General features: G+C 57.5%; 16 protein-coding genes and 1 long non-coding RNA gene across 30 annotated transcripts; 10 read left to right on the forward strand and 7 right to left on the reverse strand.

The window, feature by feature from the left end:
* The first annotated feature begins 1,049 nt into the window (after window positions 1-1,049).
* Window positions 1,050-3,811, forward strand: PSME3 (proteasome activator subunit 3). 3 transcript variants are annotated; one of them, XM_029074716.2, is made up of 12 exons: window positions 1,050-1,159; window positions 1,443-1,475; window positions 1,585-1,647; window positions 1,791-1,895; window positions 2,233-2,281; window positions 2,501-2,616; window positions 2,708-2,776; window positions 3,059-3,126; window positions 3,218-3,272; window positions 3,375-3,461; window positions 3,545-3,641; window positions 3,682-3,811. In XM_029074716.2, the coding sequence occupies exons 1-11, from the start codon at window positions 1,118-1,120 to the stop codon at window positions 3,623-3,625; spliced, it is 768 nt and encodes a 255-aa protein (XP_028930549.1). In that variant the 5' UTR covers window positions 1,050-1,117; the 3' UTR covers window positions 3,626-3,641; window positions 3,682-3,811. The 3 variants fall into 3 exon arrangements, with proteins under 3 accessions (XP_028930549.1, XP_028930548.1, XP_028930550.1); XM_029074715.2 differs by having other exon boundaries at window positions 3,545-3,811; XM_029074717.2 differs by having other exon boundaries at window positions 1,051-1,159; window positions 2,504-2,616; window positions 3,545-3,811.
* Window positions 3,812-5,514: 1,703 nt separating this feature from the next.
* LOC103168747 (retina-specific copper amine oxidase-like) lies at window positions 5,515-12,100 on the forward strand. 2 transcript variants are annotated; one of them, XM_029074699.2, is made up of 4 exons: window positions 5,515-7,118; window positions 10,488-10,773; window positions 10,880-11,009; window positions 11,405-12,100. In XM_029074699.2, exons 1-4 carry the CDS (start codon window positions 5,534-5,536, stop codon window positions 11,678-11,680), a joined length of 2,277 nt encoding a protein of 758 aa, XP_028930532.1. In that variant the 5' UTR covers window positions 5,515-5,533; the 3' UTR covers window positions 11,681-12,100. The 2 variants fall into 2 exon arrangements, with proteins under 2 accessions (XP_028930532.1, XP_028930533.1); XM_029074700.2 differs by having other exon boundaries at window positions 10,488-10,716.
* Window positions 12,101-19,670: 7,570 nt separating this feature from the next.
* On the forward strand, window positions 19,671-29,461 carry G6PC1 (glucose-6-phosphatase catalytic subunit 1). The gene is made up of 5 exons (XM_029074710.2): window positions 19,671-19,934; window positions 21,695-21,804; window positions 21,960-22,065; window positions 22,152-22,267; window positions 28,356-29,461. Exons 1-5 carry the CDS (start codon window positions 19,717-19,719, stop codon window positions 28,850-28,852), a joined length of 1,047 nt encoding a protein of 348 aa, XP_028930543.1. The 5' UTR covers window positions 19,671-19,716; the 3' UTR covers window positions 28,853-29,461.
* A 1,156-nt stretch (window positions 29,462-30,617) lies between these two features.
* LOC100075053 (putative protein PTGES3L) lies at window positions 30,618-40,189 on the reverse strand. Of its 3 annotated transcripts, XM_039913651.1 has the most exons (17): window positions 39,919-40,182; window positions 39,315-39,428; window positions 38,924-38,990; window positions 38,713-38,811; window positions 38,391-38,480; window positions 37,755-37,808; window positions 36,086-36,214; window positions 35,224-35,383; window positions 34,815-34,872; window positions 32,814-32,970; window positions 32,488-32,604; window positions 32,263-32,393; window positions 32,059-32,125; window positions 31,814-31,905; window positions 31,583-31,637; window positions 31,192-31,286; window positions 30,618-30,918 (listed from the first exon to the last, which is right to left on the reverse strand). In XM_039913651.1, exons 1-17 carry the CDS (start codon window positions 40,092-40,094, stop codon window positions 30,783-30,785), a joined length of 1,797 nt encoding a protein of 598 aa, XP_039769585.1. In that variant the 5' UTR covers window positions 40,095-40,182; the 3' UTR covers window positions 30,618-30,782. The 3 variants fall into 3 exon arrangements, with proteins under 3 accessions (XP_039769585.1, XP_028930539.1, XP_028930551.1); XM_029074706.2 differs by lacking the exons at window positions 37,755-37,808; window positions 38,391-38,480; window positions 38,713-38,811; ... (1 more) ...; window positions 39,315-39,428; window positions 39,919-40,182 and adding an exon at window positions 36,349-36,447; XM_029074718.2 differs by lacking the exons at window positions 30,618-30,918; window positions 31,192-31,286; window positions 31,583-31,637; ... (6 more) ...; window positions 35,224-35,383; window positions 36,086-36,214 and adding an exon at window positions 36,850-37,136 and having other exon boundaries at window positions 39,919-40,189.
* Window positions 40,190-40,619: 430 nt separating this feature from the next.
* Window positions 40,620-48,290, forward strand: RUNDC1 (RUN domain containing 1). The gene is made up of 5 exons (XM_029074701.2): window positions 40,620-41,121; window positions 45,315-45,473; window positions 45,695-45,893; window positions 46,234-46,350; window positions 46,519-48,290. The coding sequence occupies exons 1-5, from the start codon at window positions 40,648-40,650 to the stop codon at window positions 47,394-47,396; spliced, it is 1,827 nt and encodes a 608-aa protein (XP_028930534.1). The 5' UTR covers window positions 40,620-40,647; the 3' UTR covers window positions 47,397-48,290.
* A 4,608-nt stretch (window positions 48,291-52,898) lies between these two features.
* On the forward strand, window positions 52,899-56,592 carry RPL27 (ribosomal protein L27). The gene is made up of 5 exons (XM_029074726.2): window positions 52,899-53,001; window positions 53,199-53,281; window positions 54,673-54,842; window positions 55,016-55,126; window positions 56,509-56,592. The coding sequence occupies exons 2-5, from the start codon at window positions 53,201-53,203 to the stop codon at window positions 56,555-56,557; spliced, it is 411 nt and encodes a 136-aa protein (XP_028930559.1). The 5' UTR covers window positions 52,899-53,001; window positions 53,199-53,200; the 3' UTR covers window positions 56,558-56,592.
* An 8,192-nt stretch (window positions 56,593-64,784) lies between these two features.
* IFI35 (interferon induced protein 35) lies at window positions 64,785-66,462 on the forward strand. 2 transcript variants are annotated; one of them, XM_039913652.1, is made up of 7 exons: window positions 64,785-64,856; window positions 64,940-65,020; window positions 65,096-65,342; window positions 65,437-65,544; window positions 65,656-65,848; window positions 65,923-66,029; window positions 66,170-66,462. In XM_039913652.1, the coding sequence occupies exons 1-7, from the start codon at window positions 64,794-64,796 to the stop codon at window positions 66,349-66,351; spliced, it is 981 nt and encodes a 326-aa protein (XP_039769586.1). In that variant the 5' UTR covers window positions 64,785-64,793; the 3' UTR covers window positions 66,352-66,462. The 2 variants fall into 2 exon arrangements, with proteins under 2 accessions (XP_039769586.1, XP_028930552.1); XM_029074719.2 differs by lacking the exon at window positions 65,096-65,342.
* A 72-nt stretch (window positions 66,463-66,534) lies between these two features.
* VAT1 (vesicle amine transport 1) lies at window positions 66,535-69,918 on the reverse strand. Its single transcript, XM_029074709.2, is given in 9 exon segments — window positions 66,535-67,137; window positions 67,339-67,580; window positions 67,739-67,828; window positions 67,930-67,983; window positions 67,986-68,099; window positions 68,389-68,596; window positions 69,481-69,518; window positions 69,521-69,649; window positions 69,652-69,918. Coding segments are annotated over 9 exon segments (1,143 nt in total). The 5' UTR covers window positions 69,827-69,918; the 3' UTR covers window positions 66,535-67,044.
* Window positions 69,919-70,858: 940 nt separating this feature from the next.
* Window positions 70,859-76,738, forward strand: RND2 (Rho family GTPase 2). The gene is made up of 5 exons (XM_029074720.2): window positions 70,859-71,133; window positions 71,293-71,380; window positions 71,837-71,946; window positions 72,858-72,992; window positions 75,822-76,738. Exons 1-5 carry the CDS (start codon window positions 71,032-71,034, stop codon window positions 76,074-76,076), a joined length of 690 nt encoding a protein of 229 aa, XP_028930553.1. The 5' UTR covers window positions 70,859-71,031; the 3' UTR covers window positions 76,077-76,738.
* Window positions 76,739-88,568: 11,830 nt separating this feature from the next.
* BRCA1 (BRCA1 DNA repair associated) lies at window positions 88,569-126,014 on the reverse strand. 2 transcript variants are annotated; one of them, XM_029074682.1, is made up of 19 exons: window positions 125,868-126,014; window positions 121,922-122,073; window positions 119,555-119,608; window positions 119,125-119,202; window positions 118,337-118,425; window positions 117,737-117,870; window positions 115,351-115,438; window positions 109,594-112,008; window positions 108,840-108,925; window positions 107,490-107,640; window positions 105,217-105,473; window positions 101,586-101,673; window positions 92,561-92,638; window positions 92,214-92,254; window positions 91,368-91,451; window positions 90,741-90,795; window positions 90,126-90,199; window positions 89,944-90,004; window positions 88,569-89,283 (listed from the first exon to the last, which is right to left on the reverse strand). In XM_029074682.1, exons 2-19 carry the CDS (start codon window positions 121,999-122,001, stop codon window positions 89,156-89,158), a joined length of 4,041 nt encoding a protein of 1,346 aa, XP_028930515.1. In that variant the 5' UTR covers window positions 122,002-122,073; window positions 125,868-126,014; the 3' UTR covers window positions 88,569-89,155. The 2 variants fall into 2 exon arrangements, with proteins under 2 accessions (XP_028930515.1, XP_028930516.1); XM_029074683.1 differs by having other exon boundaries at window positions 125,848-126,014.
* Window positions 126,015-126,150: 136 nt separating this feature from the next.
* NBR1 (NBR1 autophagy cargo receptor) lies at window positions 126,151-145,717 on the forward strand. 4 transcript variants are annotated; one of them, XM_029074686.1, is made up of 23 exons: window positions 126,151-126,259; window positions 130,596-130,706; window positions 131,600-131,662; window positions 134,568-134,586; window positions 134,923-134,945; window positions 136,261-136,512; window positions 137,857-137,931; window positions 138,115-138,338; window positions 138,566-138,727; window positions 138,951-139,160; window positions 139,368-139,527; window positions 139,678-139,896; window positions 140,282-140,410; window positions 140,637-140,712; window positions 141,072-141,182; window positions 141,365-141,526; window positions 141,819-141,884; window positions 142,525-142,614; window positions 142,952-143,402; window positions 143,826-143,935; window positions 144,185-144,248; window positions 144,774-144,879; window positions 145,440-145,717. In XM_029074686.1, exons 2-23 carry the CDS (start codon window positions 130,605-130,607, stop codon window positions 145,611-145,613), a joined length of 3,048 nt encoding a protein of 1,015 aa, XP_028930519.1. In that variant the 5' UTR covers window positions 126,151-126,259; window positions 130,596-130,604; the 3' UTR covers window positions 145,614-145,717. The 4 variants fall into 4 exon arrangements, with proteins under 4 accessions (XP_028930519.1, XP_028930521.1, XP_039769583.1 ...); XM_029074687.1 differs by lacking the exon at window positions 126,151-126,259 and adding an exon at window positions 127,938-128,081; XM_029074688.1 differs by lacking the exon at window positions 141,819-141,884.
* A 1,851-nt stretch (window positions 145,718-147,568) lies between these two features.
* On the forward strand, window positions 147,569-149,762 carry TMEM106A (transmembrane protein 106A). 2 transcript variants are annotated; one of them, XM_029074724.1, is made up of 7 exons: window positions 147,569-147,834; window positions 148,103-148,166; window positions 148,245-148,395; window positions 148,492-148,632; window positions 148,751-148,794; window positions 149,030-149,157; window positions 149,298-149,391. In XM_029074724.1, exons 1-7 carry the CDS (start codon window positions 147,735-147,737, stop codon window positions 149,306-149,308), a joined length of 639 nt encoding a protein of 212 aa, XP_028930557.1. In that variant the 5' UTR covers window positions 147,569-147,734; the 3' UTR covers window positions 149,309-149,391. The 2 variants fall into 2 exon arrangements, with proteins under 2 accessions (XP_028930557.1, XP_028930556.1); XM_029074723.1 differs by having other exon boundaries at window positions 147,572-147,834; window positions 149,104-149,157; window positions 149,298-149,762.
* A 301-nt stretch (window positions 149,763-150,063) lies between these two features.
* CCDC200 (coiled-coil domain containing 200) lies at window positions 150,064-150,957 on the reverse strand. Of its 3 annotated transcripts, none has more exons than XM_029074730.2 (4): window positions 150,764-150,957; window positions 150,508-150,670; window positions 150,259-150,335; window positions 150,064-150,154 (listed from the first exon to the last, which is right to left on the reverse strand). In XM_029074730.2, the coding sequence occupies exons 1-4, from the start codon at window positions 150,839-150,841 to the stop codon at window positions 150,128-150,130; spliced, it is 345 nt and encodes a 114-aa protein (XP_028930563.1). In that variant the 5' UTR covers window positions 150,842-150,957; the 3' UTR covers window positions 150,064-150,127. The 3 variants fall into 3 exon arrangements, with proteins under 3 accessions (XP_028930563.1, XP_028930564.1, XP_028930565.1); XM_029074731.2 differs by having other exon boundaries at window positions 150,259-150,323; window positions 150,764-150,956; XM_029074732.2 differs by having other exon boundaries at window positions 150,259-150,323; window positions 150,610-150,670; window positions 150,764-150,955.
* Window positions 150,958-155,947: 4,990 nt separating this feature from the next.
* Window positions 155,948-168,434, forward strand: DHX8 (DEAH-box helicase 8). The gene is given in 28 exon segments (XM_029074734.2): window positions 155,948-156,118; window positions 156,233-156,318; window positions 159,671-159,743; window positions 159,961-160,046; window positions 160,647-160,756; window positions 160,919-161,189; window positions 161,191-161,267; window positions 161,480-161,624; window positions 161,932-162,135; window positions 162,394-162,481; window positions 162,667-162,764; window positions 162,938-163,085; window positions 163,250-163,431; window positions 163,547-163,741; window positions 163,882-164,067; window positions 164,729-164,773; window positions 164,776-164,840; window positions 164,842-164,939; window positions 165,059-165,243; window positions 165,442-165,580; window positions 165,762-165,853; window positions 165,855-165,908; window positions 165,910-165,921; window positions 166,429-166,566; window positions 166,712-166,840; window positions 166,976-167,172; window positions 167,449-167,628; window positions 167,930-168,434. Coding segments are annotated over 28 exon segments (3,615 nt in total). The 5' UTR covers window positions 155,948-156,006; the 3' UTR covers window positions 168,150-168,434.
* Window positions 168,435-170,418: 1,984 nt separating this feature from the next.
* On the reverse strand, window positions 170,419-181,322 carry ETV4 (ETS variant transcription factor 4). The gene is made up of 10 exons (XM_029074735.2): window positions 181,286-181,322; window positions 180,805-180,852; window positions 176,781-176,834; window positions 175,625-175,751; window positions 175,060-175,200; window positions 174,699-174,961; window positions 173,548-173,613; window positions 172,827-172,996; window positions 171,049-171,150; window positions 170,419-170,778 (listed from the first exon to the last, which is right to left on the reverse strand). Exons 1-10 carry the CDS (start codon window positions 181,320-181,322, stop codon window positions 170,572-170,574), a joined length of 1,215 nt encoding a protein of 404 aa, XP_028930568.1. The 3' UTR covers window positions 170,419-170,571.
* Window positions 181,323-233,432: 52,110 nt separating this feature from the next.
* On the reverse strand, window positions 233,433-236,236 carry SOST (sclerostin). Its single transcript, XM_029074722.2, has 2 exons — window positions 235,903-236,236; window positions 233,433-233,866 (listed from the first exon to the last, which is right to left on the reverse strand). The coding sequence occupies exons 1-2, from the start codon at window positions 236,147-236,149 to the stop codon at window positions 233,448-233,450; spliced, it is 666 nt and encodes a 221-aa protein (XP_028930555.1). The 5' UTR covers window positions 236,150-236,236; the 3' UTR covers window positions 233,433-233,447.
* A 1,076-nt stretch (window positions 236,237-237,312) lies between these two features.
* Window positions 237,313-241,460, reverse strand: LOC120638708. The gene is made up of 2 exons (XR_005660593.1): window positions 241,377-241,460; window positions 237,313-237,363 (listed from the first exon to the last, which is right to left on the reverse strand). It is a non-coding gene; the product is annotated as an uncharacterized LOC120638708 (long non-coding RNA).
* Window positions 241,461-243,917: the final 2,457 nt, after the last annotated feature.

The raw sequence follows: 243,917 nt of genomic DNA on the forward strand, positions 1-243,917 counted from the left end.
GGGGATGAAGACTGTGAGCCCCACGGGGGACGACCTTGTCACCCTGTATCTACCCTAGCACTTAGAACAGCGGTCGGCACCTAAGAAGCGCTTAACAAATATCAAAATTATTATTCTTTCATTTGTCCAATCGTATTTCTTGGGCGCTTACTAGGTGCCGAGCACTGTACTAAGCGCTTGGAATGGACGATTGAGGAACAGAGAGGGGCGATCCCTGCCCAGTGACGGGCTCCCACTCTAAACGGGGGAGCCAGACAAGCAACTGTTGTTATTAAGAAGAGTCTTCATTATTATTATTATTATTAGCCCAGGGAGGGACGGAGGGATGTAGGGGCGGGGAGGGGTCAATGACAAATCATTTAAGCTCTCTGGGCCTCGGTGCCCTCATCTGTAAAATGGGGATGAAGAGTGGGAGCCTCAGGGGGGACCGCCTGATGACCTGGTATCCACCGCAGCGCTTAGAAGAGCGCTCTGCACATGGTAAGCGCTTAACCGATACCAACATTGTCATTATTTTTGGCCTCGGGGCCCGGGGCGGGGGGGGGAGGGGTCTTCCGGCCGTTGCCGTCCAGAACCCACTTCCGGTTCTTCCCACGCGACCGTCCAAGGGGGGGGGGCGGGGGCGCGAGGACGGCGGCCGGGGCCGGGGGAGGGGGGAGCAGCGGGGGGCGCCGGCGGGAGGGGGGGGCGCGGCGCATGCGCCGGGCACGTGCCCCCGCGCGCAGCCGGCCATTGGCTGTGACGGCACTTCCGGTGTGCGCGCGGAGCCGGGAGGGCGAGAGCGGCCGGGAGGGCGGCCAGGCGGGCGCTAGGGCGGGCGGCCGGGCGGGCGCTAAGGCGGCCGAGGGAGCCGAGCGAGGGAGCGGCGGGCGGGCGGCTCGGCCAGCGGACGGACGGACGGACGGGCGGGCGGGCGCCAGGGCCCAGCGACCCAGCCACCCGGCCGGGGCGGCGCCGCCCCGCAGCCCGACCCGCAGCCCGAGCCGCAGCCGCAGCCGGCCGAGCCCCCCGAGCCCCCCCGAGCCCCCCGAGCCGCCCTCAGCCCTCAGCCCCGGCCCGCTCCGGACCCGGGCGGCGGACGCGGCGGAGGCGGAGGCGGAGGCGACGTGGCCCGGCCATGGCCTCGCTCCTCAAGGTGGATCAGGAAGTGAAGCTGAAGGTAGCGCCGCCGGACCCGAACCCCGCACCCCCGGCGCCTTTGTGTCCCCCGGGCCCCCGCCCGCCGAGGCTTCTCCCCGGGGCTCCGGGCCGCCCCCCACCCCCCGGACCGGCCTTTGTCCGCCCCCGCCCCGCCCCCCGCCCCGCCCCGCCCCGGCTCCTCCGGGGTCCCCGGGGGGCTCTCCCCGCTTTCCCCGGCCTCCTTTCCTCTCTTCCTCCCTCCCTCGCTCCTTTCCTCCTTTCCTCTCTTCCTCCCTCCCTCCTGTCCGTTTTGTGTCTTGCAGGTGGATTCCTTCCGCGAGCGGATCACCAGCGAGGTGAGGGCGGGGCGGACCACGGGGATGGGGCTGGGGCTGGGGCTGGGGCCGCCGCGGGCCGGAGCGGAGGCCTTCACCCCGCCGGCTGGGCCGGGCCGCTTCCTTGCAGGCTGAGGACCTGGTGGCCAACTTCTTCCCCAAGAAGCTGCTAGAGCTCGACAGTTTCCTCAAGGTGAGAGGCCGCGCCGCGCCGCGCCGGGCCCCCGCCCCCACCCCCGCCCCTTAAAGCCTTCGCACCCTCCTCCTCCTCCTCCTCCTCCTCCACCTCCTCGTCCTCCTCCTCACCGCCCCCGCCGGGGCCCCGCTCTGTTCCAGGAACCTATTCTGAACATTCATGACCTAACGCAAATCCACTCGGACATGAACCTTCCCGTCCCCGACCCCATCCTCCTCACCAACAGCCACGACGGCCTGGACGGTGTAAGTGTCCGGCCCCGCCCGCCCCTCCCTCGGGATGGGGGTGGGGGGACCCGGGTGGGGAAGGGGCGGGGTGGGCCGCGTGCCCCTCCGGTCGTCACGGGGGGATCGGCCCCGGTGGGGGGACCCAGGTGGGGAAGGGGCGGGGTGGGCCGCGTGCCCCTCCGGCCGTCACGGGGGGGATCGGCCCCGGTGGGGGAGGGGGGGGGGGTCCCGTCCGGCTCCACGCTTCCGAAGCCTGGCGGAGGGCGTCGGGTCCCGCCGGGGGCCCCGGCCGAGAGGGGGGCCGACCGGTTACGGGGAAAGGGAGCGACCCCCCCGGACTGGTGTGTGTCCCCAGCCCAACTTGAAGAAGAGGAAGCTGGAGGAGTGTGAGGAGGCCTTCCAGGGTAAGGCGTCTCTTCCCTCGCTCCTCCGGTCCCCCTCCCTGAGCCCGCGGCCGTGGCCGCCCCAGCCGGGTGGGACCCGCCGTCCTCCCTCGCGGGGGGCGGTCTCCGTCCGGGGTGGGTCCTACGGCCCCGGGGAGCGGCGGGGAAAGGAGGGAGGGGGCGGGCGCCAGGGGGATCCGCTCGCCTCCCCGCCTGCCCGAGCCTCCCCCGCCTGCCCAGCAGGGACCAAGGTATTCGTGATGCCCAACGGGATGCTGAAAAGCAACCAGCAGTTGGTGGACATCATCGAGAAAGTGAAGCCGGAGATCCGGCTTCTCATCGAGAAATGCAACACGGTGAGGAGGGGGAGGGGGAGGAGCCCAGACTCCCCCCGCTCCGCCGCCGGGTCTCCTCACGCCTTTGGGGCGGGGGCTCTTCTGTCCTCAGGTCAAAATGTGGGTGCAGCTTCTGATCCCCAGGATAGAGGACGGAAACAACTTCGGGGTGTCGATTCAGGTAACCCGGGCTCCGGAGGGGAGCCCCAGAGCGCTTCCGTGCCCATCTGTAATTTACTTAGATTGAGATCTGTGTCGGGTCTTCACCCCCGGCCCTGAGACCGTAAACTGGTTGCGGGCGGGGAAGGGAGTCTGTTTGCTGTTGTGTTGTACTCTCCCGAGCGCTTACTTTTAGTGCTCAGCACGCAGTATGCTCTCTCAGTAAATATGATTGAATGAATGAATGAATAGCGGGGGTAGGGAGGCCAGGGGTCAGCGCTAACCTTCGGCCTTCTCCTTCCAGGAGGAGACCGTGGCTGAGCTGCGGACTGTGGAGAGCGAGGCGGCTTCCTACCTGGACCAGATTTCTAGGTGGGGGAGGGAGGGGGGCCGAGCTGTGGGGGTGGGGCCGGACAAGCCTGGGGGACTTCCCAGCCACACACCCTCTTGTCCCTCCTTTCAGATACTACATTACAAGAGCAAAGTTGGTTTCTAAAATCGCCAAGTACCCCCACGTGGTGAGTGATGGGTCTCAGGGCCGGGTGGGGAAGAGGAAACCCCGTGGTCCGGAGGAGGGCCCTGACCCTGCCCCGCCGGCTCCCCTCCCCTCCCCTCTCCAGGAAGATTATCGCCGCACGGTGACCGAGATCGACGAGAAGGAATATATCAGTCTGCGGCTCATCATCTCCGAGCTGCGGAACCAATACGTGAGTCGGGGGAGCGGGCCGAGCCCGGGCGGGTGGAGGGTCGCGGGGGAGGCCCGGGCTGACCCTTGCTCTCTGACCCCCAGGTCACGTTACACGACATGATCCTTAAAAATATCGAGAAGATCAAGAGGCCGCGGAGCAGCAACGCGGAGACGCTGTACTGAGCCTGGGGCCGGTCCTCGGTGGGCGGGAGGGGCCCCCCTCACTCCCTCCCCACCCCCGGCCCGGTCTGTTACGAGACTATCGACGGGACGCTGGTTGCAGCCCTCCCTCCCTTCCCCCCACCCCAACCCCTTCCCTCAGACCCGGTTTTAGTTCCTTTGAGTCTAATGAAGATCTCGCCTACTTCGGTGCTGTGTCCCTTCTCATTTCCCCACAGACCCGGGGCTCGTAACCAGGGTCGGGTGGGGGTTTCGGCTCTGGGCGTGAGGTGGGGAGATAGGGCCTTGGCTAGGGTTCGGTTGGGGGTGCCTCCCCCGCACCCCCAGTCTCCTTTCCTCTGGGGGAAGTCGAAGCAGGAGGCTTAGTGGCCGGGAGGGGGGCGGGGTGTATCAAATAGGTCCCTCCCACCGCCGCCCCCGCCCCTTCCAGGCTGCCAGCTCCCAAATCAGCAAAGAGCTGGGGTGGGGGGGAGTTTATCATCCCGTCCCTCCCTGCCCCCGTCCCTCCCGGCCCCTCATCTATATTTATAGCGTTTCCCTGGAGCGGGGGCTGCCAGGAGTCCCCATCCCATCGCCCCCTCCCCGACCCCGGCCCGCTGGTGTCCTCCTCTCCACATCCAGCCCGTCTGGGTTGCCCTGCCACAAGACGGGAGGGAGGGAAGGGCTGGGCATTCTCGCGCACGCACACACGTACACACACGCCAGGGATCAGTGTGTCCTCCCTCCCCTCTCATCCCCCCCCCAACCCCCCGCCACGCCGTGAGGTCGTGGCCCCTTCCCCCTTGCTTTGAGGGAGGGTCTCTGCCCCCTCCCCCCCAAGCAGTAATGTAACTTTCTTTTACTGTGTCATGAAATTATTAAAATACAGGAACTTTGACTCCTCTGACTCGCAGCGTGCGTCCCCCGCCCAGCAGAGGGCGCACCTGCCCCAGGTGCCTGGCCGGCGGCGGAGGGCAGTTCCCAAGGAGTCCCGTTGGCGGGAGGTGGCCGGGCCCGGCCCGTCCCCCCACCCCCGCGACCCCGGCCAAGGTCCAGGGCGGCCTACCTCCCGTCCCTCGACCCCTCCCTGAGCAGAGGACCCCGACGGGAGCCGGGGTTAGGACCTGGGCGGGCGAGACGGCAGAGCGGGGAGCAGGCTGGGCCGGGCGCTGGCGGAGGCCCACCTGCTATCCCCGAGGCCCCCGGGGGGGGGGGGGCAGCCTGGACGGGGGCCGACGGGCGGGGGGGGGTGAGTTGGCAGGGGCCCGGGCCTGGGCAGGGGCCCTGGCCGGAACCAACAGGAGGAGAGGCCGAGCTCCGTGCGGTCGGAGCTGCCGGGAGGGCCCCCCTGGCGTCTTCCCCGCCGACCCGGCGGCTGTCGAGGGGAGGGTTCATCCCTGGGAAGAGAGGCCAGGGGCGTCTCCCTGACCGTCCGGTGCCCCGAGACGGGTCAGATCTTGTCCGCTCTGGGAGGGAAAAGAGTTAACCCTCCTGTGGTAGTGAGTCACCCGCTCCAGCCTGGAGGGGAGGGAAACTGGGGGAAGGCCCACGACCCCTGTCCATCCCTCCCACCCCTCTTCCTTCCCCGTGCTGGATCCGCCCCGCCGCCCATGGAAAAGATCAGCCAGTCGGTAGCATAGCTACCCAGGTTTGGGAGGGAGGGGGGGCAGCGGTGTGTGGTTTGGGTGTGGGTGTGAGGGGACTCCAGGCCAGCAGCCAGGAGCCACGTCTGGCAGACACCGGTCCGCCTCTCAGGGGGGCGGAGGGAGCCTGAGCAACGGAAAGTTTTCGGTAGAGCCGCGGAGCAGCAGCGGCAGAACGAGGAGCCCGGGCACCTTCTGCGGGCCGGTCAGCCCGGCCGGTGTCTGGCGGAGGGGAGGCATCGGGGGCCGGGCCGCACCCCGTCCCTCAGCGATCACCGGCTCCACGGCCATGAACTCCAAGGTGGTCCTGGCGCTGCTGGCCCTGGCCCTGGTCACCGTCTTCGCCCTGGTCTGTGTCCTGCTGAGCGGCCGGGGCGGGGCGGCCGCCCCGAAGCGCTGCCCCGCGGCCCCGGCCCCGCACTGGCCCCTCCCGGCGGGCGGCTCCCTGTTCGCCGACCTGAGCCCCGAGGAGTTGGACCAGGTGCTGGCCTTCCTGGACCGGCGGCTGGGGCCGGGGCTGGTGGACGCGTCGGAGGCCGGTCCGGCGGACACCTGCGTGTACTCGGTGGAGCTGCAGCTGCCGGCCAAGGCCGCGGCCCTGCGCCACCTGGACGGCGGGGGGCCGCCGCCCCCCCGCGAGGCCCGGGCCGTGGTCTTCTTCGGCCGCCGGCCCGGGCCCAACGTGAGTGAGTTCTTGGTGGGGCCCCTGCCCGGGCCCTCCTACCTACGGGACGTGACCGCCGCCCGCTACGGGGGGCCCCTTCCGTACCACCGGCGGCCCGTGCTGGGAGCCGAGTTCTCCCGGATGTGGCGCCACCTGCGGGAGGTCGAGCTGCCCGAGGCCCCCACCCTGCTGGCGGCCATCTTCGGCTCGAGCGACCCCTCCTTCTCCACCATGGGCTCGGCCCCCCGGGGGCTCCGCTCGGGTGACCGGGCCACCTGGTTCGGCCTCTTCCACAACGTGTCGGGCTCCGGCTTCTTCCTGCACCCCGTGGGGCTGGAGCTGCTGCTGGACCACGCCAGTCCGGACCCCGCCCTCTGGGCCGTGCGCCGGGTCTACTTCGGCGGCCGCTACTACCCGGACCTGGGGCAGCTGGAGCGGGCCTTCGCCGCCGGGCGGGTGGAGGCCGGGCGGGTGGCGGCTCCGCCCCCGGGCGGCGGGGCCGCCTCCCTCAGGCCCCGGGGCCCACCCGGCCCCGCGCCCCCCTTGCAGGGTCCTCCCGGCGGACCCCGCTACCACATCCGGGGGAGCCAGGTGGCCACCCGGTCCTGGACCTTCTCCTACGGGCTGGGCGTGAATACGGGCCTGCGGCTGCTGGACGTCCGGTTCCGCGGGGAGCGGGTGGCCTACGAGCTGAGCGTCCAGGAGGCCCTGTCGGTCTACGGGGCCGGCTCGCCGCGGGCCATGATCACCCGCTACCTGGATGGCAGCTACGGGTTGGGGCGCTTGAGCGAGGGGCTGGTGCGGGGGGTGGATTGCCCCTACGCGGCCACGTTCCTGGACGTCCACGTGCTGCTGGGCGAAGGCCGGGCGCGCCGCCTGCCGGGGGCCCTCTGCGTGTTCGAGGAGGCCCCCGGCCGGCCCTTGCGACGCCACCTGTCGCGGCTGCAGAGTGACTACTACGGGGGCCTGGGGGCCACGGCGCTGGTGGTCCGGGCCGTCTCGGCCGTGGGCAACTATGACTACGTGTGGGACTGGGTGCTGCACCCGCACGGAGTGGTGGAGGGCCGTGTCCACGCCACGGGTTACATCAGCACGGTCTTCCTGGGGGAGCCGAACGGGGGCCTGCGCTTCGGGAACCGCGTCGGGGAGAACGTCCTGGGCCCTGCCCACACCCACAGCTTCCACTTCAAGCTGGACCTGGACGTAGCTGGTCAGGGGGTCCTGCCGTCTCTTCCCCATTGGGCGTCCCCTTCTGTACTTATTAGGGGTCACCGTTGGGCCGGGTCGGGAGCCGGGGCATCTGTGTCTGAGACACAGAGAGAGAGAGAGTGGAAACACGTGTCTACTCTCCGCGGGACTCACTCTGTGTCTGCGGATGTCCATGTTTTTGTCTGTGTGTAACTGTGTGTCCCTTTTTTGTGTGTGTGGCGAGGTGGCTACTCTCCCAGGGAGAGTGTGTTTATGCGTGTGTATAAATATGGTCGTGGATCTGTGGCTACTCTCCTAGGGAATCACTGTGCGCAAGATGCACGTTGGTGGGTTAGTGAGTGTGTGGGCTACTCGCTGTCAGTCGGTAACATTTATTGAGAACTTACTGCGTGCAGAGTACTGTACTAAATGCTTAGGAGAGTACAGTACAACAATAAACACATTCCCTGCCCACAACGAGCTTACAGTATAAAGGGGGAGAGAGGAATAAACGAATTACAAATATGTACATGAGTGGGGCTGGGAGGGGGAATGAATAAAGGGAGCAAGTCAGAGCCAAGTAGAACGGTGTGGGAAAAGAGGAAAGGAGGGTTTAATCAGGGAAGGCCTCTTGGAGAAGATGTGCCTTCAAATAAGACTTTGAAGTGGGGGTAGAGTCATTGTTGGATATGAGGGAGGGCTGTCCAGGCTAGAGGCAGAGTGTGGGCAAGAGGTCGGCAGCAAAAGACGAGAGAGAGGTATAGTGAGAAGGTTAGCATTGGAAGTGTCAAGTGTGTGGACTGGGTTATAATGAGGAAAGGTAGGAGGGGGCAAGGTGATTAAATGCTTTAAAGCCAATGGTGAGGAATTTCTGTTTGATGCAGAGGTGGATGGGCCACCGCTGGAGTTTTCTGAGGAGTGAGGAAACAAGTCCTGCATGTTTTTGTAGAAAAATGATCGGGGCAGCAGAGTTAGGAAGGACTGGAGTAGGGAGAGACAGGAGGCGGGGAGATCAGCAAGGAGGCTGATAGAGTAATCGAGGAGGGATAGGATGAGTGATCGTATTAATGTGAAAGCCGCTTGGATGGAGAGGAAAGGGTGGATTGTAGTGATGTTGTGAAGGTCGAACTGACAGGACTTAGTGATGGATTGAGTCTGTGAGTTGAATGAGAGAGAGGAGTGAAGGATAACACCAAGGTTTCAGGCTTGTGAGACAGGAAGGATGGTGGGCAGGGCTTGGGTGGGAAGATAAGCAAAAGCAGCATTGGGGTGCAAGAAGGAAGCCAACCCTTCTTCCTTTCCCAGTGAGTCTGGGGGGGAGGGGGTGAAGTTGAGGCCCCCTCTGGAGAGAGCAATAGGGGAGACTGTCGTCTGGGGAGCGCCAGGATTCAGTGACTGTAGACTGTAAGTTTGTGGGCAGGGAAGTACATCGTTCTGCACGCAGTAAGGACTCAATAAATATGAATGAATGATGGCGAGGAGGAGGGAGTGACTGGGTTAGGAACAGGTCGAGAATGAAGGGAAGCTTCCCCATGATGAAGCGGGGGCTCCACCGGTCGCACGTGGTTGAGGTAGTAGGGGGTGGTCCTGAGGGAAGGGATGGCTCCCCATGATGGAGTTGGGGGGGTTCCACAGGCTGCCCTGGGCTGAGGCGATTGCGGGGGACTCTAGGGGAAGGGACGGCTCCCCATAATGGAGTGGGGGTTCCATTCATTCAGTCATATTTATTGAGCACTTACTGTGTGCAGGGCACTGTACTAAAAGCTTGGGAGAGTATAACAATAAAAAAACAGTGCCAGTCCATGCCCACAACGAGTTAACAGTCTAGATCAGGGGAGACAGACATCAATACACGTAAATAAAATTACAGATATTAGTATGGTGCTAAGCACTTTGTACAGTGCTCTGCACACAGTAAGCACTCAATAAGTATGATTGAATGAATATGTACATAAGTGCTATGGGACTGGGAGTGGGGAAGAGCAAAGGGAGCAAATCAGGGCAACAGAAGGGAGTGGGAGATGAGGAAAAGTGGGGTTTAGTCTGGGAAGGCCTCTTGGAGTTTTGATTTCAATAAGGCTTTGAAGTGGGGGAGACTCATTGTCTCTCAGATTTGAAGAGGAGGGTATTCCAGGCCGAAGGTAGGACATGGGCCAGGGGTCGGCAAGGCGGTAGGTGAGATCGAGGCACACTGAGAAGGTTAGCACTAGAGAAGCAAAGTGTGCGGGCTGCGTTGTAGAAGGAGAGAAGCAAGGTGAAATAGGAAGGCACAAGGTGATGGACTGCTTTAAAGCCAATGGTGAGGAGTTATTGTTTGACATGGAGGTGGATGGGTAACCACTGAAGTTCTTTGAGGAGGGGGGTGGACGTGTCCTGAACATTTCTGTAGAAAAATGATCCGGGCAACAGTGAAGTATGGACTGGAGCGGGGAGAGACAGGAGGCTGGAAAGTCAGCAAAGAGGCTGATTCAGGAATCTAGCTGGGGTTGGATTAGCATGGCAACAGTTTGCATGGAGAGGAAAGGGGGGATTTTTAGCCATGTTGTGAAGGTAGGACCGACATGATTCGGTGACAGATTGAATATGTTGAAAGAGAGGAGTCAAGGACAATGCCACGGTTATAGGCTCGTGAGACAGGAAGGAGGTGGTGCTGTCTACAGTCATGAGAATGTCAGGGTTTGGGTGGGAAGATAAAAGAGCTCTGTTTTGGACATGTTAAGTTTGAGGTGATGGGAGGACATCCAAGTAGAGGTGTCTTGAAGGCAGGAGGAGATGCGAGCTTGGGGCCAGGAAGAGAGATCAGGGCTGCAGATAGAGATTTGGGGATCATCTGCATAGAGGAGGTAGTTGAAGCCATGGGAGCGAATGAGTTCTCCAAGGGAGTGGGTGTAGATGGAGACTAGAAGGAGACCTAGAAATGAATCATGAGGGACTCCCACAGTTAGCGGGTTGGAGGTAGAAGAGGAGCCCGTGAAGGAGACTGAGAATAAAGGTCCAGAGAGAGAAGAGGAGAACCAGGAGAGGACAGTCAGTAAAGCCTGGTTGAGGCGGTTCTGGGGGAAGGGACAGGTCCCCATGATGGACGGGAGTTTCACAGGTCACACTAGGTTGAGGCTGTGGGGGTGGTTCTGGTGTAAGGGGCGGCTCTCCGTGGTGGAGCGGGGGTTCCACAGGCTGCGCTTGGCTGAAGTGTAGTGGGGGTCGGGGGAAGGGATGGCACAGGGGTGGGAGGGGTTGGATAGGTGTGAGTTGATGGGAAATCACAGATGCGAAGTTGCTTTGGGCGGGGCGGGGAGGGTGCTAAACCCTGAACCACTGGAGGGAAGCTAGGAAATCCAGGGGTTCAAGGTGCCCTGAACCCCCCCTGACTCCTCCCCCCTGGCTCCGGCAGGGACAGAGAACTGGGTGGTGGCGGAAGACATGGCGTTCGAGCAGATCGTCGTGCCCTGGAGCCCCGAGTACCAGCTGCACCGTCCGTGGCTGACGAGGGAGACCCTGGAGACCGAGGACCAGGCTTCCTTCCTGCTGGGGACCCGGCCCCCCCACTACCTGTACCTGGCCAGTAACCACACCAACGCCTGGGGCCACCGCCGTGGCTACCGCATCCAGACCCTCTCCCCGTCCTGGGACCACCTGCCCCAGGCCAGCTCCATGGAGCGGGCGGTCAGCTGGGCCAGGTGAGAGGGGCCGTGGCGGCTCGGGCGGGTCAGGGCCCTCCGGGGCCCAGACTGGACCAGGTGGTGTCCGGGTCCGGCCCCACCCCCAACTGCTCCCTCCCCGCAGGTACCAGCTGGCCGTGACCAGGAGGAAGGAGGAGGAACCGGCCAGCAGCAGCATCTACAACCAGAACGATCCCTGGATGCCGTCTGTGGCTTTTGCCGACTTCATCGACAACGAGACCATCACGGGGGAGGTCAGTGCCCCCGGGCTGGGGCTGGGGTTTGGGCTCCCCAGTTGCCACCTCTGAGGGGGTGAGAGAGGAAGCGGGGATGGGATGGGGGGAGAGAATCCTCCGATGCTTCGATTCAGACTCTCCATTGGAGAAGAGGATGAAATTCTCCCGGGGAACCAGGTGGCCGAGAGGCAAGGAGAACAGCGGGTCGGAGTGTGGGGATGTGTGCTGATAAGGGGATGTCTGGACGGAGCTAAGTGGGCTAACGAAGGCCTGACAGAGCCGGGCGGGCCCCGATAGAGCGAGGCAGGCTGGACTGGGCCGGATGGGGCCCTGTGGGGTGAAGGAGGGAAGACTTGTGAGCAAGGGTGCTGTGGGGGTGTGGCGAGCTCACCCCCTCCACCTTCCTCCCCCAGGACCTGGTCGCCTGGGTCACCGCCGGCTTTCTCCACATCCCTCACGCGGAGGACGTGCCCAACACCGTCACCGTGGGAAACGGCGTGAGCTTCTTTCTCCGCCCTTACAACTACTTCGACGAAGACCCCTCCGCTTCCTCCCCTGATGCCGTCTACTTCCGAGGGGACCAGGATGCCGGCTCTTGCAGCGTCAACCCGGTGGCCTGCTTGGTGGAGACGGCCGCCTGTGTGCCGGACCTGCCTCCGTTCTCCTACCATGGCTTCCGGGACCCTTGAGGGGCTGGGGCCTGCGTCGGGGGAGGGGCCCGGCAGCTTTTTAATGCTCCCCCCCACGGTGGACCCCCACCTCCTCCTTTCCCCTGCCCTCCCAGAAAGCTCCCAGCCCAGCCCCAATACTGACCCCGACTCTTTCACCTGGCTTTGCCTAGGACAGAGCTGACCCCACCTTGGACTGAGGGGACCGAGGTTGGGGAAAGTGAAAGACGTGGAAACAGAGACCCAGGAAATGATTTGCTGCCCTTCCACTGGGGGGCTAACTGTAAGACCCCTGTCTCCCCCGTTGTACCTATCCCCCTCCATCCCAACACCTTGCCTCCTGTGCTCCTACCCTTCTGCCCCCATTCCAGACCCCTCTACCTCCTGACCCCATGCATTCCTATCAGCCATAAGGTGCATGGTTGATGGACAGCTGCGAAGCCAAGGGCGGGGGGAGGGGGGAGGGCTGAACATTGTGCACGCACTGGTAGAACATCCAACCCCCCCGCCCCTCTGACACACTCACACAGTATGGCTTAGTGGCTAGAGCATGGGCCCGGGAGTCAAAAGAACCTGGGCTCTAGTCCTGGCTCTGCCACGTGTCTGCTGTGTGACCTTGGACAAGTCACTTAACTTCTCTGGGTCTCAGTTACCTCATCTGTAAAATGAGGATTAAGAGTGTGAGCCCTATGTGGATAGGGACTGTGCCCAATCTCATGAACTATCCCGGTGCTTAAAGATTGGCACATAGTAAGTGCTCAACAAGTACTATTATTATTATTATTACCTGGCTTGATTCTTCATTGTACTGTCCCAAGCACTCAGTTTAGTGCTCTGCATACAGTAGGCATTCAATAAATGTGATTGATTGATTGATTGATTGATTAAGGAAACTGGGTCGGGGGGCTGGAGAGTGACCAAGGGAGTGAGGGTCCATCCGGGCCAGAGCCAGAAGCTTGTAAGATCTTTGAAGAGAGGGATCGTGTCTGCTCATTGTATTCTCCTGAGTGCAAAGTAGATCCTCAGTGGATTTAATTGATAGGAACTCCCTCCTCGTAACCAGCAGATCTGGTCTCCCCATCTTCAAAGCCTTCCTGACATCACGTCGCTGGGAGACCATCTTCCCTGATCGATTTCTTCTCTTCCCAGGTTAAAATGCCCCTTTCTGTGCCAGCTATGCACTTGTGGACTCACATCTTTCTGCAGCATTTTCTTACACATCGATTCCCATACCTTATTACTTTAGCACTCATTCTTCTACACATCCTCTTCTCCTCCTTCCTCCCTGTCACTGATTTTAGTATCTGTCTCCTCCGCTAGACTCTGAGCTCCTTGAGGGCAGAGACCATGGCAAAGCAGTGTGACAAAGAGGATAGGGCACGGGCCTGGGAGTCAGAAAGACCTGGCTTCTAATTCCAGCTCTGCCAAGTAACTGCTGGGTGACCTTGGGCAAGTCGCTTTAACTTCCCCGGGCCTCAGTTACCTCATCTGTAAAATGGAGATTAAGTCCATGAGCCCCATGTCGGAGAGGGACCGGGTCCAATGTAATTAACTTGTAATTCACTTCACTTCTCTGTGCCTCAGTTACCTCATCTGTAAAATGGGGTTTAAGACTGTGACCCTAATGTGGGGCAGGGACTTTGCCCAACCCAATTTACTTGTATTCACCCCAGTGTTTAGTACAGTGCCTGGCACATAGCACTTAAATACCACAAATATTATTATTATTATCATCTCCCCCCAGGCTTAGATCAGAGGTTGGCACATAGTAAGTCCGGTCTCCCCATCAAGTACCATAGTTATTATAACTGTGGAGTATAGCACACTCTCCCAAGTGCTTAGCACAGTTCTCCGCACCCATTTTGGGCTGAATAAATCCCACTAATTGATTGATCGAGACCCAGAGGATGGCAAGCAGAAACACCTAGAGGAACCGATGAGGAGGGCCAGGGGTGAGCAAGACTGGGATGAGGAAAGGGCCCTCACAGGGCTCTGATTTCCCGGAAGACTGCAGAAAGTGGCCCGGGTGCAGATATCCAGCCCGCCTCCGTAGAGGGACTTTTGCTCCCATTCTCTCCTCTCCCCCCATGACGACGAGACCAGGGGCTGGCCCGGGGGCACGCAGAGCGACTACGGGGTCAGATGGAGCCTGGTAAGGCCCGGCTGAGCCCCCTGCCTCGCCCCCGGCCGGAGCGACCCAGCCCCCGGAGCGCCAGAGCCTGCCGCTGGGAGGATGGTGGTCACCCAGGCCAACCTCTCTCCAGTCCCTGGTCTTCCCTGCCGTGCGGGCCAAGAAGCAGAGCAGAGGCCATGCAAAGACCTGCTTCTGCTCCCTCACCCTGCAGCCATTCCACCCTCCGACCCCCGTACCTGTGCCTCCTCTCTGCCCCCATCTAGCCGAGCGAGACCTCTATCTCGTCTCCCTCTCGGTCAGTTAAGAACTCTGGTTTGATGTCTGTTTCCACGCTTCTAGACCATGAGCTCATTGTTGGGCAGGAACTGTCTCTAGTTGTACTTTCCAAGTGCTTAGTACGGTGCTCTGCAAACAGTAAGCGCTCAATAAATGTGCAGAGCACCGTATTAAGCGCTTGGAATGCACAATTCGGCAACGTATAGAGACAATCCCTGCCCAATGACGGGCTTACAGTCTAATCGGGGGAGACAGACAGCAGAGCAAAATGGAACGAAACAAAAACAAGACAACATTATCACGATAGAGTCAAGGGGACGTACACCTCATTAACAAAATAAATAGCGTAATAAATAATACATACATATGAGCCTAGTGCTGAGGGGAGAGGAAGGGGGGGGGAGAAAATGAGGGAAAAGGGGGGAGCTCAGTCTGGGAAGGCCTCTTGGAGGAGGTGTTATTATCCGATGCATTGTTCTTTCCCCAGAACTTAGTACAGTTATCTGTACACAGTAAGTACTCAATAAATCCCATTGATTGATTGATAGAATGATTAAGTGAAAGCTGTTAGTGTCTAGAACTGTTCAAGGAGTTTGGTCTGGAATGGGAGCAGGGCGATTTGGGAAATCCAGAGCAAGCTGGTTTACAATAGTGGGAGGCTTGAGTAGGTTTGGAGTGACAGAAGGAGCTCACAAGGTGGGGTTGTTGGGGGAGAGAAAGAAAGCAAGAAATAATAATAATAGTAATTGTTAAGCACTTACTATGTGCCAAGCACTGTTCTAAGCATGGGGGTAGATACAAGTTAATCAGGTTGGGCAGGGTCCCTGTGTCGCAGAGGGCTCACACTCTGAATGACCATTTTACAGATGAGGTAACTGAAATCCAGAAAAGTCAACTAACTTGCCCAAAGTTATTCAGCACACATGTGGCAGAGCCAGGATTAGAACCCAGGTCCTTCTGACTCTTAAGCCCATGTTCTATCGACTAAGCCATGCTGCTTCTCAAGAGAGAGACAGAGAGACAGAGAGAAACCGAGAGAAGTTGAAAACAGTCATTAGAAAGGGGAAGGAGGTGGGAGAAAGTATTTTTAAGAGGTGAGAGGGAATGGGGTTAGAGGCACAGAGAGAGGAAGTGGGTTTAAAGAGCAAGTGAGGGAAAGTGGGAAGCGGGTACGGCACAGTGGTAAAGTGATAGACGTTGGAAGGAGCATGGCCTAGGGGGTAGAGTACAGGCTTGGGAGTCGGAGAAGTGTGGTGTAGTTGATAGAGCATGAGCCTGGGAGTCAGAAGGTCATGGGTTCTAATCCTGCCTCTGCCACTTGTCTGCTGTGTGACCTTGGGCAAGTCACCTAACTTCTCTGTGACTCATTTACTTCATCTGTAAAAGGGGATTGAGAATGTGAGCTCCACGTGGGACAGGGACTGTGTCTAACCCAATTTGCTTGAATCCACCCCAGCACTCAGTATAATGCTTGGCACATAGTAAGTGTTTAACTAATACCTCTATTATTATTATTAATTCCAGCTCTGCCACTTGTCTGCTGTGTGACCTTGGGCAAGTCACTTAAATTCTCTGTGACTCAGTTACCTCATCTGTAAAATGGGGATAGAGACTGTAATCCCTATGTGGGACAGGGACTGCGTCCAACCCAATTAGCTTGTATCTACCCCAGCGCTTAGTACAGAGCTTGGCATAGAGTAAGCACTTAACAAATACAGTTATTAGTAAGTTCATGACCGCTGCTTTCAGTTTTTCCGATCATGTAGTCAGAGAGATCAAGAGGGATAAGGGAATGGGGGAGTCTCAGCCTACATCTCTGCTTCTGCCTCATGCCATGTCTCTTGTGGCTCAGTGGAGAGAGCCCTGGCTTGGGAGGCAGAGGTCATGGGTTCAAATCCCGGCTCTGCCACTTGTTGGCTGTGTGACTGTGGGCAAGTGCCTCAGTTATCTCATCTGTAAAATGGGGATGAAGACTGCGAGCCCCACGTGAGACAACCTGATTACCCTGTATCTACCCCAGCACTTAGAACAGTGCTCTACACATAGTAAGTGCTTAACAAATACCAACAGTAGAGAAGCAGCGTGGCTCAGTGGAAAGAGCATGGGCTTTGGAGTCAGGGCTCATGAGTTTGAATCCCAGCTCTGCCACTTGTCGGCTGTGTGACTGTGGGCAAGTCACTTAACTTCTCTGTGCCTCAGTTCCCTCATCTGTAAAATGGGGATTAAGTCTGTGAGCCCCACGTGGGACAACCTGATTCCCCTATGTCTACCCCAGCGCTTAGAACAGTGCTCGGCACATAGTAAGCGCTTAACAAATACCAACATTATTATTAGTATTATTATTATTATTCCCCCTCCCAGTCCCGCTCCCCGACCCCCAACTCTGGGGTTCCCCTCCTCTCAGGTCCCCCTGACCCTCGGATCATCTTCCGTCCTTCTGAAGGTGCCAATTCACTGAACCCCTGGCCCTCAGCCCCAGGCTGCTAGGTCCTCCCATCCCCTGCTCCTCACTCCCCACCCCCAGGCTCCCAGCCCCAGGTGGGCCAGGGCACTGGCTCAGGGCATTGGGATTAGCACTCTGCGGAGGGCTCAGGGGCAGCAGTCAGCAGGGTTTGAAGACACTCCCAGCCTGGCATTATGCTGGCGCAGTGGAAATCAAGAGGTCAGCCGAGGCCCTGCTCAACCTCTCCCCGGAGATCGGCGGGATGGATCAGAAGGTCATGGGTTCTAATCCCGGCTCCGCTACTTGTCTGCTGTGTGACCTTGGGCAAGTCACGTCACTTCTTTGGGCCTCAGTTACCTCATCTGTAAAATGGGGATTGACTGTGAGCCCTCTGTGGGACAGGGAGTGTGTCCAACTCGATTTGCTTGCAGCCATCCCAGTGCTTAATACAGTGCTGGGCTCATAGTAAGTGCTTAACAAATACCATTATTATTATTATATTATTATTATTATCTGACGAGGCCCTAAAGGTCGAAGATCCACAGTTTCCTTAAGGATGTTGTTGTGGCAGAGATCGAGTTCTGCCCACCCCCAGTGCTTGACCAACTCCCAGCTCAGCCCCCAGTGCTGCCCCAAGCCGAGACCCCAGGGTCCTTCTCTCCCCGGCGCGGCCTGCAGGCAGGGAGATCCCACTCTTGCCCTGGAAACCGAGCGACCGGTCAAGGTGCTCCAGGGTCACAATGTGGCGTGACCCCACCCGGCTTCCTTAGAGGGCAGTGACTCCTGCCAGGTCGAGCCAGGAGTGGCCAGGAGCGAGCTGGTCTCTGCCTGGAGCCACGCTGGCCCCAAACCTTGCACTGGAACGAGAAGTTGAGGATGGAGAGAGGCGGAGTCGACCCTGCCCCGTGGACGAAGGCGAGATAATAATAATAATAATCATCATAATGACAGTATTTGTTAGGCGCTTTCTATGTGCCGGGCACTATACTAAGCGCTAGGGTGGAACCAAGCAAATCGAGTTGGACCCAGTCCCTGCCCCACGTGGGGCCCACAGTCTCAATCCCCAATTTCCAGATGAGGGAACTGAGGCTCGGAGAGGTGAAGTGATTTGCCAAGGTCACACAACAGACATGTGGTGGAGTGGCATTAGAACCCATGACCTTCTGACTCCCAGGTCCGGGCTCCATCCCCTTCACCCTGCGGCTTCTCTAATCTGCACTTCCCATCTGTGGATTCTCTCTTGGGCGGGGAAGGGGTTTCCTCCCCCCCACCACGAGCAAGCCCCCACCCAAGCCCTCCGAGAGTCCCCGTGCCCCCTGAAGGCCGCCCTGCCCTCGGACCCCCTCTGAGATTCCGGCAACGCCAACTGGGGGTCCCTTCCTCTGCCCTTCCCCCCGCTGCTCCACCCCCTCCGACACCCCAATGCCCCCTCCCCTGCCCTCTTCGGCCCCCCCCTCCACCAGACACCCCACAGGCACAGCGCAGAGCTGAGGGAGACCCCTTCCCCTCCACCAGTTCCGTTGCGTTTTATTCTCCCAAGCGCTTAGGAGCTTCTGTGCTCTGCACATAGCAAGCGCTCAATAAATACGATTAATTGATTGATTGCCTGCTGAAAAATCCGAGGTGGGGGTCTCTCTCCACCCTGCCTTTCCTGCTCGCCCCGGGTCGGCCCGGAGAGGTCCGGAGGGCGGAGAGACATTTCATGATAGGGGGGAGACCCGGCCGCCCCAGATAGCCGTCCCTCGCGGGGCAGCGGGGCGTGGGGCCGAGGGTGGGAGCCGGGGGCAGAGCGCAGACCAATCCCCCTCCCCTCCCGCCCCCTCGCGATCTCCCTAATCGGGTCGAGTCTGCCGGGCGCCGCTGCTCGGGAAAACGTGGTGGGGAAAGCGGGGGGTGGGGGGGGCAGGGGGGCGGCACGAGGGCAGGGGGGCGGCACGAGCCACCTTGGGCGGGAGTCAAACTTCCCTGCGGGCGCCACCCATCACAACCTCCAGGACTTTTTAATCTTCAACTAGCCCTATCCTTAACTGGGATCCTAAGGTTAAGCCTAGCCCTAACCCTATCTAGAACCCTTAAAGTCAACCTTAGCTCTAACCTTAAAGCTAACCCTGTCCCCAACCCTATCTCGGACCCTAAGGCCAATCCTAGCCCTGACCCTAACTGGGACCCTAAGGCTAACCCTAGCCTTAACTCTAACTGGGACTCTAAGGCCAACCCTAGCCCTGATCCTAATTGGGACCCTACGTCCAAACCTAGCCCTAACCCTAAGTGGGATCCTAAGGTTAACCCTAGTCCTAACCCTAACTGGGACCCTAAGGTTAACCCTAGCCCTAACCCTAACTGGGACCCTAAGGCTAACCCTAGCCCTGACCCTAACTTGTACCCTAAGGCCAATCCTAGCCCTAACCCTAACTGGGACTCTAAGGCCAACCCTAGCCCTGACGCCCTGACCCTAACTGGGACCCTAAGGTTAACCCTAATCCTAACCCTAACTGGGACCCTAAGGTTAACCCTAATCTTAACCTTAACTGAGACCCTAAGGTTAACCCTAGCCCTAACCCTAACTGGGACCCTAAGGTTAACCCTAGCCCTAGCCCTAACTGGGACCCTAAGGTTAACCCTAGCCCTAACCCTAACTGGGACCCTAAGGTTAACCCTAACCCTAACTGGGTCCCTAAGGCTAACCCCAGCCCTGACCCTAACTGGGACCCTAAGGCTAAATCCGGCCTTGACCCTAACGGGGATCCTAAGGCTAAACCTAGCCCCGGGCCTGTAACCTCAACCCTAACTCTAAACCTTAAAGGGAACCCTTAACCTTACTCCCCCGTCACCTTTAACCTAAGGGTAACCCCAGCACTTAGGCTAAGCCCAAGGAGGGTGAGGGTGCCCCTTCCTTCTCCCCAGATCCCCTTTCTCCCCTGGCCCCCCGCCCCGCGGGGCCGGTTAATCATTGTTCCGGAGGGGAGGGGAGGGGAAGGGAGGGGAGGGCCGGGGGCCGGGCCGATCAGCCGTTCGGCGTGTGGCCCCGGCCCCCGGCCCCCCGGACCGACGCACCTTTGACCGGGGCCTGCAAGCTCTCGGCCGCCGCGGGTCCAAAGCTCAGGGCGGCGGTGGCCGCGGCCGGCCGGACTCGGGCCGTATAAAGGGGGCTCGGGGCTCGGGGGCTCGGGGGCTCGGGGGCTGGCGAGCGGCGGGGCGGGGGCCATGGACTGGCTGCACGACCTGGGCGTCCGCGCCGCCCGCTACCTGCAGGAGACCTTCCCGGGGGCCGAGGGCTGGTTCCTGCTGGTGTCCGCCCTGGCCGATCTGCGCAACGTCTTCTTCGTGCTCTTCCCCGCCTGGTTCTACCTGCGCCGGCCCGTGGCCGTGCGCCTCGTCTGGGTGGCCGTCGTCGGGGACTGGCTTAACTTGGTCTTCAAGTGGTGAGCGGGCCGGGGGTCATGGGCACCGGGGGGTCATAGGGGCCTCGGTCGATGGGGGCCGGGAGGGTCATGGGGCCCTGGGTCGATGGGGGCCGGGGGTCATGGGGTCAGGTGGTGATGGGGATCGGGGGGTCAAGGGGGACGGGGTCCACGGGGGTCGGAGGGCTATGGGGCCGGGTGGCCGGGGGCCCATAGGGCCAGGGGTCATGAGGGTCAGGGGGTCATGGGGGCCGGGGGCCATGGGGCCGGGAGGTCATGGGGCTGGAGAACCATGGAGCCGGGGACAAGTTGGAGGTGAGCAGGCCAGGGGTAGGGGGCGGGGGCAAAATGGGAGTGAGCAGACGGGAGCAAGGGTGGAGAGCGAGTGGGAGGCGAGGGGCCAGGGAACAAAAAGGCTCGGGGCGAGGGCAGAGGCAGGGGTAAGGGCAGGGGTAGGGGCAGGGGAGAAAGAGGGCAAGAGGGCCGGGAGTGGTGAGGGGGTCAGGGGGAGCTGTGTTGGGGAACGGTGGGGCTGGGGGGCAGGGGCTGGGAGGCGAGGAGCGCGGGGGTCGAGGGGGCGGTCGTTGTGGGCAGGGACGGCCACTGTTTATTGTTGTCTTGTACTTTCCCAAGCGCTGAGTACAGTACTCTGCACACAGTAAGCGCTCAACAAATACGACTGAATAAAATATGGGGATGAAGCTGGCCTGGAGCAGAGGTCAAGCGTGATGAGCCGGCCAGGGACAGGGAAGAGCGGGAGAGAGCCCCGGGATAGCCAGGGGTTCGGGGGCAAGCGGGTCGTGGACAGGGGCTGGAGGGTGAGGGAACCAGTGGCGAGGAGGCTGGGTTCAGGGGGAAGGGAGAGGGGGATGAACTGGCCAGGAGCAGGAGTCAGGGGAGGATGGGACGGGAAGGGGGAGAGGGCTGGAAACAGGGGTCCCTGGAAGCAGGGGGTGGGGGCCGGGGGCTGGGGACCGGGATGAGCCAGGCTGGGGTGAGACCCGGACCAGGGATTGGGAAGGGGAGCCGGCAGCAGGGGCTGGAAGCAGATGGGCAGTGCCAGCTGAAGAGATGAGAGGAGGGGTGGGCAGGAGAGGACAGTAGGTGGGGGCAGAGGGACGGGCGTCGGGGGAGGGGCGAGGGCGAGGGGTAGGAGACAGAAGAGTGGGGGTCAAGGGGGCAGGGGGCGTGGTGCCGGGGGCCAGAGTCCAGGGGCAGAGGTGGGAGGGGGGAGATAAGGGGTAGAGGATAGAGTCAGGGCCAGGGATACAGGAATGAGGACGTGCGGAGGCTTGGGGAGACCAGGGAGTTAAAGACCTTGATTTTGGGACTTAGGGGACGAGGAGGTTTGGGGGTTGGGGGACATTCTGGGAAGCAGCATGACGTAGTGGATAGAGCCCGGGACTGGGAGCCAGAAGGTCATGGGATTTAATCCCGGCTCCGCTACTTGTCTGCTGTGTGACCTTGGGTGAGTCACTTCACTTCCTCTGTGCCTCATTTACCTCATCTGTCAAATGGGGATTAAGACTGTGGGACAGGGACTGTGTCCAGCCCGATTTGTTGTATCCACCCCAGCGCTCAGTTCAGTGCCTGGCATATCGTAAACGCTAAAAAAACCCATCATTATATAATTATTATTATGGCAAAAGTACTGGGACCCGGGCCAAGAAAGGGTGGGTCTTTGCAGGGTCCCGGCCTCCATGGAGCTGGCATCCTTGCCAACGAGCTGTTTCCCCCACTCCGTGTCCGTTCCACCCCCCCACCCCCCCCCAACCTCGCAGGATTCTCTTTGGGCAACGGCCCTATTGGTGGGTGCAAGACAGCGGTTACTACAACAACGCGACCATCCCGCAAATCCGCCAGTTCCCAGTCACCTGCGAGACTGGCCCAGGTGAGTCCCAAACCCTCAGAGGCCAGGGATGGTGGGGATGATGGACCCCCGTTAGGGGGGCCGGGGAGTGTGGGGGGCAGGGTTGGGGCCTGGGAACAGCCTCTGCCAGGAGGAGGGGGCCTGGGCCCAAAGCCACTTGCTGTGTCCACTCCCAGGTAGCCCCTCGGGCCACGCCATGGGCGCAGCCGGTGTGTACTACGTGATGGTGACGGCGCTGCTGACCATCGCCCGGGGCAAAAAGAAGCCAAAGTTAGGCTACCGGTGAGCAGCTCCTCCCCTCCCCACCCCCCCATTCCCCGCCGCCCCCTCAGTCTGGAGCACACCCTGAGGATGCGGGGGCTGTCCAGCTGCCTACAGGTGCTGCTCTGGTCCGCCTTCTGGGGTCTTCAGGTGAACGTCTGCCTGTCCCGCATCTATCTGGCTGCACACTTCCCACACCAGGTCGTGGCCGGCGTCTTCGCAGGTCAGTCCGACGGGTGGGCTCTGCTCGAGATGGGGAAAGAGGGGGTTCTCGGGGTCGGGAGGAGGGGGAGAGCAGGTCGGGGATGGGACATATGGTCCGTCAGAGGGTCAGACCTGCCACCTGTGCAGCGCCCGACTCCACCTCCAAAAACTATCCTTAGCTGCCCTCCTGTGGACAGTCAACCCTCCTCCTGGTGAGGGTCGGACCCTTCAACATCCTCATATTTCTTCTCTCCATTCCTGACTCCCTCCTCAGTAACAAGCATGAGTCCCCCAACAACCCTTTGCTCTCCCCCTGTGAACAACATGCCCCCCCAATATCCCTAACTCTCCCCTAGTGACCCACCACAGATCCTCCAACATCCTTGACTCTTCCCCAGTGACCCAGGACAGACCATCCAACACCCCTAACTCTCCTCTCACCATCTCTGACTCTGCCCCAGGGACCCATCACCGACCATCCAAAATCCCTAACTCTCTCCTCACCATCCTTGATTCTTCCTCTGGTGATACAGCACGGCCCCTCCATCCCCTCTAATTCTCCCCTTACTTGTCCCTGACTCTCCCTCCAGTGACACAGCAGAACCCTCCAACATTCCTGATTCTTCCCCAGTGACATAGGATGTGATAATAATGATAATTATTATTATTATTATTATTATGGTACTTACTGTGTGCCAAGCAGTGTTCTAAGTGCTGGGGTAGATAGACATTATTCAGGATGGACAGTCCCTATCGCACATGGGGCTCCCACTCTTATTCCCGTTTTACTGATGAGGTAACTGAGTCACAGGGAAGTTAAGTGATTTGCCCAAGGTCACACAGAAGACATGTCATGGAGCTGGCATTAGAACCCAGGTCCTCTGACTCCCAGGCCCGCACTCTATCCACTAAGCCAAGCTGCTTCCCGCTCCCAAACCCCTGATTCCCCTAGTGACACAGCACAGACCAACCAACGCTTCTAACTCTCCCCTCCCCATCTCTGACTAGTAATATTAATAATGATTATGACATTTGTTAAGAGCTTACTACATGCTAAGCACTGTGTTAATGCCGGTTTAGGTATAGTACAATTAGTACAATAATAACATTAATAATATTAATTATTAATAATTAATAATTATTAAGTTAAGTACTTACTGTTTGCCAAGCAATGTTCTAAGAACTGGGGTACATACAAATGAATCAGGTCAGACACAGACTTTGTGTCTGATGGAAAACAGCTATTTAAGCCCCATTTTACATACGAGGAAACTGAGGCACAGAGAAGTCAACTGACTGGCCCAAGGTCACAAAGCAGGCAAGTGGCAGAACCAGGTCTTCTGACTTCCAATCCTATGCTCTTTCCACTATACCACACTCCCCAGTGACCCAGCATGGACCACCCAATACCCCTAAGTCTCCCTTCTTCATCCCTGACTCTCCCCCGTGACCCAGCGTGGACCATCTAACACATCTAACTCTCCCCTCTCCATCCCTGACTCTTCCTAGTAACGCAGCATGGACCATCCAACACATCTAACTCTGTCCTCTCAGTTGCTGATTCTTCCTCCAGTGACCCGGCACAAATTGCTCATCCATGACAAATCTCATTCACAGACAGGCACAATGATGTAGCCTCACTTTTGGCCTCTGAGCCCTAGTGACATATGCTGCCGATGCACGAAGAGACTCATGTCGAAGCCAAGGGCAGGAGGCCCCATGCTGATCAAAGACCATGCGCTGGTCAGCACCTGTTAATGTGGGTGGTTCAAAGCTGACATTTCCCCCGTATGCTTTTTCTTCACTGCACAGAGTTTGGTCAATATCCATCCGAAATTCAGTCAGTCAGTCAATATCATTTACTCAGTGCCTACTCTGGGCAGCGCACTGTATGAAGTGCTTAGGAGAATACGGCCCAAACATAAGAAATCATCTTTATAACATTTGGAAAGGCAGAGTAGCCCAGAGACAAGGGAATGGAGCTGGGAATCGGGGTGAATGAATGAATCAATCAATCTGAGCGTTTACTGTGTGCAGAGCACTGTACTAAGCATATGGGAAAGTACGATGCCACAGAGTTGGTATACGTGTTCCCTGCCCACAAAGGAACTTACAAACTACAGGGGAGGCAGATCATCAAAATAAATTAGGGAAAGAGGAAATAATAATAATAATAATAACTGTGGTATTTAAGAGCTTACTGTGTGCTAGGCACTGTACTAAACACGGGTGTGGACACAGCAAATCGGGTTGGACACAGTCCCTGTCTCGTGAGGGACTCACATTCTCAATCCCCATTTTACAGTTGAGGGAACTGAGGCACGGAGAGGTGAAGTGACCTGTCCAAGGTCACACAGCAGACAAGTGGCAGATCTGGGATTAGAACGCATGACCTCCTGACTTCCAGGCCCTTTCTCTATCCATTATGCCATGCTGCTTTTCAATAACAGAGTATAGACATATTTACATAAGTAATGTGGGGCTGGGGTGAGCATTCATTAATTCATTCACTCAGTCATATTTATTGAGTGCTTACTGTGTGCAGAACACTATACTAAGCACTTGGGAGAGTACAGTATAGCAACAAACAGACCCATTCCTGCCCACAGTGAGCTCACAGTCTAGAGGGAGAGAAGGACATTAATATAAATGAATAGATAAATAAATAAATAAATTACAGATATGTACGTATGTGCGGTGGGGATGGGAGGGAGGATGAAGGAAGGAGCAAGTAAGAGAGGTGCAGAAGGGAGTGGGAGAAGAGGAGGGCTTAGTCAAGGAAGGCTTCTTGGAGGTGATGTCCCTTCAATAAGGCTTTCAAGTGAGGCAGAACAATTCTCTTTCTGATAGGAGGAGGGAGAGCATTCCAGGCCAGAGGTAGGATGTGGGCGAGGACAAGGTAGACGAGAGAGTATCAAAGTGCTTAAAGGGTACACAGCCAGCCCAGATGGAAGGACTGATAGGAGAAATAAGGGCTTAATCAGGGAAGGCCTCTTACAGCAGATATGATTCTAGGAGGATTTGAAAGGTGGGAGAGTGATAGACTGGGTTATAGTAGGAGATCCGCGAGGCGATCTGTCTCCCTCTCTGCAGTCTCGCATTTCCTCCTGCCTTCAAGACATCTCTACTTGAATGTCCTGCTGTGACCTGAAATTTAACATGTCAGAAAGAGAACTCCTTATCTTTCCACCCAAACCCTGTCCCCCCCGCCACAATTTTCCCATCACTAGACAGCACCACCATCCTTCCTGTCTCACATGCCCCTAACCTTAGCGTTATCCTTGACTCACCTCTCTCATTCAACCCACATATTCAGTCCATCACTAAATCCTGTCGGTTCAACCTCTGCAACACTGCTCATATCCATCCTTTCCTCTCCAACCAAACTGCTACCACGTTATTCCAAGCTCTTATCCTATCCCACCCTGATTAGTGTCAGTCACCTTGCTGACCTCCCAGCCTCCTATTTCTCCTCACTCCAGTCCATACTTCACTCGGCTGCTCGGATAATTTTTTCTACCGAAACATTCAGGGCATGTTTCCCCACCCCTCAAGAACCTCGGGTGGTTATCCACCCACCTCCTCATCGAACAGAAACTCCTTACCACCTGCTTTAAAGCACTTGTCTCTCCTATCTCATCTTGCTGCTCTTCTACTAAAACCCAGCCTGCATGCTTCACTCCTCTATGGCCTAATCTACTTATTGTACCCCCATCTTGTCTATCTCGCTACCTACCTCTCATCCAGGTCCTGCCTCTGGCCTGGAAAGCCCTCCTTCTTCATATCAGACAGACGATTACTCTCCCCACCTTCAAAGGCTTATTGAAGGCACAACAACTCCAAGAAGCCTTCCCTAACTAAGCCCTCATTTCATCTTTTCCCACTCCCTTCTGCATCACTCTCATTTGCTGCCTTTATTTACCGCCCCCCTTCAGTTCCACACACTAATGTGCATATCCATAATTTGTTTATATTAATATCTGTTTCCCCTTCTAGACTGTAAGCTCGTTGTAGACAGGGAAGGGGTCTGCCAACTCTGTTATGTTGTTATATTGTATTCTCCTAAGTGCTTAGTACAGTGCAAGGTAAGTGCTCAGTAAATATGTTTGACTGGGGGAGAGCTGATTGAGTGCCTTAAAGCCAATGGAGAGGAGATTCTGTTCGATGTGGAAGTGGATGGATGGAAAATACCGGAGGTTTCTGAGGAGAGGGCAGAAAAGGACTGAATAGTTTTTCAGAAAAATGATGTGGGCAGCAGAAGGAAGTAGGGACTGGAAAGGAGAAAGATGGGAAGTAGGGAGGTCAGCAAGGAGACAGACGCTGCTGTCATGGAGTATTAGGGTAAGTGCTTGGATCAGCGTGGTAGCGGCTTGAATGGAAAGGGTGGATTCTAGAGATGTTGGGATGGTAGACTTTGCCACAGGATTTTGTGGCAAATTGAATGAGAGTTGAATGAGAGAGGTGAGTTGAAGGTAATGCCAAGGTTAGAGCCTTGTGAGACAGAAAGGATGGTGGTGCTATCTACAGTGATAGGAAAGTCGGGGGGAGGATAGGGTTTTAATGGGAAGGTGGAGTTCTGCTTCAGACATGTTAAGTTTGAGATGTCCTGAAGGTGGGATGAAATTCCAGACTGCAGAGAAAGAGAGAGGTCATGGTTGGAAATGTAGATTTAGGAATCATCTGCCTTGAGATGGGTGGGTTCCCCAAGGGAGTGGGTGTAGATGGAGACTAGTAGGGGACCCAGATCTGAGCCCTGAGGGACTCCCACAGTAAGAGGGTGGGAGATAGAGGAGGAGCCTGTGAAAGAGACAGAAGGAACAGCCAGAGAGCTAGGAGGGAGCCCTGGCTTCAAGTCCCGGTCCTGCCGCTAGCCTGTTGTGCCACCCCAGGCAAGCCATTGAACCTCTCTGGGTCTTGGTCTCCTCATCTTTAAAAAAGGAAGAATGATCCCTGCCTCGCCCTGTCATACGGAATTGAATTACATGGGACCACTGATGGGAAAGTGATTTGGGAGACTGAAGGCACTGGGCATAGAAGCAGTGTGGCTCAGTGGAAAGAGCACGGGCTTTGGAGTCAGAGGTCATGGGTTCGAATCCCGGCTCGGTCACTTGTCAGCTGTGTGACTTTGGGCAAGCCACTTAACTTCTCGGTGCCTCAGTTACCTCATCTGTAAAATGGGGATGCAGACTGTGAGCCCCACGTGGGACAACCTGATTCCCCTGTATCTACCCCAGCGCTTAGAACAGTGCTCGGCACATAGTAAGCGCTTAACAAATACCAACATTATTATTATTATTATTATTACCCCAGCGCTTAGAACAGTGCTCGGCACATAGTAAGCGCTTAACAAATACCAACATTATTATTATTATTATTCCAGGGGCTAACTGGGCTTCCAGGGTCTCTTCCTCCTAGAAGGTCTCCAGCCTGGACAGGCACCTCCACCCCTATTTCTTCCTTCCCTCTCCACCTCCCCTCCCAAACTCCTGGACTGACTTCCTTCTGTTGTTCTTTCCCAAACTCTTAGTACAGTACATTCGACCCAATGGGTTCTCAATCAATCAATCATATTTATTAAGCCGTTACTATGTGCAGAGCACTGTACTAAGTGCTTGAGTGAGTACAATATAACTGAGTTGGTAGGCAAATTCCCTGCCTACAAGGTAAGAAGCAGTGTGGACTAGTGGTGAGCGTACAGGCCTCCCAATCAGAAGGACCTGGGTTCTAATCCTGTCTCTGCCTCATGTCTACTGTGTGACCTTGAGCAAGTCAGTTAACTTCTCTGGGCCTCAGTTCCCTCATCTGTAAAATGGGGCTCAAGAGGGTGAGCCCCACGTTGGACAGGGACTGTATCCAATCTGATTAGCTTGTATCTACCCCAGTGCTCAGAACAGTGCTTGGCACGTGATAAGTCCTCCTATCTGACTCTGGTGGTTGGGTCCCCCATTTCTAACCCGGGTGTGTAGGATCTCCCATTACTGATGGGGGGGGTGTGTGTGTCAGATTTCTCCTTTTCTAACCCTGAGGACAGGGGTCAGATCCTCTGTTCTTGACCTTCAGGAGGGGGTGAGGCCTCCTGTTCCTCACCATGGGGGTGGTGTCCCTAGGCATTGCCGTGGCCGAGGCTTCCCGCCACACCCCGGGCATCTTCACGGCCAGCCTGCAGCGCTACCTGGCAGTGACCCTGCTGCTGTTCAGCGTGGCCATTGGCCTCTACCTGGCACTGCGGGTCCTGGGGGTGGACCTGCTCTGGACCCTGGAGAAGGCCCAGCGCTGGTGCCAGCGGCCCGAGTGGGTGCACATCGACACGACGCCTTTCGCCAGCCTCCTCAAGAACTTGGGCTCCCTGCTGGGGCTGGGGCTGGCCCTGCACTGGCCCCTGCCCCGCATGCCCGTCTGGCCCCTGCCCATCCGCCTGGCCTGTGTGGCCATCTCGCTGGCCCTCTTGCACCTCTTCGACCTCTTGCGACCCCCGAGCAAGCCTGAACTGCTCTTCTACGCGCTGTCCTTCTGTAAGAGCGCGGCCGTGCTGCTGACCACCGCCGTCTGGGTCCCCTACGGGGTCCACCGCCTCCTGGACTGGCACAAGAGGAAGGCGCCGTAGGGGCCCGGATGGGCTGAGGGGGCCCTAGCCCGCACAGGCTGCTGGGTTTGGGGGGGTCGTTGGAGGGTAGTTGAGCCCTCAGCCCAGCCAGGCCAGGGTGTGCAGCAGTTTGGCCCAGTGCACCGGGGATGTCCCGAGTTGGTCAGGGAGGCGGACCGGTCCCTGTCCATCTGCCCACCCCACTGCCCTCCCACCCCATCACAGCCCAGCCTGGCCAGGCCTCTTTCCCTCTGTTGTCTGCCCTTATTTCTGGGGTTATGCCCCGCTGACCTTTGATTTGTGGCTAGGAGGACCTAAGACCCAACCCCGCTCCCCCTCCCTCCAGTTCTCTTCAGAAGCAGCTGGACAATTGAGCCAGGGTGACCAGGAATGTCTTGCTTTGGCCCCCAGGCTCTGCCAGACACTTTGTAGGCTGGGGCCGCGTTAGGGCTGGACCAGGCTGCTCTAAATAAGGCAAATGTGTTTGTGCATGTGTGCGTGTGTGCTTATGTATATGTGCCTGTGTCTGTATACGTGTATCCCTGGGGATGGGGGTATTATCTGTAGGTATGACCTCTGTGTGTATCCTGTGTACTTTGTTAAAATGTTAAATTCTTTTCTGTACAATCAGTTCCTCTGAGAATTTCATTCCCAGGCAAAAGGCCGATTTGGCTTTCTCCGCCCCTAGAGACTGGTGGGTGGGGAATGCTCCCCGGGGAGATTCGTAGTGATCACACTCAGATCATCACCCCCATAGCCAGTATGGCCCGGGACTCCGTCCGACCGCAGTATCGGGATGTGGGCTGGAGGTGGTCGGTGGAGGAAGAGTAGGGGTGGTGGATGGTCCGTGCTGGGCCATCGAGGAGAGTCAAGGATGGAAAGGGGAGAAACGGGTGTGGGATGGTCCGTGCTAGGTCCCCGGGGGAGAGTTAGGAATGGAGTGGGAAGAGTTAAGAGTGTGTGGTTGTCTCCTATAATGAAAAGGGAGGTGTCCAGCACATGATTCCTCCAAGCGTCATGGTGCTGCCGCGGAAGGGTCCTGGACTAGGTGGGCTTCAGCTGAGGGTTGGGGGTGTTTGGGAAGCTCCTGGACCCGGGACTGATGGTTGAGACAGACTGCTGCAGCTAAAGCTTCCACTTGGGTAGTGTGTTCCTGCTGCTGTGGTGGCTGCAGGTTCCCGGCCCTTCCCGCCCCTCCCCCTGCCCCACCACCCCTCCTTCAAGTACGTGCACCCTTCAAATGGCCCCACCCTTGCACCCCACAAGTTCTCCACCCATCCCGATCGATTCCCCGAAGGCCTCGGCCTTTCTGCTTTCTGGCCCAGCGCCATCTTCCTCCACCCCCACCGGCTTCCCGCTCCTCTCTCCCTCCCTGGCCACCGGCCCTCCCTAGCTGAAGGTCTGGCTGAATCCCCTGGTGATCACTGCCGCCTCCCTCCTGGACTTTACCCTCCGGGGACCCTGGAACGTATCCATCGGGGCACCACAATGCAGCAGTTTGTCCGTGCCAGACCACTCCACCGGGTGCAATCGATGCGCAGCAGAGCATTGGACAGTCGTTCTGGGAAATGCCAGCTGTCCACGCACACAACCACACTACCTGCTACAGACTCCTGCCTCCTTGCACATAATGGTCTCACCTACACACACACACCCCCTCACTCCTGTGCCCGCCCTGTCTGTGGCCTATGGGCGGCCCATTGGAGCAGGACCAGCCCGCCCTCGGGCACGGCTGTCCACGCAAGTTCTCCCTACAGGTTCACCAACACAGGCTCGCTCGGGATCCCCAGCTCTGCGGTAAAGACTTTATTGTTCAGGAAAACGGGGACTGCTCCCCACTTCCCTCGGCCCCCACCCCCGGACCATCACCTGGTTCAGCACCAGGCCCCAGGTAGCGGAGCTGCAGGGGTGGGGCGTGGCTGGGGGCTGCAGGGGCGCCGGGAGAGCCCAGTTAGTCCTCGGCCCCCTGGCCGTGCACGAAGTCCCGCAGCAGCGTCAGCACCTCTGCCCGTTGGCTCAGCTTCGTGGCTTTGCCCTGGAACCGGCCTGGCTTCCCGGCCCCTCGGCCCTGCAGCAGCTCGGCCGCCCTGCGGAGCGAGAACAGGCCGGTGGCGTCTGGGCGCGGGGAGGGGCCCAACCCTCGCATCTAGAGGATCCATCCAGAGAGAAAGTGCAACAGTTCCATGCCGCTGCCAGGTGAGGGGACGGTCCCCAGGGGGGAGTTGAGGGAGACTCTGCCTTGGAAAGGGCAGGAGGGCAGACCTCCCCCGGTCCAAGTCTGGGGGTAGGACCTGATGATTTCCTGGGGACCCGGGCACGGGGCAGTGTGGTAAGTCGTGAGGGGAGCCCATATCACTCACCGAGGGCCTAGCGTGTTCACAGCCTCAGGGGGCCCAGCCAGGAGGAACAGGCCGGCTCCTTTCTCATCGCCCACCGTCAGGAACAGCAGCGTCTTCTGTGAGACAAGCCGGCACCATGACCCGCCCCTCCTCACCCCACTCCCACGCCCACGCTGAGGGGAAGGTCACAGCTGGAGCACAAGGGGTTTGGGTTTGACAGAAGGAGACTTGAGGGAGCCTAGCGGGAGGGGCTGCCTGCCCGAGAGGCAGAGGCGGGGAATGGAGCGACCTCCAGTAGCCTGAAGGTTTGTTCCGGGTGGCGGTTCGGGTGGCGGGAGGGGGAGGTGGTGCGGGGACGAGGGGGACGACTACGTTCGCAGCCGGGCTGGTAACCGTCCCCACACCCACTCACCTCAGTCCCAATCTCGTTGGCAACAATGTTCATAAACTCGGAGTCTCCATCCTTTCTGCGAGAGCAACCCACGACACGGAGGTGGGAGAGGTGGAGGAGGTTGTGGGTAGTGTGAGCCGGGCTCCCAGAGTTCAGCCCCTTAAACCTTGGGGCTGCCCAGTGCCCGGTGTCGGCCCGGTGTCGGAGTTGCGGTCATCGGCTCCCTCTCCCCGGGCCCCTCCTGGTGCTCACCTGTGCAGGACGAAGAGGCAGGCGGGATTCGGGGAGTTCTTGAAGTTCTGGGCGGTGAGGACGGCTAAATCCCTTAGCAGAGACAGGTTGTTCTGAAGGGGAGACAAGTCTGGCTATGGGTGGGGCACCCCCCACCTCCCGGCTCCCACCTGACCTTTGCTCAGCCCCCAGAGGGGCCTGAGGGCCCCACAGGCTGTATTCCAAGGGAGGGGGTGGACGGATGCCGTATGCACGGTCCTGCTCACCTTCTGCAGCAGCTTGGTTGAAGCCTGCAGCTTCTCCACAGCCTCCACATGCTCTTCAGGGCCACATCTAGGGGAGACCAGCCCATGTGCAGCCCCGGGGACTCCTGGCCCCCCAACCGGGCTGGCCACCTAGAGTCGGGGCTCCCGGAGGAGCAGATGACAGGGCTGGGGTCAGAACATGCCGGGGTGGGGTCCAGTCCATACTTGAGCCGCCCGGTGAGGGCTCGCTCTCGGCCGTAGCTCCGCTCCACGGCCTGCAGTACACGGCCCCCGGCCAGGAACACCAGGTTGGTGCGGTTCTTCTTCCCCTTCTCCACGCCCAGGAGCTTGATGACCTGGGGCGGGGACAAGATGGTGAGCCACTCGGGCAAGGCCCCCACCCCTCTTCATCCTGGCCGTGCCACCCCGCCCTCCCCTGCCGCATCCCACCTGCAGTTCGGCCAGGTTGCAGACGTGGGTGCCACAGCACAGGTTGGAGTCCAGCCCCTCAATGTTGACGACCCGGATCGGCCCCGCGTGGTCGTCTGGCAAACCCCGGCTCCGCACCTGGACAGCAAAGAGCCTGCAGGTGAGGTGGGACCATCGGCCGATCACCCGACGGCCATCGTGCTCCAGGGCAGAGCTACGGTCCCGGTCCAACCTGGCCCGTGGACATGGGGCTGCCTCAGGGGGAGGCGGGCGGCCACGGGGCGCAGGGCGGGGAGATGTTCTAATGCAGGGACCACCTGCGCCCCAAGACCGCGCCCTCTGCACACCTTCTCCACCTCGGGGTCGGTGGCCTCCAGCTCCTTCACGGACACTGGCACCCGTGCCCGGATCTTCTCGTTCACCTCCTGCTCGATAGCTACCACCTGCGCTGGAGTCAGCTCGGGAGCATCTAGCTCGATCACGCTCCGCTGCTTTCCCAGCTCCCTGCGGTGGGGGAGGGTGGCACGGGTTGAGCCGGGGGCATCGCAGCTCTACACCCACCTTCCCTCAACGGAGGAGACCTAAGCCTGTTCTAGGCCATGCCCAGATAGAGGGGGCCACCTGGAGCTGTCCCCCGTCCCATCTTTTCAGCTCCGCCAACCCCTCAGAGTCTTTCCTTGGGGTGATGTGTGTGTGTGTGGGGGTCCTCAGGGAAGAAGAATCTGAGACCCCCCCCTCCCCAGGGAACAGCACACAGGGAGCCCAGCCAAGGTCCCAGAATCAATCAATCAGTTGACCAATCAAGAATATTTACTCAGAGCCTTCTGGGCGCAGAGAACAGTGCTAAGCAAGCCCCGCCACCCGAGACACCACCCCCCAGCAGATGCCAAAACTCTCGACGTCGGGTCCCGTCCCCTTCTCTCCACCGCGGCAGCAAGTCTCGTCAACTTTCAGAACCCTTTCAGTGGAATGGGTGTGGCTAAGGCTGGAGGGCTCTGGACATTAATGCAGGCAACTGCTCCTTTAGCCACAAGGTTGGGTTGTTCCTACGCTACTCATTCGTTCTGGTCCTTGGTTTTTAATGCTCTTTCAACTGTCCTTGTTCTCTAGATTGTGCATCTCCCGCGGGCCATGGACCCTTGGCTAATCATTCATTCATTCAATCAATCTTATTTATTGAACGCTTACTGTGTACAGGGCACTAATCCTCATTTGGGTAGTTTTTGTGGCTGGCTTTTTTTTTTTTTTTCATAGTACTTATTAGGTGGTCAGGCACAGTACTAAGTGCTGGGCAGGACGGAATGGCAAGAGCATGGGCTTGGGATTCAGAGGTCATGGGTTCTAATCCTGGCTCCGCCACTTGTCTGCTGTGTGATCCTGGGCAAGTCATTTAAGTTCCCTGTGCCTCAGTTACCTCATCTGTAAAATGGGGATTGAGACTGTGAGCCCCACGTGGGACAACCTGATTACCCTGTAACCACCCCAGTGTTTAGAACAGTGCTTGGCACATAGTAAGTGTTTCATAAATAGCATAATTACTATACAAGGTAGGTTTGACACGGTCCATGTCTCACTGACTTAATCCCCAACTTCAGATTACGGAACTGAGGCACAAAGAAGTGAAATGACTTGCCCAAGTCCAAACAGCAGACAAGTGGCGGAGCCGGGATTAGAATCCAGGTCCTCTGGCTCCCTGGTCCATGCTCTTGCCACTAAGCCATGCTACTTCCCTGTTGGTACAGTGTTCTGCACACAGTGAGAGTTTAATAACTACTACATAGAAACAGCATGGCTTAGTGGAAAGAGCACACAGTTGGGAGTCAGAGGATGTGGGTTCTAATCCCCGCTCTGCCACTTGTCTGCTGTGTGACCTTGGGCAGGCCACTGAACTTCTCTGTGCCTCAGTTACCTCATCTGTAAAATGAAGGCTGGGAGCTCCACGTGGGCCAACCTGGTTACCCTGTATCTACCCCAACCCTCAGTACGATGCTTGTCACTAAGTGCTTGATAAAAACCATAACTATCATTATTACTATTACTACTACTGTGACTAAGTAGCAGAGAGGATCCACTGTAAGTAGGGACACAGGACCTGCCCTTGAGACAATCTTATAATCTAAGAGGAAGGACAGATGCCGAGGAGACAAAATGCTTAAACAGTAGCAGGCAGTGTAAATGACTGCGTACAAAAGTGCTGTGGGTGGTTTAGAGTGCAAAAGCACCGAGGGGACCGTGGGGGGGTCGTGACCTCGGGGGAGAGATTAACCGAGGAGGTGAGCTTTCGGGAGGGTGGGCAGGTGAGGCCCGGGGCTCGGCGGCGGGCGTCTCCACCCCGACCCCCGGCTCACCAGGAGGTGGTCTTCAGCCCGAAGAGAAGATCGGCCACTGCGGTGATGAGGTGCTGCCCTGTGGGGGAGGAGAGGGGAGGGGGCAGGGGGTGGCCCTGAGCAGGGGGCTGGGGCAGGGCCTAGTCGTGGTCGCCATTCAACCTAGGTCCCTGCCCTTCTCCGTCGGGCTGGCCGGGGTGGATCCCTGGGCTGGAGGCAGGTGCACCACCCCCCACCCCCCACCCCCAAGGCCTCCTGACCTCTGTGGCCTGTGGTCAGAGTCCTGCCAGCTCGGCATCGGAGGGAATGAGATTGGACCCCGGGGTTCCGCCCCCCCAGCCGGGCCGGGGGCCCCAGGGTGAGGGCCCGGGCGCACTGACGGACTGACGGACGGCAGGTGGGATCCCTCTATCCGGAGGAGGGGGCTGACCGGAGTGCTGCTGCATGTGGTCGAACCTCCTTGGCCAGTCCAGCCGCAGGTGCACGGGGCGGCCGGGCTCCAGCGCCGTCCGGACGAAGTGGCAGGCGTCCGGGCCCCGCCGGATCACCCTCAGCACCGGGACCTCATCGATGAATCCTCGGTCGTCCGGCTGCGGGGAAGTGGGGGGGGGGGGGGAACGGGGCTCGGCCGGCAATCACCGCCATCGTCCCCACGACGAGGCCCGAGGCCCGAGGCCCGGCCTTCCCTGCCCGCCTCGGAGCCTCCCTCCCGGAGGTCCCCCCGGGCCCGTGGGGTCGGGATGCGTGGCCGGGATGCGCGGCCGTCCACTCATTCATTCGATGGCACTTACTGAGCGCTTACTGTGTGCAGAGCACTGTACTGAGCGCTTAGAACGGACAATTTGGCCACAGAGATGCTCCCCGCCCAACGACGGGCTCACAGTTGGCTGCGTCCCCTTCCCCCGCGTCTCCCGACCGGCCCTTAATGTTGGTTCGTGTTAAGCGCTTACTATGTGCCCAGCACTGCTCTAAGCGCTGGGGGAGCTTCATTCACTTATTGAGCGCTTACTAGGTGCAGAGCCCTGTACTGAGCGCTTGGAACGGACAAATCACCGTACACGATTTGCACAAAGGGCATCAGGCTGTCCCACCACGGGGCTCCCGGTCTTCATCCCCATTTTCCAGATGAGGTCCAGTGAAGTGACTTGCCCCAGGCCGCAGGGTAGACAAGCGCTAGAGGCGGGATTAGAACCCACGACCTCTGACCCCCCCCCAAGCCCGGGTTCTTTCCCGGGACGGGGGTCAGCGCCTAGCGCGGTGCTCTGAGCCCGGGTGAAGGGCGTGGCCCCTACCTGTCCGCCGCCCTCGGGGAAGAGCACCGTATCGGCCAGCAGCACGTGGAAGCCGGTGAGCGACTCGGGGCGGCCGCCCCGCTCCAGCTGCTGCTCGGCGGGCAGGCAGGACAGCACGGTGGTGGCCAGCTGCCCACAAGAAGGGGAGGAGGAGGAGGAGAAAGGGGAGCTGGAGCCGGGGGGGCGGAAGACAGCCTCCCGCCGCCCTCGGCCCCTCGGCCCCCCGACCCCCCGACCCCCCGACCCCCCGGCCCCGGCCGCACCTCCCGCGCGTAACTGTCCCGCTGACACCGGAACGCCATGGTCCCGGCCGCCGCTCCCGACGGGAAGCGACGAGGGACACAAAACGCGGACGCTTCCCGACGACGGCGGCCCGCGGGGGCCAAACCGCCGCCAAACGCCTTCTCAGCCGCCGCCGCCGCCGCCGCCGCCGGGGGGCGCTGCAGCCCCAGCCCAACACGGCCCCGGCGGGAAGGGGCCGAGCGGGGGAGAAAGGAAATGCGGGACCCCCGACTCCCCCTTCCTGCCCTTCCAGGTGGACGAAAAATAATAATAATGTTGGTATTTGTTAAGCGCTTACTATGTGCAGAGCACTGCTCTAAGCGCTGGGGTAAACACAGGGGAATCAGGTTGTCCCACGTGGGGCTCACAGTCTTCATCCCCATTTTACAGATGAGGGAACTGAGACCCAGAGAAGTGACTTGCCCACAGTCACACAGCTGACAAGTGGCAGCGCTGGGATTCGAAAAATAAAATTCCAACAGCGTCGCGGATGCGGACTCATTTATTGTCGTCCCCCCGCCCCTTCCTCCTCCTCCCTCCCCATTTGCGGCAGGCCTGAGGAGGGTCCCGGGGAGCTGGGCGGCCGCTCATCGTAGCCCCTCCGCCCGCCCACCCCGCTGCCAGCTGCCGCTGCTCTTCCCCGAGGCTGGTCCGGGCCGCCCGGCCCTGTGAGTGCCTTGGAGTTGGAACTGAACAGGTACCCCGGCCCCTTCCCCTTTTCGTCTCCCCTTCAGGGAGAAGCGGCAGCATCCGCCCCGTCGGAGTCATCCTGGAAAGGAGAAGAGCGGCTGTTGGAGTGAGGAGGTGGAAGGTGGGGGGAGGAGATTATGCGGCAGGATGGAAAACCCCAACCCCGACTGAGGAACCGGAGGGGGGACGGAAGAAAAACTCCCTACTTCCCTAGCAATCAACGATATTTCAGCGCTTGGAACAGTGAGTGCTCTGCACATAGTTAGCGCTTAACAAATACCAACATTATTATTCTGCAGAGCACCACGCTAAAAGCTCGGGAGAGTACACTAATACTTGTGGTATTGTGGTTAAACACTATGTGTCAAGCGCTGTACTAAACGCTGGAGTAGATACAAGATCGTCAGGTCCCATTTGGGGCTCACAGTGAGAGAGGGGGAACGGGTATTGAATCCCCTTTTGCAGAGGAGGTAACTGAGGAAAAGAGAAACTGAGTGACTCGCCCGAGGTCACACGGCAGGTAAGAGGTGGAGTGGAGATTAGAACACAAGTCCTCTGGCTTCCGGGCTTGTGTTCTTTCCACTAGACCACGCTGCTTCACCCATACAATTGGTTGACTCTGGAGAACTAGCAGAAAATGAACTAGAGGCATAGGGCAGGGGGCAGAGCAGTCCGGCGGGGCACCACTTCAACTTACGTCCAAGTCGTCCATGGCAGGGGCTGGGCCTTTGGCACTGACCTTCTTCAGGAGCTGCATGGGGGCCGGGGGGACAGAGAGAAGGAGTCTGAGTGGCTTCCCTCCCGGGGCGACCCATAATGCCCCCACCGGGGCCAGGACCGAGCCACTTTGCCCCCTGCCAGGTTATGGGGACCCCTAGGAGGGGTGTTTGCCGGGGGTGGGGGTAGGGCTTAGCTCAGAACCAGGGTTGGATAGAGAACGCAAGAGGCGGCCATGCTCCTCCCCCTCTCCCTTCCCCTCCCCTCAGCACTGTGCTCGTCCGCTCATTTGTATATATTTTTATTACCCTATTTTGTTAATGAGATGTACATCCCCTCGATTCTATTTATTGCTAATGTTTGTGTCTGACTCCCCCGATTAGACTGTAAGCCTATCAATGAGCAGGGATTGTCTCTATCTGTTGCCGAATTGTACATTCCAAGCGCTTAGTACAGTGCTCTGCACATAGTAAGCGCCCAATAAATACTAATGAATGAATGAATGAATGTCTGATGAGAAACAGGTGGCTCAGTCCGTCGGCAGGTCAGCTGGCTGGGACATCCCCCCACCCCACAGAGCCCCAAACGCCCACCCCACCCACCGCCCCCCTCTCACCTCGGCATAGTGTTCCACTTGGGCCAGCTCCCCTTCCTCCTCCCCTTCCCAGTCTCTCCAGTTGTCGAAGTCCACAGCCAGCCACACAGGCTGGGCGGGGGCAAGGGGAACGACACGGGTTACGCACACACCCAGCCACCCCGGGTGTGATTCCTCCCTTCCCCGGCTTTCGGGGTCCCCAGTCATACAGTGGCACAGGCACAGCCCCTGAGGTCTCGGTGAAGCTTGGGAGAGGGGATTTGGGAGACCCTCCCCCTACCCGCCGTGTGGCCGCCCCAGGGGTCAGAGGAAGGAAACCCCGGTCCTCCTCCCCCCTCCTCACCTTGCTGTCTTCCTTGGTGAGCCGTGGCCAGGCAACTTTCTCCTTCCACTTCCGCACGAAGCAGGTCACGGAGCGGCCTGAGCGCTTGTCCTGGGAGTCCTGCGGGGGGAAGAGGTCCAGGGGGGCAGGTTAGAGCGGGATGGCTGACCGCATGTCCTCGGCTTGCGGGACCGGCACCCCCGGCACCCCCGACCCCTCCCCTCCCGCTCACCTTGGAGTTTACCCTGGCAAACAGGGGAATTTCGTTGTAAAGTTCCACACCGTCTGGGGTCTTGCAGCTGGAGGCACAGTAAGAGAGTGTGGAGTTGGGGTTGGGGCAAAGGTTTGGAGCTGAACCCACCTGGCTTCCATCATGGGCACGGGCTAAACCCACAACAAGGACCCCCAGGCAGCGGGTCCTCGGAGACACCAGGCCGCCAGGGAGTGGGCGGAGGGACGGCCGTGGAAATGCCCAGCCTCCACCCTCACCTATCTCCGGAGCCCTGCGGCAGGGCGACTCGCAGGGGATGGGGCCGAATCTCACCTGGGGTTGGGATGGGGCCGGGGTGCGGACGAGTGGCGGGGCAAAGCGGAGGTGAAATCAGGGACCCCGCCCCCATTACCTGAATACCACTCGGTAGTCTTCGATGAGAACTCGGGCGTCCACGCTGTCCTCCACGCAGAACTCCATGAACACGTATCTGGGCCGGTCGTACCACAGGGTCTTGGCGTGCTGTCTGAGGGGACACAGGGGAATGAATGGTGGGGGGGGGTGAGTAATAGGGAGAGAGGAGGGAGATTCATTCATTCGATAGTATTTGAGCGCTTACTATGTGCAGAGCACTGCACTAAGCGCTTGCAACGTACAATTCGGCAACAGATAGAGACAATCCCTGCCCAGTGACGGGCTTACAGTCTCATCGGGGGAGACAGACGGACAAAAACAATAGCAACAAATAGAATCAAGATGATAGGGCAGAGGGGAAGACTTTGGGTGGGCGCCAGAGGGCTAAGCGGGGCGCCGGGCTAAGCGGGAGGGGGCCGGGGCCTGCCCGGGGTGGCCCACCACCATCAAAAGCCAGGCCGGGCCCCGGCCCCTTCATCATTCGTTCACTCGATCGTATTTCTTGGGCGCTTAGTAGGTGCAGAGCACTGCACTGAGCGCTTGGAGCGAGCAATGCGGCAACAGAGAGAGACCGTCCCCGCCCAATAACGGGTTGCCCTCACCGCGCCATGGCCGCTGCCCGGGCTCCGCGGTGTCCAGTGTCAGCCCGCCCCCCGCAGTCGTCGCTCCTTATTAGGCGGCGGTGGGGAGGGACTGCGGCCGGGCGACGGACCCCCACCCACTGAGGACTGGCCCACGGTCGGGAGCAAAAGCGGGCATCTCCCCCGCTGGAGCACATTCCCCAGACACAAGAGGCTCTGCGGGAGCAGCTGCGATGGCCGGGGCTGTCGAGGAGGTGGGGGCGAGGGCAGCCCCTTATTGGGCAGGAGGGATGGTCTCTCTCCATCGCCCAATTGTACACTCCTCGCTGAGAAGCGGCGTGGCTCGGTGCAAAGTGCACGGGCTTGGGAGTCAGAGGACGTGGGTTCTAATCCCGGCTCCGCCGCTTGCCAGCTGTGTGACTTTGGGCAGGTCCCTTCACTTCTCTGGGCCTCGGTTCCCTCATCTGTAAAACGGGGATTAAAACCGTGAGCCCCACGTGGGACAACCTGATCACCTTGGGTCCCCCAGCGCTTAGAACAGCGCCTCGCACACAGTAAGCGCTTAACAAATGTCACCATGATTACTCCGAGCGCTCAGTACAGCTTGAATGACGGAGGGGGGGGCTCGTGACGTCACGGCGGCCCAACGTCCAATCGCCTTCGGCGACGTCAGGGGCCCCGGAGCGCGCGCGCCGCCGCCGTTGCCATGGCAGCGGCGGGGCGCGGTCGACGTGCGGCGCTTCCGGAAAGATGGCGGCGGCTGAGGCGACGGCGGAGCCGGCCGCGGCGGGCGAGGAGGAGGAGGAGGAGGACGACGACGACGAGGACGACGACGACGACGACGACGACGAGGAGGACTCGTCGTCGTGGCCGCCGTGCGCGGCGGTGTCCGAGGCCGGGGCGGAGGCGGGCGCGGGCCCGGGCCGGTCCCCGCCGTCGTGGTCCCCGCCGCCGTCGTCGCCGGAGCGGGCGGTGCGGCGGCTGCGCGCGGAGCGGCGGCGTCTGGACTCGGCGCTGCTGGCCCTCGCCTCGCACTTCGCGCAGGTGCAGTTCCGCCTGCGCCAGGTGGTGCGCGGGGCCCCGGACGACCAGCAGCGCCTCCTCCGAGAGCTCGAGGACTTCGCCTTCCGCGGCTGCCCGCACGTCCTCGGCCCCCCCGGGACCCCCGGGACCCCCGGGACCCCCGGCCTCGGGGCCCGGCGCCGCCTGCCCGCCCGGGACGCGGTGAGTGGCGGGGGCCCGGCCCCCTGGGCCTCCCAACCCCTCCGGTCGTGGTCACCGAGCGCTGACGCTGTGCAGAGCGCTGCGCCGAGCGCTGGGGAGGTGCGCTTGGGCAACGACCGGCCCGCCCGCTCACGTCGGACTTAGGCTCGGCACGGCGCCCCGCGCACAGTCAGCGTGCCATAACTACGGCCGTGGGTTCGAATCCCGGCTCCGCCGCTCGTCAGCCGGGTGACTGTGGGGCAGGCACTTCACTTCTCTGGGCCTCAGTTCCCTCCTCTCTAAAATGGGATTCAAACCGTGAGCCCCACGAGGGACAACCCGATGACCCTGTATCTCCCCCAGCGCTTAGAACAGTGCTCTGCACATAGTAAGCGCTTAACAAATGCCAACATTATTATTATCTACCCCAGCGCTTAGAACAGTGCTCCGCACAAAGTAAGCGCTTAACAAATACCAACATTATTATTACTATTATTATGAATGACACTCCAGGGGGAGTCCAGGTGCTTCCCGGGCCCTCCGCCTTTATCCTCCACCTGCCCCCAGCTCATTCCTTCATTCCGTCCTATTGTTGGAGTGCTTACTGCCTGCAGAGCACCGTATTAAGCACCTAGGTGGGCACAACATAACAATAGACGCATTCCCTGCCCACAACGAGCTTACAGCCTAATGTAGCATATCTCGCCCCACGGCAGCCTTGGGTACCCACAACCCCCACGATCATCACCCCGTCCAGACATCGTAGTTTACACGTCCCAGATTAATTGAGCATCGACTCGGAGACATAGCCACTTGACCTTCTTCAATTATACCAGTAAGCTCTGGGGAAATACCACTGATTGATTCTGCACCCTATCCTTGTGTTGTGTCCATCTCCCTCTCTCAAGCATTTCCAGGGCAGGGATCCTGCCAAACAATGCTGGCATCCCCTGTCAAACACTTAGCACGGCGCTCTGCGCACTAGCGTTCAATAAGGGAAGCCGCGTGACCCTGTGGAGAGCAAATAGGCACGGGAGTCAGAGGACCTGAGTTCTAATTCCAGCTCTACCCCTTGCCCGCTGTGAGACTGTGGGCAGGCCCCTTAACTTTTCTGTGCTTCAGCTTCCTCACCTGGAAAATGGGGATTCAAAACCTGTTCTCCGACCCCCTTAGTCTGTGAGCCCCATGTGGGACAGGAACTGTCCGATTTGATGGTCTTGTATCTACCCCCGTGCTTGGCATATGAGAAGTCCATAGAAATAATAATAATTGTGATATTAGTTAAGCGCTTACCACGTGTCAAGCGTTGGGGTAGATAGAAGCTCCCCCATGGGCCTCACAGTTCTAAATGGGAGAGAGAACAGGTATCGAATCCCCATTCTGTAGATGAGGGAATGGAAAAGTTAAGTGAACTTACTCAAGGTCACACAGCAAAGAAGGGGTGGAGCCACGATCAGAACCCAGGCTTATGCTCTTTCCGCTAGGCCACGATACTTATAATAATACTAATAATAGTTGGGGTATGAATTAAGCACTTACTATATGCCAAACATTGTACTAAGTGCTGAGGTAGATACAAGATTAGGCACAGTTCCTGTCCCATATGGAGTTCCCAGCCTAAGTCATCGTGCTTGAGTGTAACAGCTTGGAGTTCACGGGACCAGATAGATTTGGCATTGTCTGCCCTGCCAGTTTCCTGTCCCAAAGCCTTGTTTTACTTTGGCCCAACCCCTTCAACCTTCAGCCAGGGCGAACTGGCCGCATTCCCTCCCCAGAGCTGACAGTTCTCCCACCGGTGGGGGAGGGGCCGATTCCGCCTCCAGGTCTGGCCGTAACTTTGTCCGCTAGAAGAAAACATCAGCCAGTCAATTGAAGGGAGTCACTGAGCACCAACTACTTTAGGCGGAATAGAATTCGTAGAACTGATCCCTCCCCTTCAGGGCTTTTACAGTCTAGTGGGGGAAGTCCATCCACTAACAAAAAGTTCAGATCGGAGGAGCTAATGGACAGGGACAGAAAGTGCTCCTGGGGTTTGTGGGGGGTAGGGGGCGGGTGAGCGCCCAAGTGCTTATGCGGCACAGAAGTGGCGAAGTGGAAGTAACGGCCATAAGGTGGGGAGATGAGAAATGAATCAGGGAAGGAGCCCTAGAGGAGTTGAAATTTTGAAGAAGGGGAGAGCGGCGGTCAACTGGGTGTGAAGGGGAAGGGAGTTTGTGGCAGGAACGTGGGCGTGAAAAAAAGGTGGGCAGCAGGAGAGATGAAAATGAGAAGGTTAAACGCTCAAAGGCTCAGTTCTGCATCCCCTTTTGTTCTCCATCTGCACCCGCTCCCTTAGAGAACTCATTCGCTCCCAAGCCTTCAAGTTCCATCTCTCTGCTGATGATTCCCGAATCTACCTCTTCATCCCCGATCCCTCTCCTCTACAGTATCATATTTCCTCCTACCTTCGGGACATTGCTACTTGGATGTCCCACCGACACCTCAAACTTAACATGTCCAAAAACAGAATTCCTCAATCAGTCGATCTTACCGTAGTAAGTAATTGGGAGAGTACATCACAGCTAAATTACAGACACATTCCCTGCCCACCGTGAGCTTACAGTCTAGAAGGAGAGACAGACATCAATTTAAATAAATAAATTACAGATATGTACCTAAGTGCAATGGGACTGGGGCGGGTGCTGTGACAGAACAGAGTGGGAAAAGAGGAAAGGAGGGCTTAATCAAGGAAGTCCTCTTGGTAGAGATGTGCCTTCAATAAGACTTTGAATGTGGGGAGAGTGATTGTCTGTTGGCTATGAAGAGGGAGGGTATTCCAGGCCAGAGGCAGGACGCGGGTGAGTGGTGGACAGCAAAATGGGTGAGTGAGTGAGTAGTTGACATGAGAGGAGCAAAGTGTTCAGGCTGAGTTGTAGTAGAAGAGTAGCGAGGTGAGGTAGGAGGGGGCAAGGTGACTGCTTTAAAGCCGACGGTGAAGAGTTTCTGTTTGACGCGGAGGTGGATGGGTAACCTCCAGAGGTTCTTGAGGAGAGGGGAAACATGGACGGAACGTTTTGTAGGAAAACGATCTGGGCAGTGGAGTGAAGTAGGGACCGAAATGGGGAGAGACAGCAGACAGGGAGGTCAGCAAGGAGGCTGATAGAGTAATACTTCTCAGGTAGAGTAATACTTCTCATTCCCACCCAAACCCTGTCCTCCTCCTGACTTTCCCATCACTGTAGATGGCACCACCATCCTCCCTGTCACACAATCCCGTATTCATCTTCGACTCGTCTCTCCCATTCAACCCACGTAGTCAAACTGTCACCAAATTCTGTCGGTTCAACCTTCGCAACATTGTTAAAATCCACCCTTTCCTCTCCGTCCATAATGCCACCGTGTTAATCCAAGCACTTATCTCATCCCACTTCGACTGCTGCGGCAGCCTCCTTGCCGACCTCTGTAACCCCCCCCCCCCCCCCCCGCCCCATCGCTCCCCACTTCTGTCCGTATTTCGTTCTGCTGTCCGGTTTAGTTTTCTCTAAAAACATTTGGTCCCTGTTTCTCCACTCCCCAAGAACCTCCAGTGGTTGCCCAGCCACCTCCGCATCACCTCACCATCGCCTTTAAAGTACTCAATCCTCTTGCCCCCTCCTACCGTGCCTCCCTGATGTCCTACTACAACCCAGCCCACACATTACACTCCTTTAACGCTAACTTTCTCACAGTACCTCATTCTCATCTGACACGCCACAACCTTTTGTCCACATCCCGCTTCTGCCCTAGAACGCCCTGCTGGTTCGTAGCGAACAGATGATCCCTCTTATCTATCTTAAAAATCTTCTTAAAAGCACATCTCCTCCAACAGGCCTTCACTGACTAAGCCCTCATTTCCTCTTCTCCCACTCCTTTCTGTGTTACTTCCACTGGATGTGTGCCCTTTATTCACCCCTCCCTCAGCCCCACAGCCCTTAGGCACGTAGCCTTAATTTCTTTATGTCTGTCTCCTCCTCTAGACTGCCAGCCCGTTATGGGTTACTGTACCTTCCCAACCACTTAGTATAGTGCTCGGCACACGGTTAGTGCTGCTCAATAAATACAATTGATTGATGATTGTGCGGGGAGTAGGTCGTCGGGCCGGGGCTCTGACAAAGGTGCCTCTGTGGGCTTTGGCGGGCCCAGCCCTCTTCCTTGTAAACACCTTGCGGGTGTTCCTCCTCCCCGGCCTGTTCCAGAGTGAGCGGGAGAAACAGCAGCACTTGGAAGTCCAGAGGGAGAGGCAGCGGGAGCTCATCGTGCAGCTCAAGACCCAGCTGGATGACCTGGAGACCTTTGCCTACCAGGAGGGCAGCTACGACTCACTCCCCCAGTCCGTGGTGCTGGAGAGGCAGCGGGTAAGCATCCCCGGCCTCCCCCGCGTCCCGATCCTCTGGGGCCGCTTGGTTTGGGAGCAAGGGTCCGAGTCTTCCCGGACCCTCGGGGGGCCACTTGGTTTGGAAGCGAGCTCCCGAGTCTTCCCAGATTCCTCAGGGACGAGGACCCATGACCTCCACTCCTTGGACCCAGATTTTGTCCGGGATGGGGGATGGCAGCTCCCTCATTGCCGCCCATGCAGGTGATCATCGATGAGCTGGCCAAGAAGTTGGGGGTGAACCTGAGTGAGGACGTGGGCGTGTTCTCTCCGGAGGAGCTGCGGCAGCGCGTGGACGCCGCCGTGGCCCAGATGGTCAATCCCGCTCGTGTGAAGGAGCAGCTGCTGGGGCAGCTGAAGACCCAGATCCGAGACCTCGAGATGTTCATCGCTTTCATCCAAGGTAAGAGGGTTTGGCAGCCGTCCAGAGCCAGGGGCCACCCGAACCTCGCCCCGGGCCAGAGGGGACCGCTCGCCTCTGGGGACCGGGGACGAGGGACCGGGCGGGCAGACCAGGGGGACCAAGGCAGGCGGACCCGACGTCAGGTGGGAGAGGGGCGGGGGCGGGGGCCGTGCTTGCCTGGCTCACGGTGATCGCGCGGTCGACTGGTCTGCGATGAGCAGCGCCGCCCTCCAGCCGGAGGGGAAGGAGCTGCAGTCCGGGCTGCGGCTGGGGCCTGGGGGTCCGGGGCCCTGAGGAGAAACGGCCCCTCCACCCCCCTCCCGGGGGCCTGTCACCGTAGACGCAGTTGGGAGTCCCTCGCAGACGGAGGATGGGCGCTGTGAGTGCGGGACCGGCCCCGTGCCCGCCGGGGCCTCTTCCCGAACGGGGACCCGGCCGCGCCCGGGCAACGCCAAGGGTGAGTGCGGCCGCCCCCTGCACCGCTCAGCAGCCCGCTGGCTCGACGGGAGCCCCGCCCTTCTTGGGTGCCACCGTTCCCTCACCTGGCGCGTTGCCCCTCTGCCCCCCACGCGTCCCCCCTCCCCCAGCCCCCCGTGACAGGGAGCCCCTCTGTCTCGGCTCGCAGTGACCCCCGAAGAAGCCCGGAAGATGCGAGCGACGGGGTTGCAGCTGCTGCGCCGGGCGCTGGCCGTGCTCCAGATGTTCGCCGTCACTCAGCTGGGCTGCGCCACGGGCCACGTCCCCCACCCGCTCTGGCGACCCGGCCACGGGGACGGGGACTACGGGCCGCTGCTGCGCAGGCTGGAGGCCTCCGTGGACAGGGTACGGCAGCTAGCCCTGAGGCCCCCGCCGCCCCCGGGCCAAGCCCCCGGCGGCCTGCCGGACCTCTCCCCCGCCAGCAAGGACGAGCTGACCGTGGCCGTGCGCAGGGAGCTGACGGCGGCCGTGCGGGACCTGCTGGCCCACGGGCTGGGGGCCGCCACGGCCTCCCCCGGCATGAGCCTGGTGCTGGCTCCCATCGCCTGCCTGCTGCCCGTGCTCTCCTCGGCGGCCACCTCCCCACGTGCCATGCACCCCTGGGAGCTCTTCGTCAAGTACTACGAGGCCAAGGACGGGCGGGCCTTCGCCGAGTCCCCGGCCCGCAAGCTCTCCCAGGCCTTCGCCCTGCCGGTGGGCGGGGGCGGCTCAGGGACCCCCGAGCAGGGCCTGTTGGCGGCCGTCCACCTGGTGCTGACGGAGCACGGCCCCTTCAAGCGCGGGGCCGACTCGGAGCTCAAGGCCCTGGTGTGCCTGGCCCTGAACGAGCAGCGCCTGGTCTCCTGGCTCAACCTGGTCTGCAAGTCGGGGGCCCTCGTCGAGCGCCACTACCAGCCCTGGAGCTACGTGGCCCACACGGGCTTCGAGGGCGCCCTCGCCCTGCTCAGCCGCCTCAGCGGCCTCCGCTTCAGCCTCCCCGTGGACCTGGCCGTCCGCCAGCTGAAGAACATCAAGGACGCCTTCTGAGGGTGCCGTCCGGCCAGGCCCCGCACCCCCCTACCCCCCAGTGCCCTTCCCCTCTCCCCTCCCACCCCCTTCCCCGCCCTTCTCCTCCTCCGCCCCCGGCCCCCCGAGCCTGGGATGGGTGGCGGGGACTGGGTGGCGGGACTGGGGCGTCCCCCGACCCCAGGCCTGCAGGGTCAGGAGTCTACCCTTAGCCTGCTCCTTGCTACACGGGACCGGCCACCTGGGCCCACCCGGGCCCTGCACTTGTTTGGAAGGCCCACGGGCTCCCCGTGGTGGGCCCCCAGGGGTGGACCGTGAGGCGGCGGGGGCCCGCCTGTGGGGACCCCGTGGCTGCATGGGCGGAGCTGGAGCCGGAGACGTCCCCCGTCCCTTGCCTCACTGCCCCCAGAGTGCTTTGGGGCGGGGGGTTGGGCGGGCTGCTGTCGCCGCCTCACATCTCCTCCCTGCCCTGACCCACGTCCACCGGTCCCCACTGGCCACCTAGCGCGGCCCCTTCCGGTCTCGGGATGGGGCTGCCGAGCAAGGAGCCAGGCGGGTGCTCTCATCCTGGCCGGCGCCACCATCCGCCCCTTCCTTGGTCCCCGGCACCCAGTCCCCGCGCCCCTGCTGGCCATGCTGCTGGTCTGGGTGGCCACCCCCGCCGGCCGCAACAGAGGAGTTTCTCCCGCACCCTCCACCGGGGGAAACCAGCGGCCCCCCACGGGGGAGCCCAGAGCCGAGGGGACTCCAGCTTCGGGGGCCCGTGAAGCGACACGGCGGTAGCCGGGGGGGCCCGAGCGCGGCCGGCCAAGGTGGAGTCTGCTTTCAGCTGCCCTTTCCGGATCTCGGTCGGGGTCGGCTCCGGTTCCGAACCCGCCTCGCTCCGGTTCCCAATAAAGCCAGCATTTACGGGAAGCCGCATCTGCCCTTTCATCCCTCTGTGGGCCGAGGGCTGAGCTGGGGCATTTCCAGCAGCCCACCCCATCCCCGGCTCCGCCCCATCTCTGGGTTGGTTGCTCTGCCCTTGGAGGTTGGAAAGGCTGACGTGAGCCACAGCCCCTTTCCGCTGCAGAAGAGAACAGCTGCCCAGGCCCGGGGATAGCCGGGGGGTGGGGTGTGTGTATGTGTGCGCGTGTGTTTGCATGCGTATGTGCCTACCTGCTCTTTACAGCCTCCAGGGCCCTGCTGGATTGACTCTGGCTCTTGGTGTCCCACTCCTCTGTGACCCTCTGCTCTGACAGAACCTCAACCCGGCCTGGCCCAGCTCCTCCCTCAGAGGCAGTGCTTAGCTCTGCCCTCAGCCTGCCACTCTCAGCCCCTGGGCATGGGGGTTGAGGGAGGTGGGCAGCAGTATCCCGTGGTTCCCAGAGGCCTCCCAATGGCTGGAGGTCAGAGCAGCCCCGGGGAGTGTGGTGGGATCGAAGTCAAGTCAAGGGGGTGGACGGATGCCCCGTAGGAGGACCCTCCAGCAACCCCTTTCCCTTATGGAAACAGAGTCCTTCCCATCATATCCCCGCTACTCCGACCTTTCCGGGATAGGTGGGGCAGGCGAGAATAATAATAATTTGGTATTTGTTAAACACTTACTATGTGCCAGACACTGTACTAAGCTCTGGGGGGTGGATACAAGCGTATCGGGTTGGACACAGCCCCTGTCCTACATGGGGCTCATAGACTTAATCTCCATTTTACAGATGAGGTAACCGAGGCCCAGAGAAGTTGTGACTTGCCCAAAGTCACACAGTGGAATTAGAACCCGTGACCTCTGCCTCCCAAGCCCATGCTCTTTCCACTGAGCCATGCTGCTTCTCTACCCCAGGAGAGGGAAAGAGCTGATTGCCCTAAAAAAGAGAAGCAGCGTGGCTTAGTGGAAAGAGCATGGGCTTGGGAGTCAGAGAACATGGATTCTAATAATAATAATGGTATTTGTTAAGCGCTTACTATGTGCAGAGCACTGTTCTAAGCACTGGGGTAGATACAGGGTAATCAGGTTGTCCCATATGAGTCTCACAGTTTTAATCCCCATTTTACAGATGAGGTAACTGAGGCACAGAGAAGTTGAGTGACTTGCCCACAGTCAGCTGACAAGTGGCAGAGCCGGGATTTGAACTCCAACTCCCAAACCCGTGCTCTTTCCACTGAGCCACACTGCTTCTCTAATCCCGGCTCCAGCTCTTATCTGCTGTGTGACCTTGGGCAAGCCACTTAACGTCTCTGTGCCTCAGTTATCTGTAAAATGGGGATTAAGACTGTGAGCCCCACGTGGGACAACCTGATTACCTTGCATCTACCCCAGTGCTTGGCATATAGTGCTCAACAAATACTATTAATAATAATAAAAAACTAATAATAAAATCGACTCTCCGGAGCTTCTGCTTGATGAGGAGATGAATGGGCAACCATCGGAGGTTCTTAAGGAGTGAGGAGACTTGCACAAAATGTTTTAGAAAAGTGATCCAGGCAGTAGAGTTTAGTATAGACTGGAGAGGGGAAAGGCTGGAGACAAGGAGGTGAGTGAGGAGGTTGATCCAGCAGTCAAGTAGACAAGTGCCTGGATCAACGTTGGCAATTCGTATGGAGAGGAAGGGGTGGAGTTTGAGAATAATAATAATGTTGGTATTTGTTAAGCGCTTACTATGTGCAGAGCACTGTTCTAAGCGCTGGGGTAGATAGAGGGTAATCAGATTGTCCAACGTGAGGCTCACAGTTAATCCCCATTTTACAGATGAGGTAACTGAGGCACAAAGAAGTTAAGTGACTTGCCCACAGTCACACAGCTGACAAGTGGCAGAGCTGGGAGTCAAACCCATGACCTCTGACTCCGAAGCCCAGGCTCTTTCCACTGAGCCACGCTGCTTCCCCGTATGAATAATAGTAGTAGTAGAATAATAGTAGTAACAATAGTAGTAGTAGAATAATAGTATGAATAATACTATTCATTAAGTGCTTATTATGTGTCAAGCACTGCTCTAGGCTCTGGGGTAGATGTGAGCAAATCTGGTTGGACCCGGTCTCCATCAGTCAATCGTATTTAATGACCACTTACAGTGTGCAGACCACTGTACTGAGCACTTGGGAGTGTACAATGTAACAGACACATTTCCTGCCCACAGTGAGCCTTCAGTCTAGAGGCAGAGACAGACATTACTATAAGTAAATAAATTACAGATACATACAGAAGTACTTTGGGGCTGGGATGGGGCAATGAATAAAGAGTGCAACTTAGGGTAACACGGAAGGGAGTTGAAGAAAAGGGAAGAGAGCTTAGGGGAGGCCTCTTGGAAGCCTCTTCTTGGGAGAAGCAGTATGGCTTGGGAATCAGAGGACGTGGGTTCCAATCCCAGCTCCACCACTTGTCTGCTGTGTGACCTAGGACAAGCCACTAATTTCTCTGTGCCCCAGTTACCTCATCTGTAAAATGGGGATTAAGACTGTGAGCCCGAGGGACAACCTGATTTCCTTGTATCTACCCCAGCGCTTAGCACAGCGCTGGGCACATAGTAAGCACTTAAACAACATCCTATTATTATTTTGTGCCTTAACTAGGGCTTTGAAGGAGGGGAGTGGAGGGGCTCCCAGTCTTAATCCCTATTTTGCAGACGAGGGAGCTGAGGCACAGAACAGTGAAGTGATCTGCCCAAGGTCACACCGCAGACAAGTGGCTGAGTTAGGATTAGAACCCAGATCCTTCTGAGTTGGCCTAGCAGATAGAGCACGGGCCTGGGAGTCAGAAGGTCTGCCCACAGTAGGTGCTTAATAAAAATGACTGAAGGTCATGGGTTCTAATCCCCCCCTGCCACTTTGCTGTGTTTTCTTGGACAAGTCACTTAACTTCTCTGTGTCTCAGTCCCCTCAGCTGTAAAATGGGGATTAAGATGGTGAGCTCCAAGTGGGACAGGGACCGTGTCCGGCCTAATTATCTTGTATCTTACCCCAGAGCTTAGAATGGTGTCCAGCACATAGTAAGGGGCTTAAGAAATTCCCCAAGTATTATTATTACTCCCGGGCCTGGGCTCGCAGGATGTGGTGACCGAGCCTGGGGATTCATTCACTAGCATTTAGTGAGCGCTTACAATGTGCCTTTCCCTCTGCTCTTCCCCCTTCCCTCAGCACTACTCATTTGTATATATTATTTATTACCCTATTTACTTTGCTAATGAGGTGTATATCTCCTTGATTCGATTTATCTTGATGATGTCTTGTTTTTGTTTTGTTCCGTTTCTCTCTGCTGTGTGTCTCCCCCGATTAGATTGTGAGCCGTCACTGGGCAGGGATTGTCGCTATCTGTTGCCAAATTGTCCATCTCAAGCGCTTAGTACAGTGCTCTGCACATAGTAAGCGCTCAATAAATACAAAGGAATGCATAAATGAATTCACTAGTATTTATTGAGCGCTTACTAGGGGCCGAGCCCTGTAGTGAGCACTTGGGATGGACAAAACGTCCACAGAGAGGGACAATCCCTGCCCAATGACGGGCTCGCAGTGGGGTGTCCTCTCCCAAGAGCGGAGGGATCGTCTTCTCCGTAAGTCGGCACTCAATAGATCCTATCGATTGAGTGATTGATGGATGAGCTGCGGGGGGAGGGGGGGAGGCCTCAGGGGGCCCTGGCACGGCCGCGGGCTGCTCATAGAGCTCATAGAGTTAGAGAAGCAGCATGGCTCAGTGGAAAGAGCACGGGCTTTGGAGTCAGGGCTCATGAGTTTGAATCCCAGCTCTGCCACTTGTCGGCTGTGTGACTGTGGGCAAGTCACTTAACTTCTCTGTGCCTCCGTTCCCTCATCTGTAAAATGGGGATTAAGACTGTGAGCCCCACGTGGGACAACCTGATTCCCTTATGTCTACCCCAGCGCTTAGAACAGTGCTCGGCACATAGTAAGCGCTTAACAAATACCAACATTATTATTATTATTATTATTAGTAAGCGCTCAATAAATACAAAGGAATGCATAAATGAATTCACTAGTATTTATTGAGCGCTTACTAGGGGCCGAGCCCTGTAGTGAGCACTTGGGATGGACAAAACGTCCACAGAGAGGGACAATCCCTGCCCAATGACGGGCTCGCAGTGGGGTGTCCTCTCCCAAGAGCGGAGGGATCGTCTTCTCCGTAAGTCGGCACTCAATAGATCCTATCGATTGAGTGATTAATTGATGGATGAGCTGCGGGGGGAGGGGGGAGGCCTCAGGGGGCCCTGGCACGGCCGCGGGCTGCTCATAGAGCTCATAGAGTTAGAGAAGCAGCATGGCTCAGTGGAAAGAACCCGGGCTTGGGAGTCAGAGGTCATGGGTTCGAATCCCAGCCCTGCCACTTGTCAGTTGTGTGGCTGTGGGCAAGTCACTTCTCTGTGCCCCAGTTCCCTCATCTGTCAAATGGGGATGAAGGCTGTGAGCCTCACGGGGGACAACCTGATGAGCCTGTACCTACTCCAGCGCTTAGAACAGTGCTCTGCACAGAGTAAGCGCTTAACAAATCCCAACGTGATGATTATTATAGAGTTGGACGGCGGGGGCGCTGTTCCCGGCGGCCGCGCGCGTGCGCGCGGGGCCGGTAGTGACGTCATCGCGGGCGGGGCTTCCCCTCTCTCCTTCCTTTCGGCCGCCGGAGGAGGCTCCGCCGTCGCGTCAGGTGAGTGCGGGTTCCCGGCCGCCATTTCATCCGCCGCCATCGGCCTCCCCGGGCCGCCGGGGGCGGGAGGGCCCGGCGCCTCCGAGTCCCCCGAGCCCTCCGGGGTCGGCTGCGGGCCGAGGGCCGGGCGGGGCCGTGGGATGGGGCCTCCCGCCGCCTCCCCCCGCAGCCCCGTCACCCCCCTCTCTCCCCCGCAGACATGGGCAAGTTCATGAAACCCGGGAAAGTGGTGCTGGTCCTGGCCGGGCGCTACTCGGGAAGGAAGGCCGTCATCGTGAAGGTAGGAGCGGGGGGGCCGGGCCCGGAGCGGGGGGCCCGTGCCGCTCACTCTGGGCGGAGCGATAACCCGAAAAACGGGGGAGGATCGCGCCCGTGGAAGTCGGGCCCAGGCCCTTGAAGCCAACAGCATGAAAGATGACTCTTGAATCCACCCGCATTTCCCCCACAAAGTCACTAGGACGCTGTGGCTGGAGGAGCAGAATTCCAGGCTCCTCGTGATTGGGACTCCACAGCTTCTCAGGGGCAGCGTGGCTCAGTGGAAAGAGGTCATGGGTTCGAATCCCGGCCCTGTGACCGGGGGCAAGTCACTTCACTTCTCTGGGCCTCAGTGACCTCATCTAGAAAATGGGGATTAACTGTGAGCTTCATGTGGGACAACCTGATGACCCTGTATCTACCCCAGCGCTCAGAACAGTGCTCTGCACATAGGAAGCGCTTAACAAATGCCAGTATCATTATTATCATTCCCCGTTGTCACAGTGAGGGCAACTGCAGGCTGGTAGCCTTAAGGAGGTTTTGTGGAGGCCTCATACCGTCGGTGGGTTTCCCTTTCCTCTTGGGGTGGGGGGAAGCAGTACGGGATGGGGAGTCTTCCCGGGGGTACGGAAGCTTGGTTGGCACACAGAGCGTGCTAGGGGTCATGGGGGAAGGAAGGCAATTCACTCGATTGCAGTGGAGAGTGACCAGGAACGTGCAGAGCTGACCCATTCATTTATCGGGCACTTGATGTGTGCAGAGCACTGTACCGAGCACTTGGGAGAGTACAGTATAACGGTAAACACACATTCCCTGGCCATCACGAGCTTACAATCTAAAGGGGGAGACAGATGTCAACATGAATTGCTAACTAAAACAGCAATATGGTAGGCCCTTTCACGGTAAAGTCTCATAGCAAGGCAGGGAGTGAGACAAGTCATTCGATTGTATTTATTGAGCGCTTACTGTGTGCAGAGCACTATAGTAAGCGCTTGGGGGAGTACAGTACAACAATAAACATTCGCTGCCCACAAGGAGCTTACAGTCGGGGTGGGACAGGGACAGGTGGTAATATTAAAAAGTAAATTACAGGTGTGGACATAAGTGCTGAGGGGCTGCAAGGGGGCGAAGAACAGAGGGAGCAAGTCAGGGCGACTCGGAAGGGAGCGAGAGAAGAGGAAGGCTTGGGGGGTAGTCAGGGAAGACCTCCTGGAAGAGGTGTGCCACCAATAAGGCTTTGAAAGGGGGAGGGACCGGGGCGAGAGCTCCCAAGAATTGTCTCCTGGCCGTGAGCTTGTCATGGGCGGCCCTGAGCTGGAAACAGCTCGGGGCCCTCTGTCGCCCCGAGGTGATGCCAGGGATGAAGGGGGAGCAGCTGTGGGGACCACTCCCTTACCTGCCCGGCTCCACTTGCAGAATATCGACGATGGCACCTCGGACCGGCCCTACAGCCACGCTCTCGTGGCCGGCATTGACCGCTACCCCCGCAAGGTGACGGCCACCATGGGCAAGAAGAAGGTTGCAAAGCGTTCGAAGATGAAGTCTTTCGTCAAGGTGTACAACTACAACCACCTCATGCCCACCAGGTGCGTTGTGGCTGCCGGTCCAACATAGAGAGAGAGGGAGGTGACGTGGGCTGGGGGGTATTGCCTGGGACCCTCTGGCAAGCCCCAGTCTTCTCCATCTACAACACATTTGTGAGCGTGCCCCCCCCCATCCACCTCCTTCTCCTGGTGAGCTTCCCCTCTCCCGCCAACAGATACTCCGTGGACATTCCCCTGGACAAGACCGTGGTCAACAAGGATGTCTTCCGGGATCCCGCACTGAAGCGCAAGGCACGCAGGGAGGCCAAAGTCAAATTTGAGGAGAGGTGAGGCGGATGCCTTCCTGTGTTCTCGGGGTGGGATTGGAATCCATCTCTGGAATGTAACTCGTCATGGATAGAGAACGTGTCTGCACACTGCACTCAATAAATGGATTGATCGCCTCTTCCCCTGTGGGACCGTGAGGGGAGTTGCTGCCATCTTGGGAAGGCAGAACACACCTATGGCCCTAACTCTGCTTTCTCTTAGCCTCCTCTTGTAAATTACTACTATTATGGCATCTCTTTGCTTACTGTATGTCAAGGACTGTTCTGAGCACGGGGGTAAATACGGGAGAGAAGCAGTGTGGCCGAATGGAAAGAGCATGGGCCTGGGATAGAGGATCTGGGTTCCAGTCCCAGGTCTGCTGTGTGACCTTGGGCATGTCACTTAATTTCAGTGTGCCTGCTACCTCATCTGTAAAATGGGCTTGAGACTGAACTAAATGTTGGACAGGGACTTATTATAGTATTTGGTACATAGTAAGTGCTTAACTTTCAAAGTACAGTGGAGCAATAAGGAATGACAGTCCCTGCCTACAATGAGTTCACAGTCTGAGGGGGAGTGACAAACATCCAATAGAGATAAATAGACATCATTATAAATAAAATTGCATATATGCATAAGTCCTGTGGGGCAGGGAGAGGGAAGAGCAAAGGGAGGAAGTCAGGGTGACGTAGAACGGAATGGAAGATGAGAAAAAGTGGGGCTTAGCTTGGAAAGACCTCTTGGAGATGTGCTTTCAGTAAGACTTTGAAGTGGGAGGAGTTAATTGTCTGGCAGATGTGAGGAGGGAGGGCAATCCAGGCTAGAGGTAGGACTTTGGCCAGGGGTCAGCGGCAAGACAGGCGAGATTGAGGCACAGTGAGAAGGTAACAGATATAATTAGGGAAAAAAAAAGGAATCAGTTTGGACCCAGTCCCTGTCTCCCCTGCTAGATGGTAAATTTCTTGACAGCAGGGATTGTCTACTTACTTGCTGGTGCTTTCCAGCAAAGAAGCTCTGCTTGCACAGAGGTGCTCAGATGCCATTCATTAACCACCCCAACCCCAAGCACTTGTGTACATATCTAATTTTTCTATATTAATGCCTGTCTCCTCTGCTAGACCGTAAGCTCATTGTGGGCAGGAAATGTGTCTATTGTTATATTGTACTCTCCCAAACGCTTGGTGCAGTGTTCTGCATGCAGCTCTCGAAAATGAATAGCACCCTCCCTGGGCTCCAGGAGAGGAAGGGGCTGGGCCTCGAGGCTGCCAGTTTGATGGGAGAGCCCGATAAGCCCTGTGCAGGGCACACAAGGGCTGGACTCAGGCGTCAGATTGGGTATGAGGTGACTGCTTGGATGCTCAGGTTCCTGTTTCTCTCTTTATCTCCCCTCTCCCCAACACAGGTACAAGACCGGCAAGAACAAGTGGTTTTTCCAGAAGCTGCGATTCTAGGCCCTCCATGTCCACAATAAACTCGTTACACCCCACGGCCCGCGTCTCTGTCTCCGTGGGAGGGGCGTGTTGGTGACGGCCTGCTGCAGGGGGTGGGGATCGTCAGCATTTACGCAAGGCAGTATAGTGTTTGGGAGATGCAGCTGAAGCATGAGCCTCCCTCTCTGCCCACGGGGACTAACTCTTGACAATATAACATACAGAAGGTAAAAAGAGCATGCCGAGGTGGTGGTTTGGTTTGTTTCAGGCCAGTTGAGCGCTCAGCAGAGTGCTCTGCCCCCCCCCCCCCGTTATTAGCTCTCTTTTACTCCTCTCATGTTCACCACCTGATTGGGGTGCCCCCTCTATGTACTTTTCAACATCCTGAGTCATATCCACCTCGGAGCCACTCACAGCGCTTTATGTATTTCTCCCTTGCCTCAGTATGTGTGTATATGAATTTTCAAAAATGATCTTCCCACTGTTAATTATTTCATGCATTTCCCCCACATTTAGGCTCGTGGACAGGAAACAGCCTGTGATTCTACGGTGCAGCAGCCAGTGGGCATTAAGTAAATAGCACCACAACTCTTACTGACCTGGAAAAATGGCTCCCAGTGGCTGTGAGCGCATTTTGTGCCTTGGTGGGTGTTGGGAAAAGTGTCCGTGGAGAAGGACGCTGGGGAGAGGCTCCCACTGTTGGGGTGGAATTTCATGGGTGTGTTTTGAAAGATGGGGAGAGCTGTAGTCTGGTGAATTTGAGGGAGTTCCAGGCAGGAGGAAGGGAAAGTCAGTGGGTGGTATGAACTGCTTACCGAGTGTTTAGTCGATAAGAAACAAAGTAACTGGGAGAATGAACAGTGTTAGTTGGAGACTGGGGGGAGAAGAGAACTGATGATCCCAGGCCTTAGGACTCAAATCAGCAGGAACAAGGCAGGGAGCTTCCTGCCACAATAAATGGGGGAACAGACGGTGATTCCTACCCTATCCCCTGACCTAGACGTAAACAATAGTAAAAGTAAAGGTCTGTATTAGGCACTGTGTGCAGAGCACTGCTAAAGTGCTGGAGGGAAAGGACAGGTGAAATCGTGTTTGAGTGCTTACTGTGTGCAGAGCACTGTACTAAGTGCTTGGGAGTGTACAAGACGAAAGAGTTCCTTGTCAGCGAGTTTACAGGTGGGCAGTGAGGTAGATGAGATAGAGGTGAGTAGATTTTGCATTAGAGGAGTGAAATTTGTTGGCCGGACAGGGTTGTAGGAGACATGGCAGGAGAGAGCTAGCTAATGAAGGCATTTCTGTTGGATGCGGAGGTGAATGGGCAATCACTAGAGATTCTTGAGGAATGGGCAAACGTGGACTGAAAGTTTTTGGTAGTGGGGAGACAGAAGGTGGGGGGCGGTCAGCAAGAAGGCTGATGCACTAAGCAAGGATAAGTGCTTGGATTAATGTGGTAGTTTGGAGACGAAAGGCTGGATTTCAGTGATGTGAAGGTAGAACTGACAGAATTTAGGAGGTTAAATATTAGGGTTGAAAGATGAATTCATAACACCATGGTTATGGGTTTGTGAGACTGTCTATGGCGATGGGAAAATCGGAGTGGACGGTTTGGGTGGGATGATAAGGAGTTCTGATTTGAACATTAAATTTGAGGTGTTGGCAGGACACCCAAGTAGAGCTGTCCTGCAGGCAGAAGGAAATGCAAGACTGCCGAGGAGAAGTGGCGTGGCTCAGTGGAAAGAGCACGGGCTTAGGAGTCAGAGGTGGTGGGTTCTAATCCCGGATCTGCCACTTATCAGCTGTGTGGCTTTGGAAAGTCACTTCTTCTCTGTGCCTCAGTTACCTCATCTGTAAAAATGGGGATTAAGACTGTGAGCCCCACGTGGGACAACCTTTCATTCATTCAATAGTATTTATTGAGCACTTACTATGTGCAGAGCACTGTACTAAGCGCTTGGAATGAACAAGTCGGCAACAGATAGTCCCTGCCGTTTGACGGGCTTAGAGTCTAATCGGGGGAGACGGACAGACAAGAACAATGGCAATAGAGTCAAGGGGAAGAACATCTCGTAAAAACAATGGCAACTAAATAGAATCGAGGCGATGTACATTTTATTAACAAAATAAATAGGGTAATGAAAATATATACAGTTGAGCGGACAAGTACAGTGCTGAGGGGATGGCAAGGGAGAGGGGGAGGAGCAGAGGGAAATGGGAAAAGAGGGTTAAGCTGCGGAGAGGTGAAGGGGTGGTAGAGGGAGTAGAGGGAGAAGGGGAGCTCAGTCTGGGAAGGCCTCTTGGAGGAGGTGAGTTTTAAGTAGGTTTTGAAGAGGGGAAGAGAATCAGTTTGGTGGAGGTGAGGAGGGAGGGCGTTCCAGGACCGCGGGAGGACGTGACCCAGGGGTCGACGGCGGGATAGGCGAGACCGAGGGACGGCGAGGAGGTGGGCGGCAGAGGAGCGGAGCGTGCGGGGTGGGCGGTAGAAAGAGAGAAGGGAGGAGTGGTAGGAAGGGGCAAGGTGATGTAGAGCCTTGAAGCCTAGAGTGAGGAGTTTTTGTTTGGAGCGGAGGTCGATAGGCAACCACTGGAGGTGTTTAAGAAGGGGAGTGACATGCCCAGATCGTTTCTGCAGGAAGATGAGCCGGGCAGCAGAGTGAAGAATAGACTGGAGCGGGGCGAGAGAGGAGGAAGGGAGATCAGAGAGAAGGCTGACACAGTAGTCTAGCCGGGATATAACGAGAGCCCGTAGCAGTAAGGTAGCCGTTTGGGTGGAGAGGAAAGGGCGGATCTTGGTGATATTGTAAAGGTGAAACCGGCAGGTCTTGGTAACGGATAGGATGTGTGGGGTGAACAAGAGACGCGTCAAGGATGACACCGAGATTGCGGGCCCGAGAGACAGGAAGGATGGTCGTGCCATCCACGGTGATATCCCAGCTCTGCCACTTGTCAGCTGTGTGACTGTGGGCAAGTCACTTAACTTCTCTGTGCCTCAGTTCCCTCATCTGTAAAATGGGGATTAAGACTGTGAGCCTCACGTGGGACAACCTGATTACCCTGTATCTACCCCAGCGCTTAGAACAGTGCTCTGTACATAGTAAGCGCTTAACAAATACCAACATTATTATTAGGGAAGTCTGGGAGAGGACCGGGCTTGGGAGGGAAGATGAGGAGCTCAGTCTTGATCATGTTGAGTTTTAGGTGGCAGGCCGACATCCAGGTGGAGATGTCCTGGAGGCAGGAGGAGATGCGAGCCTGAAGGGAGGGGGAGAGGATGGGGCGGAGATGTAGATCTGCGTGTCATCTGCGTAGAGATGGTAGTCAAAGCCGTGAGAGCGAATGAGTTCACCGAGGGAGTGAGTGTAAAAGGAGAACAGAAGAGGGCCAAGAACTGACCCTTGAGGAACTCCAACGGTTAAAGGATGGGAGGGGGAGGAGGTGCCAGCAAAGGAGACCGAGAATGACCACCGGCCAGAGAGATGAGAACCAGGAGAGGATGGAGTCAGTGAAGCCAAGGTGAGATAAGGTGTGGAGGAGGAGGGGATGGTCGACAGTGTCAAAAGGCAGCAGAGAGGTCAAGGAGGATCAGAATGGAGTAGGAGCCATTGGATTTGGCAAGAAGGAGGTCACGGGTGACCTTAGAGACAGCAGTCTCGGTAGAGTGGAGGGGACGGAAGCCAGATTGGAGGGGGTCCAGGAGAGAATGGGAGATAAGGAATTCTAAGCAGCGATTGTAGATGACTCGTTCTAGGATTTTGGAAAGGAAGGGTAGTAGGGAGATAGGGCGATAACTGGAGGGGGAAGTGGGGTCAAGAGCGGGTTTTTTTAGGATGGGGGACACGTGGGCATGTTTGAAGGCAGCGGGGAAGGAGCCATTGGAGATTGAGTGGTTAAAAATAGAAGTTAAGGAAGGGAGGAGGGCAGGGGCGATGGTTTTAATAAGGTGAGAGGGAATGGGGTCTGAGGCGCAGGTGGTGGGGGTGGCACTTGCGAGGAGGGAGGAGATCTCTGAGGATACTGCAGGGAAGGATGGGAAAGTAGGGGAGAGGGTTGGTGGGGGGGAGGGGAGAGGCGGAGGGGTGACTTTGGGGAGCTCAGACCTGATAGTGTTGATTTTTGTGATGAAATAGGTGGCCAGATCACTGGGGGTGAGAGATGGGGGAGGGGGAGGAACAGGGGGCCTAAGGAGAGAGTTAAAGGTCCGGAACAATTGGCGGGGGTGACGGGCATGGGTGTTGATGAGGCAGGAGAAGAAGTTTTGCCTGGCGGAGGAGAGGGCAGAGTTAAGGCAGGAAAGGATAAATTTGAAGTGTGTGAGGTCGGCTTGGTGCTTGGACGTTGGCCAGCAGCGCTCAGCAGCTCGAGCATAGGAGCGTAGGAGGCGGAAAGAGGAGGTGATCCGGGGCTGTGGGTTAGTGGAGTGAGAGCGGCGGAGGGAAAGGGGGGCGAGAGAGTTGAGATGAGTAGAGAGGGTGGAATTGAGAGCGGAAACCTGATCATCGAGAGTGGGAAGTGAGGACAGGGTGGCAAGGTGAGGAGAGATGCTTTTGGAAAGATGGATGGGATCAAGAGAGCGGAGGTCTCTGTGGGGCAGTAGTGAAGGTTTGCAGGGGGAGGGAGTGAGAGATGAGGCAGGTGAGAAGGTTATGGTCAGAGGGATTTCCTTGTATCTACCCCAGCACTTAGAACAGTGCTTGGCATATAGTAAGTGCTTAACAAAAAACATTTTATTATCAGGGCTGGAGATGTAGAGTTGGATATCATCTGCATAGAGATGGTAGTGGAAGCCATGGGGGCAAATAAGTTCTCTAGGGGAGTGGGTGTAGATGGGAGAGAAGAAGGGGACCCAGAACTGAACCTTGAGGGACGCCTACAGTTAAGGGGTGGGAGGCAGAGGAGAAGCCTGTGAAAGAGACTGAGAATGAGCAGTCAGGGAGAGGAGAAGAACCAGGAGACAAGAGTGTCAGTGAAGTGAAAAGTCAATGAAAATGACCAGGTTCCTTCACCCTCAGCTTAGAAGCCCGTCAAGTGGGGGGAGCCTCTTGGGGGGAGGAAAAGGGCTAATCTGAAAGGGTTAAGGGTCACAGGGAAGACAAACCTCGGTCCCTGGAGGCAGCAACAAGCTGCCCTGGAGTGAGTGGGAGGGATGTACTGGGTGATAGTGGCCTGAGGCAGAGGACGGCTCAGTGATTCAGGAATCCGGTGGGGCCTCCCAGCCCAAGTGTGGGGGCTGAGCTGGGTGGAACAGGAGGATAAACTGGCTTGTAAAATGTGTGGGGATCTAGCTCCCAATTCAGGTTGTGTGGTGGCCCCCAAATAATCACTGCTGTATTTAAAAGTGTTTAGTATGCATCAAGCACTATATTAAGTGCTGGTAGATTTTTTTTTAGCAAACTATTGTATCGTGCTTTCCTAAGCACTTAGAATAACGCTGAGTACAGTCAACGCATGTTAAATATCAATTGGTTGATCCATAAATACGATTGAATGGATGACCTGTGGGTGCCCCTCTAGTCTCTATCTACCCCCACTCCCTTAGAGGACTCATTGGCTCCTAAGGCCTCAACTACCACCTCTAGCCAGGTGATTATCTCCAACTCCAGCCCCGATCTCTCTCCTTCTCTGCCGTCTCGTGTTTGCTCCTGCCTTTTTAGGCCATCTCTACTTGAGCTGACACCTCAAACTTAACATGTCCAAAATAGAACTCCTACCTTCCCACCCAGACCTTGTCCTCCCCTTGACCTTCTCATCAGTGAAGACAGCACCACCATCCTCCCTGTCTCACTAAAACCCACCCTTTCCTCTCCATCCAAACTGCTAACACAATCCAAGCACTGACACTAAACCTCCTTGATTATCAGCATCTTTGCTGACCTTGCTGCCTCCCTTCTTTGCCCACTCCAGTCCATACTTCACCCTGCTGCCTGGATCATTTTTCTACAGAAACGCTCAGCCCACGTTTCCCCATTCCAGTGGTTGCCCATCCACTTCTGCACCAAACATAAACTCCTTTCCACCTGCTTTTAAAGCACTCAATCACCTTGCCCCCTCCTTATCTCACCTCGCAGCTCTCCTACAACTGTGCCCACACATTTCTCTCCTTTAATGCCAACCTACTCACTATACCTCGATCTCATCTATCTCGCTGCCGGCCTCTCGCCCACGTCCTGCCTCTGGCCTGGAACGCCCTTCCTCTTCATATCCAATAGACAATTATTCTTCCCCTTTTCAAAGCCTTATTGAAGGCACATTTTCTCCAGGAGGCCTTCCCTGACTAAGTCTTTTCTTCCACTTCCTTCTGAATCACTCTGACTTGCTCCCTTGTATTCACTCCCCACCTCCCATCCCCGCAGAACTTACGTAGATAGCTGTCATTTGATTTATATTAATGCCTGTACATAAGTGCTCCAAAGCTGCCCCGGGACAGGGTGTGGGCAGGGATCTTGAAGGGGCAGCTGTCTCTCACCACCCGGGAGGGTCGATGCGCAGTGGGTGGTGGGCCTTGGGTCGCTGAAGTCGGGGTGTCATGGGGAAGATGGACCAGTGTAGCTTTCCCTTTGCAATCCACCATCACCCACCCACCCCACCCTTGCCTCGGCCCGAATGCCACAATCTTGGCGTCCCCGTCAACGCCTCCCGGTCACTCAGCTCTCACACTCCACCTCCACCGGCACCTCAACCTCAACAGCACCGGAACTGAACCCCTCACCTCCCTCCCCAAATTCCGTGTGTCAGTGATATCACCCTCCTTGATCCAGGTCTCCCGACCCTTGACGTCATCCTCGACGCCTTACTATCTTCCAGCTCTCACCTTCCCCCATGGATAATTTATTTTAATGAGTGTCTCCACTGGCAGACTGTAAGTTCCTTGGGTAGGGAGCGTGCCCGGCTACTCTTTCGTACTCCCCAAGTGCTCAATACAGTGTTCTTCACACTGTAAACTGCTCAAAAAATATAACGGGCTGATTCTAAATCCCTCCGGATTTACCGCCCCCCCACTCCCAATCTGGAACACAACTTTCACGGCAGAAACAGCCTGGCTTAGTGGAAAGAGCACAGGCTTGGGAGTCAGAGGTTGTGGGTTCTAAGCCCGGCTCTGCTGTTTGCCTGCTGCGTGACCTTGGGCAAGTCACTTGGCTTCTCTGGGCCTCAAGTCACCTCATCTGTACAATGGGGATTAAGACTGAGCCCCACGTGGGACAACCTGATCACCCTGTATCTACCCCAGCGCTTAGAACAGTGCGTGGCACCTAGTAAGCGTTTATCAAATACCTTCAATCAACATCATCAACGTCCCTGCCCCAAGCTCTGGTCATTTCAGAGGTTGACCATCGAATCGACCTTCTTCAACTGGTCTCCCTGCCTGAAACCTGTCCCCTCTCCAGGCTATACTTGAGGCCGCTGCCCAGATGGGACGTCATTCTGCCCAGGTCTCCCACTCCTCCCCAACCTCCGGTGGTTGCCCATCGCCCTCTAAATCAAGCAGAAACTCCTGACTTGGTTTTCGGCCACACACCCGGCTCTCTCCAACCCATTTCTCCCCCTGTGTTCTTATGCAATCTTCATCCCTCTCAAGTTCACTTAGCATGCCTCCCTCTCATCTCTCCCACCTCCAACCCCTTACTCGTGCCCTTCCTCCTGCTTGGAGTTCCCCCTTCCCAGTCGCCAGACCGCACCTCTCCCCACCTACGAAGTCTCCGGTGATCCTGCCTCTCACAGAACGCTTTCCCCGATTAATCGATATTTAACAAGCACTCGCTGTGGGTGCCCAGCACGGCGCTAAGCGCTCGGGAGAAGTCCAATTCAAAAAAGTTGGGGGATGCGATCCCGGCCCACAAGGAATTTGCAATTCATAGGGGTGGGCAGACATCAGAAGAGATTAGGGAGAGGGGAAATAATAATTACCTCGGCCCATCTTTCCAACTACCCTCAGCCTCACAGGCTCCTGGAGTGCTCCACCCGCCGTTCGAGCACTTCCTGACTCACCCATCCGCTTTTCTATTATCTTTTTTCTCCTGTCGGTGATTTTGTTCCCCCAACGGTACCCTGTTTTGTTTCCAGCGCTCGGTCCAGCGGTCCGCGCAGAGTGAGCGCTCAGTAAATACCGCCGAGTGACCGCCCGAGTGGGTCCGTCCGTCTCCCCTGTCGTCCTCGGGGCCGTGCGGGGTCTCCCAGCGGTCCGCACAGTGCCGCCGTCTTCCTCCGGACGCCGCGGTCACCGGGGGGCGGAGCCGGGGGCGGAACGGGCGGGCGGGAAACGAAAATGGAAGCGGCGGGGAGCGAGGGACCCTCGGGGGGCGGCGCGGCCGACCCCGAGCACCGGGAGGTGAGAGGGGCCGGGGGCCGGCGGGGATGGAGCCGCCCGTCCCCCCGCTCCTCTTCCACCTCCGTCCTTTCCCTCTCGCCCAGGCTTCGATGCCGCTGAGCCTCGCCCGGGCCGCGGAGGCCCGGGCGGCCTCCCGCCTCCGCCGGGACATCCGCAAATGCCAGGTGCGGGCCGCCCCCTCCCCACACCTCCGCCGCCCCCCGCCCCCCGAGCCCTGACCCCCGCCCCCTCTCCCGCAGGAGGCCTGCCGGGTCCTGGAGGCGGCCAGCGCGGCCACGCGGAGGGCGAAGGCGGCGGCGGAGGAGCGGGTCGCCGGGCTGCGGGCGGCCCTCCGGAGCGGGACCGGCCCCCGGGGCCCCGGGCCCCTGCCGCGGCTGGCGCTGGTGCTGCCGGCCCGACCGGCCCCCGGGCCCGGCCCGCCCCACCTGCGCCTCCGGCTGCCCCTGCGCGGGGGCTCGGCCCTCGTCACCTTCGAGGACGCGGAGGGTGAGGGGGGCCGGGGTCGGGACCGGGGCGGGGCCCGGGGGGCGGCGGGGGCCGAGCTGACGCCCCCCGGGCCGTGCCCCCTCGGCCCCCGCAGTGGCGCGGGCAGCTGGTGCGGCAGCCCCAACACGAGGTCCAGGTGGAGGACTGTCGTCTGCGTCTCGGAGCTCGGGCCCTGCACCTGCCCGCCCCGCTCGCCTTCCAGGTTTGGAGGGGGGGGAGGGGGGCGGCGGGTGACGGCCGGGGGGTGGGCCGGGGGCGGCGGCGGCGGCGGTGACCCTTCCCCGCATCCCCCCCCCCCCCCCGGCCCCTCCAGCTGTCCGGACGGCCGTGCGGCCGCAGGGCGCTGGTCAGCGGAATGCCCCCGGGGCTGGGACTGAGCGCGGACCAGTTGCTGGACAAGCTGGAACTTTTCTTCTGCAAAGCGTCACGCGGCGGCGGGGAAGTGACGGCCCGGGAGCTGCTGCTCGGGGGCCGGGCCGCCGTGCTGGACTTCGCGGAGGACGGAGGTGACGGGCGGGACGGGGCGGCACGGGACGGAGGGCCCCGCCCGGCCTCCCCCTAACCCCTCGCCCCCCCGCAGTGGTGGACCGTCTGTATCGCGTGGGCTGGTTCCAAGTGCCCCTGGGCAAGAGGACGGTGACCCTGGCGGTGACCCCGCACGTGAGCGGGGAGGTCAGCAACCTGGAGGTGAGGGTCGGAGTCGGAGGCCCGGGTGGCGGCGGTCCAGCCGCGCGGGGCCCGGCCCCCTGACTCTCCCTCTCTCTCTCCGTGTGTCTCTGGCCCTGCCTGCGTCCCCCTCCCTTCCCCTCACCCCTCGGGCCCGGCAGCTGGGCCATCTGCAGGCGCCTCGGACGGTCCTGCTGAGCGGCGTGGCCGACGTGATGGAAGAGTCCACCCTACGCGATGTCCTGGAGCTCCATTTCCAGAGACCCTCGTGCGGAGGCGGCGAGGTGGAGGCCCTGGTGTACGTGGCCCCGGGCCGCCAGGGCTACGCCCTCTTCACCCCTGAAATCCACTAGGCGGCTGGTGGGGGGTGGTAGGGTCCCACCTCCCCCGGCCTCGTTTCTGTCTCTGGTATTTGCCTATCGCGTCGTCTCTTCCGATAAACCTGAAGCCAAAACGCACGGGGGTGGTTTTTGGGGGGCAAGTGGGGCGGGGGCCCCCGGCGAGCGGCTGGACAGACCCACAGAGGTGAGGACGGGCAGTCGGATGCTTTATTGACACGGACGCAAGGCAGCACGGTGCGGGGGCTGGGGAGGACCAGTGTGGAGGTGAGGCTAGCGTGGGTGCCCAGAGAGGGCCTGGAGCGTTCGTTCCCGCCATGGTAGCCTCCCCCCTCCGGACCTCTGTAAACAAGGACTCGGGTGGGGCTGGCAAAGAGGGAGGGCGATGGGGGGAGGATAAGCCGACCTGCAGTCAGGGCCCCCAGGGGGACCCAGCTTCACCCCCCTCTTCCGCCCCCCTCCAGAAGGTCAGTCCTCGGGGGGAGTGGGGCAAGGAAATGGCACTCCGGCCACACGGCGCTCCCCACATGGCCCTGGCACGAGCGAAGCGAAAAACCTCAGAGCTGGACTTCCCTATCGGTCACTGCCGGGTGCCGACCGGGAAGCGGGGCGGGCGGGGGAAGCCCCGGTAGCCAGATTGAGCGGGGCCCTGGCTCTCTGCTCCGGCCACACGGCTCACCCCCGCCCACCGCCGGCCTCTAACTCTCGGCCGCCTCAGGGGCCGGGCCGGGCACCAACACGACTTTGCCCACGTTCTTCTTCTCCTGCATCTGCCGCATGGCATCGGTCACCTGGGGGGGAGAGGAGGGCATGGTTGGGGGCGGGGTGGGCAGCTGCATGTGTCTCCCGAGTCCTCAAAACACTTCTGAGGCCAACAGAGCTGCTTGGGTGGAAATGAGCACTGGCCCGGGCCCAACGGGCAGAAGGGGGAGGGGGTGGAGGGGCGGTGTGCGGAGCGGGTGGGCAGCCCCAGCGCGGCAGCTCTCTCTCACCTTCTCGAAGGGCCAGATGGAGTCGATGAGAGGCTTGATGCTGCCCTGCCGGTAGAGGTCCAGCAGGCGGGCCACCACGCCACTGACCAGCTCCACCTCCCCGTCCAGGTAGCCCAGGTGGAAGCCGCACACGGCGCGGTTACTCTGCAGCAGCTGCAGCGCAGAGACGCTGAACTGGCCCCACCACACCCGCGCCAGGGTCAGCAGGTTCCGCCGAGGGCCGGACAGCGCGTTGGCCGCTCCTGGGGGCGGAGGGGGAGGGGAGTGAAGGAGAAGAGCGGGGGAGAGAAGGCGGACCCCCCCCCACGCCAGCCCCCTTTCTCGGCTCCACCCCCACTTCCAGACCCACCCAACCCCCTCCCCGGCTCCGCCGCGGTCCCGCCACCCCCGCCCAGCCCACCGTAGGTGATGATTTTGCCCATTGGCTTCAGGAGGTGGAATCCTTTGCCGGTGTCAGCTCCGCCCAGGGGGTCCAGCACAATGTCCACTCCTGGGGAGAACAGGGGACAGAGCCAAATTGGAGGAGGAGAGAACCTAGGCCCAGCTCCCAGCCCCATCCTCCTCCTCCAGCAGCCGGCGCCCCCGGGAGACCTTGCGGGGAGACCTTCCGGATGGCCTCCACGTAATCGACCGTGTGGTAGTCGATGGATGGGTCACCCCGTGGTCCCGCAGCGCTGCGTGTTTGCTGGCCGACGCCGTCCCAAAAACCGTCACTCTCTCCACCGTCTTGCACAGCTGGATGGCCGCGGTGCCCACCCCGCCTGCAGGCACCAGATGTGGGATCAGCGTGGGGGGTGGGGGCCGTCTCAGCTCCTCTCCTACACCCCCACCCCCACCCCGGGGAAGATCCAAACCAGAGCCCCACAACCCCCGACAACCGGCAGCGGCCCAGGTCCAAGGGAGGCCGGGGGAAGGGCTGCAGGCCGGGGAATCCCCTGGATGGTCGGGTGGCCCTTAACTCCATCCAAATCGGGAGGGAAAACGATGGCAGGTCTCTATGGAATCCCCACGGGAGAAGCCGGCGGCGGACATGGGGACGGGGGGCAGTACCTGCGGCCATGTGCACCAGGACGCTGTGGCCCGGGCGCAGGTGACCGAAGTCAAACAGCACCATGTAGGCCGTGATGTAGTTGACCAGCAGGGCCGCCGCCTCCTCAAAAGTCATGTTCTCGGGCATCAGGAAGGTCTGGTTGGCCGGGACGGTCACCTCCTCCTGCCACAGGCCGGAGCGGGCCAGGACCAGGACGCGGTCACCTTCCTGGGGCGGGAGGGGGCCGGTTAGGAAGATGAGGGGAAGGGAGGAGGCCGTTACATACAGCCTCCACTCGGAGAGCAGCTCAGTGGAAAGAGCCCGGGCTCGGGAGTCAGAGGTCTGTGGGTTCTAATCCCGGCTCCGCCACCTGTCAGTCGTGTGACTTTGGGCAGATCACTTCACTCCTCTGAGCCTCAGTTCCCTCATCTGTCAAATGGGGATCAAGACCGTGAGTCCCTCGTGGGACCTCGTCTGTACCCCGGCGCTCAGAACAGCGCACAGCCCATAGTAAGCTCTTAACAAATATCATTATTAGGATTATTACAGTTCCTCGAGGCCTAACGCGCGGTAGGTCTGGCCTGACTCGCTGTCCTCTCCGTGCCCAGACGTCGGGCCCGCCCCAGGGGGCTTTTGCCCTCGCCGGCGGGGCGGCAGGGCATCGAGGCAGCCGGGCCCGGGCGCCCCTGGCCGACGAGCCGAGCCGGGCCGGGCGGGCCGGGCCGGGCGGGGGGGGCCGCGCAGTCCCGCTCGCCGGGGACGAGGCCGGCGGGGGCGGCACCAGATGTTTCCCCTTTTTCCTCCGGCATCTCCCTGGGCGGAATCCGGGGGCGCGGGATGGGCGGGGGGGAGCGGAGCTGGACCCGGAGCCGAATCCGAACCCAGACCCCAACCCGACGGGCGGAGGCGCAAGACCCCGCGGCGCGCATGCGCACGGACGCTCCATTGTGTTTTTCTGCAGCGGGATGGGGCGGCGGGGGCGGGGAGGGTCACTCCCCGGGCCGCCCCCCCGCCCCCGCCCCCTGCCGCGGGATCAGGGGGTCAGTCCGATCGCGGCCCCGGGGGCTGCGAGACCCCCTCCGCCCCTCCGCCCCTCCGCCCCGGGCGCTCACCTTGCGGTCGCTGACCCCGTCGCCCACCGCCCTTACGCGCCGGCCGCCTCCATGCCCGGGGTCAGCGGCAGCGGAGGCAGCCGGTCGTAGAGGCCCTGGCGGGCCAGGAGATCGGCGAAGTTGAGTCCGCAGGCCCGGACGCGGACGGTCAGCTGGCCGGGCCGGGGGCGGGCAGGGCCGCCCGACTCTGCAGCTTCACTTTGTCGTAGCCGCCGAAGCCCGACAGCACGAGGCAGCGCAGGGTCGGGCCGGGGGCCGCCTCGGCCGCGGGGGGCGGCTCGGGGGCCTCGGGGGCCTCGGGGGCCTCGGGCCGGGGCGGGGGTCCCGCCTCCCCCGCCGCAGACATGGTCGGGGGGCGCGCGGCTGGCACCGACCCACCGACCCACCGACCGACGGAGGACCGGCGCGGCGCGGGGTGAAAAAAGCTCGGAGTCCGGGAGTCCGAAAGGGGCGGCGGCACAGGGAAGGGAAAGGCGGAGGGCGGGCGTCTCCGGCGCGGTACGATTTAAAGGGGCCACGGCGCCCCCCCCCGCCCCGCCCCGCCCGTCCCCGACCAACCCACCCGGGGGAGCGGGGGGCCCGAGGACACCGCGCCCCCACCCCGACGGTCGGCAAGGTCGGTGTTTCAACCGTCAGCCCGAAGATGCCCGGCCCCCGGAACCTAGTCGGGGGTCTGGGGGGGCCCGGCCGGCCGCGGCGATCCGGCAGACGAAGCCGGTGCGGCGCGGTGCCGGTGGGGTGCTGTGCGGTGCGATGAGGTGGGGCCCTGCGGGGCCGGAGCGGGTTGGGACCCCCGCGCTCCCTTCTCACGCCTTCCCGCCAGGGGCCGCCAGAGGGCGCCGCCGCCCGAGCCGAGCCGAGCCGAGCCGATCCGAGCCGAGGCCAAAGTTTTCCCGGACAAGGGGGACGGGAAAGGGGGCCGGGAGGGAGGCCGGCGGAGCGGCCCCCGCGCGCTCCCCCGCCCCGCATCATTTCCCGCCGCGCGTGGCCGAGGGGAAGGCGGGCCCCGCCGCCGGCCCGCCCCGCCCCCGCCCCGCCCGCCGCCGCCGCCACCTCCTCCTCCAAGAATTCCCCAGGAAGGCCGCTAGGGGGCGGGGCCCGCTGCCTGCCTGTGGCCTGTGCCTGCGCCTGCCTGTGCCTGCATCCCGAGGCTCCATCCCTCCCCGCTCCCTCTTCCCCTGGCCGGGGCGGGCGGGGATGGGGATGGGGATGGGGATGGGGATGGGGGGCGGGCGGGCGGGGCCCGGGGCCCCGGGGGCCGGCGGAGGGGCGGGGACTGGGGAGGGGGAGGGGCTTGAGGGCGGTGGGGGGGGGCGGGGCCGGGCGGCGAAGGGGCGGGCGGGCGGGCGGTCGGTGTGTCTGTCCGTGTGTCGGTGGGTCGGGCGGGGGCGGAGGAGGGGCGGAGGGGGGCCGGGAGATGCCGGTGTCGGTGTCGGCGTCCCAGCCGTCGTTGGCAGCGATTGCGGCAGCGGCTGCGGGAGCGGCGGAGGAGGCGGGCCGGGCGGCGGGCTCGGGGGCCGGGGGCTCGGGGGCCGGCGCCTAGCCGGAGCCATGGAAGGGCAGAGCGGCCGCTGCAAGATCGTGGTGGTCGGGGACGCCGAGTGCGGCAAGACGGCGCTGCTGCAGGTCTTCGCCAAGGACGCCTTCCCGGGGGTGAGCGCGCACACCAAACCCCCCGGACCGGACCGCACCGCACCGGACCGGACCGCACCGCGCGGGACCGCGCCGGGGGCCGGGGGCCGGGGGCCGGGGGCGGGGGGCTGGCCCGGGGGGGCCGGCCGGGCCCGGGCTGACCGCTGACCGCGTCCGCAGAACTACGTCCCCACAGTCTTCGAGAACTACACCGCCAGCTTCGAGATCGACAAGCGGCGCATCGAGCTCAACATGTGGGACACCTCGGGTACCGCCCCCCGAACCCCCGACCCCTCCCCAGCGCCTGGACCCGGCCGCCCGGAGGGGGCCGAGTCCCCCGCCCCGGGGGTCGAACCCTACGGCCGACGACGGGGGTCAGAAGGATGAAGGGTCGGACCGGAGACAGCCGGGGTCCCCCCCTTCCTCCTCCTAGACCCCGGGAGAGGGGGCCCCGATTTACCCCTCGGCTCTGCCTCGGACCCCCGTTGGGCCTCCCCGCGGCCGGGTGGACCCGTCGACCGACCCCTGATGACCCTCGACTTCTCAGGAAGGTGGCGGCGGGGGTCAGGTGGAGGTGGGGGGGGTGAAGCGAGAGAGGCGGTCCGGAACTTCCACCGTCACCATTCACTGTCGCGACATCACCGTGGACTGGCTCCCGGGGGTCGGGTCGGGTCGGTCTCGCCCTCCTCGACTCCCCCGGTGACTCAGGTCCCCGCTCCCCCAGGCTCGTCCTACTACGATAACGTCCGGCCGCTGGCCTACCCCGACTCGGACGCCGTTCTCATCTGCTTTGACATCAGCCGCCCGGAGACGCTGGACAGTGTCCTCAAAAAGGTGGGTGTGCGGCCGGGAGCTGGATGAGAAGCAGCGGGGCTCAGTGGAAAGAGCTCGGGCTTCGGAGTCGGAGGTCATGGGTTCCAATCCCGGCTCTGCCACTTGTCAGCTGTGTGACGGTGGGCAGGTCACTTAACTTCTCTGTGCCTCGGTCACCTCATCGGTAAAATGGGGATTAACCGTGAGCCTCACGAGGGACGAGCTGATGACCCTGGATCCACCCCAGCGCTTAGAACAGTGCTCCGCACATAGTAAGCGCTTAACAGATACCAACGTTATCACGACGGGGTCGTCCCCCCACCGCCCACCCTCCCCGAACGCGGCCGCCGGCAGAGAAGTCGGGAGTGGTCTGAGACAGCGGGGACCGGACCGGAGGAAGGACCCGAAGGCCGCTCTGTCCCGGGGGGCCTGGGAGAGACGGACCAGCTGGAGGGGAGAGGGGGAGAGACGCAGGGTTCCAGGGCTGGAGCTGGGAAGCGGAGCACAAGTTGGGGGAGCGGCCTGGCTCTCTTTAGGGTCACGAGTGCCACGCCACACTTTCCATCCCCTTCTCATCCACTCTCCCTGCTGTCCCATGTCCCCTTTTGGCCCCCACCAACTCTCTCTCGGGACCCACGGTCTCTCTCTCGGGCCCCAACGTCTCTCTCTCGGGCCCCATCGCCTCTCTCCTGGCCCCCTCCGTCTCTCTCGACCCCTGTCGTCTCTCTCCTGGTCCCCTCCTTCCCTCTCCTGGTCCTCACCCTCTCTCTCCTGGTCCCCACCGTCTCTCTCCTGGCCACCACTGTCTCTTTCCTGATCCCTGTCGTCTCCCTTTTGGCCCCAGCGGGTCACCGACCTACCGCTCGAGAGCCAAGGGCCCCTGCCCCCGTAGGCTTACTCATAGGCCCCTCATAGGTCCCTTTCTCTCCTAGTGGCAGGGAGAAACCCAGGAGTTTTGTCCCAGTGCCAAGGTGGTCCTGGTCGGCTGCAAGCTGGACATGAGGACAGACCTGGCCACCCTGCGGGAGCTGTCCAAACACCGGCTCATCCCCGTCACACACGAGCAGGTGAGTCCTGCCCCCCGTTGGACCCAAAGCCCTTGCAGGGTAGCCACGGGTCACGTGTCTGGTTTCCACCTTGTCTGTCCCCATCCAGTCCCGTGCGCGCATCGTCTGTGGGTGTGTCCGGGGGCATGTCCGTCTGGGCATTGGGGCCAGGGGTCTGGTGGGCTTGAGTGCCACCGCTGGGGCTCCTTCCTGGTTTGGGCCTCCCCCGCAGCCTGATCCTCCCTCACCCCCACCCCCAGCCTGCCCTGTATTCTGCAACCCCCAGCCTGCCCCATGTCCGGCCCTCCCCTGTCTGTCCCATGCCCAGCACCCCACCCTGGACCTGGTTCCAGCCCTCCCCTTTAAGTTCTGTGTCCAGCTCCACTGGCCTACTTCATGTCCAGCTTACCCCGTGTCCAGCCCCCCCATCCTGCCCGTACCCAGCTCCATGTCCAGCTTACGCCATACCCAGCTCCCCCAGCCTGCCCCACATCCAGTACCCCCAGCCTGCCCCATATCCAGCCATCTCCTTTCTGTTCTGGGTCCAGCACCCCCAGCTTGCCCCATGTACAGCCCTCCTCTTTCTGTTCTGTCTATCCCCCTGGCCTGCCCATGTCCAGCTCCCCTGGCCTGCCCCATATCCAGCCCGTTCCATATCCAGCCCCCCTGACCTGTCCTGTGTCCAACCCCCCGGCCTGCCCCCTATCCAGCCCCCTGGCCTGGCCTCATGTCCAGATTCCCTGGCCCGCCCCGAGGCCGAGCCACCCCATGTCCAACCCCTCCGGCCTGCCCCCCCTCCAGCTTCCCCAGCCTTCCCCATGTCCAGCCCTCCCTGGCCTGCCTCATGTCCGGTCCCCCAACTTGCCCCATATCCAGCTCTCCCGGCCTGCCCTGTGTTCATCCCCCCTGGTTGCCCCCTGACCTGCCTTCTGTCCAGTCCCCCCCCAACCTATCTTGTGTCCAGCCCCTGGCCTGCGTCAGGTTCAGCCCCCCATCCTGCCTTGTGTTCAGCCCCCAAGCCTGCCTTGTGAAGTTGCCCCATTTCCAGCATCCCCAACCTGTCCCGTGTCCAGCCCCTAGACCTGCCTAATCAGTCAGTCAATTGTATTTATTGAGTGCTTCTTGTGTGCAGAGCACTGTTCGAACCACTTGGGTGAGTACAATGTAAGAGACACATTCCATGCCCAAAACGAGCTGACAGTCTAGAGGGGTAGACAGACATTAATATAGATTAATAAATTACAGATTTGCACATAATATGGGGCTGGGACGGGGGATGAATAAAGGGAGCAAGGCCAAACGGAGTTGAAGGAAAAGAAAAGAAGGCTTAGTCCGGGGACACCTCTTGGAGGAGATGTAAGCGCTGAGCACAGTTCTTTGCACACAGTAAGCGTTCAATAAATACAATTGAATGAATTGCATGAATGAGCCTTCAATCAGGCTGTGAACGGGAGGAGAGTAATTGTCTGTCAGATACGAGGAGGGAGGGTGTTCCAGACCAGAGGCAGGGTGTGGGCAAGAGGTCCGCGGCGAGATAGACGTGATAAAGGTACAGTGAGAAGGTTAGCATTAAAGGAGTGAAGTGTGTGGGCTCGGTTGTAGTCGGAGAGTAGCAAAGTGAGGTAGGAAAGGGGAAAGGTGATTGAGGGCTTTAAAGCCATTGATAAGGAATTTTTGTTTGACGCAGAGGTGGTTGGGCAACCAGTGGAGGTTCTTGAGGAGTGGGGAAACATGGAGTGAAGGTTTTTGTAGGAAAATGATCCAGGCAGTAGAGGGAAGTACGGCCAGAGGAAAGTACGGCCTGGAGCGGGAGAGACAGAAGGCCGGGAAGTCAGCAAGAAGGCTGGTACAGTCATCAAGGCAGGATAGGATAAGTGCTTGGATTAAAGCGGTAGCCCTCTGGTTGGAGAGAAAAGGGTGGATTTTAGTGATGTTGTGACCGCTGAACCGACAGGATTTAGTGATGGACTGAATACGTGGGTTGAATGAGAGACAGGAGTCAAGGATAACGCCAAGGTTACGGGCTCGTGAGTCGGGAAGGTTGGTGGCGCTGTCTACAGTGATGAGAATGTCAGGGTTTGGCTAGGAAGATAAAGAGCTCTGTTCTGGAGATCTAAAGTTTGAAGTGACGGGAGAACATCCGAGTAGAGGTGTCTTGAAGGCAGGAGGAGGTGAGAGACTGGAGAGAGGGAGAGAGATCAGAGCTGGAGATGGAGATTTGGGGATCATCTGCATAGAGGTGGTAGTTGAAGCCATGGGAGAGAATGAGTTCTCTAAGGGAGGTGTTGTAGATGGAGAATAGAAGGGGAATCAGAACTGAACTCCCACAGTTGCCCCGTGTCCAGCCCCCGTGGGCCTTCCCTGTGTCCAGCCTCCTGGCCTGCCTCATATCCAGACCCCCTAGTTGTTCCATGCCTGTCCCCCCAACCCCACCTGCCCTGTGTCCATCCCCCCGGTTGCCCCATCTCCTTCCCCCTGGCCTGCCCCGTGTTCAGCCCCCTCCCCCGGACTGCCCAGGTCCAGTCCCCCAACCTCGACTTGCCCCATGTCCAGCCCCCGCTCCTGGCCTGCCTGTGGCTAGCTCCCTCCCGTTGCCCCATGCCTGTCTCCGCTCTGGCCTGCGCTGTATCCAGCCCCCTGGCATGCCTCCTGTCCTGCTCCCCCGGTTGCCCTGTGCCCATTCCCCCTGCTCTGCCCCGTGTCCAGTCCCCCCCGGTTGCCCCATCCATCTCCCTTCCACCCCCAGCCTACCTATATCCATCCCCCCAGCTTGCCCCAAGTCCAGTCCCCCACCGGGCTGCCCCCACGCCCAGCCTCCGCCAGCCTGCGGCCTGCCCCGTGTCTCCGCAGGGCAGCGCTCTGGCGCGGGAGGCGGGGGCGGTGGCCTACGTGGAGTGCTCGTCGAAGGCGTCGGAGCGCAGCGTGCGGGACGTGTTCCACGTGGCCACCCTGGCCTCGCTCGGCCGCACGCACAAGCAGCTGAAGCGCAGTGATTCGCGCCGGGGACTGAAGCGGACGTCCCAGCTGCCCTTGGCCGTCCGGACGGACTTAGACGGGGAGGCCGAGGGGCGCAAGGACCGAGCCAAGAGCTGCTCTGTCATGTGAGAGGATTCCCGCCCTCCTCCTCCTCCTCCTCCTCCTTCTCCTCCTTCTCCTCTTCCTCCTCCTTCGCTCCTCAGCCTCCCCGCAGTGACTCTCCACCCCGGGCTGGGGCCCATCCACCTTAGTCCATCCGGCCTGCGATCCCCAAGCTTCCACCACTCCCACTGAAGCTCCAGACCCTCCCTGCCGACCGTCCCCGGCCCGGCAGCCCCTGCCCGGCACCCCCCGCCCGACCCGGCCCCGCAATTTGGGATGGGGCCCGGTCGGGATGGCGTGGAGAGCAGAGAAAGCCCAGGACACAGGAGTCTCTGGGGGCACACCCGCACAGATGCGCACACAGACATACGCACCCTCTCCCCCCTGGTCCCCGTCCCACACCCATCTCCCTCTTCTCAGGGGGCCCCTGCCCTTGAGTAAAGGTCAGGGATCAGCCACTTCCCACCCAGCTGCATGTCCCGACGGCAAAGCACCCAGGCGCCCCCCCAGTTCCCGCTGCCCCCCGACCCCGCCCTCTCCACCTCCGCCCCCTCTTCCCCAATCCTTGCCGGCGTGTCGCTCTCGCCGTCAGTGTGCTGGCCCCCTCCCTGCACCCGTGGCCCTACTGGTGGTGGGGGTGGTGGCGGCGGGGTGGCCGGTGACCCAATAAACCTGTGGACTAAGTTGCCGCTCTGGCTTTTGGTCTTCGGCGCCTGCGCCCGCCCCACCAGCTGTAACAGGAGGGAGCGGGGTTAGAGCTGGTGCGCGCCGCCGCCGAGCCAGGAAGCTGCAGCTGCGAAAGGGGCCCAGCCCCACTGTGCAGGCAGAGAGAAAGCGGGCTGCGGATGGCCAAGGAGGGAGGCCAAATAATCGTCACTGTAGTATTTTTGAAATAAAGGAGGAAAGCTGGCCCAGTTTAGGTTCTAGCCCCCTCGCATCCTCGGGGCAGCGTGAGGAGAGCGGGGAAGACTGAGGAAGGAAGGCTGGGGAAGAAGGCCGCCCTGGGCTGCCGGAAAAGGGAGTGGTTGGAGGTTGGGAGCCTCCTTCTCCAATCAGTGGCCCTGTGGCTGGGGGAGTCCTGGGGGCTCCTTCTAGGCTGAGTCCGGACCGCTCTTGCTCCCTCAGGCAGGGATGCGAGGACTGTCGGGAGCCCCGATGGCCCTGACGTGAGTGGAGGAGGGGGAGACGGTCAGAGGGAGAAGATAGAGCCACGAGCACGGGGGCGGGGGGGAGGAGGGCAGGCAGGGGCAGGGAGCTCCGTGCCAGGCTCCTGAGGCCTGTGGGGAACTGGCGCTGGCAGCGGGGGGAGGGCAGGACACTGGGTTCATTGTCCGAGTGCCCGAGAGGAGAGGGATGTGTGGAGGCGAGGGGCGGGGGCAAGGGCGGGGCGGAGGGCTTCCCTCCGGGGTGACAAATGAGGCCTGCGTGGGGCCCGACTGTGTGCCCGAGGCCCGGTCTGGTCAGCTCTGTGGGGTCGGGGGGAGAGCAGAGGACAGCCGGCTTTGCTCCCTCTCCCCACCGTAGAAGAAAAAGACAGTGGACGTTTTCCCTCAACGGTTCAGTACGACTGGCCCCGTTATTATTATTATAGTATTTGTTAAGCGCTTACTGTGTGCTAAGCGCTGGAGTAGATACAGGGTAATCAGATTGTCCCACGTGGGGCTCACAGTCTTCATCCCCATTTTACAGCTAAGGTATCTGAGGCCCAGAGAAGTGAAGTGACTTGCCCAAAGTCACACAGCTGATAAGTGGCGGAGCCGGGATTCGAACCCCGACCTCTGACTCCCAAGCCCTTGGTCTTTCCACTAAGCCACGCTGCTTCTCTGCTTCAGAGGCGAAAGGAACACGGACCCCGGCGGCTGTCCCTACAGCCGTTCTGCCCCACAGCCGCCCGGCCCCACAGCCATCCTGCCCCACAACCGTCCTGCTCCATAGCTGTCCTGCCCCATAACCGTCCTGCTTCACACCCGTCCTGCCCCACAACCATCCTACCCCACAACCATTCTGCCCCACAGCCGCCATCCCCGCAGCCATCCAGCCCCACACTCATCTACCCCCACAGCCTCCGGGCTCCAAAGTTGCTCGGCCCCACGGCCGCCGGCCCCGCAAATGTCCAGTCCCGCAGCTATCCGGGACCACAGCCGTCCTGCACCACAGCTGCCGGTCCCACAGAAGTCTGATCCCACGGCCGTCTCGCCCCACAGCCACCGGTCCCACAGCCCTCCGGCCCCACGGCCGCCCAGCCCTACAGCTGCCCACCCCAACGGGCATCGGGCCGACTTCTTCGAAAGGGGTGATCCTGTGTGTGACTGTCGGTAGCGGACCCATTTCCAGAGATCTGGAGGGGATGGATTGTAAACCAGTTTTTCAATCCATCGGCGAAATTTATTGGACACTCAACTGGGTGCCTAGGATTGCGCTAACTGCTTGGGAAAGGCCAATAGGGTGTGTAAACTTATCCCTGCTGGAATCCTTTAAGAGAATCCACAGTGAAAAGCCCCAAGCCACCATGTACTTGTCTAAACTTGCCAACTTGGGGCAAACCTCTCCTCGACTCCCCAGTCCACCCATCCCCATTCTTCCCCACCCAGCTCCCTCCCGAAGCCTCAGGCTCAACCCATCAGTGGCTCGGTGGCCGTCTTTCCCTGGGGTCATCCGGGCCATCCTCCAGCCTGGGGTCAGGCAGAGGGGAGGCCGCCCCCTCGGCCCAGGCCCGAGAGGAAGCCGTCAGCCGGTTTTCCGAGGGGTTGATTTGGCGCGGCGCCTCTGGGGTCCAGCAGGCTCCCCGCACCCCACAAGAAATCGATCAACCACAAAATCGTCTGCTTCACCCGTTACCTCGGATCGCTTTCTCTTGGAGCTCCATTTGCGTAACTCCAAGCAGGAGACTGCCCGGCGGAGCGGCTGGCGGTTCTGGGGTTTTGTGACCGTTTAAAGGGCGAGACGAGCTGCCTCCTGCCGGCTCCAAGCCCTCCGATTCCCAAGCGCTTGGCTACTTCCACCTCCGGCCCTCACTTGCTCGCGGGAGTTGGGAGGCTTTACTTTGTTTTTACCTGCTGCGGCCTGGCAGGGGGGTAGTACGGCGGAGCGGTCTGCTCCACCCCGACCCCGAGCCAAACGGATACGTGACCGTCTACGGTCTTTCTTCCCGGTCTGGCAAAGCTTCACCGGGAAGGGGCCCCGGGGACATCAGCGAGGGGAAGCCTGACCCAATATTTCCCCAAGTCTTGGGCCTGGGCCAGGTTCCAAGGTTCCCTTCCGTGGGGTGGGGAGGAAGAGAAGAGGACACCTGAAAGCCCCTATTTCCCTGCCTGTAACAGATTCCCCCTGACATAGTCTGCTAACCGTGGAAAAAAAGGAATTTTTCCTTTTCTACCTTAAGATGAACCGATCATCCTCGTCTCTATTTAACTCTTCTTAAGCCTTCTAAAAATCCCTCACCTCCTCCCGGTGAGCTGACGTTGGCTCAGCCAGAGGCGAAAGGAAGTGGGAAGGAGCTGGAACCAGCTGCACCCACATACAACAATAAGCACAGGACGGCTGTTTTGGTACCAATCAATCAGTGGCGTTATTGAGCGCTGACTGTGCAGAGCCCTGTGTTAAGTCCTCAGGAGAGTGCAGTTCAATAGTCGGTAGACACGATCCCTGTGCACAAGGAGTTCACAGTCTAAAGGAGAGGGACAGAAAGGGCAGATTTTATTTCTCTCCTTGTGGAGTGGGGCCAGGGCTATAGCGTTCCAAACGTCAGGGTGCCCCAGCTCCTAAAGTGAGACTGGCGTGACTCTGGACAGAGCATGGGTTGGTTACTCTGGGGGTGTATGGTGGGGGAGCTGGTCCGGACCCCAGCACTTCCAGCTGGCAGAATTCCCCCCCGGATTCCCACCGTGGTCCCCAGAAAAACTCTGGCCCCTTGGCCGGGTGTGACTGGGGAGGGGGCCGTGCCTGTTAAAAAAAGGGGCCAGTGCAATTTTAAATGCCCGGTCATTCTATAAGAGCCCTTTCTCAATTTCACCCCTGTCCTCCCTTCTCCATCGCTGCTAAGCCCGTGCCCCAGTCTGGACACCTTCCAACTTTTCATCTCCCCACTCTATTCCTGACTTTCTCACCAGGGTGCTGGGCCAAAGATCTGTCCACACCCCTCCGGGGCCTGCTGGCATTTATCACAACACAGCTAACTTCCCGTGGAAACGGATTCCCTGTGCTCGCTTCCCCCTCAAACTCTGTTGAGGGAAGAAGTGTTTCCTGCCGTCTGGCTGGGACCTGGCTTCTTCCCGCTCCAATGGGGGTCCCTTGCCCTGGTGGGGCAGGATGGGGTGGGGAGAGTCTGTCGCCTCGGGCGGCTCCCTCTCCGGCTGGTCGCAACCTGCTACGTGGGCGCCCTTCTGGTCTGCCCACACCCTGAAGCTGCCCTAGCCCTCTGGGAGTCTTGCAGGAAGGAACGAGGTCCCCAGTCACCCTCCTTGACAGAGAGACGGAATTGAGGCGCGACCGGCGAGCTGGCACCATCAACTTCCAGCCCTGGGTCACGGCCACAGCGCGCTTCCTCCACTCAGACTGCCAAGGGTGGAGGGCTCGCAAAGGCAAGTGCCGGCCCGACTTGGGCCGCTTCACAGTCATGCTTGTTTGCTTTGACTCTGCCTCCTCAGACTCGGCGACACTTCTAGTTTCCTCCTCATCGAATCCCACATTCATTCTTCCCCCCTTCCCTCTGACCCCTTGCCCACGTCCTCCCTCTGTCCCGTAACTCCCTCCCGCTTCTTATTGGACAGACCATCTCTCTCTCTCCACCTTAAAGCCTTACTAAAATCACATCTCCTCCAGGAGGCCCTCCCTGACTGAGGCCCACCTTCCCTACTCCCTCTCCCTTCCGTATTGCCTATGCGCTCGGATCTGTACCTTTTTGTATGGTATTTCATTCGGTCGTATTTATTGAGCGCTTACTGTGGGCAGAGCACTGCACTAAGCGCTTGGGAGAGTACGATACAGCAATAAAGAGAGACAATGTTAAGCACTTACTATGGGCTAGCCACTCTGTTAAGCACTAGGAGAGATACGAGACAGTCAGGCTGGACACGGTCGCTATCCCATGCAAGCTTCCAGGCTTATGAGACAAGTGCCTGTTTACTTGTTTCTATGTGCATCTTATCTGTAATTCTATTTATTTATATTGACGCCACTGATGCCCATTTACTTGTTTTGAAGTCTGTCTTGCCCCTTCTAGACAGCGAGCCCTATGTGGGCAGATATTGCCTCTCTTTGCTGCTGAACTGTATTTTCCAAGCGCTCTGTACAGCGCTCTGTACACAGTAAGCGCTCAATAAATGGGATCGAATGAATGAATGAAAGTGGCAGAGCCAGGATCAGAACCCACATCCTCTGATTCCCAGTGGATAGAGCATGGGCCGGGGAGTCAGAAGGACCTGGGTTCTAATTCTGACTCCACCACGAGTTTGCTGTGTCACCTTGGGTAAGTCACTTGACTTTTCTGTGCCTCAGTTACCTCACCTGTAAAATGGGGATTAAGACTGAGCACCCCATGTCCAATCTGATCAGCTTGTATCTACCCTAGCTCTTAGAGCAGTCCTTGGCACATAATAAACACTTAAAAAATGCCGCTGTTATTATTATTATTATTATTATTTCCAGTAGGCTGCACTGCTTTCCTTGTGAGCAGGGGACATGCTTACTAATTCTATTGTATTATGCTCTCCCAATCAATCCGTAGTATTTATTGAGCACTTACTGTGTGCAGAAAACCATACAAAGTGCTTGGAAGAGTATAGTATAAAGAGTTGGTAGGCAGAGAATAGGAAGGGTAGGGTGAATATCAAGTGTTTAAGAGGTATAAATAAAAGTGTGCTGATGACCCAGAAGGGAGATAGAGTAGGAGAAACGAGGCCTTAGTTGGGGAAGGCCTCTTGGAGGAGATGTGATTTTAACAAGGCTTTGAAGATGGAGAGAGTGGTGGTATATGAAGGGGAAAGGAGTTTACAGGTCAGAGGGAGGATGTGGGCAAGGGGTCAGAGGTGAGATAGACGAGGTCAAGCACGGTGAGTCGGTTGGCTTGGGAGGAACGGAGCATGCGGGTTGGGTTGTAGTAGGAAATCCACTAAGGTAAGATAGGAGGGGCCACGCTGTTCGCTTTAAAGCCTCTGGAAGGAGTTTCTGTTGGATGTAGAGGTGGCTGGAAAACCAGTGGAGGTTGTGAGGAGGCTTGGACTGGATGCTTTCTTAGGACGATGATCTGGGAAGGAGAGTCAAGTATGGGACAGGACGGGGGGAGAGACAAGAGGAGGGGACGTCAGCGAGGAGGCTGATGCAGCAGTCAAGGTAGGATAATGCTTGGATCAGTGAGGTAGCACCGGATCAAGAGGAAAGGGCAGGTTGTAGCGATGGGAAGGTTGGGCTGACAGGATCTGGTGCCAAATTGAACACATGGAATGAATGAGAAGGATGAGCTGAAGACAACAGTAACGATAATAATAATAATCATGGTATTTGTTAAGCGCTTACTACACGCCAAGCACTGTTCTAAGCGCTGGGGTAGGTGCAAGCTAGTCAGATTGTTCCACATGGGGCTCACAGTTTTAATCCCCATTTTACAGATGAGGTAACGGAGGCACAGAGAAGTGAAGTGACTCACCCAAGGTCCCACAGCAGACAAGTGGTGGAGCCAGAATTAGAACCCACGTCTCTGACTCCCAAGCCCAGGCTCCTGCCACTAGGCCATGCCGCTTCTCGACAATGCCAAGGTTACGGGCTTGTGAGACAACGAGGTTGGTGGTGCTGTCTACAGTGATGGGAAAGACACGGGGAGGACAGGGTTTGGGGCTGGGGGGGAAGATGAGTTCTATTTTGGATATGTCAAACTGGAGGTGTCGGTGGGACATCCAAGTAGAGATATCCTGAAGGCAAATGCTTAGAACAGTGTTCTGCACACAGTAAGTGCTCAATAAATACCACCGAATGATGGACCAATTTATTCCGGCCCTTTAACTCCCTCCCGCGACCCTCCCAGTGACCCCCACCTCCCCCTGCCTGGCACCGAACGACTTAACGAACCATTTTGTTGACAAGATCGATAGCATCAGGCTCCCCCAAGCCTTCCCGACCCCTCCCACCCCCATCCTTCTTAGCGGTCTCTCTCGAGCCTATCTCCTGCTCCCATTCAAATCCTACTTTTTCCACCGGTGCCTCGCCTCCTCTGTTCGGTCTCGAAACCCCTGCGCCCACTCTTATTCCCTCACTGACCTCCATCTTCAACCCATTGCTCTGATGGCTCTGACCCCTCCACCTTCAGACATAATCCTGCCTTCCCAATCCCAAATAAAACTTTGGTCATTCCATCTCCCTCCTTCCATTCCTGTCCAAATGCCTCAAATGGGCCATAATGCCTGCTGCCTCCATTTCCTCCTCACCGAGTCCCTTTTTCGTCTGTCCGCCTCCTTCGCTAGAATATAAGATCCTTGAGGGCAGGGGAGGGACCTAGGTTCTAATCCCGGCTCTGCCACTCGTCTGCTGCGTGACCTTGAGCAAATCACCTCAGTTCTCTCCTCTGTTACTTCATCTGTCAAAGGAGATTAAGACTGTGAGCCCCACGTGGGACAGGGACTGTGTCCAACCCCATTAGCTTGTATCTACCCCAGCGCTTAGAACAGCCCCGGTTACATAGTAAGTGCTTAACAATACCATTATCATTATTATGATGATATAGTTGTCCTTGGTATTGGAAGAAAAACCCACCACTGGTAAAGTTCACCTATGAATGCGTATGGCTGAGAAGGCCAAATGTGGAATCCAGTTTGGCTGCATTGTGCCCACAAAAAAGTTGTCCCTTGTTGAGTCTGTGGCCCCTGGCATGGTTTTCATTTTTTAAAATGGTATTTTAGCATTTACTATGTGCCAGACAACCTTTCGTTGGTATTTACTGAGCTCTTACTGTGTGCAGACCGCTTTAGTAAGCGCACGAGAAAGTACAATATAACAGAGTTAGGAGACACATTCCCTGCCCTCAGTGAGCTCTCAGTCTAGAAGGGGAGACAGACAGTAATAAAATGGAGAAGGAGCGTGGCTCAGTGGAAAGAGCATGGGCTTTGGAGTCAGAGGTCATGGGTTCGAATCCCAGCTCTGCCACTTGTCAGCTGTGTGACTGTGGGCGAGTCACTTCACTTCTCCGTGCCTCAGTTACCTCATCTGTAAAATGGGGATTAAGACTGTGAGCCCCACGTGGGACAACTTGATTCCCTTGTGTCAACCCCAGCGCTTAGAACAGTGCTCTGCACATAGTAAGCGTTTAACAAATACCAACATTATTAAATAAAATTAATTATGGCTATGTATGTAACTACTATAAGGCTGAGGAAGGGGTGAATAAAGGGTGTAAATTCAAGTCCAAGGGGCACCCAGAAGAGGGCCTAGTCAGGGAAGGCATCTTGGAGATGTGCCCCTTCCCTCCTCCCCTCCTTAACGTCTATCTTTAACCACTCACTCTCCAATGGCTTCTTCCCCTCTGCCTTCAAACATGCCCATGTCTCCCCCATCCTAAAAAAACCCCTCTCTCGACGCCACTTCCCCTTCCAGTTATCGTCCTATCTCCCTCCTACCCTTTCTTTCCAAACTCCTAGAATGAGTCGTCTACACTCGCTGCCTTGAATTCTTCAACTCCAGCTCTCTCCGGCACCCCCTCCGATCTGGCTTCCGTCCCCTCCACTCCACTGAAACTGCCCTCTCAAAGGTCACCCGTGACCTCCTTCTTGCCAAATCCAACGGCTCCTACTCTATCCTAATCCTCCTCGACCTCTCAGCTGCCTTTGACACTGTCGACCGTCCCCTCCTCCTGCACACCTTCTCACCTTGGCTTCACGGACTCCGTCCTCTCCCCGTTCTCCTCTTATCTCTCTGGCCGTTCATTCTCGGTCTCCTTCGCGGGCTCCTCCTCCCCCTCCCATCCTCTAACTGTAGGGGCTCCTCAAGGGACAGTTCTTGGTCCTATTCTGTTCTCCATGTACACTCACTCCCTTGGTGAACTCATTTGCTCCCACAGCTTCAACTATCATCTCTATACAGATGACACCCAGATCTACATCTCCTCTCCTGTTCTCTCCCCCTCCATTCAGGCTCGTGTGTCCTCCTGCCTCCAGGATGTCTCCACCTGGATGTCTGCCCGCCATGTAAAACTCAACGTGTCCAAAACTAAGCTCCTTATCTTCCCTCCCAGACCCTGTACTCTCCCTGACTTCCCTGTCACTGTGGATGGTACGACCATCCTTCCCGTCTCACAGGCCCGCCACCTTGGTGTCATCCTTGACTCAGCTCTCTCATTCACCCCACACATCCAATCCGTCACCAACGCCTGCCCATCTCACCTTTACAATATCACCAAGATCCACCCTTTCCTCTCCATCCAATCGGCTATCGTGCTGGTACAAGCTCTCATAATATCCCAGGGGGATTACTGTGTCAGCCTTCTCTCTGACCTCCCTTCCTCCTGTCTCTCCCCGCTCCAGTCTATTCTTCATTCCGCTGCCCGGCTCATCTTCCTGCAGAAACCCTCTAGGCATGTCACTCCCCTTCTTAAAATCCTCCAGTGGTTGCCTATCAACCTCTGCACAAAACAAAAACTTCTCACTTTAGGCTTCAAGGCTCTCCATCACCTTACCCCCTCCTACCTCTCCTCCCTTCTCTCTTTCTACTGCCCACCCCGTAGGCTCCGCTCTTCTGCCGCTCACCTCCTCACCGTCCCCCGTTCACGCCTATCCCACTGTCGACCCCTGGCCCACGTCCTCCCGCTGTCCCGGAATGCCCTCCCTCCTCACCTCTGCCAAACTAACTCTCTTCCCCTCTTCAAAGACCTACTGAGAGCTCACCTCCTCCAAGAGGCCTTCCCAGACTGTGCTGATTTGTATATATTTTTTATTACCCTATTAATTTTGTCAATGGGGCATACATCTCCTTGATTCTACTTATCATGATAATGTTGTCTTGTTTTTGTTTCATTCTGTTTTGCTCTGCCGTTTGTCTCCCCCGATTAGACTGTGAGCCTACCATTGGGCAGGGATTGTCTCTAACTGTTGCTGAATTGTACATCCCAAGCGCTTAGTACAGTGCTCTGCACATAGTAAGCGCTCAATAAATACTACTGAATGAATGAATGAATAAGGCTTTGAAGGTGGGGAGAATAATTGTCTGTTCAGTATGAAGAGGGAGGGCATTCCAGGTCAGAAGCAGGACATGGGTAAGAGCTTGGCGGCGAGATAGACAAAACCGGGTACAGTAAGTAGGTGGTCATTAAAGGAGCAGTGTTCGGGCTGGGTTGTAATATGTGAGCACCAAGGTGAGGTAGGAGGGGGCAAGGTGATTGAGTGCTTTAAAACCCATTTAAAGGAGTTTCCGTTTGAGGCAGAGGTCGCTGGAGGTTCTTGAAGAGGGGGGAACCGGACCGAATGGTTTTGTAGAAAAATGATCCAGGGAGCGGAATGAAGTAAGGACTGGAGTGGGGAGGCAGGAAAGCCAAGCAAGGAAGCTGATGTAGTAGTCAAGGCGGGATGGGATAAATGCTTGAATTAACATAGGAGCAGTTAGGATGGAGAGGATGGGGCGGATTTTAGCGATGTTGCGAAGGTTGAGCCGACAGGATTTGGTGGCAGATTGATAAGCACTGTATTAAGCACTGGGGTAGATACAGACTAATGGGGTTGGACACAGTCCATGTCCCACAGGGACTCACAGTCTTAATCCCCATTTTCCAGATGAAGTAACTGAGGCACAGAGAAGTTAAGTGACTTGCCCGAGATCACACAGTAACAAGTGGGAGGGCCAGGATTGGAACACAGGTCCTTCTGACTCCTAAGCCCCATTCTAGAAAAGCGGCGTGGCTTAGTGGAAAGAACACGGGCTTGGGAGTCAGAAGTCGTGGGTTCTAATTCCGGCTCCGCCACTTGTCTGCTGTGGGACCTTGGGCATGTCACTTCACTTCTCTGTGCCTGTTACCTCATCTGGAAAATGGGGATAAGGATTGTGAACCCCACGTGGGCCAACTTGTTTACCTTGTATCTACCCCAGTACTTAGAACAGTGCTTGGCACATAGTAAGCACTTAAGTACCATTATCATTATTATTACTCTTTCCGCTAGGTCACGTGGCTTCTCTTCTGCTTCTTCATCCCGCTTCCCACTTGAAGATTTTGTTCAAAGCGAGCTTGCTCCTTTGAAGGGAGCATGCTAGGCGGGTGCTCTCTCACGTACAATGTTCTGCACAAAGTGCTCAATACTGTAGTTTGATGCCTTTATTTTCTATTCTCCCCATCTTAGAGCCAACTGTCATTTTGGTATTTCTGTGCCATCTAAGCACTTAAGTACTCACAACCACCAGCAGCACTTACGGAGATAGCTTTATACTTTTTTCACTTCCTAGCTGTAATTTATTTTGGTGCCTGCCTCTCCCTCGTTTATATCCTCTCAGAGCAGTGTTTGGCACACAGTAAGCGCCTAATAAATATTGCTGATTGAGTCGGGGGCGCCCCGGCCAGTCCACCGGGTCTGGGCCGGTGCTGCAGGGGTGAAGTGGATTTCTCTCGGCCACAGAGGAAAAGTGCAAAGATAAATCCGGCCGGAATGAGTGGGGATTAGTATGGGATTAGCACTTATACAGTGTTCTGCCCCTGGGAAGTGTTCAATAAATAATAATGTTGGCATCTGTTAAGCGCTTAGAACAGTGCTCTGCACATAGTGCAACCTGATTACCCATATGAGGCTCACAGTCTTCATCCCCATTTTACAGATGAGGTAACTGAGGCACAGAGAAGTTAAGTGACTTGAATGTCGTTCACAGCAAGCAGGGGGACTGGAAGGGAAAGTCTTAGAGAAGTTACCCCCACCATTAATTAGTACAATTCCCTTGACCCCCTCACCCCCGTTTGGCCTGACCTGCTTAAGTCTGATCCTGCTTTCTGGGGGACAATGGGGTGTGTGTGTGTGTGTAAGTGTCAGGGGGCAGGATGGAAGACCCTGAGCCTCATAGTGAGGCCTGGGCAGGTGGGGGTCCAGTGGACTGTCAGGATTAATCTGACTGTGCCCCCTGAGAAAAACGCAGCCCCTCCTTGCCTACCTCAACCCATTGGTCCCTCTGAGGGGGAAGGCAGAGAACAGGTGAGGCCGATATCACGGCTTCGACACCTCTCCGGCAACCACGCTGCCAGGTTTCTCCCAGCTCGGGGGCTGGGGAAGGGGTGCTGCAGTCCCTGTGCTGCAAAGGCAGTTATGTCAATAGCATTTGAGTGCTTACTATGTACTAAGCACTTGATAAGTTCACCACGCCTCTCTGAGCCCTGCTTTCCACCTGCTACCGAGGGGCACTGTGGGGGCGAGCCATGGCGGACAGAGGGAAGAGGCACAGAGCAGATGGGAAAGGGTAGATGAAGCGGGAAGAAAGGTCTGTCGTGAGGAGAGGGGAGACCAAACGGGTCCTGACAGTGCCCCCCTTCCATCCCGCGCACCCCTCCCCACAGAGGTGGAGCCCACAGCAGCTGAGAGGATTTATTTATGAATCGCAAAACACTCGTGAAGTCGACGGGCACAACAGGGTGAGTGCCCCAACCCTCATCCCCACCAGTGCGGAGCCTCCTCCCCCCAGGGCCTGCAGGTGTCCAGCTGCAGCTGTCCCAGCTGAGATGTCAAGAGCAGGAAAAGCTGGAGCAGGAGCAGGGGGAAGAGGGGCGAGGGGCAGGGGCTCCTGTTTCCCCTCCTTCAGGGCAGGTCCCCGCTCCCTCCACTCCAACCCCCTATGGCGCTGAAGGAACTGCGCCCAATACACCGAGTGTCAGCCCAACCAGAATGCGGCCTTCAGTGTTGCATCTCGTCCCCCAGGAGGGAGTCGGTTCCGCCTCTCCCCACCCCGCCCCAGCTGCCCCTCGGAGCCCCCGAACGCGCCCTCGCCCTTTCCCATCCGTGGTTTGGGGTAGGAGCCCTGCATCCTGCTCTCTGGCATCAGTGGGAAGATCTCACCTGGCTCCCTTTGGGGAGCAGGGCTGGGGCTGGGGCTGAGGGGAGGAGAGAGTGAGGGATCCCACTTCTTGAATCCGCCCCCCTCTACAGCCCAGGGCACATGGATCACGGTGGGGATGGGGTCAAGAGGTGGGACACAAGGTAGGGACCAAAATCCTGGCGCTCATAGCGGGCCACGCTGTCCAGCACCCACTCCCGGGTCACCACCGTCGCCAGGCACGCCCGCTGGATCCCTACAGACAAAACACAAGAGCCGGGGTCGACAGTGCTAGGAAGGGGTCGGGCCTGTGACCTTTGCCCTCTGCACCTCCTTCGGCCCCCAGCCAGCTCCCACATAGCAGTCCCTCGTCTCTGGACGCCGAGGGGTGGGGAGGTTGCCCGGCCCAGGAGTCCCCATTCTGCACAGTGACTGGGCTCCTGGAACCCGTCTCGTGGCACTGTGGCAGGAGACACCACCACCTCTCACCGCAGTCAAGCACAGGGTGGAAGAAATTCTCAGGGGGCCACAACCATAGATGCCATTTCAGTAAATGTTATAAGTGTCCTCTTCCACCCGGGCACACAGACTCTATCTACCACCCACTTCCCTCTCCCTCCACTCCACCTCCCACTGTATGTGTGTATGTCACCCCCTCCCACACACACCTTTGGCTAGGGGCAGGTTTCTCACTCTTACGACACCCACATGCACGCAAGGCCCCCACACAGACTCAGTACTTGGCTCAGGCCTAAGTGTGTCACACTCTAAATGTATAGGGATTGAGCACACAAGTATTCTCTCTCTGTTCACACTCTAAATGTATAGGGATCGAGCACACAAGTATTCTCTCTCTCTCTGTCTCCCCCCCCCCCCGCCCTCTCTCCCTCCCTCTGGCTTAGGCACAGGGTCTCACCTTGGAAACTGCCGTCCTCGGCCCAGGCTTCAGGCTCCACAACCAGAACGGGGGCGACCCGCTGTAGGGGCCGAGAGAGAGTCCGGTTGCAGGCTCAGGGAAACCTGTGCTCTCCCGAAATGTTCCCCCATCCCGCTCCCCTCCCTCCGTCGCCCCAACCCGCCAGCCCCAGGGGTGCATACTGCTCCGGCTGGGAACAAAGACGGCTTCTTCACCAGCAACGCTCCTCCCAGCTCCACCATCCACTCCAGGTGATCTGAACGGACACAGCAAGCAGGGCCCCAGCTCAGGGGCTCAGCCTCCCCTCCCCTGCCCCGTCAATTCTCCCTGTGCTCCGCCAACCTTCCCTTAGCCCGCTGTGGGGCAGGAGGACTCTGTCCAAGCGGCAGCAGGATTCCCGGGGCCCCAGGAGACGCCCCCCCCGGCTCGAGGCGGGGGCTGGGTCCTCTCCTCCCGCCCTGGGGTTCCAAGGAGAAGACAGGCACCACAGCCCCACCTGCCCTCAAACTCGGGACCCCCACGGCCCTCCTAGGTGGGTCTCGGGAGCTCCCCGCGGCAACCAGTCCCTCCCCATCCCGGTCAGGGCTGTCTGGCCCAGAGGCGCCCGCTTCTTCGGCATGGCCCCAAATGGCTCCCCGCGCAGCCAGGAGACCCCTCTTTGAGGAAGCCCTCCCAGCTTGGCAGGGGACCCTCTCCCTCCCAAAGGGGTTCCAGGGGCTCATGGAGGGCAGGGTGACCTCTGGAGGTCCGGCTAGGGGCCCGAACGTGCATAGCTGCATGGGGCAGGGGGGTCTCACCCGAACGCATGTCGGTGAAGGGCCCGAGGCAGCAGATGGCCAGGCCTGCGAAGAGCTGGGGAGAGAAGGAGCGGCCGTCGGCTCCCCCGGACCGGGAACCGGGAACGCCCGGGCTCGAGGGCCACAATTCCCGGCTGGATCGGAGCTTCTGCGCCGCAGCGGCCTGGGGAAATGCCAGGCTTCCCTCCCGCCCCCCACACCTGTGGCAACCAGACCCTTGAGCCCGTCAGAGTGGCCACGGGACCCAGGGACCCAGCGGCTCCCCGGGGGCAGGGGCGGGGATGCCAAGGCTGGCGTTGTCTGGGCTGATGCCCCTCCTCCCACCGGACAGAGATAAAGGCAGAAAAGCACATCCTGGCGCTGGGGGCTAGCTGCGTCTCAGCCTCGCTCCCCACCTGACCTTTCGCTCCCTTCATCCACCCCGGGAAAGATCAGGACCCCAAATCCACGAGGCTGTAAGCTCCTGGAGGCCAGGAATCCCGACTCCTTAACTCTGTTGCTGCACTGTACTCTCCCAAGTGTGTGGATCAGTGCTCTGCACACAATAGGCATATAATAAAAGCCACTGACTGACTGACAGATGAATAGATTGTCAGACCTGCACGCGACCAATTTCCTCAGTCCTACCTCTCGGTCCTGTGCCACCCTCGCCCGCCGCGGGCCGCCGTGGCTCCTCCCGTTCACGACGTCCCCTCTCACCTCAAAGTCCCGCTATGAGAAACGGGGTCCAGGGAGTCAGAGGGGGCAGGGCCACTTCTTTCCCCCAGGCCCCTCCGCCCCACCCAGATGTCCAACTTGGGGTACGGCTGGACAGCCGCTGTGACATCTGCCCTTGACCGCGAGGACGGGAGGTCATTCGGGCCCAACCGGAGCCCCCTCCCTGCCCATGGGACTTTCACTGCTGGAACCGAGTGTGGCACAAGAGGCTTTATGACTCCTGTCCCCGGGGGTCCCTTCTGTCCCTGGGGGGAAGAGGGGCTCTCCGCTGCTCCGCTTTGCTTGGGGTGGGGAGGGGTGGTCTTTAACCCTTCTTGCTGGCCTGAGGAGTCTGGGGTCCACTCCTCTGTGGGGTGGAGATGGCGGGGTGGGTGAGGGGTCAAACGTCTACCAGGGGGCTGGAGAAGAGGGTCTTCAATGGCTTCCACAACCAAGTCCTAGGGCCAGGGCCCTGCTTCTAGACTGCCAGGAGACCCTGGTAGTGTCATTTCTCCCACAGTGACTCTCTGGCTCCTGCCACGCAGCTGGGGTGCAAGGCCCAAGCAGCCGGTGCCCTCCCCGGGTGGGACGGATGGACTTAGGGACAGTCATCTCCCCATGCCCCCACCAGCGGCCTCTGAAGTGGAGGGAGCTTCGGCCCCCACCCGGGCCCGGCCCCCGCCCCCGCCCAATCCCCCGGTCCCCAGCCCCCGCCCTCGGGTCCCTGCCGGGTCCCCGTCCTCTGGCTCTGTGCAGCAGCACCAGGCCTCAGCCTACCTCAGCCAGCACCCTGCCTTCTTGAAAAGACTGGGTGACCCCTGGGGAAGAAAGCAGAGGAACAGGTCAGAGTCAGGATACTCCTGAGCCCACTGAAATCCCAGAGTCACGTCCTCCTCACGCACACCCCCACCCAAATACCCCAGGATGCAGCTTGGCCCCCTCCAACCCGGGAGACTGATTCGGTGTCGGCGCCCGGGGGTTTTGGCTTCCACCCAACAGCCCTCTCCGCTCCAACCTCAGGTGCCCACTTGAGTGTGGCGAGGGAGGACCTGGCTGCTTCCCCAAGCGGGCACGGGCGAGAGCGACTGGGGTCCCCGGCAGCCCCCACCGTGTTCGAAACTTACACAGGTGGCTGACCACCCAGCGTCCTCCGGCCACGCCCAGAAAGTACTTCAGTGTCCGCTCGCACACAAACTCAGCATCTGGGGAGTAAAAGCACCCAGTGGTGGGGGCCGGGTCTTGGGAGCCCAGCCAGGGGTGAGCAGGGCCGGAGCCCGCAGGGACAGCCCACAGTCTGGCCTCTGGCCACCACAGCCCATGATCCAGCCCCGGGACCAGGGTTACCTATTGTACGATAAATGGTCAGGTCTGTCTTTCTCTATGGGACGGGGCCCTCGGGCCTGGCTTTCCCAACCCTCCCAGGCAGACAGAAGGACAGGAGGGTTCTCTTCACTGAACTCAACCCCCTCGTTCCCCTACCCCTCTGCTGATCTCATATCACCAACCACCAGCCCTGGATCACCTCCCCATGACGTTTCCTCCGCTCTTATGCATGAGCTGTTGGGTGATACTGTTTTGGACTTTTAACTCCCTTCTCAAATTTCCTGTCCCTTCGCCCCCAATCTCTTGCCCCTAATAATCTGGCCACATACCTAAATGGATAAAAGTGATACCATTAGGCATGATCTTCCCAAACTCTTCCTCGCTCCTCCAAGTCCCTCCCTCCTCCCGCCCTCTCTTCGATCCTCCCATCCTTCCCAGCGGTATCTCAAGAGATCACCCATCTCCTCTCAAAATCTCCCCCCCACCTATGCCTCTGACCCCAACCCTCTGCACTTTATTAAAACATTTCCCTGCTCCCTTCTTCCCTCCTTGACCGCCATCTTCAATTGTTCACATTTCAAAAGTCTCCTTCCCCACTGCTTTCAAACATGCACGTCTTCTCTATCCTCAAAAAACCCTCCCTTGATCCCATGGCTCTCTCCTGTTCTCACCCCATTTCCCTCCTACTATTCCTCTCCAAACTCCTTGAGTGAGTTGTCTACACCCACTGCCTCCACGTCCTCTCCTCCAATTCTCTCCTCAATGTCCTGTAATCTGGTTTTCACTCCCTCCACTCCACGATAACAGCCCTCTTTAAGGTCACCAACTGATCTTCTTGACGAATCCAGTGGCCTCTACTCCAACCCAATGCTCCTTGACCTCTCAGCTGCCTTCGACATGGTGGATCCCCAATCCCCGCCACCATTTCCTGGAGATTTTATCTAACCTTGGCTTCACTGACACCATCCTCTCCTGGTTCTCCTCCTATTTCTCTGGCCGCTCCTTACCAGCCTCTTCCATGGGCTCCTTCTTTGCCTTCCATCATCTAACTGTGCGGGGGGGGGGGCCTTAGGGTTCAGTTCTGGGAGCCCTTCAATTCTCCATCTACACCCTCTCCCTTGGAGAGCTCATTTGAACCCACAGCTTCAACTACCATTTCTATGTGAATGATTCCCCAGATCTCTCTCTCAGCCCTTGACTTCTCCACAGTTTCGCATTTCCTCTCGTCCCCAGTAAATCTCTACTTGGATGTCCCACCGACATCTCAAATTTGACATGCCCAAAACAGAACTCTTCATCGTCCCACTCAAACGCCGTCCTCTTTCTGTCTTCCCCATCACTGTAGACAATACCAACGTCCTCCTTGTCTTAGAAGTCTATAACTAACCATGCATTTTCCACAACTCATCTTTCTCATTCTGTCTTCACCAAATCCTGTTTGTTCTACCCTCACATCACTAAAATCCATGCACTTACCCTATCCCAGTTAGACTACTGCGGTCTCCTTGCTGACTTCCCTGATTCCTGTCTCTCCCCACTCCAGTCCATACTACACTCTGCTGCCAATCATTTTCCTAGAAACAAGTCAGCCCATGTCTCTTCACTCCTCGAAAACCTCCAATGGTTGTCCATCCACCTCCGCATCAAACAGAAACTCCTTACTATCGGCTTTAAGGCGCTCAACTCCCTGGCTCCTACTCACCTCTCTCATCTCCTACTTCAATCCAGCCCACACACTTCGCTTCTCTGATGCCAACCTATTCACTGTACCTCCATCTTGTCTATCTTGCAACCAACTCCTTGCCCATGTCCTCTCTCTGGCCTGGACTCCCTTCCCCTTCATGTATGACAAACCATCACACTCCCCCACCTTCAAAGACTTATTAAAATCACGTCTTCCTCCACTAAGCACTCATTTCCCCTTCTCACCTCCCCTTCTGCATCTTTTATGCACTTGGATCTGGACCATTTAAGCACTTGATATTCACCCTACTCTCAGCCCCATAGCACTCATATCCTTGCATCTTGGCATTTCCCCTATCTGTAATCTATTTCCAGGTCTGTCTTGATCAATCAGTGGCATTTATTGAGCACTTACTGTGTGCAGAGCACTGTACTAAGCACTTGGGTGAGAATATGATAACAGAGTTGGTACACCGTACCCTCCCGAATGTTTAGTACGACTCTCAACACACGGTAAACACTCAATACGACTGACACATTTCCTGCCCGTAACGAACTTACAGTCTAGAGGGGGAGACAGATGTTAATATAAATAAATTACAGATAGGTAAATAAATGTTTATGGGGCTGAGGCGGGCTGGTGAATAAAGGGAACAAATCAGGGTGACGCAGAAGGGAGTGGGAGAAGAGGACACGAAGGCCTCTTGGAAGAGATGTGCCTTCGAAAAGGCTCTGAAGGTGGGGAGAGTAATTGTCTGTTAGATATGAAGAGGAAGGATATTCCAGGCCAGAGGCAGGAGGTGGGTGAGTGCTTGGCAGAGACATAGATGAGATCGAGGTACTGTGAGTAGGCTGGTAGAGAGAAGTGTGTGGGCTGGGTTGTAGTAGGAGAGCAGCAAGGTGAGGTAAGAGGGGGCAAGGTGATTGAGTGTTTTAAAGCCAATGATAAGAAGTTTCTCTCTGAGGAAGAAGTGGCTGGGCAACCACCAGAGGCTCTTGAGGAATGGGGGAAACGTGGACTGAACGTTTTTGTAGAAAAATGATCTGGGCTGCAGAGTAAAGTATGGACTGGAGTGGGGAAAGACAAGAAGCAGGGAAGTCAGCAAGGAGGTTGATATAGTAATGGAGGCGGGATAGGATATGTCGTTAGATTTAGGATTTAAACAGGATTTAATACTACATTAATTATGTGGATTGACTGAGAGAGATGAGTCGAGGATAATGCCCAGGTTGTGGGCTTGTGAGATAGGAAGAATGGTGGTGCTGCTTATAGTGATGGTAAAATCATGGGGTTTGGGGAAGATAAGGAGTTCTGTTTTGGACAAGTTACCTTTATGGTGACAGTAGGACATCCACGTAGAGATACTTTGAAGGCGGAAGGAAATGCAAGACTTCAGAGAGGGGGAGAGAGCAGGACTGTAGATGTAGAATTGGGAATCATCGGCACAGAGGTGGTATTTGAAGCTATGGGAGCGAATGAGTCCTCCAAGGGAGCGGGCGTAGATGGAGAATAGAATGAGAACCAGAACCGAACCCCGAGGGACTCCCACAGTCAGGGGATGGGAGGCAGAGGAGGAGTCCATGAAAGATACTGAGAACGAGCGGCCAGACAGACAGGAGGAGAACCAGGAGAAGACAGTGTCAGTGAAGCCGAGTTTGGATAACGTTTCCAAGAGAAGAGGGTGGTGCACAATACCGAAGGCAGCTGAGAGGTCAAGGAAGATTAGGATGGAATAGAGGCTGTTGGATTTGGCAAGGAGATCATTTATGACCTTTCAGAGGGCAATTTCTGTGGAGTGAATGGCATGGAAGCCAGATTGGAGGTCGAGGAGAGAATAGGAGGAGCGCAACTTGAGGCAGCAGGGGTAGACGACTCACTCAGGGAGTTTGGAGAGAAATGGTAGGAGGGAGATGGGGCGATAAATGGAGGGAGCCATGGAAGGTTGTTTTTTTAGGATTTAGGCTTTTTTAGTCTCCCCTTCTAGACTATAAAGGCACGGATCGAATCTGCCAATTCTACAGTACTCTCCCAAATGCTTAGTAAACTGCTATTACCGCAGTCCACGCTCAATCATTGAACTCTTTCTGTGTGCAGAGCACTGTACTTGCTTGGCCGAGTACAACAGAGTAATTAGGCACGATCCCTTATCGGCAAGGAGTGTACAGACTACGGGGAAAACAGACACGAAAAGAAGTTACAGGAGGGGGAAATGAGTATGAAGATATGTGCTGAAGTACATTTAGCATATCGATTGCAACCAAGGGACACTCAGGATATAACCTTCCTACGCTACAGCTGCTAGGCCTTGGTCCCACCCCTAGCGGATGAAGTAAAATGAGACCAGCATCACTGTTCCTCCCACCGCCACCATGGACCCACCAGCTGTGGAGTCTGGGCGGGGGAGGAAGGAACCCTGCGGCCAGAGGCCGAGCAAAAGCATCCATTGATTATTTCCCCGCATTTCAAAGGGCCTTTTGAAGAAGGGAGCAAATCGTGGAAAGAGCAGTTGCTTTCCGGGAGAGGAGAGCCCGACTGAACTAAGTCCTGTCTCATTAGGGGATGTTTTCGTTTCTTCCCTTTCTAGAGATGTGTCGGACGGACTTCGGCTCATGGATAATTCTCTCCCAAGCGCTCAGTGCAGGGCTCTGCACACCTTAAGTGCTGAATAAATACCGCTGATTTACCGATTGATTGAGAGAAGGGGTTTAGGGGTGAGCTGGGGTCTCCATGACTCCTTTCCCCACTCCTCTTGGGGCCCAGAGCCCCGAACTGGAGCCGACCGTTCCCCGAATGGGCCCCACCTTGCCCCCAAGGGAGACCCTCCCCTGCCCCGAACCGACCACCAGCTTCAGACAGTCACCGGCTCCCCGCCATCTTATATTTCGGCTCTCTTCGTTCCTCCCAAGCCCACCCACCACCTGCACCTCACTTTCGACTTTCCTGCCATCCCTTCCCTCACGCTGTCCCGAGCCTGGAACCTCATCCCTCACACAAAAATCCAAACCTCGTCACACTCCCACGTTGACAAAGCCTTCCAAAAAGCCCACCTCCTCCAGCCTGTCTTCCCTAATTCATTCCCAACATCCCGTGTCGCTGGGCACAGAGACGCCTTGGCACCTGTGGATGTTTGCGCCTCTGCTCAGCCCTTTTGCCGACGCTGACCCGAGGGAGCCTCCGGCCTAGAATCGAGAGTGACGGATTGGCCTCGGCTTTAGGGCCCAGAATCCACGCGGGAGAATTATTTCCAGGGCTAGCGGTTTGGCCGGAGCCGCTCTCAATCTCCTGGCCCTGCCAGTCGTGTTCCTGCTGGGGCTGAGGGAAGAACTGAGCGAGGAGGTGGGAAGTGGCGCAGCACACTGCAAAGGGCTCGCCCAGATTTCTTTCACGTAGGACCCAGCTATGGCAGAAGCCAACTCGGCGCCATGACCGTCAGGCCGAAGCCTTGGTAACCGCGGGGATCTCTGCCGCAGAGGTCAGATGGCTATTTTTCAGGATTCCTGCTGGGCCTGCCCACTTCCCCAAATACCACAGATGGGTCTTCAGTCAGAAGCCTTTGCCGGCAATGTTCCGACCCCAGCCCGCGCTCCCCGGGAATACAACCCAGGTCACCTCAGCGAGAGATCGGAGGCATGAATCCATGGAGGTTACTGATTTAGCCTTTCACCCTTCCTTATCAGTTTTCATTTCCTTCTTCTCTCCCTTCTTCCACTATCTGTGAATTATTTACGGCTTCCCGTCTCTCCCCTTAGACGTTAAGCTCCTCGAGGGCAGGGACTGCATTTTTTAATGCTAAATAATAATCATGGTATCTGTTAAGCGCTCACTGTGGGCCACACACTGTGCTAAGCACTGGCGTAGATAAGAGATCATGAGGTCAGACACAATCCCTGGCCAAAGTGACGCCTATCTACTAGTTTTGTTGTCCTTCTCCCCCTTCTAGACTGTGAGCCCGTTGTTGGGTAGGGATTGTCTCTATCTGTTGCCGAATTGGGCTTTCCAAGCGCTTAGTACAGTGCTCTGCACACAGTAAGCGCTCAATAAACGCAACTGAATGAATGAATGAGGCTCACAGTCTAAGGGAGAGGGAGAACAGAATCCCCATTTTAAAGATGAGGAAATGGAGGCACGGAGAAGGTAAGTGATCTACCTAAGGTCACACAGGAGGTTCAGGCAGTTAGAACAGTGCTCTTTATCCAGTACAGGCTCAGTAATCATAGTAGTAGAAGCAGAGGAAATATGAAACTGCACTTTACTAAACACTTGGGAAAGTACACTAGAAGCAAGACACACTTTCCCTACCCTCAACTAACACTTTGAGAGTGTGGCAAGAAAATCCTCCCCACAAATCTCTTCTGCTCCTCCAATCTTTTGACCCCATCCAATCTTCTCGAGTCATCGTGCCCCGTTTAGTCCCCACACCCAAACTACCACCCCTCGATGACCAAATTGACGCCCTCAACACTCCCCTCTCTACTGAATTCAACTCACTGGCTCCCCTATCCCTTTCTCGATCCTGTACCATTAACCCACAGCCCTGGATCGTCTCCACAGACCACTTGCTTTGCTCCTGTGCGCGAGCCATCGAGTGCTGCTGGAGGAAACCCAGATAGCAGGCCGACCTCACCCTCCTCAAGTTCATCTTAGCCTGCTGTAACTCTGCCCTATCCTCTGCCCGACAACATTATTTTTCCATCCTTACTGACTCGCAGGCCCACTGCCCTTGGCATTTGTTTCAGTTGCTTAATTCCCTCCTCAACTCCCGTTCCGCTGCCTTCTCTATCTCTTGCCCTTCATTCATTCAGTCATATTGATTGAGCTCTTACTGTGTGCCGAGCACTGGACTGAGCACTTGGGAGAGTACAATACAATAATAAGCAACGACATTCCCCACCCACAACAAGCTCACAGTTTAGAGTCGGGGAGACAGACATCGATGCAAATAAATAAAATCACAGATAGGTACATAAGTGCTTTGGGGCTGGGAGGGATGGAAGAGCAAAGGGAGCAAGTCAGGGCGAGGCAAAAGGGAGTGGGAGATGAGGAAAAGTGAGGCTTAGTCTGGGAAGGCCTCTTGGAGGAGATGTGCCTTCAATAAGGCGTTGAGGCAGGGGAGAGCGTTTGTCCGTCAGATTGGAGGAAGGAGGGTGTTCCAGGCCAGAGGCAGGACGTGGGCTACGGGTCGCCGGCAAAACAGGCAACATCGAGGCACAGTGGGACGGTTAGTACTAGAGGAGTGAAGTGTGCAGCCTGGGTTGTAGGAAAAGAGTAGCGAGGTGAGGTAGGAGGGGGCAAGATGATTGAGTGCTTTAAAGCCAATGGTGAAGAGTTTTTGTTTGATGTGGCGGTGGATGGGCAACCACTGGGTTTTTTTGAGGAGCGGGGAAACGTGTCCTGAACTTTTCTGAAGAAAAATGATCCGGGCAGCAGAGTGACGTATGGACTGGAGTGGGGAGAGACAGAGGCTGGTAGCTCAGCAAGGAGACTAACGCAGTAATCCAGGAGGGATCGGATGAGTGAACGTATTAACGTGGCAGCACTTTGGATGGAGAGGAAAGGATGGATTTTCGCGACGCTGTGAAGGAGGGGACAGGATTTAGTGATGGATTGAAATATGCGGGTTGAATGAGAGAGAGGAGTCAAGGATAACACCAAGGTAACGGGCTTGGGAGACAGGAAGGATGGTGGTGCCGTCTCCAGTGATGGGAAAGTCGGGGGAGGACGGGGTTCGGGAGGGAAGATAAGGAGTTCTGACATGTTAAGCTTGAGGCGTCAGCGGGACGTCCAAGTAGAGATGCCCTGAAGGCAGGAAGAAATGTGAGACTGCAGAGAGGGAGAGAGATCAGGCCTGGAGATGGAGATCTGAGTATCATCCGCATAGAGGTGGTAGTTGAAGCCACAGGAGCGAATGAGTTCTCCAATTGAGTGGGTGTAGATGGAGAATAGAAGGGGACCCGGAAATGAACCTTTAGGGGCTCCCACAGTTAGGGGGTGGGAGGCAGAGGAACCCGCGAAGGAGACTGAGAATGAACGGCCTGAGAGATAAGAAGAGGCCCGGGAGAGGACAGAGTCAGCGAAGCCAAGGTTGGATAACGTTTTCAGGAGAAGGGGGTGATCCACAGTAAAGGCAGCTGACAGGTCGAGGAGATTAGGATGGAGTAGAGGCCACTGGATTTGGCAAGAAGGAAATCATCTGTGACCTTTGAGAGGGCGGTTTCTGTGGAGTGAATTGGAGGGAGGACTGGAGGAGCTCTCCAGCCCGGTGGGCTCCTCTCTGGTCCTCACCTGGCCTTGGGGGCAGTGGTGGGGGAGGATGGGGAAGTGAGCAGCTCCCTCGCCTCCACCCCAGAGGGATCTGCCCGTTCGCCTCACTCCTAGTGGATGGCGGTCACACCAGCCGGGCGGCCCAGCAGCCACGATGTTCCTGCCACTCCGTCCCCTATTCAAGTCTAGCCCGCATCCAGAGTTCCTGATGGAGAGCCCAGCCTCAGCACAGCCCTCATTTGCACTCGGCATCCCCAAGGACCCCAACCAGGACCCTAGCCAGGACCCCCAGGACCCCAGCCGGCGAGGGCAGGACGTGGAACCGCCATCTTTTCCAAATCTAACCATACTACCCTTCCTGCCTAAAGAATTCCGGGGGCAAAGCTAGTGATATTGCCCCCATGCCACGATGCCGATCCCAGAGGGGCTATGGCCTCTATGAAGTGGGCACTCATGACACTTGAAAATACACACACACGCACGCCGAGGTTGGATACAAACAAACATGCAGGGCTAGAGGTGACTATTCGGGTGTCGGGAGTTAATCAGGAAAGGATCGTTGGAGGAGGTGAGATTTAAAGGAGTTTGTACGAGGGGCTCTGTCCCTGGCTGATTCACCTGGGCAGGAAAGCCTGGGTCTGGCTTTCGCAGTCTTTCCAGCAAGACAGCCCCAAATTGCAACCGCAGAGTCCCCGGGTGAGCTCGACAAGATGGAGGGAGACACTGGGGAACATCCGATCAGTAGCAGGAAGAATGGAAGGCCTCATCCCGGCTGGAGCCCTGGGGGATCCCCCCTCCCACGGAGGGTGTGCCCCTCGGCCGAGCGGAGACTTTCAGGTCCCCAGCCGTGCTTGACCGGGCCAGCAGCAGCACCGCCATACCTGTTTTCATGACAACGTGCGTTGTCCCTGCAGTGAACTGACTGGACAGAATACTCTGGGTTTTTCTGGCAAACTTCTGCACCAGCACCTGAAAGTGAGTGAGACACCAGGTTATATTGAGTGAGCTCCAAAGGGAACGGGACGGGAGTTCTGGCCGGCGCCCCCCCACACCATTCACACCACGACTTGCCTGTGGGACACCCTCTGGCTCAGTTTCGGCCCAGCCCGGCCTGTCCGTCGAGGACTCTGTTTAAGGATGGACTAGTCGACTTCCCCTATTCTCACTAATCCTATCCTATCCCGCCTGGATTACCGCATCAGCCTCCTTGCTGACCTCCCAGCGTCCTGTCTCTCCTGACTCCAGTCCATATTTCCCTCTGCTGCCCGGATTATTTTCCTTCAGAAGTCTTCAGGCCACCCCTCATCAACTCCAGTGGTTCCCCATCCACTTCTGCGTCAAACGAAAACTCCTCACCATTGGTTTTAAAGCACTGACTCATCTTGCCCCCTACCTCACCTCGCTACTCTCCTACTATAACCCAATCTGCACACTTTTTAGTTGCTTTAACGCTGCTTTAACGCTAACCTTCTCACTCTGCCTGGATCTCGTCTTGCCACCGACCCCTTTGGCCTGGATCACCCTCCCTCTTCAAATCTGACAAAGACGATTACTCTCCCCACTTTCAGAGCCTTATTTGAGGCACAGCTCCTCCAAGAGGCCTTCCCTGACTAAGCCCTCCTTTCCTCTTCTCTCACTCCCTTCTGCTTCACCCTGACTTGGTCCCTTCGTTCTTCCTCCCTCCCAGTGCCACAGCACTCATGTACACATTTGTGATTCAGTCAGTCATTTATATTAATGTCTGTCTCGCCCCCAGACTGTAAACCCACTGTGGGCAGAAATGTGTATATATATATATATTTATAATAAATGTTATTATTGAACTGTACTCTCCAAAGTGCTTAGTACAGTGCTCTGCACATAGTAAATACAATTGAATGAATATTCTCCCCTCGCCATCCCTTACTTTTCCCTCGGTGACCCAGCACCATCCAACATCCCTGTGTCTTCCCAGTAATCCAGCATGGCCCATGCAATACCCCTGATTGTCCCCGGTGATCCAGCATGGACGACCTAACACCACAAACTTTCCCCTCTCCATCCCTGACTCTCCCCAGTGACCCGGCATGGACCTCCCACCACCTTTAACTCAGCCTTCTCTGCCCCACCTGTGCGGCCACTTTAGCCGTTGGACAAGACTTGGCATGGGAAGACAGCTCCGGCCAGTGGCTCCGATATTGCTTCTCTAGCGATTTGTCTCCCACAAGTATCAACCTTGCTCAGTACGCAGTCCTCACCTCTCTCTCCCTCCCTCCCACCTTTCAGAAAATGTTTCCCCAAACGCTTTCATTCTGATTTTTAGCAGGGACCCTACCAGGGGCCTCGGCAGAGAGGACTCAATCGTGCATTTATGTGCAGAGCACTGTACTAAGCATTTAGGATACTACAATAACAACAGTTGGTAGACACTTTCCCTGACCACAACCACCTTGCAGTCTGGAAGGGGAGATGCACATTAATATAAATATATAACCTATTTGTACGTAATTGTGGTGGGACTGAGGGAGGAGGGAATAAATCCCTTGCACAGCCAACAGAGAAGGGAGTTGGAGAAGAGGAAATAAGGGCTGAGTCAGGGAAGGCCTCCTGGAGGAGGTGTGCCTTCAATAAGGCTTTGAAGGTGGGGAGAGTGATAGTTTGTCAGATATGAAGAGGGAGGGCGTTCCAGGCCACAGTCAGGACGTAGGTGCGAGGTCAGAGAAAGACAGACATGATGGAGGTGCAGCGATCAGGTCGGAATTAGAAGAGCTAAGTGTGTGGGCTGGATTGTAGTAGGAAAGCAGTGAGTTAAGGTAGGAGGGGCCAAAGTGATTGGTGATAAAGAGTTTCTGTCTGATGCGACAACTAATGGAGGTTCTTGAGGAGTGGGGAAACGTGGACTGAACATTGCTGTAGAAACTAATCCAGGCAGCAGAGTGAAGTATGGACTGGAGAGAGCTAGGAGGCTGGGAGGTCAGCATGGAAGCTGATGCAGTAATCCAGGCGGGATATGATAAGTGCTTGGATTAACGTGTAGCAGGTTGGACGGAGAGGAAAAGGTGGATTTTAGCGATATTGTGAACATTGAACAGATGGGACTCGGCGATCTACTGAATACGCGGGTTGAACGCGAGAGATGAGTCGAAGGTAACGGCCCAGGTCACGGGCTCGTCACTCAGGTCGGTGCCGTCTACAGTCCCGAGAAAGGCAGGGGGAGGACAGGGAAGATAAAGAGTTCCCTTTGGGACATGTTAAGTTCGAGGTGTCGTCGAGACATCCAAATAGAGATCCCCGAAGGCAGGAGGAAGCAAGAGACTGCAGAGAAGGCGAGAGATCAGGACGAGAGATACGCAGGCTTGGAAATCATCTGGATGGAGACGGTAGTTGAAGCCACGGGAGCGAATGAGTTCTCCAAGGGAGTGGGTGTAGATGGAGAGTAGAAGAGGACCCAGAAATAAGCCTTGAGGGACTCCCACAGTTAGGGGGTGGGAGGCAGAGGAAGAGCCCACGAATGAGACTGGGAGTGAGCGGCTAGAGAGATATGGGAAGGACAGTGTCTGTGAAGCCAAGGTTGGATATGGAGAAGCAGCATGAAGTAGTGGAAGGACCATGAGCCTGGGAGTCAGGGAACCTGGCTTCTAATCCCAGCTCTACCACTTGTCTGCTGTGTGACCTTGGGCCAGTCACTTCACTTCTCTGTGCCTCAGTTTCCTTATCTTTAAAGTGGGGATCCAATACCTGTTTCCTCTCCCTAATAATAACAACAGCGAGCGCTTAACAAGTACCATTATGTGCCGAGCTCCGTACTAAGCACCTGGGTAGATACAAGTTAATCTGGTTGGTCCCACATGGGGCTCACCTTCTTATCCCCATTTTGTAGATGACATAACTGAGGCACAGAGAAGTGAAGTGACTTGCCGAGGTCACACAACAGACACGAGGCAGAGCTGGGATTAGAACCCAGGTCCTTCTGCCTCCCGGGCTCTATCCACTAAGCCGGCTGCTTCTGGGACTGTATCCGATCTGATTACTTTGTAGCTATCCCAGCACCTGGAGTAGTGTTAAGCCACAGAGCTCTTAACGATTATTATTATTATTATTATTATTAACCCCATTCCACCCTCAGAGACCAGTCCCGCGGCTGCTCGCAAGTAGAGACCGGGCTCCGGCACAAAGGATGCCAGGGTTCTGCTGGGCACGCTTGGGGGTAGGGAGGGGTTTGAGGAGACCCGTTCGGCCTGGCACGGCTCTTGCCGGGGTCGGGCAATCCCGCTGCCCCGGACTTCAGGTGGAGGAAAGGAGGATGATGCCACGTGGCCGGGGTGGGCGGAGGGGGGGAAGCCCCCCACTCCCGACTGCTTATTTCCTCCTCCCACAGGAAAAGCGCCTCATCGGCACCAGTCCTGAACTGTGCTCTCCTGCTCTCCCGTGGTGAGAAACCATAAGGGATCGCTTCAGGAATTCCCTGTTTGCGGATTCCCTCGGGTAAAGCGGGGGGAGCCTCTCCTCCCTCCCAGCTCCAAGCTCACTCACCAGCTCTGGCTGTGTCAGCCCTGATGCCACAAGGGCCATTCTCCCGCCACTGGGTCTCGGCGCTTCCTGGCTCCTCTCCGAAACTCCGGGTCGCTCTTGGGTCGAGCAGCCCGCGGCAGGCCGGCTCCCGGGGACCCCCCGTGGGCTGCGGCGGGACGAAGCCGAGGCCGGAGGGTCCGGATCCCCGTTTCCCCTGGGGCCGGGGTCTGTGTCGGTGGAGGGCTGTGTCGGGTTCCGTCTGGGTTCGAGGGTCCTTTCTGGAGGAGGGAAGGACAGGGCAGGCCTGCGGGAACCACGCAAGCTGCCTGGGGTGCCTGCCCCCTTGCCCCCCCCCGCCCCCCTCCTGGTCCTCAGTTTCCTGCACCCCCCCAACACTTTAAAATGGGGATTTCTGCTCTCATTGAAGGGGAGACCCATGAGGGACATGGATTATGTCTCCAGCCCAGCAACCGGCATAGAGACAGGACTTAATAAACCCCCAAACTAATTAATCCTTGGGAAGAACACAGCAGACGCAGCAGAGAGAGGAGGAGAAGGGAAAGGGTGAGTCGCCCCACTGTGGGCTCAAAACGGCCCCAACAGCCGGGAAGATCTTCTCCCTCCCGGGCGCCTACGCAGCTGGGGATCTGATCGATGAAAGAATCGGAGAGGCCCGCTCCGGCCCACCGGCGCAACTTCCACCCTCTGGAAATCGGCGGGGATCGGAGCTCTAGCCTCCGTGCGCCGGCCGGGCCGTGGCTGGAACCGAGGAGGGGTCCGCCAGTCCGGGCAGGAGGTAGGGTATTCACTGACTGATTGCCGGGCAGACCCTCGTGCTGCCCAGAGCCTCCTGGCTCCGTTTTGGGAACGAAGCAGGCTCCGCCGACGCCGAGAACAGGCTTTCCCTGCAGCTGGGGGCTTCTGAAACTAATTTATTCTCCCCCATTGTGGGGCGGCACATTTATCTGGGACTAGGAAACGTCCCCCAGAGCCCACACAAAGCAGAATTATCCAGCAGGGCCGGAAGAGCCCAGAGCATCCCGGGCACATTTAGCATACGAATACCCCAACCGGTCACCAAGGGCCTCGGCCAGAGCGGGCTGTGCCCGCGCGTGCAGGAGAAATCCGGGTGAGGGGAGTCAGGTGGAGGGGAGCCAGGGGCGAAACTATCTCCCGGGGCTGCTGAGCGGGACAGAGGAAAAAGGCAGAGTCCGCTCTCCGGCGGTGCCCGAGTCCCGTGGCGGTCCGCTCTCTAATCCAAGCTGGCTACCAGAGAAGGGGGAGAGTTTGGAGGACAGAGTCCGCCCACCCGCGGGGAAGGGCTGCTCTGCAGAGCTCCAGCGTCTCAGAGCCCGGAGGGGTGAGCCAGAGGGAGGCAGACTCTGGTGCCCTCCCTCTCTCTCTCCCTGGTACAGCACAATCTCCCCCTAGGTCCCTGGGGAAGCTCTGCGTCGCGGGCGGGAGGATGGCCGTTCTGGCTACCGCCGGAGCTCCCAGCGGAAGGAGATGCGCGAACCGCTGCTCGAAAACTCACCCGGGGAGCCGGCTGGGTGCCATGGCAACCCGGCACCCAGGGCCACGGATGGCCCGTCCCGGCAGAGCCCTCGGAGGGCGCGATGGGGGAGGGAGCCGGAAATGAAATTATTACACAACTAGCCGACCTGGTTCTGGAAAGACCCGGTGGAGGCCCGGCTCCCGTACGGCTGCAACAGGGCCTGAGGGGCTCAAACTGGGGCGGGGGCAAGAAAAGTGTGATGCGAGGCTGACTGGGCCCTCTCCTGCTTTCTGGGGGGGGTCGACGGCTGGTGGGGGTCCAGAGGGGAACTGGCACTCCCCTCCTCCACCCGGGTCCCTCTGTGCTCCTCCCACTGATCCCCCGCCCTGCCCCAGTCTATCCATCCCCAAATCATTGCCATACCAGCTCGAGGTTCGCCATCTTACTGCTGAGGAGACTGGGCCAGACAGGACAGTCACTTGCCTGCGATCACACACAGGCCCAGGGCAGGGCCAGGACTCCCACATCCCAACCCTGTGCTCCTCCCCCGGGCTCCTCTGACCCCCAGGCCACAAACCCTTGGAGCTCCAATCCCACCCACCGTTCACAGGCCGTGGGCAACTTCCTTTCTGGGACTCAGGTTCGAGCAGGAGCCGTCCCGGGGCCCAGAAAGCAGGAGCGTACTTTGTCTCCCCCTCCCACTATCGGTCGCTCCAAAGAGCGGACGAGCGGGTAGGGCAAAACGACTCCCAGCGGCCAGCGGCCTCTGGGCGGGGACCAAGCTGGGAAACACGCTCACCTTCTCCGGGTCGGTGCTGCTGCGGACCGGACTCTGGCCAGGAGAAGGCAGGGGCGGAGGCGGCTGGGCTCTCGTGCCCCTCCAGCACGGCCTCCAGAGCGGCCATTTCCTGCTGCAGCTTCTTCAGGTTGTCTTGCATAGCGTCTCTCTGCTGCAATGACAGGGAGGGCGCGGGGTGGGCGCCGGTCGGGGGATGGCACTCGGCGACGAGGACACCGAGCCAAAAAGCATCACAGAGGTACGACGTGTTCCGGCCCCAGGCCGCAGGGCCCGAACCCAATCCCCGCAGTTCAACCTCCTGGCACAGCCTGCACCAGCAGGCGGCCCCGGCCATTTTGCCACGGTGGTAAGTGCCGAGCTCAGTCGCCTGGACGCCCTCCCCATCCCCGGCAGCCCCAGAGGCCCCTAAGAGTGGGGAGGAAGGTGTGGGGGGTGTCGTCAAACGTCTCTGCACAGCTGAGTCCTGTCCCGGGGAGGACCAAGCCGGCAGAAGCCTGGCGAAAGCCAGAATCCCAGGCAAGCCCACCGCTCAGCCCCTCTACCTTCTGCCCTGCGTCATGGGACTCCGGCTCCCTACCAGGCAGAGCTGGAGATAAGGGAAGGGCTGTTGGGCGGGATGGCCGGAGCTAAAGGCGGGTCCCGCAGGCGGGACACCAGGCGCGCTCACTCACTCGATCCCACGATCCGCTCCTGAACCCTCAGCTGGGGACCCATCAGAGGCAGGCTAGACCAACTGCCATGGCCCTGGGCCTTTCCCCAACTCAGACCTGGGCTCTACACCACCCCTCGGCTCCAGGCCCGGCCTGCCCCACTGGCCGGTGAAAAAGAGACAGACACGCTCTTGCTCGGTGTTCCCGGCCGCCTCAGGAGGGCACGGGGGCAGAGTGGGTCTGGGCCGGCACCAAGTAGCCATACCCCCAGCGTCTCCCCCCGCCAACACAGGTGGCTGGACGGATGGGGCTCTGGCTCGGACGTGCCGTGCTGGGGATCTCAGTGGCCATGGTGGTAATATGAGGCCAGCTGTCACCTCACGACCGGAATCCCTCCCTCCCCTTCCCCAATTTGTCTCAGAGGCTGCAGCCATCTTCCAACTGGAAATCCCTTAAATAGTGGAGTATCGAGGGGAAAGGAGAGAGGAGAGAGGACAGGGAGGGGAGAGGAGATATAAAAGCTATGTCTCAACAATCACTCAGTATATCTAGAGCACCTCGTTATGAGGGCAGAGCATTATATGAAGCTCTGGCAAGAATCCATTGACAGAGTTCGTGCCCCCGGGGAGCTTACAGTCGGAGCTTTGGGCAGAGGGAGGCCGAAACCCCGGGCCCACAGTGAGGTCTTCTCTGCCCCCACCTGAGTGGTCAGGATGTCGCACTGTGTGGACAGCGCCGAGGAGTCTTCAGGCTGGCTGGCCTCGCTTGCCGACTCGGAAGCTTCACCTGGGACAACACAGGAGCAAGTTTTGTGGGAGCCGCGGCCGGGGCCCCGGGGTCGGAGCGCTGGCCCTGCAGCTCTGGGCCTCTAATGGCTGGAGCCCCCCAAGGGGGCCCAGCTCTTCCAGAACAGGGGCACCACACCCAGCAACGGGGGCAGGGATTTCCCGGGACAGGCTGAATGGCACCGGAGGCGGGTGCGCTCCCCAACCTGGGAAGCTCCCTCGCCCCCTCCACAGCTTGCTAAAATGCCACCTCTTCCAGGGGACCTTCCCTGATCCATCCTGATCCTGATCCTTTCCAGTCACGCCACTCCCTCGGCTCCTCCCGGATCTCATCTAACTACTTGATTGCTCTTCGGCTTGCGTCTAGTCACCCTAGGAACTGGCTCTGATCTCTCGTCTGTTCCCCAAACACCTATTTGGACGCTCTGACCCCACTTGGTGACTGGTACGGTGCCCCGCTCAAGACCAGTCCCGCAGATCCGGATTCACTCTCTTCGGAGAGGATGGAAGGACGCACTGGGGCCCCAGATGACCAGCCCTCCAACCGCAATCCATCAGTTTCCCAGATCCTCCCCAACACCCCTGCCCTCCCAAGAGGTGCGTACACATATACGCACAAACACACACGCCTGCAGCGGGGTGGGGTGGCACAAACCCAGTTCCTTTTACCTGAGTTTGGGTCTGCCTCCCGATCGCCACGGCTTCGTCCCCCGGGGCCGGCGTCCGCTTCCCCCTCGGTCCGGTCAGCCCAGGGGCTCCGCTGGCTACCCGGGCCCCCGGCTCTGGGTGCTGAACCCTCACAGTTCAACGAGCCAGAGGAAAACAGGCTCTCCGAGCCCTCCGACTCCTGGCTGAGCTCCGGCTCCAGGGAGGTCCGGCTGGGCGGCGTGGCCGGGCGGACGGCCCTGTGGCTGCTGCCGTCCCTCGGGGCCGCGGTCCCCGCGGGCCGGGCCGGAGTGCTGACCGCCCGCCCGAGGAGCAGATCCTGGAAGCAGGGCAGCTCGTCATCCTCGCTGGACGAGTCCTCTTCCGAAGACGCAAGCTTCAGGGCTTGTCTCCGCGGGCCCCGCCCAGGACCCGAGGTCCCGTTGGAGCGCCCGAAGACCGCTGATATCTCTTTGGCGTCATTTTCCGGAAAGCCGGCCCGTTCCCTCGTCTCCACGTCCCCTCCCAACCAGTCGTTGGGGGTCTCCGACCCAGCCGGAGAGGCCCGGGCCCCTTGGGCCGGCCGGGGGCTGGACAGGGGGCTGACCAAGGGCGATCCCCTGCTCGGGGTGGACATCCCGGGGATGCCCTGGCTCTCCGCAGAGAGGGCCGGCTCCTGGGGTGGGGGCGTGGACTCCCCGGGGACCCGGTCCCCATCTATCCCGGGAGGGCCGCCTACCCCTCGAGGACTCGGTCCGGTGGGCCCGGGCCTGGTGTTCCAGCCTCCGGCCGTCTCTCCTTCACCCTCCGACTTCTCGGTGGCCCTCGCGGGAGACTGGAGGCTCCCGGGAGCTCCGGCAGCCGGTGAGGCCGTGGCCCGCCCCTTCCCTGGGCTGGAATGCAGAGCGAAAGAGCGGCGGGTGGCGGGCCGGAGTAGACTCCTCAGGTACTGAGAATCCAGTTCGCTGTCCTCCATGCTGGCTCTGGCCCCCAAGGTTCTGCCGGCCGTGAGCGGACTGGCCGGGCCGGGTCTGGAGTCTCCGGCGGTAGGACCGGTCAAGAGGCTGGATGTGGCTGAGGCCCAGGTACTCCCGAGTGGATGCGGGCCTATCCCAGAGCCGGGCCGCAGCGTGCCGCTCTCCGGTGTCTCGTGGTCTGTGTCGGGGACCGCTGAGTCGCTGGGGGTCTCTCCCGACGGCACCCCACCCTGGGAGTTCTCTTTACCTCTAGGGGTGGCGGCCAACCCCTCCTCCGGGGCTGGGTTGTGGAGGCCGGGGCCAGCAAACCCCTTGGGCGGGGCGAGGTCCACGTCGGGAGCAGCCCCAGCTGAACCGTCTCCACCCGGGGAGGCCGGGTGGGCTCGCCCTAGGGTCCCCCGCGGCCGAGTGCCGCCGGTCACTTCCTCGCTCGGGAGCCGCTCCCGGCCCCTCCGGGCTCCCAGTCGCTCCTCGCTGCTGGGGTAACTATCGATCCGGAGCTCGGGCCATTCGGGGGCGCCGGCCACACCCAGCTCCAGGGCCCGGGCGGCCTCGGCGGGGGCCCCACGTCTCGGCTTGCCCCCGCGGGACTGCCGGGCCTCGCTCTTCTTCCCTGGGGTTGTCCCTCGGCCCGGGGGGCCGGTCTCAAGCTCAGCTTCGGCCCCGCGGCCTCTGGCTTCCGCCTCCTCCCGGGAGTCTGCCGTGCCCCCGCTGCCGGGCTGGTCCCGGGCCCTCCCGGAAACGGGGCCTCCGCCCTGCCGGCAGCTGGCAGAGGCAGCTCTCGTCTTCATAAAATCCCTGGGTCGCAGGCCCAAGAATGCGGCTCTCCGGCGGGGCCGGGCCCGGGCGGAGGCGGCGCCCTCTCTCGGGGGTGCCCTTCTCCGATAGGTTTTTCCAAACACCCGGTCCTCGATGCTGCTCTCCGGGGGTCTGGAACCCAGGGCTACCGCCTCCACGTCCGGTTCCTCGGAAGCGTCGGACTCTTTATCGCTCAGGCGCGGGGACCCGGCGTCCGGCTCCGCTGGCTCCACGGCTCCGCAGAGCCACTCGCTCACCTTGTGGACGCTCTGCTTCAGCCTCTTCCCAGAGGCAGGGCCGTCGGTCTGATGGCCGGAACTCCCCGGGAGGCCGGCCTCCTCCTCCGCCTCCTCCGCCGGGTCCGGGCCACCTCTCTGCTTCCTCCTGCCTCTCTCCTCTCTGCTCCGGCGGCTCTGCCCGCGCCCAGCATCTGGGCCCACCTTGGCCCCGGTCCGGCAGACGGCGCCGGGGAGAGGGCTGAGGCCCCCGGGCAGGACGGAGCTGGAGCGAGTGGCCCGGCGTCCGGGCCTATCTGGAACGGGACTCTCCGGGATCTCAGCCGGGCGCCCCTCGGCCCCTTGTTCTCCTGCGGAGTTCGAACCCTCGTGGCCAGACGGCTGGGCTTCGATCCCCGCCACTTGCCCCTCGGGCTGCTCCGCGCCGGCTGCAAAGAGCGAAAGCCAGAAAGCGAGTGGGTCAGGGGGTGTTTCCACAAAAAGCCTTTTGCGCTGGATGCTACGCGGTCAGGGCCGGGGCGGTGCCCGGACACGAGGCCTAGAGAAGCAGCGTGGCTCAGTGGAAAGAGCACGGGCTTGGGAGTCAGAGGTCATGGGTTCGAATCCCAGCTCTGCCACTTGTCAGCTGTGTGACTGTGGGCGAGTCACTTAACTTCTGTGCCTCAGTTACCTCATCTGTAAAATGGGGATTAACCGTGAGCCTCACGTGGGACAACCTGATTACCCTGTATCTACCCCAGCGCTTAGAACACTGCTCTGCACATAGTAAGCGCTTAACAAATACCAACATTATTATTATTATTACCTTGGCAGCTGGGGGAGGGGAAGGCAGCATCTGAGGGCGCTACCAGAACCCGCTCAACACGCTCATCGCGTTTGGACGCCCGGCCTCCGGCCTCCTCCCTCCCTCGGAGCCAGAGGCTCCGGGCTGCAGTCCCTGCTCTTCTCCTGACTCTCGGGGCGGGCTGGGGAGAGTCGCTGAGCCTCCCCGGGCCTCAGTAGGACGGATGAGTCCCCGCCTCGCCGGGGCTACCCGGGCCGTGCCGAGGGCCAGGGCAAACGCCGTCGACTGGCACGTTAGGCGTTCGGTTTTCAAGTTTTCACTCCCAACGGGTCAAGCTCTCTTCTGCCCCGACCCCGTGGCACCGGGGGCGACACGCAGATGCCGGGATGCCACCGACCCCCGCTCCACGGGCTTGGAATGACGGCGGCCCCAGGCCCCGGGATCCCGCCTCCACCCCGAGGCGTTCCCCGAGGCACCTCTCATCACTCCGCCGACCCTATATCGGCCCTTCGGAGCTTCCTGAGAACTTGAGAAGTGGCAGAGCTTAGCGGGAAGAGCGCGGTCCGGGGAGTTAATAGACCTGGGCTTTAAATCCAGCTCTGTCACTTGCCTGCTGTGGACAAGTAAGTTGATTTCTCGGGCCCTCGGATTCCTCATCTGTAAAATGGGGATTAAACACTCGTTTCCCACCCAACCCTTAGACCGTGAGGGTCGTGAGGGACGGGCCCTGCGTCCAACCCAATTATCTCGTAACTTACCCTAGCCCTTTGGGTGTATTAAGACCTTAACAAGTATCACTTTATTATTACAGCTCTGCCTCTTACACTCCTTCTCCTCCTCTCCCCCACCACTCCCTTCCCTTTCCTCCGTCTCCTCACTCTCCCATCCCCTACCAGCCCCCTCTTCCTCTCTCAAATCCCACCTCCTCCGAGAGGCCTTCCTTGACTAAGCCCCCGTTTCCCCGATTGACCATCCCTTCTGCCTAGCCTGTACGTGTGGAATCACACCCACGGCACTTATGCACGTATCCTTATACCTAGAAGAAATGGGAGAGTCTAATGTCCATCTCCCTATTTAGTCTGCAAGCTCTCTGTGGGCAGGGACCACATCTACCAACTCAATACAATAGAGTACGGTGCAGCGGACAGAGCACGGGCCTGGGGGGTCAGAGGGTCGTGGGTTCTAATCCCGGCTCCGCCACTCATCGGCTGCGGGACCTCGGGCACATCACTTAACTTCTCTGGGCCTCAGTGACCTCATCTGTAAAATGGGGATTAAGACCGGGAACCCTCTGTGGGACAGGGATCGTGTCCAACCTGATTTACTTGTAGCCACCCCAGTGCCTGGCACAGAGTAAGCACTTAAATACCACAATTATTATTATTCTCTCAGGCGCTTCGTACAGTGCTCTGCACACAGTCATTGTTCAATAAATACTACTGATTGCTTCCACAATCCCCGGAGCCCTTACGTTCTACACTCTAATACTCCCCCAATCTGGAATTTAACTGTCTTTCACGCTTCGTTCCCTGAGGACGAAGATCCTGTCTTCTAGTCATTGTACTTTTCCAAGCAACTTGTCCAGGGCCCCTAACTGGCGACCGTCCCCAGCCCCTCCCACTCTGTGGACTGGCAGTTCTGGGGCAGGCCCGAGCCACATTTGGCCTGCCCTGACGAAGCCAGGAGAGCCACCGGCCCGGGCAGGCCCCCCGGGTCAGACAGGCAGGTGGAGCCGAGAGGAACTGACCCCCTGCCACACTCTCCCGGATCATCTGCCCCAACCCCGCCCTCTCCCTTGGACCTCTTGGCTCCGACCCCTTCGTCCACCCGAGGGGGCAGCTGAAATGGCCCTCACAAAAGGCCTCCAAGAGGCCTTCTCAGACTAAGCCCCCGCCTTTCCTCTTCTCCCACTCCCTTCCGTGTCGCTCTGACTGGCTCCCTTTGCTCTTCCCCCGATCCCGGCCCCACAGCGCTTACGTACATATCTGTGATTTATTTATATTGATGTCTGTCTCCCCGCCTATAGACTGCACGCTCGCTGTGGGCAGGGAACGTGTCTGTTTAGGGTTGTATTGTACTCTTCCAAGCACTTAGTACAGTGTTCTGCACATAGTAAGCGCTCAATAAATACAACTGAATAAATGAAAATGCCTACGATGGGGAAAGAACAAGGCTCCCATTTGCACGGTCTTATTCTTTTCCCTCCAGTACCTAGAACAGTGCTCTGCACAGAGTAGGCACTCAGTCAGCCAATCAATCACACCTACTGGTTTGTCGTTTCCCCCCACCCACCATCTCCTCTGGGGATCTGGGCCTCAGAGCAGTTTCTGGAGAAGAAACAGACCCTCCAGCTTCTTCCATTTCCCACTGGAACCCGTAAAGGCAGGGAAGAAGACTCCTTGGGCAGGCCAAGAGGCTAGCGGAGCTCTGTAAGCTTCAGTTTCCCTCTCGGACGCCCTCTCCCAGCCCCGCCTCCTGCAGATCGGTGGGGTGTTTCTTTATATTTATATTAATTTATATTTAAATGTGGCTAATAACTCTGTTGTATTGAGTTTTCCCAAGCCCTCAGTACAATGCTCTGCACATAGTAAGGGCTCAATAAATCTAGTCAGTCAGTTGTATTTATTGAGTGCTGTGTGCACAGCACTGGGCTAAACGCTTGGGAGAGTACAGTTTAACAATAAACAGACACATTCCCCGCCCACCGTGAGCTTACAGTGGGGTGGGGGGGGGGGGCGACAGTCAGTATAAATAAATAAATGACAAATATGTAAATAAGTACTTTGGGGCTGGGAGGGGAGAGGCATAAAGGGAGCAAGTCAGGGTGACGCAACAGGAGGTGGAAGAAGGTGAAAGGAAGGTGAACTCAGGGAAGGCCTCTTGGAGGAGATGGGCCTTCAATAAGTCGGGGGAGAGTCAGGTCTGTCAGAGGTCTCCCCCCACATCAGGACTCCAACCCAGCAGAGCGGGGCGGGGAGGGTCTCACCGTGCTCGATGCAGACAACGTTCTGGTCCCGGGCAGGCCGAGGTTGCTTCCTCCTCTCTGAACTTCGGGGGGCCCCTACGCTGGCTTCCTGTCAACGAGCAGAGGCAACGCGTCATCTACAGAGAACAGGAGGCCCCAACTCTTTACTCCGTCCCGCGCTGGCCCGGCAGAGAGAAGCACGGACCCCGGAACCCAACAGACATCTCGGCGCAAAAGGTGTCCGGGGAAATACATTTGACACTGAGGGACTGAGGAAGGCCAGTAGAGTAACTGAAACTTTGCTCCTGCCCCTGCCCCTCACGGGTGGGGAATACTCCAGGAAAGACCAGGAGGAAGGGGCAGAGACACGGCAGGGGCAGAGGCTTGTTAGGGACCCGGTGCTCCTGGGGGCAGGGTGGAGGGAGAGGAGAGCTCATTAATGAGGAAACAGGTGGGAAGAATTAGGACTGCCTCCCACTCTTCCCAGCGCTGCCTGCCCCGTCTCCTCTTTGTGCACATTCCGATCCCCACCTGGGCACATGCTCAGTCCGAGCTCCCCACTGGCCACTGAGAGCAGAAGGAAAAGGAAAGCAAGGGGGAGTGATTGTGTCAATAACAAATCTTCCTGTCCCGCCTCTTCTCAAATCCCAACGCTTCTCCCGGTGCCTCAACCCTACCCCTTCTCACCTGCTAAAATCCCAAGCGCCCACTCTACTTCTTTCCCTGACCCCCAGAGTCAATTCCTCCTTCTCTGATGGCTCTTCAAACATGCTCATCTCCCCTGTATTAGAAAAACCCTTCTCTGCACCCCACTGCCCCCATTCACCTATCACCCCATCTCCCTCTGCCCATTCCTGGCCAAACTCCTCCACGCGGGGTAAACGCTCACTGCCTCCCCTTTTCCTCCTGTGTCGACTTCCTTGACCCTTTACGATCCCTCCAAGGTCACCGGTGATCTCCCTTGTGCCGAAGCTAACGGACGCTACTCCATCCTAATCCTCCTCGATCCTTCTGCCGCCTCAGACGCTGTGGACCGCCCCTCATTCCCGGAAAACCAACCTGGGTTCCATTAGCCCAGTTTCTCTTTCACCAGCTTTTGCTGTCTCCCCATCCTCAAACTTCGGGGGACACTCAAGGTCCTGCCTGGATTCCCTTCCTTTATCAATCTGCACCCTCCCCTGGGGAGTTTTTTCCAGCTGCAGCTGCCTTCTCACTACCCCTGATGCCTCTCCCGTTCTGCCAGCTTGCATCTCCTCTGGCCTCTGGGGCACTCAGCTCCCTCTAGACTGTAAGCTAGTTGTGCGTAGGGAACCTATCTGCCAACTCGGTCGTAACGTTCTCCCCCGAGCGCTTAATACAGGGCTCAGCACATAGCAAGCGCTCGGTAAGTACCGCTGATGATGCACCTCAGCACCTCAAGCTCAGTATGTCCTAAACTGAACTTCTCACCTTCCCTCCAGGATACTCCACAAATACCACGGAGAGACCCATCTCGGCGCTTCAGTTACGGTCGTGGAGAGTTCTCCACCTGGAGCTGTGGGTGCCCCTCTCTGCCAAGGCAGGGAAGTCAAGCTCTGGGGGCTTTCCTGACCCAGTGGGCAGGGCGTTCCGGCAACGCAGTCCAGGGCCCAGCGTGCCGATACCGAGCCCCTGTGAACGGATAACGGGGCGCTGCGGGGAGGCCGGGACGGGCCGCTCATGGTGAGCGCGGGGCAGCTTTAAGGTGAGCCGGTGTCTGCCCGGTCCAGCTTCAGTGGAGGTCAGTGAAACTGGAAAACAAGCCCAAGGGACTGGCGAAGTGTTCCCAGAGGCTGGGAGTGCCGAGGGCCACCCAGATACTGATCCGACTGGTGGCCCGTGGCCTACCTAGACGAGTGAGACCGGCTCTTGCCCGCTTCTCTGTACATGGCTGCTCAGAGTCCACCCCCCAAAACGGCCTTAGCATAGGAGACGTGGGCTGGGCATAGCCTGGCGGTCCTCCCCAAAGACCAGCCTGGGTTGGCATCCCTGGCGGTGACCCCAGAAGCAGCCTCGGGCTGGGGGTGGTGGGGCCCCGTAAGGCCCTTCGAGGCTGGCACCCTCGGGTTTGACCCTGGGGCCGGGGAGACGAACCAGGATGCTCCACTTCTGCAAACATTTTCAATTCACACTGAAATATCTGCCAACGTTTTCCTTTGAAACTTCAGAAAAATCAAGCCTTGATGCAGGCAGGCCCTCAACTCCCTCTGACCCCCCAACTCACGCTGCACAGGATTGGCTCAGACCCGCCTTGTCCGGGCACCTAAAGGCCCAGCCCTGCAGGGCCTCGTAGGGCAAGGACCCGGTGCCCAGGAGGAAGACGACTTTGCTCGGAAGCCCCTGAGGCCAGCCGGGGAGGGCACCAGGAAGGGAGGGGAAGGAGTCTCACCGTAGCTGGACCTCCTTGGCCGTTGGCTTGGTCCCTCTGGGCTCTGTTCCCGTAACCCGAAGTCTGAACGGTGGCCAGGTCTTCCTTTGCGTGCTTAGAAGGGGGACTGCCGCTCGACTCCTGGCTGCTAGAAACTGCAGGGTAACAAAGTCAGGAAAAGCCCATTGGTGCTGCCTGGGTGGGCCAATTTGTTGGCTAGCATTGCTGGGGCAGTGCGATCTGCCAGGGTAGGGGCCACCTGCACCCAAGCCCTAGAAGCTAGATATCCCTCTGGTGGACCCCCATTGACCGCTTCTTGCATCCCCCGTGACTCCTGCCATCTCCCTGCCTTTTCTGCCGGGTCAATTGGAGGCGGGACCCAGGAAGGGGGAGCAGGGCAGGGGCTTAGAGCCTCCCTCCTGCCGCAGCCAGTCGACTGCTCCCCCGGTCCTCAGCGAGCCCAGTATTGCAGATGCAGTCCTCTACTGGGAAGGCAACGGGGGAGAAGCTGACGAAGCCAGCAGCCTGGCTGCAAAGGCCTGGGAGGGAACCATCAGTCCTGGAGTGGTGGTGCCCACGGGCACGGCGTCTCCCCCAGCAGCCCCCCCCGGGAGCACTCACACCGGATGCCCGTGTCGCGTTCGAAGGCACGGATGGTGTGCCGCAGGCCTTCCACCAGTTGTTGGAACCTGGGGCTCTCCTGGAGACTCCTGCAAAGAGACCGTTGGCCGGGGCGGGGGACGGGGAAGAAGCTTGGGAGTCTTCTCCGGGGGTGGGCGGTGAAACGAAACCTCTGAAGGGACGATGTGTTTGTGGTGAAAGGAGGGGATGGGAGGCGGGAGTGACAGAGGGCGCCCGTTCAATCCCACAGCTGGTTCGACGGCGGACCCAACAGATGGAGCACTTCACGGAGGACTTCCGCTCGAAAGGAATCATCCCCCACTGTTGCCCGGCGGAGGCGGGGAAGGGTGGGGAGGCCCTCTGCTTTGAGCGCCGGGGTGGGGACTCTCTCGGCCGCCCCTGCCGCTCTCCCTGCCCCGGCCTCGGGGGCCACTGGGCCCTCTCAGAGCGGGACCCCTACCACAGGCCGTGGGCAGGCGGTCAGGCCGGGATGGAGGTGGAGTGGCCTGTCCCAGCCCAACCCAACCGCCATCAGAGCGGCTTCCCTTTCCAAGGAGCAGCTGGGCTGCGAGTCATTCCGGCCGCCTCCGGACAATCCCTCCGGAGGTCCTCCCCTCCCGCTGCCCATCTCCCCGGAAACGCCAGAAAGTAATTCCCAGCTGCAGTGAGATGAGCAAGTCTGCACTGCCTGTTGCGAAGCCAGGCAGGCTGACCGCGCCATCGCCGAGGAACTTGCAGTTCCTCCAGCGGCTCCTTCCCGCAACCCCCTCCTCCCAGAACCCGCGTACCTCCTGGTTACGTCATGTTTGCATAAAGGGCACTGGGAAGGGCCCTTCTTCTTGCGGAGAAGCTTCAAGATGCAAAACCTGCAAGAAGAGGAGAAGAAAACTCTGCAGTTTTCTTCCCTTGGGGAAGGGAAGAGACCTAACCCTCGCCCGGTGGCCCCAGGGGGACAGTCTCCTGCTTGTTCCCTGGGCCAAGCAATGGCTAGTACGTACTGAGCACCCAAGAGAGTGGTGTCTCTGTGCGGTGGGGCGGGCGGGCGGGCGGCCGGGGAGGGGGCAGTCCTCGTAACAGCAGCTTTGTTAGCAGCTCTGGGAGCACTGCCATTTTTTTCCCCCTCTGAACACAGCAGAGGTGTGAACAAAGGCGCCAGCACTCCGGGGGGGAGGGGCGAGGAGGAGGGGGGTGGGCAGGGCGAAATGGGGACACGCTTACTTGCAGAAGATGTGGTCGCACTTGGTGGACACCGGCTCTCTGATCAGTTCCAGGCTGGATCGGGCCGGGAGAGAAGAAAACCAAAGTTAGGGACGTCTTCCCGGTGGGCGCCCGCCTGTGGGGTCCCTGTGAGGAGACTGCGGGCGCTAGGCCAACTCCTGCACCGCTGTCAGCGGGCACAGTCGCCAGCGTGGCACCCCTGGCCCAGAGCTCCTAGGGGTCGGCCCGCCCTGGCGGGATGGGCCTCGAGGGCGTGGAGGACAGCGGCCTTTGGCGAGGACGGGGAGAGCCGATCCTCAGGACGAGGGGGTCTCTTACCACTGAGCTAAGGGCTCCCCGCTCCCGCCACTCCCTTCCTGCCCCCACTTGGAAATCCTGCGGTTGAGGGTGACCCGCGGCACCCACCCACGCCCGCGGCAGACCTCAGGCAGAGTGGGACCGCGCCGACGTGTGCCAGGGGCAGAAGGCGCAACGCGCAGGGGCAACTTTCTCCGGATTCTGGTCAGGACACTCTGGGAGACGAGAGACCTGGGTTCTAGTCCCAGCTCCGCCCGCAGGCCTTGGATAAGTCCCTGAACCTCCCTGCACAGGCCCGGGAGGCAGGGGAACTGGGTTCTAATCCCGCCTCTGCGACCGCTTTGTGACCTTGGGCAAGTCACTTCTCTGGGCCTCAGTGATCCAGAATAGAGATTCAATCCCTGTTCTCCCTCTCCTTTAGACTGTGAGCCCCATGTGGGACAGGGACTTTGTCTAAAGAAGCAGCGTGGCCTAGTGGAAGGAGCACGGGAGTCAGGGGACATGACTTCTAATTCTGGCTCCGCCACTTGTCTGCTGCGTGACTTTGGGCAAGTCACTTCACTTCTCTGGGCCTCAGTTCCCTCATCGGTAAAATGGGGATGAAGGCTGTGAGCCCTACGTGGGACACCCTGATAACCTTGCATGATAATAATAATGTTGGTATCTGTTAAGCGCTGACTATATGCCAAGCGCTGTTCTAAGCGCTGGGGTAGATACAAGGTAATCAGAAAAACCTCTGGTTCTTTCCACACTGAGCCACGCTGCTTCTCGCATCTACCCCCAGCGCTTAGAACAGTGCTCCGTTCTGGCTGCCTGGGAGCGGCCAGGCCCGCGGGCAACCCCTGGCCAGAAATGAGACTGCCAAGGCCTTTTCCCCTCCCTCCCCTGGGTGAGATGGTGAGAACGCACTTCTTTCAATAGTATTGATAATTACGATACTTGTTAAGCACTTACTTGGGGCCCAGCACTGTTCTAAGCGCTGGGCTAGATACAAGTTAACCAGGTTGAAACCCAGTTCATGTCCCACTTGGGGCTCAGAGTCTTAATCCCCATTTCCAGATGAGGTAACGAGGCCCAGGGAAGTGAAGCGACTTGCTCAAGTTCACACAGGAGACATGCGGGGGAGGTGGGATTAGAACCCAGGCCCCGGTCTATTCACAAAACCACGCTGCCCATTGGGTTGGAGGGAAAGTGAGGAGGCCTGGAGGCTACCGTGTGGGGTTCTGCCTGCTCCCAGAACCTCTTTTTTAAAAAAAGGTACCCGTTAAGTGCTTACTATGTGCCAGACACGTATATAGCACTGGGATAGATACAAGATAATAGGGTTGGACACAATCCATGTCCCACTTGGGGCTCACAATATTAATCCCAATTGTACAGATGGGTTAACTGAGGCCCAGAGAAGTTAAATGACTCACCCAAGGTCATAGAGCAGACAGGTAGTGGAGTCGGGATTAGAACCCAAGGTCCTTCTGACTCCTGGGCCTGTGGCTCTATCCAGGAGGCCACACTGCTTCTCCGCACAGTCTCCTCCTCTCCCCAGGCCAGGAGTCCCCGCGGCCTAGCTCGGGTGAATTCCTAATCGGGAGGTGGGGGGCCTGCCCCTTTTCGGGGCTGTTGTTGGGGGGTGTCCCTAGAAACAGTGGGTTTGGGGCTAATAGTCTGGGCTCCATCGGACTTGGAGGCCACTTGCTCCCTCTCCTCCTTCACAGTGTTTGCCACCCTGGGGCCCAAAGCCTTTCTGGGGCACAGGAAGGGGCAGTGCCCAAGGCCTGGGCTCTGACGCAGCCCGGAGAGCAACCGACAGCCGTCGTCCAGACATTGTCGTCCACGCCTCCGCTCACCCGGCTCCGTCACCCCAGACGCCGGCCAGGCCCCGTGTCTGTTCCCTTCACAGCCTCGCGGTCTGCTCCTGCAGTGAGGACTGGGCTGGGCTCCCACAGACGCGGTTCCAGCACCCCCGGTTTGCTGGGTGGAGGGAGGGAGGGAAGGACGGAGAGAGAAAAAGGGAGGGAGAAGGGGGGAGGCTGACAACAGCCTCAGTGGACCCCAAGAGTTCCGTTAACTCACCAGATAGGACACTCCAAATTCTTCTGCATGTCGGCCAACACGCCTTGAACCTCCTGGACTTCACCTGCAGGCAAGTCCATCTCTTCTCTCTTCAACTAGGCCTCCAACATTCACAGAGACACACGATCCCAAGGACGGACGCGCACACACACCTGAAAAAAGAAGTCAGAATCAGTTACTAAGCACCACAAAATGCTTCTGCTCTACGGGACTTCCAGAGGCTGGGGCTCCAGGGCGCGGGGGCTCAGCTGGAAGCCTGAGACTCCAGGGAAGGAGCCTCCAGCAGCTGGGTCTGAGCAGCAAATCCGGTCTTGACAAAGTGTTGTCAGCTGCTCTAATCAAGGGGGAAAAAAAGCTTTACCGTGAGGGAAAGCACTGCTAGAGTACTCTGGCAAACCCACATGCTTTCTACTGAGGTTGTCGCAGTCCTCCTCCTCCCCGCTTCATCCCATCAAGGTCCCATTCGCCCCGCTACCAGTCCTCACCAAGGCTATGGCCAGCACCAGGGTACTTTTCGGGGCAGGCACTGGTCACCTTTATGGACACCCACCTTCAGAGTTAGAGATGGACCATCCAACTGACCCTCAACTCTCCCCCTCGTCATCCTTGACTGCCCCCACCACGGCGCCCCAGCACGGACCATCCCACACCCTTAACTCTCCCCTCTCCAACATTAATTATGGTATTTGTTAAGCGCTTACTATGTATCAAGCCCTGCTCTAAGCACTGGGTTAGATACAAGTTAAGCGGTTGGACAAAGTCCATGTCCCACAGGGGCTCACACTCTTAATCCCCATTTTACGGATTACGTAACGGAGACGCAGAGAAGTTAAGTGACTTGCCCAAGGTCACACAGCACCCAGGCCCTTCTGACTCCCAGGCCCATGCTCTATCCACTAGGCCATGCTGCTTACCCCAGTGACCCAGCATGGATCATCCCCCACCCCTAACTCTCCCCAAATGCCCAGTATGGACAATCTCACACCCCCAACTCTCTCTTCTCCTCTCCCCAGGAAGCCAGCCGGGGCTCTCCATCATCCCTCCTATGTCTCCCCCAGTAAACTGCAGGGAGGATTGGCATTAGACTCCCAGCTCCCCCCGTGTTCAAAGGCCTTCTAAAATCCCACATCCTCCAACGAGCCTTCCCTAATTAATTCCCAACACCTAAGTTATAAGCGATCCAACAGCACCTCTAACACAAAATTATTTATTTCTCTCTTCAGCACTTGGGTAGACACAGAAATTCAACTGTAGCTTCAATTATCACAATTATTACTGTATGTGTAAATATGTAAATATGCCTGCCTCCAACGTCCTTGTGGGCAGGGAAGGCGTCGTCTCTGGGGTCTGTTGTACTTTCCCCAGAACTCAGTACGGTGTGCTGCATCCGGTGGGGACCCATTAAATGATTATCATCATTGTATCTGTCAAGCATTTACTTTGTGTCAAAGACCGTTCTAAGCGCTGGGGAAGATGCAAGTTACATATACCGAACACAGCCCCTGCCCCACACAGGGCTCGGTCTAAGTAAGAGGGAGAAGTATTGCATCCGCATTTTACCGCTGAGGAAACTAAGGAACAGAGAAGTTGAGAGGTCACACAGCAAGCAATTGGGCAGAGTTGGGATTAATAATAATAATGTTGGTATTTGTTAAGCGTTTACTATGTGCAGAGCACTGTTCTAAGCACTGGGGGAGATACAGGGTAATCAGGTTGTCCCACGTGAGGCTCATAGGTCCTCTGACTCCAGGTCCAGGCTCTTTAACGCTAGGCCATGATGCTTCTCATTACCGGTAAATACGATTATTATTTCTACTCCCAACAGAATCGCCATCACCCAGCACCCCCAAATTCTCCCCTCTCCATTTCTGACTCTCCCTCTGAGACCCAGCATGGTCCAGGGACCCAAATCCCTCTGGCCCTGCTGAAGCTTCCTGATCTATAGCTTCCTGAGGGAAGAGATTCCCTCTGTTCATCCCCGGATAGGGGTAGAAATAACCCCTTCTGTTGGTTTGCAGCACTCCCCCGACCCCGGAGGGCTGACACTGGGCTGGGAAACGGTGACTCTGTGTTTGGCCTGCCCACGTTCTTCCTGACTTTGGAAACTCCAGCTGAGAAGCAGTGTGGCCTAATGGCAAGAGCACAGGCTAGGGAGTCAAGGGAGCTGGGGGGGGTCTAAGACAAGCTCTACCGGTTAGCTGCTGGGTGATCGTGGGTGAGTCACTTCACTTCTCCGTGCCTCCGTTTCATCTGTAAAATGCGATTCAACGCCTGTTCTCCCTTCTCCTTAGATCGGGAGCCCTATGAGGGGCAGGGACCTGATTAACTTTCACTCGATAGTATTTATTGAGCGCTTACTATGTGCAGAGCACTGTACTAAGCGCTTGGAATGAACAGGTCAGCTACCCTGGAGTTTAGAACAATGGATGACGGGCTTAACTAATATAGTAATAACCTTGTCCCCTCCTGGACTGAATCTCAATCAATGGTATTTAATAATAATAATAATAATAATGTTGGTATTTGTTAAGCACTTACTACATGCAGAGCACTGTTCTAAGCACTGGGGTAGGTACAGGGTAATCAGGTTGTCCCAAGCGAGGCTCACAGTCTTCATCCCCATTTTACAGGGGAGGGAACTGAGGCACAGAGAAGTGAAGTGACTTGCCCAGTCACACAGCTGACAAGGGGGCAGAGTCGGCATTCGAACCCATGACCTCTGACTCCCAAGCCCGGGCTCTTTCCACTGAGCCATGCTGCTTCTCAGTGCTTACTGAGCATTTGGAAGAATATAAGACGACAGAGTTGGTAGACACATTTCCTGCCCACAAGGCACGGTCTTCCCAAATGGGAAGCACCTGGATCCTTTCGGGGGCCCAATAAGGAAGCTGCCTCAGCCGCATCCTCGACCTTTACCTGCCCTTCCCAGCGCTAAGCGCTCGGGAAAGTAGAACAATAACAGATCCATTCCCTGCCCATGATGAGCTTTCAGTCTCTGGGGGGGAGACACACATCAATACAAATAAATAAACTGCAGATATAAACATAAGTGGGGTGCGGGGGGGAAGGAAAGGGAGCACGTCAGGGAGACGCAGTAGGGAGTGGGAGATGGGTTCTAATCCCGGCTCTGTCACTTGTCAGCTGTGTGACTTTGGGCAAGGCACTTCACTTCTCGGTGCCTCAGTTCCCTCATCTGTAAAATGGGGATGAAGACTGTGAGCCTCATGCGGGACAACCTAATTACCTTGTATCTACCCCAGCGCTTAGAACAGTGCTCGGCACATAGTAAGCGCTTAACAAATACCCACATTATTATGAGGAAAGGTGGGGCTTAGTCAGGGAAGGCCTCTTGGAGGAGGTGGGCCTTCAATCTGACTTCGAAGGTGGCGCGAGAGTAACTGCCTGTCTGGCTTCTCTCCCATGTCCAAGGGGCGGCATTAATAATGATAATAATGTTGGTATTTGTTAAGCGCTTACTTCTAAGCGCTGGGGGAGATCCAGGGCCATCAGGTTGTCCCACGTGAGGCTCCCAGTCTTCATCCCCATTTTCCAGATGAGGTCAGTGAAGTGACTTGCCCACAGTCACCCAGCTGACAAGTGGCAGAGCCGGGATTCGAACTCATGACCTGACTCCCAAGCGCGGGCTCTTGCCACCGAGCCACGCTGCCACAATCCCTCTGCCAGCTCACGGTCCCCTTCCCCTCCAGGCTGCCCCCTCGGTCTTCTCCACCTTTCCTTCCAGACTTTCCCCTCAGCTCCCTCAGACTCCCTCAACCCAGGCTCCCCCACCCCAATGTCCCCCTTTCCACACTTCCAACCCCCTCAGGCTTCGTCACCTCGACTCTTCCCCCCCCTCCCCCCGCCCGTCTCCTCCTCCCTTCCACTTTTCGTCACCTCAGCGCCCCCCGCCGCCATAGGCCCCTCACCTCAGCCTTCACCTGCTCACCTCACAACTCTCTTCTCCTCAGCGAGCCCGCGCCGCGCAGCCGCAGAACCCCCTCAGCCGGGTTTCCCGCGCTTTCCCGTCGCCCGGGCAACGCGGAGGCGCCTGCCGCCCCGGGAGCCAATGGGAGAGCGGGAGAGAGAACCGGGTGCGGGGGGAAAGAGGACGCGGCTGTTACGGCACTTCGGATTGGCTGCTGGCGTGGAGGGGCGAGAGGGGACCCCGCCCCCTCTGACGTCACCATCCGCGCTCGTGCCGCGTCACAGTGGGCCGCGCTGGGGGGTCCCCGGAACGGTTACGGCGGCTGGGGGCGGAGGAGGGGTCTGACCCTGAGCGGGCCACCGCAGGAAGCCACCGTCCCCTGGGCGCTCCCGCTGCGATGGGAGTCTCCTCAGGTAAACGCAAGCACCGGGAACAAACTAGCCCCCGGCCCACTCCCCCGGGGCGCGGAAGGGTCGCTCGCGGTGCACCTCGGGAGTTGTAGTCTCGGTGAAAGGCAGCTGCGGCCTCCTTCCGATAATAATAATAATAATAATTGGGTATTTGTTCAGCGTTTACTATGTGCCAAGCACTGTTCTAAGCGCTGGGGTGGAGTCAAGGTCATCAGGTGGTCATAATAATGTTGGTATTTGTTAAGCGCTTACTATGTGCAGAGCACTGTTCTAAGCGCTGGGGTAGGCACAAGGGAATCAGGTTGTCCCACGTGGGGCTCACAGTCTTCATCCCCATTTTACAGATGAGGTCACTGAGGCACAGAGAAGTTAAGTGACTTGCCCACAGTCACACAGCTGACAAGTGGCAGAGCCGGGATTCTCTGTGTGCAAAGCACTGTGCTAAGCGCTGGGGGGTACAAGGTGATCAGGTTGTCCCACATGGGGCTCAGAGTTTTAATCCCCATTTTACAGATGAGGCAACTGAGGCACAGAGAAGTTAAGTGACTTGCCCAAAGCCACACAGATGGCAAGCGGCGGAGCTGGGATTAGGACGCTTGACCTCTGACTCCCAAGCCCGGGCTCTTTCCACTGAGCCACGCTGCTTCTCATCAGGGGGTTCCACGTGGGGCTCACAGTCTTCATTCATGATTAGACTGTAAGCCCGTCAAAGGGCAGGGACCGTGTCTGTTACCGATTTGTAATAATGTTGGTATTTGTTAAGCGCTTCCTATCTGCAGAGCACTGTTCTAAGCGCCGGGGGAGATGCAGGGTCATCAGGTCGTCCCACGTGAGGCTCACAGTTAATCCCCATTTTACAGACGAGGTAACTGAGGCCCAGAGAAGTGAGGTGACTTGCCCACAGTCACACAGCTGACGAGTGGCGGAGCCGGGAGTCGAACCCATGACCTCTGACTCCGAAGCCCAGGCTCTTTCCACTGAGCCACGCTGCTTCCCCTAATCTGTCCGTTTCAAGCGCTCGGTACAGTGCTCTGCACATAGTAAGCGCTCAGTAGATACTATTGAATGAATGAATCCCCATTTTCCAGTTGAGGTCACCGAGGCCCAGAGAAGTGACCTGCCCCAAGTCCCACAGCTGATCAGTGGCAGAGGCGGGATTAGAACCCGCGCCCTCCGACTCCCAAGCCCGGGCCCTCGCCACCGAGCCCGCTTCTCCGTCCATCGCCTTGATCGAGCGCCTCCTCTGCGAAGGGCGCTGTACTCAGCGATCGGGAGGGTTCGGCCTAACCCTAAGCAGGCTCCTTCCTAGCCCACGACAGCCTAGAGGGTTGGCTGTCGGACGGCATTGGGTGCCAGGCCACAGAGACCCCGGAGAACGAAGTGAGAGGAGACGGAAAACAAGTAGGCAGGGGGAAGCACGCCGAGGGGCGTCGAAGCGCACGGGCTTCGGGCAGGGAGCAGGCCGCGCTAGTCCTCCCTCCCTCCTTTCCTCCCTCCCTCCTTCCCTCCGCTTGTTTGTTATTGTTGTGCGTGTCGGGGGGGTCGCCCCGCCCCTCGGCCCAGCCCCGGCCAATGGAAAGGACGGAGCCCTCTGAAGGACAGGCCCCCTGGCCAATCGCCGTGGCCGGAGAGCGCAAGGCCCCGGGCCCCCGGCCCCGCTGGCCTCCGCCATATTAGGCTGGGCCGGAGGGGAAGGGGAGGCGGGCAGCGCGGGAGCCGGCGGGTCGGGCGCACCGGGAAGCGGCGAAGGAGGCGGCCCGCCACCCCCGACCCCCGACCCCGGAGAGCCCGGCCTCCGCCCGGCCTGCGGGGGCACGGGGGAAAGGTCAGTGTCCCGGCCCGGCAGACCGACAGTAGGGAGAGGAGTCGTTGTCCGGGGGGAGGGGGCAGAGGGGACACCGTTGGGGGGGCAGAGGGCAGAGGTGACACTGTCCGGGGGGCGGCAGAGGGGAAAAGTATCTCTGTCCGGGGGGGCAGAAGGGAGAGGTGACCCCGTTGGGGGAGGGCAGAGGGGAGAGGTGCCGCTGCCTCGGGGGGGCGGGGGTATAGGAGAGATGTACCACTGTCCCGGGCAGGCAAGAAGGGAGAGGTGCCACTCACTGGGCGGGGGGCAGAAGGGAGAGATGTTAATCCCCGGGGGGGCGGAGGGCAAAGGTATCTCTGTCCAAGGGGGCAGAGGGGAGAGGTGGCACTGTCCGGGGGTAGTTGAGGGTGGAAGGGCCTACTTTCGGAGGGGGCACAGAGGAGAGAGTTAACTCTTCGAGGGGGGGCAGAAGGGAGAGGGGCCATTGTCCAGGTTAGGAGGGGTAGAGGGAAACTTATCACCGTCCAGAAGTGGGCAGAGGTGCTGTGGTCGGGGAAGGGGGCGAAAGGGAGAGGTGTCAGCATTCGGTCATATTTCATTCAACGGTATTTCATTCAGTCGTATTTATTGAGGACTTAGTGGGCGCAAAGCACTCTAGTAAGCGCTTGGGAGAGTACAGTGTAAAAGCACACATTCCTGCCCACAACGAGCTCACAGTCTAATCATTGTCCTGGAAGCAGACAAATGGGGTGGGGTTGGGGGTACATATTAGATATCACCCCCTGTCTGGGGTTCCAGGGGGTGTGTTCATTCAGTAGTATTTATTGAGCGCTTACTATGTGCAGAGCACTGAACTAAGCGCTTGGAATGTACAATTCAGCAACAGAGAGACGATCCCTGCCCAATGATGGGCGCACAGTCTAGTTGGGGGAGACAGCAAAGCAAAACAGCAAAACAAAAACAAGATAACATTATCATGATAAATAGAATCAAGGGGATGTGCACCTCATTAACAGAATAAATAGGGTAATATATACAAATGAGGACAGTGCTGAGGGGAGGGGGAACAGACGGGAAGGGGAAAGGGGGAGCAGAGGGAAAAGGGGGGGAGCTCAGTCTGGGAAGGCATCTTGGAGGAGGTGAGCTCTCAGTAGGGCTTTGAAGAGGGGAAGAGAGTTAGTTTGGCGGACGTGAGGAGTCACTCCTCACAGTGTGTGTTACGTTCTGGGGGGTGGACAGGAGAGGTGTCACCATCCGTGAGGCCGGGGGGTGGGGAGAGGGCTCATGTTCTAGGAGTGGACGGGGGAGACGTGTCCTGGAGGTGGATGGGTGTGGCGGGCTCGGGGAAGTGTGTCATTCTGGGGGTGAAGGGGCGGGGGAGGGTGTCACTGTCCTGGGAGGTAGAGAGGAGGGGGGAGGAGCCATATCCTGGGGGTAGATGGAGGGGGGGAGGTGCCACGGGGGAGGGGTGTCAGCCTCTGAGCAGAGGATATGAAAGGAAGAGGTGTCACCATCAGAGGGTGGGGTGGGGGATTCACGTGGGGGTGGCATCCTATGGGGGGCAGAGGAGAGAGGGAGCATCATTCTGGGGGAAATAGTGGGGGATCTGGAAGGACTACAGGGCAGTAATGGGGTTCCAGCCTCCCGCAGATGGGGCCTCTGAGAGGAAAAATTGTGTGCCTGTGATGATTCTGGCCATCTCTGGCCTTCAGCGAGTGACCCAGGGCCTCTGAACTTCCGTGCGTGTCTGTCCTTCCCAGGCGGAAGGACGGGGTCAGGATCTGGGGCCTGGGTGGGCCGTAGGTGGACGGGGGGGAGGGGGAGGGAGAGCAGAAGTCGGGACCCCTTTGGGTCAGAGCGAGGGACGCCACGGGAGAGCGGGACGCGAGGGGCGGAGTAGACGGAGGGAGCCCGGCTTGGCTCGAGGTGGGGACGAGGGGTCGCTTGGCGAAATGCTCACAAACCTGATGGATCAAGCGGCCCCCTCTGCTGCTGCCTCACGGAGGCCGGGGGCCGCCCCCGGGTTAGGCAGACTGCTGGTTAGCGAACGTCAGCACGACCTGAGGCCCCAGGTGGGCAGCCCCGTAGCCGCGGAGGCAGTCACGAGCCGGGGGCCGGGCCGATCCGGGGGAAGTTGGGGGATCCCTAGGGCTGGCCCGTGTTGGGGTGTGATCTGTGCCACCCTCTGGAATGGGGGTGGGGGTTCCCAAACGGAAAACATAGTGGGGCCCCTGTGTCCGGTGGGGGTCACTGATTCATTGATTGAGGTGAGGGTGGAGAAGCGGTGCTGGTCCAGTAGAAATTGTATTTATTAAGCACTTACTGTGTGCAGAGTACTAAGCACCGGAAGAGACTACACAACCCAAATTTAGACATGGTCCTGGTCCCTTGAGGAGCTCACAGTCTTAATGGAGAAGGCAGGGGGGAGGGAGGGTCGCCGGCTCTGTGTCCCTCCCTTGTCTCCCTCCCCCGCCTGGCTGACTTTGCTTCGCGGAGGAGACGATTCTTGAACACGGTGCTTGCCTCCTCCACCAGCCCCCCAGCATGGAGCCGCAGGTCAACCTGAGGGTGACGTTTAGGAATGAGACCCAGAGCTTCCTGGTTTCCGATTCGTCCCATACGACCTGGGCCGACGTGGAGGCCATGGTGAGTGTGTGGCCCGGCCGGTCACCCGCCTGGCCGGCCCGTGACCTCAGACGGAGCCGGGCGTCGTTGCGCGACTGGGCGTCGCGCGTGGCATTTGCAGGGGGCTGACGGGATCAGGCTCAGCTGGCCTAGGATGTCGATCCCTGAACCGGGTTCTGGCCCCTGGGGTGGGTTCCAGGCGAAACGGGTGTAGCTTGAAGGGTTTTGACCATGGACCTTCACCTCCCAGCACCCCCACCTCGCCACCCCCCGAGCCTTGGCCTCCTTGTCACCGGACTCCCCCGCACCCTTTCCCAGCCCAAGGAGGACTCCACGGCCCTGGCCACCCTCCCGCTGCCTCTCCGAGGCAGGAGATAATATTCAGTGTTTACCATGTGCCCAGCGTTGTACTAAATGCTGGGTGAAAATTAGACGTGGTCCTTGGCCCCCAAGGGACTCCCAGCCTGAGAACGAGGTGGAGGGTTGGCAGTGGACACCTAAGGACAGGTCAAGAGGTTAAAAACCTCAAAACCGTCAAGTCCGAGGAAGCGGCGCACCCCTCGAGGAGAACAGCTGGGAGAGGAACCCTGCCCCCAGGCCTGAGCTCTGCCTGGCTCTCCGGTGCCGGCCTCTGCCCCTGCTGCCCTTTGGACCTGCCGGGCGCAGCTGTGGGTGACCATCGGTCTGTCCGCAGCTGCCGAGGTTCAGCCCTGCCTTTGCTCAGCGGGGGCCGGCCTGGGAACGCAGCAGAGCTGCCTATGTTCCCAAATCCTCAGCGCCCCAAGCTGCATCCTGAGTCCCCGCCCAGGGGGAGCGGGGAGGGGTCTGTCCAGGGCCCAGAGGGAGCGTACGGCCAGTCGGGAGCGGCACTGCCCGCGGCCCCGGCCCCACACCTGCCCTCCGTCTCCCCACAGGTGAGAGTTTCCTTTGACCTGGATGCCGTTCAGATCAAATACCTGGACGAGGACTGCGAAGAGGTAACGGCGCCTGGCGGGGATCCTGGGGGCTGATTTTGGCCCTTTTGGGCGTGGGCGGCAAAGTTGGGGCCCTAGTACCTCAACTGGGTTTGGGGGTGTCTAGAGACAGGCAAGCAGGTGTAGGGAGACTCAGAAAAAAATCAAGAAACCCTGGGGGGGCGGGTGAGAGGCAGGTGTCGGTGTCGCAGAGAGGCAGGCTCACTTTGGGCGGGTCCCCGACTCCCACACAGGCCCGCCGAGTCTTCCTCTAGCCGCCCCCAAGGTGTCATCAGCATTTTCTGGGCCTTTAACTCTCGGACCTTTAACTCTCTCCTTAGGCTCCCTGTTCCTCCCCCTCCCCCATCTCTCACCCCCAATGATCTGGCCACCTATTTCCTCACAAAAATCAACACAATCGGGTCTGAGCTCCCCAAAGTCACCCCTCCGCCTCTCCCCTCCCCCCCACCAACCCTCTCCCCTACTTTCCCATCCTTCCCTGCAGTATCCTTAGAGGAGATCTCCTCCCTCCTCGCAAGCGCCACCCGCTCCACCTGCGCCTCGGACCCCATTCCCTCTCACCTTATTAAAACCATCGCCCCTGCCCTCCTCCCTTAACTTCTATTTTTAACCACTCAATCTCCAATGGCTCCTTCCCCTCTGCCTTCAAACATGCCCACGTCTCCCCATCCTAAAAAAACCCGCTCTCGAACCCACTTCCCCCTCCAGTTATCCCCCTATCTCCCTACTACCCTTCCTTTCCAAAATCCTACGATTCGTCTACAATCGCTGCTTAGAATTCCTTATCTCCCATTCTCTCCTGGACCCCCTCCAATCTGGCTTCCGTCCCCTCCACTCTACCGAGACTGCTCTCTCTAAGGTCACCCGTGACCACCTTCTTGCCAAATCCAATGGCTCCTACTCCATTCTGATCCTCCTTGACCTCTCTGCTGCCTTTGACACTGTCGACCATCCCCTCCTCCTCCATACCTTATCTCACCTTGGCTTCACGGACTCCGTCCTCTCCCGGTTCTCCTCTTACCTCTCCGGCCGGTCCTTCTCGGTCTCCTTCGCTGGAGCCTCCTCCCCCTTCCATCCTTTAACTGTTGGAGTTCCTCAAGGGTCAGTTCTTGGCCCTCTTCTGTTCTCCATTTACACTCGCTCCCTCGGTGAACTCATCCGCTCTCACGGCTTTGACTACCATCTCTACGCAGATGACACGCAGATCTACATCTCTGCCCCGTCCTCTCCCCCTCCCTTCAGGCTCGCATCTCCTCCCGCCTCCGGGACGTCTCCACCTGGATGTCGGCCCACCACCGAAAACTCAACATGAGCGAGACTGAGCTCCTCATCTTCCCTCCGAAACCCGGTCCTCTCCCAGACTTCCCTATCACCGTGGATGGCACGACCATCCTTCCCGACTCTCGGGCCCGCGGTCTCGGTGTCATCCTTGACTCGTCTCTCTTGTTCATCCCACACATCCTATCCATTACCAAGACCTGCCGGTTTCACCTCTACAATATCGCCAAGATCCGCCCTTTCCTCTCCACCCAAACGGCTACCTTACTGCTATGGGCTCTCGTTATATCCCAGCTAGACTACTGTGTCAGCCTTCTCTCTGATCTCCCTTCCTCCTCTCTCGTCCCGCTCCGATCTATTCTTCACTCCGCTGCCCGGCTCATCTTCCCGCAGAAACGATCTGGGCATGTCACTCCCCTTCTTAAACAACTCCAGTGGTTGCCTATCGACCTCCGCTCCAAACAAAAACTCCTCACTCTAGGCTTCAAGGCTCTACATCACCTTGCCCCTTCCTACCTCTCCTCCCTTCTCTCTTTCTACCGCACACCCCGCACACTCCGCTCCTCTGCCGCCCACCTCCTCGCCGTCCCTCGGTCTCGCCTATCCCGCCGTCGACCCCTGGGCCACGTCCTCCCGCGGTCCCGGAACGCCCTCCCTCCTCACCTCCGCCAAACTGATTCTCTTCCCCTCTTCAAAACCCTACTTAAAACTCACCTCCTCCAAGAGGCCTTCCCAGACTGAGCTCCTCTTCTCCCTCTACCACCCCCCCTTCACCTCTCCGCAGCTTAACCCTCTTTTCCCCGCATTTCCCTCTGCTCCTCCCCCTCTCCCTTCCCATCCCCTCAGCACTGTACTCGTCTGCTCAACTGTATATATTTTCTTTACCCTATTTATTTTGTTAATGAAATGTACATCGCCTCGATTCTATTTAGTTGCCATTGTTTTTACGAGATGTTCTTCCCCTTGACTCTATTTATTGCCATTGTTCTCGTCTGTCCGTCTCCCCCCGATTAGACCGTAAGCCCTTCAAACGGCAGGGACCGTCTCTATCTGTTGCCGACTTGTTCATTCCAAGTGCTTAGTACAGTGCTCTGCACATAGTAAGCGCTCAATAAATACTATTGAATGAATGAATTTTCTGGGGACCACTGTGGTCCAGGCACTGGCCTGAGGGAGGGGAGGGGTAGACAGGGGTCCATGCTCGGGAGGCCCACCATGGGCTGGGAGCTGAGTTGGGAGGGTACCCGCTGCCCTCCATCTTGGAGGAGCCTGTAACCTAAAAAATAATCTTCCTGCCTGTATTTTTCCCCCAAAGCTTTTACGTTACTGTGTCATTACAACATCCGTGGGAGGCAGACCCTGTTCACCCCATTTTACGGGCGAGGACACTGAGACTCAGAGGTTCTGGCTTACCCGAAATCCCACAGCAGGCCAGGGACCGAGCTAGGGCTGAGGCTGGGGCCTGACAGACCTGTGCTCTCTCCCCTCTCCTAGATCACACCACGTCCCTGTCGTGGGAGGCAGCCTGGCCTCTCCCCTAGTGGGGCTCAGGGCACATTCAGGGACTGGGGGAGGGACGTGGTTCACTGACTGCCCATCCATGCGTCCTCTCCTTTCCTCTCCCTTGCAGGTCTCCGTCAACAGCCAAGGTGAGTGAGCCAGCAGGCCGGAAGTCCCGTTGCCCCTCCGAGCCCCGGCCCTGGGTTTCTGGGTGCCTCAGACCGATTCGAGGCATCTCCCGCCGGTCCCTCGACTTGGCCGACCCGGCTCCCTCTTCGGAGTGGGCAGTCGAGGGGGTCCCTCTTTGGCCGCGGGGGGCATGGGGTCTGGGGGCAGAGCAACTGCTGCGAGGTGAGCCACCCCCATGAGCTTGATGCAGCCGAGACGGGCCTCCCGGAGTCTCCTTTGGGGGACGTTGGGGGTTGGCGGAGTGACTGCCGGGTGTGTGGGTGCTGTGTGTTCACACTGAGTCTTTGCTCTTGCAGGAGAGTATGAAGAGTCCCTTAAGGTAAGGGCAGCTGTGCTTCTTCTCGATTCCCTTTCTCTCTCACTTTCTCTCTCTCTCGCCAGGGGAACTCCTTGGCCAGAGCCCCCTGCTCTGCAGAGAGCTCGGCAGTGAAATTGCCTCCCCCCGGCCCACTTGCTCTTGCTTGGCCTTGGTCCCATTGGGGGCAGCCCGCCGCAATGGGGGACAGAGGGAGACACACATACGGCAGGTGGGCCCATATGGGGGGGTCCATGGTGGGAAGGCCAAGCCACCGGGGGTCTCGGGTTAGGCCGGAGCCAGCGCCAGAGGACTTGGACCCCGGGCTCAACCTTATCGTGTCCAGCTTGCCAAACAGGACTCCCGGCCCGGAATCGCCTCCTGTCCCTCAGCCCAGATCGTCCCCGCTGGTGGCTGTCCGGCATCCCAGCTCCATCGGGCAGCAGCTACGGCAGTGGGAATGCCGGTTCTCCTAGGGCATGGGATTCCGCTCCGTGTGTGGCGAGAGCATCGTTGGGAAGTAGGGAGTGTGCCCGTCTGAGCCCGGCGCGCCACAGGGTGGGCAGAAGCAAACACGTGTGGGTGGTGCTGAGTGTGGTGCAGATTGCCATGTGAGGGTCCTCTGGGTCCGAGCCTTCGAGCTGCGGGGGCCAACTGGCAGCCCAGGGATGGCTCAGAGGAGGGCAGGGCACCATACCACGCCCGCCTGCCGACTGTGCTTCCACCCGCTGCGCCCCGAGCCTGGCACGTGAGACGGGTTGACGAGCTTCCCTCCTAGTGCAATCGCCAGCGCTCTTATGAGATAGGCCGTCCTCAAAGATGGGGTTCGATCAGGTTTATTTGTGCCTAGCGACAGCCCCGGGGCCAGGAGAGTGCAGGCCTCCCCAGTGCAGTGTCCCCAGGTGCCATCAGCCAAGCTCCTCAGCAATGCCACCAGCCAGCCCATGGGAGCAGAGCTCCTCCACTGCCCATATTGTACCCTCACCCATCTCTCTCATCCTGGGCTCCACTCTCGGGACGGGTGGACGGTCCTGGGGCTTCCTTTTTGAATGAGACCTTTGAGCAAAACGTCAGCAGCTCCCCATTGACTGTCCGTGGGGGATGGAGGTGGGAGGTGACCTGGAAGGACTTGCCTAGCTGTCACCAGGGGCTTTACTGGGTGCTTATGAAGACCACCCCTCTTCCTCCTCACTCACTCCCATGTGCACACATACACACACACACAAAGTGTACACTGAAGTATTTCAATCCATCGCCTCTTCTTCCTGTCTGTATCCACACGAGCCCCTCGCACCCCCACCCTCCGTGGGGCCCTGACCCGAGCTCCGTATTCCCGCAGATCGCCGTCCACCAAGGGAACCAACTGCAGATGAACGTCTACGAGAAGCAGCGGGCGGCCGGGGCCCTCGCAGGTGCCCGCAGGCCAGGGGATCAGGCCGCTCCCTGTCCTGGGAGGAAGCCGCTCGGGCACTATTCCACACTGGCACGGGCGCTGGACCCGGGCAGGAGGCGGCGGGAGGAGGCGGTGGAGGCAGCCGAAGAGGAAGAGGAGCCAGAGGAGGAGAAGGGGCGGCAGAAGCCGGGAGCAGAGGTGTCTTTGCTGACTGTTTTGTTAGGCTCCCACCCCTGCCCTTCCCCACGTCCACAACTCACTTTGTCCGTCTATCAGGGCGGATATGTGGGAGCCCCTTGGCCCCCCGCCCCGGGAGGGTCCCACCACCACCATCCAGAAGAGACCCCTGTTTCCTGGCCCCCAGGAGCTCACATTGTAATGGGGGAGGGGGCGGGAGGAAAAACAAGGCCATAACAGGAACTAGTTTGATAACGAGCTCGGGCCAGGGTGACCACAGGATGGCCTGGAGCGGTCAATCCCAGCTCAGAAGGGAGGTCTTCTAGTCATTGCTGACTTTGTCCTACCAGTGATCCGGGACAGGACAGGAAGGGGCAGTGACCAGAGTAGTGGGCTAATGCTCCCCTCTCTGGGACCCGAGAAAGGTCAGACTAGAGACCCAGTCCTCAGTGATCCCTCAGTGGCCCAAACCCAGGCACGCTGCAGGCAGCTCCGGTGGCCACAGTTCAAAAAACCTGAACTGGGAGGAAAAGGAAAGGGCAAGAAAAGGTCAGGATTGGAACGGTTTCCGGGTGAGATCTGACCAAAAGGATCCAGATACTGCGGTCTGAGGAGACTTATGGTTGGAGTTTGCCGAGCCAGTAGGGGAGCGAACACCGAGTCGCCATTTCCCAGCCCGACGGAGACTGGCAGGTTATGAACCAAGAGAAGGAAATGCAACTCCTCTCCGCCCCCCACCGACCCGTCTCTCCCCACAGTGGGGGGATGAGCCGGGGGAAGTTTTCACCCCCAGGACGCTGTGCAGGCGGAAACACCGCAGGGCCAGAGGGGGTTGGGTAGATCCATGGATGAGTGTCGGTGCTGGACCATAGTGGGAGAGTCAGGGACAGAACCCGGGAGGATGGGCGTTCAAGAGGGCAACTGGCCCACAGTTTCTCCAAGAGACCCGCTGCCGGTTGGGCTGTGGACTGGCCCGGCTTGGGATTGTTTGTGTTCCTACCAGCTGGGGCTGGCCAGGAACTCACTCTCCCTGCTTCATGGCTTCAGTAACCTGAGACTTCTTTGAGAGCAGGGGCAGGGGTGAGGCCCGCCAAGTCACCCTGGCCAGGTAGCTGGCCCTCTGGGTTCGCTTGCCTCTCCCCATTGGGGAAAGGTGCGGAATGCACTGGACTAGGTGGGGATGGCAAAGGGGGCTGGGCCCTGCTGACCAAGTCAGGCTGGGAGCTTTCCCCATCCTCTGTTCTCCTTGGGACGGGGGCCAGGATGCCCAGGATCTTCCTGGGTCCCACTGGGGGGGCAGTGGGCAGGCTGAGTGGATCCCTGCTGGGTCCTCACATTGCGTGTCCCGCCCCCACCCTCCACCAGGCTGGGCTACTGGCCGGGACCTCTGCCAGACCACAGGAAAGGCCTCCGGACTGGTTCACCAGCTACTTGGAGGAAGTGAGTATCCTCTCCACGGTGGCCCCAGTCGGTGCCTCCCGCCCGCCAGTCAGGTGGCCCCACCCCAGGGGGTAAGGATCTGGGGTACAGTGGGGGGGGGGGGGGGGCGGAGGGACAGGCCGTGGTCTGCGGGTTTCCCCAGAGAGGCCCGAGCACACCCTCTATCCCCTGTCTCGCTTACAGTTCCGGGAGCAGGTGGTGAAGGAGACGGTCGAGAAGCTGAGCGAGAAGCTGAGCCTGCAGAGCCTGCCGGCCCGCCCGCGCTCTGTCCCCGAGGAGGCCCCGTCACCGCTGCCTGGCCGCCCTTGTCCCTGGGCCTTTCCGGGCCCCCGCGCCATCCCATGCCACTGGGGCATCCCGTGCAGCGGCTGTGGGGCCAGCCTGGTGGGCGTGCGCTACCAGTGCAGGTGAGTGGACAGGCTGGTGCCGCCCGGTCCGGGCTACCCGGGGTCTGTCCTCGGCCTTTTTGGAGTGAGGGTTCGGGAAGGGGCCAGGCCGGGCCCAGAGTCCTTGAGGTGGTGCTGGGCAGAGAGAGAAACCAAACATCTTCCCATCTTTGCCCCACCCCCCCCAGTCCTATGCTCAGGATGGGGGGGCGGTGCTCAGGGCTCGCTCTTCTCCCTTGCCCACCCAGCCTGTGCCCATCCTATAACATCTGTGAATTGTGCGAAGCTGGACCCTACGGCCACGATCCCAATCACGTCCTCCTGAAGCTACGGCGACCACCCTCGAGGGGTGCCGGGGGGCCGTCCCCCACCTCCCTGCCCCACCTCCTCGTGCCCCCGGAACCACCGCGGTACGGGCGGGCGGAAGGACGAAGGATGGACTGGCGGGTGGAGGGACAGACGGACTGACCGGTGGGCGGGAACTGGGCACTGGGCTGAGGGGGGCAGCGGGGATGGAGCCTTGGAGGTTGGAGGCCCCGAGGAGACAGGGGTCCCAGTCAGATAAGAGGGGAGTTGGAAGCTTTCTTCCCTGTCCCGCCCTGTCCCCCTCCCATTTCCCCCACCCCCCCACAGCCCCCCAAAGGCAACCGACCGCAGCTCACGGAAGGCCGAGAAGCGGCGTCTGCGGGCGGAGAAGAAGCAGCGAGAGGCCGAGGTCAAGGAGCTGCGGAAGCAGCTGAAACTGCATCGCAAGATTCACCTGTGGAGCTCGGGCTCCGGTCTGCCTGGACCTGGGGCCCTGCTGACCAAGATGGACTATCTGCCCCCAGCCGGCCCCATCCTGTGCGCTGGGGGGGGGGGGGGAGGGGGAGCAAGGCCCAGGCCCCAGTACTGTAGAGGGAACCCCGGCCCCAGGGCTGCCTCTAGCCTGCCCCCGGGCCCCCGGATGGAATGCTGCCCTTCCGCCCTCCTCCACGGCCCCAGTGCTGCCCCAGCCTGGCCCTTGGGCCCACTCTGCAGGTGCTGACCCCGTTCCTCGCCCTGTGCCAGGGTCCCCCTGCAGCCGTGCCCGGCAGTGGGGCCGACGCTCAGCGCGGTGTTCGTGGACGAGAATCTGCCGGATGGCACCCACCTGCAGCCCGGGACCAAGTTTGTTAAGCACTGGCGGATGGAGAACACCGGGAGCGTCCAGTGGAGCGCGGACACCAAGGTACGGGGGCCGCCCCCGGCCTCACCGGCCCGGGCCGGCCCGGTCCTGGCGCTCCTGTGGGGAACCTTGAGGCCGGAGGGAGGGAGTAGGGGGTGGGGCTGAGGACCTGGCTGGGATCCCAGTTCCAGCTCCCCGTTTCCCCCGTCACAGCTGACGCTCCTGTGGGGAAACCTGAGACTGGCGGGCTCGGACCTGAAGGAGGTGGCGGTCCCCTGCCTGAGGAGCGGCCACGTGGGCATCGTGTCCGTGGAGTTCATAGCCCCGGGCCTGGAGGGCACGTACACATCACACTGGCGCCTGGCCCATCGCGGGCAGCAGTTTGGGCCCCGCGTCTGGTGCAGCGTCATCGTGGACCCTCGCCAGCCGGAGGTGGGCACCTGACCCCGACCTTGGAGCGTCCTGCAGCCCTGGAGTGGCTCAGGCTCCTCCCTTTCTCCTCCTCGTCCTCCTCATGGGCGAGCGTGGCTCATCCTCATGCCTGGCACCGTCCTTCTGCCGAGGCGCCCGTCTGGGCCTCGAGGCCGGTGCCCTCTGTGTGGTGAGGTGAGGGGAGGGGTCCCCCTTCCAGGCTGACTGGGACGGGACAGCTGTGGCTGGAGTTGGTCTGTCTGGAGCCTCCCTTAAGCAGAATTGGGTGTCTGGTTCCACACGCCCTTGGCTCTCGGGCTCCCCCCGCCCCGGTCCCTTGCGCCCCCACCGTCGGTGGTCCCGGGGGGGGTGGGGCTGACGCATCCTGGGGTCCCTATCTCTGCAGGAAGCTGTGGGCCCCGTTGGGTGCGGCCAGGGTAGCGGCCGAGCAGGACGGCCGGCGGATGCAGCGTCTCCCAGGGGCACTAGTGACCGGGAGCTGTACATTCCCTCCGTCGACCTCCTCACCGCCCAGGTGGGTTTGTGGATGTGCACCCGTGCCCCTCATCCCTCCCTCCCTCTCCCTTCTTCCCCCTTCCCCATTCTCCTCCTCAGGGCTATGGCATTGCAGGGAGACCCGGGCTGGGTTTGGGGCCTTTGAGCTCATCCAGGATGGGGATGGGTGTGGGGGGGTGGGGTGTGTGTGTGTGTGTGTGTGTGTGCGCGCGCCCGTTCAAGCCCATCGTCCCTGCCCCGGCCAGGACCTGCTGTCTTTTGAGCTGCTGGACATCAACATTGTGCAGGAGCTGGAGCGTGTACCCCACAACACCCCCGAGGGTAAGGGCGGCCCGGCTCTTAGGGCAGGGTGACCAGTAGGGAGCGGGGAGGCTCTGGGGGTTCCCGGAAGACTGCTCGGGACCAGACACCGGCTTGTGAGACTTGTTGCGGGGGCGAGGGGAGCGGCACCGGGTTTGGGTGCCACTTGAAAGCCAGAACGCCACCTGCTCCACCCTTCCCCAAGCGATCGGCGACCTCTGCTCCTCAGGGAGGGACCCTGGGACGAGCCCCCTCCCCTCCCTCCAGCCCGGCAGACCGCAGTGCTCCCAGTGCCCCCATCCCCTGAAAGACTATGTGGGGCAGCGCGGGGAGAGGCCGTTTGTTCCGGGCTGAGGTCGGCCTCCTGCCTCTCCCTCCAGACACGACTCCCTGCTTGTCTCCGCTGCCACACGGCAGCCTGGCAGTCGGGCAGCCAGGCCAGGGGCAGGCCCTGGAAGCAAGTGGAGGGGCGGCGCTTAGCGCCCGACCAGGTGAGGGGGCTGAGGAAGGGGCAGGTTGGGAGTCCCCTCCCCTCCCCCCGGGGATAATTGTCACGGAGGGCACGGCACAGCGTTGGCGTCTGCCTGGCGAACCCACGTGGTGGTGGGCGGGGTGGGGACCTGGGGGCTGGCGCTACAGACGGGGTATCCAGACAGGGCCTGCTCTCTTCCAGAGCCTGAAGAATCCCAGGAAGGCCCTGGGAGTCCCCCACCCTTGGAGGAGGTGGAGGAGGACTTGAGTGGGAGCCAGTTTGTCTGTGAGACCGTGATCCGCTCCCTTACCCTGGACGCCGCCCCAGACCACAGCCCACCCCTCAGGAGCAGGCCGCTGGCCAGTGAGTGTCCATGCCTGTTTCTGTCCCCTCCTGATCCCACGCCCTGCGCGGGGAGTGTCCGTCCTTGCCCCCCGTCCACACCGACCCCGCCAAGCCAGGCCCTGCTCAGCGAGTGTCCATCCCTGTCTCCTTGCCCTGCTCAGCGAATGTACTCCCTGTCCCCGTGTCCACACCAACCCCGCCAACCCTGGCCTTGCTCAGCAAGTGTCCATCCCGCCCTCATGTCCCCACTGACCCCACTAAGCCAGGCCCTACTCAACGAGTTTCCCTCCCTTCTCCCTGCCGTGTTCAGCGAGTGTCGATTCCTATCTCCCTGTCTCCGCGTCCACGGCAGCTCCACCAAGCCAGGCCCTGCTCAGTAAGTGTCCGTCCCTGTCCCCTTGTCCACACTATCCCCGCCGAGCCAGGCCCTGCTCAGCAAGTGTCCATCCCGGCCCCCACGTCCACCCTGCCGCTGCCAAGCCGGGCCCTGCTCAGCCAGTTTCCGTCCCTTCTCCCTCCCTGCCCTGTTCAGCGAGTGTCCGTCCCTGTCTCCCTGTCCTCACTGACCTGGTCGATCCAGGCCCTGCTCCCTGAGTGTCCATCCCTGTCCCCCATCCACCCCGTCCCCACTGAGCTGGGACTTGCTCAGCAAGTGTCTGTCCCTGTACCCCTGCCCCCCACCTTCCCCACATCTCGGTCTTCCTGTCCACATCAACCCCACCGAGCTAACCAGTGAGTTTCCATCCCTGACCCCTGTCAACACTCATCCCAGCCCTGCCCAGCAAATATCTCTCCCGGTCACCCTGTCCGCCCTCACCCCCACCGAGCCATGCTCTGGTCAGTGGGCGTCTGTCCCTGCTCCTCTGCCTGCACTGACCCTGCTGAGCCCTGCCTTGGTCAGCAAGTGTGTCTCCCCCCTTCTTTACAAAGGCCAGAGACTGAGGGGGCTAAGGGTTTGGCTACTCGGCTGTGGGGGGAAGGGTCACAGGAGTAGCTACCGGTTGCTTTGTCCTTAGCTTCCCTCCAGCTGCTGCCCGAAGGCATTGACCCCGACATTCAGAGGGAAGATGACGCTTGCACAGCCTCCCGGCCTCCAGTCGAAATGGGTGGGTTCCGTAGGGCCCGGAGGGGGTAGGGGGTGGGCCCAGAAGGGGCAGGGGGGTGGCGAAGAGAATTCCCTGGGCAGGGGAATCGCATGGGCCCTCTTCCACAGACGTCGTGTGCTACTCTACCTGTGGGCGACCCAAGGCCTCCATGGCCTCTCACTGGGCACATGCTGGGTGAGACCGAGGGGGGTTGGGTGCTGAGGCTTGCTGAGTTTGGGGATGACTGGGCCACTGGTCTCCTAGCCCCCGGCCACGCCACCCACTCATCTTGGCCAGACAAGCCTAGGGCACAGGCCTAGGCCGTTCCATCCCATCTGACCAATGCTTCTGCTTCCAGGAGAGAGAGATGCTCTGCCTGCAGAGGGACCACACGGGGAGGATGGGGCTGGGGATGAGCTGGAGGAAGAGGAGGAGGAGGGTGACGATGAGGAGGACCTCATGGAGGTGGGAAGCCAAGGGTCCTCAGACTCCACCGACGATTACATCATCATCCTGCCTGAGTGTTTCGACACCAGCCGCCCCCTGGGCAAGTCGGCCGGCGTCAGCGGAGCGTCGCCCCAGGCTGGGCCCACCCAAGAGGCGGCCGGGCCCGCCCGAGAGGCCGCTGGACCCACCCGAGAGGCGGCTGCACCCACCCTAGAGACCGCTGGGCCCTGGGAGACTTCGTCGTCGTCATCATCCCTTCCGCCGTGTCCCGGAGTCGAGAGCCAGCTTCAGGAGCCCAGCATTGGTGACGGCTCGGCCCGACTGGGGCCTCTGGGGCCTGAATCGTCGCTGGCTCCGCCCAGGTCTCGAACCCCCAACCGCACCCCCTCCACCCCCTGGCACCAAGCCCTCGGCCTTGTCCCCCTGCCTGGGTTCTGAGCCCCTGCCTCCATCACCCCCCGAGATGGCCGGAAGAACCAAGCCCTCCCTGGGGGTCCTCCCCGGCCTTCTTCTCTCCGCCCATGAGTACCGTGGCCTATGAGCGCAGGCCCCCCCTCCCTCTTTTCCTCCTTCCCTCCCTCCCTCCCTCCCCACTGAGAGCCCTGTGTTTCCTGGGTGGCAGAGGGACAGGATCAAGACAGCGCTAGTGGGCCGCCCCTGCCCGTAGTGGCCTGGCGGTACCCGGCTCTGCCCCGCCAGCTGCTGGAACCCCCAAGGCTGGTTCCCTCACGGGCCTGGCTCTCCGGAGCCCACCAGAGAACACGTAGATCGTGTCTTCCTCCCAGGAGTCCCCCTCGGAGCCCCACGGCTCGCGTGGACGCCGTCAGCGACCACAGCAGCGATGCCGATGCCAACACTACAGCCGACGTGGCCACCTCGACTCTTAGAGGGGAAGGTATTTAGCGCCGCCTGCAGTGGGATTGAAGCTTCTGAGGGGTGGGACTGGGACCTAAAGGGAGTCCCTCCTCCTCCTTCCTTCTCCCTGCCTCCTTCCACCCCCTCTTCCCCACCCCCTGAGGCTCCACGAGCAAGCGCTCGTTTCCCTTGAGCTCAGAGGGTGGGCGGAGGTAGGCTTGCTCTCTCGGCGTGGACTAGAAGTGGAGGGGGGTGTGGATGATAACTCACTGTCCACTCTCTCCCCTAGAACACGGCGGTACGGACTCCCACGACCCCGGGGAGGCCTGGCAGGTGCACCCTGACCACCTGAGGTAACCGCCAGAGCCAGGCACCCACAGTCCCCAAGCCGGCGTCAGCCCCCAGAGACCTCGGGCCTCCCCAGAAAAGCACCCGTCCTGCTGTCCAGCGTGGTTCCGGGAGGAGGCGGGAGGAAGTCAGGAGCCCCGGTTCGCAGGGAGGGGAAGCTGGGGCCATGTCTAGTCTGGGTTGGGCAAAGCAGCCTTCCCACCCGTTGTGCCCCACCTGGCTGTCATGGGCCCAGCCCAGCAGAGAATGAGTCAGTGGTATTTATTGAGTGCTCACTGTACGCAGGGCACTGCGCTAGACACTTGGTAGAATATGGCGTAATAGAGTTGGTAGACATGTTCCTTGCCCACCGGGAACTCACAGGCCGTGGGGGAAGAAACAAAGATCACAGTGCCACCCGCTACGTTACTCTGCCCTGTCCCGTTCGGTTTCATCCTGACTGCTTGCCAGGGCCGGGTTGGGGGCGGGGAACCGTCTGAGGACCGACTCTGTGCCTCTCTCCCTCCTCCCGCCCTTCCCTGCCTTCCCAGGACCCAACCCGAGAGGAGCCTGGCCGGCGGACTGGTCAAGGGAGCGCTGTCCGTGGCCGCCTCAGCGTACAAAGCCCTGTTTGCCGGGCTGCCCCTCCCCGTGCAGGTTCGTGGGCCAGCTGGGGATGCGTGCGGAGGGCAGCGAGGCGGGGCTGGGGTCACGAGGGGAGGGGAGCGTGGAGGGAGTGTGTGCCCAGTTGGGCTTTAAAGTGTGCGGGTGGCTATGGGCAGGTTTGCAGAAGGATTGTGCGCCAGCCCTACAGCGCCCCAGGAACAGAATTTGGCCCCCAAATGCCTTTCCCTGATCCTTTGGCCCTACCCTCCTCCTCCTCCTCCCCCACCTCCTTGGAAAAGGCTAAAGTCCTGGGTGTGCCCCCCACCTGGTGCCCCCCACTCCCTAACCTAGCCCTTTATTGCCTCCACCTTGGGGCCCAGGCAGGGGGCCGGGACCATCACCTCGTGGCAGCCGCCCCCTCCACTCCCGGCCGGTGCCTGGGGGTGATCGAGGCAGAGAGGCGGGGCTCTTGCTCCTTAGCTGCCCCCTGGCCAGAGGGAGGTAGTCGGGAGTGGAGAACGGCCTGGCCCGGGGTCCTGGACCGGAGCCGGGGCGTTGGGGGAAGGGGGCCCAGCAGCTAATGGGCGGGTGGGGTCTCCTTGTGGTCACAGCCCCCTGTGAGCGAGGAGCAGACGGCCGTGCTCCTGGCCCACCTGTTTGAGATGGGCTTCTGCGACCGGCAGCTGAACCTGCGCCTGCTGCGGAGACACAACTACAGGCTCGCGCCGGCCGTGACCGACCTGCTGCAGGCCAGCCACAACGACTGGGCCGCACAACGATTCTGAGCACCTTGGCCCGGTCCGTGGTGGCCCGGTCCGTGGCCACCCGGCCCATGGTTTCTCCCCATTCCCGAATGTCCCATTAAATAACTCAGCCCGCTGCGTGATGACTTGATGAGGACTGTGCTCTGTGGCAGGGGGGAGGGGGTCCCCTCTTCTGTTGACCCCAACTCAGCCTGGCCCGGGTGCGGGGGGGCGGCCGCAGTCCCTGACCCAACCCCGGCGGAGCCTACTGCCCCGGCGGTGGAAGAGCTCCCTCCTTTGGGATGAGGGGAGGGCAGGAGTTTGACAACCTGGCAACCTGACCCAATCCTAGGGCTGATGTGGAGGTGGTAACCGGAAGGGGCCATGGACCTGCCCCCTGTCCTCCAATAACTGCGTTTCTGCCCTGGGGCCCACCAGCAAGGGTGGGGACTGTGGATTAAATCCCCTTCTCCTCTCCCCCCCCATTTACGGACTGGGACTGTGGCTCTAGGCTTTTGCACCCCGGGGGGTGGGGCAGAAACTGGACTTGGAGTGTCCATAGGGTCCACGTGCCCCCTGTCCTATGCCTTCCAGGGCCTGATTGCTTCCTGGCACTAGGAGCTCCAGGAGGTCCACTTCCCAAGGGTGGGGGGCTGCAAGCTGAACAAAGGTCCTGTGCTTCCAGGCGATAGGGACCAGCACCCAACATCCCAGGCAGGCCTTATACCCTTCTCAGCCCCATTTCTCTCCCGAAGGTGTGTCGGCCTGCTGGGTATGGGGTTTGTGCATCTGCCCCTGAAGGGCTCCTGGCTGGAGTTGGGAGCCTGGGAGTAAACGGTGGTGGGGCGAGGTGTCGGGAGGTTTCCTTGGGCTGCTTGAGTGTGGGGTGGAGGGAATTTACTACTCCTACTAATAAATAATAATTATGGTATTAAGTGCTTAACTATGTGCCAGGCACTGTACTAAGTGCTGGGGTGGATACAAGCAGATCGGGTTGGACACACCCTGTCCCCTTTTTAATAATAATAACGTTGATATTTGTTAAGTGCTTACTATGTGCTGAGCACTGTTCTAAGTGCTGGGGTAGATACAGGGTAATCACGTTGTCCCACGTGAGGCTCACAATCTTAATCCCCATTTTACTGATGAAGTGACGGAGTCCCAGAGAGGTAGAGTGACTTGCCCAAAGTCACCCAGCTGACAAGTGGCAGAGCTGGGATTAGAACCCATGACCTCACTCCCAAGCCCGGGCTCTTTCCACTGAGCCACGCTACATTTTGTTGATAATAGCGGTGTTTATTAAGTCCGTACTAAGAACTGAGGCAGATACAAGACCATCAAGCCCCACCTGGGGCCCGCACTGTAAGTAGGAGGGACAGCAGGTACTGAAGCCCCATTTTGCAGATCAGAAAACCGAGCCCCAGAGAAGTGAAATGATTTGTCCAAGGTCAAACAAGGCAAGTGATGGAGGAGGAGTTAGAAGACAGGTCTCCTGACTCCCAGGCCCATTTCCTCCCACTAGATCATGCGGCTGCTCAGGAGCCAAAGAGGAAGCTCTGATTAATGTGTAATAGCAAGTCCTGGTGGGCTGGTGATAATTGTAGAATTTAACCACAGTAGGAGGGGGCAGGGGCCGGGCAAGGTGGAGGGAGGCAAGAGGAGGGGGCAGGGGGAGCCATTGTGGGGGAAAGGGGGTCGGGAGGCAGCGTGGCTCAGTGGAAAGATCCCGGGCTTGGGTTCGAATCCCGGCCCCGCCACTTGTCGGCCGTGTGACTGGGCAAGTCATTTCACTTCTCTGTGCCTCAGTTGCCTCATCTGTCAAATGGGGATTAACTGTGAGCCTCACGTGGGACAACCTGATGATCCTGTATCTCCCCCAGCGCTTAGGACGGTGCTGTGCACATAGTAAGCGCTTAACAAATACCAACGTCGTTATTATCAGGTGGAGGGGGGCGGAGCCCGGACAAGGCTGGAGGCGGGCTGGGCGGGGCGGCCGCCGACAGTTTCAGTTCCATCGTTTCGGGTGGCCGGAGCGGGCGCAGCCCCCGTCCCCACCCCACGGCCTTCAAATGGCTCGGCCCGAGCAGGGGGGCGGCGAATGAGGCCGGGCTCCCCCCCGAGGGACGCCCCCCGGACCCGACGGACGCCCCGTCGTCCGGCGAGATGCGACGGTGGACCCCCGGCGGCTACGGCACCATCAACGGCGAGCCCGGGGACCCGGCCACCTGCCCGTCCTGCCGCGGGGCCGGCACCGTCCCCCGCGGTGAGCCCCTGACCCCTGACCCCAGGCCGGGCCTGTCCAGTGGGAGGTCACTCCCTCGTTCATTTATTGCATTTATTTATCTATCGGGCGCTTACTATGTGCAGAGCACTGGACTAAGCGCTTGGAGTGTAGAAGGGGAATGGGTGGGGTGCCCCGGTACCCCGGAAGGCCGCAGGAGGAGGAGGACGAGGAAGCCGCAGGGGTTGAAAGCAGCAAAGGGTCCCGGGCTCCGGAGGGTGACTCGCTTCCTTCCGTTTCTGGCCCGTAGAGCTGGAGAAGCAACTGGTGGCCCTAGTTCCCTATGGAGACCAGAGGCTGAAGCCCCGACACACGTAAGACCCCCCGACCCCGCGCCCCCAGTCCCGCGTTTCCCGGCCCCCCAGCCACCGCTGCCGCTCCCCCTCTTGCAGGAAGCGGTACGTGTCCTTGGCCGTGCTGGGCTGCCTGCTCCTGGCGGGTCTGACCTTCTTCTTCCTGAGTCCGCGCTCCATCCAAGCGCAGCTGACCGGGCTGACCGTGTCCGCCTCGGCCGGGGCCGGAGCCGTCATCCTCAACGTGACGGTGGGTGCCGCCCCCCATGTCCCCCCCTCGGCCCCCTCCCCGGCCAGCCGCCCCCCCCGACGGCCTCCGACCCCTCTCTCCCTCCCCTAACCCAAGAAAACCCTGGAGATCGCCAACGGCAACTTGTACCCGACGGTGGTGACCGCGCTGGACATGGAGGTCCTGCACCTGCAGCTCGTGGTGGGCCAGCACACGGACCGGCGGCCCCTCTATATCGGGCCCCTCGGCCGCGCCCAGGTGAGCCCCTCCACGCCCAGGGGAGCAAGGGGAGAGAGAGGGGCTCCCCTCATCTGCCCCCTCCGCAGCCGCTTCCTCCCCGGGCCCTCCGCTGAGCCCTGCCTTCCTTCGCTTGCAGAAGAACTTCACGGTGGTCAGCGAGATAACGGACAGGAATACCTGGTGAGTGGCCACGAGCTAGCCCCGCCGGCTCCCGGGCCGACCCGTAGTGGCCCCTGAGGTCGGGGGAGCAGGGGGAGGGGAAGGAGAGGGCTAGGCCGTGACTCCGACGTCCAAACCGGTGGCCGCCACCTGGCCCAGCAGGCGACTGTCTGGGGAGGGACCCGAACGGGGCTCTGCACTGGGTGGGGCAGAGGGGGTCGATGGCACCTTCACCCCCACCCCCCGCGCGCCCCAGGCCCTCTCTGGACCTCCCCCAGCTGAGGGACCACCGGGACCCTCGTCTTTCTACCCTGTCTGCCCCTCTCTCAGCAACATCTGCTCCTGGACGAAGATCAAGGTCCATCATGTGCTGCTCTTCCTCCAGTGAGTGCCCCTTCCCCTCCCCCCTCCCCAGTCTCCGGGCAACGCTTCCTCCCTGGAGCCGCGGGGTCTCCACCCCTCCCCCGCAAGAGGGCTGAGATGAGCCCCCCTCCCCCCCCCCCCCCATCCCCGTTCCTTCCCAGGGGCAACGTGACCTGCAACTCTCTGGGCCGGGCTCAGCAAGTGGCTTTCCAGAGCACCCAGTACGTGGACTGCCGGGGCCATGCCCCCACCCCCCAGCCCCCCTGAGACTCTGGGACCACCCCCACAACGGCTGGAGGGCTGGGGGGGACCGGACCCGCCCCCCCCCCCCGACCACCGTTCCACCCAAACCTCCAGACCGTCTTTCCCTGAGCCCGGCCTGAGGACGCTGGGGCCCAAACTCGGGCTGAGCTGGCCAGGGGCTGGGCCACACGTGATGTTGTTGAGATCTTCGCAACCGCCGGAGCAGTGGCTGCCCAGGGGTTGTCCGTGCGTGAGCCCCGTGATGGCAGGCGAGGGGGCGGACCTCAAGGCTGAGGCGACCTCCCCCCGCCCACCCCCTCCTGCTTCCAGCTCTGGTCTCCCCCCCCAATAAACCCTTAGCCGGCCCCCTCCTGCGGGGAGAATCACGTGTGTCCCTGGCAAAAGTGGGGAAGGAGGAGGAGGAAGAAGAGGAGGAGGAGTCGGGGGCAGGTCGTGACCGTGAACTGCGCGTGGGCCCTGCCCCCTTTCCAGCCGGGCATGGGCTGGTTACTGCCGACCCGGGGGAGGGGGTGGTTGGGAGGCGACCACCCTGGATGGGAGGGTCTTTGCTCCCCTGGGTCCGGGGGCTGGAGGGGGAGGTCGGTCCCCGGTGAGGGGCGGGGGGCACCTCGGGGCTCGGACGAGGCCAGGAAGGCCCTCCGGCCGCACAGAGCAGGCGGAGGCCTCCCTCCTTCTTGGCTTTATTGGGGCGGTGGGGGACGGTGGTGGCGGGGCCGTGCGTTCGAGGCTACCACTGTTGAACGTATTCCATGGCCTGGGAGGGATGAGGAAACCGAGTCCTCCCCACCCTCCCGACACCCCAACCTCCCCACCCCTTCACCCCCCTCCGGCCGGCCCGGCCCGGCCCCCTCCCCTCACCGAGTAGCGCTTCTGGGCGGAGGGGCAGACGCTCGGCCTGTGGGTGGGGAGTCCGGCCTCTGAAACTAAAGCACAGACTGACGGAGAGGAGGGAAGGTGGGTGTGAGGGTCCCGGGGGAGGGGGGTCTCCCCTCCCAGCCGCCATCGTTGTGTCCGAGGGGGGGTGGGATGCTCAGCGTTTAGTAGAGGGGTCGGCACATCGTCTAGGGCTGAGCGAACCCCATCGGGATGACGAGGAGCCCGGCTTACCCGGCAGGATGAGGGCCGTGGGGGCTTGGGGGTGAGGGGGGCCGGGGGGCCCGCCTAGGCCCGGTTGGCCCGCGACGCCCGCCCCCTCCGCCCCTCGCGGACCCTCCTCCTCCTCCTCCGGTGGCGGCGGCGGTGGGGGCGGTGGCTTCGGCTGCGTCTTCTCCTGGGTCACCGTAGAACGGAACTCAGCCTCCTCCCCCCGGGCCGGCCCCCCGCCCGGCCCCCCGGACGACCCCCTCCCGGCCCGGCCTCCGACCTTCGGCATCTGGCAGAGGCGGCGGCGGTCGAGGACCATCTGCCTGCGGCGGGCTTCCCAGTGGTAGGCGCTGCACATGGGGCCGACAGGAGGGGAACGGCGCTGACCTCGGGCGGGCGGGCCGGCCGGCCTGCAGCCCCGCCGCCTCCGGATTCGCACCCAGGCCCGGCCCGGGGTCTCACAATGGCGGCGGCCGCTGCTCGGGCAACGGCGAGGGGCGGGTGGGGCCGGAGGCTCTGTAGGCCCGGTGCTGGACCCGGCCCGGGCCCGGGAGCAGGAACCCCTCTGCACCGTGACCTCGTTGTGGGCAAGGGTTGTCGCCGTTTGTTGTCCTATTGTGCTTTCCCAAGCGTTTAGTACAGTGCACCGCACCCAATACGCGCTCGATAAAATACCACTCAATGAATGAATGGGTCAACTCCTCTCCGGCGGACTGGGGGACGGGAGCAGCAACCCCTCTGGACTGTGAGCTCGTTGAGGGCAGGGGTTGTCGCTGTTTATTGGCCTATTGAACTTTCCCAAGCGCTTACTACAGTGCGCCGCTCCCGGTAAGTGCTTAATAAATACCACTGAATGAGTGAATGAATGAACGGGTCAACTCCTCTCCGGCGACGGGGGGACGGGAGGAGGAACCCTTCTGGACTGTGAACTCGTTGTGGGCAGGTGTTGTCATGTTTATCGTCCTATTGAACTTTCCCAGACGCTTATTACAGTGCACCACACACAGTAAGCGCTTAATACCGCCGAATGAATGAATCAACAGGTCAACTCCTCTCCTGTGGACCAAGGGGACGGTAGGAGGAACCCCTCTGGACTGTGAGCTCCTTGAGGGCAGGGGTTGACACTGTTTATTGTCCTATTGAACTTTCCCAAGCGTTTAGTACAGTGCGCAGCACCCAGTAAGGGCTTAATAAATACCACTGAATGAATGAACAGGTCAACTCCTCTCCGGTGGACCGGGGGGCCACCCCGGGCCCAGAGCTAAGAAATCTGATGACTCCAGCCTCCCTCCCGTCTGCCTCACGGCTCCCCAGACTCCCGTTCTCTCGGTGGGGTCGAGGTAATAATAACTGTAGTATTCGTTAAGCGCTTACTATGTGCCAGGCACTGTTCTAAGCGCTGGGGTGAATCCAAGCAAATCGGGGTGGACACAGTCCCTGTCCCACGTTGGGCTCCCAGACTCAATCCCCATTTTACAGAGGAGGTAATTGAGGCACAGAGAAGCGAAGCGACTTGCCCAAGGCTACACAGCAGGCAGGCGGCAGAGATGGGAATTAGAACCCAGGACCTTCTGACTCCCGGGCCTGTTCAATCGTATTTAGTGAACGCTTGCTGCGTGCAGAGCACTGTACTAAGCGCTTGGTTCTGTCCACTAGGCCATGCTGCTTCCCCGAGGGGAGCCTCCCGTCCCTCTGCCCAGCCTCCACTCGCAGCTAAGGCAATCGAGAAGAAGCAGTGTGGTCTATTGGGTAAAGCACGAGCCTAGGAGTCATAAGGATCTGGGTTCTAATCCCACCAGTTTGCACCGCAGGGACCTCGTGGGGATTCCTGTTCACCTACTTGAAGCAGCCTGGCCTAGTGGATAGAGCCCGGGCCTGGGAGTCAGAAGGTCATGGTTTCTAATCCCGGCTCCGCCGCTCATCTGCTGTGTGACCTCGGGTAAGTCACTTCACTTCTCTGAGCCTCAAGGACCTCATCTGTAAAAGGGCGATTGAGACTGTGAGCCCCATGTGGGACAGGGACTGGGTCCAATCCGATTTACTTGTAATAATAATAATAATAATAGTGGTATTTGTGAAGTGCTTACTATGTGCAGAGCACTGTTCTAAGCGCTGGGGTAGATACAGAGTAATCAGGTTGTCCCACATGAGGCTCTTAGTCTTCATCCCCATTTTACAGAGGAGGTAGCTGAGGCACAGAGAAGTGAAGTGACTTGCCCACAGTCACACAGCTGACAAATGGCAGAGTCGGGATATGAACCCATGACCTCGGACTCCCAAGCAAGCCCGGGCTCTTTCCACCGAGCCACGCTGCTTCTCAACGCAGCTTTATCAACCTCCCTGCCTCCCTGCCTCTAAGCTCTCCCCTATTCCGACTGCTGCTCATATCATCTTCCTAAAATGGTATTCTGCATAGGTCTCTACATAATAATAATAATAATGATGAAGCAAGATGGCTCAGTGGAAAGAGCCCGGGCTTGGGTGTCCGAGGTCATAGGTTCGAATTCCTGCTCGGCCACTCATCAGCTGTGTGACTGTGGGCAAGTCACTTCACTTCTCTGTGCCTCAGTGACCTCATCTGTCAAATGGGGATTAAGACTGTGAGCCTCATGTGGGACAACCTGATGACCCTGTATCTCCTGCAGCGCTTAGAACAGTGCTGTGCACATAGTAAGCGCTTAACAAATACCAGCATTATTATTATGTGCCAAGCACTAGGGGAGATACAAAGTAATCAGGTTGTCCCAACTGGGGCTCACAGTCTTCATCCCCATTTTACAGATGAGGTAACTGAGGCAGAGACGTTAAATAACTCGCCTAAACAGCTGACAAGTGGTAGAGTCGAGATTAGAATCCACGACCTCTGACTCCCAAGCCTGTGATCTTTCCACTGAGCCACGCTGCTTCTCCAGTCCTCAAACCTCCAACTCATTCATTCATTCAGTGGTATTTATTGAGTGCTTTCTATGTGTAGAGCACTGTACTAAGCGCTTGGAATGTACAATTCAGCAACAGATAGAGACAATCCCTGCCCATTGACGGGCTCACAGGCTAATCAGGGGAGACAGATGGACAAAAACAACTTAATCACGATAAATAGAATCAAGGGGATGTTCACCTCATTAACAAAATAAATAGGGTAATAAAAATATATACAAATGACCATCATTAAGTACCTATCCTCATATTCCGCTGCTTCCCTTATCTGTAATTTATATTAATGTCTTTCTCCCCCACTAAATTGCAAGCTCTGGGCGGGCAGGGATCACGCCTACCAATTCTTTCGTATGGTACTTTTTTGAGTGCTTAGTACATTGCTCTGCAAACACTCGGTGCTCAATAAATATGATGGATCGATTAAGCATGAATCGATTATTATTAATCATTAATTATTGTTTTGTTCTGTTTCGCTTCGCCGTCCGTCTCCCCCGTTTAGACTGTGAGCCCTTTATTGGGCGGGGATTGTTTCCCAATTGTCCATTCCAAGCGCTTAGTACTGTGCTCTGCACATAGTAAGCGCTCAATAAATAGTAGTGAACGAATGAATACTGAATGAATGAAAGGGGACTGAGGGCACATGGCGGGGGGTGGGGGAGGGAGACGAGGCCTAAAGGACAGAAAGAGGTCGGTGCTGCTGCAGTTGATCTGTAGAATCCAGGGATCAGTGCAGACTCCTCTAGTAGGTTGAGGGGACTCAGCCCCCAACTGGGGGAGAACCCACAAATCCTAAACTGCGATCGACAAATCATTAGGGGGACAAATCATTTATCCGCTAAGGTGATGGTTGACACGTTGTTCACACCTTGGTGAGTTGCTGCTCTGGCGTTGGGATCCCGGCGTGTGCGGAAGGGTTGGAGTGGTGGGACGATGGGGGGGAGTCCTTCCCCGTGCAGTCACCAGTCCACGGATTCGCTCATTCAATCGTATTTACTGAGCGCTTACTATGTGCAGAGCACTATCCTAAGCGCTTGGAAAGTAGAATTCGGCAACAGATTAGAGACAGTTCCTACCCACTACAGGTCTCCCTCCCACTAGACTGTGAGCTCGTTGTGGGCAGGGATTGTCACCGTTTCTTGTGGTAGTGTGCTTTTCCAAGCGCTTAGTACAGTGCTCTGCACCCAGTAAGCGCTTAGAGAAGCAGCATGGCTTAGTGGAAAGAGCCTGGGCTTGGGAATCGGAGGTTGTGGGTTCTGATCCCAGCCCTCCCACTCTTTTGGGCAAATCACTTTACTTCTCTGTGCCTCAGTTACCTCATCTGTAAAATGGGGATTATTAAGACTGTGAACCCCAAGTGAGACAACCTGATTACCTTGTATCTCCCCCAGTGCTTAGAACAGTGCTTGGCACATAGTAAGCGCTTAACATGGCTTAGTGGAAAGAGCCCGGGCTTGGGAGTCAGAGGTCGTGGCTTCTAATCCCGGCTGTGCCACATCAGCTGTGTGACTTTGGGCAACTCACTTCACTTCTCTGTGGCTCAGTTGCCTCATCTGTAAAATGGGGATTAAGACTGTGAGCCCCAAGTGGGACAACCTGATTACCTTGTATCTCTCCCGGTGCTTAGAACAGTCTTTGGCACATAGTAAACATTTAACAAATACCATCATGATTATTAACAAATACCATCATTCAGCGCTTAGAACAGTGCTTGGCACATAGTAAGCACCTACCTTAGCACTTAACTTGGCACATAGTAAGCGCTTAACAAATACCACCATTATTATTATTAACAAATACCATCATGATTATTAACAAATACCACCATTCAGCGCTGAGAACAGAGCTTGGCACATAAGCGCTTAATTAAGCACTTAACTTTGCACATAGTAAGGGCTTAACAAATACCACCATTATTATTATTAACAAATACCATCATGATTATTAACAAATACCACTATTCAGCATTTAGAACAGAGCTTGGCACATAATAAGTGCTTAATTAAGCACTTAACTTTGCACATAGTAAGCGCTTAACAAATACCATCATGATTATTAACAAATACCATCATTCAGGGCTTAGAACAGTGCTTGGCACATAGTAAGCACTTAACTTTGCACTTAGTAAGCATTTAACAAATACCACCATGATTATTAACAAATACCATCATTCAGCGCTTAGAAGAGAGGTTGGCACATAGTAAGCGCTTCACAAATACCATCATTCAGCGCTTAGGACAGAGCTCGGCACATAGTAAGCGCTTAACAAATACCACATTATTAACAAATACCATCATTCAGCGCGTAGAACAGAGCTTGGCATATAGTAAGCGCTTAATTTAGCACTTAACTTTGCACACAGTAAGCGCTTAACGAATACCACTGTTATTATTATTATTAATAAAAACAAATACCATCACGATTATTAACAAATACCGCCTCATCAGCAGGTCCGAGGAGGAGTCGAGAGGCGAGGTCCGCCCCGCGCCACCGCCCTCCCGGAAGTAGGGCCCTTCGTCCGCCACTTCCGGCAGAGACTCGTTGGTCCGGCGGGGCCGGAAGCGGAAGCGTCCGCGGGCCGAGGGGGCCATGGCGGAGCCGGGCCCCGCCGAGGAGCTCGCCAAGCTCGAGTACCTGTCGCTGGTGTCGAAGGTCTGCACCGAACTGGACAACCACCTGGCCATCAACGACAAGGACCTGGGTGAGCGCCCCCGGGGCTCCGGTCCTTGCAGGGCCTGGCTGTCCCCGGCCCGGGCGGGGGGGGACCGGCCCGGGGCCTTCGGCGCCCCTTGACCCGCTCTCCTCCTCTCCGCAGCCGAGTTCGTGATCAGCCTCGCCGAGAAGAATACGACCTTCGATACCTTCAAAGCCTCCCTCGCCAAAAATGGAGCCGAGTTCACGGTAGGTGCATTCATTCATTCGCTACTATTTATGGAGCGCTTACTGGGTGCAGAGCACTGCGCCGAGCGCTTGGAATGGACTAATCGGTAACAGATGGAGACGGTCCCTGCCCTCTGACGGGCTCACGGGCTAATCGGGGGAGACGGACAGACAAAAACAATGGCAGTAAATAGAATCGAGGGGGAGAACATGTGGCCGCGTCCCCGAGCCTCCCCTCCGCCACCGTGGACTCCCCCACGGCTCTCCTCGGAGGGAGAGGGACGTCCATTCCGTCATTCACTAGTATTCATTAATCCAGTTGTTAATGAGATGTACATCGCCCTGATTCTATTTATTTGCTATTGTTTTAATGAGATGTTCTTCCCCTTGATTCTATTTATTATTGCTGCTGTTCTTGTCTGCCTGTCTCCCCCGATTAGACTGTAAGTCCGTCAAAGGGCAGGGACTCTCTCTGTTACCGATTTGTCCATTCCAAGCGCTTAGTACAGTGCCCTGCACACAGTAAGCGCTCAATAAATACTATTGAATGAATGAATGAATTTATTGAGCGCCTACTATGTGCAGAGAAGCACCGCGGGTCAGTGGCAACAGCCCGGGGCTCGGGAGGCAGAGGGCACGGGTTCTTACTCTATTATATTTTTATTACCCTATTTAGTTTGTTAATGAGATGTCCATCCCCTTGATTCTATTTATTGCTGTTGTTTTAATGAGGCGTACATCCCCTTGATTCTATTTATTGCTATTGTTTTTGTCCGTCCGTCTCCCCCGATTAGACTGTGAGCCTGTCAGTGGGCAGGGACGGTCTCTACCTGCTGCCAAATTGTCCATTCCAAGCGCTTAGGTCATGGGTTCTTATCCCAGCTCTGCCACTTGCGAGCTGTGTGACTGTGGACAAGTCACTTAACTTTTCTGGGCCTCAGTTACCTCATCTGTAAAATGGGGATTAGAACTGTGAGCCCCACATGGGACAACCTGATCACCTTGTATCCCCCAGCACTTAGAACAGTGCTTTGCACATAGTAAGCACTTAACAAATACCACCATTTATTTTAGTACAGTGTTCTGCACATAGCGCTCAATAAATACTGTTGAATGAATGAATGAATCCCGGCTCTGCCCCTTGTCAGCTGTGGGACTGTGGGCAAGTCACCTCACTTCTCTGGTCCTCAGTTCCGTCTGTCGAATGGGAATGAAGACTCTGAGCCCCACGTGTGACAACCTGATGACCCTGTGCTTAGAACAGTGCTCTGCTCATAGTAAGCGCTTAACAAACACCAACATCATCATCAGAGCACTGTACTAAGCGCTTGGAATATACAGTTCGGCAACAGATAGAGATAATCCCTGCCCAGTGCTGGGCTTCCAGTCTAATCAGGCGGACAAAAGCAAGATAACATAATCACGATCAATAGAATCAAGGTGACGGACACCTCATTAACAAAATAAACAGGGTAATAAAAATATATACAAATGAGCACAGTCCTGAGAGGGGGAGGAGCAGAGAGAAAGGGGACTTAGCTGAGGGGAGGTGAAGGAGGAGAGAGCAGGGAGGGAAATAAAAAAAAAATTAAGCACTTACTATGTTCAGAGCACTGTTAAAAGCTGTGGTATAGACACAGGGTAATCAGATTGTCCCACATGGGGCTCGCATTTTTTTAATCCCCATTTTTACAGATGAGGTAACTGAGGTACAGAGAAGTTAAGTGACTTGCTCAAGGTCACAGACCAGTCAAGTGACAGCCGGGATTAGAACCCACGACCTCTGACTCCCAAACCCGGGCTCTTTCCACTAAGCCACGCTGTTCAGTCTAGCAACGGTGTTGATCGAGTGTTGACTGTGGGCAGAGCACTGTATGAAGAGCTTGGCGGAGTAGACCCATTACCTCCCCACAAGGAGCTTACAGTCCAGAGGAAATGCCCCTTGGCCGCTGGGCCCCAGCCCTGCCTGGAATTTTCATTCATTCATTCAATAGTATTTATTGAGCACTTACTATGTGCAGAGCACTGTACTAAGCGCTTGGAATGTACAAATCGGCAACAGATAGAGAAGTTCCCTGCCCATTGACGGGCTTACAGTCTAATGGGGGGAGACAGACAAAAACAATAGCAATAAATAGAATCAAGGGGATGTACACCTCATTAAAAGAATAGCAGTAAATAGAATCAAGGTGATGTACATCTCATTAACAAAATAAATAGGGTAATAAAAACATATACAGTTGAGTGGATGAGCACAGTGCTGAGGGGAGGGGAAGGGAGAGGGGGAGGAGCAGAGGGAAAGGGGGGGAAAATGGGGCTTAGCTGAGGGGAGGTGAAGGGGGGTAGAGGGGGAGCAGAGGGAAAAAGGGACGCTCAGTCTGGAAAGGCCTCTTGGAGGAGGTGAGCTCTAAGTAGGGCTTTGAAGAGGGGAAGAGAATTAGTTTGGCGGAGGTGAGGAGGGAGGGCATTGCAGGACAGCGGGAGGATGTGGCCCGGGGGTCGACGGCGGGATAGGCCAGTACAGGGGATGATGAGGAGGTGGGCGACAGAGGAGTGGAGCCTGCGGGGTGGGCAGTGGAAAGAGAGAAGGGAGGAGAGGTAGGAGGGGGCAAGGTGATGGAGAGCCTCGAAGCCTAGAGTGAGAAGTTTTTGTTTCGTGCGGAGGTTGACAGGCAACCACTGGAGGTTTTTAAGAAGGGGAGTGACATGCCCAGAGGAAGATGAGCCGGGCAGCGGAGTGAAGAATAGACTGGAATGGGGAGAGACAGGAGGAAGGGAGATCAGAGAGAAGGCTGACACAGTAATCCAGCCGGGATATTATGAGAGCCCGTACCAGTAAGATAGCCGTTTGGGTGGAGAGGAGAGGGCGGATCTTGGCAGTATTATGAAGGTGAGACCGGCAGATCTTGGTGACCGATTGGATGTGTGGGGTGCCTTGTCCATTGAGGTCCAGCACCCGTGTCTGAGTCCGGCACGGCTCTGTCTCTGGAACGGGTTGCCGTGGCCCCAACAAAAGAGGGAGGCAGGTGTGCCTTGGCCAGCAGGGCCGCGGGGTCGTTGGGGCCGGGATCGGGGCGAGAAGGACTCCGGACCGCTCTGTGCTTGTGTGTGTAGGCACGCGTGCTCTTACACTGCCCCCTTCTCGTCGTGTTCTTTCCACTTTCCCACTAGCGTTTTGGGTTAAGCAAAAACTCCACCCTGACCACCAAGCAGGAGGCCTGCATGAGAGTCAGGGAGAGTTTGAGACGACTTATGCCTGTGTGCGGGTGTGTGGCCGGAGGTGGGGATGGGGAGCCTCCAAAAGGCCCTTCGTCGTGGTCCCGCGGCCAACGTACCCCGGCCACGCTTACCGTGTCCTCGTGCTTCTCCTCAGGATTCCCTCATCAGTAACCTGCTGCGGCTCATACAGACCATGCGGCCCCCAGCCAGACCCGCCGCCACCAAGGGTGAGGAGGTGCCGCCCCCAACTTGCCCCGGTAGCGGAGAGTGGCCGCCAAACCCTAGGCGATGGGCTTTGTTCCGAGCAGTGGCCAGATCCCCGTCGGGGAAGGGGTTGGTGGGGGGAAGTTTCCCCACGTTGGACTGGAGCAGGTGAAAGCCAAAGCTCTCCTTGGCATTTCCAGGCCCTTTCCAATTGACTTTTCCCCTCTGTTCTGCACCAAGATCCGGTGGCTAAGCCCAAATCGGAGAAGGAGAAACTGAAGGATCTGTTTCCTGCGCTGTGCCGTCCAGACAACCCCACCATCAGGGTATGAGTGCAGTCTCGTGCTACCGGCTTCCGGCCCCTCGTCTCTGTCGGGGCCTGGGCGGTGGGGGTCCGGGGTCCGTCCGCGGCATCCGGGGAGGAAGCCCGAGTCAGGACAGGCAGCCCCTTCGTCATCTGCTGGATCGGGGAGTGACAGGAAGGAGGTGGCAAGCACAGCCTCGGGCCTCCCTCAGCGGGGAGGTGGACCCCGGGAATACTGGGGGAGACTTGCTTTCCTCCCTACACCTCCACACTGGTCATCCTGCTGGGCCGGAACTGGCCTGATGTCTGGAGGAGGGGGAGGGGGCCGGTGAGTCGGATGATTTGGAAGGCAGCCCAGCCTGTGATTGTACCTGTCCTGGGCAGATGGGGTCCCTGGCACTCGGCAACTTGGCATTCTGTATCCCTGTCACTGGGGACGGTTGGCAGTGGGGATACCCGGGAGGCGGAACCGAGCCTGGGCCGATCCGGAGACGGCGATGGTCCTTGGAGGCTGGTGGTCAGCGGGGGCCTCGGAGGGAGGCGCTTAGTCCCGGCCAGTCTCTGCTTCTGCTTTTGACGATATCCCCGGAGCCCACGAGGCTTAGAGTGTGCGCACCCCCAGACCATGCTGGACGAGGATGACGTCAAGGTGGCCGTGGACGTCCTGAAGGAACTCGAAGCCCTGATGCCCAGCGCTGCGGGACGGGCGAAGCCGCGGGGCTCCGACCACCGGTATGTCCGAGAGAATGAGATCTGAGCAGCGGTCTCCCTCTCCAGACGTCCCCCTCGGGCGGATTGAGACAGACCCGTAGTTGGCCAAGGCCTGGGCCGGCGGGCGATGCGCGGGACCGCCCGGGGTGGCCCAGGTGGGACCCGGCCGCTCTGTCCTTTCAGTGACCGGGCAAAGAAGAAGAAGCGGAGCCGGAGCCGAGACCGGAGCCGGGACCGGAGTCGAGACCCCAAACGCAGGCCCCGTTCTCATTCCCGCTCCCGTTCCCGCTCCCGGACGCGGGAGAGGAACAAAGGGAAGACGAGGGGCCGGAGCCGGAGCCCCAGCCCGTCCCGCAGGGAGCGGGGTCGGGATGGTGAGCGGAGGCCCGAGCGGTGGCGTGACAAGCACGTGGACCGGCCTCCGCCCGAGGAGCCCTCCATCGGGGACATCTACCCAGGGCAAGGTCACAAGCATCATGCAGTTTGGCTGCTTTGTTCAGCTGGAGGGGGCTGAGGTAAGGGGTGGCCCCAGGTTGGGGCCGCGCTGGGGGAGAGAGGGGCGCCACTGGATACTGACCCAGATCAGCCCGGTAGAGCTTGGGGACTGACGGGGTTCGGCGAGGGGCATTCTCTGCCCGGTCCCAGTCTCCGTCCCCCCGGGACCACCTTTGGGAAGGGTGACGGTCTCCAGATCCACTCTGAGCACCCCCTCCTTCCCCAACTCCGCTCCCCTTTCCTGCCCAGGAAGCGCTGGGAAGGCCTGGTCCACATCTCAGAGCTGCGCAGGGAGGGCCGGGTGGCCAATGTGGCTGATGTCGTGAGCAAAGGTCAGAGGGTCAAGGTGAAGGTACTCTCCTTCACCGGCACCAAGACCAGCTTGAGCATGAAGGTACGGCGGGCCCCGGGCTGACTGGGTGGGCCAGTCCTGGTGGAGGTGGCCAGTTACCCCCAGCCGCGGCCCTAAGCCTCAGCGGGAAGATGCTGGGGGCTGAGGGCGTTGGCGGGACCGTCCGAACAGAGGCAGGGAGTGAGTCTGGAAGACCTCCAGAAGGCGGTGGGCCCTCAGAGGCTTTGGGGTCGGGCAGGGCTGGGCCCTAGCGGGTGAAGATGCTGGGAGGGAATTCTAGACTGGAGGAGGGCGTGAGCAGGGAGACACCGGGGACAGCCGCCGCCAAGTGTCGGCGACTGTGCTCCAGGACGTGGAGCAGGAGACGGGCGAGGACTTGAACCCTAACCGACGCCGGACAACGGCTGGGGAAGCCGGCGAGGAGACCGCCATGAGGAACCCGGACAGACCCAGCCACCTGGCTCTGGTCAGCGCCCCGGAGTTGGAGGACGACACCCTCCAGAGGAAGCGGCTCACCCGCATCTCGGACCCCGAGAAGTGGGAGATCAAGCAGGTGCAGGGGGGCGAACGGGGGCCCTCTCCAGCCCCGGTGGGGCCTGTTGCCATCCGCTCTCCGCCCTCGCAGCCCAGTGTGGGCCGGGTGGGGTCACCTCCTCCCCGTTCCCCTCCATCATGTAGGCCCCCCTCCACCCCCCCCGGGGGCCCTCTGGCACCTCTGGACTTTCACTGGGCTTACCGGAGCCTGTCCCCCGCTGCTCCCGGGGGTCTTTGCCGTGGCGAGGGCCACCCCTGACCCCACCCTGCTCCACAGATGATCGCAGCCAACGTGCTCTCCAAAGAAGAGTTTCCCGACTTTGATGAGGAGACCGGGATCCTGCCCAAGGTGGACGACGAGGAAGGTGACCGGTTCAGGGCCGAGAGGCGGGCGGGGGCCGGTCTGGTCTTGGGTGCGTGGGGAGTCGCCGGCCCCCCGACCCCGTACGCGCCCACCAGGGCCGGGCCGCGTGGATGCTCGGCCCCGACTGATGGGGCCCTGTGGGGTGGGATGCTCGCCCCGAGCCGACTGGGCCCTGTGTCCCCTCAGATGAGGACCTGGAGATCGAGTTGGTGGAGGAGGAGCCCCCGTTCCTCAGGGGCCACACCAAGCAGAGCATGGACATGAGCCCCATCAAGATCGTTAAGGTCGGGCCCGGTGGCGGCGGGGAGCGGGTTGGGCCGAGCCCTCCCTGGGAGGACCCCCTGGGTGGTGGCGGGCCTGCTTCGGGCCTTACTGTCCTGCCCCCGGGCCCGGGGTTGTCCGGGCTCTCCCCCCGCCCGGCTCTCGCCGCCCTCACACAAGGCCGCCACGTTTTCAGAACCCCGACGGCTCCCTGTCCCAAGCGGCCATGATGCAGAGCGCGCTGGCCAAGGAACGGCGGGAGCTGAAACAGGCGCAGCGCGAGGCCGAGATGGACTCCATCCCCATGGGGCTCAACAAGCACTGGGTGGACCCACTGCCAGACGGTAGGTCGGAGTGGGGGGGCGTGCCGGGCCGTGGGCGGCCGGGACCTGGTCCGGGGAACGGCCTCCTCAGCCGCCCCTCTGCCTGCCCGGGTCTCGGAGAGGGACCGCGTCAGCTGGGGCCGGAGTCCGCCCCCCTCAGGCTCTCTTCCGCTCTCGCCCGGTAGTGGACGGGCGGCAGATTGCGGCCAACATGAGGGGCATTGGCATGATGCCCAGCGACATCCCCGAGTGGAAGAAGCACGCGTTTGGTGGGAACAAGGCGTCCTACGGCAAGAAGACGCAGCTGTCCATCATCGAACAGCGGGAGAGCCTGCCCATCTTCCGCCTCAAGGAGCAGCTCATCCAGGTGGCTGCCGGGGCGAGCGGGGCTTGGGGTGGGAAGGAAGGGGGAGCCGGGACGGAGGGGTGGCTCCTTGGGCGCGGAGAGAGGCCCTCTGACCCCCGGGTCCCCGCCCCCGCAGGCAGTCCACGACAACCAGATCCTGATCGTCATCGGAGAGACAGGCTCCGGGAAGACCACCCAGATCACGCAGTACCTGGCCGAGGCGGGCTACACCTCCCGGGGCAAGATCGGCTGCACCCAGCCCCGTAGGGTGGCCGCCATGTCCGTGGCCAAGCGCGTGTCCGAAGAGTTCGGCTGCTGCCTGGGCCAGGAGGTGGGTCGGGGGGACAGTGCCGGAGCCGCCCGCCGGTGATGGGCAGGGCTGGGGCCGGGAGCGGTCGGGGAGGGACTCCGGGCTGAGAATGGGGGGCGGTGGGGTTGACGTGGGGCCGGGCCCCGGCTGGCGCCCCGCAGGTGGGCTACACCATCCGGTTCGAGGACTGCACCAGCCCCGAGACGGTCATCAAGTACATGACGGACGGCATGCTGCTGCGGGAGTGCCTCATCGACCCCGACCTGGGCCAGTACGCCATCATCATGCTGGACGAGGCCCACGAGCGCACCATCCACACCGACGTGCTCTTCGGCTTGTTGAAGAAGGTCTCTGCCCCCTCACCGCTGCTGTCCCCGCCCCCTCCTGCCCCAGCACTCCCATTCCCCCGCCCTCTGGCTCCTCTGCCCCCACATCGCTCTCCTCGTACCCCACCCCCCATGATAAGATGCAGCGTGGCCCGGGAGTCGGAAGATGATGGGTTCTAATGCTGCCTCCGCAGTTTGCCTGCTCTGTGACCTTGGGCAAGTCGCTTAACTTCTCTGTGCCTCAGTTACCCCCATCTGTAAAATGGGATTGAGACCATGAGCCCCCTGTGGGACAAGGTACTGCCATCCAACCCAATTATCTCGCATCCGCCCCAGCGGTTATTACGGTGCCTGGCACATAAGTGCTTAAACAATTACCATAATAATATAATAATATAATAATTATTGTCCCTCCTGTCCTCCCTGATTCATGTTCCCTCTGCCCCCCATCACTTGTAGCATCCCTGGACCTCAGGGCTCGGGGATGGGCGGCTCCTCGGAAGGGGTGGGCAGGACTCTCCCTTGGCAACGGAGCAGAGATACGCTTCTCTTGGGGGTGAAGTGCCCCTTTATTGGCCCTTCTGGGAGAGGAAGGGAGAGGGCCAGGGGGCGGGACCGAGCGGGGAGGGAAGGAGGGTGGGACATGAGGATGATGAGAGCTTCTTCCACCCCGCCCTCCAAGACGGTGCAGAAAACGACAGGACATGAGCTGATCGTCACTTTCGGCACACCCTGGACGCCGTGAAGTTCTCCCAGTACTTCTACGAGGCCCCCATCTTCACCATCCCGGCCGCACCTACCGGTGGAGATCCTGTACACCAAGGAGCCGGAGACGGACTATCTGGACGCCAGTCTCCATCACCGTCATGCCAGATTCCATCTGACCGAGCCTCAGGTGGGGACGGCTGTGGGGGGCAGAGGACTGCAGGGGACCGGGGGGGTCTCTGGGAGTCGGCCAGCTCAGCCGCCCTCCTTCCCCTTGCCGAGCCCTTCCCTCCCTCCCTTCCGCCTTCAGGGGACATCCTGGTGTTTCTCACCGGCCAGGAGGAGATCGACACGGCCTGCGAGATCCTGTACGAGCGGATGAAGTCCCTGGGGCCGGACGTCCCGGAGCTGATCATCCTGCCCGTCTACTCGGCCCTGCCTAGCGAGATGCAGACCCGCATCTTCGACCCCGCGCCCCCCGGCAGCCGCAAGGTGCCCGGCGGGTGGGGCCTCGGGCTCAGGCCAGACCGCCCCTTCGTCCGCCCTCCCCGCCCGGACCCGAGCTCCATGGGGACACCCCGGTCCAGGCGGTGGGGGTGGGGATGGGGGTGGGCGGGGTCGGCCGAGGGCCTCCCCGGCCCCCCCGCCAGGCTCCGCCCAGGCTGACCGTGTCCCATTGCCCCGCCCTAGGTGGTGATCGCCACCACATCCGCCGAGACGTCGCTGACCATCGACGGGATCTACTACGTGGTGGACCCTGGGTTCGTGAAGCAGAAAGTGTACAATTCCAAGACCGGGATTGACCAGCTGGTGGTGACGCCCATTTCCCAGCGTGCCGACGAGCCCTTCCCTGGCCCTCTCCCTCCTGGTGGCCTCTCTGCTTAATTTGGGATCCTGGAGGGAAAAGGAGGGCGGTCGTTGGGGGGTAGGGGTGACAGGTGCGCACACGCGTGTGTCTGTGTATGTGCGTGCGTGACCCGCGATGGATGTGTTCCTCTGTCCCCCGGCGAAGGCTCAAGCCAAGCAGAGGGCCGGCCCGCAGGGCGTAACGGGACCGGGTAAGTGCTACAGGCTGTACACGGAGCGGGCGTATCGGGATGAAGATGCTGACCACCAACGTGCCCGAGATCCAGAGGACCAACCTGGCCAGCACGGTGGCTGTCCCTCAAGGTACGTCGCCCTCGGGCCCACCGGCCCGGCTGTCCGTCTGCCAGTCTGCTTATTCAGGCTCTGCCTGGGGCTCCCCGAGGGAGGTGTGACCCTGGCGGCTGGAGTCCCCGTCCCAACTGGCGCTGCCCCCATCCCACCTGGGGTCTGCCAGACTGTTCCGGGCACTCCTGGGCTCCGGAGCGGCAGGGAAGGACAGAGGGAAGCTGAGCTCCTGGCTGGGCCTCTCCCACCCGTGCGCCGAGCGTGGCGGGTGTGGATGTCTCTGACTCCCTTCGTAGCCCCCGGCCCACAGTTCCCAACCCGGGAGGGGGCCCCGACGGGAAGGGCTGGTTCGGGCTGGCCATCGGTCTGCCCGCCCCCTCCCTCCGGGGGTCCGGCTCTCCCAGCAGTCGTGCGGGAGCGGAGCCGGGGGAATGTCCCCGTGGGGTGTCCCAGGTGGGAGCAGGCCGCCGAGGGCCTGCTGGGGGCTGGCGGCACGCGAGCGTGGCTGTCCCTCCCCCGCCGCAGGCCATGGGCATCAATGACCTCCTGTCCTTCGACTTCATGGATGCTCCCCCGATGGAGACCCTGATCACCGCCATGGAGCAGCTGTACACGCTCGGGGCACTGGACGACGAGGGGCTGCTCACGCGCCTGGGCCGCAGGGTAGGTCTCCGCTCGGGGCCGTCCCCGCTAGGGCCTCAGCGCCCCGTCGGTGCCGGGGCCCTGTGGAGGGCCGGGAGTGGAGGGGCTGGGTGGTGGAGGGCAGGGTGGTGTCGTGATCCCTCTCCCGTCTCCCCCGGCCGTGCAGATGGCGGAGTTCCCCCTGGAGCCCATGCTCTGCAAGATGCTCATCATGTCCGTCCACCTGGGCTGCAGCGAGGAGATGCTGACCATCGTGTCCATGCTGTCCGTGCAGAACGTCTTCTACAGGCCCAAGGTGGGGGGGTGTGGGTGGGGAGAGCGGTGGTGAGGATGGGGAGAGCGGTGCCGAGGAGGGCTGGGGACCCGTCCGTCCCTCCGAGGGTGGTGGCGCCGACCGTTTTTCGGGGGGTGCCGCCTTGGGTCTCTGCAGGACAAGCAGGCGCTGGCCGACCAGAAGAAAGCCAAGTTCCACCAGACGGAGGGGGACCACCTGACGTTGCTGGCCGTCTACAACTCCTGGAAGAACAACAAGTTCGCCAACCCCTGGTGCTATGAGAACTTCATCCAGGCCCGCTCACTGCGCCGGGCCCAGGACATCCGTAAACAGATGCTGGGCATCATGGACCGGTGAGCCTGGCCCCTCCGCTGCCCCCTCCCCCGGGTCCGTTCACCCTGGGCCCCCACTGGGCCCCCCCCCAGCTCCCAGCATGGAGCTGCAGGGCTAAGGGGGAGGGGCAGCTGGTAGATTCAGATGACCCTTCTGTCCTCCCCTTCCCGTTGGACTCCAGTCCCCTGGTGCTGTTGGGTCAGAGCGAGCTGGAGCCCCCGTCCCCCAGCCCCTCCCCGACCTCCTTCCAGGGAACACTGGATGCGAGACTAAACGACCCCTCCGGCCTGTCCCAGGCACAAGTTGGACGTGGTGTCCTGTGGCAAGGCCACGGTGCGGGTGCAGAAGGCCATCTGTAGCGGTTTCTTCCGCAACGCGGCCAAGAAGGACCCACAGGAGGGCTACCGCACGCTCATCGACCAGCAGGTGGTCTACATCCACCCATCCAGCGCCCTCTTCAACCGCCAGCCCGAATGGTAGGTCCGGGGGCCGGCGGAGGGGAGGGCGGGTAAGGAGCCCCGGGCCGGGGTGGGTGCCCGGCTGATGCCTGGCTGATCCCAGTCCCAAAGCCCAGGGCCGGCAGGCTTGTCCGGGCATCCAGAGCCTGCTGGCCGCCCCAGCCCCACCTGTGGGCCCAGCCGTGTTGGACTGGCTGGAGACCCCTTCGTCCACCTGTGATGGGAGGCAGGGGGCGGGGGGACGGCTGTGCGATGGGGGTCCGGGGAGCGGGGCTGGGCGGAGTAAGAGTGAGCAAGCGGGCTTTTGGCCTCTTGGCAGGGTGGTGTACCATGAGCTGGTGCTGACCACGAAGGAGTACATGCGGGAGGTGACCACCATCGACCCGCGCTGGCTGGTGGAGTTTGCCCCGGCCTTCTTCAAGGTATCCGACCCCACCAAGCTGAGCAAGCAGAAGAAGCAGCAGCGGCTGGAGCCCCTGTACAACCGCTACGAGGAGCCCAACGCCTGGCGCATCTCCCGCGCTTTCCGCCGCCGCTGAGTCTCCCCGGACTGTACCCAGACTGGATGGCGGGCGCCCGGGGCCCTGCCCGGCCCCCTCCCCGGAGGTTGGCGGGGCGGCGGAGCAACTCAGTAGGACCGGGGCCCCGCCCCCACACGGAGCTCGCAACTATAGAGCCAACTCCCAAAGCTTTGCGGCCCTGGCGCTTCCTCCCGGCCACCCAACGCTTGGGAGCGGCGAGGCCTCTGCTCCGGACAGGCGGCCCCCTGCACCCACCTTGTTGGGGCTTCACCCACCGAGAATATTTATTTCTGTTACTAAAAACCGTCTCCTGCCCCTGCCTCTGCGCCGAGCCCGCACGGAGAAGAGTGGGACTGGTCCCACGAACGGGGGGGTCTCCACCCCACGCCCCGGGAGCCCCTGGCGTCCCCTGCTCCTCGCGCCTGGTATCCAGGGTGGGCCGACCACATGGCCTAGTGTCCTCTTTCCTCCTTGCTCCCACGGGGGCCCTGCCGCCCTGGCCCCCAGACTGGGCCCTGTGGGGCTGTAGGCCAAGGAGGGGAAGAGAGTGACGTGGACAGGTCCCCGGGCCCCCCCGGCTGCCTCTTTTGATGGCCACCGTTGGGTGATTTGTTTCATCCTGGCCAGTGACTTGTCAAACTAGGGCAAATGGGGAAATTCACCTGGGGCGGGGGGGCGTTGCTCTGAGGGACTGACAGCTGCTGTGGGGCAAGGGCCTTGGGGGTTGGGGGGGGGGGACACCAGGGGAAGAGGTCAGATGTCCCAACTGCTGCTGCCAATGATGGTGAAAGCCGGTATCAGAGCAGCAAGCGGGCGGTCACAGAGGTGGGTGAGGCCCCGGGCATTGGGGGGAAAAGGAGCACGGCTGCGTCTTGGGCTCCGGGCCCATTCTCTGCTGCGGTGTGGGCTGCCTGCCATGCCCAGAGCTTTGTTCTGAGGGGCGGGGCAGGGCACCCCGACTCACCCCGAAAGCCAGGCCCGTGGCTCTGATCTCTTGGTTCCTGACAATCTAAGGTCATGCAGTACCATTAGGGGCTCTGATCTCTTGGTTCCTGACAATCTAAGGTCATGCAGTACCATTAGGGGCATTGTTGACGGGTGGGTGAGTAATACCCAAATGGATCTGGTGAGGCTGGAGAGACTGGCCAGGTGGCTGTGCTTCCCGTTTAGACAGACTGTAGCTTCTGCTCCATCCCCTGGCCCACCCTACCTCCCTTTGTTCCCTCTAATTTTCTCCTCTCTGGCCCAGGGTCCGGCAGGGACCGGCCATCCCCTATCCTGCCCCTGGTTCGCTCAGAGCCCGGCGGGAAAGTTTGGCCCTAGATTTGGCTGGAGCCCCCATCCTGCTGCAGTGAGATGCTGTTGCTGCCTTGGCACACGCGTGTGTCTGTGTGAGAGACAGCTGGAGCAGGGAGCCGTTTAAGGGGCTAGGGAGGAGCCAGGGCCCCTTTGCCAGGGCCCTGAGCGTGCGTTGCCTCTGCAAAGGGCAGGCTGTTTGGACTCAACTGTAGCCACAGGGAGCTGAAAGAGGGCAGAGAGGAGGTTGGCTTAGCCCCCGGGGATGGGCAGAGAGCTCGGCCAGGTTACAGGAGGGGGAGGGCACGCAAAGGGGTTGAGTTTGATTGTTTTCCTCTCTTCCTGCTCCAACCCATCAGCTTGGGGTCGGCGTTGCCCCCTAGTAGGGGCCAAGGTGGGTGTGGGAGGAGCCAGGGTAGACCTGTTGGGCAGTTATCCTCAGAGCGACTCTAATCCAGCCTCTGTTCTGGGGGGAGGTTTGAGGGGTGAAACCCCTTCACCTCCAGATTCCCCCATACCGACGTCACCTCCCTCCTGCCCCCCTCCCCACCGTGAGAAAACAGGACCAGGTGGAGAGGGAATCTTTATTTAGATCTGAGGGGGGGGGTCACTGAAGAGGAGTGCAATGTTGGGGTGGGGTCGGGGGGGATGGTGGTCATCTCAGTTCCCTGAACCATCCCCCTCCAGCTCTGGCCTGGTCCCTGCCTTCTCCTAGGGCCCCCACTCAGGGACAATCAGGCTTTAGACCCTCCCACCCCATTCAGTCTGACCCCTGTTTTCCTGGCTCAGGCCGGGTGAGAAGTCATGGCTTCAAGCCCCAGGGGCTGCTGCGGGCTGGCAGGGGAGATGATGCAGAAAACGGGGGGCAAACGGGGAGGGGAGACAGGAACAACTTGCCCCTTCCCGAGGCTCCAGAGAGGGGGCAGTTCCTCAGCAATGGGGAGGGGGCTTCTGGAGCTAAGGAAGGCTCAAGCGTTCGGGGGGGGGGGGCTTGGGGGCCAGAGCCGGGGCTGAAGGGGCTGGTGTGTGTGTAGGGGGGTTCTGGTTTCAGGCCCAGGTCTGCTCCATGGGCCCTGGCAGTGCACCGGGGGCAGGGGGATCTCAACTTGGGTTGACTGGGTGTGTGGCGGGGGGCGGGAAGCAGTTAGTAGGGGAACCCCCCGACCTTGGGGCCCAGCTCCGGGAGGAAGGGGGGGCCCTCATCTAGGTGAGATAGGGGCACCGTGTCTTCTTCGCTGACCGTCCGCTCAAACTCGGGCTTGAGGGCCGGACGCTGGGGGTCGGGGAAGGCCAGGGCGAAGAGGGACTCGGGCTCACAGACGAACTTGTACACGTAGCGCTCGCCGGCCACCTGGGGATAGGGCCGGGTCAGTCCGCCCACCCCCAGCCTCCCTTCCCTTCCCCTCCCCTATCCCTCCTCTCCCCTTCTTTCCCATCCTTCTCGGGGCGGCAGGTCTGCACCCCTCCTTCCCATCTCCCTTTCAGCTGAGATGGCAGCCCCTCTCCCAAGGTATGGGAAGAAAAGGGGAAAGGCGAATCTATCCTCCAGGACCAAACTCCGGCAGCCGAGGAGAGGCAGAGCCCCGAGGAGCTCCCTCGAACCCTGGCCCCCAGCCCACACCTTTTGCATGATTCCCTTCTCATAATAGTAGCGGAGGGAGCGGCTCAGCTTGTCATAATTCATGGCTGGACGATTCTTCTGGACACCCCAGAGCCGGGCCACCTGCAGGGGAGTCACGGGAGAGATGGGGTGAGGCGGTGGAGGGGACGGGGCCGAGGACCTTAATGCAACCTTGCAGGTGAATGCGAGCCCATGGGCCAGGGCTGACAGAAATCAGGTAGGTGAAGGGGATCTTTCGTCCCCTGGGCCACTGGTGGCTGAGGGCTGAGGGGGCGGGAGGGAGGAAAGGGCCTGGGATGGCACATCTCATCGAAGAGGCCTTCTCAGACTAAGCCCCACTTTTCCTTATCTTCCACTCTATTCTTGCCCTGACTTGTTCCCTTATGCTCTTCCCCACTCCCAGCCCCACAGCACTCTTTTACAGATCTGTAATTTTATTTATTTGTATTGACGTCTGACTCTAGGCTGTAAGCTCATGGCCAGGAAATGTGACTGTTTATTACTAAGCGCTCAATAAATGAGATTGAACGAATGAATGAATGATTGGATGGTCCATTGTAACCGGGGAAGAAGGAGGGAGAGGTTGGGATGACGGGGATCAGAGGGGAAGGAGGGAGAGGACAGGCTCATGGGGACTATAGAGGTGCCGGAGGGAGAAGTATGGCTTAGTGGAAAGAGCACGGGTTTGGGAGTCAGAGGTCGTGGGTTCTAATCCCGGCTCTGCCAACTTGTCTGCTGTGTGACCTTGGGCGAGCTACTTAACTTCTCTGGGCCTCAGTTACTTCATCTGTAAAATGGGGATGAAGACCGTGAGCCCCACGTGGGACAACCTGCTTACCTTGTATCTACCCCAGCACTTAGAACAGTGCTTAAATACCATAGTTATTATTATTATCTTGGGATTACAAAGGAGGGAAGGAGAGGGTGGGTTCATGGGGAATATAGAGGAGGAAAGGGAGGGAGGGAGAGGGTGGGGTCATGGGGACTGTAGGGGAGGGAGAGGGTGAGATCATGGGGACTATGGAGGACTCACCGTACCCGGACCTTGTCTATCTCACCACCGACACCTCTCCCACTTCCTGCCTCCTCAAACCAGCCAGACAATGACTCCCCCCGCCCCCCCCCACGCCCCATTCAAAGCCTTATTGAAGCAGTGTGGCTCAGTGGCAAGAGCCCGGGCTTGGGAGTCAGAGGTAGTGGGTTCGAATCCCACCTCTGCCACTTGTCAGCTGTGTCACTGTGGGCAAGTCACTTCACTTCTCTGTGCCTCAGTTCCCTCCTCTGTAAAATGGGGATGAAGACTGTGAGCCCCACGTGGGACCACCTGATTACCCTTTACTTCCCCCAGCGCTTAGAATAGTGCTCTGCACATAGTAAGTGCTTAACAAATACCAACATTATTATTATTATTGAAGGCCCATCTTCTCCGAGAGGCCTTTCCTCTTCTCCCGCTCTCTTCTGCTTCCCCTGACTTGCTCCCTTTTTCATCCCAGCCCCACAGCACTTATGCACATATCTGTAATATATTTTTATTAATTTGTTTCCCCCTTAGACTGTAAGGTCTTAGTGGGCGGGGAGTGTGTTTATTGTCATATTAAGCTCCCCCAAGCGCTTAGTACAGTGATCTGTACCCAGTAAGTGCTCGGTTAATGCGACCGAATAGATGAATTCATTCATGGGACTCCAGAGGAGGGAGGGAAGGAGAGCGGGGCTAGGGTCGGGGTGCCTGGGGAGGGAGGAGGGGGAGGAAACCGAGGGGCTGGGGCAGGGGGTCTGACCTCCTCGGGCTCGATAAGCTTGAACTCCATGCCGCGTCCCGTCCAGGCGATGAGGCGGCCGTGGGCCGGGTCGTCCAGCAAAGTGACCAGAAATTGCCAGAGCTGCAGGGAGCCGCGACGCTGGCACGGGGGCCCCTCCCGGCCCGGCGCCCCCTCCAGCCTCGGGTCCCCTACGGAGCCCAAGGTCGGGCCGGGAGGGGGGGAAGGAGGGGAGGACGGGGTGTCCGTCAGAGGGGACACTCTCGTCCCATCCCGGACAGCTCCGGAGCCTCCCCCGGGGAGGGAGGCTTCGCGCCCCGCCCTCCACTCTGGTCCCAAGGACGCGCCCGTCCCCACGGGACAAATGCCCCCTCGCTGGGATCTGATAGAGAAGCAGAGTGACTCAGTGGCAAGAGCCCGGGCTTGGGAGCCAGAGGTCATGGGTTCGAATCCCGTCTCTGCCAGCTGTGTGACTGTGGGCAAGTCACTTCGCTTTTCTGGGCCTCAGCGACCTCATCTGGAAAATGGGGATGAAGACTGGGAGCCTCATGTGGGACATCCTGATGACCCTGTATCTACCCCAGCGCTTAGAACAGGGTTCTGCACATAGGAAGCGCTTAACATATACTGACATTATTATTATTGGCCACTTCCGGGGGGGGGGGACACGCCCCACCCTGACCTCCACCCTGGGACCCCCCAAGGCAGAGAGTGGGGGTTGGAGCGGGGACGCCGTTCTTACCGAGGGCCCCATCGCTGCCAAGAAATCCGTCGGCGTCCAGATAGGCGGTGGGGCAACCGGACACGTCTGTGGAGGAGAGAGCCGGCACCAGGGGAGGGTGAAGGGGAGGGTCCAGGCCCCTCTCCCCGGCCACCCCCGCCAACGTCCCCCGGGGACCCCCAAACAGTGGGCCCGGGGCAGGTCGCTTCAGTACAAAGACGTCTTGGCCTCTCTCCCCTGCAGTCTAACTCACATCCCACTCGCTGTAAGGTCAGCCTCGTTCCTCCCGTTCTATCCTCCGGCCCCGAACCTCATCCGAACTCGGTGGGGCAGAGAGGAGAGTGGGGAGCCCCGGTTTGGCTTTCATCTGATTTTAGTGAGACTGCGTGGAAGGAGGCGGGGGCATCCCGTCTCTTGGGGATGGTCACTCTGAGTTTCTCCCCGCCCCCCCCCCCAACCCTTCAACGCTCTCCCCCAACCCACTCCCGGGCGGGGGCTCCTAGTCCCACGTCTTCTTCTTCACTTGAGGAGAGGGAGGGGCAGAAGAAACCTAGGTGATACTTCCAAACGCCAGCTCCCTCCGACCCCTTCCTCCAATTAATAAGAATTATGGTATTTTTAAGCGCTTACTACGCGCAGAGCACTGTTCTAAGCGCTGGGGTAGATACAGGGTAATCAGATTGTCCCACGAGGGGCCCACATTTTTTTTAATCCCCATTTTTACAGATGAGGTGACTGAGGCCCAGAGAAGTTAAGTGACTTGCCCAAGGTCACACAGCAGACAAGTGGCGGAGCCGGGATTCCAGGTAGGGGAATATCTATACTGTTTAGGACAGAGTTTGCTCTTTTTCCCTATTTTGTGGGCTCACCGCCCCCGCCCCCACAGCTGAGGGAAGTTCCTGGGGCCCTCCCAGACTTCCCCCGCCCCAGCCCTAAAACTTTTTTTCCTTCTTTTCCGTAACCCAGCCCTTCACGTAGGCCCAGGAAGGGCTGACAACGGTGCATTGCGCAACGGAAGGGAAGAATGGAGAGCCTCTGCCTTTTCTCAAAGGGCAGCTTGAGGACGGACCGAAATGAGGCCTGCCTGGTTGACTTAACCCTCCCTCTCCCCCGATCGCCCCGGCCCCTCCCCACAGGAAGAGGTCCGCCCCCCACACCCCCAGCTCTCCTACCGGCGTCGTAGCTGTAATCCATCTGCTCCTGCTTGATCAACACTCCAGGCGGGTACCCGGGCCCCCTGTGCCCACTGCCCCCCGTGTCCGCTGCGCCCCCCTGGCCATAGGCGGGGTCGGGGAGCTCCTGCTTGAAGGTCTGCGTGGCGTGGGGCGGGCAGGCTTCGGGCAGCTGGCGCCGGTACGGGATGGGGGGCTCCCGACCCCTCCCCGGAGCAGAGGGGAAAGGTCGGCCCGACTCCAGGGGCTGCTGGAAGGCGGCGCTGGGGGTGGCGGGGGAAACGAGAAGCATCCTGACTCTCTGCATCCCCCGGACCGTGCCCCCCCCGCCCCCCGCCCCCTCGCCCCCTCGCCCCCTCACCTGTGCGGCAGGAGGTAGCCGCGACTCGAGAGGGGCAGGGCCTGCGGGCTGCTCTGCGGCCTCAGGAAGCTGCGCTGGGCTCGGGGGAAGGGCTGTGGGGGAGGGGACCTGGAGGACAGCTGTCTGGGGAACTCGTAGGCACTGGGTGGGTGGGGGATGCCGGGTCAATCACCTGCTATGCCTCCCCCCCAACCCCAGTTCCCCCCCCCCCGACCCCTGGATTTGCTGGCAGGGGACCCCGTTTCCTCCCTTGGAGACAGGCCCAGCTTGATCCAACGCATCATGGCTGATGGTCAGCAGGGTGTGGCCCCCCCCGGCCCCCCACCTGGGGTACAGACAGGGCTGGGGTCGTCCTCCCAGCCCCCCACCATGGGTACAGACACGACTCTCCACAGCCGATGGTCAGTGGGGTGTGGCCCCCGTGCTCCCCCCACCTGGGATGCAGACACGGCTCTCCACGGCTGATGGTCACCGGGGTGCAGCCCCCCCCAGACCTCCCACCTGGGGTATAGACATGACTCTCCACGGCCGACGGTCGGTGGGGTGTGCCCCCCCGGCTCCCCACCTGGGGTACAGGCACGGCTCTCCATGGCGGATGGTCAGTGGACACCGGCTGCAGGTCGGGGTGGGGTCCGGGCGGGGGCTTTGGGGCTCCTCCTTGATCTTGGCTGGAGGAGGGCTGTGGAAGGCGACTGTGGGCGCAGCTGGGTCAGGCACCTGCCCATCCGTGTGGCCGGTGACCCTCTGCCCCCCCCGGAATCGGCTCCCCACCACCCGGGCTCACGTGTACCCGTGTGTGCAGATGGGTCCCCCACACCTCCCAAATGATTTCTAGTCCATCTTCACCCCAGGATCAGTGTCCCTGGTATATACCTACTGTTCCCTGCACCTACTGTGTGCAGAGCGCTCTCCTGGGCACCTACTTTGTGAAGAGTGTTGTCCTGGGCACCTACTGTGCGCACAGCGCTGTCCTGAGCACCTACCGTGTGTAAGGTCTTGAACTGGACATCTACTGTGTGCACAGCGCTGTCCTGAGCACCTACCGTGTGTAAGGTCTTGAACTGGACATCTACTGTGTGCACAGCGCTGTCCTGAGCACCTACTGTGTGCAGAGTGCTCAACTTAAATCTAACAGACCCAACCACACACCCTAATTCACAGCATCCACTCACACTTTCACTCAGACACGCTCACCCCCCACTCAGTCTGCCAGAGAGTAACAGGTGTGCGTGTCGGGGGACGGAGGTGGTGCCTGGACTGTCTGGCTTCTCTACAAGGCCATTACCTAGCAGGCAGGACTCCCCTCCCCACTGACCCTGTGGGCCCCTTCCCCCCAGCTCCCTGCTCCAAAATCAAACTCAGGAGATGTTGGAGGGGGTGGAAGGAGCAGGAAAATGGGGACCTGTAATTTTAGTGTCCTCTATTTGTTTGTGCTCCTGGGACCATCAAGGGGAGAGAGGAGATCCTGAGCTGAGGGTCAGTTTGAGAAGTCAGGGGGTCAGCATCACGGGTCACAGAATCAGTAGCAGGGATCGGAGGGCGGGTGAAGATATGCTAACTCCCGGGACTCCACTCCTGAATGCTCCCCAGCTTTCTGCCCCCGTAGCTGCCTCTTGCCCAGACCAGCCCCCGTTCTGGTCAGCGTCCCCACACTCCCCGTTTCCGTCCCTCCCTCCGTCCCTCACGCCCGGATCCCCTGCAGATCCCCTGCAGACACTCACGGTTTTCAGCATGGAAATCTGGCACAAACTGCTCATCGCTGTCAGGGACCTGGGCTGGGGAGAGAGAGAGTCGTGGGGGCGGGGTTGGGGTACATCTCTGTGGCACCCACTGCTGTTGCAGCAAGGGGGATTGAGGTCAGGACCTCTGAGAACCATTCCAGGCAGGGGGGTGGGGTGTTTATTGCCATTGTTCTTGTCTGTCCGTCTCCCCCGATCAGACTGTAAGCCCGTCAAATGGCAGGGACTGTCTCTATCTGTTGCCGACTTGTTCATCCCAAGCGCTTAGTACAGTGCTCTGCACATAGTAAGCGCTCAATAAATACTATTGAATGAATGAATGAATGAATGAGTGTGGCTTCTGGGATGGCCTGTCTGGAAGCCCCAACCTGTTGCCCCACAGAGGCTGCAGACACACACTGATTTACAGGCACATAGATACTCTGACACCCCCACGCAGGTCAGCCACACCGATATACACCTTCACATAACCCAGGCTGAGGAGGACAAAGGCACATGCCCAAAGGGCCTCGCTGGCACATCCGAATTCACAAAAAATAGTGGCACACAAAAACAAGGGCACAAAAGACACACTGTCAGTTCCCAAGTCCACAGATATTTCCTGATTCTTGTCAGTTCTTGTTGTGACACACCGGCACATACGCAGAGACACAGAGGCACATCCACCCGAGTGTCTCCCGCTCCCCTCAGGCGTGCACGCACATACAAACACACACAAGGAAGGACAGGTGTGGAGGGGGAGTGGTGGAGACCTTTTTATTTTCAGTAAGAAAGCCATCCTGCCATGCCTCCCCTTGACCTAACCCCCAGCCCTGCAAGAATCCCTGGACTCAGCCCCATCACCCCACCTCCCTCTGCCTCCCCCGGCCTCCCCCTTGATCCTCAGAGGCAAATTTGCTGCGCAGTGGCCAGACCCCCCGTCACGTTCCTCTGGTGCCCCTGACCCTCCCTCCGGAAGATTCAACCGGTATGCAGTCCCTGGGCCACCCTGAAATGGGTCCTGAGCCTCCCCCCCTTCTGACAAAAAGATCCCGCCCTCCATGCAACCCCCCCTATAGAATTAGCCCCCACTTCTCTGCCAGCTAAGCACCCCACCCCCTTCCCACTCCCTCCAGCCCAGCCCCCTCCCTGCCACTATCAACCCAGCAACCCACCCCTCCCGCTCCCTGCCAATCCAGCCCCCTCCCCTCATTACCACCCCAGCACCCCACCCCTCCCGCTCTCTGCCAATCCAGCCCCTCCCCTACCAACCCAGCACCCCACCTCTCCCACTACCCTGGCAGTCCCGGACACCCCCCTTCCTGTCAACCCAAGCCCCCCCCACCCCTCCCCCTTCGCGCCCCCGTCCCCCAGCGCCCCCCTTTCCCCTGGGGGACCCCAGCCCCCTAGTCCGAGGGGACCACTGACCTTGCGGGAGGAGACGGGGAGACGGTTGTAGGGGGCGCCGGGCAGGCAGCTGCATCCGTGCCCAGAGCCAGCGGCGGGCGGCTCAGCGGCCACCTCGGGCATCCGTCTCTGGCTCCGCCGCGGCCACGGCCGCCCCTGCGCGGGGGGCTGAGGCCCAGGGACAACCTCGCCCTCCCCGCCACCCCCACCTGCAGGACTGGGTCGACCCCCGGTTTCCGGGGTCGGCTGCAGCAGCTCTCTCGTACACACACACACTCGGTCACTTAAACCCGCGCGCAGGCTCAACCCCAAATGCCCTCAAAGAAAGCTCCATACGCCATCCCCTGCCCCTGCTTCTCAAATCCCATCCCTCCCACCCCTGTCAAAGACCCCCCGGGTGAGTCTTGTGGTCTCCCCCGTATCCCCCTCACCCCCCAGCTTCTCCCTTCTCCCGTCGGGGTCCAGAGACAGTTACAGCCGGAGCCCCGGCTGTCGGAGCAGAGAGAAATCAGGCGGCGGGGAAGAGAGCAAGCAGAACCCCCTTCGGGCTCCGTGTGGCTGGAGGAGGAGGAGGAGGAGGCGGCGGGGGGGGGGGGTGGTGGGGGAACGGATGGGTCCGTTCCCGAGTTGGGGGGAGGGGCGGGGCGGGGCGAGACGGGCTCTAGCTAACGTTTAGGAAAAGGAAATTCGGTCATAGCCCCAAGCGGCCGGAGAGGCGGACGGACAGACGGACGGACGGATGGATGGGGAGACTGACCCCCCCCGCTCCGGGAGACGGACTGGGCGGACGGACGGACGGACGGAGACAGATCCCGCTTCGGGAGCCGAAGAGAAGGACGGCCGGACGGGGAGACAGATCCCGCCCCGGGAACCGGGGAGACGGAAGGACGGACAGGGCCATTCGGACACAGGCCCCGCTTTTGGGCCCAGGCGGTCGGTCGGGCGGACGAACGGACGGACAGATAGACGGCCCCGGCTCCGGGCTTCGGCAGCCCCATCTCTCTCCCGTCTTTCTGGTCGTGGCCCCGGGGAGACCGTTACCCGCGCTCACTCCGCCCCCTCACCCCGCTCACACACCACGGATACACACAAACTTACACATACCCACGCATACACACACACTCGCGCATACCCACGCACACACCAAGTCTCTCTGTCTCTGTCTCTCTCCTTGGCCCCTGCGCTGGGAGGGAGGTCCGGGGTGCGCCCTAGGGGCAGGGGACCTAGCCGGGCACTGGGGCGGGGGGAGAGGGGACGGGCCCGGGGGGGAGCCGCTCTAGAGCCGGAGCGGGAGGGGCATCGCAACGGGATTTTGGAGAGCCCGGGAGGAGGAGGGGCGGAGGGGCGGAGCCCAGATTGTGGCATTTAAGGTTGCCCGTTCCAAGCCCTCGAAACCCGGGCCCAGGCCCAGCCCCAGGCCTAGCCCCGGGCCCTGCCTCTGACCTCACCCCCGCCCAACCTCTGCCCCGGCCCCCCGTCGCAGCTCCAGGCACTTGCCCCAGCCTTCATTTCCCACCTCAGCCCCGGTCCCGGGCCCAGCCCCTGCCCCTGCCTCAGCCCCAGCCCCCGGTCCCAGCCCCAGCCCCCTGCCCCAGTCTTCATTTCCCACCTCATCCCGGGTTCCGGGCCCAGTCCCTGCCCCTGCTCCTGCCCCAGCCTCCACCTCAGCCCCTGCCCTCACCCCCCGCCCAGGCTTTGGCCCCAGCCCTGTCCAAGCGCCCGTTCTCCAGCCCACTCGTCCCAGCCCCAACCTCTCCCCCTGCCCCATCCTCTCCATCTCAGCCCCTCAACCAGCCTCCATCTCATCCCAAACCCTTGTCCCTGCCCCAGCCTCCCCCACAAATCCTGCCCCATCCCCAGCCCCTGCCTCAACCTTCAGCCCCTGCCTCTGCCTCCCCCACACCCCCTGCCCCAGCCTCTGTTTTAGCCCCTGCCCTAGCCTCTATACCAACCCCAATCCCAACCCTCAGCTTCTGCCACAGCCTGGTTCTGCCCCAACCTCAGCTTTGGGTCCTGCCCCTGGCCCGGCTCTTGCCCCAGCCCCTGCCCTAGTCTCTACCCCAGCCCCTTTCCCAAACCTCAGCCCTACCCCAGGCTCAGTCTCTGCCCCAACCCCACCCTCACGTCCTGCTCCTGCCCAGCTTCTGCCCCACTTTCTATCCCGCCCACGCCCCAGCCTCTGCCCTAACCTCTATCCCAATCCCCAGCCCCTGTTCCAGTCTCAGGTCCTGCTCCTGCCCTCGCCCCAGCCTCTGCCTTAACCTCTACCTCAGTCCCCAGGCTCTACCCCAGCCCCAGCCTCTGCTGTAGCTCTACCCCAACCCCTGCCCCAACCTCCAGCCCCAGCCTCGGGGTCTGCCCCAGCCCCTGTCCCGGCCCCTCCCTCCACTCCATAAAGGGCTGATTCACACCCCTAGTTACACAAGCGCAACTTGTGCAGGTGCGGGCGGGGAGGGGGGGGCGGGCGGCTGGGGGTGGGGGGGTGGGAGGGAAGTGGAGGGGACAAGGGGAGGCCCAGCCTGCAGCCTCCAGACCGGGAAAGGTGGACAGGGCCGGGACGTAGGCGGAGGAAACAGTAGGACGGAGAAAATGGGGAAAATACTCTAAACGTCCAATTTACCTTCTGTGAGCCAGGTCTCCTGGAACTGGCTCAGGTCCTGGAATAGATCTGGAAAACGGGGAGATCGGGGAGGGTGGGCGGGTGACCCGGGGAGACCAGGGTAGGTGCGTGTGTGTGACACGGGGAAGACCGGGCGTGTGCGTGTGTGACACGGGGAAATCTGGGTGGGGTAGGAAGGAGGGGCTGGGGGGAGGAGAGGGAGGGGAAAGGGAGAGAAATGGTGGGGCGAGGAACGGCGGTAGGAAAGGCGGAGGAGAAGGGGATGGGAAGGGGGTAGAAGGGGAGGGAAGGGGGAAAGTGGTGGGAAATGGGGGAAGGGTGGCGAAGGGGAGAGAAGCAGGACTGGAGGTGGGGAAGCATGAAGTGTGGGCGGGGGGAGCAGAAAGGGACAGGGAGAGAGGGGAGTGGGAGGGCAAGGGGAAGGCTGGGGAGGGCAAGGCAGGGCAGGGAAGGGGAAGGGGCCTCGGAGGGGATTCTTTACCTTCAGACTCGGGCGGGGGCAGGACCCGGGGCTCCATCAGGTCCCGCAGGGGGCGATTCACGGCCGGGTGGCAGCGATCGGCCTCCGATAGCTTCTGGACGGGGGAGGGGGCGCGGACTCCGTCATCGCCCAAGGCCGGGGGGTCCGGGAGGGGTGGGGATCACGGTCCGCAGGGCGGGGTCGCGGTCGGGGGTCGGGGTCAGGATCAGGCCGGCCGGGGCAGGGTCACGGCCCGGAGGGCGGGGGCGGGGTCAGGGGCCGGGGGGCGGGGGTGAGGGTCAGGGGTGGGGGTCGGGTTGGGGGCCTGAGGCCTCACTCACGCTGCCGGACGGGACGAGGGGCACCCGCTGGTCCGCGGACCCGACCCTCCCGGCCCGCTCCATCGGCTCCATCCGCTCCGCCTCCTCCGGGCTGTCCTCCGGGCTGTCCGCCGGGCCCACAGAACTGCCGGAGCCGGAGGGGAACCGCTCACACACGGCCCGGGTTGCGAGGGTCAGTCCTTCTCGACTCCCCCTGCCCCGACCCCGTCACTCGCAGCCTTGGTCCCACAAGGCTCTCCCGCGCGCCCGTGTATGCGGTGTGTGGTGCGGTGCGTGTGTGTGTTCGTGTGGGCATATACCCAGCCGATATGTCCCTCCGAGCGTGTCGTCCTGGTGGGTGGGGGTGGGGCGTGTGCTCCGTCACCCTGAATTCACAGTGGCGTCCCTCGTGTGTGTGACCCCGTTTGCTTTACCTGCGTGTGCTCGTTTGTGGGTGGGTGGGTGTGCGTGTCCGTCCGTCACCTGGTCCTCGTGGTGGTATCCTTCGTGTGGCTGTCCCCGCGTGGGTCTGTGTGCTTCGGTGAGGGTCCCCGCGCGTCTCTGGGTGCTCGGGGACGGGGACAGAGGGAGAGGACGGCGGGTGGGCGGTGGGGGGCGAGTGGACTCTTCCCCGATCCCGGCTCCCTCTCCCAGCCGAATCGCGAGGGGGTGAGCGTGTGTGCGTGTGTGTATTCGAGGAGGCGGGCAGCCTGGCTCCCTCCCGGGATCCTCACCTGAGCGGGGGGCGTCAAGGCAGGTGGCAGCGGGGGGTCCCGAGCCTCCCGGGGGCGCGGACGGTCGCGAGGCCGCCGCCGACCACGACGCCCACGACGCCGAGCGGCGCATCGCCTTCGGCGACGGGCTCCGCGCTCCGCGATCTCTTTGTTTCATTGACTTTTGTGAATGAAACCCCAGGGCCGGGCCCGCCCGCCAATCAGGGCGCTCCCCCGGCGGAGCTCGGACCAATCAGGGGCCCGTGACTGTTTCTCGCCTTCATTCACAGCGTGGGCTCCCATTCATAAAATAATAAACCGTGGCCGCCGGATTCATTCATGAAGGGGCTGCCAGGGAGGGAGCGGAGCCCCGGGCCGCCCCCTCACCAACCCCCGGCTGCAGTCGCCAGGGCAAGTCTGACTCGGGGCCTCCTGCGAGGCTGTGTATCTGTGTGTGTCTGTGTGTCTGTGTGTCTGGGGCGGGGGGGGGGGATGTCTGTGCTCTCGAGGCGGGCTGCCGATCGGTGGGACTGCGGGGATGTGTGAGGGCGCCACGGTACACGTGTGAATGTGAGTGCACGTTTGTGTGACTCCCTGGGTGAGTATTTACACTCGTGGGTGGGACTGTGCGTGGTTAATTCATTCAGAATGGTATTTGTTAAACGCTTACAATCTGCCAGGCTTGTGAATGACTGGGCTTGTGAATGTGCAGCTGTGGCTGTGTGGTTAGACGAGTGTGTGTGTGCACGCGCGTGTCCTCTTGGGGAGAAATGTGCATATGTGACTATATGTGTGAATGTGTGTGTGAGTAGGGGTGTGTTGACACGGCTGTGTAGGTCTAATCCCTGCTCAGCCGCTTGTCGGCTGTGTGACTTTGGGCAAGTCACTTCACTTCTCTGTGCCTCAGTTCCCTCATCTGTAAAATAGGGATTAAGACTGTGAGCCCCACGTGGGACAACCTGATCACCTCGTATCCCCCTCAGCGCTTAGAACAGTGCTTTCCACATAGTAAGCGCTTAAAAATGTCATTATTATTATTATTATTGACAGGTGAGCACAGAGAGCATGTGTTGTCTGCATAGTCTGTGCACTGTGTGTGTTCTCAACAAATATGAACACGCCAGAGTGGACACTAACATGTGTACCTTAGAGCATGTGTCTAGGTGTGCGCAGCAGAGAGTGTATTTCCATGTTTTTGTGTGTGTCTTTAGGTCATTCGATTATAATTTATGTCTGCTTGTCTCCTCCCTCATTAATCGGTAAGCTCTTTGAGAGCAGGGCCTCTGGTGTGCACGGCCCTGTACCCTGCACACAGTAGGCAGGCAGCGGTTCTTCACACTCAGTGTCGGGTACGGCTCTCTGCACAAAACGGGCACCCATTACATGACACATAGCAGTTGGCCGGGTCGGGGGACCGCACCCAGGGGGCTACCTGGAGAGAACCCAGACTCTGGGCCTACTCCTGCCATGCCAAATTCAATTTAAATTATTCTACTCGCCAACTCACCTATTCCTCCTTTGTTGTCTCTTATGCTCATAACCCCCATCACCGATTCCCAATCTTTAACTCCCTCCTGAAGCTCCCAGTGCCCCACCACCACCTCCCTCGCTCGCCATTGATGACCTCATCAACTTCTCTGTCAGAAGAGACACCATCAAGTGGGAACTTCCCACAGTTCCTTCTTCACCTTTTCTCTCCTCTTCTTCCCTCTCCCTTTCTTTCCTATCTGTCGTGGGAGAAGTTTCCTATCTGCTTTCTGCCTCTTCAGCCTCCATCTCTGATCCCTTTCCCTCTCATCTGTCGGTGAAGTTCACCCACGACTGTGTGAGGCTGAGAGGGCCAATGCAGAACCCACAGTCCCTTGCAGCACCTGATGCTGTTTTCTCTTTTGTCTCCTTGTCTCTGGTTCCTTATGAAGCTTTTGCTCAAAGAAAGCTGCTCCCTTCTTGATGGCAGTGTGCCAGTGTTGTTCTGTCCTCAGCAATTGACTCCCGCTTTCCACTGTGATGGACCATTGTCTGTTTTTAAAACGTTTCTTCTGCCCTCCCGGCTTTCAGTTTCCCAAGTTCAGCACTCCATACAGCAGCAGTTTGGGTATCCTGCCAGCATTCATTCTCCTCACATGTCCCACCTAGCCTGCCTAACCGCATGAAAGTGAGCAGAGTTTTGATATTAGGAGACGGGCTACAATCCCAAATTTCATTGTTTGAGAGCATGTCTTGCCATTGGACACTGAGTCCAGCCCATTAGCCATGCTGGTAGACCGACTCGAGGAGCTGGAGGGGGCACCTTGGGTGGGATTCAGCTCTCAGAACCATTAAAGAAGGTTGTACAGCACTACCACTCTGATCTGAGCCATCCTCTGTTTGACCGTCTCCCAAAGGATAAGAGGACCTTCTTGATTCTTTTTTCTATTTTATTGTCTATCATTACATCATTGGTCAGTTTACCGCCTAGGTAACAAAATTCTGTCACAGCCTTTAGCTCTGGACCTAGGGGCTGAGATGTAAAAGAAGAGCCAATGAACGAGCTTGAGAAGGTGAAACTTAGACAGCATTTCCAGGAGAACAGAATGGTCCACAGCATCGAAGCCAGCTGAGAAATTTAGTAAAATCAGTGCAGGAGGCTCAGCTCTGAGGAGGCCTGTAGAGGATCAAGAAAAGAGGTGGTGGGGAAAAAGTAGAGACTGTAGGCATACACAGTCCTTTGAATGAGTTTGGACAAGAAAAGGAAGAGAGACAGGCATTCGGGACCAGGGACTGAAAGTTGAGGTCACTCAGGACTGGGGATTGGAAGCCACCATTCCTCATGATGGTCTTTGAGGATTCAGGGCTTTACTGTGACCTCACTCAGCCTTCCTTCTGCTTTTTATTGTTTTAAAAATGTAATTTGCTAATCACTTACTCTGTGCCAGGCATTGTACTAAACACTAGGGTAGATACAAGCTAATCAAGTTGGACATAGTCCTTGCCCTGTACAGGGCTCACTGCCTGAATCCTCATTTTATAGATGAGGTAACCGAGGCACAGAGAAGTTAAGTGACCTGTCCAAGGTCACACAGCAGGCAACTGGGGAGGAGGGATTAGAACCCAGGTCCTCTGACTTCCAGGCTCATGCTCTTTCCACTAGGCCCTACTGTTTCTCCGCTCACCATAGCAATCAATCAATCACATCTATTGAGCACTTACTGTGTGCAGAGCGCTGTACTGAGCGCTTGGGAGAGTACAATACAACAATATATAGACACATTCCCCGACCACAATAAGCTTAGAGACTAGATGGGGAGTCAGACCCTAATATAAATAAATAAATTATGGATATGTACCTAAGTGCTGTGGGGCTGAAGGGATGGCAAATAAAGGGAGCAAGTCAGGGCACAGCAGAAGGGAGTGCGGGAAAAGGAAATGAGGGCTTAGTTGGGGAAGGATTCTAGGAAAAGTTTTGTCTTCAATAAGGCTTTGAAGGTGGGGAGAGTAGTTGTCTATTGGATAGGAAGAGAGAGGGTATTCCAGGCCAGAGGCAGGACAGGAGCAAGAGTTCAGTGGGGAGAGAGATGAGATAGAGGTACACTGAGTAGGTTGGCATTAAAGGGCAAAATGTATGGGTTAAGTTGTAACAAGATGAGGTAGGAAGGAGCAAGGTGATCTAGTGCTTTAAAGTCATGGTAAGGAGATTCTGTTTGAGGCAGAGGTAGTTGGACACCACTGGAGGTTCTCGAGGAGTGGGGAAACACGGATTGAAGGTTTTTGTAGAAAAATGATCCAGGCAGCAGAATGAAGTATGGACTAGAGTGAGCAGAAACAGGAGGCTGGGAGGTCAACAGGAAGCCTGATATAATAATCAAGGCTGAATAGGGTAAGTGCTTAGATTAATATAGTAGCAGTTGGGATGGAGAGGAAAGGGAGAATTTAGCGATTGTGGTGAGCCTTATTTGTGACTGTGATCCTGCAAACAACAACAAGGAAGAGACTCGCGAAGATACTTATGGGCTCTACTTGACGTCAGGTGACTGCTGGCCTGTGGATGTGGAGCATGGAGGGAAGCGAGGCCTTCTCTCCCTGCTCTACCTGGTAACGGGACTGGATCAATCATTGATTGCCATGTAGAGCCACAGCTCCAACAGCTTAGGCAGATTGAAGGCGGTGGTTTTGAATCACGAGAAAGCATCCAGAGCAAGAAAGCACTTGCAGCAGAAGCTAGTATTTAGGGGGAGAAGCACGTAGAGAGAAGCAGGAGACAGAGGCTCTCAAAGGAAGCAGGAGCAGTATTGAAGAAAGAAGAAGCATTTGAAAGAATGGGTTCCCTTGACCAGCAGACTGGTAGTGGACTCTTGGTGGAGTGCATGAGTAAGAGTGTGTATGTGTCACTCCCTTGCACGTTGGTAAAAGTCAGTAAAAAACTTTCCACAGTAACCTTGGTGATTGGTGGTGTGGTTTGACTCTCTACGTGTCACTGAGGCTTCCCCCAGCCCAGGAAAGTCCTGGATGGTATGAGCTGGGGGCTCGTGACAGCGATGTTGGGAAGGTTGAACCAACAGGATTGAGTGATAGATCGAATGTGTGGGTTGAATGCGAGAGATGAGTCAAGGATAACGCCAAGGTTGTGGGTTTGTGAGACAGGAAGGATGGTGGTGCTGTCTACAGTGATGAGAAAGTCACGGGGAGGATAGGTGTTGGGTGGAAAGATAAGGTGTTCCGTTTTGGATATAAGTTTGAGATGACAGCAGGACAGCGGAGTAGAGTTGTCTTCAAGGCAGGAGGAAATGCAAGACTGAGGAGAAGAAGAGGGATTAGGGTTGGGGATGTAGGTGTGGGAATCATCTGCATAGAAGTGATAGTTGAAGGGATGGGGGTGAATGAGTTCTCCAAAGGAGTGGGGGTAGATGGAGAATCGAAGGGGACCCAGAACTGAACCTTGAGGGATGACCTCATTTAGGGGGTGGGAGGCAGAGGAGGAGACCACATAGAGGCTGAGAATGAGCAGCCAGAGAGATAGGAGGAGAAGCAGGAGAGGACAGGGTCAGTGAAGCCAAGGAAAAATAACATTTCCAGGAGAAGGGGGAGATCAACAGTGTCGCGGTAGCCGAAAGGTCGAGAAGGATTAGGATGGAGTCGAGGCTGTTGGATTTGGTAAAAAGGAGATCACTGGTGACCTTTGAGAGGGTCGTTTCTGTAGGATGAATGGGACTGGAAGGAGTAGAGGAAAGAATTGGAGGAGAGGAACTCGAGATGGCAGGTGAGGACAACTTGCTCAAGGAGTTTGGAGAGGAATGGTAGGAGGGAGATGGGGCAATAACTGGAAGAAACTGTGGGATTATGGAAGGGCTTTTTAGGATAGGGGAGACAGGAGCATAGCCCTGCTCTCCTCTCTCCCTGCTACCCAGAACCCCATAACTGTAGGAGTCCCTTAAGGTTCATTTCTGTTTCCCCTTCTATTTTCCATCTACACCCACTTCCTTGGAAAACTCATTTGCTCCCATGGCTTCCACTACCATCTCTACCATCTGATTCTCAAATCTACATCACCAGCCATGATCTCTCTCCTTCTCTGCAGTCAAGCATTTCCTTCTGCCTTCAAGATATCTCTACTTGGATGTCCCATCAACACCTCAGATTTAACATATTCAAAACAATATTCCCCAGAGAAGAGAAGCAGCATCACTCAGTGGAAAGAGCTCGGGCTTGGGAGTCAGAGGTCATGGGTTCAAATCTTGGCTCTGCCATTTGTCAGCTGTGTGACTGTGGGCAGGTCACTTAACTTCTCTGTGCCTCAGTTACCTCATCTGTAAAATGGGGATTAACTGTGAGCCTCACGTGGGACAGCCTGATTACCCTGTATCTACCCCGGCTCTTAGAACAGTGTTCTACACATAGTAAGTTCTTAACAAATACCTACATTATTAATATTATCTTTGCCTCCAAACTATGTACTCCCATCGACTTTCCCATCACTGTAGACACCATCCTGCTTGTCTCACTCACTCTTTGTTCAACCCAAATATTTAATCTGTCATCCACCCCTTCTCCTTCATCCAAACTGGCAGCACGCTGGTCCAAGCACTTATCATATCCCACCTGGACTACTGCATCAGCCTCCTTCTTGCTGACCTCCCTACTTCCTGTCTCTTCTCACTCCAGTCCAAACTCTCGTCCCACTCCAGTCCAAATTTTACTGCCTAGATTTTTTTTTTAAAAAAAAACACATTTAGTTCATGTTTCCTCACTCCTCAAAAACCTCCAGTAGTTGCCCGTCCATCTCTGCATCCCACAGAAACCCCTTACCACCTGCTTTAAGGCACTCAATCAGCTCTCTCTCTCCTATTTACCTCACTGATCTTCTATTACAACCCAGCCTGCACACTTCTGTCCTATAATGTCAACCTTGTCCCCATCCCTAGATCTTATCTTTCTTGCTGTCGACCCCTTGCTTGTGTCTTTGTCCTGCTTTGAATTCCTTCTGCCTTCATATCTGACAGACCACCATTCTCCCTATCTCCAAAGCCATCCTACAATTTTATCTCCTTGAAGCAGCTGCCCTGAAGCAGCGTCGCGCAGTGGAAAGAGCACGGGCTTTGGAGTCAGGGCTCATGAGTTCGAATCCCAGCTCTGCCACTTGTCAGCTGTGTGACTGTGGGCAAGTCACTTAACTTCTCGGTGCTTCAGTTCCCTCATCTGTAAAATGGGGATTAAGACTGTGAGCCCCACGTGGGACATCCTGATTCCCCTGTGTCTACCCCAGCGCTTAGAACAGTGCTCTGCACATAGTAAGTGCTTAACAAATACCAACATTATTATTATTATTATCCCCTTGCCTGCTGGGCACTTCTCTGTGCCTCAGTTACTCCATCTGTAAAACAAGAGTTGAGGCTGTAAGCCCCACATGTGACAGGAATTGTGTCCAACCCGATTTCTTTGTATCCACTCCAGCTCTTAGTACAGTGCTTGACACATAGTAAGCACTTAATAAATACCACAATTATTATTATTATTAGGCTTTTGCTGACTAAGCTCTCAATTCCCCACCGTATTTGCTTTTCTTTTAGCTTCTCCTGTGTAACTTTGGGGATTAAGACTGTGAGCCCCACGTGGGACAACCTGATTTCCCTGTGTCTACCCCAGCGCTTAGAACAGTGCTCTGCATATAGTAAGCGCTTAACAAATACCAACATTATTATTATTATTAACTTTGGTCTATGCCCTTTTAGCACTTTGATTCTCTTTTAATCCCAGCAGCACATCACTCTTAAGTACCTTGATATTTTGATATTCACCCTAACCAATCCTCACAACACTTACATTCATATCCTTATACTCTACTGATTCCTCTATCTGTAATTTATTTTTATGCCTGTCACTCCCCTGGACTGTAAGCTCTATAAGGGCGGGAATCATGTCTACCACATCTATCTAAATGCTACCCTCCACCCCACAGGGTTTTTGTACATATCTTTAAATTATATATTATAAATTATTTATTTGTATTAATGTCTATCTCCCTCTCTAGACTGTAAGGTCATGATGGGCAGGGAACCCATCTATGAATTCTATTGTACTGTACTCTCCCAAGCACTTAGTAAGGAGCTCTGCACACAGTAAACAGTCAATAAATACCATTGATTGATGCATTGTACTGTTATAACCGCTTAGTATAGTGCTCTGCACAGATTAAACATTCAATCAATATCACTAATTGATTGATTAATTAAAGTAAAGGGAAGCAACTAAATACAAGGTTAAGTGCATAAGTACTTTGGTGGTAGGGGTGAGTACTTAAGTACTTAGCTGGCATAGACCCAAGTGAATGGATGATGCAGTAGGGAGGAAGCGTAGGGTAGAAAGATGAGAAGTTAGTCAGGGAAGGCTTCCTGGAGGAGCTATGGTTTTATTAGGGTTATGAAGATGCAGAGAGTAGTGGTCTGTCAGATATAGAGAAGGAGGGGGTTCCAGGCTGGAGGGAGGGTGTGAGCAAGGGGTTGACCAGTAAGAGAGATGAGAGATCAAGGCACAGTGAATAGGTTGCTATTAGAGGAGTAAAATGTGTGGGTTGGGCCGTAGTAGGGGATCAGTGAGGTAAGATGGGAGGGAGAGAGATGATTGAGTGCTTTAAAGCCAATGGTGAGGAGTATCTGTTTGTGGAGCTGGCTGGGCAACCACTGAGCTCTTTAATGAGTAGGGAGACGTATGCAGAATGATATTTTAGAAAAATGATCTGGGCAGCAGATTGAAGTATGGACTCAAGATTGAGGTCAGCAAGGAGGCTGATGCAGTAGTTGAGATGGGATATAACAAGCACCTGCATCCTTAAGATGACAGTTGGAATGGAGAGGAAAGGACAGTTTCTAGAGATGTTGTGAAGATAAATGAGGCAGAATTTGGAATCCATCTGAATATGCTTGTTGAATGAGGGAGATGAGTCAAGGAAAATGGCAAGGCAGGAGGAAATGTGAGATGGCAGAGGAGAGAGATCGGGCCTGGAGAGGTAGATTTGGGAATCATCCACATAGAGATGGTAGTTGAAGCCATGGGAGTGAATGAGTTCTCCAAGAGAGTGGGTGTAGATGGAGAATAGAAGGGGACTCAGAAATGATCCCTGGGGGACTCCCACCGTTAAAGAGTGGGAGGCAGAGAAGGGCTCGCAAAAAGCACTGTACAAAGAGTTTAGGAGAGTAAAATATAACAGAATTCGTAGACACATTCCCTGCCCACAACTAGTTTATAGTCAAGAGAGACAGACATTAATATAAATAAATAAAAAATGGGTATATACGTAAGTGTTTTTTGCATGAGGAGGGTTGAATAAAGGGTTCAAATCCAAGTGCAAGGGTGATGATTCCTTAGTCAGGAAAGGCCTCTTGGAGGAGATGGACTTTTAACAAGGCTTTGAAGGAGGGGAGAGTGATTGTCAGATATGAAGAGGGAGGACCTTTCAGAAGCAAGGTGAGGGTGAGAGGTCAGAGGTGAGATAGAGGAGATCAAGGTACAGTGAGTAGGTTCATGTTAGAGGAACAAAGTATGAGGGCTGGGTTGTAGTAGGAAATCAGTAAGATACGGTAGGAGGGGGCAAGGTGTTTGAGGGCTTTAAAGCCTATGGTAAGGAGTTTCTGTTTGATGCAGAAGTGGTTGGGCAACCACTGGAGGTTCTTGCGGAGCAGGAAAACACAGACTGAACATTTCTGTACAAAAATGATCTGGGCAGCAGAGTGAAATATGGACGGAAGTGGAGAGAGACAGGAGTCAGCAAGGAAGCTGATGCAGTGATCAAAGTAAAATAGGATAAGTGCTTGGATTAATGTGGTACCAGTTTGGATGGAGAGGAAAGGGAGGATTTTAGTGCTATTATGAAGGTTGAACCGGCAGGATTTAGTGGTAAATTGAATTTATGGATTGAATAATAATTTTGGTATTTGTTAAGCGCTTACTATGTGCAGAGCACTGTTCTAAGCACTGGGGTAGAATCAGGGTAATCAGGTTGTCCCACGTGAGGCTCACAGTTAATCCCCATTCTACAGATGAGGTAACTGAGGCACAGAGAAGTTAAAAGTGACTTGCCCACAGTCAGAGAGAGATGAGTCCAGGATAAAGTCATGGGAACAGCCTTGTGAGACAGGGAGGATGGTAGTGCTGTCTACAGTGATGGGAAGGTTATGAGGAGGGCAGGATTTGGGTGGGACTATGAGGAGTTCTGTTTTGGACATATTTAGTTTGAGGTTCAGTGGGACAGCCGAGTGGAGAAGTCTTTTAGGCAGGAGGAAATATGAAACTGCAAAGAAGGAGAGGGATTAGGCCTGGAGATGTAGATTTGGGAATCAACTACATAGAGATGGTATTTGAAGCCATGGGAGCGAATGACTTCTACAAGGGATTAGGTGTAGTTGGAGAATAGAAGGGGAACCAGAACTGATCCCTGGGGGACTCACACAGTCAGAAGCAGTCAGTCAATTGTTTTAATTGAGTGCTTACTGTGTGCAGAGCACTATACTAAGCTCTTGGGATAGGACAATATAACAGGCACATTCTCTGCCCACAACGAGCTTAGTGTGGCTGGGAAGACAGACATTAATATAAATAAAATTACAATTATGTTTATAAGTACTATGGGGCTGGGAGAGGGGGTGAATAAAAGGAGCAAGTTAAGGTGACTCAGAAAGGAGTGGGAGAAGAGGCAAGGAGGGCTTAGCCAGGGAAGGCCTCTTAGAGGAGATGTGCCTTCAATAAAGCTTTGAAGGTGGGGATAGGGATTGTCTGTCAGATATGAAGAGTGAGGGCATTCCAGACCAGAAGCTGGATGTGGGTGAGAGGTCAGTGGCAAGATAGACAAAATCAAAGAACAGTAATGAGGTTGGCAATAGAGAAGTGAAGTGTGCGGGCTGGGTTGTAGTAGGACAGTAGTGTGGTGAACTGTGTGATCTAGTGGAAAGAGCGTGGGCCTGGGAGTCAGAAGGACCTGGGTTCTCATCCCAGCTCTTCCATTTGTCTGCTGTGCGATCTTGGGCAAATCACTTAACTTCTCGGTGCCTCAATTACTTTATCTGTAAAATGGGCATTAAGACTGTGAACCCTATGTGGGATAGGGACTGAGTCCAACGTGATTAGCTCATGCTTATGTAACTTCCCCAGTGCTTTGGACAGAGCCTGTCACAAACTAAACATTGAAAAGATACCATAAAAAATGAGTTAGGGGGAAGAGGCAGAGGAGAAGTCTTCCATAGAGACTGAGAATGAGCATCCAGAAAGGAGAAGAAGCAGGAGAGGATAATGTCAGTGAAGCCAAGTTTTCCAGGAGAAGGGAATGGTCTACAATGTCAAAGACAATGGAAAGGTCGAGGTGGATTAGGAACGAGTAGAGGGCATTGGATTTGTCAAGAAGGAGATATTTGGTGACTTTTGAGAGGGCAGTTTCGGTGGAGTAAATAGGGAATAAGCCAGATTGAAAGGGTCAAGGAGAGAACTGGAGGAAAGGAAGTGGAGACAGCTGATGTAGACAACTTGCTCAAGGAGTTTGGAGAGGAATGGTAGTAGGGTAATGGGGAGATAACTGGAGGGAGCCATGGGGTCAAGGAATTTTTTTTAGGATAGTTGAGATATGAGCAAGTTTGAAAGCAGTGGGGAAGAAGCCATTAGAGAGTCAACAGTTGAGGATGGCGGTTGGGGAGGAAAGAAGGGATGGAGTCAGATAGAGGGAGGGAAAGAATTTTGAGAAGGGGCAGGAAATCTCTTGAGATAGTGCTGGGAAGGATGGGAGAGTTGAAGAAGGGGCAGGAAGAGAGAGGGACTGGAGAGGAGCAGGGGAGATTTTAGGGAGTTCATGCCTGTTGGTTTCAATTTTTTCAATAAAGTATATGGCCATGTCATCATTAGGACTATGAGATCGTTCTCTGATGAGCTGCCTCAACTGGCCCAGTAATAATAATTACTATTATTTTTGTTATTACTATCATTATTACTATCATTACTAACAGAAGTACTCCTCTTACCACCACCACCACTAAAACTAATAATAATAATAATAATGTTGGTATTTGTTAAGCGCTTACTATGTGCAGAGCACTGTTCTAAGCGCTGGGGGAGACACGGGGAAATCAGGTTGTCCCACATGGGGCTCACAGTCTTAATCCCCATTTTACAGATGAGGTAACTGAGGCCCAGAGAAGTTAAGTGACTTGCCCACAGTCACACAGCTGACAAGTGGCAGAGCTGGGATTTGAACTCATGACCTCTGACTCCAAAGCCCATGCTCTTTCCACTGAGCCACGCTGCTTCTCTAACTACTAAAACTATTACCATCACCCCTACGACTATTTTGTAACTCCTCCTCTTCAGTATTTTGCACCCGTATGTGTTTAGCATAGTGCAATCAATCATATTTCTCGAGCGCTTACTGTGTGTAGAGCATTGTACTAAGCAGCAGTGGAAGTACAATAAAACAGAGTTGGTCTCTATGGGTGGGAGATGACTCGCCAGCATAAGGGAAGATAAGAAAATAGGCACTCGGTAGAGTGTACTTTACAAAGTTGTTGGCGTTCAGTTTGGTGCTCAGGAGGTGTCCAATGCCACGCTCTGCACAGTGCGGGCATCTAATGCAGCACCCTAGTAATAGTAGCAGTAATAATAGAAAGCTCCGTCTGGGTAGGGAACGCCTCTATCAACTCGGTTGTATTGTACTCTTCCAAGTGCTTAGAGCAATGCTCTGAACACGGTTAGTGCTCAGTAAAATGATTGGGTGTTTATTGGGTACCCTCCAGCACTTGGGAAAATGCAAGAGAAATGAGAGACGTGTTTCCTGCCCACAGAGAGCTTACACTCTGATGGGGGAAACAAGCGTAAAAAGATTTATTATGATGATTATTAATAATTGTGGTACTTAAGTGCTTACTATGTGCCAAGCACTGTTCTAAGCGCTGGGGTAGATACAAGTTAATCAGGTAGGACACAGTCCCTGTCCCACATGGGGCTCACACTCTTAATTCCCATTTTGTAAATGAGGTCACTGAGGCCCAGAGAAGTTAAGCGACTTACCCAACGTCACACAGCAGACACGTGGCGGAGCCGGAAATAGAACCCAGGTCCTCTGACTCCCAGGCCCAACGAACAAAATAAATAACTGAGTGTGCAGCTGATTATATATCTATGTCCAAATTCTGAGGGAGGGTATGAACAAGTCTCTCTATGTGCCGGGGTGACTGGGACTGGTACCTACCACTTGGAGTGCTGCGGGTGGGGGAGGAAGGGGGCGGGGGGTTAATCCAGAAGGGCTTGTGGATGGAGGTGGGGTCTTAGGAGACCTTCGGAGATGGGGACAACTCCGGTCAGGCAGATTTAATAATAGTAATGATGATGATACAATAATAATAATAACAATGCTATTTGTTAAACACTTACTTTGTGCGAAGCGCTGGTGTGGATGCAAAATCATCATGTCGGACTCGGTCCCTGTGCCCCTTGGTGCTCACAGTCTTTGCGGGGTGGAGTTTCGGGTTTGGGAAGCAGAGTGAACGAGGGGACGGAGAGAGCGAGGTACAGTTAGAAGGAGTCACACAGACCTGGCCCACCTAGCTCTCTACCCTGTCTTTCCTCCTGCTCCATCCATGAGTCCCACAGGCCGGGGGAGTCCCCTCCCCGCAACAAGCCAGGACTGCAGTCCCCCCTCCCCCACAACCCATCACCCACCCCCACCCCCGACCCCGGCCCAAACGCCCCTCGTTGGCCCTGGCAGGCGGCTCTGTCACAGGAAGGAAACGAGTCATTATCTGCACTTTGAGAAATTAAACTCCGAAATCGCGGTAATGGTTATGGGAGAAAGCGATTAAAGAGAATTACTGTGTCTAGGGGGTGGGGGCAGAAGAGAGGGGGGTAAGGGGAGTCTCTCGGGGCCCAGGGCAGGGTGGGGGGAGGGGAGAAAGCTGAGGAGAGGGACTCTCTCGGGATGGGAGGGAACAGGGGAGAGAGGGAGAATGGGAAGTCTCTCGGCCGGGAGGGAGAGGGGATGGGGAGATGGACAGTTTCTCTGACTGGAGAAGGGGATGGAGAGAAGGGGGAAGGGGACAAAAAGGGGAAAAAGGCCCTGAGCCCCTTCCAATGCTGCCCAGGCAGGAAGGAGCCTTGCAGATAAGGGGGCAGACTGCTTCCTCTGCCAGTCTGACTTGTCTTGAGCTCATATAAAGACAGAGAAGTCCTTCAGTGCCCGGCCCAGGGCCCCAGGCAGGTGGGAGACAGGCTGCCGCCCCCGGGCTCCCACACTCCATAACCCTCCTTTATGGTGTGGTCTAGCTCCACAGTCCCAACCTGCAAGTTCTTTCTGGTGTCTCAACCCCATCTCTCTCTGGATGTTTTAGCCACTTCCACCTGTGTTGTCCTGAGGGAGGAACCTGCTGTGCTCTCCTGGGTCTGCAGTCTCTTGGGGCCTGACAGGTGGATTCTCCTCCCTCCTCCTCTTGTGCCACAGGTTTCCAGGGGCCAGATTCCAACTCTGAGGCGGGAACCTGGCCTCGGCTTCAGCTGGTTGGCTCTGGGGCTGGTCGTTCAAGGCTACAGCATGTGCTGGGGAAGAGCGACTCCTGGGGTGCCCAACACCAGGGAGTCCGGCCCCTGGCCCCCTTGTCACCACCCTGGGCTCGTTGTACAGGGCAGGGGCCGGGCGGGCCCTGGCGGTGACCCGCTGATCCCAGCAGGTCCTATAGACTCCGGCCCTCAAAACTTAGCTCCTGGGGCTGCCTCCTCCCTCCTCATTTTGCTCTTTCCCCTCCTCAACCAGGGCCTCTGGAATGGCAAGGGGCTCCTCCTTACTCCAGACATGGTGGGGGGGTGCTACTGGGTTGACAGGGGAGACTGGACAGGTTCGGGGGAGGTTAGTTAGGGGCCCTCCCTGCTCCGTCCACGGTGGCTGGGAGCTGGTTTGGAGGTGGCGAGGGTAGGGCCTGGGAGGCCAAAGGGTGAGAAAGAAGGCTGGCAGGGGACCCTCCCCTCTCTGGCTGAGGAGGATGGGCTCTGCTGGGGGTGGTGAGGGAGGGGGGACTTTATGGTGGGAAGGGGAAGCTGACAAGGGCTGGGGGCTGCGAGGCTCCCCCCGCACAGGACTCCCTGGCAGCACAGCTCTGGCGCCGTAAATCTCCTGTTTGGGCAAAGCTCCTGCCCGGTATCTCGATGCCGGAAATGGGTTGTGGTAACCGAGCGGTCCCTGGCTGTCTCTCACAGCCCCGATCACACCCAGCTGTGGGGCAAGGGGCCAGCCCTGACAAGCTGGGGGATAGGGGCGGGCCAGGTGGGACACGGTATGTGTGTGTGCAAGACTGTGTGTGTTATGCGTGCGTGAGTGCAAATGCAGAAGTGTATGTGTGTTTGTGTGCATGTGTGTGCTTTTGTGAGTGTGTGTGTGTTTGTGTGTGTTTGGAGTGTACCTTAGCATTTCAGGTTTCCACCATTCTTCTTCATCTCCATCTCTTTGGGTGTTTCTCTGTCTGTCTCTGCTCTCTAATTCTTAGTCCTGGTCATTGTCTCTTAGCCTGTCTCACTTCCCTGTCTCTGTCTTTGTATATCTGTCTTGTTTCCATCTGACTCCCCATCTGTCTCCATCTCTCTAGCTATCTCCTCCTGTCCCTGTCTCTTAGTTTCCCTACTTTTTTCAGTTTCAGGGTCCAGTATCTCTGTGGGATTCTCTAATCCCGATTTCTTGGTACTTGTAAACACAAGTCCACACTCACAGGCACAGACATACATATACACAGTCACCCTCCCACACATGCGCACATAGAGCCACACTCACATACACATAGAGTCATCCACACACCCAGGCACACACATACACAGTTACCCTCCAAGGCACACACGAACACAGTTGTACAAATACAGTTACCCTCACAGGCAAAGGCATGTACCGGGAACAGAGACTCATACTCAAATGTACAGTTTCAGAGACTTATGCGTACACACATATGCACTCACATGTCCTCCCTCCCCACCTACCGTGAGCCCTTTTGGAGGAGACAATCAGATAGTCAGGTAGACCGTCAGCTGGGGGCCCGGTTCCCAGGAAGTAAGTGGGATGTGAAGTAGAGACTCACGAGAAGGGCATGGGAGGGGGCAGCATCAACGTCAATAACCTGGATCACTGGTCCAGTTTCTGCTGGCCGCCTGCCCAGAGCCGGAAATAAGACATAAACGGAGGAGACCCCCGGGGCCTCGGATTGCTGGCACCGCCCCAGCGTGGGGGGCCCAGCCCTGAGCCCCCAGCCCAGCTCGGAACGCCCAACCCCAACACCCCAGCCCCCTGCAGCCCCTAACCAGGCCCCAGACCAGCCCAGCTCAGAGTCCCAAGCCCCACTCAACCCTTACTCAATTCAGTCCAGAGCCCCAGGCCCCAAAAGTCCCACTTCCTGCCCACCTCAAGCTCCCAACCTGCCAGCCCCTGCCCAGCCCCTGCCCAGCCCCTGCCCACCTCCCAGCCACTAACCCAACCCTGCTCCCAACCCCTAGCCCAGCTCCAAGGCTTCCAAGTAGGCCCAAGGCTAAACCAGCCTGGGTAGGGGTGGGGCGGGGCAGGGAGGCCCAAGTGAAGCGCCAACAAAGCCCCGGGTTTATTGGGTGCGTCTCCACGCTCCCAAATCAGGACGGTCCCGAGGTCAGGTCTGAAAGGTCAGTCCCAGGGCAGCAATCTCAGGCCGGTGGAACCAGCTGCAGCTATCCAGGGAAGCACTGGGCAGATTCCCTACCCTCTCCTCCTAGAGAGAAAATGACCCACCTGACCCCAGCGGTGCCGACTCTGCAGCCTGATTTCTTTCAGACTCAGTTCCTGGTCTTCTAAACCAAGGGTTCAGTCGAGGGGTGAGGACTGCCAGCCTGTGGGACAGAGGAGTAGGGGCTGAGGGAGGCTGGAATCCATTGTGGTCTGGTCTTCTGGATGGAAGGTAGTGGATTTGGTTTGAAGCAGAAAACCGAGCCTTGCAGGTGGGATCCAAGACTCCCACACAGCCGGGGCCTCTCCCCACCCAGCAGGGTTACAGAGGGTCAGACCCCCTCTCCCCGTTGCCCCATTTCCCCTGGAGAATCCCGCAAAGCTGGGTGGGCTCAGGGCCGAGGGCACCCTCTGGAGGAAGGGGCAGCTGGGTCAAGGCTCGGACCCTTGGGGGTCTCTGCTAAAGCTGGGGGGCTGGATGGGATTGTTTACCTAGGAAATACTCTCTTGACCCCAACCCCTAACGCTCTCTCCCCCAGGACTGGACCAGGGACCCAAAGGAATAGTGAAAAGAACAAAGGAGAGGGAGGTAAAGTGGTGGGGAGATTGGTTCTGGAGAGCTTCCTAGGAGCCTCTGAAGCGGAGGACCATTAGACACCTCCAACTGACTAGGTCTCATCAGAAGAGAAGCAGTGTAGTCTAATGGATGGAGCCGAGCCTGGGAGTCTAATCCCAGGTCTGCCAATTATCTGCTCTGTGACTTTGGGCAAGTCACTTCACTTCTCTAGGCCCCCGTGAGCTCACCTGTAAAATGGGGATTGACAGTGAGCTCCTTCTGGGGCAGGGATCGTGTCCAACTTGTTTTGCTTGCATCTACCCCAGCGCTTAGTACAATGTCTGGCACATAGTAAGCTCTGAACAAGTACTAATTGCTATTATTATTAAGCTGCCCTTTTGCTTCCTCCAAATGGCCACTACGTTGGTCTAGGCATTTATTGCATCCTGCCTTGACAATGCCATCGGCCTCCACGTTGACCTCCCTGCATGCAGCCTCTCCCCCCTCCCAGTCCACACCTCAATCTGCTTCCCGGATCATCTTTTCATCTCACTCAAACTCTTCCTCTTCTCAAACGAACCCACTTGCCGGGTCTTGTTCTGCTCTTTCCCATCTCCAACCCTGGGCTCGTGCCCTTCCCTTTCACTTCCCTTCCTTGTTCAAATCCGTCAGTCTTCAGCTCTCCTCATCTTCAAAGCCCTTCTGAAATGACCTCCTCCAGGAAGCCTTCCCAGATCATGGCCTAGTGGATAGAGCACGGGCCTGAGAGTCAGAAGAACCTGGATTCTAGTCCTGGCTGTGCCACTTGTCTGCTGTGGGACCTTGGGCAAGTCGCTTCATTTCTCTGGGCCTCAGTTCCCTCATCTGTAAAATGGGGATTAAGACTGTGAGCCCGATGTGGGACAGGGACAGTGTTCAACCCGATTTGCTTGTTTCCACCCCGGTGCTTAGAACAGTGCCTGGCACATAGTAAATGCTTAGTAATTACTGCAGTTATTATTATTATTACATTATCTCCTCACTCCCTAGTTATATATCCCCCCCAAATGCCGCTTCAGTACTTCTACTCCTTGTTTACATGAAACAGCCTGCTTCTGTACATATCATCTTACAAACCCTACTGTTTAAGTACCAACAAATACATATCCACTCCTCCCTCCCATCTTTGTGTTATTGGAAACTTCTTGAAGATGGAGACCATGTTGAACTCTCTCCATCGCTTTATTCAGTGCTCTGTATAGAGTAGGAGTTCAATAAATATGGCTGATTGACATACATTTATAAAAGGGCCACGCACACAGTAAGCACTCAGGAAATATAAATTATTTTTTCGAATTAATGTCTGACTCCCCCTCTAGACTGTAAACTGGCTCAGTGGAAAGAGCCCGGGCTTGGGAGTCAGAGGTCATGGGTTCGAATCCCACATCTGCCACTTGTCAGATGTATGACTGTGGGCAAATCACTTAACTTCTCTGTGCCTGTTACCTCATCTGTAAAATGGGGTTTAACTGTGAGCCTCACATGGGACAACCTGATTACCCTGTATCTACCCCAGCGCTTAGAACAGTGCTCTGCACATAGTAAGCGCTTAACAAATACCAACATTGTTATTATTATTAAACTCGTGTGGGGTATTTTTTTTGGCGATTTTTTTTTAGTGGTATTTGTTAAGCGCTTATTCTGTGCCAAGCACCGTGGGGGGAACGTGTCCCCTAATTCTGTTGTATTAGTACGGTGCTCTGCAGAAAGTAAGCGCTCAGTAAATACCTCTGATTGATGGATTGACTGATCGATTCGCCGCGGGCTCGGGGTTGGCCAGTGTGGGGCCGGGGCGCCCCCTGCCGGCTAGACGGCGCCCCCCCCCCCCGCCTGGGCCCCGGCTCCGACCCTCCTGCTCCCGCTCTCCCGGACCCCTGCCTCGCTCAGGGGCCCCAGAGACCCCCGAGCTGCTCCGCCCCCCGCCCCATCCGGGCCCGGGACCAGGTCCAGGACTAGGCCCAGGTCCAGGTCTAGGTCCAGGTTCAGGTCCAGGCCCAGGTCCAGGACCAGGACCAGACCCAGGCCCAGACCCGGGACCAGGGCCAGACCCAGGCCCAGGTCCAGGACCAGGCTCAGGACCAGAACCAGGCCCAACCTCTCCCTCCCGAACCAGCCCGTCATCGGGCAGGGATTGTCTCTGTTGCCGAATTATCCATTCCAAGCGCTTAGGACAGTGCTCTGCACATAGTAAGCGCTCAATAAATGCTATTGAATAATAATAATAATGTTGGTATTTGTTACGCGCTTACTAAGTGCAGAGCACAGTTCTAAGCACTGGGGGAGATACAGGGTCATCAGGTTGTCCCACATGAGGCTCACAGTCTTCATCCCCATTTTCCAGATGAGGCACAGAGAAGTGAAGTGACTTGCCTACAGTCACACAGCTGACAGGTGTCGGAGCAGGGATCCAAAGCCATGACCTCTGGCCCCCAGGCCCGTGCTTTTTCCACGGAGTCACGCTGCTGAATGAGTGAACCATCCCCCATCCGCAGTTTCTCCAGCTCGGGGCGTCCCCGGAGTTGGGATCTGCGGAGAACTTTAACTCTTAGGTTCTGGATAAACTATCCAACACTTCTAAATCTGCCCTCTCCATCCCTGACTCTCCCCAGCGGCCCAGCCCAGACCATCCAACCCTCTCAACTCTCCCCACTCTATCGCTGACTCTGCTCAGTGACCCAGCACAGGGGTCAGGGCAGCTGGCCTCCAAGAACCGCTTTGGCTCGTGGTGCTATGGCAGAATTTACCCACTTCGGGAGCCTCGCCGGATCCCTGTGTAGAGGGACTGGGTAAAGTCTCCTCCAATGCCCCCAGTGTCCCCCTAGTCCTCATCCACCCACCCACGGCCGCCCTGGGGAACTGTGGGCAGGAGTTGTCTCTATTTGTCGGTGAATTGTACTGTCCAAGCGCTTAAATCGAGCGCTCTGTACAAAGTAAGGGCTCATGGAAAGAGCACGGGCTTGGGAGTCAGAGGTCACATGTTCGAATCCCGATTCTGCCATTTGTCAGCTGTGTGACTGTGGGCAAGTCACTTCACTTCTCTGGGCCTTAGCTACCTCATCTGGAAAATGGGGATGAAGACTGTGAGCCTCACGTGGGACAACCTGTATGCCCTGTATCTACCCCAGCACTTAGAACAGTGCTCTGCACATAGTAAGCGCTTAACAAATACCAACATTATTATTAATAAATACGAATGAATGAATGAACGGGGTGTGACAACTCCGACCGGTAGCCCAGGTGTAGACAGTAGTTGAGGTAAATCCACTCAATCCCATAAAAGATCTTCCCCGGGTGGGGGTGGGGGCCGCGGCGACGGGTCGGGTGGGAATCGGCGGGGGGGAGGTGGGGAGGGGACGCGCTAATTGCCTGCGAAAGCGCAGGCGGATGGAGACTTTATTGCCGTCGCCGGAAGTCGGAAATATTAAGGTAAAGTGTCAAATAACAATTGATTTTCCTGCGACATAAAGGCCGATTTACGGCTTCCTAGTGACTACGGATGAGAAATGGTTTGAGGTTCTAAAAAGCGCGAGGAGGAATGCAGATGAATTAGACGATGAAACCACAGAAATTTCTCTGACAGGCGTCGAAGCCCGCTTCCCTCCCCCGCACCAGGCCGCCCCAATCCCTTCCGCCTGGGGGGAAGGGTTTTGGGGGTGAGGGGGTTCCGAGGGCACCGGTGCGCTCTGCAGGGGGTCTGCTGCGGTGGTCTGCAGGCAAGAGTTATCTGGAATATTTATGGGCGTCCCCGGGGTTGGGATCTGCTGAGAACTTTGACGGCAGTCCTCTTGGGTTCTGCTCCTCGTGTTTCCGGATAAACTATCCAACACTCCTAAGTCTCCCCTCTCCATCCCTGACTCTACCCAGTGGCCCAGCCCAGACTATCCAACACCCTCAACTCTCCCCACTCCATCGCTGACTCTCCTCAGTGACCCAACGCAGACCTCACAAAGCCCCTAACACTTCCCTCTCCTTGCCTGACTTTCTCTAGTGATCCAGCAAGGATCATCCAACAATGCTTGGCTCTCCCCTCTCCATCCCTGACTCTTCTCCAGTGACCCAGCACACCATCCCATACCTCTGGCTCTCCCCTCTCCATCCCGATTCCCCCCAGCGGTGATGCTCATTCATGAATCTACCTCTGGACCCTGTGGTGCTTCTTTGGCTGCACAGCTCTTTTCAGGGAAGGAAAGCAATTCCAGTGTTCGCCCCTTCTGCCCACCCCATCACGGGGGGATAGTGTGTTCCTTCTATCTGGGTGACCCAATGGCCATCAGGTGGGGGCCAAGAAGTTGGGGGAGGGTCAGGGTCGAGCCAGGAGGGGTGAGGGTGAGCTCCCTCCAGTCCCTCCCCAGTGATCCAGCACGGACCATCCAACACCCCTGGCTCTTCCTTTTCCATCCCTGACTCTCCTCAGTGACTCTGCAAGGACCACCCTAAACCCCTAATTCCCCTCCTCCAGCAGGGACCGTCCACCCCCCTCCAGCTCAACCTGGTGGATGGGCCAGCGACGGTGGGTCGGAGGGTCCCCGTGTCTGAGACGCAAGAGGCTGGGCCAGGTCTTGTTGAGAGATCTGGCACCGGGCTAGCAGGGAGGGACTGGACACGTCCAGGAACTCGGACTCTCGTCCCCAGCCCCTCCCGGTTCCCTCAGGCAGAGGGTGGTTTGCATTGTTCTGGGCAGCGTCCACAGGATCCAGGCCCTGCCTGCCCCTCGCCCCCTTGCACAGCCAGGACTGGGGTGGAGAGGGAGCGGGACTCCCCGCCACGACGGCTGGTAACGGTCAAGGGGACGGTCACCCGCACCATCGGAGAGCAGTTCGGAAAACTGAAACGACGTTCAGCCCATTTCCCGCAACAACCCAGCCTGCACAATTCGTTCCTCTAACGCCAACCTACTCACTGCACCTCAAGCTCTCCTATCTCGATGCTGACCTCTCGCCCCCATCCTGCCTCTGGCCTCTCCCCCTTCTTATCTGACAGATTCATTCAATCGTATTTATTGAGGGCTTACCGTGTGCAGAGCACTGTACTAAGTGCTTGACAGATCATCCCTCTCCCCACGTTCAAAGCCTTATTAAAAAAACATCTCCGCGAGGCCTTCTCCGACCAAGTCCTCGCTTCCCTGTCTCAGCCCTCCCTTGGAACACTGTACTGGGCAGCTACTGTTTGCAGAGTGATGTACTGAGCTCCGACTGCCTGCAGAATTTTGTACTGGGAGACTATCGTGCGTAGAGTTCTGTGTGGAGCACCTACTGTGTCTCGAGCACGATACTGGGCACTCACCGTGTGTGGAGTTCTTTACCAGGCATTGACTGTGTACAGAATACTATACAGGGCGTCTACTGTGTGCTGAGTGCTGTACTGATCACCTAATATGTGCAGGGAGCTGTCCTGGGCCCCGACTGTATGCGGAGTGCCGTACTGAGCACTTGCCGGCCTATTCTGAATATTTACCGTGGGCAGAATATGCCCACTGTATGCCTGCTGTGAGCAGGGTCAATGGGGATGATAATAATAATAATGGTATTTGTTAAGCGCTTACCATGTACCCGGCACTGTTCTAAGCGCTAGGGTAGATACAAGGTAATGAGGTTGTCCCACGTGAGGCTCCCGGTCTTCAGCCCCCATTTTACAGATGAGATCACTGAGCCACCGAGAAGTTGAGTGACTTGGCCGAAGTCACCCAGCCGACGAGTGTCGGAGCCGGCATCAGAACCCGAAGTCAACCAGCTGACAAGTGTCGGAGCCGGGATTTCTGCCTCCCAACCCGGGCTCTTTCCACTAAGCCACGCTGTTTCTTAGGGAGAGGACATAAAGGCCATAAAGACGTAAGGATTTTTAAAATTTCTTCTCACTTTTTGCCCTCGAGGAACTTGCACTGGAACGGGCGGCGGGGTGGGGGGCAATAGGGATAAATGATGGGCAGTAGGCAGAGAAGTCAGCCGGTGGGGGGAAAGGCGGAGAGAAAGCGAAGGCGGTTCATCCCCGGCCATGGGAAGGAGGGTCCGGGGGCGCCCGGGCGAGCGGCAGGGGGCGCCCGGGGGCCGCGCCGGTGTCCGGGGAGCCCGGAGGAGGCCGGGGGAGGCCGGGGGAGGCCGGAGCGGGCCCCGCCTGGGCTGACCGGCGCCTCGCGTCTCCCGGGGTGGGGTGAGGGGCGGAGCAGCCCGCTGCGGCCGGGCTTTTCGCCCTAAGGTCAACCCCACCCCCAGTCCTCGAGGAACGCTGGGGACCCGCTCTGCCCCTGCCCTGCCTCTGCTCCTGCCCTTGCTCCTGCTCCTCCCCTGCCCCAGCCTCTGCCCCTGCTCCTGCTCCTCCCCTGCCCCAGCCTCTGCCCCTGCCCTGCCCCTGCCCCTGCCCTGCCCCTGCTCCTGCCCCGTCTCTGCTCCTGCCCCTGCCCCTGCTCCTGACCCTGCCTTTGCCTCTGCCCCTGCCCTGCCCCAGCTCTTGCCCTGCTCCTGCCCCTGCTCCTGCTCCTGCCTCTGCCTCTGCCTCTGCCTCTGCTCCTGCCTCTGCTCCTGCTCCTGCTCCTGACACTGCCCCTGCCCCTGCCTCTGCCCCAGCCCGGCCCCTGCCCCTATCCAACCCCTGCCCCTGCTCCTGCCCAGCCCCTGCCCCTACCCTTCCCCTGCTCCCCCAGCTCTCCGGGAGGCCCAGGGAGGAGATTGCTCACATACAGAGAGCCAAGGGCCTCGCTCCACCTGCTTGTCGACCACCGAGCCCGCTGGACCCGTCCCACCCTGGAAAGGCCCGGGCACACTGGCACGGAAACCCGGGTCCGCAGAGGCCTAATCTCCGGGCCGGGCTGGGTCCGGGCACCTCCTGGAGCACGAGGGAGGGAGGGTTTTGGGAAATGCAGCGGTTCCCCAGGTAGCGACTCCCACTATCGGAGCGGGGAAAGCGGGGTGCCGGGAGTGACCGGGTCGAGATGGTGGGGAAGAGGTCTTTCTCCAAACAAAACTTCTCATCTTCCCACCGTGCTACAGTCCAACCTAACCCGCACGCTTCGCTCCTTTGTATCTCAATCTCGCCTGAATTTTGTTGCCGACCCCTGGCCCACATCTTTCCTCTGGTCTGGAACTCTCTTCCGCTTCATATCTGATAGACACCATTTTCCCCCTCTTCAAAACCCTCATAAAATGACATCTCCTCCAAGAGGCCTTCCCTAACGCCTCATTTCTCCACCCTATTTGCCCACCCTTCTGGGTCTGCTAATGCACTTGGGCCTGTTCCCGGCCAAGCGGTTTGATATTTACTTCCTCCTCCAGGGTCCACAGCAGTTATGTACATATCCTGATACACTGCTCTAATTTATTTTACCATCTCCCCCCGGCCTGTAAGTTCCTTGAGGGCAGCGATCATGTCTACCAACTCCGTTGTATCATACTTTCCCAAGCACTTAATACCGTACCCTCTGTACACAGTAAGTGCTCAATAAATTCCACCGATGGATTTATTGATTGTTGTCACTGTCCTATATCCTGTCCTGCTCTGGGATAGCGCATCAAGTCTCATGTGGCACTGGAAAGGGACATGCAGCTTCCCGTATTCGCCAGGGCCAGCCATGCGGTCTGCCTGGCTGGGAGGGGGTCCATCGGTTGGCCCCAGGCAGCTGCTTCCTCAGGAAGGACCACTTCATCTGGCCGGCTGGTGATGACAGTTGGACCCTGACCACTGGCAAGGAAGGATCAGATAAAAGGGTGGAGCAAAGAGGTTAAGAACTCAGATACAGGCAGGTTGACTTGATCTTGGTTCTTGCCTACGTGGTCTCTAGACAGGGCTGAAAATCAAAGTTTTTTGCATCTATATGCCTAAGTGCCAGGGTGATCCCTGAAGAGACCACGGGACCACCTTACGTTTTGTTAGGCATGCAAGGTGATGTAATGAAGTCGCATGAAGTCAACGTATTGTAATAAGAAACAGTGTGGTCTAGTGGAAAGAGTATGGGCCTGGAAGTGGAGGACCTGAGTTCTAATCTCAGCTCTTTCCTTTGCCTGCTGTGTGACCTTGGGCAAGTCATTTAATTTCTCTGGGCCTCGGTTTTCCCTTCTATGAAGACCCCTTGGTGGACAGACCTATATCTGAACTGTTTATCTTGTATTTACCCCCGCCCTTGCCTCAGATTAAGCACTTGTCAAATACTACAAGTAATAATCGATCAGTCATATATATTGAGTGCTTACTGTGTGCAGAGCACTTGGGAGAGTATGACAGGACAACAGTCACAGACTGGGCCAGATTAGAATAGGGGTAAAAATTAGAATGGAGGGGAGGGGAGCTGCTGGCCAATCCAAATCTCTCCTCGGCCTCCTACCTGTTGGGCAGGGGACAGAAATGGCCAGGAGGAACTCTTATGCCTCTCTACCTTCCCCCTGCCCTGCATTTGCTGTAGTGCTCTCCTCACAGCCCTGAGGGAGCACTGTGTGTGTACATGCCTGCCTGCTGCCTGTGTGTATGTGCGTGTCCTCTCACACGTGAGCAGACACCTCCACGAGGAGGTGACCTAGCGGCCGGCAGTCAGAGGCGGCGCGGGAGGGAGGGGTCAGGGTCAGGTTCAGGCTGGGCAGTCGGCTGGGCAGTCCCGCTGAGCTGAAGAGGCGGTGGTGGAGACGATTCTCTCTGGGTTCCGTCCCCCTGAGGTTCCTCTCCTCTGTGTGATCCCTCCTTCCCCGGGCCCCTGCCCTACCCCTACCTCTGGGCACTGGCTGCTCCTCCCTGATGCTGGTCTGGGCTTGGGGCTACTTGCTGAGAAGCACTGAGGCCCCCTCCCAGGTCTGAGGTGTCCAACCCGATGAACTTGTACTTACACTCCAGCGCTTAGAACAGTGCTTGGCACATAGCAAGTGTTTGACAAGTCTTGTCATTGTTACTACTTGGTGGGTGGAATTTCAAGTCCAGTCAGACTAAAAGTGAAAGCCCTCGGGTAGCCAGTTCTGAGGGAAGACAACCCACCGTCAGGACCACCCTGACTGAGTTGCAGCTCCTGGCTTGGGCATGAGGCTGCTGGGGGGCTATTGGGAGTCCACTGGCGGTAGACTGCCCTGGGGATGCCCAGATGGGCCTTTGTGGGGGGACTAGTTGGTCCTGGACTTCATTGGCCCTCCAGGGGCTTCCATCTGGAGCCTCTTCAGGTCAGAGAGCCCAGAGGGAGGGGCCAGTGGCCTAGGCCTATGGGGAGAATAGGCAAAGATTAGAAACAAATCCAAAAACGCTACAGCCAAGTTCCTGCCTCAAAATATTGCGCGCCAGGGGCAATTAGCAATTATACCCAATTTGATTATGAGAAGATAGAACCCTAATTGGACTGATTCGAGTGGTACACACCTCCTCAAATTGTCTGGGGGACGGAGCTATCAGCGGTCCCGGTAATTATGGTTTCCCATCCAATTACCCCTCTCCCCAAACCGTGACATTGTCTGTGACGGTGGCTACATTTAGCCCGGAGCCGAGTCCAACGAAGACCTGTGCAACCAAATAGACACAACCAGGAAACCACGGCAGGCTCCAGGCCAAAGAGTTAATTAGGGTCTGAGGAGGGTGAAAAAGTTTGAAGCGAAGCTGCAGGAGCCAGCTCACTGGGCGGGACTAGGGAAGCAGCGTGGGCCAGTGGATTCAGTTTGGGACTGGGAATCAGGAGACCTGGGTTCCCATCCCGGCTCTGCCACCTGTCTGCTGAGTAACCTTGGGCAAGGCATTTTGCTTCTCTGGGCCTCAATTTCCCTCTCTGTAAAGTGGGGCTTAAATGCCTGTTTCCTCTCCCCCTTAGACCGTGAATCCTGTGTTGGCCAGGAAACGTGGTCCTGCCTGATTATCTTGTATCTATTCCAGTGCATGGCACACAGTAAGGGCTTAACAAATACCAAAATTATTATTATTATAGGATTGGGTTGGAAGCCCTGAGATCCAGGTTCTAGTCCTAGCTGGACCACAGCTGCAGTGTGACCTTGGACCAGCCTCTTCACTTCTCTGGGCCTTAGTTTCCTCACCTTTGGAATGGCAATAAGATCCTTCCTCTCCCTCCCTCTTAGACTGCGATCCCCGTATAGGATAGGGACTGGACCTGTTCTCATTCTTCTACATCAGAGTGACACAGTGTTTAGCTCAAAGTAAATGCTGGATCACTGTCATTAGGACACTTTGGGAACAAGAACTTTGAAGTGTCTGCGGGGGAGGTTTTGTGTCTAACCCTCAGACTGTGAGATCAGATTTGGTTTTGGCTGCACAACTGGGGGCTTTTCAGACACTGGGTCAGAGAGGAGTGGGGAGGAGGGAGGTGGGTGGGTGCAGGAGCAGAGGAGGTAGCTCAAGCAGGTTAACTAGATTCTTGAGGCATATGGAGAAAGACAGCACCTTTTCCGTATCTGGGGCAGCGGGGAGCAAATGTGCGAAGCCCACATTCAAAGTGGGATTTTCTAGTGTAAAGCTCCCCTCGGTGTAAAAATTGGTTGCCCTGCCTCTATCCATTCCTTAAGGGAGAATGCCAAGTGGGTGGGGGGCATTTCTAGCTATGTATTGCTATTATTATGGTATTTGTTAAATGCTTACTATGTGACACATTCCCTGCCCACAACAAGCTTATAGTTTAGAGGGGGAGACAGACATTAATATAAATAAAGAAATTACAGATGTGCATGTGGACAATGCCCGTGGAAATCGCACATGGACAGTGCTCTCTGCTTTGCACTGGAAGTAGGAAGAACTGTTTGTAGGCCGGAAACTACCACGTGAGGGTTCCTGGGGAGGCCGGGGGAGGCTCTGGCCGGGAGCGTGCCCAGCTGCCGGCAGAGGACTGTGGTCCAGGACCGAGAGAAACCTCAGGTTGGACACAGTCCCTGTCCCATGTGAGGGTCCCAGTCTCAATCCTCATTTTACAGATGAGGTAACTGAGGCCTGGAGAAGTAAAGTGACTTATCCAAGGTCACACAGCCAATAAGTGGCAGAGCGGGATTAGAACCCATGACCTCCTAATTCCCAGGCCCGTGCTCTATCCACTATGCCTGCCTGACTATTACTACCACCCACACCACTATCTCCAATCCCTCCCCACATCCCACACCCCTGCTCCTGCCTGGGCTAGTGGTACGAGTACTTGGAAGCCTCTCCACGTGAAATTGTAGCTTTCTGGAATTTTCCCTGCAAGTTTCCCCGGACAGAGGTCTGCAGAGAAAATCCCAGACAGAGAACTAGTTACGAAACCACAGAAAGAAGCCATGGGTTCCTGGGGATAAACCGGAAACTGGGGCCTGCAGATCCAGGCACCTTTTCTTGTCCAGGGCATCCCCTCTGTGATGGGCATGCACTCTAGACCCTGACAACTGGGGACACCCATCTGGCCATCTTCTGGCTCAGATCCAGTCAACTGGAGGCCTGCAGGTGCCTTGGAGGTAGCCCAGGCAGGGGAGAGTGGGGTGCAGTGATCGCTGATCCAGAGCTGGGCATCTGGCTTTGTGTTGAGAGGTCCTGAGGTGGCCAGATTGGGCCCCTGGTCAGGGTGGCTGTAGGTCACCACTTTAAGCCTGCTTTCCGGGCCCAGACTGACCGCTGTTTCCGGACCCTACGATCCTCTGGGAAGGAACGCCAGGCTTGATAATAAGAATTGTGGCATTTGTTAAGCTCTTACTATGTACCAGGCATTGTACTAAGCGCCGGGGTGAATACAAGCAAATCGGGTCGGACACGATCACTGTCCCATCTGGGGTTCACACTCTCAAACCCAATTTTACAAGATGAGGCAACTGAGGCACGGAGAAGTGAAGTGATTTGCCCAAGGTTACACAGCCGACATGTGGAGGAGTTGGAATTAGAACCCATGACCTCTGACTCCTAGGCCCGTGCTCTATCCACAATGCCATGTTGCTTCTCTACTATGCCATGCAGCTTCTTTGATGCCCTGATGCCCCTAGGATCATGAGACAACCTGTGATGTTCTAACTTCAGGGGGCTCAGGGGGGCAAGGGAGACCTCAGTGGTGACCTGGCCTGCAGACACCCCCCCACTTCTCACCCCATGAGCTCATATGGCACTTGCTGAATTTGGATTTTAAGCTCAAAGAAGGTAGGGAATGGCTCTGTTCATCTTCTCATGTGCTCCTGGAGCCTGGGGAGGAGGGCTACCCTCAAAGCCCTCAGTGCCAGATGTGGGTCCATTGGACACATGCTTAGCGCAGGGCTCAGTACACAGTGACCGCTCAATAAATTTCATGGATAAGTGGTTCTGCCCCCCGCATCCAGTGAGCACTCAGCAGATGAATAAACCTAGGTCCACCTGGGGGGGGGTGGTTTGGGCTGCAAAAGACGTTTTCTAATAATAATAACTGTGATATTTGTTCAATGCTTTCTATGTGCCAGGCACTGTTCTAAGTGCCGGGGTTCATACAAGATAATCGGGTTGGACACAGTCCCCGTCCCAAGCAGGGCTAACAGTCTTAATCCCCCTTTTACAGATGAGGAAACGGAGGCACAGAGAATTTAAGTGACTTACCCAAGGTGCCACAGCAGACAAGTGGCAGAGCCGGGATTAGAACCCAGGCTTCCAGGCCCAGGCTCTATCCACTAGGCCACACTGCTTCTCTTAAGGATTTCTGCAGGAAATCCTTTTAGGATGGAGGTTTGACCTGAGCCTGACTGGAGCCCGCCGACTCCCTGTCTCGCAAGGGGGAGCCCAGCTAGAATGTGATCTTGCAGAGTCCTCGGGGCCACTGGTTCTCTCATGTGGACCCAGTAGGGGGCGCCACTATAACCCATCCCTGGTTGGCTCCCCACTAACCTTCCTGGGATGGATGAAGGGATGGATGTCACGGGATCCAAGAAGGGGATGGTGCAGAAGGGAACTTTTTCATTACAATAATTCAAATTACCCGTTTAAGGCGGTCAGATGAAAAAATAGCCTCAGCCCCCACATGTGGCCGGCCGGGAAGGAGGTGGCCTCTGCCCCCCTCCTCCCTCCTCCGTCCCATGAGCCCCCAGGTTGCCTGCCCAGAGCTGACAGACAGGAGGCTCCTGAGTGCCATGCTCACTTCCTGGGGCGGGCGCAGCCTGCTATTTCAGCTGGGATCTGTGCAAACAGGACAATTTACTGTGACCAAAAGGGGCCAAAATTACAATCGTATCGTAAGAAAATATCCACTGGCCTGGCCACCCATCAGACCAGGATGCAAACCCTTCCAAGCTCTCAGGCTCTGGGGAGTGGCTGGCATGGGAGGAAGAGCTGGGTGGTGCTGGGACTGGGTAGGACTGGGGCAGGAGCTAGGGCAGAGGCAGGGGCTGGATGTGGAACTCTGCCTGTTTCTGCTTGAATCCAGAGCCTTCCTTGGGGGACCTTGTCACCCCCAGTGGCCCCAGACCATCTCGTGGCTCTTCCAGGTCCATAAGGAACTCAGACTTCGTATCCAAGCTGCAAAACTCGGCACAAGGAGGCACAGTGGAGGGAGGCTGAATACCTAAACACCAGGTTTCCGGCTATTAGTCCGTCAAGTGGCATAACAACAGTAATAATAATTGTGATAATTATTAAGCATTAACTGTGTCCCAGGCACTGTACTAAACGCTGGGGTGGATACAAGAAAATCGAGTTGGACATAGTTCCTTTCCTGCTATTCTTTGCCAATGGTTATAGAATCCATCGATAGTATTTATTTAATTGATCGATAGTAGTTATTTATAGGGAACAGACCAGCCGTCTGCAGACCATCCGCGTGGAGTAAACCAAGACAGACCACCACCCTGTTGCATCCTGGAGGGCTCTTTCTCCCCCTTTTCGGATGGTCCACCAACCTTCCGTCACCCAGAACCTCAGGGGCCAGTGGCGACTGGCTTCAGTGGGCTCTGCCGACCTGACTCTAAGCTCATTGTGGGCAGGCAGTGTCTCTGTTTATTGCTGTATTGTACCTTCCCAAGCGCTTAGAAGAGTGCTCTGCACACCGTAAGTGCTCAATAAATACTATTGAATGAATGAATGGTCGGCCCTGGGGACATGAGTCTTCTGCTGGAGAAACAGCATTGGCAGCAGCCTGGCTCAGAGAGTTGTCCCCACATCTGCCAGGGCGAGAGGGCAAACAAGCTGGGTTTTCTGCAGTTTCTCCTGTAAGGCAGCCTAGTTTCTCACCTCCTCCTCCTCCTCCTCCTCCTCCTCATAACAAGCCCACACTGGACCCAACCTTTCCCGCTCAGCCCCACACCAGTTTCTGTCTCCGCCAGCGGCACCAGGACCCTTGGAAGAACTGGGTGCTGGTTGCTCTTCTGGGCCCCCACCCTCAAGGTTAAAGATGGACCATCCCCTGCTCCTGCCTTTCCCTTATTCATTTTGTGATCCTGCACAGATCATCCAACATCCCTAACTGATCCCTTTCCATCCCAGCCACGGAGAAGCACCGTGGCTCAGTGGAAAGAGCACGGGCTTTGGAGTCAGAGGTCATGGGTTCAAATGCTGGCTCGGCCATTTGTCAGCTGTGTGACTTTGGGCAAGTCACTTAACTTCTCGGTGCCTCAGTTACCTTATTTGTAAAATGGGGATGAAGACTGTGAGCCCCACGTGGGACAACCTGACTCCCTTGTGTCTACCCCAGTGCTTAGAACAGTGCTTGACACATAGTAAGTGCTTAACAAATACCAACATCATTATTATTATTCATTCCCAACTCTCCCCAGTGACCCAGCACAGACCATCCAACACTCCTAACTCTCTCCTCTATATCTCTGACTCTCCCCAAAGGACCCAGTGCAGACCATTCATCAACCTTCATTTTCCCCTCTTCTTCCGTGATTCTCCCTAGTGACCCAGCTCCGACCATCCAACACCCCTAATTTTCATGGTTTAGTGGATAGAGCAGGGACCTGGGAGTCATGAAGTTATGGGTTCTAATTCCGGCTCTGCCACCTGTCCTGCTGTGTGAGCTTGGGCAGGGCACTTCACTTGTCTGTGCCTCAGTTACCTCATCTGTAAAATGGGGATTGAGGCTGTAAGCCCCTCGTGGCACAGGGACTGTGTCCAACCCGATTTACTTGTATCCACCCCAGTGCTTAGCACAGGGCCTAGTACTTAATTAATACCGCTATTATTATTATCTTTGACTCCAACATACCTGACTTCCTTCAGTGACCCAGCATGGACCTTCCATCACCCCTAACTCACCTCTCCACTCCTGACCCTTCTCCAGTGACCCAGCACAAACCACCAAACACTCCTAACTCTCCTTCCAATACCCCGTACAGACCACCCAACACCCCTGCCTCTCCCTCCAGTGATCCAACATTGACCATCCAACACTTCTGACTCTCCCCACTCCACCCCTAACTCTCTCTCCAGTGACCCAGCATGGACCACCCAATGCCCCTAAGTCCCTCCAGCGATTCAACATTGACCATCCAACACCCTGGCTCTTTCCTCCCCATCCCTGACTCTCCCCAGGGACCCATCAAGGACCATTCAACTCCACTGACTCTCCACACTTCACCCCAACTCTCTCCAAGTGACCCAGCATAGACCATCTTACACTCCTCCTGGTCCTCCAGAGTAGGAGGGAGAGATGAGGGCTGTCCCATAAGGGGAGTAGGGGAACCTAGTCTTGGACTAAACTCATGCCCACTTATGACTGCTGATGGGAGATTCTGTGAGTGGAGCTCACAGGGCTTTTGGCTGGAGCTGAGCACCCGAGGGAGCTAGAAGGAGCAGAACTGAATGCTTTGGGTTCTTGCCTTTAAGAGCAGAGCTGAATGCTGAAAGGGGGTCATGCCTCTAGGAGAGGAGCTGAAAGCTGGGTGAGGTTCTTACCTCTAGGAGTGGAGCTGAATGTTTAGGGGGGTGTCTTTCCTCTAGGAGCGGAGCTGAATTCTAGGGGGCCTTGCTTCTAGGAACAAAGCTGAATGCTGGGGGGGGGTCTTGCCGCTAGGAGTGGAACTGAATTCGGGGGGGGGGCTTTGCCTCTAGTAGTGGAGCTGAATGTTGGGAGGAGGTCTTGCCTCTAGGAATGGAGTTGAACGCTTGGCAGTGGGTCTTGTGTCTAGGAGTGGGGGTGAATACTGAGTCAGGGTTTTACCTCTAGGAATGGAGATGAATGCTGGTGGGTGGGCTTGCCTCAAGAAGCAGAGCTGAATGTAGCAGGGGGGAGCCTTGCCTCTACTTACCACCAAGAGCTGAGAGCTCTTACCTGTGTACAAACAAATCAGAGGAATGGGGCAGTTTATGTTGCCTTTGGGCCTGGACCATGACTCCAGATTTGCCCCAGATTCCTGTGCTCCCCATAGTAGATAATGGATAGAGCGCTGGACTGGGAATCAGAAAGACCTAGGTTCTGCCACTTGTCTGCTGTGTGACCTTGGGCAAGTCACTTCACTGTACCTCAGTTACCTCATCTGTAAAATGGGGATTAAGGCAGTGAGGCCTCTGTGGAACATGGATTGTGTCCATTCTGATTAGGTTTTTATCTACCCCAGCATTTGATAGAATGTCTGGCACATAGTAAGCACTTAACAAAGAGCATTAAAAAAAGTCAGAGGACTTGGGTTCTAATCCCAGATCCACCACCTGTCTTCTGTGTGACCTTAGACAAGTCACTTTGCTTCTCTGTGCCTCAGTTACTCATCTGCAAAACGGGGATTAAATCCTCTTTCCTCTAATTTAGACTGTGAGTCATTTCTGGGTCAGGGACTGAGTCCAACCTGATTATTTTGTATCTATCTCAGCACCTAGCTCAGTGCTTGACAGATAGTAAGCAGTTAACAAATACCATTAAAAAAATCCCTAATTTTACATTTTCTGGGGTGAACTCTAGGTTGAGTCTAATTTTTTCTGTGAGAGTTTTAACATATTTCTTTCTATAGTTATGGTATTTACAAAGTGCTTACTTTGTGACAAACACTCTATTAAGTGCTATCATATATTCAAAGGAATCAGGTTGGACACAGTCCCTGACCCACATGGGGCTTACAGTCTACGTAGGGGAGAGACAGCAGGTATTGAATCCCAATTTCTCTTTCTGCTCACTGTGGGCAGGGAACCAGCTTACCAATGCTGTGGTATCTTACTCTCCCACGTTCTGCACACAGTAAGTGCTCAAAAATTACCACTGATTCCACTGATTGAGTGATTCACAGATGAGAAAACTGAGGCCCGACGAAGTGAAGTGACTTGTCCAAGGTCCCACAGCAGGCAAGTGGCGAGGCTGGGACTAGAAGTCAAGTCCTTGGACTCCCAGGTGGGTGCTCTTTCCACTGGGCCTCACTGCTTTTCATGGTTCCATAGTTTATGAACTATGGTTATCATGGAGCAGAAGAAAGACTTGTTCTCTCACATCCCAGGCCCTCCGACCTCCAAGTCTCTTAAATACAACTAGAACCCCCAGTTCCTTTCTGAACTTCTCCTGGCTGTAGGCTGGCTGCTGGGAAGGCTCTGGGGGGGGGGGTTGAGGAGGGCCCCTGAGGCCACTGCCCACCTTCTGACCACTTCTCCGGCCACTGTCTCCGACCTGGCACCCCTGGCACTTCTCTGCCCCATTGGGAGCGCTATCACCGCATCTGCCATTTGTCCACTTGACTGTACACGGCTCCGGATTGCACTGAAGTGACTTGAAGGGGTTGGACGGTGGCCCTGCTCTCCAGTCCACAGCTCGGGTAGGCGAACACCTCCTCTCCCCAAGAGTTGGGCCCTACTCAAACTCCTACCGCTAAGAGTGGACTGGGCTGATCCCTGGGAGTCCCCCGGTGCTGTTCCCAGTGCCCCTCCCCTGAATGGCGGGCAGAGCCAATGTTGCCCTGGGCGGGTGGGCTCTGGGACTAATATTGCTGCCTGACTGGCAGGATGGCTCCCTCCTGGGTAGCCTCCGACCCATCAGGAGCCATGGAGAGCAGGGGACGGGGACCTAGCTTCTGCTGTGCCCTTCGCACTTGGCAGTGCTGACAAGTGGTGATGTTCCTCAGATGCCCCTCACCTGTGGCAGTGCCCTTGTCAGGTGGTGAAATGGCGATCTCCCTCACCGGTGGTGGTATTCCTGACAGGTGTCCCTGACAGCTGGCTATCTTCTTCACAGGTGATGGTGTTCCTCGCAGTGTTCCTCACAGGTTTATTCATTCATTCAATCATATTTATTGAGAGCTTAACGGTGTGCAGAGCACTGTACTGAGCACTTGGAAAGTACAATTCAGCAATAAATAGAGACAATCCCTACCCAACAAGGGGCTCACAGTCTAGAAGGGGGGAGACAGACATCAAAACAAGTAAACAGGCATCAAATCCATAGTTATAAATAAATACAATTGTAGATATATACACATCATTAATAAAATAAATATGTACGTATACACACTAGTTCTGTGGGGCTGGGAGGGGGTAGAGCAGAGGGAGGGAGTCGGGGAGATGGGGAGGGGAAGAGGAGCAGAGGAGGAGGGGGGCTTAGTCTGGGGTGTCAGTGTCAGGTGTCAGTGTCCTTGACAGCTAGTGATGTCTCTGACCAGGTGGTGATCTCCCTCACAGATCATGGTGTTCCTGACGAGTGCCCCTGGCAGGTAGCAGTGGCCTTGACAGTTGGCGGTGTTCCCAACAGAGTGGGTCTTTTTTAGACCATCATTCCCAGTAAGCATTCAAGGGGAAAAGGTGGGGCAGAGACCACTGAGTGGTACTCCCCAAGCCAAGGTGGAAAAGTGGTCCAGTGGTCAGTCCAGTTTGCACTCTGTAGGGAGGAATGAGAAAGGAAACGGGAGGCAGTTGGGAGAGCAGCGGTTGGGTTAGGTTAGGGAGCCCCGTTGAAGGTTATGGACTGTCTTAGGGGAGCAGCTGCACTCTAGCCCTGGATACTGCCCAGTTTCACCCCGCACTTCCTCAGTGAAGCTCACACAGGCCAGTGGCTGCTCCCCAAAGTTCCCACAGGCCAGCGGCTGCTCACTGGAGGTCACAAAGGCCAGCCGCTGTTCACTGGAGCTCATACAGGCCAGCGGCTGCCCATCGGAGCTCACACACCCAGGAGCTTGCTCACTGGAGCCTGTGTAGGCCAGATGCTGCTCACTGGAGTTCACATAGCCAGGAGTAGTTCACTGGAACCACTCAGGCCAGAGGCTAATATCAGAGCTGCCTCAGAGCCAGAGGCCTCACTCACCCAGGCCAGCCGCCCCAGCACCAAAGCAACACCACGGGGGCTCCTGGGGACTTTGCCAGCAGAAACAGCACTGTGTTTTTTCCTGGCCGCTGGCACCTGCTGGGGCATGGTGTGCCATCAAACCTGAGCGAGCCATCACTGCTTCCCTGAGGAGGCGACACAGAACCAAGAGGGGGAAGGGCTAACGGGGCCAGAGGCTTCTCCCCTAAAAGTAAAGCAGTCATTCATATCTATAGTATTTATTGAGTGCTTACTCTGTGCAGAGCACTGTCCTAAGCAGTGATTCCTGACTTCAAGGAGATTTTTGTAATAGTATTTAATATTTGTGTGACTTTATAATCTAGTGCTTCCTGCATGCAGAGCCCTATACTAAGCATTTGGGAAAGTACATTAGAGAAAGTAGACAGGATCCCTACCTTCAAGGAATTTACAATCTAGTACTTCCTGCATGCAGAGCACTGTACTAAGCACTTAGTTGTTAGTAGAACTGTTCCCTGCTCATAACAAGCTCTCAGTCTAGAGGGGAAGACAGACATTAATCTAAACGAATAAGTTATAGTGCTGTAGGGCTGAAGGAGGAATGAATAAAGGTTGCATATCCAAGTGCCAGGGTGATGCAGAAGTGGGTGAGAGAAGAGAAAATGAGGGCTTAGTTGGAGGGCTTTTGGAGATGTGCCTTCAATAAGATTTCAAAGATGGGAAAGTTTGTTGGATATGAAGAGGGAGGGTGTTCCAGGCCAGAGGCAGGACATGGATGGTGGTGAGATAGGTGAGACTGAGCAGGTTGGTATTAGAGTAGCAAAGGGTGTGTACTGGGGTATAGTAGAAAATCAGACACATTATGCTGAGGGTGGGCAAGGTGACTGAGTGCTATATAGCCAATGGTAAGGAGTTTCTGTTTGATGCAGAGGTGGATGGACAACCACTGGAGGTTCTTGAGGAGTGGGAAAACATGGACTGAATGCTTTTGTAGAAAAATGATCTGGGCAGCAGAATAAAGTATGGATTGGAGTGGGGAGAGATAGGAGGCAGGGAGTCAGCACGGAGGCCGATATAGTTACCTAGGAGGGATAGGATAAATGCTTGAATTAACATAAAAGCGGTTTGGGTGGAAAGGAAAGGGCATATTTTAGTAATGTTGTGAGGGTTGAACCAACAGGATTTAGTGACAGATTGAATATATGTGTTGAATGAAAGAGAAGAGTTGAGGATAATGCCCAGGTTACGGGTTTGTGAGACAGGAAGGGTGGAGATGCTGTCTACAATGTCAGAGGAAGGACAGGGTTTGCATGGGAAGATAAGGAGTTTGGTGGACCCCACGGCTCCCTCCACTCATAGCCCCATTTCCCTCCATTCCTCTCCAAAATCCTTGAGTGAGTTGTCTACAACCTCTGCCTCCACTTCCTCTCCTCCATTTCTCTCCTTCACCCCCCTCCAATCTGCCTCCCTCCCTCCTCACTCAACCAAAGCTTCCCTCTCAAAAGTCACTAATAATTTTCTTCTGCCAAATCCAACAGCCTCTACTCCATTCTAATCCTCCTCAACTTTCCATCTGCCTTCAACCCTGTCGATCAATCCCTTCTCCTGGAAATATTATTCAACCTTGGCTTCAGTGATACTCTCTTCTCCTGGTTCTCCTCCGATCTCTCTGGCCGCTCATTCTCAGTCTTTCTCGAGCTCCTCCTCTGCCTCCCACACCCTAACCGTGGGTGTCCCTCAAGGCTCAGTTCTGGGTCCCCTTCTATTCTCCATCTACACTCACTCCCTTGGAGAACCTATTTGCTCACATGGCTTCAACTACCACCTCTAAGCAGATGACTTACAAATCTACATCTCCAGCCCTGATCTCTTGCCTTTTCTGCAGACTTATAATTCCTCCTGCCTTCAGGATATCTTTACTTGGATGTCTCGCTGACACCTCAAAGGTAATATGTCCTAAACAGAACTCCTCATTTTCCCACCCAAACCCTGTCCTCCCCTTGACTTTCCCATCGCTGTAGACAACACCACCATCTTTCCTGCCTCACAGAACTGGAGGATAACCTTGATGATAAGATGAGAATACCCTTGGTGTTATCCTCAACTCATCTCTCTCATCCAACCCACATATTCAATCTGTCACCAAATCTTGTTTGTTCAACTTTTACAATATTGTTAAAAATCTGCCCTTTCCTTTCTGTTTAAACTGCTGCCATGATAATCCAATATCCTATTCCCCCTTGGTTACTACGTCAGCCTCCTTGCTGACCTCCCTGCCCCGTGTCTCTCCCCACTCCAGTCCACACTTCACTCTGCTGCCTGGACCATTTTTCTACAAAAACGTTCAGTCCATGTTTCTCCACTCCTCAGGAACCTTCAGTGGTTGCCCAGCCACCTCCACATCAAACACCCCTCCATCAGTTCCACAGTACTTATATACAAATCCATAATTTAGTTAGATTAATATCTGTCTCCCACTCTAAATTCTAGTTTCACTGTGGGTAGAGAACAAGCCTACCAACTCTGTTAGAGTGTAATCTCTCAAGGGCTTAGTACTATGCTCTGGACAAGGTAAGTCCTCAATAAATATGATCGGTTGATTGAGTGTTGGACACAGTCCTTGTTCCACATGGGACTCACAGTCTAATGGGGAGGGAAAGCAGGTATTTCATCCTTATTTAATAATAATAATGTTGTTATTTGTTAAGCCCTTACTATGTGCAGAGCACTGAACAGAGAAGTTAAGTGACTTACCCACAGTCACAGAGCTGACAAGTGGCAGAGTCGGGATTTGAACCCATGACCACTGACTCCCTAGCCCGGGCTCTTTCCACTGAGCCACGCTGCTTCCCGACAGATGAGCAAACTGAGGCCCAGAGAATAATAAATATGGTACTTTTTAAATGCTTACTATGTGTCAAGCACTGTGCTAGGTGCTAGAATAGATACAGAATAATCAGATTAGATGTCCCTGATCCACATGGAGCTCACAGTTTAAGAAGGAGAGAGAGTAGGTATGGAATCAGATGAGGAAACAGAAGCTAAGAGAAATGAAGTGACTTGCCCAAGCTCATACAGCAGGTAAATATTGGAGCTGGGATTAGAACCCATGTCCTCTGATTCCCAGTCTTTTGTTCCTTCCACCAGACCATGCTGGCTCTCCCTTCTCCCAGGAGCTAGCCACAGAGCTCTGCGCTCTGTGGGTACCCAGTGCCCATGGCAGGTGTCTGGTACAGCTCTCTGTAGGCAGCAGGCACTCAATAGATACTCAGGATGAGGGAATTAATAATAATAATAGCAACAATAATGGTAATAATAATGTATGGTATTTGTTAAGTGCTTACTGTGTGCTGTGTGCTTAGTACTAAGTACTGGGGTAGATACAAGGTAATCAGGTTGGATACAGTCCCTGTCCCACATAAGGATCGTGGTCTTAATTCCCACTTTACAGGTGAGGTAACTGAGGCATGGAGAAGTTAAGTGATTTGCTCAAGATCGCTCAGCAGACAAGTGGTGGAGCTGGGGTTAGAACCTAGGTCCTTCTGATTCCTGGTCCCATGCTCTATCCACTAAACTGTCCTGCTTCTCTAAATGAGCATTCCTCCCATGCTAGGAGTCGAACCCAGACCACCCAGATGGAAACCAGGAATTCTAACTGCTGGACCATGAACAAGTGAGTGGGCAATGCTCTGCTGGTGTCCCCCTTTTGCCATCTTTATCCTGCTGGTCAGGTTGGCCTCCCCAGCATTGTCTGACAAAAAGTTGGGGCCACAGGTTCTGGGGACCAGTCCAGAGAAGCTTGGCTCCCTTAGTTTTTTGATCACTGGGAAAGACTTTGGAGCCCTAGGGAGGTGGCCCTGGAGGCCTGCTACCCTCCCAGGAGTCCAAGGTCTTGATGACCAGGAGTCCAGGCCACAGCAGGAGGGTTGGGCTCTGGTAGGCCTTTGACTGTGGAAGTATCAGTTGATGACCAGGCCAGGGAGTGTCCAGTAGGCCCCAGTCCAGCCCCCACCAACACTCACACCAGCCTCTGTCCCTGGCTCAGCCCCAGGGATTTGTACCACAGATCTGTCCTGGGGATCTTTGCCAATTGCAGTTTGTTTGTTATAGAATTTGTTAAGCGCTTACTATATGCTGGCTCTGTACTAAGCACTGGGGTAGATACAAGGCAATCAGATTGGACACAATCCCTGTCCCACATGGGGTTTACGTCTTAATCCCCATTTTACAGAGGAGGGAACTGAGGTCCAGAGAAGTGAAATGATTTACCCAACATCACACAGCAGGTAAGTGGAGGAGCCAGGATTAGAACCCAAGTCCATCTGACTCCCAGACCTGTGTTGTATCCACTTGGCAATGCTGCTTCTAGCTGGGCTCGATATATTAGTGTGTGTACATATACTTGTGTGTGTGTGTGTAAGCATTTTGGTCCCAGGGTAGCAAAGGAAGTTATTTTCACTTGATGGGAGGGGCTCAGGGGGACGGAGTCAAGTTAGCCCCTCTTTGCCTCCATCCCATCACTCGTCCATTTTTGTGATCTACTGGAGGTGCCCCATTGTCAATTCTAAGACTTTTCCTTCTCCCACTGCCTGCTGCCTTGGCACTGTCCTCCTCCCACTGCCCACCACACTGGGACTATTCTCCCCTCCTCGCATTACCTGTCATACTGGGACTGTTCTCCTCACAATGCCCACCACACTGGGGCTGTTCTCCTTGCACTTCTCACCAAACTGGGACTACTCTCCTCCTTACACTGCTTGTCACACTGGGACTGTTCTCCTCACACTGCCTGCGGCACTGAGGCTGTTCTCCTCCTTGCACTCTCACTGCACTGGGACTGTCCTCCTCCTTGCACTTGCCCACAGCACTGGGACTATCATCTTCCTTGCACTGCCTGCCATTCTGGGAAGCAAGTGGACCTCTTAAATCTTTGACCCTTCCTAGCAGGGATCAGTCCTCTGTTCTGTTTCACTTCTTGGTCTTGGGGGCCACAAACTGCCCGTCCCTCAGATGGGCTTTCCAGTTCCCTAGCCCAGGGCAGTCACTGATGGAACCGCCCCCTTCTCCGGCTGTCAGCTTCTCCAGCCAAACTGGCCAGGAAAACGCGTCCATCCAATCAATTAATCAGTGGTACTTATTGAGCACGTCCTGCAATCAGCACTGTACTAAGTGCAGAGAGAAGGATTATCTTTGACTGAATCTAGTTTCTGAGGAAACCTGTCAGCATCTGCTCTTCTACTTGCCCTGGCATCTGGAATGGAGTGTTTGCTGGCCAGCCGGCTGGCAAACTGAAGGGAGGGAAGGAAGCAGGTCACTGGAAGGTGTGGAAGAAAAGAAGGAAGGAAGAAAGGAAGGAAGGAAAAAAGGAAGGGAAGGAACAAGGATTAAAACATGTGGCTGATGTAAATAGCCCCAGGGGTGCCAGTCTGTCCCGACTTTGCTCCCCAGGGACAGAGAATCTGGGAGCCTGAAGTGAAAACAGAAATCACTTATTTGTCTAGCAGAGACAGGCTGTTTTCTTCATACACTAGAATAGCCTGTCACCACAAGCACACAGTGAGAGTGAGATCTGTAATTTGGGGGCTCGGGGCTAGGGGGTAAACAGGCCCGCTGGGGGCAGTAGGTTTATGAGGAGGAATGTAGATAGAGATAACTTTGAGCTCCCAGCCCGAGGGATGCTGGAATTGCACTGCTTTGGGGGGCACAACTGGAAACAGCTGGCACAGATAGGTCTCCTCACCCATCAGGCAGCTAGGAGATAGGAATTTAGGCGAATTTGAGGTAGCCTACTGTTAGTAACAACAGAACGCGAGTCATGAAGTGTCTTCCCCACAGGACAGGAGGGCCGCCTCGATGGATTCCTAAGCCTCAGCCCAGAGGGCTCGGGTCTACTGGACTTTCTAAGCCCAGGGCCATGTCAGGCACAGGAGCAGGGGCATGGTTAAAATGACAACTAATGCAAAACCACTGACTTGTGTTCCCTTCTCCATCTCCTAAGCTCTGGAATGTCCTCTCCTGCACCCTCAATAGCACAGATGAGCAAAGCAGGCAGGGGGGCAGGGCAAGTTAGGCTGGGGGGCAGGGCAAGCCAGACAGCAGTGCAGGGCCAGTTAGGTAGGGGTGCAGGGCTAGTCAGGCAAGGATTCAGGGCCAGCGAGGTAGGAGTGTGGTGACAGCCAGGCAGATGTGGGAGGGAGGGGCTGGTAGCCAGCAGAACGGGGCCCAGGTACATGAGGAAAATGACCTCCAAGGGTTGTTCCTGGACAGCACAGCCCAGGATATTACTGGGGGCCCAGTCTGTCCCATCAGTCACCCCGACAAGACCACACTCCCTGATGTCACCAGCCGTCCCCTCCCAGCCCAGATCTATGCATTCTACCCAGTTCTCATCCTTCTGGACCTCTTTGGACTTCTTTGCCTTTGACTCTGTGGCCCGCCCCCTCTGCCGGATACACTTCAGACCTTGTTTTACCAGACAGGGCACTAACTTGCTTCTCCTCCTACCTCTCTGATTGTTCCTTCTCAGTCTCATTCACTGACTCCTCTTTGGCCTCTTGTCCACTACCTGTAAGGGTACTGCTAGGCTCTGTCCTCATCCTTTTTCATTCTTTACCCATACACTCAGGGACCTTATCCACTCACATGACTTTAATTAATAATAACAAAGATAGTAATGATGATGATGATAGTTAAGTACTTACTATGTGCCAAGCACCGTACTAAGCGCTGGAGGAGATATGAGATAATATTGTTGGTATTTGTTAAGCGCATACTATGTGCAGAGCACTGTTCTAAGCGCTAGGGTAGATACAGGGTAATCAAGTTGTCCCACAAGAGGCTCACAGTCTTAATCCCCATTTTCCAGATGAGGTAACTGAGGCACAGAGAAGTTAAGTGACTTGCCCACAGTCACACAGCTGACAAGCGGCAGAGCCGGGATTCAAACCCATGACCTCTGACTCCCAAGCCCATGCTCTTTCCACTGAGCCACGCTGCTTCTCTATCAGGCTGGACACAGTCTTTGATCCTTATTGGGATCACAGTTGAAGAACTGAAGAACAGATACTTAATTCCCACTTTATACTTGAGAAAAATGATGTGCAGAGAAGTTTAGTGACTTGTCCGAGGTCACGCAGCAGGCAAGCGGCAGAGTTTGGGTTAGAGCCCAGGTCTCTGATTCCCAGGCTTCTTCTCCTTCCATTAGGTCCCACTGCTTCTCTTCCACCTCTGTGTAGGGGACCACAAACTCTAAACCTTGCTGACCCCAACCTCTTAGCTGATCTAAAATCTCATATTTTCCCTTGCCTTCAGTCAATCAATCACTGGCATTTATTGAGCACTTACTGTGTGCAGAGCACTGTACTCAGCCCTTGGGAAAATGCAATATAACAGATTTGGTAGATACAGTCCCTGTCCACAAGGAGCTTACAGTCTAGAGAAAGAGCTGGACACTAAAATAAATTATGGATGTATATATAAGTGCTGTGGGGCTGAGTTTGAGGCTGAATATCAGGATCTCAAAGAGTAAACAGGCAACACTGAAGGGAGAGGGAGTAGGGGAAATGGGGGCTTAGTTGAGGCAAGGCCTCTTGTAGCAGATGTGATTTTAATAAGGCTTTGAATGATGGTCTGTCGGATATGAAAGGGGAGGGAGTTCCAGGTCAGAGGGAGAATGTGGGCAAGGGGTTGGTGGTGAGGTAGTAGGTTGGTCTTAGAGGAGTCTAGTGAGTAGGCTGGGCTGTAGTAGGAAAGAAGTGATGAAAAGTAGGAGGGTGCAAGCTGATTGAATGCTTTAAAGGAGCAAAGAGTTTCTGTTTGATGCGGAAGTGGGTGGTTAGCCACTGGAGGTTCTTGAGGAGTGGAAAAACATGGACTGAGCATGTTTTTAGAAAAATCATCGAGGCAGCAGAGTGAAGTATAGAATGGAGTAGGGAGAGACTGGAGGCAGGGTGGTCGACAAGGAGGCTGATACAGTGATCAAAGTGGGACACCTTAAGTGTTTGGATTAATGAGATAGTTTGGATGGAGAGGAAAGTCTGGATTTTAGTGATTTTGTTTGTTTCTAATGGTCTTTGTTAAGTTCTTACTTTGTGCCAGGCACTCTACTAAGCACTGGGGCAGATGCAAGTTAATGAGTCTGTTATATTGTTATACTGTACTCTCCCAAATGTTGAACCCAGTCCACGTCCCATATGGGCCTCACAGTCTTAATCCCAATTTTACAGATGAGGAAACTGAGGCTCAGAGAAGTTAAGTGATTTGCCCAAGACTTTGAAGATTGAACTGACAGGATTTGGAGATTAATTGAAAATGTGGGTTGAATGAGAGAAATGAATCTAGGACAATGCCGAGGTTAAGGGCTTGTGAAACAACGAGGATGGGGTCTTGTCTACAGTGATGGAAAAGACAAGAGGAGGACAGGGTTTGCGTGGGAAGATTCATTCATTCAATTGTATTTATTGAGTGCTTACTGTGTGCAGAGCACTGTACCTAAGCACTTGGAATGTACAATTCGGCAACAGATAGAGACAATTCCGGCCCAACGATAGGCTCAGGGTCTAAATGAAGAGTTCTCCAGGACAGCTCTACTTGGCTGCCCCACCAGTACCGCAAACTCAACGTGTCCAAAACTGAACATCTCATCTTCCCTCCGAAACCCACTTCTCTTCCTAACTTTCCCATCTCTGTCAATTATACTACTCCCCTCCCCGCCTCAGAAGCCAGTACCCTTGGTGACCTCCTCTACACTTTTCTGTCTTTCAGCTTTCACATTCATTTTGTCATTAAATCCAGCTGGTTTTCCGTGACAACATATCCCCCATCCTCTTCTTCAATCAGCCAGTCAAGCAATCAATTATGTTTAATGAGCTCTTACTGTGTGCAGAACACCGTTCTGAGAGGGTACAAGATTATCCCTGCCCACAAGGAGTTTACCATCTAGAGTTGGAGACAGACATTAACATAAATTACAGATAGGGAAATGTAAGTAAGTGCTGTAAGGCTAAGGGAGGAGTAATTATCAAAATGCTTAAGGGGTACAGATCCAAGAGCATAGATGACACAGAAGAGAAGACTTAGACAGGGAAGGCCTCTTGCAGGAGATACGATTTTAGGATGGCTTTGAAGATGGGAAGAGTGGTGGTCTGTAGGATACGAAGAGGGAGGGAGTGTCTGGGCAGCGGAGGACTTTGGCAAGGGGTCAGTGGCAAGAAAGATGAGATCAAGTTCAGTTGGCATTAGAGGAGTTGAAGTGTGTGGGTTGGGTTGCAGCAAGAAATCAGGGGTGTAAGGTAAACCATCAATCAATGGTATTTATTAAGCGCTTACTAGGTGCAAAGTGCCGCACTAACTAATAATAATTATGGTACTTGTTAAGCGCTTACCATGTGCCAAGCACCATTCTAAACACTGGAGTAGATACAAGACACAGTCTCCGTCCCACATGGGGCTCACACTCTTAACCCCATTTGACAGATGCAGTAACTGAGGCACAGAGAAGTTAAGTGACTTACCCAAGGTCACTCAGCAGACATGTGGCAGAGCCTGGATTAGAACCCACGCCCCTCTGACGCAGGGCAGGTCGAGATGGAGGTTTCTCAGGGATGAGGAGAGTTGGTGCATGATGATGATGATGATGGTGATTATATTTGTTAAGCGCTTATTCTATGTCAAGTAGTGTTCTAAGCTCTAATCAGGTTGGACACAGTCCCTGTCCCACATAGGGCTCACAATCTAAATTGGAGGGTGGAGGATTGCATCCCCATTGAACAGATGAGGAAACTGAGGTCCAGAGAAGTGAAGGGACTTGCCCAAGGTCACAGAGCAGACAAGGGGTGGAGCTGGCATTAGAACTCAGGTCCTCTCACTTCCAGGCCTGTGCTTTTTACTCTAGGCCACGCTGCTTCCACAATCCAGGGGTGGTCCTGTGGAGGAGGGCAGCAAGGGCCCTGGAAGTTACTGGCAGCATATTCCTATAGGATTTATTTGGCCTTCTGGTGACAAGAGGCCCGTGAGTGCTCAGCAGCAGTTTAGAGCCTCATAGTCCACAGCTTGCAGGGCATGCTTGGAACAGGACCTGGGAGCCATGTTGGAGGAGGAAAGGGAGGGGAGGGCAGCAGGTTCCTGGAGGATTTATTTAGCCATCTGGTGGACTTTCTTCACTGGCTACTCCCCAGCTATTCATCTTAAATAGACCTACTAACTGTACCTCGCTTTCAACTCACTCACTGCCTCATTCACCCTGCTCCCCTAGACCAGGAACTCCCATCATCCATTAAAGTCCTCCAGGCCAGAGTTCTTCCCATCATCAAAGGCCTCTTAAAATCTCACTTTCTCCAGGAAATTTTCTCCAATTAATTAACAACACCTGCATAACCTTACACTGACAGCCACCCAGGTATTTGATTCCTGCCCTTAGCATTTATGTCCATTCAATTATGTATTCAGCTATTTCATCCTGACATATTCATACGAGTTCCTTTTAAATTCGCATTGTCCCTCTGGTTTTCAGCATTCGTGAATAATTTGTCTGTCTCCATCGGGAAATTGTAAGCCACTGGAGGGCAGGTAACTATGTGTGGGACTTCTCTCAGTACAGTTTTGTGAACTCAGTAGCTGCTCAGGGGAAACCAATGGTGGGTGCATGGATTGGATTTGGAGTTTCCTGGTACCATGAGGGGCTTGTCGGTCCAGGCCCAGAGAGGCTTGTTGCACCCATCCCAGAGAGCAGGAATCTAGCTCCCGAGGTCCCCGTGAGAACCCCCACTTCCTTCTAGATTGTAAGCTCCCCCTCCAGACTGTAAGCTTATTGTGGGCAGGGATGTGTCTCTTCACTGTAGTATCGTACTCTCCCAACTGCTTAGCACAGCTCTACACACAGTATGTGCTCAATAAATATGCGTGAATGAATGATTTATTGCTATTTAATTCATTCAGTCACATTTATTAAGCGCTTACTGTGTGCAGAGCACTGTACTAAACGCTTGGAAAGTACAATTCAACAACAGAGACAATCCCTACCCGCAACAGCTTCACAGTCTAGATGGGGGGAGACAGACACCAAAGCATGTAAACAGCCATCGATAGAATCAGTATAAATGTATAGAATTATAGATATATACACATCATTAATAAAATAAATAGAATTATAAATATGTACGTATATACACACAAGTGCTGTAGGTAGAGGTGGTGGGTAGAGCAGAGGGAGCGAGTAGGGGTTATGGGGAAGGGAGGGGGAGGAACGTGAAAGGGGGGTTTAGTCCGGAAAGGTCTCAGGATGTGAGCTTTTGGGAGGGCTTTGAAGGGGGGAAGAGAGCTGGTCTGTCGGGTGTGAGGAGGGAGGCCATTCCAGGCCAGAGGTGGGATGTAGGCCAGGGGTCGACGGTGAGACAAGCGAGAACAAGGCATAGTGAGAAGGTTAGCAGCAGAGGAGTGGAGTGTGTGAGCTGGGATGTAGAAGGAGAGAAGGGAGGTGAGAAAGGAGAGGGCAAGGGGATGGAGAGCTTTGAAGCCAATAGTGAAGGAGATTTTGCTTGATCCGGAGGTTGAAAGGCAACCACTAGAGATTTTTGAGGAGGGGGTGACATGCCCAGAATGTTTCTGTAGAAACATTCCTGTGACTCTGGGAGAGACATGCATGGGTCTACCGCATTGGACTCCCTTAGACCATCTCGGCTGCCTTCCCCTTCTGGCTGCTGAAGATGGGTTTCTGCAGGAGCAGGAGAAACAGGGGGCCGGGCTGGGCCGGGCTGGGGTGGGCTGGGATGGGCGAGTCCTGGGCGTGGGTTGGGCAGAGCTAGGACGGGCATGGGCGGGTCCGGCGGCTTCTGGCCGCCATCCCGGGGTGGACATTTACAGGGGTGTGGTGGCGGAGTCTCTCGAGCACTGCCGGCCAGGCCGTTGGCGGCTCCTCTCTGGGTTCTCGGCTGCCGGCCCAGGAAACCGACCTCAGGGTGCAAACTGCCCCTCCTCTCCCGGGCCCGAGCTTCTGCTGCCCCCTCTCCTCTCGCCCTGCTCTGGTAGGACTGCATCCCCCCGTTGCCGCAGACCCAGCGCTCCTTCTCCTGTTCTGTCTCCCCAGGGCCAGTGCCCTTTCCCCGTCCCCCAGCTCCCTAGGCTCAGCTCTCCTGCCCCTGCCTCCCACCAACTCCCCAAGGACAGCTCCCCTTCCCCGGCCCCCCATAAGCTCCCCAGGGTCAGTGCCCTAGGCCCAGCTCTCCTTCTCCTGCCCCCATCGGCTCCCCAGTACCTGTCCCCCATTCCCCGCCCTACATCAGCTCCCCAGGATCAGTGCCCTAGGCCCAGCTCCCCATCCCCTGCCCCCCTCCCCATCAGCTCTCCAGGACCTTATCCCCTTCTCCTTCCCCACCTCCCCCGTGACCCCCAGCTCCTCAGGATCAGTGCAGCTCCCAGGGCCTGTGCCCCTCTCACTGCCCCCCACTCCCCAGGGACAGCACCTCCTCCCCATCTGCAACACCTCCTCCCCAACTCCTCAGGCTTAATCTCCTTCCCCTGCCCCCACCACCTCTCCAAGGTCAGAGCCCCTTTCCCTGTGCCCTCCCAGGGCCAGTGCCCCTTCCCCCATTCAGGATGAGAACCTCTTGTGCTGGGTTGGTGGGGCTTCTGTCCCTGCTTCCTCTGACGTCCCTTCTTTGCCCCCTCTAAAGCCCGGACCTGGAGTGCGCCCATGCTCAGAAGTTAGGGGCAGGGGCAGGAACAAGGCCCGAGCCAACTCCAGGGCCAGGGGCAAGGCCAGAGCCAGGGCCAGGCCTAGGGGCAGAGCCAGGGTTAGTCTCTGGGTAGAAATTTCTGCTCTGTTGGTCGAGGTTTGCCACTGTAGATCCGTTTTCCTGCCCTGACCCTGGATGGGCTCTGTCCCCTCTCTCCCACATTTACCAGCTGCCCAACCCCAGAGTCAGGAGAAAAGGTCCTACCCAATCAGACCCACTCACATACACACCATCACACCCAAGCTGCAAATCCTCACCCATAACCCATAAACAGATCCACACAATGTCATACACTCTGTCTTCACTGTCTCACACACCCAGTCACACACATACATACACACACACAAAATACTGGGGTAAGTCTTAGGATACTGTCCAGAAAGTGGTCCCAGATGGTCCCCAGACTTTGAGCAGTTGTTCCTGAATCACCTACCTAACAGAGTTTTGGAAGTGACTCACAAGCACACTGACCCCCCCCCCCCCCACAACCCCGTACATAATCACAGTGCCACAAAGTCCCTTGTTGTCCAGAGTCCATGTTTAATTCTCACATGTGTATTTTTTCCCAGGATTTATACAGAGTAGGCACTTAATAAATGCTATTACCACTACACAGACTCACTGTCATGCACAGTCACACACTGTCATGTACAGTCGCACAATGTCACACACATAAGGCTGGTGTATGGCAGACTACATTCTATAAAATGTGTTTTAGGGAACAGTGTGTGCAAGAGATTCTCACCATTATTCTCCATTGCTCGTAGATGTCATGTGGCACAGGGACTGTGTCTAATCTGATGATCTTGTATTTAACCCAGTGCTTAGAACAGTGTTTGGCACATAGTAAGCGGTTCATACATACCACAGTTGTAATTATCAGCAGGATCAACTATGAACCAAAAACTCACTTCTGTCTACTTATACTGGGTCTCTGGTTGGTCTGATTTTGGTTTGAGATGAATGGGATTCTGGGTCAAAATCCATTAATTTGGAAACCATAGGAACCCAGATGGGGCCAGGAGAGCGGATGGGGCCAGGAGAGTGGATGGGACAGGACCGGGAAGGAGGACAGGATGGGGCCAAAGGGCAGAGGGATTGGAAAGGCAGATGGGGCTGGGAGGGCAGATGGGGTTGGAAGTGGGGACAGAACCAGAAGGGGATCCTGGACGATGGCCCTCAGGCCCTGGCTGAGGCCTAGTTTGCTGACATCACATGCTAGAATGGAACAATTTCTGGGTGCTTTCCCCTAGAGCTCAGAGTTTGCAGAAACCTTGCCTTGGGCATCTGGATTGGGTGGGGAGGGATGAACTCCAGCACATTTCACTGGTGGAAGGCTTCCTCATTTCTGCTGCCCTGGCCCCCCTTGGCCTCTCAAAGTCCTAGTGCTCTCCCTGAGCTGGTGCTGAAGGCTGAGGCTGACCTTTGATGACACGCTGGGGGTGAAGGGGGAAGGAAAAGGGGGATGGGGATCAGCCTCTGCTCCTGGCTAGCTCTGCAGAGCCCCCACACTCTTCCTGGAGACTGTAGCCTCTGTGGCTTCCCTGCAGGTGGCAATCTCAGGGCAAGGGCCTAGAAACTCCTGGGGAAAACTTATTTGTAATTTTTTTTTTGAGTGGCACCTATGTGCCAGGTGCCGTACTAAATGTTGGGATAGAGATACAAATTAATCATGTTGGACACAGTCCCTGTCCCAGGGGGGCTCACAGTCCATTTTACAGATGAGGTAACCAAGGCACAGAGAAGTTAAGTGAGCTGCCCAAGGTCACATCGCAGACAAGTGGCAGAGCCGGAATTAGAACCCAGGTCTTTCTGACTCCCAGGCCTGTGCTCTATCACCTAATCAGGACAGAAAGAACCATCCTGGACCTCTGCAGCTGTCCAGGAGAGATGCGTCCTGAGATGCGTCCTACCCCTCCTGGCATTGCCCCCGGGGTAATTCTTCCTTGGGATCTGATTCCAGAAAGACCAGAGGAGGCTGAGGTTGGTGTTTCTTTATTAACAAGGAAGTTTAGACAGGACCCCCGGCTCTGGAAGCATTCGCCCCCCAGAACCTCCGACTGGCACAAGTGACCCCGAAGGCCCAGTTGGCACCTTGTTCTTCAGAAGCAGGACGGCCAAGCGGTTCGGACGTCGGATTTCCAGGTTGTCCCGGCTGGGAGCCGGTTTCCGTGTGGACTCGGGCCTCCGTGGGTGGGTCCCCGCCCTCCTGCGTGTCCCCTGGGCTTGGGCCCGCTGGGCAGGGACCAGAAGTGGCCGCGGGGTCCGGCTGGGCCGCGCCGCCAGGGGGGCTGGGATGGTGGTGGGGGGCTGCGGCGCCGCGCTGGCCCCGGAGGCCGGGACCGAGACCACCGGCCCCGGCCCGCCGCCTCCGCTCCGGTCGGGCACACAGGTGCTCCCTCTTCCCCCGCCGCCGCCGGCCCCCGCGGGCTGGGGCTCTGCGGGACCGGGAGGGAGGGGAAGGGCGGATGGTGGCCCCCCCGTCCCCCGTCCCATTCCCCACAGTTAGGGGCTCAGTCCCGCGTCCCGGAGGGCAGCGCAGCGCCCAGCAGAGGCTGGGAGCCCCGGGCCGTGCGGACGGTCGGGCGGCGGGGGGCTAGTAGGCGTTGTCCAGCTCGGGCCGGCCGGGCTTGCCTGGGCGGGCCCGGGAGAGGGGCGGCTTGCCCTTCGGGGGCCGCCCGGCCTCGGGGGCGAAATCCTTCAGCTCGGACTGGTTGTGTGCGCGGCTGGAGCGCTTGCACTTGCAGGCGGACACCAGGCGAAGCTTGCGTTCCCGCGTCTCCCCGCCGGGGCAGAGCAGCGGGACGCGCCGGCTGCGGTAGCCGTCCGGGACGCAGCGGAAGCCCAGCCCGCCCTGCCGCCACCACTTGGTCCGGCCGATGGCGTTGGGCTGCAGCGGCGCGGGCCCGCAGGGGCCGGAGCAGACCAGCTCGGTGACCGGCTTGGGGCTGCGGCAGGGCCCGTCGCTGACGTAGTGGGTCCGGAGCAGCTCCCGGCAGCTGTACCCGGAGGCGTCTGGGGGGAGGGGCGCGGGGGGACACAGTTGGGGTCGGTCGGTTCGCCCGCCGGCCGGACGGGATGGGGGGCCGGCGGAGAGGGCCAGGGGTAGGGGGTCCCCCGACGGAGAGGGCAAGGGGAGGGGCTCCCCCGACGGAGAGGGCAAGGGGTGGGGGATCCCCAGACGGAGAGGGCAAGGGGTGGGGGCTCCCCAGACGGAAAGCGAAAGGGTTAGGGGGTCCCCCGCCGGAGAGAGCAGGGGGTAGGGGGTCCCCAGACGGAGAGGGCAGGGTCTGGGGGCTCCCCCACCGGAGAAGGCACGGGGTGGGGGGTCCCCCACCGGAAAGGGCAAAGAGTGGGGGCTCCCCCGCCGTAGAAGGCAAGGGGTAGGGGGTCCCCCGCCGGAGAGGGCAAGGGGTGGGGGCTCTTCCGCCGGAGAGGGCAAAGGGTGGGGGGGGTCTACCGCCGGAAAGGGCAAAGAGTGGGGGCTCCCCCGCCGGAGAGGCCAGGGAGTAGGTTCCTCACACCCATTCACCCCCGCGCCCCTCCCCACCACTCTTCCTGCTTGGGACCCCGCGGATCTCCCCACCCCGGATTTGGCAGGACGGGATGGCGGGAGGGCGGAGGAGTGAACCCCGCCACCATGTCCGGGTGCAGAGGGCTGGTGGGACCGCAGTCAGGGCGAGTTATTGAACAGGACACCTGGGGGCCCCGGGGAGAAGGGGCTGCTTGGGGTTCAGGATGGGGTTGGGGAGGTCCTCGGGACTCTACCCACCGCTGAGCCTAGAACTCCCGAGGACATCGCCAGACCCTGGCGGAGTTGCCATCCGATCCCCCCCTTCATAGCTCCGTCCCCGAGGCTGCCCCAGCCCCCTGGGTCTGGGTCCCCAGTGCCAGCTTTCATAGTCATGGAGCACCGGGAAGGGCTTTGCTCTCTGAGAAGGGCGGGGGGTTGGGGAGGTGGGCAGGACCTCTGATCTCAGAGGCTGGGGGTCCCTGGGTGCGTGGGGGGAGGGTCTCTCTGGTCTCCGAGCCCAGGGCCAGGGGTCTGGACCGGAGACCATGCCTTATCCTGCCCCAGGGGTTGGTCGTTCAGCAGTCCAGGCCCCGGAACCTGCGGGCCCTGAGGAGGCCGGGCCCTGGCCAGGGTGCACAGGCTGTATAGTAAGGGGGTGGGAGGGTTGTTCCGAGGACTCTGTGGCTAGAGAATACTGGGCTCAGGAAGCCCCCCTCCCCCGTCTCAGCGTCTCCACAGCTTTGTCTGGGGAGGCCCCGTCCAACAAGACCCTCGGCTCGGGGCGCCCTGCCCTGGTCTCCACGGAACCACCATCAGGAGGCTCTTCCAAGCAGTTATATGCCTCTCTCTGCTCTGCCCTGTCCCTGCCCCTGCCCCCGGGCCCTCCCACTTCTGCCCTTGCTCCTCCGTCAGGGTTGCTGTCCTAGGCTCACCCCCGCCCCCTCCCCGTTCTGTGGTAGTGGGGGTCAATCAGTCAGTCAGTCGTATTTATTGAGCTCCTACTGTGTGCAGAGCATTATACTAAGCACTTGGGAGAGTAGGAATAACGGTAAACAGACACAATCCCTGCCCACAACGAGCTTGCAGTCTGGAGGGAGTTAACAACCTAGAGGGAGCTTCCAGTATTCTAGAAGGATGGAGAGGAGCAGGGGTTGTTGTTTATACAAAAGTGCCCTAGGGTTCTTAGTGTCCATATAATGGCCAGCCGGCCCCAAAGAGGTCACGGCGAGGGTCCAGGGGGCACAGAGAGGACATGGGTATGGGGGAGGTAATTCAGAGAAGCAGTTTGGCCTAGTGGAAAGACTGGGGGTCGAGAAACTGGCTTCCAGTCCCAGCTCCGCCACTTGCCTGCTGTGTGAACTTGGCCAGAGCAATGGGCCTCAGTTTTCTCACCTGCAAAATGGGGATTCATTACCTGCTGTCTCCATCTTAAACTGTGCGCTCCGTTGGAGATAGGGACCGTGCCCGTGCGCCGATGATCTTGCATCCCTCCCCCGGCCCCCTGCCGCCCCCCGCCCCCGGGAGGGGCGTGCGTTACCTCTGGGCTCCGCAGGGAGCTGGGCGGCTCTCCCGCCGTTCTCCGCCCGGTTGATGGTGCGGTTGTGTCCGGGGGCCGTCTGTGCGGGCTGTGCGGGCGGTGCGGGCTGTGCGGGCCGCGGGGCCCCGCCCGACGGCGGCAGGAATTCCGTGGCGTCGTTCTTCAGCGGCGGCGGCGGGCCGGGCCGGGGCTGCGGAGCTCCCGGGGCCAGCAGGCAGAGGGAACACACGGCCAGGGAGACCAGCATGATGGACGGACGATGGACGGACGGCTCCGCGCACAGACACTCTCTCTCTCACACACACGCAGATCCCCAAGGGCCGGCGGTGAGACGGGGCCGGTCCCCACCACCGACACCGCCTCCTATTTCAAGCCGCCCGGGCTGCCCGGATGGCCAATGGGCACGGGCCGGGCACGGGCTGGGCGGGGGGCCAGGGGGGCGAGGGGGCGGAGAGGGGGAGGGACCCCCGGGGAAAGAGGGCGGAGGGAATCGGACGTTGCCGGGAGCTCTCCAAGATCCCATGAACTGCTCAACAACTCTTCCTCTATCCTCCTGCCCCTCCTCCTTCTCCCTCTCCCCCCATCCCCTTGGACCTAAATTCATTCATTCAATAGCATTTATTGAGCGCTTATTATGTGCACAGCATTGTACTAAGCGCTTGGAATGTACAATTGGGCAACAGAGAGAGACAATCCCTGCCCAATGACGGGTTCACAGTCCCCACTTTCCTCCCGTCCCTCCCAGCAACCTCTAATTCGAAGACTGCTCCTGCCCTTCTGCCTTCAAACTCGCTCCAATCTAGTCCGTACTAATAGTAATTATGGTATTTCTTAAGCACTTACTATGTGCTTAGCGCTGGGCAGATGCAAGGTAATCAGGTTGTCCCACAAGGGGCCCGCAGTGTTAATCCCCATTTTACACTTGAGGAAACGGAGGCACAGAGAAGTGAAGTGGCTTGCCCAAGGTCACACAGCAGGCAAGTGGCAGATCCGGGATTAGAACCTACGTCCTCTGTCTCTCTCTCCCTCCCTCCCTCCTCTCTCTCTGTCTCTTCCACTGCTCTCTGCTCCACCTCTCTAAACTCAAAGTCAATGGCTGCCTTCATTTCAACCAATCATTGGTATTTATTGAGTGCTCACCAGGCTGAGAGCACTGTACTGAGCGCTTGGGAGAGGGCAGTGCAGCTGTTAGGCACGATCCCTGTCTTCCACGAGCAGGGGAGATAGACACTAAACTAAATTACAGGTAGGGAAAGCAACAGAGTATAAGGATGTCTTACATAAGTGCTGGGGGTGGGGGTGGGGTGATGAATAAGGGACTCAAGTGATGCAGGAGAGAGGTTAGGGAGACCAGCAATTAGTCAGGGAAAGGTTTCTGGAGGGGATATTATTTCACTAGGACACCAAGCATTATAAGATCCCACTTTTGTTTAATCTTGACCATTTAGGTTCCCAGATTACCTAGGTGAAAGAAAACCAAAAATGTCAGAAATCTGCACTAATGCAGAGAAAGACTAAGTTGAAAGAATTTAGATATCCGCTCCCCCCCCCCCCCCAAAATCCTGGACAATAGAAAGTAATAAGAATTAATAAGCATTATGGTATTTGTTAAGCACTTACTATCTGCCAGGCACATAGTAAGTCTACTTTGTATGTTTATGTCAACCCCTCTTCTCCCATTCAAAGCCCTACTGAGAGCTCACCTACTCCAGGAGGCCTTCCCAGATTAAACCCCCCTTTCCTTCTGCTCCTCCTCCCCTCCCCATCGCCCCTACTCCCTCCCTCTGCTCTTCCCCCTTCCCCTCCCCACAGCACTTGTGCATATTTGTATATATTATTTATTACTCTATTTTATTAATAATGTGTAGATATCTATGATTCTATTTATCTTGATGGCACTGACGCCTGACTACTTGTTTTGTTTTGTTGTCTGTCTACCTCTTTCAGTCTGTGAGCTCGTTGTTGGTCAGGGATCGCCTCTGTTGCCGAATTGTACATTCCAAGCGCTTAGTACAGTGCTCTGCACAAGATAAGCGCTCAAAAAAATACGACAATGAATGAATGAAAGTCTACCAACTCTGTTGTACTTTCTTAAGCACTCTAGACTGTAAGCTCATTGTGGGCAAGAAATGTGTCTACCAACTCTGCTGTATTGTACTCTCCCAAGCACTTAGTATGGTGCTCTGCACACAGTAAGTGCTCAGTAAATATCACTGATTGCTAACATCTTCTGTTCTCTCTAACCCAGAAGCCTGAAGCATTATCCTCAACTCATCTCTTTCATCCTACCCACATATTCAATCTGTTCCCAGATTCTGTCAGGTCTACCTTCGCATGGCTAAACTCTACCCTTTCCTCTCCATCCAAACTGCTGCCATGTTAATCCAAGCACTTATCCTATCCTGCCTTGATTACTCCATCAGCCTCCTTGCTGACCTCCCGGCCTCCTGACTCGTCTCTCCCCATTCCAGTCCATATTTCACTCTCCTGCCCGGGTCATTTTTCTACAGAAACATTCAGTCCATGACTTCTCACTCTTCAAGAACCTCCCGTGGTGGCCCATCCACTCCGCATCAAATAGAAACTCTTTACCATCTGCTTTAAAGAACTCAATCAACTCCCTCCTTCCTATCTTTCCTTGCTAGTTTCCTTACAGCGCAGACCGGCCCTCACACTTTACTCCTCCAGGGCCAGCTCACTGTACCTTGACCTTGCCTCTCTCACCACCAACCCCTTTCCCCGCCCTCCCTCTGACCTGAAATTCCCTCTCCATCCAAAGATGCCAGACCACCACCACTCTCCCCACCCTCAAAGCCTTTTAAAAATCACATATCCTCCTAAGAGGCCTATCCCAATTAAACCCTCTTCTCCCCTACTCTCTCTCCTTTCTGCATCACCCCTATATCCTTGGATCTGTACCCTTGAAGGATGTGATATTCATCTCACTTTCAGCACTTATGTACATAGCCGTAATTTATTTCTGTATATTAGTGTCTGTCTCCCCCTCTAGACTGTAAGATCCTTCTGGGCAAAGTATGTGTCTACCTCTTCTGTGGTAGTGTATTCTCCTAACTACTTAGTACTACACTCTGCACACAGAAAGTGCTCAATAAATAACACTGATTGATTGCTTGATTGACTCCTCTCTCTCTCTTTCAGCACCTCATATTCAGCCTATCAATAAATCCTGCTGTTTCTTCCTAAACAACATTTCCTGCATCGAATCAATCAGTCGATTAATAGGACTTAGTGAGCATTTTTTGTGTGCAGAATCTTGTATTAAGTGCTTGGGAGAGTACAATGTAACAGACTTGGTAGACATGTTCCCTGACCACAGGGAGCTTACAAACTAGAGGGAAAGACAGATGTTGAAATAAATTATGGGTACCTACATAAGTGCTGTGGGGCTGAGGGTAAGGTGAATAAAGCATGCAATAAAAGTACAAAAGCAATGAAGAAGGGACAAGAAGTGGGAGAAGAGGGAATGAGGGCTTAGTCGGGGCAGGCCTCTTGGATGGAGGTGTGATTTTAATAAGGCCTTGAAGGTGGGAAGAGTGATCCTCTGTCGGATGTGAGCGGGGAGGGAGTTCCAGGCCAGAGGCAGGGCATGGGTGAGGGGTGGGCAGTGAGATAGATGAGACTGAGATACAGTGAGTAGGTTGGCATTAGAGGTTTGAAGCACGCAGGCTGGGTTGTAGAAGGAAGTCAGTGAGGTAAGATACTAGGGCACAAGGTGATTGAGTGCTTTAAAGCCTATGGTAAGGAGTTTCTGCTTGACACGGAGATGAATTGGTGACCCCTGAAGGTTCTTGAGGAGCGGGGATTCATGGACTGAATGTCTTTCTGGAAAAATGATCCAGGCAGCAGAGTGAAGTATGGACTGAAGTGGGGAGAGACAAGAGGCAAGGGATGTTAGTGAGGAGGTTGATGTGATAGTCAAGATGGAATAGGATAAATGCTTGGATTAACATAGTAGCAGTTTGCACAGAGAAGAAAGGGTGGATTTTAGCAATGTCGTGGAGGTTGAACTGACAGGATTTGGTGCAGATTGAATATGTGGGTTGAATGAGAGAGATGAGTCGAGGTTACAGGCTTGTGAGGCAGGGAGGAACGTGGCGCTGTCCACAGTGATGGGAAAGTCAAGGGGAGGACAGGGTTTGGGTGGGAAGATGAGTAGCTCTGTTTTGGACACGTTAAGTTGGATGTCTAGGTGGGACAAACAAGAAGAGATGTCCTGAAGGTAGGAGGAGATATGAGACTCCAGAGAGATCAGGACTGAAGATGTAGATTTGGGAATCACCTGGATAGAGATTGTAGTTGAAGCCATGGGAACGAATGAGATATCCAGGAAATGGGTGTAAATGGAGAATAGAAGGGGACCCCGGACTGAGCATCCACCTTCATAGGCTTATTAAAATCACATTGCCTCCAAGTTTCTCCCAACATTCAAAGCCTTCCTCCAACCTCAACTCCATCAACAAGGCTTGCCAATTAACTTCCCAAGCATCTAGCCGTATCATAACTCACCAGTGACCTCTAAACTTACCACGTTATTTCTACCCTTCCTCAGCATTTGAGTGCTTTCCTCTCCTTTCTGTGTTATTTATGCACTTTGAACTTGGATCTGTTCCACTGAAGCATTTGATATTCACTGCACCCTCAGCTCCACAGCACTTAAACACATACCTGCAATTTATTTTAATGTCTATCTTCCCACCTAGACAGTAAGCTTCCTGTGGGCAGGGATCATGTCTACCAATGCTACTGTAGTGTACTCTTCCAAGTGCTAAGTACACTGCTCTGCACACAGTCAGTGCTCAATAAATACCACTGATTGATTGATTGATAGATCTGCGCCTTCCTCTCCATCCACCCTATCATGGCTAGATCATGGTGTTTGCTCCTCTGCCCTTGCTTCCAGCCTCTCCCCTTTCCCCTACCTGTGGCTTCCAATCTCTGCCACATGAATAATTTTTTTGGTGGGGGAGAGAAGGGTCACTCATCCATCATTAGCTCTCTTTCCTCTCTTCAAAACCCTTTACTGGCTTCCCACTAAAAAAACCCAAAAAACAAAAAAACCTCCTCAAAATCAGCTTCAAGCCTTTCCACCAAAGTTTCCCCATCTTACATCTCTACTTTCTTTACCCACTTCTCCTCAGCTCACTCTTTTCATTCACCCAACCTCATCTGCTAACTGTGCCTTTCTCTCTCCACTCTCCCACTTCTGTCCTCTTGCTCAAGCTCTTCCCCCAATCTGAAACTCCCTTTCCACTTTAATCATAGCTCTTCCAATGTTCCAAGCCTTCCTACAATCCCAACTCCATCCAAGAGCCTTGCCAATTAACTTCCCAAGCATGTAGTTATATCACAACTCATTAGTGACCTCCAACATTCACATACTTATTTCTACCCTTCTTCAGCACTTAAGTATACATGTAAGATTAATTGTGCAGTCAATTATTCATTCTGATTACCTGTAAACATTTTTGTGTCTGTTTCCCAGGTTAAAAGGTAAGATCGAGGCTCCTTGAAGGCAGGGATCGTGTCCGTTGTATTGTCCTCTCCCAAGCACTCAGTCCCGTGCTCTGCACACAGAAAGCACTTAATAAATACCACTGATGGATGGATTGGTTGACTGTGGGCAGGGAACGTTTCTCTGCTTCTGTCTCTCCCCACTCCAGTCCATATTTAACTCTGCTGCCCAGATCATTTTTCTACAAAAACTTACAGTTCCTGTTTCCCCAAGCCTCAAGAACCTCCGGTGGCTGCCCATCCACCTCCACATCAAACAGAAACTCCTTACCATCGATTTTAAAGCACTCGATCACCTTGTCCACTCCTACCTTACATCCCTAGTTTCCTATTATAACGCAGCCCACACACTTTGCTCTTCTAATGCCAACCTACTCCCTGTACCTCGATCTCATCTATCTTGCCGGCGACCCCTTGCCCGTGTGCTGACCCTGTCTTGGAACTCCCTCCCTCTTCATATCCGACAGACGATCACTCTCCCCATCTTCAAAGCCTTAGTAAAAGCATGTCTCCTGCAAGGGGCTTTCCTCGACTAAGCCCTCATTTCCCCTTCTCCCACTCCCTTCTGCATCACTCTTGCACTTGGCTTTTCTCCCTTTATTCACCCCACCCTCAGGCCCATAGCATCCATAATTCATATTAATGTCTGTCCTTCTAGACAGTAAGCTTGCTGGTCTACTAAGTCTGTTATATTGCACTCTCCCAAGTTCTGAGAATAGTGCTCTGCACATATTAACCACTCAATAAATACAAGAGATTGATATTATTACTACTGCACAGTGAACAGCCTGTCTGTTGGTATATTATTATTATTGTTATTACTATACTTGTCAAGCACTTGCTATGTGTCAGTAGTTATTCCAAGTGCTGGGATAGATACAATTTAATCATGACATATGGAATGTCTCTCTGTCTATAGTTATCAACAGACTGGACTGTTTTCTGAGGACAGACACTATACTGGATGCTTGGCTTGGGGGAATAGAGAGGAGAGAAAAAACCAGTGCCTGCCCTCCAGCTGTTACAGTCTAAAGGGAGAGATGCTACTAGAGAGTAGAACCAGGGTTAGAAGGGAGAGAAATAATAAATAATATAAATTGGTGTCAATAAATTATAGACACCACAGAATAAACACATTCTGATCCTTGTGCACTGAGATGGCTGAGGGACAGATGGATGACAGGGAATAATAATAATAATTTGGTATTTGTTCATTCATTCAATAGCATTTATTGAGCGCTATGTGCAGAGCACTGTACTAAGCACTTGGAATGTACAATTCAGCAACAGATAGGAACAATCCCTGCCCAATGACGGGCTTACAGTCTAATTTGTTAAGCGCTTACTATGTGCAGAGCACTGTTCTAAGCGCTGGGGTAGATGCAGGGTAATCAGGTTGTCCCTCGTGAGGCTCACAGTCTTAATCCCCATTTCCCAGATGAGGTAACTGAGGCCCAGAGAAGTGAAGTGACTTGCCCACAGTCACATAGATGACAAGTGGCAGAGCCAGGATTCAGACCTGTGCCCTCTGATGCCCAAGCCTGTGCTCTTTCGACTGAGCCACGCTGCTTCTCTAAGGGGGGAATGAACCAGGGAGGGCTTCCTGGAGGAGGTGGATTTATTTATTTTTTTTAGGTGGACCCGTGGGCTGGCTGCCAGTTTGGGAAGGCAGCTGAGACCGCGGCTGTCGGTTCCAGGCAGGGTCACACCAGTTGCAACCGGGGACAGACCCTTTGCAGGGGCCGCGTGTCCGGGCTGGGGCTGGGGGTGGTGCCGGCGGCTGGAGGCCCGAGTTATTCATTCATTCAATAATATTTATTGAGCGCTTACTATGTGCAGAGCACTGCACTAAACGCTTGGAATTGCTATTGTTTTGCCTGTCTCCCCTGATTAGACTGTAAGCCCGTCAAAGGACAGGGACTGTATCTATCTGTTGCCGATTCGTACATTCCAAGCGCTTAGTACAGTGCTCTGCACATAGTAAGCGCTCAATAAATAATATTGAATGAATGAATGGACAATTCGGCAACAGATAGAGACAATCCCTGCCCATTGACGGGCTTACAGTGTAATCGGGAGTTATGCCGGACGAGGAAGGGGCCGGGTGCAGGGAGGTCAGGAGGCCTGCGGGAGCCGTGCTGCATTTGCTGCATTTGCTGCGTTTGCTGCATTTGCTGCTGCAGCAGCCGCGGTCTCTACTGCTGCTGCCCCCTGGTGGCAAAGAGGGAGATGGGTCGCCGGGGCCCGCGCCGTGGAGCGGCAGCGCCCCCTGCTGGGCTACTGGGCTCATAGCTGCGGCGCCCCCACGGGTCAAACGGCCCCGTCGCGACAATTAATCACGATAATGATAATTGGGGTATTTCTTAAACGCTTATTATGTGCCAGCCACTCTACAAAGCGCTGGGGTGAACACAGGTAAATCGGGTGGGATACAGTCCCTGTCCCTCACGGGGGCTCACCGTCTCAATCCCCATTTTACAGAT

Source organism: Ornithorhynchus anatinus, chromosome 11, assembly GCF_004115215.2.
Source record: "Ornithorhynchus anatinus isolate Pmale09 chromosome 11, mOrnAna1.pri.v4, whole genome shotgun sequence".
Taxonomy (NCBI): domain Eukaryota; kingdom Metazoa; phylum Chordata; class Mammalia; order Monotremata; family Ornithorhynchidae; genus Ornithorhynchus; species Ornithorhynchus anatinus.

What these genes read in the sequence shown, in the direction of transcription:
- PSME3 (XM_029074715.2), top strand. Translation starts at nt 1,118, where the DNA reads ATGGCCTCGCTCCTCAAGGTGGATCAGGAAGTGAAGCTGAAG. An exon ending in ATCAGGAAGTGAAGCTGAAG is followed by an intron (nt 1,160 to 1,442) that starts GTAGCGCCGCCG and finishes TGTGTCTTGCAG; the next exon opens with GTGGATTCCTTCCGCGAGCG. An exon ending in TCGCCAAGTACCCCCACGTG is followed by an intron (nt 3,273 to 3,374) that starts GTGAGTGATGGG and finishes TCCCCTCTCCAG; the next exon opens with GAAGATTATCGCCGCACGGT.
- RUNDC1 (XM_029074701.2), top strand. Translation starts at nt 40,648, where the DNA reads ATGGCGGCGGCTGAGGCGACGGCGGAGCCGGCCGCGGCGGGCGAGGAG. An exon ending in TGGTGCTGGAGAGGCAGCGG is followed by an intron (nt 45,474 to 45,694) that starts GTAAGCATCCCC and finishes CCGCCCATGCAG; the next exon opens with GTGATCATCGATGAGCTGGC. An exon ending in GTTCATCGCTTTCATCCAAG is followed by an intron (nt 45,894 to 46,233) that starts GTAAGAGGGTTT and finishes CTGTCACCGTAG; the next exon opens with ACGCAGTTGGGAGTCCCTCG.
- BRCA1 (XM_029074682.1), bottom strand. Translation starts at nt 122,001, where the DNA reads ATGGACTTGCCTGCAGGTGAAGTCCAGGAGGTTCAAGGCGTGTTGGCC. An exon ending in TGCGACCACATCTTCTGCAA is followed by an intron (nt 119,203 to 119,554) that starts GTAAGCGTGTCC and finishes CTCTTCTTGCAG; the next exon opens with GTTTTGCATCTTGAAGCTTC. An exon ending in ACGCGACACGGGCATCCGGT is followed by an intron (nt 117,871 to 118,336) that starts GTGAGTGCTCCC and finishes GTTACCCTGCAG; the next exon opens with TTTCTAGCAGCCAGGAGTCG.
- LOC100075053 (XM_039913651.1), bottom strand. Translation starts at nt 40,094, where the DNA reads ATGTGCTCCAGCGGGGGAGATGCCCGCTTTTGCTCCCGACCGTGGGCC. An exon ending in CAACCAAGCTGCTGCAGAAG is followed by an intron (nt 31,906 to 32,058) that starts GTGAGCAGGACC and finishes TCTCCCCTTCAG; the next exon opens with AACAACCTGTCTCTGCTAAG. An exon ending in GTGAACACGCTAGGCCCTCG is followed by an intron (nt 30,919 to 31,191) that starts GTGAGTGATATG and finishes CTCGCTCCGCAG; the next exon opens with GGCGGCCGAGCTGCTGCAGG.
- IFI35 (XM_039913652.1), top strand. Translation starts at nt 64,794, where the DNA reads ATGGAAGCGGCGGGGAGCGAGGGACCCTCGGGGGGCGGCGCGGCCGAC. An exon ending in GGGACATCCGCAAATGCCAG is followed by an intron (nt 65,021 to 65,095) that starts GTGCGGGCCGCC and finishes CCTCTCCCGCAG; the next exon opens with GAGGCCTGCCGGGTCCTGGA. An exon ending in CCGCCCCGCTCGCCTTCCAG is followed by an intron (nt 65,545 to 65,655) that starts GTTTGGAGGGGG and finishes CGGCCCCTCCAG; the next exon opens with CTGTCCGGACGGCCGTGCGG.
- ETV4 (XM_029074735.2), bottom strand. Translation starts at nt 181,322, where the DNA reads ATGGAGCCCCGGGTCCTGCCCCCGCCCGAGTCTGAAG. An exon ending in TGGCAGCGATGGGGCCCTCG is followed by an intron (nt 172,997 to 173,547) that starts GTAAGAACGGCG and finishes TGGGCTCCGTAG; the next exon opens with GGGACCCGAGGCTGGAGGGG. An exon ending in AGAAGGGAATCATGCAAAAG is followed by an intron (nt 170,779 to 171,048) that starts GTGTGGGCTGGG and finishes CCCTATCCCCAG; the next exon opens with GTGGCCGGCGAGCGCTACGT.
- TMEM106A (XM_029074723.1), top strand. Translation starts at nt 147,735, where the DNA reads ATGCGACGGTGGACCCCCGGCGGCTACGGCACCATCAACGGCGAGCCC. An exon ending in ATAACGGACAGGAATACCTG is followed by an intron (nt 148,795 to 149,103) that starts GTGAGTGGCCAC and finishes CCCCTCTCTCAG; the next exon opens with CAACATCTGCTCCTGGACGA. An exon ending in CATGTGCTGCTCTTCCTCCA is followed by an intron (nt 149,158 to 149,297) that starts GTGAGTGCCCCT and finishes GTTCCTTCCCAG; the next exon opens with GGGCAACGTGACCTGCAACT.
- LOC103168747 (XM_029074699.2), top strand. Translation starts at nt 5,534, where the DNA reads ATGAACTCCAAGGTGGTCCTGGCGCTGCTGGCCCTGGCCCTGGTCACC. An exon ending in GCTGGACCTGGACGTAGCTG is followed by an intron (nt 7,119 to 10,487) that starts GTCAGGGGGTCC and finishes TGGCTCCGGCAG; the next exon opens with GGACAGAGAACTGGGTGGTG. An exon ending in ACGAGACCATCACGGGGGAG is followed by an intron (nt 11,010 to 11,404) that starts GTCAGTGCCCCC and finishes TTCCTCCCCCAG; the next exon opens with GACCTGGTCGCCTGGGTCAC.
- G6PC1 (XM_029074710.2), top strand. Translation starts at nt 19,717, where the DNA reads ATGGACTGGCTGCACGACCTGGGCGTCCGCGCCGCCCGCTACCTGCAG. An exon ending in CTTAACTTGGTCTTCAAGTG is followed by an intron (nt 19,935 to 21,694) that starts GTGAGCGGGCCG and finishes CCAACCTCGCAG; the next exon opens with GATTCTCTTTGGGCAACGGC. An exon ending in AAGCCAAAGTTAGGCTACCG is followed by an intron (nt 22,066 to 22,151) that starts GTGAGCAGCTCC and finishes GGGGCTGTCCAG; the next exon opens with CTGCCTACAGGTGCTGCTCT.
- RND2 (XM_029074720.2), top strand. Translation starts at nt 71,032, where the DNA reads ATGGAAGGGCAGAGCGGCCGCTGCAAGATCGTGGTGGTCGGGGACGCC. An exon ending in CCAAGGACGCCTTCCCGGGG is followed by an intron (nt 71,134 to 71,292) that starts GTGAGCGCGCAC and finishes CCGCGTCCGCAG; the next exon opens with AACTACGTCCCCACAGTCTT. An exon ending in CAACATGTGGGACACCTCGG is followed by an intron (nt 71,381 to 71,836) that starts GTACCGCCCCCC and finishes CCGCTCCCCCAG; the next exon opens with GCTCGTCCTACTACGATAAC.
- NBR1 (XM_029074686.1), top strand. Translation starts at nt 130,605, where the DNA reads ATGGAGCCGCAGGTCAACCTGAGGGTGACGTTTAGGAATGAGACCCAG. An exon ending in GGCGCTTAGCGCCCGACCAG is followed by an intron (nt 141,183 to 141,364) that starts GTGAGGGGGCTG and finishes GCTCTCTTCCAG; the next exon opens with AGCCTGAAGAATCCCAGGAA. An exon ending in GTGCACCCTGACCACCTGAG is followed by an intron (nt 144,249 to 144,773) that starts GTAACCGCCAGA and finishes CTGCCTTCCCAG; the next exon opens with GACCCAACCCGAGAGGAGCC.
- CCDC200 (XM_029074730.2), bottom strand. Translation starts at nt 150,841, where the DNA reads ATGTGCAGCGCCTACCACTGGGAAGCCCGCCGCAGGCAGATGGTCCTC. An exon ending in GCCTCTGCCAGATGCCGAAG is followed by an intron (nt 150,671 to 150,763) that starts GTCGGAGGCCGG and finishes ACGGTGACCCAG; the next exon opens with GAGAAGACGCAGCCGAAGCC. An exon ending in CACGGCCCTCATCCTGCCGG is followed by an intron (nt 150,336 to 150,507) that starts GTAAGCCGGGCT and finishes CCTCTCCGTCAG; the next exon opens with TCTGTGCTTTAGTTTCAGAG.
- RPL27 (XM_029074726.2), top strand. Translation starts at nt 53,201, where the DNA reads ATGGGCAAGTTCATGAAACCCGGGAAAGTGGTGCTGGTCCTGGCCGGG. An exon ending in GGAAGGCCGTCATCGTGAAG is followed by an intron (nt 53,282 to 54,672) that starts GTAGGAGCGGGG and finishes CTCCACTTGCAG; the next exon opens with AATATCGACGATGGCACCTC. An exon ending in AACCACCTCATGCCCACCAG is followed by an intron (nt 54,843 to 55,015) that starts GTGCGTTGTGGC and finishes TCCCGCCAACAG; the next exon opens with ATACTCCGTGGACATTCCCC.
- SOST (XM_029074722.2), bottom strand. Translation starts at nt 236,149, where the DNA reads ATGCTGGTCTCCCTGGCCGTGTGTTCCCTCTGCCTGCTGGCCCCGGGA. An exon ending in GCTCCCTGCGGAGCCCAGAG is followed by an intron (nt 233,867 to 235,902) that starts GTAACGCACGCC and finishes CCCTCCCCCCAG; the next exon opens with ACGCCTCCGGGTACAGCTGC.